Raw genomic sequence first — 288,358 nt, forward strand, 5'->3', positions numbered from 1 at the left:
ACAGATTGCCAACAAACACATGAAAGAATGCACAACATCATTAATCATTAGAGAAATGCAAATCAAAACTAAAATGAAGTATCATCTCACACCAGTCAGAATGGCCATCATCAAAAAATCTACAAACAATAAATGCTGGAGAGGGAGTGGAGAAAAGGGAACCCTCTTGCACTGTTGGTGGGAATGTACATTGATACAGCCACTATGGAGAACAGTATGGAGGTTCCTTAAAAAACTACAAATAGAACTACCATACGACCCAGCAATCCCACTATTGGGCATATACCCTGAGAAAACCATAATTCAAAAAGAGTCATGCACCAAAATGTTCATTGCAGCTCTATTTACAATAGCCAGGACATAGATGCAACCTAAGTGTCTGTCAACAGATGAATGGATAAAGAAGTTGTGGCACATATATACAATGGAATATTACTCAGCCATAAAAAGGAACAAAATTGGGTCATTTGTTTAGATGTGGATGGACCTAGAGTCTGTCATACAGAGTGAAGTAAGTCAGAAAGAGAAAAACGAATACCGTATGATAACACATATATATGGAATCTTAAAAAAAGAAAAATGGTCATGAAGAACCTAGGTGCAAAATGGGAATAAAGACACAGACCTACTAGAGAATGGACTTGAGGATACGGGATGGGGAAGGGTAAGCTGTGACAAAGTGAGAGAGTGGCATGGACATATATACACTACCAAACGTAAAATAGATAGCTAGTGGGAAGCAGCCGCATAGCACAGGGGAATCAGCTCGTTGCTTTGTGACCACCTAGAGGGGTCGGATAGGGAGGGTGGGAGGGAGGGAGACACAAGAGGGAAGACATATGGGAATATATGTATATGTATAACTTATTCACTTTGTTATAAAGCAGAAACTAACACACCATTGTAAAGCAATCATACTCCGATAAAGATGTTAAAAAAACCCAAAAAACAAAAAAAACACCAAAAAAAGAGCACCAAAAAAACGGACAGATAGAACCCTAGGCCAAATGGTAAAAGCAAAGCTATACAGACAAAATCACACAGAGAAGCATGTACACACACACTCACAAAAAAGAGAAAAAAATATATATCGTTTGTCCCAAAGTCCACTGTCTCAATTTTGGGAAGATTCGTTGTCTTTTCAGGCATTCCAGAGATGCAGGTACATCAGGTTTATTGTGGAGATTTAATCCGCTGCTCCTGAGGCTGCTGGGAGAAATTTCCCTTCTCTTCTTTGCCTGCACAGCTCCCAGGGTTCAGCTTTGGATTTGGACCTGCCTCTGAGTGTAGGTCGCCTGAGGGCGTCTGTTCTTCGCTCACACAGGACGGGGTTAAAGGAGCAGCTGCTTCGGGGGCTCGGGGGCTCTGGCTCACTCAGGCCGGGGGGAGGGAGGGGTACGGATGCGGGGCGAGACTGCGGCTGCAGAGGCCAGCGTGACGTTGCAGCAGCCTGAGGCGCACCGTGTGTTCTCCCGGGGAAGTTGTCCCTGGATCACGGGAGCCTGTCAGTGGCGGGCTGCACAGGCTCCCGGGAGGGGCGGTGTGGACAGTGACCTGTGCTCGCACACAGGTTTCTTGGTGGCAGCAGCAGCAGCCTTAGCGTCTCATGCCTGTCTCTGGGGTCCACGCTGATAGCAGCGGCTTGCGCCCATCTCTGGAGCTCCTTTAAGCGGCGCTCTGAATCCCCTCTCCTCGCGCACCCCAAAACAATGGTCTCTTGCCTCTTCGGCAGCTGCAGACCTTTTCCCGGACTCCCTCCCGGCTAGCTGTGGCGCACAAGCCCCTTCAGGCTGTGTTCACGCCCCCAACCCCAGTCCTCTCCCTGCGATGCGACCGAAGCCCAAGCCTCAGCTCCCAGCCCCGCCCGCCCCGGCGGGGGAGCAGACAAGCCTCTCGGGCTGGTGAGTGCTGCTCGGCACTGATCCTCTGTGCGGGAGTCTCTCCGCTTTGCCCTCCGCACCTCTGTGGCTGCGCTCTCCTCCATGGCTCCGAAGCTGCCCCCCTCTGCCACCCGCAGTCTCTGCCCGCGAAGGGGCTCCTAGTGTGTGGAAACCTTTCCTCCTTCACAGCTCCCTCCCACTGGTGCAGGTCCTGTCCCTCTTCTTTTGTCTCTGTTTTTTCTCTTTTCTTTTGCCCTACCCAGGTACGTGGGGAGTTTCTTGCCTTTTGGGAGGTCTGACGTCTTCTGCCAGCGTTCAGTAGGTGTTCTGTAGGAGTTTTTCCACATGTAGATGTACTTCTGATGTATTTGTGGGGAGGAAGGTGATCTCCACGTCTTACTCTTCCGCCATCTTGAAGGTCTCCCCCTTGCCATTTTAGACATTTGGGTTTGTATATTTTGCTCTAAACTTTGTTGGGCCTCTGTTGTTGAACCCGTCAGTGCCATCTTGTGATCCCAAGGTCTTAGCTCCATGCTAATTAAACTTAGCTTTTGTTTAGTACCTAAACTTTTATTGTAGCCTCTCTTGACCATAAGACCAGGAAGCTAGGTTAGAGGATGACCTTGAAAATAGTGCTCTCATTTCCTCGCATTAACCCCAGCAATCTTTCTTGAGCCTGTCAAGTGTATTACCTCAACTCCTCTTACCATTTCTTTATCTTTATTCTCTCTTTCTTCTTTCACACCATTATTTGGGAGAGGTGTTGTCCTTCCTTTTTTTAGGTGTAACTCTGTTTTATGTTTTTATTCCCTCTTCTTATACTTTTGGAACTTGATATTGCTTCAATCTTTCCATTTCACGTGGCTACTTCTTTTCTGCCTATTGTAGGGGAGGCGGAAATTTCCCCTTACCCTTCTAGGTTCCTTTTGCTGGTCTAATAATCAAATTGACATAAGATAGATTAACAGGAGAAAAACAAATAAATTGAATTTTATACTTACAGAGGCCTCATAGATATAGGACTTAGAAGTGACCAAAGCAGGCTGTTTATATACCTTTTTAGAAAAAGAATCAATTGTGAAGATTTGATAAAACACAAGGGTTTGGGCTTTGAATATCAAATTAATGAAGTAACAAAGTTTATTTATACAGCTTCCTCTGCCCCAAATTCCTCATCTCCAGTGATGAGGGTGGATGCCTTCCATCCACCCAGCCCAATGGGAGTTTTATTTCCTGCTTTCAGGGGAACAAAGTAGGGTGGGAGTGTTCTTCTTGCACCAGTTGTTTCTTAAGTAACTTTAATTTTGAATAATCAGTATGCCACCTTGGCATATTTTGGAGCAGTGTGCCCTGCGTCCATCAGTTTCCTCCTCTGAAATTTTCCTGGAAGTTTCTTATAATAAAATCTGAACTGGTAGATTGCTCCATTATTTCACTGAATTAATCTCTTAGTCTTAAAAATAGATCTGTTCAGTTAAACAGTTGTGTCTAATTTTAGGAGGCAGTGATGTAACTGGGCTCCCAAAGTTAGTCTATTCATGTGAGAAATCAGCTATCTAATAAGGCATTTCTATGGAAACAAAAGAAAAGCAATGTTAATAATCAGAGCAAATTATAAACCAGTTTCTGAGTTCTGAGTTCTGAAGGTGGCCAGTTGAGAAGATTTCAAGACATCAGATACAAAACGTTCCTTAGATAGATTTAGGGCAGGCAGTGGCAATTTGATAGATTTTGCTGGTTTGTGGTTTGAATGTCTCTAGTGATCTTTCTTAGGGGCTCAAATAGCAAGAAGCAAAATGATTGTTTTATATGAGCTGGTATGGTAATTTCTCTGAAATTTATATTTAGTTGTCCAAATTTAGTTTGCATAGCTTTAGAAAAAGCGCAGTTTTCGTCCTTAATAAAGTCAGAAGTTTGGAAGAAAAGTTGGAAACATTAGTTTGGAGACTTGTAACCAAATATTTGAGGATCTACTCTAGTTTACGAGTAGAAAACAAAACCTCAAAGATAACTAACAATACTAGAATTCAGTATTGAAAGGTATATTACTGAAACATAATTTTCTATCATAATTTATGATCACCCCCATTTCTATCAAATGTAACCATAGTAAGACTAATTTGTTTGCAAATTAAGTCTAGTTTCAATAATCTTGGCTTGATTCCTTAGTTAAGTGCAGCAAAAATAAGAATTGACCACATAGAACCTTTTGATCTGCTTTGTTGGAAATTTCATAAGAAACCTCAGATTGGACTTTTAAAATCCTCTTGAGGAAAGTGACCAAGATGGTGAAGTAGAAAGACCCTGAGCTCACCTTCTCTCATGAGCACACCAAAATCACAACTATTTGCAGGACAACTATCAGTGAAAAAGACTGGAATCTACGAGAAAAGATATTCTACAACTAAAGACATAATGAAGGAACCACAATGAGACAGGTAGGAGGAACGGACTTGTGATATACTCAAGTTGCATACCCTCAGATGCAACCCAAAAACTGAAGAATAATTATATTGCAGAGGTTCTCCCACAGGAGTGAGAGTTCTGAGCCCCACATCAGACTCTCCAGCCTGGGGTTCCTGCACCGGGAAAATGAGCCCCCAAAGCATTTGAGTTTGAAGGCCAGCAGGGTTTAATTTCAGGAGACCCACAGGACTGGGGTAAATAGAGACTTCACTCTTAAAGGGACACGTAAAATCTCATGTGCATTGGGACCCAGGGAAAAAGCAGTAATTTGATAGGAGCCTGGGCCAGACTGACCTGCTGGTCTTGGAGAATCTCTCGGAGAGGCGGGGGGCATCTGTGGATCACCCTGGGGACACAGAAACTGCCACCAGAGGGCCAAGGCTCAGCCCCACCCACCAGTCGGCAGGCACCAGCCCTTCCCTCCAGGAAGCCTGCACTAGCCTGTAGATTGGCTTCATCACCAGGAGCCAGATACTAGAAGTAAGAAAATTATGATCCCATAGCCTGCAGACCCAGCCCACCCACAGTAGGACAGACCCTACCCTGGGACCAGCTGGGCCCTGGTCCTGTCCACTAGCAAGCCAATGCAAGCTTTGGGACACCCTGGACTCCACACCTGTGTCAGGAACCAGCTCCCTCCCATCAATGACCTGAAAGGAGCTCTGGAATCCCTGGGCCCTGCAGTCAGACTCCAGAAACTGGCTCACCTGCCAGTGGGCAAGAAACAGCCCCAGTTCTTTGGGACCCTGACTCCACACACCAGTGAGTCAACACTAGTCCCAGAGCCCGGTAGGATTCTGCAGCCAACTGCCTCATGATCAGGCCCCAATAAACAACAGTCAGCTGCATCCACATAAGGCAGAACCTGGCAGCCAACCAAGCTAGTGACTACCCAAGCCTATCAGATTTCCCATATAGTCAGCCTGCCACAGCAGAATGACCCATGCAGCCCTCTTAGGGGGAACCCCGCGAGCTTATAGCTTGAGTAACAAGAGGTGAGTGCAGTGCTGCGATGCATAGGACATCTCCTACAGAAGACCACTTCTCCAAGGTCAAGAAGCATAGCTAACTTAAACCACATACATACAAATACAAATAGCAATTAGACAAAATGAGGCTGCAGAAGAACATGTTCCAGACAAAGGAACAAGATAAAATTCCAGAAGAAGAACTAAGTGAAGTGGAGATAAGCAACCTACCCAAGAAAGAGTTGAGGGTAATGATCATAAAGATGGTCAAAGAACTCAGGAGAAGAATGAATGTACAGAGCAAGAACTTAGAAGTTTTTTAACAAAGAGTTAGAACATATAAAGAACAATCAGAGATGAAGAATACAGTAACTGAAGTGAAAAATACACTAGAAGGAACAATAGTAGACTAAATGACACAGAAGAATGGATTAGTAAGCTGGCAGACAGAATAGTGGAAATCACTGCCACTGGATAGAAAAAGGAAAAAAGAATGAAAAGAAATGAGGACGGTTTAAGAGACCTTTGGGACAACGTCAAATGCACTAATATTCGCGTTATAGGGGTCTCAGAAAAAGAGAGAGAAAAAGGGCCTGAGAAAATATTATGAAGACATAATAGCTGAAAACATAACCTGGGAAATGAAACAGTCACCCAAGTCCAGAAAGCACAAAGAGTCCCATACAAGATGAACCCAGAGAGGAACACACCAAGACATATTGTAATCGAAATAACAAAAATTAAAGATAAAGAGAGAATATTAAAGCAGCAAGGGAAAAGCAACAAATAACACACAAGGAAACACCCATAAAAAACTCCAATTAAAAAGTCGGGGGGGGCTTCCTTGGTGGCTCAGTGGTTAAGAATCCACCTGCCAATGCAGAGGACACGGGTTCAAGCCCTGGTCTGGGAAGATCCCACATGGAGAGGAGCAACTAAGCCCGCGAGCCACAACTACTGAAGCCCGCATGCCTAGAGCCCGTGCTCCGCAACAAGAGAAGACATCGCAGTGAGAAGCCTGCACACAGCAACGAAGAGTAGCCCCCGCTCACCGCAACTAGAGAAAGCCCGTGCAGCAATGAAGACCCAATGCAGCCAAAAATAAATAAAATAAATTAAAAAAAAAAAAAAGTCAGGGGGGTTTTCAGTAGAAACTCTACAGGCCAGAAGGGAATGGCCCCATATATTTAAAGTGATGAAAGGGAAAAACCTATAACCAAAAATACTCTACTCGGCAAGCCTCTCATTCAGATCTGATGGAGAAATCAAAAGCTTTACAGACAAGCAAAACTGAAAGAGTTCAGCACCACCAAACCAGCTTTAACGACAAATGTTAAAGGAACATCTCTAGGCAAAAAAGAAAAGGCCACAACTAGAAACAAGAAAATTACAAAATGAAAAGGCTTACCAGTAAAGGCAAACATACAGTAAAGGTAGAAAATCACACACACACAAAGCTAGTAGGGAGAGTAAAACACAAATTAGTAAAATCATCTATATCGACAATAAGCAGTTAAGGAATTCACAAAACAATAAGATGTAAAATATGATATAAAAAACATGATATCTCTATTGGACATACAGAGAAATCTGGGAGAGTTGACATAGGCAAGAATACTTATCCTCTGTTGGCACTTGTTAGAAGTCCCAGAATCTTTCAGCAAGCAGTATCCAGCCAGTGAAGTTTATCCTGCCAACTATGCCAAACTGTAGGGGAGGTCAGTATTCCCCTACCCTTCTATATTCTTTTAGTTAGTCTAATAACCAAATTAACATATGATAGATTAACAGGAGAAGAACAAGTAAATTTAATTTCATGTGTATGAAGGCCCCATAGGTATAGGACCTAAGATGTGACCATAGTGAGCTGTTTTTATACCTTTTTTAGACAAAGAATCAATTATTTGTAAAGATTTGACAAAACACAGGGTTTGGGGCTTGGAGTAGCAAATTAATGAAGAGGTAACAAGGTTTGTTTATGCAGCTCCCTCTGCTGTGAATTCCCTGTCTCCAGCGACAAGGATATCCTCCATCCTCCTAGCACAGGGAGGATACCTTCCCATGGCAGTTTGTTTCCTGCTTTCAGAAGAACAAAGTAGGGTCAAAGTATTCTTCTTGCACCAGTTGTTTCTTAAGTAACTTTAATTCAAAATAATCAAAATATGCCACTTTTGCATATTTGGGGGCAGCCTTCCCTGAGCCCCATCACTACAATAAATTCTGTCTTCCCTAATTTTAAAACTAGAATATTTTTTCCCTCAACCATATAACCCCTTAAGCTAATATGTCATTTCATTTAGTTCTTTTCTCATGAACAATTTGAAAGAAGTTTTTTCCCCAATTAAACTCACCACTATTCTTTAGTACTTTATCTATTAGAACTTAACTTCATCTTAGCCTTTCTTCTGAAATTGGTTTCTCAATAATCAGCAAAGATTACAAAGCACAGTGGAGGACTTTTCTCAGAAATGATTGCCTCTTTGCAACTTTGATACTGCTTCTGATACTTCTTTCTTCTTGAAAGCCTTCCTCCAGTTCTGTGACCCTGTAATATCCAGATTTATTTTCTACTCTGATCATTTTTGGCCTCCTTCTCTGGCTCATCTTTGGACTCCCTCAATATAAGCATTCTCCAAAAAGTTTTGTCCTTAAGACTTTCCTCCTACCCTCTTTAGTAATTTCATTCCAGCCACTACAGTTTTTGAAATTGCCCTATATGAGTTACTGCCAGTGCATGAAGGCAAGAATATAGAGTATATTAAATAAGGTCTGGAAATAAAGAGACAATATTTTCATTATTTAAAAATCATTTGATTGTGTACGTAGAAAATCCAAGTGACTTTGCCGATGAGCTTTTAAACTAAGAGAGTACAGCAATGTTGCTGGACCCAAAACCAATTTGCAAGAGTCAATAGGGTTTTATACACCTGCAGAAAACAGTTAAAAATATAATAAATACAATAATAAAGCAATGATATATTACAATATATCACAATAACAATAACAGAATATAATAATCTTAAGGAAATTTAACAGAAATGTGAAAGATCCTTAAATATTTTTTTTTTAAAAACAGAATAAATGTAGAGATATGTTGTACTAGTGAATGAGAAGTGTATTACAAAAAAAATGACAATTATCCTCAAATTATTCTCTAAAAATTTCATTCTAAGTCAAAATTCAACATGGTTCATTATGGAACTTCAGCTGATTCTAAAGTCCACATGGAATTATTAAAGGCCAAGAACAGTCAAGATTATTTTGAAGAAGATAAAGAATGAAAGAATACTTACCCTAGAATTAATTACAGCAATTTAAAGACCATGATATTGTTACAAAAATAGATAAGCTTACTAATAGGGGAAAGCAGAGAGAAGTGAAGCAGATGCATAAATAGATGGAAACTTGGCAAGTGACAGATACATATTGTATTGGGATAATTAAATATCTATATTTAAAAAATATACCTATCATGCTCATATATAAATATAAACAAACTGTACCTGTAAATTTTTATTTCTTGGAGTGAAAAAATCTGAAACAAATGTGGTAAGATGTTAATAAATTTTTCAACCCAAGTAGTAGGTGCCTACATAGCTATCATATACTGTCTATAAGTGTGTGTTTTTCTGTAATATAGGAATTCACTGAAAGAGTTTAACTAAGGAATAACATAATGATGGATATATATGACTTTAAAAGATTATTTTGACAGCTATTGGAGGATGGAGCTATTTAAAAGGACGACTAAATTGAGAAACTAATTAAAGCAATATTACAATAGTTTTGGGAAGAAAAAGACCAATGAGATCTTGAAGTTAAAGCAGTGGTGATAGACAAGTGTTTGGGGACAAATTTAGGAAATAAAATGACAATTATTCAAATGCAGTGTATGGAATGGATTTTGTATGAGGAGATGCTTAAGGGAGAGGGCAGGCTTAAAGACTACCCCTAAGTTTCTAAGTTTGCTAACCAAATGGAATTTTGGTGCCAATAATCATGAAAGAGAATATAGAAGGAGGGAGAGGTCAGCAAGGTGTGAGGTTTGGGAAGGATTAATGATGAGTTCTGCATAGGATATAGTGAGTACATGTACCTATACATTTATTATATTATAAATGTAAATGTAAGGCATTGTTTTAGATTATTTTGTAGCAATCTTTCCTAACCCATTCACTTCAACAAAACAAATTATTAACTTATTAACTCCTGGCCTATTAGAGAGTAAGGTGGACAAAGATATAAATACAAGGAAATAGAGATACCAACTGCTTGTCATGTCTCTAATCTCTTAGTCATTGACTCAAGGTAATACATTTTCAGTCTGAGCTTCTCTTTGGCATCCATATGACTAGGGTAGGCTAGGTTTGAGAAACCAACAAGACTTAAGTAACAGTGTCAGGAGGGTAGGATAGAGGAAAGCAAGCAACCTCACTGCAATAAAGTTCCATCATTTCCTCTTCTGTCTGAATGACTGTGAAATCTGCTTAATCAGCCCATACCTACCCTCTCAGTGCCAGAAGCATCTATTCCACCATATATTTATAATTTACCAGAGTACGATAAATTATAAATATATTATCATTTATGATAATCTTTTTGGCATATGAGAAAAGGAGATCAGATGTCAGTCTATGCATAGAGAATTTTCAGAAGAATATTGTTATTGTCTCAAAATAGGGAAAAATTAGAGTCATATAAAACATATTTTTTAATTAATTTTTATTGGAGTATAGTTGCTTTACAATGTTGTGTTAGTTTCTACTGTACAGCCAAATGAATAGCTATACATATACATATATCCCCTCTTTATTGGATTTTCTTCCCATTTAGGTCATAAAACATATTTTGATTTATAATATACTGCTTTCAGAGACTATGTATAATTGTGTACTGATCCACAAGTCTTATCCATAAAGAAAAAATTAAATAATTAATGGTAGTTAAATTGTATCCCATAAGCAAGGCAAAGAAATTGCACTGATAAATACTTTTACTTCTTAGAGTGGGTCTTAGAGGTGGTCCAGTGGTTGAGACTCTGAGCTTCCTTTGCAGGGGGCATGGATTTGATCCCTTGTCAGGGAACTAAGATCCGGCATGCCACACAGCGCGGTCACAAAATAAAATAAAGGTGTATCTTTTAAAAAATGAAAAATACACCTGTATTCCTGTGTTGAGATATGTAGAAGTAAAAGCAGCCAACACCTGAAAGTGCTACGGGGAGACAGTGTCCACAGGGAAGAACTACATTTCAATTAATGTTATAAGGTGAAAGAAACATTAATAGAAGGAGTTAAGGACCTAAGGAGTTTTGATGGAACCTTGACTTCCAGGTAACATTGTGCAAGGACTCCAGACAATGTACAATTTACATACACATTTATGGAGCTTTTCTTTTAAGCAATTTGGGGATTGAAGTCTAGGGAATGAGAACTGACCTGGGAGTCCCAAGTGTCTTGTGGAGACAGACAAGAACAAGAATAAAGGGCCTCACGAGATCAGCAAAAATGATCCCAAATCAGATAAAAAGGGTGAGGTTGTGAAGGTTGCTGAGCACGGTGGGGAGGTCTCCCAATGAACGCACACACACTTCTAGGGGTCCCACCTGACTGCTACTGTTCATTATCATTCCACTTGAGACTCTGAACACAGTTTTTGGGTCTGCAGTTGAGTGGTCTTACTCCAAGTGCAGGGATTCCCTTTGATTTAGAGAAATGTTTGAGTATATAATCTAATATTTCTGTATCATATATACAACTTCGTAAGGCTGACTTTAATTGATATTGTCCGCTAATACAACCACAACTGTGTTCAACAATTCTGACCTTTGATACATTTTTCCACTTTGAAAAGCATGCCTCCCTAAGTCAAGTTTTCTGCTTGACTATACGGAACTTGGCCCATTTTCAATTGTAGCAATTATTATTTTTATGGTCTAATTAAGAATAATCTGACCTACATGAATTTATCTAAGATTCCTGAGCTGATATAAGGGAAGAGATAGCTTAAATAACTCAGCAAAACTGATTTCAGATTACAGGGAACCACGTGTCACCAAATAATGACTGAGAACCAGCAGCAGTGATGATCAAGGGCTATTCCAGGAATACAAGACTGTAATTATTCCATTGTTACTGAAAATCATGTTGTTTATCACTACTCCATACAACTGTCAATGATGAGTGAGTAACAGCATCCTACATAAATATTCATGGAGACTTTTTCTAAGCATCTCAACTAAGGGAAGCATTATTTTCATCACACATCAAAACAAATAATAAAAAAAGACAACAACTGTAAGAACAAAAAAAATAAATAATCAAACAATGGTGTTCTAGAATTTCTTTGTCAGTGATAGGCCTAAAACATATTCAAGATTCTTGGTTTTGTTCATCTAACAGATATTTATTGAGTGCTTATTGTGTACTGCACACTATGCCAGCCTTTGTTAGTGAACAATGAATGCTCTCTTCTCAGAACTGACAACTCAGAGCCTATGAAAACATTCAGCCTGAAGGTATCTCAAAAGTCTCCTGCCAGCTTGCCAATCCTGGGCTTACCATTTAGGCTGTTTAGCTTAGTTCAGCCTCAGATTTTCTGGCCACATCTGTACAGACGTAGTAATTAGTTCAGATCTGTAGGCCACATGAGAAAGGGACGTGAATATTAATAGAGCCTTGATCCATAATTTCAGAAGGTTGCATTTTGGGATTTCTGAGCCTAGGGAAGCCATACCTGAAAAAAGAAAGCACAAGGTCAGAGGCACAACACACTGGGCTAGAAAATCCATCCATAAAAGAATGAGGGGACTCATGTATTTTGGAGGCAATCTTCTAATGCTGTTCAGAAAAGCGTCCTCAGGACACTACTCTTTTTAAAACACTGTATTGATTTCCTCCTTGCCTTTGGTTTAATTCCAGATTCCTTTATGTAACTCTGAAGCCTCTGCTTATCTCATGGGCAGCATTGATTTTGCCTCTGAGCCAGTTTTACAGTGTTCACTCTCCCTGAAATATTCTTCCTTATCTCCTCACTTGGATAACTGCTCCTCAGCTTCAGGTATTAATGGAGCCATTTCCTCTAGAAAACATTTCATGTTCCCCTCCTCACCAGAGAATGGGTTAGACACCTTTCCTTCTGTGTTGCTAAAAATTCTATATTCCTCCCACCCTAGTATCACACGGCAATAATTGCTTTCTGATTTGTCTGTAATTAGGAGGTCCACATAATTTATTGTCCAAACCAGAACACTTTTGAAATAAAAGGAGGGATAAACATAACTACAATTTTATGTATTTCAAAATTAAGTATTTACTAGCTGGCAAATGGATATAAATTATGTGTGTGTGTATATATATATATATATATATATATATTTCTTTTTTTTTTTTTTTTTTTTTTTCCTTAGCTGTGCCGCATGGCATGCGAGATCTTAGCTCCCCTACCAGGGATCGAACTCATGCCCCCTGCAGTGAAAGTGCGAAGTCCTAACCACTGGACTGCCAAGGAAATCCCCTAAAAATATTTTTTAAATAAAATTATTTCTTTAAAGAAGCAACATATTTGTACTTATTAAAGCAAAAAAAAAAACCTTTGTATTAATTATCTGAACATTAAAATAGTATAAGCAGAATGATTATTCTTGTTATATATTCACATATTTTAAACAGCTTCTTAGTTGTATGTATAACACTGTGGCAGGTTATTTCACTTGTGGAGAATGTAGTTTTGAAATATAGTTGTATTGTTTTCATTTTTTTCCATAAAGTTGCCTGCAATCTTCAAAGTTGTGTTTTATGTTAATAAATTTGAAATTGTTGAAGTCTTTAATTGGCCTGTCTCCATAAAACATGGTACTTTTAGTTGAGAAAATACTCTCCTTACAGGTACCAAAGTACCCCATAACCTCAAGAAATGTTTGCCAAATACAGCATATTCTCAATTTAAATGTTTCCTTTGATATAGAAATGTGTAAATATTTTAGTCCAAATGTTTTTAAAGGTTCTATCTTTTTGCTTCCATTCAGAGTACTTTTCTTCAATAGATGTTTTTATTAGACAAAGTCATCACAGAAGTTGTCCCAATTTATGATTATTCAGATTATGTAAAATCCATTCTCAATTTCATGTACATATTATAAGTTTATCCAATTAAAAATAGGCGTTTTATTAAGATACTTCCTGCAAGTTGAAATATTCAGAAGTGCAATAATATAGTTTCAAAATTAAATATTTTCCATTGAGCTTTCATTGTTTAATTGGTTCATTTCCTACTTAACTTCTATAGGGATCAATTTCAAAGTCGTTTTTTAGCAAGCTTTGATTTCAAGAATTGCAAACTGGCAAAACTTCACAAGCTAAAGATTTTGGCATCACAATCGTTAAATACTTTTAGGCTGAGTTACATAATCATTCTTCTAATGTTCAAACAGGTCTAAATCTGATTGACAGTGGCCAGCAATGAGATCAACTATGTAGCCTCCATGCTTAAAAATATAGTTGTTTTTCGGGGACTTCCCTGGTGGTCCAGTGGCAAAGAATCTGCCTTCCAATGCAGGGGAAGCAGGTTTGATCCCTGGTCGGGGAACTAAGATCCCACATGTTGGGGGGCAGCTAAGCCCACGTCGCAACTACTGAGCCTGCGTGCCTCAACTAGAGAGCCTGCATGCCACAAACTACAGAGCCCATGTGCTCTGGAGCCTGCACAGCACAACTAGACAGAAGCCCATGCACTGCAACGAAGAGCCCGCGAGCCGCAATTAAAGATCTCACACGCTGCAACTAAGACCCAATGCAGCCAAAAATAAAATAAATAAATATAAAATATATATATATTTGTTTAGAAAAACCAGCCTCAGTTCAAAAAATGCCATAGTTTATTTGCTCTGACAACTATAGTTTCTATTTTAATTGGTAGGATATTAATTATGAATAATATATGTGGTGCAATCAATTCCAAGTACATTTTTGCTTAAAAAGTTTCTTAACTTAGTAAGATCATTCCTTTTGTCATTGAGGCTTTGTTTCACCAAACTTTGTATGCATACTGCCACTGCAAAAATTTTTTTCAGTGTTGAGCTTTTAAACTAATTTACATTATCATTCACAATGATGACAGATGTTCAACAAAATAAATTTTGAATAACTAAAAATAGAATTACTATATGACTCAGCAATTACACTCCTTGGTACATATCCAAAAAAACCCCAAAAACACTAATTTGAAAAGATATATGCACCCCAATGTTCATAGCAACATTAGTTACAATTGCCAAGATATGGAAGCAACCTAAGTGTCCATCAACAGATAAATGGATAAAGAAGATGTGGCACATATATACAGTGGAATATTACTCAGCCATAAAAAGAAACTCACCATAAAAAAGAATGAAATTTTTGCCATTTGCAGCAATATGGATGGACGTAGAGGACATTATGCTAAGTGAAATAAGTCAGACAGTGAAAGACAGACATGTATGATAATATTTATATGTGGAATCCAAAAAATACAACAAACTAGTGAATACAACAAAAAAGAAGCAGACTCACATATATAGAGAACAAACTAGTGGTTACCAGTGGGAGGGGGGAGAGGAGCATTATAGGGGTGGGGGAGTGAGAGATACAAGTTATTGGGTGTAAGATAGGTTCAAGGATGTATTGTACAACATGGGGAATATAGCCAATATGTTGTAATAACTGTAATAGAAAGTAGCCTTTAAAAATTGTATAACATTTAAAAAAAAAAAAAAAGTTCAATAAATTTTATCTGACAAATAATGTAATTAATCTGAGAAAGGGATGATCTATTCGATATGTATGTGGCAAGTATAATTTCTGTGTTTCATAGAAAGTAAAATATTACATCTGAATAAAAATGCATTCCAACATTAAAATATGATATGCTTTAAAATGTTATAAAAAAGATTTACTCTGAGTCCATGACTTAGGTGAAAACTCAATCTATTTTTGAATTCCAATTAATTCAACTGATTTGCTATTTGAAACATCCAGTGATAGTGGTATTATTTAACTGCTAGTTCATCTGCTAATGGAACTTACATATAAATAGCTACTGTTTCATGTCTTATACATGCACAAGATTCTTGAACTCAATAAAGACTGAAATTACTTTAGAAGAGCAGTCATCTGAGCTAAATGAAAAGTCAGGCTTCAAAAAGAGATATGTAAACACATGTTTTGAAGTTGCATGTGTTAAATCATCATATTTGTATAGCCTTTAAAAAATAACTGCCAATATTTGAAATAGATAGTAGTGATATTTCAGCTGATATGCATCATCTAGTTTTCATGTGGTCAATTATATCACTACAGACACCATTGTAGTAGTAAATGTCAACAAATGTTTTGTGCAATTTATGCATTCATCACAACTTTCTTGAGAAATAGAAATATAGTTCTTACGTTTTCATAAATGTGCACCTCCTTTAAAAAAAATTCTGCTGGAAGAGTAAATAGTTGTTGAATTAAATGATATAGTAAATATTTAAAACATTTTTAAGGCTGTTTTCTATATATTACACCGTAGGACTCAGTTACACACATCTTAGTTATAATTTTGCATTTTCCCCACTGACTTCATCAAGTTGTAGACACACAGTCATGGCACACTAACTAGTTCACCAAATGACCCAGGAGCAACAGCCCCCAACATTTCTCCCACCAGCACCAGGATCCACAAGAAGTTGGCTGCCTCTAAACCACTCATGTTAATGAATCAGTTTTCATAACAGTTTTATTGAAATATAGTTTGTATACCATAAAATTAATCCATTTAATGTATACAATTCAATTGTTTGTAGTATATTCATAGAGTCATGCAACCATCACCACAATCTAATTTTAAAATATTATCACCCACAAAGAAACCCATACCTCTTAGAAGTCAGTCTCCATTTCTTTCCCCAATCTGACCCTAGAAAACCACTAGTCTATTTCTGTTTCTATAGAGGTGCCTATTCTGGACATCACGTTTAAATTTAATCATATCACATTTGGTCTTTTTTGAATGGCTTTTAGTTAGCATAGGTTTTTCATGCTTCAAGTTTTATCCGTGTTGTAGGATGAATCAGTGCTTTGTTCCTTTTTATAATTGAATAATATTTTATTGTATGGATATACCACATTAAATTGTTTAAACAGACAACATGATAAATACTATTCTTGAAAGGGAAAGATTAGTTACAGTGTATAAGAAAAGAATGGGGGAAAGGGAGAGAGTCTATTGTTGATTATTTTTGAGATTTAACCACATGTCAATTTGAAAACTCTGTTCACTTTATGTGTCTTGCACACTACTAATTGATACCACACTGAAAGTAAAAAGTGGAATTCTAACAAGACTATCCCAGTTTATTTTACGGAAACTCTTAGTAAAAATATTTCCTTAAAATATGGAAAACCAATAAAAGATGCTAAACTGTAAGGTTGCCAAAATAACAAATATAAAACAGGCATGTAGCAGGATTATGGTTACCCTATCTAAATCCCATGGTAGAATATATATTTTCATGAAGACAGTAGGCTAACATAATGCCTGGTTCTCAATACAAATCTTTTGAATGAGTGATTTTAATGTTTTCCCAGTTAGTATGATTAAAATAACCTTTACGTGAAAAGGTAATGGAGCATTATCTTGATGCACTAACACAAACAAATAACTCTTTCTATCGTTTACCACCATAATTTATACATTATGCAAATGTCATTTAACGACATATTGATTTCCTTAAACTGTAATTTATAATAACATATTGTATAACATACATAAACAAATACCTTATATTTTTCTTGAGAGTAAAGTGGTTTAAAATGCGTTATGCCATTTAATTCTCACATTTCTAATTTTACAGAGATGTGGTTATATCCACATCTTGTCACAGTTTAGGTTCCCGGGAAAGATGACTCTGCAATAGAGATTAGTGTGTGGAAAAGTTTATTAGGGAAGGTTCTTGGTATTAACACATGGAAAGGATTTGGACAGAGAGAAGAGTTGGGTTTTGTGCAGTTTAATGAAGGATACAGCTCTTCCTGTGGGGAGATCTAAAGCTGATACGGCACTTCTAATTGTCCTAAGTTGCTGAAGGAAGCCAGAATTCACATCCCTTCCTTGACCAGTCTTTGAACGTGAGCTGCCCCAGGAAGGGGGCATGACATTGAGCAAAGTGACTTTCTCCAGCTTAGGCATTTTCTAGAGCTGATAGCTAATCATTGTCTGCTGGAAGCACATCAGTAGCTGGAGAAATAATCAGTAGCTGGAGAAATAAGTCCTTCATTCCTACAAAGCGATCTAGGCAGCACGTCACATCCCCTACAATCATTGTCTATGTTCTTATTAATTCCTTAATTTTTTATAAAGTTCACAAATCTTTATAAAATATGTGTATTTCTTTTAGTTAAAAGAGAGGCAAACTTGTAACAAATAACCTGGCTTCAAGTCCTATCTAGGCCATGGATTAGATGTGTGATTTGGGACAAATTTGTTAATCATTTTGATCCCCTTTTTTCCTTATATAAAGTGAAGGAGGCTGTATTTGTTAATCTCCAAGAAACTTTCAAATACTAAAAACTATAAATAAAAGTCCATATATATAATTTTATATATATATATACGATAATCAGCCTTATTAAGTTTAAGTGAAGAAGTCATATCAACTCACAACAGATTGCTGAATGGTGGTCTTATCACATTGTTCACAAAGTTAGGGCAGTTTGTCAGAGGCACTGCAATAGTTTTCTATTGCTACATAAAAAACCACCACAAATTTAGTGTTGCAAAACAACCTCCATTAATCATCTCTCAGTTTCATAATCAGAAGTCCAAGCATGGCTCACCTGGGTTCTCTGGACAAAGTCTTGCATGGCTGAAATCAAGGTGTCGTGGGGTAGAACCTGAGGTTTTCTTTTAAGCACATTCCAATTGTTGGCCGAATTCAGTTCCTTGCAGTTATAGGACTAAGGTCCTGAGACCCTAAAAGTCACTGCTCTCTATAGCAGTTCAAAAAATGGCTGTTTGCTATCTTCCTCAAAGCTATCAAGAGAGCATATCCCTGACTGTTTACATTGGCAAACTCTAGACCCCTTCTTAAGAGGTTACATGAGTAGATCAGAATCCCCTTAGATTATCTCCCTTCTGATTAATTCAATTGGGTACTTCAATTACATTTACAAAAATCCCTTTTGATTATTATAAAACATAATAATGAGAGTGATATCACATCTTGTCCACACGCTTCACCCACACTCAAGATGAGGGGATTATACATAATGTACACAATATGCAGGGAGTCATAGACTGATTATTTGTACCCCTCCAAAATTCATATGTTGAGCCCTAACTCCCAATGTAATAGTATTTGGAAATGAGTCTTTTGGGTTTATCAATAGGGCCTGCATGATGGGATTAGTGCCTTTATAAGAAGAGACCTCAGAGAGCTTTCTCTCTCTCTCTCCAAGTGCTCATGCTTGGAGAGAGATGCAAATGTGTGTTGTTTAAGCCCAGTCTATGGTATTTGTTATGCAACCCAAGCAGACAAATACAGGTGGGAATCTTGGGGGCCATCTTAGAATTCTGCCTACTGCAGGCATATAGAAGAACTTGTATGACTGTGCATCTTTGGGTTTTTGGAGGTAAAGAGGTCAGTCTACTGTGTGCTCTCATGTACTGACTCTTAGATACAGGAATAATCTAGTAATTAAATGTGTTCCATAAGAGATTAACACAGAAATCACTGACCAACAGTTCAACTTGACAATAACAAGCTGTGGTAATTCTCTGTACTGAATATGGTTGTAGAGTTGTAAGGTAGCAAACAAGGGAGATTTAAGAAAAGTTAGAGATTAAAGTTCTCAGCCTTGTCATATCTGCCACAATATTTTCATCCTGTTTCTTGGAATCCAGTTCCTTCCCCAGCAGTGCCTTTCTCATCCCTTGAGACCTAATGAATTGAGCATCTCATTGGCACTACAATTGCAACTTTCAAAATCCCGTCCCAGACTTCCCTGCTGGTCCAGTGGCTAAGACTCCATGCTCCCAATGCAGGCAGCAGGGATTTGATCTATGGTCAGGGAAGATCCTGTGTGTCTTGGCCAAAAAAAAAAGAATCCAGTCCCAATATTGGTCCTCAGCTTATCTGCTCTGGCCCTTTAGGAGATGAGAGATTTGTTCTAAGTCGCCATCAAAGCTTTATCATTTTCCACTCATATTCTGAGACTTTTACAACCTTCATTTCCTCTTTTCTTGGTGTAAGCTATGCAGAGCATTTATAAGATGCCACATATATACACTATTAATAATCATTATTGTTTCTTTAACAACTAAATTATTCAGCTATTTGATCTCTCAATGGCTTATCTTCCATACTTATCATCATCTGTGGCCACCAGGGGTAATTTGAATATCTATGATGGTAGCACATGACATAGGTTACCATTCTCCCCTCTCCTAGCAAGAAGGTGATCCACACACACCTCCAACGTGTGAGCAACCAACACAGAATCTTACTTTGAGGGTGTGCTTCCTAGAACTATACCTGCTACCAATTACTTTATTAGTCAGAGATCTCAAAATATATGGTTCCTTTGGTTTTGAGCATGATTTCATAAATTATCTTTTGTACAGAATTATGGGCAGGATTTAGTGAATATACCAAAGAAGTGTGCAGAACTCCAGGGCCAATAAAAATTGACATCAGTTGCTAACAATAAACGCGATGTCCAAGGGAATGAACAGTTATTAGAACCCAAAGAGAGAGCTGTATAAAACAAATTGCCTGATGTGAATATGAACAAAGCCAGAATAAAATATAACCCAATATCACTTTCCTTCCACCTTTCTAACTCCTGCCAGAACCTCTCATTGGCCAAAACAATCTAAAAGCCATAAGATGAAGATGGTCTAAAAGTTCAAGTATATAGTCCAATTGGGGCAGCCTCCCAAAGCACACAACAGGATGAGCAAAGATACGAGTTGTATCTTGAGGGTAACATGGAAGAAATCCAACTCACCACCCAATGGTTCATAGCATTTGCTTGTAAAAGTATAGAGATGTGTAAAGTTAGGGATATTTCATACTAATACTTCCTAAGGAGGAAAAAAACTGTGTCACTTTAACCAAATCTCCAGAAAATTCTTAACATTTCATTTTAGAATACGCTATAGGCAAAGTCTAAAGGAAAATTCGAAATAATCTAAGTACGTGTCAAAATGCAATAATTTAATACAAAAATTTAAGCATATATAAACCATGCATATGACATAATAATTGAAAGGTAAAAATATATTTCAAATTTCTATCAGTTTCTTCATTATAAAACTAATATTAAATGTAGTATTAAACTAACAAAGAAAGTTTAATAAAAAGTTGAAACTAGGACAAAAGGAGAAAAATATGTACTCTAATACAAATGTAATTAAATTTTGGTATATACTTTTTTTTTTGAAAATTTGAATTTTATTTTATTTATTTTTTGTACAGCAGGTTTTTTTAGTTATCCATTTTATACATATTATTGTATATATGTCAATCGCAATCTCCCAATTCATCACACCACCACCCCCATCTGGCCACTTTGCCCCTTTGGTGTCTATATGTTTGTTCTCTACATCTGTGTCTCAATTTCTGCCCTGCAAACAGGTGCATCTGTACCATTTTTCTAGGTTTCACATATCTGCATTAATATACGATATTTGTCTTTCTCTTTCTGACTTACTTCACTCTGTATGACACTCTCTAGATCCATCTATGTCTCTAAAAATGACCCACTATTGTTCCTTTTTATGGCTGAGTAATATTCCATTGTATATATGTACCACATCTTCTTTATCCATTCGTCTGTCGATGGGCATTTAGGTTTCTTCCATGTCCTGGCTATTGTAAATAGTGCTGCAATGAACATTGGGGTGCATGTGTCATTTTGAATTATGGTTTTCTCTGGGTATAGGTCCAGTAGTGGGATTGCTGGGTCATATGGTAATTCTATTTTTAGTTTTTTAAGGAACCTCCATACTGTTCTCCATAGCGGCTGTAACAATTTATATTTCCACCAACAGTGCAAGAGGGTTCCCTTTTCTCCACACCCTCTCCAGCATTTGTTGTTTGTAGATTTTCTGATGATGCCCATTCTAACTGGTGTGAGGTGATACCTCATTGTAGTTTTGATTTGCATTTCTCTAATAATTAGTGATGTTGAGCAGCTTTTCATGTGCTTCTTGGCCATCTGTATGTCTTCCTTGGAGAAATGTCTAATTAGGTCTTCTGCCCATTTTTGCATTAGGTTGTTTGTTTTTTTAATATTGAGCTGCATGAGCTGTTTATATATTTTGGAGATTAATCCTTTGTCCGTTAATTCATTTGCAAATATTTTCTCCCATTCTGAGCGTTGTCTTTTCATCTTGTTTGTAGTTTCCTTTGCTGTGCAAAAGTTTTTAAGTTTCATTAGGTCCATTTTGTTTATTTTTGTTTTTATTCCCATTACTGTAGGAGGTGGATCAAAAAATATCTTGCTGTGATTTATGTCAAAGAGTGTTCTTCCTATGTTTTCCTCTAAGAGTTTTAGAGTGTCCAGTCTTACATTTAGATCTCCAATCCATTTTGACTTTATTTTTGTGTATGGTGTTAGGGAGTGTTCTAATTTCATTCTTTTACATGTAGCTGCCAAGTTTTCCCAGCACCACTTATGGAAGAGGCTGTCTTTTCTCCATTGTATATCCTTGCCTGCTTTGTCATATATTAGTTGACCATAGGTGCATGGGTTTATCTCTGGGCTTTCTATCCTGTTCCATTGATCTATATTTCTGTTTTTGTACCAGTACCATACTGTCTTGATTACTGTAGCTTTGTAGTATAGTCTGAAGTCAGGGAGCCTGATTCCTCCAGCTCAGTCTTTCTTTCTCAAGATTGCTTTGGCTATTCGGGGTCTTTTCTGTCTCTATACAAATTTTAGGATTTTTGGTCTGGTTCTGTAAAAAATGTCATTGGTAATTTGATAGGGATTGCATTGTATTTGTAGATTGCTTTGGGTAATATAGTCATTTTCACATTATTGATTCTTCCAATCCGAGAACATGGTATATCTCTCCATCTGTTTGTATCATCTTTAATTTCTTTCATCAGTGTCTTATAGTTTTCTGCATACAGGTCTTTTGTCTCCCTAGGTAGGTTTATTCCTAGGTATTTTATTCTTTTTGTTGCAATGGTAAATGGGAGTGTTTCCTTAATTTCTCTTTCAGATTTTTCATCATTAGTGTATAGGAATGCAAGAGATTTCTGTGCATTAATTTTGCATCCTGCAACTTTACCAAATTCATTGATTAGCTGTAGTAGTTTTCTGGTGGCATCTTTAGGATTCTGTAAGTATAGTATCATGTTTTCTGCAAACAATGACAGTTTTACTTCTTCTTTTCCAATCTGTATTCTTTTTATTTCTTTTTCTTCTCTGATTGCCGTGGCTAGGACTTCCAAAACTATGCTGAAAAATAGTGGTGAGAGTGGGCATCCTTGTTTTGTTCCTGATCTTAGAGGAAATGCTTTCACCATTGAGAATGATGTTTGCTGTGGGTTTCTCATATATGGCCTTTATTATGTTGAGGTAGGTTCCCTCTGTACCCACTTTCTGTAGAGTTTTACCAAAAATGGGTGTTGAATTTTGTCAAAAGCTTTTTCTGCATCTATTGAGATGATCATATGGTTTTTCTTCCTCAATTTGTTAATATAGTGTATCACATTGATTGATTTGCATATATTGAAGACTCCTTGCATCCGTAGGATAAATCCCACTTGTTCATGGTGTATGGTCTTTTCAATGGGTTGTTGGATTCCGTTTGCTAGTATTTTTTGAGGATATTTGCATCTCTATTCATCAGTGATATTGGTCTGTAATTTTCTTTTTTTGTAGTATCTTTGTCGGGTTTTGGTATCAGGGTGATGGTGGCCTCATAGAATGAGTTTGGGAGCGTTTCTTCCTCTGCAATTTTTTGAAAGAGTTTGACAAAGATGGGTGTTAGCTCTTCTCTAAATGTTTGATAGAATTCACCTGTGAAGCCATCTGTTCCTGGACTTTTGTTTGTTGGAAGATTTTTAATCACAATTTTAATTTCATTACTTGTGATTGGTCTGTTCATATTTTCTATTTCTTCCTGGTTCAATCTTGGAAGGTTATACCTTTCTAAGAATTTGTCCATTTCTTCCAAGTTGTCCATTTTATTGGCACAGTGTTGCTTGCAGTAGTCTCTTAGGATGCTTTGTATTTCTGCAGTGTCTGTTGTAACTTTTCCTTTTCATTTCTAATATTATTGATTTTAGTCCTCTCCCTCTTTTTCTTGATGAGTCTGGCTAATGGCCTATCAATTTTGTTTATCTTCTCAGAGAACCAGCTTTTAGTTTTATTGATCTTTGCTATTGTTTTCTTTGTTTCTATTTCTGCTCTGATCTTTATGATTTCTTTCCTTCTGCTAACTTTGGGTTTTGTTTGTTCTTTCTCTAGTTCCTTTAGGTGTAAGGTTAGATTGTTTATTTGAGATGATTCTTGTTTCTTGAGGTAGTCTTGTATAGCTATATACTTGCCTCTTAGAACTGCTTTTGCTGCATCCCATTGGTTTTGGATCATCATGTTTTCATTGTCATTTGTCTCTAGGTATTTTTTGATTTCCTCTTTGATTTCTTCAGTGATCTCTTGGTTATTTAGTAACGTATTGTTTAGGCTTCATGTGTTTGTGTTTTTTACATTTCTTTCCCTGTAACTGATTTCTAATCTCATAGCGTTGTGGTCAGAAAAGATGTTTGACATGATTTCAATTTTCTTAAATTTACTGAGGCTTCATTTGTGACCCAAGATATGATCTATCCTGGAGAATGTTCCGTGCGCACTTGAGAAGAAAGTGTAATCTGCTGTTTTTAGATGGAATGTCCTATAAATATCAAATAAATCTATCTGGTCTATTGTGTCATTTAAAGCTTGTGTTTCCTTATTCATTTTCTGTTTGTATGATCTGTCCATTGGTGTAAGTGAGGTGTTAAAGTCCCCCACTATTATTGTGTTACTGTTGATTCCCCTTTTATAGTTGTTAGCAGTTGCTTTATGTATTGAGGTGTTCCTATGTTGGGTGCATATATATTTGTAATTGTTATATCTTCTTCTTGGATTGATCCCTTTATCATTATGTAGTGTCCTTCCTTGTCTCATGTAACATTCTTTATTTTAAAGTCTATTTTATCTGATATGAGTATTGGTACTCCAGCTTTCTTTTGATTTCCATTTGCATGGAATGTCTTTTTCCATCCCCTCACTTTCATTCTGTATGTGTCCCTAGGTCTGAAGTGGGTCTCCTGTAGACAGCATATATATGGGTCTTGTTTTTGTATCCATTCAGCGAGCTTGAGTCTTTTGGTTGGAGCACTTAATCCATTCACGTTTAAGGTAATTATCAATATGTATGTTCCTATTACCATTTTCTTAATTGTTATAGGTTTGTTTTTGTAGGTCTTTTTCTCCTCTTGTGTTTCCCACTTAGAGAAGTTCCTTTAGTATTTGTTGTAGAGTTGGTTTGGTGATGCTGATTTCTCTTAGCTTTTGCCTATCTGTAAAGCTTTTGATTTCTCCATCGAATCTGAATGAGATCCTTGCTGGGTAGAGTAATCTTGGTTGTAGGTTCTTCCCTTTCATCACTTTAAATATGTCCACCCACTGCCTTGTGGCTTGTAGAATTTCTGCCAAGAAATCAGCTATTAGCCTTATGGGAGTTCCTTTGTATGTTATTTGTCGTTTTTCCCTTGTTGCTTTCAATAATTTTTCTTCATCTTTAATTTTTGCTAATTTGATTATTATGTGTCTCATCATGTTTCTCCTTGGGTTTATCCTGTATGGGACTCTCTGCGCTTCCTGGACATGGGTGGCTATTTCCTTTCCCATGCCAGGGAAGTTTTCGACTATAATCTCTTCAAATATTTTCTTGGGTCCTTTCTCTCTCTCTCTTCTCCTTCTGTAACCCCTATGATGTGAATGTTGTTGCATTTAATGTTGTCCCAGAGGTCTCTTAGGCTGTGTTTATTTCTTTTCATTCTTTTTTCTTTATTCTGTTCTGCAGCAGTGAATTCCACCATTCTGTCTTCCAGGTCACTTATCCGTTCTTCTGCCTCAGTTATTCTGCTATTGATTCCTTCTAGTGTAGTTTTTTTTTTTAATTTATTTATTTATATATATTTATTTTTGTCTGTGTTGGGTCTTCGTTTCTGTGCGAGGGCTTTCTCCAGTTGTGGCAAGCTGGGGCCACTCTTCATCGTGGTGCATGGGCCTCTCACCGTCACGGTCTCTCCTGTTGCGGAGCACAGGCTCCAGACATGCAGGCTCAGTAGTTGTGGCTCACAGGCTTAGTCGCTCCGCGGCATGTGGGATCTTCCCAGACCAGGGCTCGAACCCGTGTCCCCTGCATTGGCAGGCAAATTCTTAACTGCTGTGCCACCAGGGAAGCCCCTAGTGTAGTTTTCATTTCAGTTATTGTATTGTTCATCTCTCTTTGTTTGTTCTTTAATTCTTCTAGGTCTTTGTTAAACATTTCTTGCATCTTCTTGATCTCTGCCTCCATTCTTTTTCTGAGCTCCTGGATCATCTTCACTATCATTATTCTGAATTCTTTTTCTGGAAGGTTGCCTATCTATCTCCACTTCATTTAGTTGTTTTTCTGGGGTTTTATCTTGTTCCTTCATCTGATACATAGCCCTCTGCCTTTTCATCTTGTCTATCTTTCTGTGAATGTGGTTTTTGTTCCACAGGCTTCAGGATTGTAGTTCTTCTTTCTTCTGCTGTTTGCCCTCTGGTGGATGAGGCTAAGAGGCTTGTGCAAGTTTCCTGATGGGAGGGACTTGTTGTGGGTAGAGCTGGCTGTTGCTCTGGTGGGCAGAGCTCAGTAAAACTTTAGTCTGCTTGTCTGCTTATGGGTGGGGCTGTGTTCCCTCCTTGTTGGTTTTTGGCCCCAGGTGACCCAACACTGGAGCCTACCCAGGCTCTTTGGTGGAGCTAATGGTGGACTCTGGGAGGGCTCACGCCAAGGAGTTCTTTCCAGAACTTCTGCTGCCAGTGTCCATGTCCTCTCGGTGAGACACAGTCACCCCCCGCCTCTGCAGGAGACCCTCCAACACTAGCAGGTAGGTCTGGTTCAGTCTCTGTGGGGTCACTGCTCCTTCCCCTGGGTCCTGATGCACACACTACTTTGTGTGTGCCCTCCAAGAGTGGAGTCTCTGTTTTCTCCAGTCCTGTCGAATTCTTGCAATCAAATCCTGCTAGCCTTCAAAGTCTGATTCTCTAGGAATTCCTCCTCCTGTTGCCGGACCCCCAGGTTGGGAAACTTGATGTGGGGCTCAGAACCTTCACTCCAGTGGGTAGACCTTTGTGGTATAAGTGTTCTCCAGTTTGTGAGTCACCCACCCAGCAGTTATGGGATTTGATTTTATTGTGATTATGGCCCTCCTACTGTCTCATTGTGGGTTCTCCTTTGTCTTTGGATGTGGGGTATTTTTTTGGTGAGTTCCAGTGTCTTCCTGTTGATGATTGTTCAGCAGTTAGTTGTGATTCCAGTGCTCTTGCAAATGAGAGTGAGAGCACGTCCTCCTACTCCACCATCTTGATCCAGATCCCCTGGTATATACTCTTATAGCCTTTTCCTTTTCTTCTATGCATAAGTTTATTTTTTAGTGTAACCAGTATTATATGCTTCTGTAACTTTGGATGACTGTGAGGAAAACTTGAGTGGACATGGAAAGTTAATTTCAAGGGAGATACTGCCTAGAGGGCTAACTGTACATGAAATTCACATGACTACTTATGTGTCTATGGTTATATGTGCTTCATGTTATGTTGTACTTGTGAGAATTATCGCAGTTAAAATGATAAGTATTACCTATAACAAGAAAGTGCTTTTGGCACAAGAGCATAGCCTCAGATTATTTTTTAAAGGATACACTGTTGCCAAACCCTGAGGCTCTGAAACTACTGCTGCTCCAGTAAACATTTCCCAGGTCTGCCAGGGAGCTCCATTGACCTAGCTTTCTATTCCCTCTGTCATGTTGTGACAGAACCAGCCACTGTCTAAAATTACATCAGTCCTTGTGTTAAGATCCAGTCACCAGCCCAGATGCACCCTTCTCTTTGCTGTAGGTGAGTTTCTCTTTGGAGTCTTTGACTCCTTTCTTTCAAGGGACCTGATCCAGACCACCTTAATCCATCAGAAATATTTTTCTAGAAGAAAAGGTCAGGTTTGTATTTCTTTTCTCCCAAGAGGTCCCTGTGTAAATTAGTTCACTTCTTCCCACAAGGACTGCTCCTTGTACCAGGTGGTATTGCCATCTTTTGAGGCCACAGAATGTCCTGTTTCAACCTGCTCTGGAGCAATGGGTGCCAGGATGGCTTACAATTGCATGAATAAAAAAAAACTGTTCAAGTGATTAAATAAAAATCATCAAAAATCAGTCCTCAGATTATTCACAGCTCTCTCTCCACACACAGAAGATACGGACAGAATGTCTTAAATTCTGCCTCTTAATTCACCTACCTCATACACAAATATAATTGTATTTAGTCTACTTTGTATCCTTCTTTGTTCCATTTAACATTATATTCTAACCTTTTCAATGTTTTTACAAATTAAAGTAATAAATTTAGATGGGTACATAATATGTAAAATACTTTTAACTTACATCTAACATAATATCTAACAGATGTAAAAATGTTGGCATAGTAATTCTACTATTGATATTCAAAGTGACCATGCTATGGTCTCTTGAATTAAATACATTAATATGTGGAGATTTAGGGTAATTTCTTTAAGAAATAAAAGGAAAATTATTTTAAATGTTTTATCCAAGTATAGTTGATGTACAACATTGTATAAGTTATAGGTGTACAATATGGTGATTCACGATTTTTAAAGGTTATACTCCGTTTATAGTTATTTTAAAATACTGGCTATATTCCCCGTGTTGTACAATATATCCTTGTAGCTTATTTTGTACATAACAGTTTGTGCTATTAAGAAGTTAAAGGAAAATTTTTATAACAGAAGAGACGGTGATGATTTATGGGACACATATAGCCCATTTTTCAATAATGTTTATGTTTTCTGATGTGACAAGTGATGGAATTTTTAAGGTGTTGACTAGGCTATAATTCCTGCTTATTCAATTAAATACGAATTTAGGTGTTGTCATGAAGGTATTTTGTAGATATAAGTAAACTCCATAATCAGTTGACTTTAATAAGGGAGATTATTAATAAGTAATTTGGCTGAGCCTGATTCAACCAACTGAAAGGCCTTAAGAGCAAGTCTGAGGCTTCTCTGAGGCAGAAGAAAATTTAACCTGTGGCCAGAAACTGTCACATATACTCGAGAGTTCTAGCCTGCCCTTCCTGATGACCTGCTCTAATGGTTTTAGACTAGCCTAGCCAGTCTCCCTGATCATGTAAATCAATTCCTTGCAAAAAATATCATATGTATCTCCTACTGGTTCTGTTTCTTTGGATTAACCTGATAATCCAAATTGAAACATATTTTGGTATCAGAAGTTGTTCTAGAGGAACACAATCATTAAGATAATTTTTCTGAACTGTTTCTGGGGTTTCTGGAATTAGTTCTGTCATCTGATTAGATTTAAAGATTTTTTTTTAATCAGTGATAAAAAAAGACATGAGAAATCCATTGCATGATATGCAAAAGAGATATGGAAAATATCACCATTGGATAGTCCTAATCAAATACCTATAAAGGGCGAGGTTATGAGTCATCCATATATATTTGTCACCTTAGAACACTTCAGTCAAACTGAGGAGTATAATGGCAATGGCCAGTTGCTCCTAACTGTGCTGGAGAAAATAGGGGAAAAAAAGCTCAGGGCTTCAAATTCCCAGCTCAAGTTCTACATAAGTGACTCAAAATCCTCTTTAGACCTCTGTCTTTTATAGTTACAGAGCTGAGATTTCTGAAAATTAAACCCAGAGTCTCAACCCGTAAGTGGCTGAATTACAACACAACTAGCATTTCCAGCCTCACAGTGTGTCTACTGTTAAAATAAGGACAAACATTGGAAAGAAATACGATTCTGAAGATTGGAATAAGGATAGATAGATGGATTCCAGTGAAGCTGGGGGCATTGAACCCTTGAATTTTGTAATGTTTTCTTTGCTAGTAGAAACTGCCATCCCACCCCTGCCTAAGGAAGTTAGCCCTGTTTTACCTGAAGAACCTTGTACTTGCCTTGCAAGGCACTGCTCATTCTCCTTAGTATCTAGCTCTACATCCCATCTCTGCTTCTAGACCTATTAACTAGAAGTCCCAGCAGACCCCAAAGAGTAAAGTACAAAAGTGTGACCCACAGCAGAACTGCATAATTTTTCTAACTTGTATATCAGAACTCTGGGGGTATATTTATAGAAATGGATCTTTAGATTGTGGGTCATGGCGGAAAGAATATAAGGTTGGATCAGACTGAATTTATTGATATGTGATCACTAAGCTTGATGGGCTAGAATGGGATCTAATAGCTTGCTTGTTTGGTTCATTGGTTGAAACATGGGTCCAAAAGAGGCCTATACTACATTAAGTTGAAATGTCAGGACTGACTTAGTATACTGTAGATGAAAGTATCCAGAGTCTTAGGGAAGTTGGAATACTCAAATGACTTTATCATGTAAGACCTGATCACCCAATTAGAAGGGTCCAGAAGAAATCTTTTACAACCACTGTAAGAAATAAATTTGTGAGGGGAACTCCAACATCCTTGAGAGCTCTGTATTCGCTCTTCTCTGTAAGTAGGAATTACAAAGGAAACTGCTGCCATTGGTTACTGTAATAGACAGCAGATTCTAAGCAGTAAGCAGAATAAGCTAACTCACAGAGATGTATGGCATTAGTTAGTAGTCATGGTGTCCACAGGGGAAGAAAAAAAAATAGAAGGGCTATTAAGCTTTAGTGAACAGAAGTCTAACTTGAATCACCAAATCAGGTTATTGAGGTATGGCACCTCAATCAATTCCCAGACTGAGATAGTTTACTGTCCCAGAACCCTGTTTTGTTTTTTGCTTTTTTTTTTTACATCCTTACTGGAGTATAATTGCCTTACAATGCTGTGTTAGTTTCTGCTGTACAACAAAGTGAATCAGCTATATGTATACATATATCCCCATATCCCCTCCCTCTTGCGCCTCCCTCCCACCCTCCCTATCCCACCCCTCTAGGTGGTCACAAAGCATCACGTTTATCTCCCTGTGCTACGCAGCAGCTTCCCACTAGCCATCCGTTTGGTAGTGTATATATATCAATGCTACTTTCTCACTTCCTCCCAGCTTCCCCTTCCCCTGCTGTGTCCTCAAGTCCGTTCTCTACCTCTGCATCTTTATTCCTGCCCTGCCACTAGGTTCATCAGTACCATTTTTTTTGGATTCCATATACATGTGTCAGCATACAGTGTATATTTTTCTCTTTCTGACTTACTTCACTCTGTATGACAAACTCTAGGTCCATCCACCTCACTACAAATAACTCAATTTCGTTTCCTTTTATGGCGGAATAATATTCCATTGTATATATGTGCCACATCTTCTTTATCCATTCATCTATCGATGGACACTTAGGTTGCTTCCATGCCCTGGCTAATGTAAATAGTGCTGCAATGAACATTGTGGTACATGCTTATTTTTGAATTATGGTTTTCTCAGGGTATATGCCTAGTAGTGGGACTGCTGGGTCATATGGTAGTTCTATTTTTAGTTTTTAAAGGAAACTCTATACTGTTCTCCATAGTGGCTGTATCAATTTACATTCCCACTAACAGTGCAGGAGGGTTCCCTTTTCTCCACACCCTCTCCAGCATTTATTTTTTCTAGATTTTATGATGATGGCCATTCTGACTGGTGTGATGTGACACTTCATTGTGGTTTTGATTTGCATTTCTCTAATGATTAGTGATGTTGAGCATCTTTTCATGTGTTTGTTGGCAATCTGTATGTCTTCTTTGGAGAAATGTCTATTTAGGTCTTCTGCCCTTTTTTTTTGTTTTTTTTTTTTGCTCCTTTTTAATAAAAATCCTATATGCAGTACATTAATGTTTTCTTTTAGAAATTACGTTGACAACTTAATCCCTAATTCGAGACATCCATATAATTGGTTTACAGAAAGGTTCTTCGGCAAAATATTTAACACAAGATATATATGAGATGCTGAGATCTGGGTAATATACCTGACTTGAAAGGCATGAATAGTTTTTAAACACTGTAGCATAATCACACTTTAAGGCCATAGTTACTTTGTTCCCAAATCCCTGCAATTCTATTTGAAGGGAGTTCTAAAAGGCCTGTGTCTTCTCCTGTGTCCACAACTGTAGATGTACACTGATGGCCCTCAATCCTGCTCTCCAAACTTCAAATAAGGGACCAGAGACAAGGCTCGGGACTTGGAAATGTCCTAGAAATTCCCTGCCTCATAAGCAGTTTCAGAGTTTCACATTTCCCTAAGGATAACAGAGCTGAGTAGACATGCCAAAGTCTTCCAAATCCTGCTGGTTGTTTTGAATTATGGCTACACTGGCTGTGTACCCCTTGAGCTTTTATCTCCACATACTTGAATTGAATCCTGTAGTTCCTCTTCGGTTCTAGCATCTGTGACCTCTTCACAGGGTCTATATGCCACAGCTATTTTACCACTTTCTGAAATAAAGTTAACAAGGATCAATTCAGAAGTTTTCTTGTTCTAAAACTTCCTGTATACAATGGTAGCACCCAATAATTAGACATTCTTTTGATTTCTAAAAGCAGAAAATAAGAGCATTTTCCTAGAAGTTCCCTCATCTGACACTTCAGTTTTTATCATAATTATTTGTGAAAAATTATATAAGAAGTATCAACTTTGGTTCAAAAACCTTTATGATCTTAGAAATAAGAACTAAGGAATAATGACATAGGAATTAAAAGCTGTGGAAACAAAAATGTTCAATCACAATACAATTAAATAGGAAGGCATTAGGTGGGGGTCAAAATGAGTTCAAACCTGGGATAGACACCACTGGACTATAATAGATACTTCATATTAGAAACAAGGCAAGTGCCTACTCCTTGGGACCAAAATTCTACCAGATACAATGAACAAAGCTTTGGAGACAGAGACAGAGAGAGAGAGCGCATTTGAACACTCTACTGGCAGAAACTGGCTCATGTACCTTTTGGACAATACAGCTTTCCTCAAGTTCTGCCCATTTTTTGATTGGGTTGTTTGTTTTTTTGATATTGAGCTGCATGAACTGCTTGTATATTCTGGAGATTAATCTTTTGTCAGTTGCTTCATTTGCAAATATTTTCTCCTATTCTGAGGATTGTCTTTTCATCTTGTTTATGGTTTCCTTTGCCGTGCAAAAGCTTTTAAGTTTCATTAGGTCCCATTTGTTTATTTTTGTTTTTATTTCCATTTCTCTAGGAGGTGGGTCAAAAAGGATCTTGCTGTTATTTATGTCATAGAGTGTTCTGCCTATGTTTTCCTCTAAGAGTTTTATAGTGTCTGGCCTTACATTTAGGTCTTTAATCCATTTTGAGTTTATTTTTGTGTATGGTGTTAGGAAGTGTTCTAAGTTCATTCTCTTACATGTAGCTGTTCAGTTTTCCCAGCACCACTTATTGAACAGGCTGTCTTTTCTCCATTGTATATTCTTGCCTCCTTTGTCAAAGATAAGGTGACGATATGTGCGTGGATTTATCTCTGAGCTTTCTATCCTGTTCTATTGATCTATATTTCTGTTTTTGTGCCAGTACCATACTGTCTTGATTACTGTAGCTTTATAGTATAGCCTGAAGTCAGGGAGCCTGATTCCTCCATCTCTGTTTTTCTTTCTCAAGATTGCTTTGGCTATTTGGGGTCTTTTGTGTTTCCATACTAATTGTAAAATTTCTTGTTCTAGTTCTCCCAGAACCTTTTAATGAAGATGAGGATAGATTCCCTTGAAGAAGAACCCCACTATCTGCCAAAAATTAGTATTTTTCATCTTTCTCCTACCCTTCTCCAAAGGGACCTAGGGCCATGTACCAAGGTGACTGTAGTGGGGAAAGGGAAATCATCACACTTTGAGGGGTATTACTGAACTTTGGCTCTAAACTGACATTAATTTCTGGACACTCCAAAAAGGTCACTCTCTTCTACCAGTCATAATAGAGGTTAATGGAGGTCAGATGTTCAATGGGATTGTAGCTCAAGTCCACCTCACAGTGGGCTCAGTGTGTGTCATAACCCATCTGTAATTATTTCTCTGTTCCAGAATTAATAATCGGAATAGTCATGTTTAGAAATTGGCAGACTCTTCATTGGTTCTCTGACCTGTGAGTAAGGGATATTAGGGAAGGAAAGACCAAGTGGAAGTCACTACAACTGCCTCTACCTAGGAAAATAGTAAACCAAAAGCAGTACCACAGTCCTAGAAGACATGAAAGTTGTAAGCATGTTAACTTCCCACCACATCCCCATTCAACTCAGCTATTTGGCCTGTGCACAAAATAGATGGATCTTGGAGAATGAGAGTGGATTATTATAAAGTTAATCAGATAAGGACTCCAATTGCAGCTGCGGTTCCAGATGTTGTTTCATTGCTTGAGTAAATTAACACAACCACTGGTATTTGGTATGCAGCTATTCACCTAGAAAATCATTTTTTCACTATATATGTCAGTAAACATCAGTAATAGTAGTTTTCCTTCAGTTGGAAAGGTCAGCAATACACCTCACTCTCTTACCTAGGAGTATATCAGTTCTTCAACCCTGTATCATAATTTACTTCACAGGGATTTTAATCACTTTTTCTTTCCATAAAATATCACAATTGGTCTCTTACATTAATGATATTATGCTGATTGGATCTAGTGAGCAGAAAGTAGCAACTACTCTAGATGTTTGTGTCTCAGAAGGTAGGAAATATATCCCACAAAAATTCAGAAGTCTTGCATCTCAGCTGTTTCTAAGGATAAAATAATGAGAGGCAGGTCAAGATATCCCTTCTAAGATGAAGAATAAGTTGTTCTGTCTGGCCCTCTTATAATCAGAAAAGAGGCATAATGCCTAGTGGACCTCTTTGGATTTGGGGAACAACACATTTCTCTTTCGGGTATGCTACTCTGCCCCATTTACCAAATGACCTGAAGAGCTGCTAATTTTGAGGAAGTCCAAAGAGAGGGCTCTGCAACAGGCCTAGACTGCTGTGCAAGCTGCTTTGCCATTTGAACCATATGATCCGGCATTTCTGATGATGCTTAAAAGTGTCAGTGACAAATAGGGATGCGGTTTGGAGTCTTGGCAGGCTCCTATAAGTGAATCACAACACAGAGTGCTAAGATGTTGGAGTAAAGCTCTGTTTTCTTCTGCAGATAACTACTCTACTTTTGAGAAATAGCTTTTGGTTTGCTACTGGGCCTTAGAAAAGACTGAATATTTGACCATGGGGCTCCAAGTTACCAGGCAGTTTGAGCTGCCCATCATGAGCTGGGTGTTATCTGACCTTCCAAGCCATAGAGTTGGGCATGCACAGTAGCATTCCAGCACCAAATAGAAGTGGTATGTATAATTTTGGGCGTGAGCAGGTCTTGAGGGCACAAGTAAGTTGCATGAGGTGGTGACCCGCTTGCCTATGGCCCTACTCCTATTACATTACCTTCTATCTCTCTGCATATACCTGCCACTTCATGAGGAGTTTCCTAATATCAACTGACTGAGGAAGAGAAAACTTGGATCTGGGTTACAGGTGGTTCTGCACAATATGCAGACACCACTGGAAAATGTTTAGTTGCAGCACTGTAGTTCTTTTCTGGTACATTCCTGAAAGACACTGGTGAAGGGAAATCCTCCCAGTAAGCAGAACTTAGAGCAGTTCACCTGGGTGTTCAATTTCCTTGGAATGGGAAGTGGTTAGATGTATGAGTCAATATAGTTTAATGGTCTGAGGCCAGTGAGACATGGAAGGAACATATTGGAAAAAGTAGTAACAAGGAGGATGGGAAAGAGGGATGTAGGTAGACTCCTATGAATGGGCAAAGTAGGTGAGGATATTTGTGTCCCATGTGAATCCTTACAAAAGGATGACCTTGTCAGAAGAAGTTTTTAATAACCAGTTATATAGGATGAACTGTGTGGATATCAATTACCCATTTCTCAAGCCATTCCTATCACTGCCAAGTGGCCTCATGAGTGAAGTAGCTATGGAGGCAGGAATGGAGTTTATGCATAGGCTCATCGACATGTAATTCCACTCACCAGGGCCAACCTGGCTACATCCACTGCTGAGTGCCCATCCTGCCGGCAGCAGAGGCCAATATTGCCTCCCCAATATGGAATCATTCCCTGAGATGATCAATCAGCTACCTAATGACAGGTTGATTACAATGGACTGTTCCCATCAAGGAAGGTGCTTTGTTCTTAGTGGAATAGACACTTACTCTGGATATGGATTTGCCTTCTCTGCATGAAATACTTCTGCAAAAACTATTATCTGTGGATTTATAGGATATCTTATGCACCATATTGATGTTCCATGCAGCATTGCTCTGGTGAAGAAATTTACAGTTAAATGTGGCAATGAGTGCATGCTCATTGAATTCACTAGGCTTACCATATTCCGCATCATCTTGAAGCAGCTGGATTGATAGAATGGTGGAATGATCTTTTGAAGACACAGTTACAGTACCAGCTAGATTGCAATATCTTACAGAGGTGGAGCAAGGTTCTCCAGGAGGATGTATATGACCTGCGTCAGTGTCCAATACATGGTGCTCTTTCTCCCATAACCAGAGTCATGGGTCCAGGAATTAAAGGATAGAAATGGGAGTAACTCCCCTTATTATGTCACTAGTGATCCACCCGCAAAATTTTTGTTTCCTGTCCCCTCAAGTGTAGGCTTTCATGGTCTAGAGATCTTAGTTCCAAAGAGAGAAATATTTCAGTCAGGAGACACAATGTTGATGACATTGTACTGAATGGTGAGACTGCTACCCCATCCACTTAGGGCTCCTCATGCTTCTTAATCAACAGGCAAGTAAAGAGAATATTCTACTGGCTGGAGTTATTGACCCTGATTATCAAGGAGAAATTGAGTTGCCACTACACAATGGAGGCAAGAAAGAGGATGTCTTGAATCCAGGAGATCCCTTAGGGTATCTCAGTACTCCCATATCCTGTGATTAAAATCAGTGAAAAACTACAGTCTGTTTCATGCAGGACTACTATGGTCCAACACTTTAGGCATGAAGATTTGGTTCACACCACCAGGCAAAGAACCATGACCAGCTGTGATGGTTGCTAAGGGCAAAGGGAATATGGAATGGGTAGTGGAAGAAAGTAGTTATAAATAATAGCTACAACCATTTGACCAGCTGCAGAAATAAGGACTGTAATAGTTATAAGTATTTCTTCCTTGTTTTATTTTGAATAAGTTTGCACATATATTAACAAAATATTTTTGTTCTCTTCTCTCCCTTATTCCCTTATCATCCAACATAAGATGTATTAGTGTATCAATTTCATATCACAATAAGTTATCGCATATTGGAGAAGAGTGAACATCATCCAAGAACTTTGTACACTCTGGGGAAAAAAAGGTAAGTATCTTCATTTTTAAACAGAATAGTTATATCCTGTTAGGTAGAAATATGACTTTGTTACTAGATTTATTTGGATTTTAAGTATGGGTTAAGGAGATGTGTCTAGATGTCAAAATGTGGTGGTGTTTTTGATGTGAAACTTGGCCAGGCTTCAGGCCCCAGTTATTGAAATACTAATCTAGGTGTTGCTGTGAAGGTATTTTGTAGAAGTAATTAAAGTCTGTAATCAATTGGGAGGAAGGTATCCTCGATAATCTGGCTGGACCTGATCCAATCAGGCTGAGGGTTTCCTGAGAGAAGAAATTCCGCCTGTCTAACAATAGCTTCCACCGATGCCCAAGAGTTCTAACCTGCTCTTTTGATGGATTACCCAGTGGATTTTGAAATTGCTTAAACGTCCCCCATAAGATAATTTATTGAATAAATTTCTCTGTCTGTATTTCCTAACAGTCCTGCTTTTCTGATTGAACCCTACCTGATGTAGACAGGAAACACCTGTCTGCTGTTATTACAATTTAGTAGACTACATAACAATAGGCCAGAGAAAACTGTAGGATTAGACTGAATCCGAAATGTTGACAATAGAGAAAACTCAAAATTGAAAATATTTATTAACAATATATTCTTCAGTAAATTTGACAAAATATCTCTTTTAGTCTAAGAACAAGTCTCCAAAAACTTCAACTGTAGGAAATTCAGCAAATCCCTGCCAAAGATGTGGCATATTGATTGCCTTATAAATTTTTGAATACATCAATTATTGAATTTGTTTTCTATGAAATCATTTCTGAGATAACTAAGCTTGTCTAGCATAAAGCTGAGCTTAGATTCTTTTCCTATCTGGCAAATTTCAGAAAGCATTTTATCTGGTAAATGATGGAGAACAACCAAGTCCACTGCTTGGCCAGTGGAAGAAAGCCAGCTAAATAAGAAGACAGTGGACTAGTTAAAACCATCTTAAAAGCCATCTCCTTAAAAACCATCTTAATATCTCGGTGCAGCCAAAGGGCTTTTAAAGACAGAGGCAGAACAAAGAAGCAAAAAATGGGGCAAGTGGTGTTGGTGGTTAATCTTCGGCTCCAGATGTCTTGTGAAAGTCTGGACACCACCTGTGTGACACCAGAGATGTAGTCAGCAACCCTGAGTTCTTGTATGCATCAGCCATTCTGACACATTTTCTCCCCCCAAAATCTAAGAATAGGTCAGTCAATACCAAAGGCAGCAGCTATGGGCTAAGATGAGGGAGGAGGGGCTTCCAGAATTTGGACAAGGAGCCTGCCCCTCCTGCCCATAGACTTTAGTTGCAGGTTTTTATCTTTGTCCCTAAAAGGCTGAGCAGTTTGGGGCAGCTCCTGCAAAATTTATTAGCTTAAATCTGGTCATACTGACCCTACAAAGGCTCAAGCAGAAAGGAAAAGAAAGATATATAGAAATCTAGAAAGGCTTTTGTACCTGGGAGGGCCTTACAAGGTCCTGCTTGGTTTTGATACCACCATGGAGATAGGAGGCATAGGGTGCCTTGTTACTGCTCACTGTGTGGCCTCCACTGACGTTGCATCATGTGGCTTTGTCATCATTGGACATTGGTGAAAACCCTGACTAGTCACTAAGAATCCTCTGCCACTCTCTCAGCAGGGAGAGAGAGGGATGTCTCATTATTACCAAGTAGGGATGGAATTCCAGACTCCCCATGTCTTCTCCACTGAAACAGGGATGGGAGAGCTCACTACTGCATGGTGGGGATGAATGTACAGCTCCCGATTTGGTCTTTTCTGGCACCAACCTGGCAAGAAGAGTGCCTTGTTACACAGGGCAAAGGTGGAATTCTAGGCTCCCCAGTCAGCATTTGCTGGTGTGTGTTGGTGGTGAGACCATAAATTTTTCCATGGTGTTTGGCTGGAATAATGCAGTTATGTTCTAAAATTTTCTTGTCTTTCCCCTTGCCTGGTCCTTTGGCCAGAGAGAGAAAGTTTTTATTCTTGCTGTATTTTTTTTTCTGTTTGTTCCTGGTAGTGTTTATGGGTTGCTAGCTTTTCTATTACCCAGTCCAGGATATATGTGGGAAAAAGAAAATCCAGGAAACTCACCACCATGCTGTTCCCCAGGTACTGTAGTTTCTAGTTGGTCTGCCTTTCTCTCCCCATCTTTAATAATTTTTTGTTTGTTTTACATATATCTTCTAGGATTTGTAGCTGAACTTAATGGGAGGTATAGGGGGAAATGTGTTTATTACATGCTTCTGCCATTGTAGTTCATATCATTATTATTTAAAGTCCTTTTTGCCATCTGTCCCTATGGAAAGAAAGAAAAGTAGAGTTTGGAAAAGGAAGATGCAGAGAAAAATGAAAAACTCTGGCCTTGACAGCCCACAACAACACAGATGGACCAGCTTGGATATCTCGTGTCAAAGCCTCCTGTAAGGCTTGGAAATTTTCTTCTTATTCAGTATCACAAACTTCCTCAGCTGTCCAAGGACTAAACACAGGGTGGATGGGGTATGGAGAAGAAGAGAGTAAGGATATATATTGGGATGACTCACCGTTGAGAAGGAAAATGAATCCCACTATGTCATTTAGTATGGGTAAAATAATGATCTTTATTGGAAAAAAGTATAAGTCTAGGGTCTGTATATGAAGGCCCCAGCCTCCTATTTCTTCCATCAACCCACAGAGAGGGAATTTGGACCCAGGCAATGATGGACACGTGGTGTGTTTTTGAGTAGAAAAATCTCATCCACTTTGTTATTTTTTCTTCTTACGTGGTAAATGGCGGATAAACGGAAAATTGATCTCCAATCAGTCTGGGATTCAAGCCAACTTGGCATCCATGGAAAGTAGAGACTCTTCTCCAATCCTGTGGGAAGTTCAGCCTCTCCAGCCAAGAGAATGAAGGACCTTCCCCGACCCCCACCTGCCTGTAGGTAGCATATTGTTCAGGCAACTGAGAGTGAGATATATAGGTGGCTTCCAGAGGTGTCTACTCATTGTATCACATTCACTCCAATATATATTTCAAAACTAGTTCTTTTTCTTCTTAGACACAAAATTCTTTTAATTTTAAAGTATTAGTAATAAGAGATGAACTCAGATTAACATGTATAAAAGGAACCTGATGAAATGTATTTTCTTTTTTTGAAAAATAATTTCTTATATTTATTTTCAAACAATTCATAATAGTTACTTCAGTCAAATAGACATTATGGTATTAATATAATTTTTTTAACATTTTTTATTGGAGTATAATTGCTTTACAATGATGTGTTAGTTTCTGCTTTATAACAAAGTGAATCAGTTATACATATACATATATCCCCATATCTCCTCCTTCTTGCATCTCCCTCCCTCCCATCCTCCCTATCACACCTCTCTAGGTGGTCACAAAGCACCGAGCTGATCTCCCTGTGCTATGTGGCTGCTTCCCACTAGCTATCTATTTTACATTTGGTAGTGTATACATGTCCATGCCACTCTCTCACTTTGTCCCAGCTTACCCTTCCCCCTCCCCGTGTCCTCAAGTCCATTCTCTAGTAGGTCAGCTTCTTATCCCCATCCTGCCCCTAGGTTCTTCATGACCATTTTCTTTTTAGATTCCATATATATGTGTTAGCATATGGTATTTGTTTTTCTCTTCCTAACTTACTTCACTCTGTATGACAGACTCTAGGCCCATCCACCTCACTACAAATAACTCAATTTTGTTTCTTCTTATGGCTGAGTAATATTCCATTGTATATATGTGCCACATCTTCTTTATCCATTCATCTGTCGATGGACACTTAGGTTGCTTCCATGTCCTGACTATTGTAAATAGAGCTGCAATGAACATTGTGGTACATGATTCTTTTTGAATTATGGTGTTCTCAGGGTATATGTCCAGTAGTGGGATTGCTGGGTTGTATGGTAGTTCTATTTTTAGTTTTTTAAGGAACCTCCGTACTGTTCTACATAGTGGCTGTATCAATTTACATTCCCACCAACAGTGCAAGAGTGTTCCCTTTTCTCCACTCCCTCTCCAGCATTTATTGTTTGTAGATTTTTTGATGATGGCCATTCTGACCGGTGTGAGATGATATCTCATTGTAGTTTTGATTTGCATTTCTCTAATGGTTAATGATGTTGAGCCTTCTTTCATGTGTTTGTTGGCAATCTGTATATCTTCTTTGGAGAAGTGTCTATTTAGGTCTTCTGCCCATTTTTGGAATGGGTTGTTTGTTTTTTTGATATTGAGCTGCTTGTAAATTTTGGTGATTAAGCCTTTGTCAGTTGCTTCATTTGCAAATATTTTCTCCCATTCTGAGGGTTGTCTTTTCATCTTGTTTGTGTTTTCCTTTGCTGTGCAAAAGCTTTTAAGTTTCATTAGGTCCCATTTGTTTATTTTTGTTTTTATTTCCATTTCTCTAGGAGGTGGGTCAAAAAAGATCTTGCTGTGATTTATGTCATAGAGTGTTCTTCCTATGTTTTCCTCTAACAGTTTTATAGTGTCTGGCCTTACATTTGGTCTTTAATCCATTTTGAGTTTATTTTTGTGTATGGTGTTAAGCAGTGTTTTAATTTCATTCTTTTACACAAGTGAAAAATAATACAGCTTATTTGAAAATCAGCAAAGTCACACAGCCTCATGACAGAACAGGGAGTGAATTACAGGTTTGAGCTGCAATGTTAGGCCTTCCTCTGCAATACCAGACATCCTAAGCTGACTGTACTGCAAGAAACATGATACATTTTTTGTGAGTTTCAAGAAATTGCCATCGTTTTTCCTTTCAGTCATTATAGCAAAACAGATCCATATATTTATTTTTAAATGTTTTATTTTAACCATAATAGTTAACTTAATTGTTCAGTGCTACTGCCCCCACCTTAAATTCTTGCTAAAATTTACATCACTTATCTGTGACAAAACAGTTGAACTAGTATTTTAGTCCTATGTAAACAAAGTAATTAACAGACAGAAAGAACTTTCACTTTTCAGCTGATTGCCATAAGGCTGTGCTGACAGTCAAAGGAAAAGATAAATGAAATTATAAACCATGAGGCTGTCAGCACTGATTTCAATATAAATCAGGACTGATTAGAATCAACATACAACACTTACTCATTTACTAAGAAATATTTATCATATGTCATATTTTATTAGAAGGGCTTAAGAAGGCTCTTTACACATGATCGTTGATGTACTGGTAGTGTATATGGACTGAACTGAATCCCAAGGTAAAGGAGTTAGTGATATAGTCACATAAAAGAAAATAACAGAGGAATATTCTATTAAACACCAAATCTCTCTTTGTTTCCAGCATAGCTGAGCAGGCAACCTATGGAAAAATTGGCAGTGAACACGCTATATTTAGAAACATAAATGAAGCCCTGCTGAGAAATATCTTGATCCAATTACTTGGGCTTCTTTCGGAATAAAATTAAGTTGTCAGGCAACAGACAAAGATCTAATTTCTCAGGAATAAGAGTGTATGTGGGGTGGTGTGTGTGAGTGGTGGTAGACAGAATACCCAAAGCGCCTTGATTCTAAATGGTTGGTTGCAATAGATTGACTCATGCCGGTGAGTATAATAATGGGAAGGTGCTAATGGAAATAATTTTCTTAAAATCTTGATTCTCACAAAGCAAACAGTTTTTTTTTTCAAAAGAGCAATGCAGAGATGAGAAAACCAACCTGTGATAACTGCAGATGTCAGAGGCCAGATATGTGTGCACCACAGCATATCATTAGAAGGAACAAGCCGAGAAAGGCATATTTCTTGATGGTATTGCTGAGCAGAAAACATATAACGTGGCTTGAACTACAAGCAGTTGCAGGTTTTACAGCAGCAGCTATTCACCCACAGAATAGAAAAGCCAAAGGCCAGCAAATGAAGGTCTCAGACCCCCAGTGGAAAGGCAGCAAGGCAGAGATGAGCAAAGAGCAATGTATTGTTTTCATTTTTTGTGTATAAAAAATTTAAATGTTTGCTTGTAATGGTCAGTAATGGCTAAAGTAGACTGTTTTCTAAATCTCTAGCAAAATACTCAGCAAGGGTCCAATCTTTGTATCTCATTCATTCCTAAACACACACACCCCTCCCCTTTAGGTGCATAGCTGTCACCTGCTGTAATCTCTCAATATCTTTGCCAGACTGAGGTGTTCTAATTGGATACAAAAGCAATCAATGTAATGGGACATAACCTCCCAGAGGCCTCTTAGTCTGCTCAGCTGTGACAGCTTGTAGGAAATTTAAGTAGTTCCGATAAATCACTCAAAGGCAGGTAGTAACTGCTAATAGAGAATTTCAGGGAAAAAATATCGGGTAGAAAACATTCTAGCATTATATGCATCAATCTATGATTCTTTAAACTTTGCCCTAATTTCTGTCCCTCTTTAGTATTCTCCATACAGTAGTGTTTTTCTAAAGGAGCAAGCTTGAATTGGATTTTCCTAAATTTGAGTTTTTATCCTGAAGTGTTTTCATAGTGTTTTCTTGGCTCAATATCGACCTTCTGGTAATTTTTATTAATAAGGTCCAATGCTTAGCATCACATTCTCACATGGCCCATATTATGCATGTTTCTGCACACATGTGCCACACACATGTCGACAGTTCAAAATGAGACCAGCATTATGGCATAGACGCATTGTATTCACAGATTTAGCGTCCCAGGTTTTCGCTATCCGCAAAACAAAACTTCAAAGGACCATGAGATTTTGTGATTTTTAATTTAGCCGAGGCAAAAAAATTTTCTGAGGCTGTTTTGCAAGAGTATGTTATGTAGGTCATGGGTCAGCTCAGCTAATCCTTGAAATTCTGCTCATATTCTGTATATTTTAGATGAGAAATGCTAAGTTATGTTGAGGTTAAATGACTTATTCAGGGTCAACAAATGGTGAATAGATGTACTGCATCCAATCTAGATCTCCTGAACTGTGCCTAGCAAATCATTAAAATTATAAATTTCCTACATAATCACTTCAAGGTCGATTCCTAATCCTTCTTTTTAAGAATTTTCCAGACTTATTCTGCACATCAGGAAACAGATATTTTTACAAGTTGAGGGTTAAATTGTTTAAAGCATAGTAAGTTGATACTTTTATGTGTTTCATAAATTTTGAAACCTATATAACTTGGAGCTATAGACAACTTTCATAGTTAACTATTCTTACTGAATTGCAAGTTATCTGTTTTCCAGAGAGAATCCACATCTCAAAACATTTCTTTAACTGGCTTCTTTTTCTCTCTCCATTTTCTCTCTAGAATTCTACAGTGACATCCTGGCAGAATTCTTCAGGACCTCAGGGACATTTCTAAGCCTTTGCTGCCTGTTTGTCTTTGAGTACCGCCAACCCTTAGAAAGCAGTGAGCTGCAGGAACTACACGCTAGTGGGTGGAAGAGCCCCAGTCTGGCAATTGGGAAAGAAATGACTGTAGCAAGCACACACTAAGAGGCTCACGCAGATGCCTTCTAGCTGTCAGCAGAGGGGTACCATTTATATCCCTTGCAATCAGTCACAAGAAAAGAAGGAGCTCCATTTTCCCAGCCTATATAAAAGCAACAGCCTGACTCACAACACAAAGGGGAAAGACATCTATGGATAAACAACAACAATAAGAAATAGAAGTTATTTAAGGCAGAACAACAGAATGTTTACTTAAGAAGAAAAATCAATTTGGAAAAACAAAAACTGGTAGCTTCCACTGAAATAGAACCAATAGAAAAGATGAACAAAATCTTTGGGCAAAAAGTAATAAGGGATCTCAAGGAGATAAAATTAGAGTCCCAAAAAGACTTTTTAGAACAAATGAATATGGTTTCTCCTTTTTTAAAAAGTTGAATTTAAAAAATGAAAAAATAAGAGAATGATAAATGCCAGTTGGCTATTTAGGGCTCTCAAGGATTAAGAGAAAGTGATATGCCATAACAAAAACTTAACTCCCACAGAGCTGGAATTTATGAATGAGAGAACATGAGACATGCAGAACAGATTCAGGAGATCTAATGAGAGTATTATGAGAGTGCCCAGAAAGGCAGTGGAGGACAGATAGAAAATGGATCATTAGACAAAAGTTTTTTTTTAAAGGAAGCTACCAAAAAAGAAAAAAGAAGCTACCCTGAATTGTATAGTCTTCAGATCAAAAGAATTCACCATGCCATAGGCAGTATTGATGAATACACACACACACACACACACACACACACACACACACACACACACACACACATCTAGACATATCATAGCAACATTTCTGAAATGCAAGGAGAAAAAGACAATTTTACAGCTCTCAGAGAGAAAATTACAGAAGAAAGAGAGAAGACACACTTTCCAAATCATCGTTCACTAGAGTTAAGTCTATGTTGATGATGGCAGAATGATTGGAATTTTGTAAAACGTATTTTAAAAGAATTATTGAAATAAAAAGATATAATTTAAGAGACAGTCTCATAATAGCATGATACTAAAAATTCTGAATTGTTTTAACTAAGGATTTTGAGCAAGGGTGGAAGGAAGTGGGAAACTAAATATTTTCTAACGGTTTCATTTCTACATGAAGTGTGAAGAGAGAGCAAGTGCAACATCTTGGGAAGAGAATATTCAACACTCCTAAAATATTCTAAAACGCTAATTTTGATTGGTAAACACTGGAAGGGAATCAAATCAGAATCTAATTCTAAATTAATAAGGGTAAAGGGGAACAGAGAAACTTCCCCAAGACAACAAAAGTGAAGCAAGATAAAAAGAAGAAAAAAGTAATGGAAAAGACGGTAAAGTAAAATTTAAGGAATAAAACCACTGTTATGTTACCAGAATAAATGTGCAGAAACACTGAAAATAACTGTTTAACTTAAGAAAATAAAAGGAAGAAATAAATCAAAATGGAATTAATCATAATAAATAGTATAAGTAGTGAAAATAATTAGAATAGAATACAAAGGAAATATTGAAAGAATAATAAAAGCAAAATCTAGTGTTTTTTGATGACTACTTAAATAGATAAGCAACCTGAATAAGGAAATAAGAAATCTTAGGAGAGTAATATTAAGGAATATACATGCGGATAAGGTATTACAATTGCTTAGATACGCAATTAAAAGTATTACAAGATAATATAACACACAACTTCTTAGCAACATATTTAGACAGCTAGAAAAGTGCTGCCTAATAGAATTTCTGCAATGATGGAAACGTTCTCTCTTTGCATGATCCCCATGGTAGCCTTTAGCCTCATGTGGTTGTGGAGCACTTGAAATGTGGCTAATAAGACTGGGGAACTAAACTTTTAAAAATTTATTCAATTTTGATTAATTTACATCTCAATAGTCACATACAATTAGTGACTACCACATGGGGCAGCACAGAGGAAATGATGTTCACCTCCCGAATTTGACACAAGGAGAAAATCTGAGTAGATCAATAATTGTACAAAAGATCAAACAATTGAATATCTGCTAATTTAAAAGGCAACAAGCCTAGGCTTAACAGCTGAGTTCTTTCTAACCTTTAAAGATCAGATAATTCCTATGTTATTTAAACCATTTCAGGTAGTTTAAATATAAATAGAAATTTCTCTAATTCATTTTATAAAGTTGGAAAATCTTGATCACAAATTCGACAAAAATAATGCAAAAAACAAAACCATAGGCCAATTTCACTAATGAATAACAAAACAAAATTCTAAATATTAGCAAATCAAAGCTAGTAGCATTTTTTTTTAAGATTTATTGATTAATTGATTGCTATGTTGGGTCTTTGTTTTTCTGTGCTAAGGCTTCCTCTAGTTGCGGCAAGCGGGGACCACTCTTCATCGCCATGCGCGGGCCTCTCACTATCGTGGCCTCTCCTGTTGCGGAGCACAGGCTCCAGACGCGCAGGCTCAGTAGTTGTGGCTCAGGGGCCTAATTGCTCCGCGGCATGTGGGATCTTCCCAGACCAGGGCTCGAACCCGTGTCCCCTGCATTAGCAGGCAGATTCTCAACCACTGCACCACCAGGGAAACCCGAAAGCTAGTAGCATATTTAGTGATTCATGACTAAGTTTTCTACTAAAATTATTGGTGTAGTTCAACAAGTGAAAATCTGTCAACATAATTAATTGCACCATTAAGTTAAAAAGGAAAAAAACATTCTTATAACAACAGCTGCTGTAAAAGAATATGATAAATTTCAAACTCATTCCTAAAAATACCTTAATTAAAAAAACTTACTTAAACATGTTAAAGGTTACCCAAAATCAATAGCAAATTCTATAAATGGTGAAGTACTGTAACCATTTCCATTAAATCATAAAAAAGAAAAAAATTATCTTTACTGTTAGTTCAAAATTATTTTAGACTTCCTAGAAAAAGCTTCAATACAATAAACTTAAATACTATAAATTTGTAAGAATATGCTGATTTATCTTTATTTGTAAATGAATGAATGACTTAAATGGTTTTCTGAATTAAAATATTACAATAAATTTCAGGAAAAATTTTATGTAAACTTAGCATGTGAGATATCTCTCAAGAAGTCAGGGACTCTGGAATACTCAAAATAATGAAAGAATAAATCTGACCACCATCAAAATCAAAATATTTCACGTCAGAAAATAACATAAAGTTAAATACTAATGATTTAGAAAAAAATTTGTGATTATGAGAAAGTGTATTTATTTAATTTCTTACCAGTGTTATAAAAGAAAAAGAGAAATAATTCAATAGTTGAAGTAATTTACCAAACTATTTATGAGAGAGGAAGTAAAATGGAAAATGAGCAAATAAAGATGTTTAATCGTATAAGTGGTCAGAAATATGCAAATTATGACTATAGTGAGATACCATTTTATTCACATTAAATTGGCCTACAGTTTCAAAAAACGGCATCATCCAATGTTGGTAGAATGTTGATTGCTACAGTCTTTTGGAATTAATCTGGCAAAATGTATTAAAATTAAACGTACTATGACTTATGTTCCAGGAAAGTCACTTTGGAATTTATTCCACAGAAGTAAATGTATATGTACACGAGCTGCATTGCAGCATTGGTTTTAGTAATATAAAGCTAGTATAGTGCCCATGGATGGAAGAACTGTGAAATATGGTGTGACTATTTAAAAGGTGCAGATGTAAGCTATCATTATATATAGAATAGATAAACAAGGTCCCACCGTATAGCACCCAGAACCATATTCAAAATCCTATGATAAACCATAATGGAAAAGAATATTTTAAAAAAGGATGTATATATATGTATAACTGAATCACTTTGCTGTACAGCAGAAATTAACACAACATTGTAAATCAACTATACTTTGATAAAAAAATAAAGAAAGAAAGAAAGAAAGAAAGGGATGTGTTTGAGGTGTCTCTGTCATCCTGATGGGATGTGTATGTTGTACTGTTCAATAGAAAAATCAAATTATAAATTAAAGTGTATAATATGATTCAGTTTTTATATAAAGTAAATCCTACATATGTGTTTATATGTTTCTGGGAACATGAATAAAATTGTGGGAAGACACACCTATTAGGCAGTGTGTTTGTTGCTGTTTGATATTTTCCCCTTTTAAAACTTCCTTTTACATTATATTTTTTAATTTTAAAAAGTAAAAAAATCTTGCTGTAGCAAATGAAGCCGTGTAGTACAAAGATATACAAAGGAAAGCTAATTATTGCCTTCATCCCACCTCTCTGTTCCCTTTCTCTAATGCCACTCTTTGTGATAACAAATGCCAACAAGCCCAAGGTGCATCCTACCTCACCTTTATCTTCGCTTAAACAAATATGAATATATACAAGCATATGCACATACATAATGGTTTGCTTCTGTGTAAGGAAATAGAATCATACTGCACACATTACTTGGTGACTTGCTATTTTCACTAGGCAATCTACTGGGAATATTCCTGATATACAAGTGAAATATAAGTGTGGGTGTGGGCATGTGTGGGTGTATGTCTTTATTCCCTCTCTGAGCACTTTCACACACACCATTTTAGTTGAGTAGATACATCACAAATGTTGGGAGAATTTTTTTTTTCTTTTTTGGTATCGGTTTAGATTGATTTTGTGTTTTGTTTATGTTTTTTCACTGGCCACTCTTCTTTCCCTGTCTTTCATAGGCCAGGCTGTTAATATGAGATAACTCAGGTGAGTAGAAATTGAAGAATAAAGAGAAAAAGATGTTTACTTTTTAATGAATCTTGCCATAGCGTCCTCTTTAAAATGAGCAGTCATCATAGATAACTAATAAGAACCTGCTGTATAGCACAGAGAACTCTACTCAGTACTCTATAATGGCCTATATGGGAAAAGAATCTTAAAAAAAAAAAGAACATGTATATGTATATGTATAACTGATTCACTTTGCTGTACACCTAAAACTAACAAACACAGCATTGTAAATCAACTGTACGCCAATAAAAATTAAATAAATAAATAAGTAAATGAACAGTTATTGGTTTTGTAGTTTAGATAATCTAGCAGGGAAAAACTAAAGGGACAATGAATCTATGCTGTGTACGTTCCGATTTGCATTCCTTTTATTTCTATCGTATTTTTATCATATGGTACTCTATATATATAAAGAGTAATTTAGTATTTATAATGTATGTGGAAATCCACCTAAAGAAATATAACATGTTAATCAGAAATTGGGGAGCAGAGGTTGCTCAATAAAATATTTATTAACCCTGAAAATGATGAGGAGTCATTTGGCAAGAATAACACATAGCACTAGCATGTAAATGTATAGTCTATTTACTGAGACAGATTAATTCATTGAATTAATATATCTACCTGTAAAGTCAATTCTGTGAGAAAAACCCATAGTGTAAACTGTTTTCACCGTAAACGAAAGGATGGTTTAGAACACAAAATACCAGCCTTGACATAGTATCTTTAGCTTTAGCGTCTACACTTTGCAAGCTTTGAATACTTTGAGACTAATATAATCCTATTCTCTTTGGAAAAGCTCTTTACCAGCTGTCATCACTAAGAAGCTGTAGTGCGTAGTGTGTAGTGTTTAGTAGGTAAGAGCATGGGCTTTGGACCCAGACTTTCTGGATTTGCATCCTGGATCTACCTCTCCTTATCTGTGTGATCTCTGTGCTCTATTCCTTATCTGTACAGCAGACTTAAGGATAGCATTTATCTCTGAGGGTAATGGGGAAGATCCAAAAAATTAATTATCTGTACAGCTTTAGAACAGTGCTTGGCACCTACTTAGTGATAAATGTTTGCATTATTTTTGTTGTGTTGTTGCTAAGATGTGGTTGGCCATTATGCAATGGGCCAGTACTAAGTTAGAAACAGTCAACCCAGCACTCTTCCCAGGAAACCCCTTGCCAACTCAAGTCAGGACATTCACAAAGTGAACTCTCCTGACTGAAGCATCAATCTAAGGCCAAGGTGAATGGTAAAAGATTCTGAGAAAGGCTAGAGGGTGATATTAAAAGATGAAGTTAGGTGAAATTTTAAAAATCTGAAATCTAAAATATTTAGAAAGTTAAACTCTCAGCCATGACTCTTACAGCTCCCAGCATGTCTGCCTCCAGAAATGATTTCCCCGACGTTGTTCCTTATCCTAATTTCTGCTTCTAATCTTCCATGCATTAAAATTTTAATTAAGTTAAAATTGTTTCTAAAATAAAAGTTAATATCATCTTAGCCAGAGACAAAAATAACCTAATATGGATAGAATGTAAGAGCTTAATTTAAGATACCTTTGTCATACCTATTTTGGAGCTACTCAACTGTTTGCCATATGATTTTTATTTGTTTGTTTATTATCATGGTTTGTTTTTTGGGGGGTGGTTATATTTCAGATAGTTGAGTAGTTTTATGGATCTCCTGTTAAGTGAAATACAGCTAAAAACCATTTTTCCTGGCAGCCAACACCCCCTTCCAACTTGCTTCACTCTGAACATAAAATGTTCTTTCTCCCAACCCTTTTAGACACCAAGTCTCAATCTTTAAATTATCTCTTTCATTGCATCTTCTCCATTTCTATCACCACTGTTGTTACTTCAAAACAGGATTGCCATCAATGTCTCCTATCTTGATTTTCTGATTCCTCACCAGTGCATCCTATATCAGCATGAACAAGGGACTTCCTTCTCTCAATATAATCTGTCTTCTCTTTTAAATTCTGAAATGCTCAAAGTCTGGGACCATGTTACATTCATGTCTGTATTTCCAGTTTTTAACCATGTGCCCAATACACAGCAACTGGGGGGGGTGGAAGGAGATCTTGAATTTAAATTTTACTTACAGGGCTAAGAGTGCTGCCATTAAGTTAAACGCTTTTACTTTACAAAGATTAGCTTACAAGCTCTTTGGGTATGATGAGTTTATTTAGGAATCAGGCTTTCTTTGGTTTTTTGTCTATTCAACCTTCTCAAATGTCTACTGCCTATGCCAAGAGGAAAATCTAAATCTCTGCATGGTCATGAGTGAGTACTTGAAAACCTGTTTCCCCAACTGTTAGAGATGAAAAGATTTCCTGTAGAAAAAAGTATCAAGAAGAGAATCTCATCTTAATATTGGAAATAATGATTTGGATGAGTAATTTAGGTTAAAAAGAAAAGTATTACCAGTGAGTCATTTCCTTGGTAGAACAACAGGTGGCAGCAAAGGGGGCTAATCTTGGCATTCGAATTTTTCACAATAATTAAAACTGAAAATTGTTTTTTATAGACCATTCTGAATCCCCTCTCAAAATTAACAGAAATGCCAAAGGACAAATGGACAGAGATGTGGACCTTTAAGAGCTCTCTTGGAACTTCACTTGAAAAGTTACTTTTTGGTAGATCTAAAAAGAAGAAAAATAAACCAACTGAACAGATGCTTTGCTTCCAAAAAGATGTTCACGGGACCTCTCTCTTGCGTTGGCAAAATTTTATCTTCCTGTTAAACAATCTGTCCATCACAGCAACATTTCAGTTTTTAAATCGCCAAATTTATCATATGGTTTGGTGTATGACTTTTTTAATCCATAACTAAAATCTTTTGACAGGAAATGTTAAATTTGAAAAAAGAGCATTAAAGTTTTATAACAGGCACCACAATTTATCTATTCTTGGAAAATAAAAAGAACCATGGCCATTAACCTAATAATTTCAAAGGCTAAGGTGCTCCTTCACATGAATTATCTGGATAATTGACTGAATTTTTAATTTAACTATTTATGTGATTTTAGCAGTGACGACAACTCTTTCTTTTACAGAAATCCTTTTTTTTTTTTTTCCACATGTAGTCTTATTTGCAGAGGAGACTAAGATCAAAGACAAGGAAAAAGCTAAGATCCTTTTTGTACCCAAAAGGGAACAGAGAGAAAATAATGAATAATCATAGCAAATCACTGAAGCAGCTCCAGATGTACCTAAACTGATAATAGTTAACAGTCCACAGATTTGAAGTCTAGACCCAGGTTTAGTTACTGGTACAATTTTGAATACATTGAAGACTTTCAGGCCACTTACAAGTGTAATGGTCTTTTTTTTTTTTTTTTTTTTCCTTTAAAGGCAATAATCTGTGCTTTCAGAAACAGATCTTGTTGGGATGGCTTACAGATACATTTTTTTAGCTGAAAGTGGGAGAAAAATAAAGCTTGCCAGATAACAAAGGTAATTTCAGAAGTGTAGACTGGCGTAATGTTTTAAAATAAGCAATCAGGTATTTATGTCCCCAACTTTCCTTCCATCACCTCCTCCCTCACTCTTGGCAATGCCACCTCTACCAACTCAGGCCCCCATGTCTTCTGACTCCCTCTTTCCTCTACTTTTTAAAGCTTACTTTCAGATTCACGTTCACTCTAAATAATACATAACTTATAACAGGTGTCAAAGCCCTAGGTTAAAGTTCTACTGAGTAAAATGTCAGGCTCCCAACTATCGAATAGAGAAGGGACTTAAGAGGCACGGAGCGGGAGAAGTTATGGTCGTTGGACTAAAAGCAATCCATGTAGTTGCTCTTTCCTCTGTTTCCATGTACAACTTGCTAAAACCATTGTGGTCTCACATTGCAGACATGGCCATGCGATTGGTCCTCCAGGTGAATAACTTCTCTATTACTGTAATACACGTATAGCCAATACAATAAAAAATTGTATAATTCATTTAAAACTGTCTGAAGGGTACAGTTTCTCAATTAGAAAATTAGACCTTCTCTAATTAACCAGTCTTTAAGAAATAAGGTCAACACCCACCCTTATTTCCCAGAGGACTTCTTCTCTCAAAAGAAAATATTGAAGGGGGCTCACTCCCGAATTGAGGGAGCCCTAAAGTCAACATGTGACTTAATAACAAGGGAAAGATAGCAAACCAGAGAAAATAGTGAAAAGGCAATCAGCACAAAGGAAGAAAGAAAAGAGAGTCATAATAAAGGAATTTTGTTTTCAGAGCAGGAAGAATCATGCACACCAGGACTGCCACATTCAGTCAAAAACATGTGGAAAATATGTCCCCTAGTCAGGCCACTCTTGGCAACTGGATGATAAGTGTGGGTGTTGGGTCAATATCAAGTCCCCCTGACCACCAGGGCTTCCAAACAGGAAGCAAAGGAAACATCTGAGTCAGGTTCCAAAAAAGGACAACAATGTGTATGTCCTCACTGTGTTTGGTTATCTCTAAATGAAAATAAATCTGGTGCCATCTGGATCACCAACAAAACAAGGTGATGATCTCGAGATGGATTCATTCTGCTTTCTATTCACTTATAATTCTTGTGGGAAAGAGAAGCTGTTAGGACACAATTATATCACTAAAAACAAGAGCAGAGAGACCATGATGACATGTGTTTTACCTCATCGATTTAGGATAAGGACATGTGAAAGCACATTAAGATCTGTGAAGAAAGCATAATTTGTGAGCTGGAAATTAAGTCACAGTGTTGGGACATCTTTCAGCTCAGCACGGTGCAACTAATCAATCGCATTATTACACAGATCCGATCAATAACAAGAAAGCTTGAATTGCATGGACACAAGCCAATATCTGTCTGATGTCCACATAATGAAGATATATATAATTGTGAGAATGGGTCCTCATTGGCAAAGTATGTTTCTTTGTTTTAGGTACCAGATCTCCTCCAACATTTCCAAATAGCTGAGACCACCTAGGATTTCAGGCTACAGAGCAGAAAGTTTGTGTAATTCACGGAATGTTAGACAATGCAACTATGATAACAATTGTAAATTATTACTGGATGTATATTATGTGACAGGTACTGGATTAAGTCTGTCATGTGAATTATCTTGTATGATTCTCACATAACCCAATGGAATAGACCCTGAAAATTTATCGTTACTGACCAAAACCCTCGGGGAGAAATAAGTTCTGGAAGTCCAAATATTTTGGGTTATAGAAAAGCAATAGGATACATATGCCATATATTTTGTAACCCCTCTAGAAGGGCTTAGAGCAGGACGCTTCAATCAGACAATAATATTTCCAAATTAAAATATATAAGTATTTACACTAAAGTGGGATAAATGAAGATGGTAAACAGGTAATGTTTTGCCACCAAATGAAATTATTCTAAATCTTAAAAACATTTTTTTAAGAAATTTTGGATTTTAAAATTGTGTAGAAAGATTTTGGACTCAGTTTCTTCTATATTTATATCCAACATTAGTATGGTACATTTGTCGTAATTAATGAACTAATGTTGATGTATTATTATTAACTAACGTTTACAATTTATTCAGATTTTCTTAGTTTTTACCTAATATCCTTTTTTATTTTTCCAGGATATCACAATCCGTTTAGCTGTCATGTCTTCTTAGTCTCCGCTTGGATGTTACAGTTCCTCATACTTTTCTTGTCCTTGATGACCTTGAGTTTTGAGGAATACTGGTCAGGTAGCTTGTTGAATGTCCCTCAGTTGGGATTTGTCTGATGTATTTCTCAGAATTAGACTGGGGCAATGGGCTTAGGGGAAGAACACAGATGTAAAGTATTATTATTATCACATCATCTATTGGGTACATACTATCAACATGACCCATCACTGTGGATATTAACCTTGATCATCTGGCTGAAGTGGCGTTTCTAACATTTCTATACTGTATAGTTATGTTTCCCACCTTTCCCTCTTTCAATACTGTACTATTTGGAGAGTAATCAGTATACCAAATCCACATTGAAGAAGTGGAGAATTGTCTTCCCCTTCATCATCAGTGGTATATCTACATAAATTATTTGAAATATATCTGAACAGATTTGTCTATTCTCTCCCAAGTATTTATTTTTTCAATCACTTATAGACTCACGAAAATTTATTGTATACTTTGGATTATAATCTATTACTTTATTTATTTGTTCAAATAATTTCCACTTGAGTCATTGAGAGCTCTGTCAGTTAACTCACCTTGTATATTCCCTGCCCCAGCCCTAGAATCAGTCATTTCTCCAAAGAGCTCTGGTTCCTTTTGCTGAAGAATAGTATTAGAAACCAAGATCTGGGTGTTAGATGTGCTTGTTGCTACTGAAGGGTTTTTTTAGGCCCTGAGAGATGACAGAGTATGGAAATATATGTGTATATACTTGTCCAGATATATACACACATCTATAATTATTCCTGTATGTAACTATCTTTATCTATGTTAATCTAAATGTGAATTCATACCGATGTCTCCAACTCTAATCCATTACCAAATGGGTCATTCTAGCCTTTTCCCTTGCATGTCTATAAACTCCCACTTCAAAGTAAGAAAAACCATTTATTTACCTATTTGTTCAATTCCAGTATACATATATAGTGCTTTCAGAATTGTTAATCTGCACCCTCATGGAAAACAACTTTATCAACTAGAACACAGTGCTTCTGTGTAGTTCCTTTGTCTTTACTCACAGTTTCCTCTCATTTCCCAAGTTACTTAGGGCAACACATTTTCCCTCACTCCATTCAGTGAGGGTATGTCATACATTTTTAATACAGTTAGAGTCTTGTGTCACATTTTTCATTCTATCTAGGGAAAGCTCCAACCTCCTGAATGATTTTTTTTTGCATACATTAAGGTCCACACTTTGTGCCAAACTGCTCTGTGGGTTTTGACAAATGTAGAGTGCCAGGCATTCACCATTACAGTGTTACAAAGAATAGTCTCACCACTCTAAATAATCCTGTGGGCTTCAATTATTCAGCCCCTCTTCCCCAAACTCCTGCAGCAGCTGATTTACTGCCTCTACAATTTTGCCTATTCTAAAATGTCATATAAATGAGTCATCAATGATGAAACCTTTTCTATATAAACTTGCTTCCTTAATTTTGTCAAAAGTTCATAAATAACAGAAGTAAAACCAATGAATCACCAAAGTAGTGATTAGTAAGTTTATTTTGCACACACAACAAAGACAATTCATGAACCAGGAGCACACAAACCAATACATAGAGTGAGGCTCAGTATATATTGTTACAAAGCAGTTTACACAGTGGGAAGGCAGTGACCGTTTATTTTTCACAGTGATTGATTATAATATTAGAATTTTCTTAAATGATAGGGAGTTGGTTAGTGATTACCTCATATCTGTTTTGGGAAGCAGCTTAAATTTTTCTTTCTTTTCTATTGAAGTATAGTTGATTTACAACATTGTGTTAGTTTCAGGTGCACAGCAAAGAGATTCAGTTACACATACATATATATCTATTTATTTCAGATATCTAAATTTTTCTTATGATTTCCAGAGGCATAACGAGAAATGACCCAAGTCAAGTTAGTCTTGCAAACGAAGCTAAATTAAGCTTGGTTTGTATGACTAAACTGGTTTTTTCTGAGCAGGGAATTTTCAAGACTGGTTTCCATTTGTTTTGATCTTAACAACTTGTTATTTAAAAGTCATCTATGTTTTCACATGGTTTGATAGCTCATTCCTTTTTATCACTGAATATACATTCCATTGTATGAATGTACCATAGTTTATTTATCATTTTACCTGCTGAAGTAATCCTTGGTTACTTTCAGGATTTGGTAATTATAAATAAAACTGCTGAAAACATTGGTGTGCAGAATTCTGTGTAGATAAAAGTTTTCAAATCAGTTGGATTGATACCTGGAAGTGTGATTGCTGAAATGTATGGTAAGACTAGGTTCAGCATTGAAAGAAACTGGTAAACTGTCTTCCAAAGTGGCTGTATTATTTTGCCTTTCCACCAGCAGTTCTTTTGGATTTTACCTACTTTAATAGGTTTCATTGGTATATCATTATGGTTTCATTTGCAATTCCCTAATGACATATGATGTTGACCATCTTTTTATATGCTTTCTTGTTATATGCATATCTTCTTTGGTGAGGTGTCTATTCAGATATTTTAAACATCTTTTAATTGGGTTGTTCGTTTTCTTACTGAGTTCTAAAATTTTTTTCCTATATTTTGGAGACAAGTACATTATCAGATATACGTTTTACAAATATTCTCTCCAAGGCTGTAGCTTGTCTTTTCATTCTCTTACCAAAGCATTTCACAATGCAGAAGTTTCCAAATTTCATAAAGTCCAACTTAATCAAAATTTTTCTTTCATGGACTGTAATTTTGGTGTTATATCTAAAAACTTATTAAATTCAAGGCCACGTATATTTTCTTTTGTTTTCTTCTAGAAAATTCATAGTTTGCATTTTACATTTAGATCAGTAGTCCATATTGAGTTAATTTTTTGTGTGACATAAGATCTAGGTTAATTTTCAGCATATAGTTGTCCAATTGCTCTAGCACTGTTTATTGAAAATACTTTCATTCTCCAATGAGTTATCTTTGCACCCTTATCAAAAACTAATTTACTATAGTTGTGTGATCTATTTCTGGCCTCTCTATTCTGTTCCATTGATGTATGTGTCCATTCTTTCACCAATTACTATGGCTTTATAGTAGTCTTGAAATTGGTAATCAGACTTCAAGGGTGGGGGAGTTCTGGTTAAAGTGACTTAGCAGGGTTCTTGCTAAAACTGGGTTTTATAGAGAAGTGTACAAATAGGCCTAGGAGAAGGTTCAGGAGCCTGACTTAAGTTTGGTCAAGCAAAGAATCTTCATCAAAGGCAATGTCTTGCCTCATAGATTGAGCTAGGAAGTGTTCCTTCTGCTTTTGTTTTCTGGAAGAGATTGTGAAGTATGGTATTATTTGATATAATTTCTTTCTTTTTTTTTTTCTGCGTGCAGTATATTTTATTGATGGTACATGACAAGACAAGGTAGGGCTCCCTAAGCCCCTCCCCTTCTTCAGGGAGTCTGGGATGGAAACCGCACGGAGGTTGGGAGATTCTCAATGTGTTGGAGGATGGAGCTGGGGCAAGGACTCCCCAGCAGCTGAGAACCTCTCTCTTCTTCTCATGCTCTTGCTGGGGCTGGTGGTCCAGGGACTCTTACTCCTTGGAGGCCATGTGGACCCTGAGGTCCACCACCCTGTTGCTGTAGCCAAATTCATTGTCCTACCAGGAAATGAGCTTGACAAATGATCGTTGAGGGCAATGCCAGCCCCAGCATTGAAGGTAGAAGAGTGAGTGTCACTGTTGAAGTCACAGGAGAAAATCTGGTCCTCAGTGTAGCCCAGGATGTAGCCCATCCCTCTACGATGCTGAAGTGGTCATGGATGACATTGGCTGGGGGACCAAGCAGTTGGTGGTGCAGGAGGCATTGCTGACAATCTTGAGGGAGTTGTCATACTTCTCATGGTTCATGACCATCACAAACCTGGGGGCATTGGCAGAAGGGGCAGAAATGATGACCCTCTAGGCTCCACCCTTCGAGTGAACCCCAGCCTCCTCCATGGTAGTGAAGACACCAGCAGACTCCACCACATACTCAGCACCAACATCACCCCATTTGATGTTGGCGGGATCTCGCTCCTGGAAGATGGTGATGGCCTTTCCATTGATGAAAACTTCCCGTTCTCAGCCGTGACTGTGCCATGGAACTTGCCATGGAATCATACTGGAACATGCAGACCATGTAGTGAAGGTCAACGAAGGGGTCATTGATGATGACAATGTCCACTTTGCCAGAGTTAAAAGCAGCCCTGGTGACCAGGCTCCCGATATGGCCAAATCCGTTCACTCCGACCTTCACCATCTTTTCTCAGGGACGCAGCTGGCACTGCACGAAAGATGCGTCTGTCAAACAGAGAGGAGCAGAGACCTAATTTCTTCTTTAAATATTTGGTAGGGGCTTCCCTGGTGGCGCAGTGGTTGAGAATCTGCCTGCTAATGCAGGAGACACGGGTTCGAGCCCTGGTCTGGGAAGATCCCACATGCCACGGAGCAGCTGGGCCCGTGAGCCACAGCTGCTGAGCCTGCGCGTCTGGAGCCTGTGCCCCGCAGCGGGAGGGGCCGCGATGGTGAGAGGCCCGCGCACCGCGATGAAGAGCGGTCCCCGCACCGCGATGAGGAGTGGCCCCCACTTGCCGCAACTAGAGAAAGCCCTCGCACGAACCGAAGACCCAGCACAGCCAAAAATAAAAAATAAATAAATAAATAAAATAAATAAATTAAAAAAAAAAAATTGTATAAATATTTGGTAGAATTCACCAGTGAAATCCTCTGAACCTGGTGTTTTGGGTTTTGGAAGGTTTTTAATTATCAATTCAATTTCCTTAATAAATATAGGACTATTAAAGTTATTTATATCTCCTTTTGTAAGTTTTTACAGTTTTTGTCTTTCAAGAAATTGGTCCATATATTTAAGTTTTCAAATGTATGAACATAAAAGACTGTTCATATTATTCCATTATTCCTTGAATTTCCATGGGCTCAGTAATGATAACCCTTCTTTCATTTCTGATATTAGCAATTTATGTCTTCTCTCTTTTTTTCTTGATTAGGCTGGCTGGAGTCATAAGTTTTATTGATAGTTTCAGATAACCAGCTTTTGGGTTCATTAATTTTCTCCATTATTTTCTCCTATACTTTTTATATTATTTCTTTTGCCTATTTTAGGCTAAATTTGCCCTTTTTTGTGTAGTTTCCTAAGGTGGGAGCTTAAGTTATTGATGTTTTGATTTTCTTTTTTTTTTTACTATATGCATTTAATACTACAAATTTCCCTAATTGGTGGGATGCAGCATTGCTTTTGCTGCATCCCACCAATTTTAATAGTTGTATTTCTATTTTCATTTACTTCAATTTAAAAAAAAATTGTTAAGACTTATTCTTTGATCCATGTGCTATTTAAAGTGTGTTGCTTAATTTCCAAATATTTGGGAATTTTCCAGTTATCTTTATGTTATTAATTTCTAATTTAATTCTATAGTGGTCTAAAATATATATTTTCTGTAATTTCTATTTTTTTACAGTTGTTAAGGTCTATATTACCATAATATATATTCAGAACGCAATTTATCTTGGGGAATGTGCCACATGAGCTTGAAAAGAATGTGTATTCTGCTGTTGTTGAATGGAATATTCTATTAATGCCAATTAGGTAAAGTTAAAAATAGTGATGTTTAGGTTGTTAATATCCTGATTCTCTGCCTGCTTTATCTGTCATTTACTTACAGACAGATACTGAACTTTCCAGTTGCAATAGTGCATTTGTCTAGTTCTCTTTTTAGTTTCATCCAGTTCTGCCTTATGTAGTTTCACACACTATTGTTAGTGTTGTTATGTCTTCCAGGAGAATTGACCACATTATCATTATTTAATGCCCTTCTTTATCCCTTCCTTGTTGTGAAGTCTATTTTGTCTGAAATGAATATAGCTACTTTAGCATTTCTCAAACATTAGGGTTAACATGGCATATATTTTTCCACCTATATATTTTTAACACAAGTCTTTATGGTTAAATAGTACTTCTTTTAGGTGACACATAGTTGGGTGTTGTTTTTTAGTCACACTAACAGTCTCTGTCTTTTAAGTTTTAAAGTAATTATGTGTATTTGAATTTATATCTACTACATTTGCAACTCTTTTCTATCCATTGCTTCTTTTTCTTGTTTGTTTTTTTAACCCCTCTTTTCCTACCTTCTCTGATTTTAATTAAGAATTTTATATGACTTCATTATATTTTCTTAGTATCAGTTAAACTTTTTGTTTTTAACTTAGTGGTTGCTCTAAAGCTTACAATATCCATTTTAAATTAATCTAAGTCAAACTTCAAATGACCTATTCCACTTTATTACCTAGTGCAGGTATCATAATTAATTATTTCCAATTCCTTCCTCCCGTCTCTTCTAACGTTGCTGTAATTTATTTCATTTATTCATATGTAATAATCACCCAATATATTTTTACTATTACTGTAAAAACTATTTACTATTGCATGGTAAAAACAGGCAGTTATTTTTTTGATCAATTAATAAAAGATTTTATTTTACCTTCATTTTTTTCCTTCTCCAATGGTCTTTCTTTCTTCATGTAGATCATAGTTTTTGATCTATATTATTTTTCTTCTTCCTAAAGAATTTCTTTTAGGACTTCCCCGGTGGTGCAGTGGCTAAGACTCCACCTGCCAATGCAGGGGACATGGGTTCAAGCCTGGTCTGGGAAGATCCTACATGTCACAGAGCAACTAAACCTGTGTGCCATAACTACTGAGCCTGCTCTCTAGAGCCCGTGAGCCACAACTACTGAGCCCACGTGCCACAACTACTGAAGCCTATGCTCTGCAACAAGGGAAGCCATCACAATGAGAAGCCCACGCACTGGAACATAGAGAAGCCCCTGCTTGCTGCAACTAGAGAAAGCCCAAATGCAGCAACAAAGACCCAATGCAGCCAAAAATAAATAAAATTTAAAAACAAATTTTCTTTTAATATTTCCTGCAGAGAGGTCTGCTGAAAATTCCCTCAGTTTTTGTTTCACTGAGAAATTTTTTTTCTCCTTTCCTGTTGAGCGAATTTGCTGGATATAGAATACTCAATTTTTTTTCCTTCTTTCAATAGTTAAATATCACTTCTTGCTTGCATAGCTTCAGATAAGAAGTCCATTGTAATTCTTAGCTTTGTTTCTCTGTACGGAGATGTTCTTTTCCTCTGGTTTCTTTCAAGATTTTTCTTTGTCATAATTTTCTAAAGAAGTGTGAATAGAATATACCTAGATAATTTTGTTTCTTTGTTTGTATTTGCCTCCTGGTGTTCTCTAAGCTTCCTGGTTTGATGTCCGCCATTAATTTCAGAAAATTCACCATCATTATTACCTTAATATTACCATTATTATTATAACATTTCTTCAGTTCCATTCTTTCTTCTCTTTCTGGTATTCTCTTTATACTTGTGTCATACCTTTTGAAGTTGTCTCAGTGTTCCTGGATGTTCTGTTCTGGGTTTTTTCCCTATTCTTTTTTCTCTTTGCATTTCAAAATGAGGACTTTCTGTTGATCTACACTCAAGCTCTCTTATTTTTTCATCAGCCACGTTGAACCTACTGATGAGCCCATCTTAGGCATTCTTCATTTCTGTTATAATGCTTTTGCTTTCTAGCATTTCCTTTTGATTCTTAGAGTCCTCATCTCTCTGTTTACATTATACATCCATTCTTGCATGTTCTCTACTTTTTCCATTAGAGACCTTACCATATTAATCATGGTTATTTAAAATTCTATCTGATAATTCCATCATCTGTGCCATATCTGAGTCTGGTTTTGATTATCGCTCTGTCTCTTCAAATTGTATGTTTCTTATTTTTTTGCCATGCCTTTAAGTCTTTTTGTCGTTGTTGTTGTTGAAAGCTGTACATATTGTAATTGGGTAATAGGAACTGAGGTAAATAAACTTTAATGTGAGAATTTATGTTAACTGTGCTAGAAGTTCAGCTGTGCTTAATGTTTGCTGTAGTTATGTGTCAGAGACCTCAAATTCCCTTAATGTCTTTGATTTTTGTCTCCTCTCTTTATCTGAGATTCCCTAAATTCACCTCAGGGAGAATGGCTTGCAGGTCTTTCAGCTGTAATCCACCCTGTTATACCAGCGCGCTGTTGGAATGGTGGTAAGATGTGGAGGAGAGGGAGCATTCTATAATCTTCCAATTAAGTCTCAGGCTTTTAAGGTCCTATGTCTCAGGGCTGTGACTTTCAGTCATAGTTTTCCCAGTAGTTTAGGTTTTCTCTCCCTTACTAGGTTCACAGGTGAAAAAAAATGAAAGCAAAGCAGTTTGAATAACTTTGCCTAAAATCAAGAAGAGCTAGAATTTGAATAGAATCTGTTATATTCCAGTTCTGTTCTCATAACTTCAATGCTCTACTGGTTTCCTGAAGCTCAAACCAGCAGAGTATCCCCAGCTCATATTAAAAGCATGTGTTTTGGTAAAGGTGTATGTATACTCAAGGAACATCTGAAAGGAATGCTCTGATGCTTTTCCCTTTTCAGCCCTTATCTTCCCCACTGATGTTAAATGAAGTATATTTTCCTTTAAAGATCGTTTTACAGGTTATGTACTCTGATATCCAGTATTCAGATGTAAACACTAAACACTTGCCAGCTGTGTGGATTTAAGCAATTTACCTAACATTTGTAACCTTAGTTTACTCGACTGTAAGATGAATAAAACAATGGCATGAAATTTAAAGTTTTCTGAGAGAAATAAATGAAATAATGTAGGTGTTGGGCTTAGCACAGTGGTGGCATAGAATAGGTGCTCAATAAGTATTAACTATCATCGTATTGAGCAATCTATAAACACCATAGATTTATACATTGTCTCTTAAGAGAGTTGGATATGTAGAATAAAGGAGAAATAAAAGTTTCTTCAAGGAGGCATTTGGGAATCTGTGAGGAGATACTTCAATTGTTACAATGACTAGGGATTTCTCCTCGTGTTTAGCATTTTGGGGCCACCTTTTTTCCCTTACACTATTCTTTTCAGAGTTTAATGGCAACACCAAACTGCTTCATGAAAACTGCTTCCTGGAAGCCCATGTCACCATTACTTGATCACACATGTCCAAACCTGTCTCAGTACCAGCATATGTTCAGACTGCCGGGTCCTTTGGTTACATGCATGTTTCAATCAGTTTTAACTGTAATTATCTAGGACATTACAAGACAAAATATTTGTATGTACAAGGAACAGCATATGCAAACTAACCTGGTTTGCAAGGTACGTCATGCACATTGTACTGCTTCCCTGATTTTCCCACTCTACTCATGGCATGTTGACTGTGTATACCAGTTGGTTCCACAAAATTCAAAGACCTCTTTTTAATAATACCTGTCAGTCTTCTAATATAAGACTTTAACAATAAAATTTTAGATGATAGGTAGATAGATAGATAGATAGATAGATAGATAAAGGCACTGAAACCAAAAACCATGGAATGAGAAACTTGGACAAATTTCTCCCCACCCCATCTATTTATATTCTAATCTTCAGTGGGTGGGTTTACAAACAAGTCTGGTCAGCCCCTATTGATGTACCTTATTTCTTTTCTCTTCTCCCACTCAAACTCATCATTCTACTTGTCTCATCAACTGAAAGACACTATTTCAGCTGGAATTCCCCACCTCAGTCAAGAGTACCATTAATCTGAGCACTTCTCTCCTTTCTCTTGGACATTGCTGGACCCACAGTATATCTCTGCCTGTAGTAGTCACATCTACTGTGTACCCAGTCTTCAAGGTGTCAAAGTTTTACAGTATTCTGTGGGCGAAAGATAAGGAGAATGCTTTCCTACACATCTTTTCGAAGAGGAGCAAAGTGGTGTGTTTATTTCACAATGTCTTGTTTTTACTAAACAGAACTTTTAACTTTTACTTATAATCTTCTTTCTAAGACTCAAACAATCATCCAGGCATAATCAACAGGTATAACTGTTCTCAGCTCTGTTAGTCCTACCCATCTGAGATTTGGTTGCTGGATCAGGCTTGTGTTGGTATAGTTACTCTCCCAAGGATATATTTTTCCTCATGCATAAATTTCTAATGAAAATACCCCACCATATCTAGTCATGACCATGAGCATGAATGAGACACAAGTTGAGAACTCCCAGAAATACATGACAAGAAATTCTGGGGAAGCTGAGAGTTGTTCTGAATTAAAGTCATATGTCAATTGCCAATAAAACATGGTGTACATTTTGGGAGACCAAAGTAAGATGATAGTAGGAAGATGTAGATATGTTTCTAGATATAACTACATAACCACACTGAGTATTAATCCTGACTCAATCATCTCATTAGGGTACTAGTGAACTCTTCTGTCTCAGGTGCCTATCAATGTCTATTATAGTTTTGGTCCCAGTCCTTTAACTTTTTTAATCCTTATGGTTCTTCAACTTTCTCTCTTCCTCTCTTTACTTGTTATTCCCCTCGTCCTTATCCCTTTCCCTCTTTCTTTCACGTTTGTTAAATATTTAGAAGTGTGATTCAGGCTCAGTGTTAAATTTTGTCCTCTCACTACAGTACTAATGGAATGGTGGTCTGTCAGTCCATGAACAGCCGGTTTCTGGTGGGCAATGAGAAAAACACAGAAATTGAGAGCAACCAGTTAGAAATGTTTACAGCCATTGAACATTACCACAATATTGAATTTCAGGTCTAATGAATCTAGTAATAAAAAGTCAGGATTTTCTATGTATTTTTTTCTTAATTCCATTTTCCTGGTAATATAATTCCCGTCCTCTTAATTTAGCATAGGATCAATCTGTGACAGATTTGGAATTAAAAATTCCAGATGAAAAAAAAATCTGGTTCTTCACCACAGATTGTTTGAGTAGACCTGCTCCAACATGTTGCAATATTCCTTTAGCAGAAATGAATGTGTTACAAGTGTATTGGCTGGTTTCCAGAATCCATGAGATGGGTGAAGTTTTAAGCTAAGTCTAAGGAACTAAAGGAAAACTGAGTGGCCAGAAGCACCACCAAATTCAGACCTCAGAACAAGCTGGTGAGAATGACACTAACATTGTCACTGCCACCACTGTCACAATGTAACCTGACACTGGACAGCAGGGGGTTGCTGCTACTGCTGCCACTGTACAAAGATGCTGCTGCCACCTCCACTGTCCCTGGAATGGTGTAGTCTCTGACCCTGACTCTTTGCATCACTCACTGTAGATTCAAACTACTGGGATAGAATATCTGCTTGCCAAGCCAAGATCCTCCATCAGATGGCTTCTTAAAATACCTATATTGTCTACGAATGTCATCTGCCACTGATGGCTGTCCCATTTGTGGTGGTTCACCTTTTCCCAGGAGCCAGACTTTGGTTATAGGCGATGGGCTAGCAGATGGTCCCTGGTTAGTCATTGAAGATACTGAAGAGATTCAAACCAGGGATTGAGAAGCAATGTCATGGTAACATTCCTAAAACATATGCCACCTATTGCTTTGCAAATAAAACCACTTGTGCATAATTGCCTGTAACTCAGGAGTATCTGTTCCCCTAGTGGCAATGTTTAATTAAAGGCATAAAGCCTTAAAATTCTCAGAAATACAAACTCAGGATCAATATTGCTCCTTATTTAATCTTCATCCCCAGGAAGAAAGAGGAGGTATCTAATCTTTCAACCAGTGTTCTCTAGAAGTCATATGAAGAAAAATATCAAAACTACATGGAAACTGATGACTTATACATAAGATTCTGGACATTATCCACATGTCAAGCTGGCATAGTCTCTCCTTAATACCTTGTTTTCCTTTGCAAAGTAAATATTAATACAGCAATTTCATGCTTTCTCAGGAGAGAGACAGAATTATGTTTCTAATAAGAAGCCGTTATTAAGGAACAAGGCAAAAGAAGCCTCTAATAATGGGAACAAAATCACACAAAATAATGTATCATAGGACACCTAAAATACTCAAAACTTTTTTTGTGTGTTATAAAATAGTGTATTTTGATTGTGGGACATGGGGAGGAGAATAGAAGAGGCTTGGGGAGAGCTTCCTGTTTTCTTTACTGCAGAGTTAAGTAGAAAATAGTTCCATTGACTTAGCACATGACAAGCTCTTAGTTATTATGAAAATTAAAGTGAGTTTCTGGAGCAGTGTGTGTCTGTAAGCCTGACATTTGTAGAAATGACAGTTTGAGAAAAAGCTTTTAGCATATTCTCAGCGGTAGCTAAATGTGAAATGTAAGACCTCTCCCTGTTCTGTAGAATGAATTTTTATAGAGACCTCATGTGTGATTATATCATTTTGCGGGTGAAGGAGAATTTAGGATGCCCTTAGTGTATTTTGCATCAACTACAAAGTAACCAAGTTTAAAATTCACAGAATGCACAACAATTATGATACTATATAAAATCCCAACACCGTAGAGGGAGTCCTGAAACAATACAATTCTGGTGATGCAGAGAGGAGAAAACAACACTTTGGCAAAAGCAAATCTAACATACAATATCTTAAGTATGATGTGGACAAAGTAGCTGGTATGAGCTGTGAAAAATACGTCCCTGGCCAGTGTTACATAAGTTCCTAGTTCCTGGTTCATGCAACAAAATGTCCTCAAGATCTGGCCTGTCATAGAAGAACACAGCACACCGTTGAAACCCTCTGACTTGGACTTGAGGCACCGAATTCTACTTCTGTGTTTTCAGGTAAGAGAAAGCCACCCTTTTGACAGAGTTCAAGAGCCGCTACCCGAAAGCCCAATGTGACTCATACATCAAACTTTCCAAGTTTAAATTGCAAGATTGGTGGCATTACATAGAATATAGGCTCTGCTTCCCCACCTGCATTGCTGAAAGTTTGAAGAGACAACTAACTTTTGCTCTGAAATGACAAAATTTCTGATTTTAGTATAAGACTATTACATAGGTTCTTTGAGAATCATTATTCAGAGACCTGGCTAAGTTCCCCCTCATTCTGGAGATGTGAATGAAATAAGGAACAATGCTGATAGCAGGTAGGAAGTGCATGTTCTTCCCATTTCACTGACTGCTATGAATAAGAGAGAAAAGAGATTAGAATACTATCAAAATTAATGGAATGCTATTTTCATGGAGGTTTTGTAAACAATTCTGAACAGTTCTGAGTGCTGATATTACTACAGATTGTTGAGTCTGTATGGCTTGTCATTTGAGGACAAGGCCCATTTCGCATTCATTTTTGCATGCCCACTGCCTTTCACGGTGCCTCACTTGTAAAATTATCTCACTTGTTAATGCATAAACAAATCTGAGTAGGTAAAAGCAGACACTGAGATTTGGATTGTTATAAGAACTACATTTTTTTTTCTCTCTTGATTTTCCCCTCTTCAAAAACAATAATAACCATATTTACTAACTGATTTCCTATGACAGACATTGCTCTAAGTGCTTTGCATTCTAATTCACTGAATCCTCACAACAACCTTTAGAGGTTATACTATTACCTTTACACAAATGAGTAAACTGAAGCCTGGGGAGGTTAAGTGACTTGCTGGAAATACTACAGCCATTGAGTGACTGAGCTGTGATTTAAACTAATGCAGCTCTGGGTCTGGAGCTGTGATCATAATCATTCTACTGTGCTATTGAAGGCACAAATGTGTTTAAAGAAGAATAACAAAACTGGCACCTCTCAAAAACTTCTTGGCAGTTTCAGTATCTAAGGAGATTATTTTTATCTCTTGATTAATATAGCTTTTCACTGGGATCCACTTTATTGATAAGCAACTAGGATATCCATGCTTTTTAAAATAAATTTAAAGTAAATCTCTTTTTTATAACACTCAACTCTGAAAACTTCAAATACCTCTAAATATGTGAGATAGGTTCTGCCTTTTAAAGATAATATTTTTAATGCAATGTTTCTACTAGTTTGCTTGGAAATCCTAGTACTTGAGGAGTATAAAACAGTAATATATTTGAAGACATAATTAGATATATCTTTTATGTATTTATTGTATACAGCTAAAATGCGATTAAATATTTTTTACTGCAATGGAAAGAACAATGCCTATTTTTATCATAAAGCCAATCCTTTACTTGACACACAGATCCTTACTTGACACATAGAATGCTATGGATTACAAAGCACCTTCCCTTGGTGTAGCAGCGGTATCTGAAATCCTACTCACTCATTGCTCTAATTTTGAATTTCAATGGGCATTAATTAAATTCACTTGAAAGTCCTTGCAGCTATTACATCTCACTTCTTTTTTTTCTAAATTGAGGTACAGTTGATTTACAAGGTTGTGTTAGTTTCAGGTGTACAACAAAGTGATTCAGATATATATATGTATATATATGTATATATATGTGTATATATATGTATATATGTATATATATATATTCTTTTTCAGATTCTTTTCCATTATAGGTTATTATAAGATATTGAATATAGTTTCCTGTGCTGTATATAGTAGGTCCTTGCTGTTTTGTTTATATATATTTGTGTGTATCTTTCAGTCCCAAATTCATAATTTATCCCTACCCCCACCTTTCCCCTTTGGTAACCATAAGTTTGTTTTCTGTCTGTGAGTCTATTTCTGTTTTTTTGTTTTTTGGGTTTTTTTTTAAGATCTTTCCAACATGCAACAGCTATCTGTTTTGTTTTGTTAATTAATTAATTAATTAATTTATTTTTGGCTATGTTGGGTCTTCCTTTCTGTGCGAGGGCTTTCTCTAGTTGCAGCAAGTGGGGGCCACTCTTCATCACGGTGCGCAGGCCTCTCACTATCGCGGCCTCTCTTGTTGCAGAGCACAGGCGCCAGATGCACAGGCTCAGTAGTTGTGGCTCACGGGCCTAGTTGCTCCGCGGCATGTGGGATCTTCCCAGACCAGGGCTCGAACTCATGTCCCCTGCATTAGCAGGCAGATTCTCAACCACTGCGCCACCAGGGAAGCCCTGTTTTGTAAATAAGTTCATTTGTATTGATATTATTTTTTAGATTCCACATACAAATGATATTATATGATATTTGTCCTTCTCTGTCTGACTTACTTCACTTCGTGTGATAATCTCTAGGTCCATCCATGTTGCTGCAAAGGACATTATTTCATTCTTTTTATGGCTGAGTAATATTCCATCTTCTTTCTACATCTTCCACATTTTCTTTATCCTGATTAGAGTGTTGGTGGCAGTGTTGTGGTATCTTTTATTGTTGTTTGTTTTGCTTTGTGTTGGTACTGATATCTGTGCTGCCTCCTTTCCAAAGGCTGCTTCTAAAATAATTGCCATTTCCCAGCCCAGGTGGATAGAGCACTATTGCTTTAAAGTTTAAAAAGCTATTCTACTTCTGGTTACTTATCCAAAGAATAAAAAAAAACAGTATTTTTAAAGATACAATGAACCCTATGTTCATTGCAGCCTTATTTACAATAGCCAAGATATGGAAACAACCTAAGTGTCCATCAACAGATATTCAACTGTTGAATAAAGAAGATGTGAGATATATATAAATGTCATATATATATATATATATATATATATATATATATATATATATATAGACATTTACACACAATGGAATACTACTCAGCCATAAAAATGGTGAAATCTTGGCATTTGCAACAACGTAGATGGAGGGTATTATGCTAAGTGAAATAAGTCAGAAGAAGAAAAAAAATACTGTATAATTTTACTCATACATGAAATATAAAAAAATAAAAAATAAATGAACAAACCAAACCAAACCAAACAAAAGCAAACATATAGATATAAAGAACAGATTAGTGGTTACCAAGGAGAAGTGGAGTAGAGGGAGGGTGAAATGGGTAAAGAGGCTCAACTGTACAGTGATGGATAGAAACTGAACTTTTGGTGGTGAGCACGCAGTAGTGTATACAGAAGTCAAAATATAATGTGTACACATGAAACTTATATAATGTTATAAACCAATGTTACCTCAATTTTTTTAAAAAGTGTTGACTGTGGTGTTAGCAGACATGCTTTCAACTACAACATATTTTACATGTAACAATCAAATCACTTAACTTTACTTGCTTCATGTCCCTTATTTGTCCTATGGGAAATATGATAGTCATTCCTTGCAGAGCTGTTTTGTTCATTCATTACTTCATTTCGTCAGTCAACAAAGAATTCTTGAGCATCTGCAGGTGCCAGGCACTGTTCCAAATGCTGGGGTACCTATAATGAATAAACCAAGTCTCTTCCTTCTGGAAATTAACAGTGGAGTATTGCTGGGATTAAAAAAAGAAAAACATAGGTAAAGCCTTCAGTGTTTGGTTCATAGTAAACCCTAAAAATACATTAGCTATTTTAATAACGAACTCAGAGCATTTCCTTTGCCATAAGGGTTTAAAAGGATGAGCAAACTTACTTTCAGTCTGCAGGCTCTGATGATCTCTAGGGAAACACAGAGATTACCAACTAAAGAGAAATGGGGATTTGGAAGGTGTATTGAAACACAGCTGTAGGTGATTAATTTTGCTTAAAGTTATATGAAAAGCTTGGTAAAGGAGGGTATTGGATATTTTATATTTGATCAGAATATGAGGAAGAGGAATTTAACAATTGGATAAGAAAAGAAAGGGCAACTGGGACCTGGGTGGAAGGAACAGCATGAGGAAAAGCCAAGAGATGTGAAGGTATGTAGCATATCATGGGAAAAGGAGTGAAACGATCTGACCAGAAGCTAGAGAATGACAAGAAATGAAGTTGGTAAGGCAAATAGTAGTCATATTGTAAACAGCCTCAAATGTCACGCATGCTAAGTAAGAAGCTGGAAACCATCCTAAATATAATGTGGAAAAATATGAAGTTTTTAAACCAGGCTATGACAGGACTAGAAGTGCATTTTAGAAATATCACATTAGTACATATTGGAGTGTGAAAACTGAGAGATAAGAATGTCTATTATCATCTGTGGTAATAACTTAGGTAAGATGCAAAAGTATCATAGTGAGGTGAGAAGATGGACAAATAGATTACAAAATCACTTTGAAGGAGAATCAGGACAATTTGGTGAAAAAAAAGTAGGCAAGGAAAAGACTGAGGGGAGTGAATCTTTCCAAATGACAGTCTCAGTCCTTTAGGAGGTAACGTTGAACATTGAAGGAGTCAAGAGTGAGGAGGGACAGAGAGAAAGAGACAGAGAGAAGAAGGGAGGAAGAGAGCGAAGTAGGAGAGGGTGGGGGTTGGAGGAGGGAAGAAATGGATGCCAGGTGTTTAGAGATTAATCAGAGATGAATCAGTATATATATAAAATTGTTGCCCCTGGTAAAAGGCTAAGTTGCTATAGTTTTTAAAATTTAGGACAAAACTCAACAAAATCAAAGATAACACATCCAGAATGCAGAAACAAGGCACAATGAAGAAATATGGTCCAATTTCACCCAAAAAAACAAATATAGTAGATTCATGGATGAAGAACACATATACAGGGGCTAGAAGGTGAGAGTAATGGATGAGATATAATAACTACGCTGAATACTTTTACCGTCTAAAATGGCATCATAGACAGGATTTTTTCCTAACAGATTTCAGTACATTAAAAATAAAACAATCTAAAACTAGAAATTAGAAAAGCTCAGCAAAACAGACAGGGAAATGATGATTTTGTTTTATATATGAGGAAATTAAGGCTCAGAAAGGCATCATAGCTAATGATGAAATCTGACACTCAAACTCCAATCTCTTATAATTTGAGGGAGCTTTTCATTATACCACTCTTTTTGCCTTTCAGATGTACAATAAGATACTGATGTTATAAAAGAATACCGACTTATTGGATGAGGTGGACTTGATAGGATACTAACAGAAAACAATTCTATTTTCTCTTACCATTCCCTTTAACACTAGTTATTGAATAATATGTAATTAATAACATGACCAACAAAATCCAATATTAATATTCTCAACTTTTTGCCAATTAAAGACATCTTGACCTCTCATCTTGGTTCTATCTTAGGTGAAATATGCTGGCTTATTGTTTCTCTCCTACTGGCTCTAGTTTCAGGCCTCTTCAGAATGTGTAAATGGGGTTCAACAGAGACGATGGGGGTCAGTAAAGGTCCCAAGAGACTGGTCCTAAGGATTTTAATCTGGTCTTCTGGGTTTTCTCTCATAAGATGCTTTTATGGATTTCTCAGAAATATCTGTCTTAATGGAAACTTGATTACAGTTTCCAACACGAGTTGGAAATGCCTTCTTCCAACTGACTGACAGCTTACAAAGTAAAGCACCTTCATCTTCAGCTTTTGCACTTGGAAATCCAACCCCAAACTCTTTCTGAAGTGTTCCCCTCATTCCTGGCAGAAAGCCCTCTTGAGTGGGGTCATCTCAAGATATCTTCCCCTTCCATCATTCATTCCGCCTTTGGTGAAGTTGAGACTGGCTCCCAACATGGCCTCTTAGTTATCAATAAACCAACCAGCCCAGAAGTCAGGTACCTGTCATTGTGTCCCCCAAATCACAGTGGTGCATGTCATGCTCTGTGAGAGGGTCTCATGAAGCTAAGAGTACACCCTGAAGCACCTTTCTTCCCATCGTCAAATGGAGGTTGTGGTAGACAGCTTCTAAGAAGACCCCATTAAAGAACATGTCAGTTTCCCTTCTCCTCCACATTTCTCAGGGATCCTTCTCACGTCTAAACCACACAAATGCATACACATTTTACATTAGATGCTGAAAATCTTGTATTAGTTTTCTGTCGTTTTGTGCTGATTGTCCTAGAGCAAATGATGAACCCGCCTGTTTTCTGTCTTTAGGGGCAAGGGGTGTCACAGGAAAATGAAACAATACATGCTGTTCAGTGTCTCAAGTTTTAACCTACAACAAATTAACACTTCACATACCACCTGCCACAATAGGAAAACCAGAAACAAAATAAGCACTTCATGTTTATTCAAATATGTAGTGCTGAAGCCAAATATAACAAAGAGGTTCTCATCCTGCACTTCCTCTTCCAGGACTTCCTGTTGGCCCCTCTCCCTCTTCCTCCTTCCCTAGCCTTTCTCTGACTTCCATTCATTCTACTTTTCCTTTTTATGACATTTTCTCCTTTATTTTTTTCAACTCTTCTTCCTGAAAAATGATTGCTCTAGAGAGTTCATAGAGCTGCATTCACTGCAATGTAGGCTGTTCCCCCAGTACATGGCAGTACATTTGTTTCACAGGCAGTTACATCACCTGAACTGGCTCAAGATCCAAGGAGAAATCTGCTATTCCTTAAACTATCTCAATCAGCAGCATTGCATGGGAAACAAGGCTATCTTCATGCACAGTGGACAACTGTTCCCAATAAGAAAGAATAAAAGATATAAAATATTGAAATATTAACTTGAGGACACTAAAACTTGAAAATAAAATTACTTTTGTATGGAATATGCATCTCACATTCATAAATATGATGTTATGCAGATTTTCAGAGAGAGACAGATAACATGTAATGTTTGTATTGCTAGTACTTATCCTAAAACGTAGTAATGTGGATATAGAGTTTTTAATTTTTTTTAAAATAAAGTCTGATCCAAGCTAACCACCATCATCATGTCTTGAGTTGGGCTTTCTTTCTTCTGCCAATAATGATGCTGTGTCCCATGAATCCTTATACACTCTAGCCCCACTAGATTTGACACAGTTGAGTGAACCAGCAATGTCTTTTGGCTCTCTCTGGCTTTATAATGTTGTGATCAACGTTACATGCCTGGCAGTCTTCCCATGTCAACCTTCCCTCCTAACATTCATTTCCTCCTCCATCTCTCTGAACACATACCACACTTGCACATACATACATTCTGCATGCCTAGCACTTAGCAGGTGCTTAATAGTGTTTATTGAATAAATGAGAATGAAGGAGTTAATGAATGAATGTGTATCATGGATATATTGCTAAGTGGCTCTCTGATGGAACTGAAGTATAAGAAACAGACACTGTGATTGACTACCCCCAATCCTCAGGCTAACTTGTTCCTTTGTAAGAATGGAAGCTGCAATGATCTCTTGCATTCCCTCCCTCTCAAAAACTATTCCCCAAATTCTGTCTGATGATCTGGCATTAACAAACTATAACATTCTTCTATAAATTACCTTCTTCAAACAGAAATTATTAATCTCTCTTTGCATGACCTTTTGTTCTCAACCTCTTTTTTATTTTTATTTTTTTAAAGAGAGCGGTTGCTTGAGGATAAACAGCTAGTTTTTTTTGTTTTTTTTTTTAATTAATTAATTTATTTATTTATTTATGGCTGTGTTGGGTCTTCGTTTCTGTGCAAGGGCTTTCTCTAGTTGTGGCAAGCGGGGGCCACTCTTCATCGCGGTGCGCGGGCCTCTCACTATCGCGGCCTCTCTTGTTGCGGAGCACAGGCTCCAGAGGCGCAGGCTCAGTAATTGTGGCTCACGGGCCCAGCTGTTCCGTGGTATGTGGGATCTTCCCAGACCAGGGCTCGAACCCGTGTCCCCTGCATTGGCAGGCAGACTCTCAACCACTGCGCCACCAGGGAAGCCCCTTAACCTTTTATAGTATGGCTATCTTCACTATCAGAAAAAAATTGTTCTCACCCAAATCAATAATAACCTTCCAGTTGTTAAATTCAACCACCTATTTTCAGTCCTACATAACTTCCCTGTAGCACTTGATATGGTTCACCCTCACTGCCTCTTTCCAGAAATTCTATCCTGATATCTGTATTCAACTCTCTCCGTTGTCTAGTAATCCTGTGGCCATTCCTGCTCTTTCTTTTGTTGGCTTATCCTTTGTCCATTCACTGTGTGTTAAGCTCCCAGACTAGGGCCTTCTAAACTTGGACCAAGTACTCTTCCCTGAAAATACATTCACATTGCTTTAATTATATGCAAATTTCAATTATGTCTTTAGCTTACATCTATTTTCCAGCCTTTAAATCCAAATATCCAATTGTCTCCAGTGAAAAATAAACTTTGATATTGTACAGCTCCAACTTAACATCCAAATTAAAATTCTTAACATACTTTCCTTCACACACAGAATATCCTGCATATGCAGGATATCCATCAGAGAGGAAGCGTGTTTAGTGTTCAATAGCATGGACTCAGGGGCCACACTTCTTGAGGTTAAATATTGACTCTAGCACTACCAGTTCTATGACTTTGGACAAGCTGCCTAATCTTTCTGTGCTTCACCTTGTTACATGTAAAGTGGGAATAATAATAGCACCTCCTTTTAAAGATTGTTATAAAGATACAAAGAGGTTGTTCATGTAAAATATTTAGAAGAGTTTGTGTCCCCCAAAAGTCATATGTTGAAATCCTAATCCCTCAATGTGAGTGGTATTAGGAGGTGGGCCTTTGGGAAGTAATTAGGTCAGGAGAATGGAGCTGTCACGAATGAGATTACTGTCCCTTAAAAAAAACATTTGAGTTTACTTTCTCTCTGCTCTCTACCATGTAAGGATACAATGAGAAGACAGCCATCGGCAAACCAGAAAGTCCATACCCTAGTCGGATATGAGATCTCACAGGACCTTGATCTTGGACTTCCCAGCCTCCAGAACTGTGTGAAATAAATTTCTGTTGTTTGAGCTATCCAGTCTATATTATAGCAGCCTGAAGGGACTAAGTCAGGTGGCTAGCATGGATGATCCTTAGAGAGTCCTAGTTATCCTTTAAGATTAAAAGTTTGCATTATTAATCATTACTGCATTTACCACAACGTAATTAACTTTTAATCTCATATCCACCTTGCCCAACACTAAGATTCTTGATGGTAGGAACTACTTCTCAGTCATCTTATGCCAGGTTCCTAAGCAACTCTTGGTGCATGGAAGAATCAGTGAAAGGTGTGTTGAATAAATGAAAACCTTACCAGCATCTGTGTTCTCAAATTAATTTAGTGACATACCACTGTTGGGGCTCAGGGCAGGCTGCCCCCAAAATGTGCCTCAATAGCATATGGATTATTTTGAATTAAAGTTTTGAAAGAAACAGCCTGTCGGGGAAATGATTAAAACAACAACAACACTCTGACCCCGACCTTTCTCCTTGAAAGCGGGTAATAAATCTCCCATGTGAACGTATCCTCCTTATACCAGCGGGATAGAAAGCATCCTCAGCACCACAATCGGGGAATTCAAGGCTAAGAAAGCTGCATAAACCAGCTTTGTTAATTCTTCATTGGTCTGCTACCCCTAGCACAAGCCCCTTTGTTTTGTTAAATCTTCACAAATAATTGTTTCTTTGTCTAAAAATGATATATAAACAGCCTTCTTTGGTCACTTTGGGGGACCCGTTTTTATGAGACCTCAATGTATACAAATTAAAATTTTTTTCTCCTGTTAATCTGTCTTGGGTCCCCTATCTCCACTCCCACTGAGAATCCTCATCACGTCACTGGGGCTATTGACATAGCTCTCTAACTAGTTTCTCTGTCAAGACCATCATACATATCATCTCTAGATTTCCTTTCTTCAAAAGAAAAACAATTGATCACACTACTTCTCAGGTTGAAAGCCTCTGCTTCCCACAGAATAAAATCCAAGCTCGCCAGTATGATGTACAAGATTTTTCAAACTCTGGCTCCACCCTATACCATCTCCTGCCACTTCCCTCAATACTCCTGCCACACTGAACTTCTAAATGTGCAGCAAATATGCCAAGTTCCTGTAATGTCCAAGTCTTTACACATCCTGAACGCTTTTTTTCATATATGATCCTGAGTCCTAGTTTTCCTTTAAAATTCAGTTCTAGCACTAATATTTCTTCAAGCCTTTCCTGACTCTGCTGGGGAACTTGTCATTCTTCCTTTAATGATTCCGCTGAGATTTGTTCCTGTCTCTTAATGACATTTATCAGGTGGCACTGTTTTTACTCTTTACCTGTATTTCTCTTCCATTAAGTACAGTAAGTTCTTTAATCACGGGGACTCTCTCCCCTTCCACAAAGCCTGACCAGTGGTAGGTACTCAAAAAATGACTACTAAACTCATCACCAAATCCAATCAATCTACTCAACAAATATTTTCTGCGTCTAATCTTTATTATATACTGTATTAGAGCTTTAGCTAGAAAATTAAAATATTCCCCTATGTAAAGTAAATACAAACCGCTCGTCTATAAAACAGAGAGATTTCCTATACTTTTCTTTCAATTACAGGAAATAGGTTGGTGAAGGAAAACAAGATTCCTAGGAAGGTGGATAGGAGTGTAGAGAGGAGGTGCTGATGGGGACAATTTTTTTGTTCCAGTGAGGAGGTGAGATTACCAAAAAATAACAAGCAGGTGCTGTGAGTCAAACAATGAATTTATTTCTAGCCCAAGATACCAACAGGGTTTCTATACATTAAAGTCATTTGCTGGGGTCTCTTTTCCCTTCCTCCTGGGCACTTCCTGTATCTCCCCTCTTCCTTTCCCCCAATTCTCAGTGCTGGACACTTTCTGTAGTAAGAATAAGAAAGACAAAAAGGAACCTGAAGGGCAGTGATAGGGGAATGCCTAATGGATTGGAATGAAGGAATAATTGCACTTGCAGATTTTGTATCAATCATGAGTTTTTATCCCCAGGCATATGTATGGCTATGTAATAGTCGCTGGCTTCAATGCAACACAAATGCTTAGTTTTGCTATTCCAACACACAGGACACAGAAAAGAACAGTCAGGGCTATTGGGTGCCTTCTACCTTCCTTTTCCTTAGTGACAGCCAGCAGAGAATTTCCTCTCTCCTTTTTGCATTGCCCTTTTAAAAAAAAGATTATGAGAAACTCAAGGTAAAATAAATTAAAAGGATTGTCTATCCAAATTTATAGTCAATGAAATGGAAGAATGTTGCAGTGAGGGTGGCCCTAGATTAAATTCCAAGCACCGCTAACTGTGGGACCTTGGTTGAAGCACTTGTTTTCTCTAGGCCTCAGTTTTCTTCTCTAAAAACAAGAGTATGATCATATGAACACTTCTTTCTGCTTAGGGTCTAGTCAGGAACAAGCCTGAACAAAGTGTAGAATTCTACTAATTAAAAAAAAAAAATGTAGAGCATGTTGAAAAAAATCTGAACATAATGTCCAAGCTCAGGCAAATGATAATTAAACATATAATGGCCACCTTAAAACCTCAGGTCAAATTCTTTTCCTTCCATTCTTAAATGAGAGTTCCAACTGGTGATATTGAGGAAACTGCATTATTTCCCAGTAGAAAGACTTTTAAAAATGGCAAAACTAAAATAAGTCATGCCAGGGTTCTTGTTTGTACTTGAATATGTACATAACTTGATGTGCCTTTATAATACCCTTCTGCCCTTGACATCATTTTCTTTTTCATAATTAACACAATTAACCCTCTTTCATAAAAAAGGGGGGAAATGTCTGCCGTCTTGGAAAAGCAAATTATCTGAATTGAGCCCATTGTTATTTCCATAAAAAAGTAGAGAAATTATTGCTACATTTTTTTCTTTAACTATTATAGACTGATGAGACTGAATGTTTCAGGCCTTTCACCTTAATTTACCTCTTTCTCACTCCTTGGGAGAACCAAGCATTAGAAAGAGCACCTAATGGGCGACAGTTCTCACATTTGCCCCTAAGACCATCTGTGACCTTGCTTATAGGTTTAGTCCTCAGGATCCTGATCTTCAAAAAGTTGCAGTTAAACTAAATAACAGGCTGAATCTAAAACTCAATAAATGTTCTTATTTTTCGATTTTATTTCTCTAAATGAGAGTAATATTAGTTACATCAATGGCACTACTAAAGCATTCATTGAGCTTCCGTAATAAGAGTAACAATAACAATAAAATTTTATGACTTTTTCTCAAAGGAAATTGGAACACTTTACCAACATTATTGTCTCATTAATCTCATGTCTTTGAAAAATGGTGCAGTGTTGTATGGATAGAAGGGTGTGAGCCAGGGAGTCAGACAGACCTGTTTTCCATTTACCTGCAGATTGTTTGAGTAATGAGTAAATGAGATAATGGACATCTAGTATGTGCCTGCATGGTGAGTACTCAACACATAATTCTCTCTCCCTCTTTCTCTGTCTCGCCAGACCCACCAGCCATTTCTCCCCAATGCTCTCTCCCTCCCCCTGCTCCAGCAACCTCTTTCCCATTCCTTCTTTCCTTTTACTGTAGTGAAATCTGAGACAAGTTTGTTGGGGGTTTTGTTTTACATTGTGTTATTGACCCAAAAGCATTCCGATGGCCTCTGAGAGAAGTCATAAAAGCTTATTATCACTATTCCACTGTCCTGCCTGGGCAATAGAGTCCAACTCCTACCTTCAGTCAAGTTTCCAGAGGGTAGGATAAGTAACTGCTCTCTCAGCATCACTCTTCTTAGGTTCAGAAGACTCTGAAGTTTGAAGCATCATAGTGTCTACATTTTGACACCTGGGTGAAACAGAAAATATCCAACTGGAGCTAGGCCAAAAATTAGTAGGGAATGAGACCTATAATTCCAAAAACTCAAGTTATAATCTGCACGCAAGATTCTCTGTCTGTATGTCCCTATGTTGCCCAAAACCCTTCACCACAGTCTTGTTTAAATGTTGTCTCCTTGCCCTTGTGCGTTATGGGAAAGCCTTCGTGTCCTCTCTTGGGTCAGGATGGTAAACAGTAAGGAGTGCACAACTTGAAGCCAGCATGGTGGTGGAACCGGTGTGGAAGAAACAGAAATAACCACAAGAGTCTCTCCACCTTCCACAGCAATCTTGGAATGAAAGTTGGATCTTTAAGATTCAACTGAGGGTTTGCCCACCCTAACACCCTGAGTGGAGATTTTTATCTCCCCATTTCCAAGCTAGCAGAAGTGGGAGTTTTGTAACTGCAAAGTGTGGAGTTTTGTCTTATAGAAGATGGTGTAACACATGGCATTTTTAAAAACATTTAGATGGAATAACTTATTCAAGAAAGAGTCAGTCGTGCAGCTATCCTCAAGTTTTGCCCAGAGCAAGATGTATTAAATAACAGTATATTTATTCAGATGATATATTTGGACAGCCTGATACTCCAGGAAGAATTTAGAATTGGGGGATACTAAACTTAATGATATCTTGGAGAAAAATAAATCATGGCTTTGGGAGCTGACAGCAAATTTCTCTGAATCTTGGCAGAACTGTGAGGTCCAGTCACCGGCTTGAGCACCATATTCATTTTCTATAAGAATTGAGCAAAATTCCTTGATTCTATAAATACACACACACACACAAAATAAAATTATATGAAACATAGTTCCTGAATTAGAGCAAGTGGGAGTGTAGTGAATAACCCTTTAGAAAAGCAGTGGATTTAGATGAATTTAGCAATGAGGACTGATTTCCAAGGTAGTATTTTAAGAGGCAAATTTGTATAGCTTGGCTCAAATAATTACAAAGGAAGACAACAATGTTGTCATATTACAAGGTTGTAGGTTTTAAAGGTGGGGGAACAAAGGAAAGTGTGGTTGCATTTTTAAAGGATATAGCAGAGCAGAACAATGTGAAATTAGGCAAAAGAAAAGTTGGACTGCTCTCAGCTATATTTTCTCAACAGGAAGACATATTACCAGGGAGTAGAGTCTCCCCAGGGCTGCTACAGATGCTTCACTGTTCATGTCATTTCACATGAAATGCATAAATCTGCTATAGGAGGTGGGCAGGGTGACCTGACGGGTCTCCTGTCTCTAATTCCTGTGATTTAAAGGTTCTGTGCTATTACCAAGCAAGAAGCATTGCTTTTTAGTGATTTCATTTGTAAAATGACCCTGCAGGTGTTTTCTCTTAGCTTCCACCTTTGCAGAACTCTTTTTTTTCCCACCTATGTAGTGAGACTCAAGATTATAGTATTCAGCATCACAGGAGTGGAGAGGGTATGGAGGGAGGGCTAAACAGGAGTAAATGGTTGCTTACTTAAGAGGGAGGGAAACTGGAGGAGAGGGGAAAAGATCATCACACACTAGCGAATTTCTTTACATCTAAATGGAATTTTGACTTAGACACCACATTCCTGTAAGAAAAGCTGTACTGAGTGCAAAAAAAAAACCAAAACTGCACATTAATCTTCCTTTTGACAAGACTAAGGAAAAACAAACAAAGGAACTAACTTAACACTGATTTATTGAAGCTCTCAGATTGTAATTTAATTCTCAAGGAAGCCACAGGGTAGTGACAACCTTTGGATGACACTGAATGTTTCTGACCTGTTAAAAGCCTTTTAATGACAATTCTAGAATGTAATCTGTATGTGCCATTTACATGATCTATATAAAGCTTTATCTTTTAGTCCAGATGGACTTGGAAGCACAAGATGAAAAAAAACCCTTCAGATAGCAACCCTTGCTGGGTTTTAATTTTAAGTACAAGGTTTAGCCTGGATCTTTTTTTTTTTCCAATTTTTATTGAGGTATAGTTGATTTACAATGTTGCGTTAGTTTCAGGTGTACAGTAAAGTGAATCAGTTATACATATACGTATATCCACTCTTCTTTAGATTCTTTTCCCATATAGGCCATTACAGAGTATTGAGTAGAGTTCCCTGTGCTACACAGTAAGTCCTTATTAGTTATCTTTTTTATATATAGTAGTGGGTATATGTCAATCCCAATCTTAGCTCCCTTTTTGTGGTCAATTGTGAATGGCACGCATTGTGAATCCTGTGTGTATTATAAGAGACTGGGTCACTGGTGGCTGCAATAGACTTCAGCAGAATTCAAAGCTGATTTTTGGTTGTCAGAATAAAAGAATTTTAAACTGGATTTAATGTTTTAGGCTACAGTAGAATAACAAAGGAACTTCTTACCAGTTACCTAGCAAGACACACTCTACCACTGAAGCATGATGAGCTAATAAGGAAATTCATTAAGTTTTCTTGTAAAAAAAACATACAATTATTAGTATCAATATTAATCAGTTGTAAATGCTTAGAAAATGCAACTTATCTACCCATTTACAATAGCTACAAACTATTAATGTAACTGTAGCATTTTGCCTACAAAGTAAGCATGAATTCCCATCTTCCTTGCTAAAAGAACTCTGATGGTGTTCAAATTCTTATCTCTCAAAGAAGGGGACACCATTCCCAGCTCAGAAGTAAATTCTTGAAGACTGTATCAATTATTGATTTTTACCATTCTCTTTCCTTATGATTGGTTTTGGGGTAGCCTTTGAACCAATGAATAATACATGGGGAATGTGATGGGTGTGCCTCAGAAAAGATGAGTGCTTGCCCTTAAAACATTAAACCAGCAACTTTTCTAGTAATTTTTTCCATGTTTGGGTGTGACGCCTCAGTGACAAGGACAGGAACAAGCCAAAGGGCATAAAAGAGACCTTAAGCATGATGGAGCTGAAAGATGGAAAGAATCTGTATCCTTGATGACTGCTGAAGTCACCAAATTGACCAATCTTAAGACAACTACTCTGGACTTTGTGCTGCATAAGAACGTTGTTTCCTTATTGTTTAAAACTCTTAACAAATAAGAGAGACAATCAACTCAGGGATATTATTAACAATACACCTAACCAATCAAGAATTAACATCCAGAAAGAAAAGAGAAAGAAAGTGAGAGAGAGAACAAGAGCTCTTATAAATTAATAATAAAACTATAAATAATCAAATGGAAAAATCAGCAAAGGAGGCGAACAGGGAATTTACAGAAAAAGAACAATAGAATATTCATTAACATATCAAAGAATGCCCAACTCATCAGTAGAAAGCAGAGGAATGCAGAGTAAAACACAATGAGTATAATTTCCAACTCATTAGACTGGCAAAAGGAAAAAAATGTCTGACAAAATTAAAATCACATTGATGATGGTATGGAAAATTATGAACACTCATGGAGGCTAATGGAAGAATGAATTGATAAAGCACATAAAGCAATTCAACTATATCTGCAGATGTCTGTATCCTTTGATCCAGTAGATTACCTTCTAGATACAATTCCTGGAGAAACTCTAGCACATGTGCACAAGAATACATGTACAAGAATATCTAAAAGCATTTTTATGATAGATAAAGGAAACTACTTTAATATCTATTCAATGGCATAGAATACCATAGTTTGAATGAATGAAATAGATAGATGTATAGCCTGGATAAATCTTATGCAATCCAATATGGAAAGAAAAAAGTGGCCATAATTTCTATCTAGTATGATATCCATTATATAGAATTTAAAACATGGAAGAAGTATATTATTTTTGATGCATAATCACATAGAAGTAATAAACACTAAATTAAGGATAACAGTTTCCTCTGGATCATAAAAGGAAGCTTCATTTTTTTAAAATCTTCCACTATTGAACTCTTTTGAAATTCAACTTTTTGAAAGTTAACATTTTAAAAACTGACCACTTGATTTTAAGAATTCCACATGCACCAAAATTTTTTAAATGAAAAACAAAATCCTCCTTTCCAGCATTTCCCATGATTCTTTATTTAATGACAGATCCATTTATCCAGGTGCTCAGATGAAAATCCTTTGAGACACTCCCGACTCTTCTTTATCTCTTACACCTTACATCCAATCCATAAGCCAATTTTGATGGTTCAAATATCAAAATATGTACAGTATATATAGAACTGAATCACTACTTACCAATTTCACCACCACATTAGTTAAGTTTACCACTATCTCTTGCCTGGACCACTGTGGTAGTTTTCTTACTCATCTTCCTGCCTCCAAACTAACCCCTTGGAGTCTGTTCTCTAAACAGCAGCCAGAACTCTTTCCTTTAAAAGATTAGTTCAATCATGTCAGGACTCTGCTCAAAGCACTCCATGAGCTTCCTATGATGTGCAGAATGAAATTCGGCTGCTCTGGTTTCCTTAATTCTCCTTCAATGCTGTAAGCACGTTTCCACTTCTGCAGGAATGGGGCTGACCCTTCCATCTTCCAGGAACACCCTTCCTTCCACATGGGCTGTGCTCTCACCTCACTTAAGATTCTGCTTCAATGCCACCAGATCAGAGTGTATTTCCCTGACCACTCTTATCCAAAGTAGCACCCCCATCACTCTCTTCCCCTTCTCTGCATAAATTTCTCCACAGCATTTCTCAACCCCTGACATCCTATGTATTTTGTACATAATATGTGTATTTTGTACTGATGTTTTGGTTTACTGCATGTTCTCCCCATTAGAATGTAAACTCCTGGGTGCAAGGATATTGTTTCATTGTTATATTTTACCTCTTGTAACTAGTACAGCACCTGTCACACAGTAGAAGCTCAAAAAAATATTGAATGGCTGAATTTACTGAATTGGTATTTTTTTTAATCTAAAACAAATAAGACAACATATTGGATTTGATAAATCTAACTGTAGTCATCATGGAATTTTGCTATATTTTACAATTGTAAAAAATGAAGGCCCCTTATTCTAGAAAACACCTATTATAAGAAATAAGTTTGGGACATGGGAAGGGCCAGATAATAAGAGGAATGCAGGAGGAGACCAGATAAAGACAGATATTTCCCTTATTTTCATCTGACAGGATAGATCATCAGTTCTTTTTTAGGAAGTGATTAGAAATTAATACTAGAAAATTATCACATATTATCTAATGTCATTGTAAATAGTGTGCCTATGTATGCATTTGCATACCAAAATTAATTGTATAAAGTAAATAAAACTTTATTCCAAAATTATGGATTTAATCATCCTCGATTCCTTTCCTGTTTTTATGATGTCCTAAGTTAAAGACGTAGATTGCATTGGTATCTACTGACAATTCTTTAAAGATAAATACTTTTTTTAGAAAAAAACTCTTTACAAGCTTCATTTATGCCTCGGTATGCCATGTTTTATACACTCATAAGGCCTCAGTTTGACAACATGCATTTTTCTTCTTTCCTTCTTCTTATTCAGCACAATTTATTAAGCCCTTGCTATTTAGTAAGTGCTCTAGGAATAGAGCAGAAAAGAACAATGATAGCAATAATGTTATTTTGTTGTTATATTATATAATAGTGATAATATATATTTATTATAACAAGCGCTAACACTTCTACAGTACTCATTATGTAAAGGCAGTGTTCTAAGAGTTTTACATATATTCATTCACTTAATTGTCATAACATCCTAATAAGGAAATAGAATAGATATGAGTAAAAAGGTACAGAAGGTTAAGCATCTTGCCCAAGGTTACTCAGGGTCAGTTTCATGATCATGCATTCTGTGTAGTTGCATTGAAGGACCCCCATATTTAGAAGGGCTCACGCTTGATTTAATGCTCTACTGTCACTATCTCAAAGTTCTCAATAAATTTTTAATAAGTTGTTCTGCATTTTAATTTTGTATTGGGCCCTGCAAATTATGTAACTAATCCTGCTTGGATTTGAAACTGGGTTGCTGGTTTCTGGTGGACTTGTCATTATTCACTACACTCCACTACTTCTCTCTTGAGACAGACAGGAGGCTGTTCTCATTCATTTATTCAACAAATATCAACTGTCTATCTGCTATGTACCAGGAACTATTCTAAATATTGAGGATACAGTGATGAACAAGATAGGCAACGTCCCCATAATCACAAAGCTTATTTTAGTGGAGCTACAGATGATAAATAAATGAATAACCAAAAAGCATGGAATTATGATAAATTCTATAAGGAGAATTAAACTAGAGCCATAAGATTAGAAGTAGCTGGTGGCTGCTGCAGATTGGTCCAGGAATGATGGCTTTTAAAACACAAAATCAAACTAACAAGAAGACACCCCCCACCATGAGAAGCTCTAAAGGAAGAATTTTTCACTTAGTTCTACATTTTCTCTTTATTGTTCACCTTCAGAAAAAGACTTGACCAGAAAACAACAAAAAAATGGGAGCAAACATTTCCTAGTCTAGAAAATAGATTATTGTTATAAACATTCTCTCCCAAATTTCAAATGCTTTTCTTTATTTTAATTTTGATTCTTGGCTAACTCATTTTTCAAAATGGAAGTGATGTCCAAAGATTCATTGAGAAATCTTAGTATCTCTTATACTGAAATGCCAAAGGAATTTGTCAGTGATTTATGTGTCTGTAAATTAAACTCGGTATGCTTAGTAAAATCTGGCCGTGATACTAATTAATTGCCATGAGAACAAGATACAATTAATTAAAATATTGACTCATCAGATCTGGGCTGCCGTGTGCTCTACGTGGGGAGTACTACCTGGAGCTGTGCAGTGTGACATCACTGATCAGAAATTGACTTACAGAGTGTGATTTCCAAAATCAGTAGAAATATAAAATATGACAGTTTAGACCTTTACTTTACAGACTAGGAATCTAAAGCCCAGCAGGTACATTTAGATGGTCAAAGGTAGTTCAAGCAGGCTTCCTATTTCATTCCCAGTGATTTTTTTTTTTTTAATTCAAAAAGGAATAACCAATTAAAGACAAAACCTAATGACACATTCCTACTGAAAAGAAGGACCCTGGAGCAAGTCAGGATCATCTGCAGGATGATTACCTCTTCTGAAATGTTGATTACATCCCACCTGTTTTATCCTTCTCTATACCACATCCAGACATTAATCCCACCTCTACAGACAACCCCACATGCACATTTCATTCAGGAGGAAGAAGATCCTTATTGAATACAAACGTTCAAAATTTTAGAATTAAAACAAGACCCCATTAATGAGATCATTATTTTTTTTGTTATTGTTGTTGATGCTGATTTATCATCAGTACAATGAGCAAATACTACTTTCGCTATCTACCTCCCAGGGTTATGGTAAGGATCAAATGAAATAATAGATGGAAATGGATGAAGAGTTATAAGCAGTAAAGTTCCCCCATCCCCTTTCACAATCTCCCTTCCTTTTCCTCCAAGGCCCAATTCTTTTTTTTTTTTTTTCCCACACACACACACTGTATTTTATTTTTACAAGAGATAAATAAACTGACACCAAGCATTGTAAATGGATGACCACAACAAAAGCAACAATAATTGCAATTACCAAACACGAAACACACTCATACTATGTCATAATATTGACATTCAGTCCAGTAATCCTCCACTGTAACAGCTCCTTTACTTTGCAGTGAAAGTTGATTTGTATATTTTTTGCCTCTGAGTCCTTGTGGGATTTTTTTTTTTAATTCAAACAGAAAGTCACAAAAATTATAATCATCCTCATCAGTTCACTCAGATGAGATCATTTTATTCTTTACATCCCCTGCCTGTCCTAAGTGTTTCAGTATAGGCTTCAGTAAATTGTTCCTCACAAAAATAAAGATACTAACAATTATTAACATATCTTGCTCAATTAATAACAATTCCTTTCACATGTTTAAAAAACCTGTTCTTCTCATAATAGTGATCAATTATTTGTAATTAGATTCTACTTTCCTTCATTTATCAAATTCCACATCACTGAAAATGACAAATAGCCCCTAGAAATTTGAAAAAACAAGGAGTACAGTCAGAAATATGAAAACCCTTGTCTCTTAAGGACTTTAGGGGAAATTGTGCTCTGGGATTTCTAAGTACAGCTCACCTCAAAGCATGTTCTCATCTATTTGGAAACTCATTAGCTCTCCCTGACTTCTTTTTAGGGCCATATTTTTGATCATGGTTATTCACAGATTAGAAAATAGTTTTCTCAAACTAAGTTACTTTCTAATGAAATCAATGAATTGTTCGCTACAGAGAGAAGAATACCAAAAAAAGAATTCCTAGGAATGAGGGAGGAATGAAGCTACTGTCATGGTTTTCAAGCCATCGTTTATAAAGACTCAGAGTTCCAGAGGGATCCTTCGATGGCAGGATGACTGTGGCAGTGGAAGAGAGGGAAGTAAGGAGTAAGACAAAAGTCAGAGGGGGGTGCCAGGGGAGACACCCAGATCCTTCTTCTTCATAGTGGACTCTGCTTATTTTTTCTGTGTATTAGGGTTCAGAGGAAAGCTTTTAATTAAAAGCAATATTTGACAGCACAAGTCTAGTAAGCTGCCCCTTCCTTAACCAAGTATTGTTGTTGCTGTTGTTATTGTTGAAAGAGAGAGAAGTGAACTTTAAAGTTGTTCAAGACACACACACAAATAACCAAAAAGGGAGGGAGGGAGGAAGGAAAGAAGGAAGGAAGGAAGGAAGGAAGGAAGGAAGGAAGGAAGGAAGAAGGAAGGAAGGGAAGGGAAGGAAAGAGGGAGGGAGGGAGGGGCGGGAGAGAACGAGAAGAATTTATTGAAAATGTAATAGAGTTTTCATAGAATCCTAAGGAGAACAATGAACTGGGTAGGACAAAGACCAGAAACTGAAAAGCTGCCTCAGAATTCCTGAACTTATGTGCCTTCAGTTCAATAATCCAGCCCAGACAGACCTGCTGCTCTTGGTCCACCAATTCAATATTCCCAGGAGAATCTGATTACCTCAGCTAAATCACATATCCATGGAGGAACATTCAACTCTGGTCAAGGGGGCAGGTTCACATGGCACCAAAGCGACTGCTGAGGCTTGACCTTTATAGAAGAGCAGATCTCCTAGAAGACAGGTGGGCTTTGCAGACATCCCCTCTTCAATCCCAGCACATAACTTGCTAGCAATTAGGAGACCAACCATATCACATTCTTGGATATGAAGCTAAAGGTCATTGCTATGGGTTGTATTTTGTCCCAATAAAATTTGTCTGTTGAAGTTCTAACCCCCAGTACCTCAGAAGGTGATCTTATTTGGAAATAGGGTCTTTACAGAAGTAATCAAGTTAAAATGAGGTCATTAGGATAAGTCCTAATTCAATATGACTGGTGTTTGTTGTTTTGTTTTGTTTAAATATGAAGATCTTAATAATATTAAGTCTTCCAATCCATGAACATAGATGTCTTTCCATTTGGTTGTGTCTTCTTTAACTTCTTTCATCAATGTATTATAGTTTTCAGTGTATAGGTCTTTTGACTAGTGTTTTTATTAAAAGGAGAAACTTGGACACATATATGCACAGAGAGAAGATGTGAAGTTATAGGGAGAGCACCATGTGAACATGAAGATAGCCATCTACAAACCACGGAGGAAGTCCTAGAACAGATGCGTTCTTCACAGCTTTCAGAGGAACCAACCCTACCAACACCTTGATTTTAGACTTTTTGCCTTTGGAACAGTGAGACAATTCATTTCTATCATTTAAGCCACCCGGTTTGTAGTACTTTGTTATGGAAGCTCTAGCAAACTAACAGTCATTTTAAGAGATAGTCTCTATTTCTGCAGGTTGCATAAATTCATCCCAAAGAAAGGAACAGTTTGAAGAGTCAGGCCACTTAGATTACTATATGACTTCAGGAAAGCCACTTCAATTTTTGGGGCACCAATTTCTTCATCTTCAGAGGAGCCATGATGCTTCAACTACCTACAATTTGTTAAGTTTTGAGGATGAATGAAGACATTGTATTCAAAAGTTCTCTAAAGAATGTGAAGCAATCTGACAAGAATACGTTTTTCTGCTATAAAAAAAAATAGACAAAGTCGCATCTATTTTATTTCTAGCAGTTTAATACAAGCATATTAATCAGATAATGGGAAAATTTAGAATAGAGTCATTTTAAGCATTATTACTTTCACAATTGTGCATTTAAAAAGTGGAAGGAAATATAGGAAGTCTTCAATTCACAATGGCAAGAAAACCTAAGTTTATAATACCACTTGCTTTAATGTTTAGTTATTTTCTTCTGATCTGTTAGGATTACTGTCACCCTTATTTCTTAAAACTTTTCCATTTTACCTAGTGAGAGTTGAATAATCCAGTGATTAATAAGAATCAACATTTAAAGAACCTGGAAGTACCCTGTTACATTATCTTATATCAAAATACATTATAACACTTTCAAGATAGAAATATCCCTCCACACTACCTCTAGCTTGGAGCTTTTTATGGTAACTTTGAATAACTATGAATGCCATAGATTGGATTTCAGCTTCATAAAACTGATGTGTGTACATGCTTGCTCTCTTTTGGGTCATGTTCTTGATCTAATTTAACTGTTCTTACTGACCAGTGACATGCTTTTACTGGTGTAATACTAGATCAGAAGGCATCTCATCTCCATGCTGGATAAAGATTCAATTACTGAGTCTGTTACACTTGACTTTGTGGAACTTGCCTGAGAGATTTTTGTGGGAGATTGCTTTGTGGCAACTCCCTAAAAATCCACAGTGAAACTTGAGCTTGGAAAGGGGCTTTCTGCTACATCTTTGCAAAGCCTCAGATAAATAAAATGCAGTTTCACTGTTCGATAAGTTAAACTTAACAGGATTCCAAGTATTGTTCAAATATATTCTTTTTTGAGGAGGTTTTTATTATAACTATGTTCATTGCACTTTTTAAGTTAAAGAGATAAATTCAATTTCATTTTTTAATTAATTTAAAAACAAACTACACACCTAACATACATCCTTAGAATGATCAAACTATTTCCAATTCTTTCTAAATAATAAATCCATTTAGTATTAAGTTCACTAGTAGCACTTAAAATATGATCTATATCCAGCATCATAAAAATAGCTCTTCTTGTATTTTCTCCTTATTATTTCTCTGTTAGATCATTGAACCAAATATCTAATAGCACTGTTGACAGACTTGCCAGAACAGTTGTTTTGTTATAACTTTCCTCATACTCATAGACCCTCCACACAGCTGCTATGCAATGTGCCGAAAAGTTAACCCTTCATGTTTCCTTATATAAACAGGTAATTTGACTTCCCTCATACATGTTCTTAAGTTTACCAATATATTCCTCTCACTAAATTGGGCATTTCTTAATGTATGCACTATTGTATTTATTATACAATAGAATAAATGATATCCAACATATATCTGTTGTATCCATATATTTGTGTGATTATTTGATTGTCTTCCCCACTAGACTGTAAGATCATGGAGAACATAAAATTTTCTTTTTTGCTTGCTCTGTAATTTCACTATGTAGTGCACTGCCTGGCACATTATAGATACTTAAAAACATGTTTGATGAATAAACAAAAGTTGAATTCAGGTACACATTCCTAAATTCTAAATTCTAAATGTGATACCAAACATTAGAATCATCATCCCATTGACATTTCATTCCTTCACATGGAAAAGCTAATTGGCCAACATAATTTTATAGAGTCACTTTGCTGTATCATCTATTTTAGTGCTGGTTTGTTGGTATTGATACAGTATGCATCATATGACCCTGCATATGCATACAACTGATGAAAATGACAACAACTTCATAATCAAGAGAGAAAATACAATTCTGTATCCAGGAATCATTTTCCCAGAAGGATTCAATATTCAGAGCTTCTAAAATCCCCTTCCTCTTGCTCCCAAACATTCTCTATTTTCTCCATCGTATACAGAAAAACTCTTCCTGTAAAAAAAGAGATTAGCTGTGTTAGACAACCAACAGCCAACTGCATTTTCTCTTTGATAATGAAAAGAACTCAAATTGTACTGAAAAAAAAAGAAATCAATAGAAAGTAGCATCATATAGGAAGCATTTTCCTTAGGGATAGATGCTAACACAATTTGTGTAGTCTAGAAACCTCGAGGGTCCTATTTCCTAGGAAGGACAAACATTACCCACATATTATATATTTTTAATCATGTATCTCTGGTCTTTTTCTTTTAATAATCATTTTGTATTGTTTGTGGATTCCGTATATCAGAAATTGGGAAAGGGCTCAGTGGGGATGCCTTAACTCAGTTCCGCGATGTCTGAAGCCTCAACTGGGAAGACTCAAAGCCTGGGGGTGACTATATGTGGCTGGAATCATTTGAAGGCTCGTTCATTCTTATGTCTTGTGGTTAATGCTAGCTGTCAGCTGAGACCTCAGCTGGGCCTCTATATTACCTGAGGTCCCTCCAAGTAACTGTGTGGGTTTATTTATAGCATGGTGACAGCATGAGTTGCAAGAGCAGGTATCCTCAAAGCACAAGGCAGAATGCATAGCACTTTTATAATCTAGCCTCAGAAGTCATAAAGAGTCACTTCTACTATATTCTGCTGGTTGAGATAGTCACACAGGTCCACCTGGGTTCATGGTAAGTGAGCATAAACCTAAAGCTAAATGAAAGAAATGACAAGGTCATATTATAAGAAGAATGTCTGGGATGGGGATATTTCTGTGGTCATTACTGGAAAATACAATCTGTCACAGCATCACTACTCTAACTTTGGTATTTACCATTTTCATATATTTTTACAATTTTAGTATATATGCATGCAGAAATGAAAATATAATATTATATTTCAAGCTATCTGAGGTTTTTTCCTCAATTTTTTCTTTAAAATTGATCCAGATTGATATATGTAGCTCTAGTTCTTTTAACTTCAGTACAATAACCTTTTGTATAAGAATACCACAATTTGTTTGTTCCTACTGCTGCTTCTCTGGTCTTTTAAAGGCCCAGCAAAAGTGAATTTTCAGCACTCTGCCTGCAATGATGTCATGGCTCTCAATATGTTCGTTATAAGTTGGTGTAACATATTAACAGAAGGAAACAAAATAAAAATCGAAACAAGTTTATTTTCAAAAGTCCAGGTGAATGTTTAATTTATGTGTTCAATCTAAAAGATTTTTTTTTTTTAGGTTTTAAAATGTAATGCTTGTAATGTCATTTTAAAATGACAATATGCTCACTGAATGAATGAATGAATCAATGGGCCAATAAATGTCCTGATGATTAGCCAAGCAGTCAATGAATTCAAGACCCTCCATTATCTGGAGACAAACTTCCTGACTTGACTTATCACATTTCTTGCTCCCTCTGCTGACATCGGTGCCTCCTTTGGAATGTCTTCCATCCCAGTTTCTGTCAGTTGCAAACCTTTCCATTCTTCAAGCTGCCTCAGAAAGTCAGTCTGGCAAAGTGACAAAGGCTCAGGCTCCAGATTCAGACAAATCAAGTTTTAAATATATACCTGTTCAGCCACTTTTTGGTTCTATGAGCTTGACCAAGTTTTCTAAATTTCATTTTTTTATCTATGAAATACACATAATAATCGTATTAACCCGATAGGTTTATTTTAAAAATTAAAAGACCTAATATATGAAAAATGCCTATCATGTGGTAGGTTTTCGATAGATATTAATTTAAAAAGTTCTTCTTTGACATTTCCTTCATGATACCTTCCTTGAGCACCATGTCCCTATAGTATAGTGAAGTAGTTCCCATGATTTTTTGTTCCTTAGAATCATCTGGAGGATTTTTAAAAATCCAAATCGCTGGCTGTGCCTCAGAACAATTAGTCAAAGGACAGTCCCTGGGGGTGGGAAAGAAGAATTTGTAGTTTTTGAAGTTCACTAGGTGATTCCAATGTGCAGACAAACTTGGGAAATATGGCAATAGTGTCTACCCAATCTGCCTGATCATAAGAATCATCTGGAATATTAATTTAAAAAGTAAAAGAGCCTCCACTCCAGACCTAAGAATCTGAATCTCCAAGGCAGAGACACAGGACTCTTTATTTTTAATGTGTCATAGGTAAATCTCATTATCAGGAAGGTATGGAAACAAGCTATTGGTATGTTAGATGTACTTCTATATTAGAGTCTCTTAATAATTTACATTATTAATCTCTTTTTCAGTGCAAGGACAGTGCCTCTTTTAACTTTGTTTCTTAACGTAGAGCTTGCATATATTGGGTGTGTGATAAATGTTCTGAGTTGAACTGAATTAAGAATCATCAAAGTCTAGTAATTTTTATAAGCCCATCTCTGAACTGAAACATTTCCAGTTTGTATTAAAAATTGAAGGTGGACAATTAGTATCCAAAGTACAAACAGTTGTCTATAATCTGACAAGTGTTGGCATTAGTCTCAGCTTTGCCACTATCCAGCTTCAGGAACTTGGAAATTTACAAAACTTCTCTGGGTCTCAGTTTCCTTCTATGTATAATGCTGTATATATGCATATGGACGATAAGCTCTCAAAGTTCGTTCTTATTGAATACCAAACTAAGTCCAAATTTTATTCAGGATGCATGAGGAGAAACTGAAGCTACTATTTCCCTATTTTAAGCTGCTTCTCTTAATTATTCTTCCTGGAAACAATCCCATCACTTTTCTATAACCAAACATTCTTTCACATTTTAGTTTGCTTTTTAGTATCTACAAATGAAGTGTGCTTAGAGCCTCGATGCCCTTGCCCTTCCCACAGGGACGACAGCCTCCATCATTACACTCTGCCATCGACACATGTGCCTACATTTATTTTCATTCTGAGGCTTCTCTCTCACTGTCTGGTTTGTGAATTATGTGTCTGCTTTCTGTTTCCTGCCAGAGTGTTCACTCCTCACCAGTCAGCCACTTTTCATCGGTAGAGACACACAGTCCTCACCCTCATTGGTAATCCTCTCACTATACCAAATGAAAAACGTATTTATTTTTGTTCCTGTATTTAACCCCATCTCTTTTCACTTTTCTGTGAATCTGGCTTTAAGATTAAGATGACCAGATTAAGAGAACAGTTATGGAATGTTTATTCTCTGGTCTTCCTATTCACAGATTATAACAGAATCACCTTCAGAAAGGATAGAATAATTAGCTATTAACTGCCAATTTATTTCTCATGAATTATATGCAATAAAAATAGTTTGATATTGAAATACACTTGATCTCAATAAACTTAAATGACTGTAATACCACTCATAAGTATAGTAAGTATGAGTATAATGTTTATAGTTAACTGATAGAACTAAAATTGTTACTGTTTCTATTATTTTAAAAAAATTATGTGCTTAAAGATGATTAATTTTTAACATTTAGGACAAAATAGATATTATAGGAAATAATAATAACCAAAATATAAATAATATCTGATGTCAAAATATTTTTAAAAGAAAAATAATATAGGACTACAATCATAGTGCCTGTCTCTTGAATAAGAGCATGCTTGTTTTCAGTATTGCCTTTCAGGAGATGTGATTGAAAAAGCTATCAAAAGAGGAGTTAAATTTTTATTACTAAATCTAATCTCACATTGGGACCAAGACCTGTTTCATTTTGTCAATTGATGACCTAAATGTTAGGTACAGGTCAAATGTCCCTGATCATTCTGTAGGTCATTCAACTACCCACAGTCACAATGAGTCATACAGCTTACAGAACAGATGGAGGTATTTTATGGTGATCCTGCTTCTGTATCTGGATGAAACTAGCAGTGAGATTTTTCAGGAAGATATCTGTAATCATTGTCCTAAGTTTGAACAAATCAATAAATCTCTGTTCAATGCTAGTAAATAGTACAGATGAAAAAGTAGAAGATGAAGAAGAGCAAAGAATAACTGTCATTTCAATTTTTAAATGCATTTTGAGGACTGGTCATACAGGGATGGCTGCTGAAGATACACAGATAACTGGCATATGAGACAGATGGTTTTAATAAACTTTAGGACTATAATCCAATTGAGTCCTGTTCCCATATCCACTGAGCGCTGGTCCTCAGGATAATCACTTTGAACAGATCCACAATATTCTGCATAACTGCCATTGTTCAAAACAGTTTTAAAATACTTCTTTAGGCAGAGATATGTATCTTCCATATGACAGAATGACTTGCTTGTGATGGGCCCTAATTTTTTCACTGTCTTTGGTATATAGATTGTTAGCATATACGCATGCATAGCAAAATGGTTACGAACATGGAATCTGAATTAAAAACACCTGGGTTTAAATCCCAGCCCTACTAATTCCTACCTGTAAGACTTTGAATAAGTTACTTAACCCATCTATACATAGATTTCCTTTTCTCTAACTCTACACATAATTTATTGAGGGATTGTGAGGATTAAACGATTATACATATACATGTGAATATGTGTGTATACCATAGACATGCATATATGACAGGCTAAATAAGTATTTGCTACTACTACTATTATTATTATTATTAAATAATTAAAGAACATCCTTCTCTTGATATTTTATTTCTCTGAAGTTATTTTACTTTTCACTTTGTAAATAATACTTCTAACCATGTCAAGTATATTTTCAAAATACTGCAAGATTTACTAGAAATACATTTAATATAACCATTTCAATAAAAATTTTGACATGGTAATCTGAGTATGGTGAATAGTATTATTATGTATTAATTCTTCCATTTGTTTTAGAATAACTTTGTAATGGCTTTAATTTTTATATAAATTTAGGATAAAATATTTATATGATATTTAATCTTCCTATGTAAGTCCATAGCCTGTCTCTCCATTTTCAAGCCTTCTTTTAAATAATACTAACGTTTTTATCGTTTAATTCATATTGTTATTTATAAGCATTTTACATTTTTGTTGTGATTTATTATGAACGGAATTATAGTTTTCCATCATATTTTCCAGCAGGTAATCGCTGATGTCTTAGGTTGGCTCCCCCAAAAGCAGATGCTGAAACAAGGGTTCGTAGGCAAGTAATTTATTAAGAAAGTGTTCCCATGGAAAACTAGCCAGGGAGTGGGGGGAAGGAGATAGGGAAGGGGTAAAAGTCCAGCAAGGATACAAACTCAGATTAAGTCCTGAATAAAGTACCTTCAAGTTGATCCCACAGGGAACTGTGATGTGTAAGCGAAGACCCATGGCAAGGAAGCTATTGCTTTCGTATGCCCAGACATGTCAGTGTATGGTAATTGGACACACGCAGGAAATATACATTCCCAGACACTTCTTCGCGTTCACTCAGGCAATGTAAGGCACAAGTAGCCTTAAGGCAATTATACAAATACTATATAATGGTCACCAATGCTGGCTGTTGGAAACAAAAGCACACTAAGGCCATGGCACATAAAAATAGTAAAAAGAGGATCCAAGAAGATCTTGGCAAAGTACCAAAATTTTCCACTTTGGTCCCAGCCTTGCCCTTCTCATGTCTACTCCTATCACACAATTAAGTTCACTCCATCCCGTAAAAGATTCTTCAAAATGATGGCTGGTCAAAATTTCTGAGGAAAAAATACTTAGAAAAAACCTCAATATCTGGAAGAGTAGCTGCAATTGCAGTTATACCTGATGAAGTTTAAATAATGCAATTATTTCCAAAGACCCATCACCTTCTGTACAAGCTAGCAGGAAGAGATAAATGGGAATGTGAACAGCATCACTACCCTGCATCTTTCAAGCCTTTCACCTTGGCACTCACTTCTGCAATTCCCTGCAGGGATGAAGTGCTGCTTTCAGTTAAATATCCTGGCAGGGAGGGAAAGTTCAGAGGCTTCCACTTACCCTTCCTACCATAATAACCCTCACTTCCTGGATCAGAGTACCACTGCAGAGATTCTGCCAGATGCCAAGTGTGTCTGCCAGAGGTCAATTACGCATTTAGGAATGGGAGAAATAACAACCAGGTGAGTGTGTGGACTTTATTGGGCACTTGGTGATTCAAACTTGGAACATAATTTATTACCTGATTATTTATAAACCCCACGTTGGTATTCTGAGTCCCCAAGGATTAGCGTCAATCCCCAAGAGTTTAGATATTTCACTTTCTCTAATGCACAATTACTGTAGTAATTGGTCTCAGATCTCTTTTGACAAGGTTGGATGAAAGATAAGTGGTAGATTTCTACTGGTAGTGTTTCAGGGGACCCAAAACTCTCCTTCAATCAAGAAGCGCTTGGTCTGTGAACTGCCTTCAGTCTGGAATTAAGGGAGAACACGTGATTTTCCACTGTAGTGAGTCAAATCATAAATTTGGCACACTACTTGGAATTTTTCTTGTTCTACATCAAGTAATGTTTTGCTGGTCTGCATTTACTTTGTTTTTAGGGACATGAAATTGATTATCACCTGCAAAAGATTTCTGTGGATTAAAACTTCAGTGCATATGTATATTACACTAATATGCCCAGTCTCTGGCAGTTAAATGTTGCATTATTCTCATGAGGAACGCAACTCAATGATGCCATCTTCCAACATTATACCTGGTCTATCAAAGACATTCCCATATTTTTTTTTTTTTTTGCTTTATAACAAAGTGAATCAGCTACACATATACACACGTTCCCATATCTCCTCCCTCCCGCATCTCCCTCCCTCCCACCCTCCCCATCCCACCCCCCCAGGCGGTCACAAAGCACCGAGCTGATCTCCCTGTGCTATGCGGCTGCTTCCCACTAGCTATCTATTTTACATTTGGTAGTGTATATATGTCCATGACACTCTCTCAGACATTCCCATATTTTAAGGATATGGATGTTCCACTCACCTATGTAATTTCCCAGTTTCTTAGTGAAGGGAGTGTCTTTTGGGCCCTTTCAGAAAAAGCAATGTGGGAAGGACTGGTTGCACATGATAAATCCATTCCAACTTGCTTATTTCCCTAAGCCCTCGGATTTTTTTTCTATATTGTACCAAGGAAGTGCTGATATTTCAACCTCACTGAGTAACCTCTGCATCAAATTTTTACTCAACCAACCAGGGTAAAATGTTAGAGCCCCTTCCACCTGCCACAACCAACACATTACATTCAAACTCACTTGTAGGTGCACCATAATTTGACTTTATCCATTCATAAACATTTTGCAATTCATTTTGGAGTACAAAATATTTCCTCCCAGGTCACTTTGAGCATAACCCCTTGGGCCATAATGAGAATTGACCCTAGTTACAAGATGGTTGAGGTAAATCTTGAGAAAAAAAGAGGTGTTCCGTATAAGATAACTGTACCAGGAAACATTTTTAAAGAATCTTTCATAAGAGAAGGCTAATCTCCTCAAACACAGAAGTGAGGGCTGCTTCCACTAGCAAAGAAACTTCAGAGTGTTCAGATGTTCAACATCCTTAACATTAACCAAGTCTTCCCAAATGGTCTATTCCAAGTTTCAGGGTCTATTCCTTCCCGACTGATGCTCTGATTTTCATATGAGGCTGTGAATTTACCTTCTGTAACCCATACAATTAAATTTTCTTTCTGATTTTTCAGAGGGATTATCATAGAACTTTAGGAAGTAAGATATAATGTTTAGATTCACTATAGAAATTCTTTGGCTCTCCAAATGTGACTTGGCTGAAAGTCACATGACTTGAGGTTTTAAAGATCTGAGAGACATCATTTTTTTTTCTGAAAGTGCCTCATTGCACTGAGGAGAAGCCATCTCACTCCAAGTGTTTTTGGTTGTCACTGGAGCCGTAACAGTTAGAAGCAGCAGCCGCTTCAGTTCTCCAAACATGTGCTTCCCTGGATACTTTATCACAATCAACTATAAATGATAAGTTTGTTAGTCATGATGTCACTAGATGCCATGAATTATTTGGATCCCATTTCCTTTTGGCAAGGATCTCAGCACTAAATTCAAAGTTAGTTCAAAGAGAAAACTGAACCAAGCCCTAAAGCAGGGGTCCCTAACCCCTGGGCCAGGGACCGCTACCGTTCCTGTTAGGAACCAGCCTACACAGCAGAAGGTGAGCAGCGGGCAAGTAAGTGAAGCTTCATCTGTATTTACAGCCGCTCCCCATCGCTTGCGTTACCGCCTGAGCTCTGCCTCCTCTCAGATCAGCAGTGGCATTAGATTATCATAGGAGCGGGAACCCTACTGTGAACTGCGCATGCAAGGGATCTAGGTTGCGCGCTCCTTATGAGAATCTAATGCCTGATGATCTGAGGTGGAGCTGAGGCAGTGATGCTAGCACTGGGCAGTGGCTGCAAATACAGATTATCATTAGCAGAGAGGTTTGACTGCACAGAGACCATAATAAATACATTTCTTGCAGACTCATATCAAGACCCTATCAGTGAGTGGCCAGTGACAATTACGTTGCATCTGGTGGCAGGCGTTATAGTGGCAAGTGAGTTGATGTACTTCAATTGTACAGCTGCATCTGGTGACAGGCTTTAAGTCAGAATCCGACACTTATTTTAGTCCATGCGTGGCCCACCTATTATTTTATTTACCATTTTCATCCACGCCTCTTTCCCACACACTTGACTCAGTCACAGTTTTGGTAAGCCCACGAGCTAACCCTAGCCAAAATGAGTTAAAAAGCAATCATCGCTGGAGAGCTTCTTTGAAAATGGAGAAAGACCCAGTGATGAGACAACAGAAGACTCTAAGACTGCCAACAAAAAGAAAGCTGCATTTAAAAGAAAATACCAAGAGTCCTACTTAAATTACGTGTTCATTGCAACAGGTGATTCACATTCCCCAGGCCTGCTTTGTATAATATGTGGCGATCTGCTATCCAGTGAAGCCATGAAACCTTCAAAACTGCTCCACCACATGGAGACCAAACACCCTACAGTAAAAGACAAGGCTTTGGAATTTTTCAAAAGAAAAAAATGTGAACACGAAGAACAGAAGCAATTATTGAAGGTCACCACTTCATCAAATGTGTCTGCACTGAGAGCATCATTCTTAGTGGCTACCCGCATTGCTAAAGCTAAGAAGACCTTTCCTATTGGGGAAGAGTTGATCCTGCCTGCTGCTGAGGACATTTGTCATGAACTTTTATGAGAGGCTGCAGTTCAAAAGCGGGCACATGTTTCTCTTTCAGCTAGCACCATAACTAGATGAATTGATGAAACAACAGAGGATATTGAGGCACAATTGTTAGAGAGGATTAATGAGTCACCGTGGTATGCAATCCAGGTTGACGAGTCTACCAGTGTGGACAAGAAGGCAACAATGCTTGTTTTTGTGTGATATATTTTTCAGGAGGATGTGCATGAGGATATGTTATGTGCACTTTTTTTGCCAACCAACACCACAGATGCAGAACTATTCAAGTCTTTGAATGATTACATATCAGGGAACCTGAATTGGTCATTTTGCGTCAGCATATGCGCGGATGGAGTGGCTGCCATGACTGGACAGCTTTCTGGTTTCACTACTCGGGTCGAAGAGGTCGCTTCTGAATGTGAGTCTACGTACTGTGTCATCCATACAGAAATGCTGGCTAGCCGAAAAATGTCACCTGAACTTAACAACATTTTGCAGGATGTGATTAAAATTATCAACCACATTAAAGTACATGCCCTTAACTCACGTCTGTTCGTGCAGCTCTGTGAGGAGATGGACACAGAGCACACACGTCTTCTCATACACAGAAGTGAGATGGCTTTCTAAAGGTAGATCACTGGCCAGATTTTTTGAGTTACGAGAGCGGCGCCAGAGATTTCTGTTAGAAAAACAGTCACCACAGGCAGTACATTTCAGTGACACAGAATGGGTCGCAAAACTTGCTTACTTGTGTGACATATTCAACCTGCTCAGTGAGCTCAATCTGTCACTTCAGGGGAGAACGACAACTGTGTTCAAGCTGAGAGATAAAGTGGCTGCACTCAAAGCCAAAATAGAATTATGGGGCAAAGGGTGAACATTGGGAATTTTGACATGTTTCAAACATTAGCAGAGATTTTGAAAGAGACTGAGCCAGGGCCTTCTTTCTCCTAGCTGGTGCATGATCACCCATCTCAGCTTTCAAAAGAGATTGAGCATTACTTCCCATCCACAAAAGACCCCTGAACTGGGAAGGAATGGATCCACGACCCATTTGTGAATAAGCCAGGTGAATCGACTTTGTCCCTGCTAGAAGAGGATCAACTGCTTGAGATCGCAAATGACGGTGGCCTTAAAAGTATGTCTGAGACAACTTCAGATCTCCATACCTTCTGGATTAAAGTCAGGGCGGAATATCCTGAGATTGCCACAAAAGTACTGAAAAGCCTGCTTCCATTTCCAACATCCTATCTTTGTGAAGCAGGGTTTTCTGCAGTGACATCAACCAAAACGAGATCACAGAGGAGACTGGCCATAAGCAACACACTTCGGGTGTCGCTGCCTCCCATCACCCCTAGATGGAACCATCTAGTTGCAGGAAAACAAGCTCAGGGCTCCCACTGATTCTGCATTATGGTGAGTTGTATAATTATTTCATTATATATTACAATGTAATAATAATAGAAATAAAGTGCACAATAAATGTAATGTGCTTGAATCATTCCGAAACCATCCTCCCTGCCCCCAGTCTGTGGAAGAATCATCTTCCACGAAACCGGTCCCTGGTTCCAAAAAGGTTGGGGACCACTGTCATACAGTATTTTTCTTTCTTTGTCTGACTTATATGACTTAGCATAATAATACTCTCCAAGTCCAATGTTGTTGCAAATGGCGAAATTTCATTCTTTTTTATGCTGAGTAGTATTCCATTGTGTGTGTGTGTGTGTGTGTGTGTGTGTGTGTGTGTATCTTTTTTATCCATTCATCTATTGATGGACAGTTAGTTTGCTTCCGTATGTTGGCAATTGTAAATAACGCTCCTATGAACACTGGGATGCATGTGTTTTTTCAAATTAGTGTTTTTGGTTTTTTTGGATATATACCCAGAAATGGAATTACTGGGTCGTATGGTAGTTCTAGTTCTAGTTTTTTGAGAAACCTCCTTACTATTTTCCCCAGTGGCTGCACAAATTTACTTTCCCACCAGCAGTGTAAAATGGTTCCCTTTTCTCCACATCCTCACCAATATTTGTTATTTGTGTTCTTTTTGATGATAGCCATTCTGACAGGTGTGAGGTGTTAGCTCATTGTAGTTTTGATTTGCTTTTCCCTGACGATTGGCAATGTTGAGCAGCTTTTCATGTGCCTGTTGGCCATTGCATTTCCTCTTTGGAAAAATGTCTATTTGGTTCTTCTTTTTTTTTTTTAAACATCTTTTTTGGAGTATAATTGCTTTACAATATTGTGTTAGTTTCTGCTTTATAACAAAGTGAATCAGTTATACATATACATATATCCCCACATCTCCTCCCTCTTGCGTCTCCCTCCCACCCTCACTATCCCACCCCTCTAGGTGGTCACAAAGCACCGAGCTGATCTCCCTGTGCTATGCAGCTCCTTCCCACTAGCTATCGGTTTTATATTTGGTAGTGTATATATGTCCATGCTACTCTCTCACTTTGTCCCAGCTTACCCTTCCCCCTCCCCGTGTCCTCAAGTCCATTCTCTAGTAGGTCTGCGTCTTTATTCCCATCCTGCCCCTAGGTTCTTCATGACCATTTTTTTTAATCGGGTTTTTTGTTTTTGTTTTTGTTTTTTTTGATGTTGAGCTCTATCAGCTGTTTAAATATGTGGCTATTAACCCCTTATCGGTCATATCATTTGCAAATATTTTATCCCATTCAGTGGGTTGTCCTTTCATTTGTAAAGAGCCCTTTACCTTTGGTGATCTCTGAGGAAACTCTGATGTATTTAGGTATTGATATCATCTTCCTTTTACCTGTTTAAGGTTCATTTATGCTTCTTGAATACAAAGATTCATGTCTTTAATCAATTATAGAAAATCTTAAGCTTTATCTCTTTAAATAGATCCTGTCCTTCATTGGTTCAATTCTCTTCTAAAATTCCTATTGGTTTGAGTAAATGTTTCATGACAAATATGTTTGATTAGCTTTTTCATTACAAGTTTTTTTTTGTTTGTTTCCTTCTAAAACATGTTTGTTCTTTTTATTATTTGTGCTTCTTTCTTACATTTTCTATATTGCAGTTGTTCTCATTCACTATGGCTAATTTCCTTGTGTTTTAATTTTAATTGTGAATTTATATGTGGTGGACTTTTTCTGTGGAATTTCACCTGGCCTGAGATAAGGCATCCTTCTTCAGAGGACAAAAGTTTTTTCTTACAACATATGTGCAACATCTTATTTCATGCTGTGTTATTTTGTCCATTTTTTTGTTTTATTTTACTTGTCTTTTGCTATGTATATTATGTTTTGTTTGCTTTTGAATCAACTTAAGTTCAGTTCTCAGCTTGTGGTTCCCTAAAACACAGGAGTTGTGTAAATTTGAACTCCAAACCAATGTGGTCACGCATTCTCAGTGGAGACATTTTTGCTCATGTTTTGCCCTCTGAAAGTAATCGCCAAAACAAATAATCTAGGCTTCTACCTTTGTTCACAAGAAACATTTCTTTTTTGTTGTTTTTAGTTTGTTTGTTTTGTTTTATTTTTTCCATCTAATCTTTTACTAATAATACTTTAACCCTTTTTTTGCATTTTTATTTATTTATTTAAATTTTTATTTTATATTGGAGTATAGTTGATTAACAATGTAGTGTTAGTTTCAGTTGTACATCAAAGTGATTCTGTTATACATATACATGTATCTATTCTTTTTCAAATTCTTTTCCCATTTAGGTTATTACAGAATATTGAGCAGAGCTCCTTGTGCTATACATTAGGTCCTTGTTGGATATCTGCTTTAAATATAGCAGTGTGTACATGTCAATCCCAAACTCCTTTTTCAGTTTAGGTTCAAGGCCTTGTCTCCTGAGAGAGCTTCTTGGTTTTCTGGAACTATTCTGCAGGAAAGTTATGGATTTCCTAATCAGCTTTCTAACTCTTTATTTTTTACCTCTAGGGATTTCCTTCCATTACAGAGAACACATTAAAAATGATTTGTTACATTTCATCCACATAGAAATGTACATTGTAGTGAAGCTTTTCAGGGTATGTCTTTTCATTATTGACAAAAATACAAGTGCTGAAATTTTCTTTTTAACTTCCTCTTTAATAAAGAGCTCCTTAAAGGATAATTTTTAATTTCTACACAGTAGTGAATATTGTTGTTTAATTTTGAGATTTATTGAAGGATTATTCTTTTTTTTAATTATTAATTAATTTATTTATTTTTGGCTGTGTTGGGTCTTCGTTTCTGTGTGAGGGCTTTCTCTAGTTGTGGCAAGAGGGGGCCACTCTTCATCGCAGTGCACGGGCCTCTCACTATTGCGGCCTCTCTTGTTGCAGAGCACAGGCTCCAAACACGCAGGCTCAGTAGTTGTGGCTCACGGGCCCAGTTGTTCCACGGCATGTGGAATCTTCCCAGACCAGGGCTCGAACCCATGTCCCCTGCATTAGCAGGCAGATTCTCAACCATTGCACCACCAGGGAAGCCCCCTGAAGGATTATTCTTAAACAGTGGTCCCCAATCCCCAGGCCATGAACTGGTACTGGTCTGAGGCCTGTTAGGAAATGGGCTTCACAGCAGGAAGTGAGCAGAGGGCGAGCAAGCAAAGCTTCACCTGCTGCTCCCCATCGCTTTCATTTCCGCCTGGACCATCCCCCCTCCCCCTGCCCCCAGTCCGTGGAAAAATTGTCTTCCACAAAACTGGTCCCTGGTGCCAAAAATGTTGGGGACCACTGATCTAAAATATTACCCAACTGGGGAATTTATCGGGATTTCTTGTGTGGTTTAGTGTATCATCAATTTGATAAATGTTGTAAGGAAAATGAAAAGGATGAAATATCTTTAAAGGAAGAAATGTCGGCTATCAGTCTAATAATTAAATCTACTAATTAGAGTGTTCTATGTCTTTATTTTATGTCTTATCACTTGTCAAAAATTGAAAGTGGTCATAACATGTCCCAAAGCCATTGCACTGTCTTATTTTCTTCCCATTTCCTCTAGCAGTTTCTGCTTTGTATATGTTAATACCATGTTATTTGCTGCTTAGATTTTGATTCTATCATATCTTCAATGTAAATAGTAGCTTTTGTCTTTCTTCCATTTACTGTTTTTGTTTTGGAATTATGTCTCAGCGGCTATTCATAGTCTCACTCTATAGTCTATAGAGTCATAGTCTCTACTCTCTAATCTATTATTATAAATAATAGATTTTGTTTGCTGAATATACCTTTGCCCATCCTTTTATTGTTTACTTTTTCTATTATTTTGTTTTGGGTTCTCTTTTCTGCACATTTATATATTTTGCAGTGACCAAATTTTAATCTTTGTGTTTTAATAGTGAGTTTGACCTTTTTTTCATTTATGGTTATATATGAAATATTTAGTCATATGCGCATCACTGTGTTTCATGCTCTGTTTATTTCGTGCTTTCTTTCTGTTCCCTTTTCACTTGTCTTTCTCTATACAGATATTTTCTTTGCTTAGTTTCTGTAGTGATTTAGACACCACCCTATTTTTATGTTTCTACTAATTACTTAAAAATTAACATTTAAAAAAATGTATTGTAATATATATATATATATATATATATATATTTAAATTTTTCTACATTAGTGTAGAAGTGCCATCCACTGACTTCCTCCTATGAAAGATAAGAAACCTAGCAGGCTTTACTTCCCCTCCTCCTGCCATCAACCCCACCCCACTGCCCAGTTTTAGTAAAAGATAATCTGGATTCTGAGGTTCAATTTGGTATTAATGCATGATATGTATCTTCCCTTAATTTTTTTTTTGTATTTACATGAATTTTTACAGCTGTTGATTAAAAAAAAAACAACGTTTGAATAGTTTCAATGCTTACTGGCTGACGTTTTATACCACAACTTCCTCATTTTTGTGATCTCTATTTTAATTAATCTCTTGTTTGGTGAATTTCTTTTTTTTCAGAAGTGAATGTTGGCAGCCTATTTTCTGAGAGTTTGCATAGGAGAAAAGAACTTTCTGTTGCCAAAGCACATGACCAATAATCTGGCTGAGTACAGGGTTTTTCAGTGGCAACATTGTCCCTCAAAAAAACTATTCCTCCTTTTTTTCCCCAGACATTTAGCGATGGAGGGTTAATTCTTATGTCCTGATGGGTTTTTATTTTGATCTTTTAAAAATATATATTAGGTCACAGATCCAGTTGTCCTTAGAGAAAAAACGAGATAATCAGCTCCCTGCATAGTTCAAGCAGGGCCTTTGCCTCTCTACCATTCTTCCCTGCCATCTTTGCCTGCAAAAGAAACAAGCCCTGACAGGATACAGCTTACCGTTTGCCTAGCTGCTCACATCAGAGAGGCTTGGCCACACTGGGGTCCATCTATGTCAGGAGCCAACCTCCATGCTGTCAACTCTCTGCTTGGTTTGAACTGTCCATGCCAGGAGCAAATTCTGCAGCTCTCTAATTCTACTGGTGGAACCCAAAACCATATGTTTGAAAAAGAGAAAAGTAATTCAAGTGTAACGCTACAAGTCTACTTTGCCTCCATCATTCACCTCTTGATTTAGATAATAAAAATTATTTTACTTCCTATCCTCATCTTTCCATATTCATGTATTTCTGTCCAACAATTGCTCTTCATAAGAAGAGATGTACGGCCCAACCTCTTAATTCTTGATATCACCAACACAAAACAAAAACTCCTTGGCATAAAAGTCGATCATATATATCCATGGAATACATGCTGAATGGCCCTGCTTTGACTTTTACTGAACTGCACTTGATTTCCTATGCCATCTGCCTTTGTGAAGGATATTAAAGGAAATCATCTTATGAAACTTGTAAGTGTACTCACTGTAGGATATTTGTGAAATAGTGTTCATTACATTGCACAGTAAGGCTGTCAACTGTAAGTTCAGCCTTAACCTAGGTTTTAAAACATACCCTTTCCTTAAGCAGGGACATTTCTAATCTTGTTCTCATGGTATATCTTCATCTCTAAAATTAAGCTTTTGTCTTGCAGCTCAGTTTCAGTAACTTTATTCTGCCCTAGTAAGGCTGTATCTTTTCTACCAGGTCTTTGTGCTGCCTTGTCCTTATCAGTCTGCCTAAGTATTAGAGCGCTGCCCTGAAACTCCACGCCCTGTGATAGGATGAAGTCTATCTGGTTCTAGATGGACTGCCCTGACATAAACTCTTCCAACCCATAGTTCTCAGCCTACTATTCTCCATCAACGCTTGGCCATTGATCACACATTTCCTCAGAGCCTTCTCATTTCCTTCCAATTGCCTACTTTAGAGGCTTTCCAAACAACTCTGCCACACCTCAGTGGCCTATGTGGTCCTAAGAACCTACATTCCTAAATTCAATCTGTCCTACCATCCACCAAGCCCCCAGTTTTAGCATAATACTTCTTTTTCACCAGAACTAAGTCAGTTCTCAAGGCTTTATCTGGAATTGCCTGTAGATGCCAAAGTCTTCTGTGAAGGCAATAAATATTTGCACTGTGACTAACTGAACATGCCATAATGTATGAGTGGAGGTTTGTAGGACACATTCCCAGTCATTTGATACTGAAATTCAGTTCTTTCAAAGTAAGATGGAGTCTCCTCCACACCATATAGTTTTACCCCTTTTTTGTATGTAAATAATTCATGTGTCCTTTGGCATGTTTTTCATTTTTTCTCTAATCATCCTGACAAAGGAAACCATGAATAGTTATTCCTCCACCACTGAGTAGCACAAAGAAGAGAGAAACACACAAGTATCTCCATTTGTTTTGCATGCATCTAAGTAAACCTTAACAGTGTTTCTACAAGGCTTTCCAATAAGTAGAAATTCATTATCAATATATTGGCAGTTTTTATTAAGTCAAGAAATGACTACAAAAGCCAGAAGAAGAGGTTTTATAATATGTGCATTCAATTTTTTTCCTGGAAAAGGTTTTGATACTAAAATATTAAAACTAATAATGATAAGAAAAAAAATCCAGAGGAAGAAATTTTTCAGAAATTCTGTCTCAATAATCTCTTTTGAAAGTATGAATTGAAAAGTTCTAATTTGAATCTGATAAATCAAACAACAAAACTAACTAAACCTTTTAACAGACAAGTGTTTCGTTTCTGTGATACTCATTTTATCTCCTTGAATCTTTATGTGGGTTGTCTGAGCTTTTCTGATGACTTTGCACATAGTTATTTCTATTTATCAGTGAGAATTTATTACGTGCCTATTATAGCCTAACTTTTCCCAAGCATTTCACATGTGCTATCTCACTATATCTCATATCAGACCTCCAAGACAAGATCATCATCACCATTTCATAGATGAGAAAACTGAGACCAGACAGCTCCAGAATGTATTTCATGTCCAATGAACTTCTAATACAAGCATTCTGGGTGAACAGGGAAAAAGAGACCCAATCGTTAATATGAAAATGTTGACCTAGCGCATAGTGATGCTATGAAAAAACACATATGTGTTTTATTTAAACAAATTCCACTGCCAGGCACTGTTCTATTTTAAAATAAATATCCATAATGAACAAATATTGACTCATTTAATCCTCAGAACAGCATGATAAGTACTGTTGTTATCTCCATTTTACAGATGAGAAAACTGAGGCACAGAAAAATTATTACATGTTTAAGATAACTCAGTAAGTGGTGACGCAAAATTTCAGATCCTAGCAGTCAGGCTTCAGTGTCCATGCTCATCACCATCATGCTAAAAAGTAAAGTTAAGACAGCATAGGCAAGTCTGTATAGAGCAATAACCAGTAATGCTATACTTCTTCATAATGTTTTCCACAGATTTGAGATTTTTTTACTTTTGCATATAGTTTATCTCATTGCAAATAACAATGCTTTACGCCCTTTGCTCAGGTTTTTAGAAAGTATAGTAAAGGATAAAAATCAATGACTGGCAAGGGAAGTTAAAATGTTCATGGCCTTTCTCCCTTGGGAAGAATATTTTCTAAGAATGTATTATTTGGGGGATTAGAACATCTGAGTGAAACATATTCATAGAATTATTAAATTTGAAATGCAAAGTGTAAAAAAGGGAACACTAACCAGAAGTATTTTTCTGCAGAAAAATTTTATCACCCTAGCGTCAAACCTTAAGTTCATACATCTTTAGCATTAATGAAGAGTTGTTTATTTTTAAATAAGTAAAATAAACACCATCTCATGTGATGTACTATTAAAGGTGGCACCAGAAAACACATTTGAAAATTTATTCTTTTCATTTTTCTACATTTTTGTAGCTCCCTGCTTGTCCTTGGGAATTTGTTTCTTTTAAACACTTGATCTGTCGGCGTCTGCCCCCTGCGGTAAGCCGAGGAGACAGCAGCCTTAAGTGTATTTCAGTTCAGGTTACAGAATGTGTGTAATTGAGGACCCCAGTCCTTCAGCACAAAATCAGCCCTGTGGCTTTTTAAGCTGTGGCAGAGCCAGTGGAGGACAAGGGGAGGTGAACACAGCACTCAGGATGCCTCATGCTTCTGAAGGAGCTAGAATATTGCAGGGCCTGACTGGGATATATTTCCTGGGCACCTGTGACTACAGCTGTGAAAACACTGGCCCAGGGGATAATCATTGTGGGTGAAAGAGCTTATTACTTTCTTGGGAGTCTGGGAGACCTTATGTATTTAATACTTTATTCACAAATAGTGTTTTAATTACCTAGTTCAAATGCGGAGTTATGCTAACATCAAATAGAATATCTTTTTTGTCCAAAATGCTAATATTGAGGCAGTGTCTTTGTTAACACTTGTTGATACATTGAATATATTTGTAAGCAGCCTGGAGAGAGTAAGAGGTTAAAGGAGATGAGGAAGGAAGAATATATCAATGCTGACTCTGAATGAATATATTTCACCACTATTCAGCGTTTGTAACTTATTTTTTGATTGAGACAACATTCTAGTTACGGTGGTGAAATTGACTTCAACTTAGAAATGGGAATTAAAATACCTGATTCTAATTAAGCATGATGGGAAGAAGCAGGCCAGCTTGCAGCCTTGGGAAGCAATGGAAGGCAATATACCAACCAACGCAGCTAAGAGTCCTGGATGCAACCCCAGGTCTCTCACTCATCTGCTCCATGGCCTCAGGTAATCTGCTTAACCTCTGTGCACAACAATTGCTGTGGCCATGAAGTAGGGCTGATGAAGTTAGTATGTGAGAAAACTCTGAGAAGCTTTAAAGTCAGGTACAGAGGCAATAGAGAAATGCCACGGTGCTCCCAGGAAGTGCCCCTCCCAAGAATTGTCTTACTACAAGATACCTGGCAAGCGGCAGGGAAATGTGACTCAGAGGCTTGCTTACGAGATGCTTGACATTTGAAAGAGAGGTTTTTCTGGGAGATCCAAGACCCTTCCTTCCTGGAGAGAACCAGTGTGGTAGGCCTGCTCTGCCTGCAGGAAACATTTGCATAATTTCCTCTCCCAATCCACACCCACATAATATTTGTGGAAAAAAATAGGTAGAACACTTGATTCTCCTAGGGAAAAAAAATCCATAGCCTATTATTTAATAACTGTTAATTAAAATGATGTGGAATCTCTAGCAGAACAAGGTTTTAGGCTCTTGATGTACCAAAAACCCAATAAGTGAGTCCACATGCCATAACACACAGCTGTTAGAACTGTTTATTTTCAACCATAAAAGATGTAAAATTTACTACTTACTTATTTTAAGTAGATTTGGGGACTCCCTCTGGTGGTTAAATAAAATATTATTTTTATATTAGTAAAGCTAAACAAATAAAAAGAAAAAAATGGTAGCTTCTACATAAAATACCTTCCTGTAGAATATGAAAGTTCTTTGATTTTTAAGACACGACACCCATTAAGGTATGGTGATGATGAGGAAGATTTTATTCAGCTCTGACTTGGGTTGATTGCCACAATCACAGATAAAAACAATCTGGCAAAAACAAGCAGAAAAGACAAAGCAAATTATAAATTTTAAAAAATGCATAAAATTCAGAAATGAACAAAATTCTAGAAAGCAATATGGAAATTGAAAAAACATTAAAACATTCTGGGGTTCACAAGCAGTACCAAAAATTCCAAAGTGCTTAAATATCAACAAATGCAGCATCAACAACAATAAAGATACTAATAACACTTTCATTGTTACAGCCAAAATGTTGTCTCTACAACTTTATTATTTTGTCCAAGTTTTTCTGTCCCCAGTTTTGTTTTGTCCCAGAGTAAAACTGATCATTGCTTTACTAATGAAGTCATCATTTGAAAGTCTGTTTGATAGATGGATTTATTTCTCTCTCATTCTTTACTAGTCCTCATAAAAGAACGGGATTTGTTTTTCAGCTTTTCCTTAGCTCCTCTCTCCTTTCCTCTGATCAGGGATGGAATATTATTACCGTTATCAGCGTCCTTTAGAAAGTGGAGTGAGCTCCCTAACTGCTTGCAGGATCATGGGGCGGTGGAGCTAAAAATCCCCTTCTGCTGAAGTTATAGGGAGCATCAATTTTCTACCATTGTCAAGGTTCTTTATCAAATACATTTTCTTGGCTGATGACATAAATAGCACTTAACATGGTGGCATGTGGGTGTTCTGGAAGTAGAGATGGAAATGAGACAGTGGGTCTTATTTCTGGAAAATTTTCCAAGAATATCAAGAATACCTCCTCCTCCCAATTATCGCAGTCTTCACCAAATTCTTCATGCTTATTTTTTCAAATGGCCTACTAAGGGACACCATAAAAAGAACAAGTTACATTAATCTCCTCCTCCTTTGTACCTGATTGAAATGAATTTTTATTATTGTACTTTAAGAACTAAAAGCAGTTTTTTCAGAGAGAAGTGGTCTCAAATATAGAAGAATAAACTCATTTTTTCAGGTTTATAAGATCAGCTTTAAAATTTTGAGCATTCTCAGAAATCATCAAACACTCCCATGTGAGGAACACGTATTTGCCCCTCATTTCTGAGTTCGTATATATTTACATAACTATACCTGTACATCCATCTTTATGTATCCCAGGTCACTTCTAGGGCAAACACAGCAAAAAGGGAAGAAGGAATATCTGTCTCACCAGCTCACATTACCCCGGATCCCTCCTGCCCTGGAGAAATCTACTGAGCTATAAACAAGAAATATGAGAAGAATCTTAAGAATGAATTTCAGAGCTAAACTGAGGCTGACAACCACTCCTGAGATGGAAAGCTGGCAAACATTTAAGGAGGCAGCCACAGGCAGCAAAGACCACCCTCCAAATGGATATTTTCATCCCTTCTCTCAGCCTCTAACTGCAGTGTTACATTCCCAAGTATGATGCCCCAGGACACTTGTAGAGCAATGTTCTGAGGGAGAAAAAATACATTCAAAATCAATTGAGTTGGGAAATGTTTCATGTTATATGATTGGAATGAATAAGAAGAAGAGGAGGAAGAAGAGGAAGGACGGGGGGGAAGAAATGTTCAGTAAGTAAAATACATATAATATATAAATACTTTTTTTTACTGAATCTAAAAAAGAGAGAGAGAGAATGAAAGGGAGAAAAAGAGGCTTGGGGCTAGGAGGATTCCTTTACATTCCACTTTCCTACAAATGTATGTGGGTGAAATGGGTAGACACAGGAAGTACCATGGCCACAGTATGAAAGCATGGCACTCCCCACTGTAAACACCAGCCTATAAACATTGCATGGAACTAGTATCCTACAGAGCATACTTTGGGGAAAACTTCACAACAGAATCATAAAAATGTCATAGATAAGTGAAAAACTAATAAGAGGATTATGTATATATTATATATATATATATATATATAAAATATATACATAAAGATTTCCCCAAAGTTTTACTATCCAGGTTCTTGTACCCAATTTATAATTCTTATGTGTCTTTGAAATTGCCTATTCATAGAGTTCACTAGATCTTAACCCTGGCTGCATATCATAATCACCTGGGGAGCTTTTAAAAAATCACTAGGTAATTAAAAAAAGAAATTACCTAGTGACTCTGGTAATAATGTTCCAGGATGACTAATATATTTAGAAGTACCCAGATAGTCAAGTTGCAACCCCAACATAAACAGTCAAAAGACACCTCCTTTCCTTTTGGTTACAGCTCCTTGATTTTCTTCCTCTTCTTGCCCAATATTGTTTTTGAGGAAACATCACCATTTCCCTCCTTTACTAAGAGCTGGTTCAAAGGGGCAAGAGTAGTGGTGACAAAAGAAGTAAAAACAAGGAGAGGCAGGAGGGACCCACCTGCTCTTCTGGACTAACCTCCTTCCCACACTGCCATGGTTCTAAGCCCTCATGTGAGTCCTCCCATAATTCTTATATGCAACTTCAGTTTCTTGGTCAGTCCTTAGAGTAAGCAGAATAAGGTACCCCAGTGATACGTTTCTTAACCCTGAAATTCCCTGGGAAAAGCCTAATGTACACAGATACATTAGAAAACTAACAGCCTCTGTCCTTCAATTTGACCGGGTCTTGTCTTCAACACACTTTTCTATAGGGGCTCCACCATGACTTCTGGACTTAGGGATTGTGGGTTCCAAACAGTGATGCCTGGAAGCATTTGTAGCATTGGTCTTTGATCTCCCCAAGCATAGGACCCAGTTGTCTCCTGAAATGCTGATTCCCTAGTCTGGCCTGTTCTTCTACCTAATTTTCTTGCTTTCCCTCTAGGACTTGAAGACTTTCCTGGACTCCTGGTCATGTTGCTGAGTTCTGCGACCTATGTAATTCTTTTCAGGCCCTTCCTTTGTGTGCCCAAACCAAGGCTTGGTTCTCTACAAAAGGCACATGCCACAAGGTCTCCACCTTTCCATAGGACTGTAGAGCTTGGTATACATACCTCCAGAGTTAGAACTGAGATAGATTCATCACCGTCTCACTGCCCTCCACTGAGCCAACCCCAATAGCAAGATGAGTGTCCCTGAACCCAGCTCTGGCTCACTTTGCAGCTCTCAACAAAACCTCAACAGGCCTAACACCTTTTAGAATATACCTGCATCCAAGCGTATGACTTTAACCTCTCTACCCCAAAAACATTGAGAGCAAGTGTAAGAAAAACATTCTGTAAACTGTAAAACCCCATGCACATTATGTATTAACACCAATTAGCTTTGCATTTCCATTAATACCGTAGTAATGTCAGAGATATTTTGTATTAAATAGGATCTGTGAGTCTTCTTGAGATGCTGAATGCCATGATGAGGGTTGTTTCTATGAACAACATGCATTGAATTCAAAAGCATCCACTGGCATATTTGGCTCCCCAAAATCAGTAGCCCTTGGTAGACATAGGTAAAATGTGCTTTGTTGGCAGTTTCCAAAAGGAATCTTGAATGATAAGACACAGATTTTTACTGTATCTAAAAGAATACGTGCCAGTCAAGATAATAAAGGGTAATTCAGTGTGGAGAACTGGCACATAAAAGTCTATGTGGCTTTGCATTTCTGGCACTGTCTGCAGGAAGGTGTGCCCTAATGACATCTGCCCAAAAGGGGTTGGGCTGTGTCACAACTTTATATACTGCAGCACCAATATGCAGGCACAATGCATTTATTCTTGATGCTAGATGCCCTTAGGTTAGTGGATGGGCAGAATCAGTCTGCCCTTAATCATAAAACCTGCTGCATTGCAACCAAGTAGAAAAGTCACTGTGCCCTTTCCCTTTAAGTGCTGAGGATGGCTTCTCCTCACTGCATATGTGTGCTCAGCATCTATTTTCCAATAAGTTTTGATTTCATCTGCTCTGACCATTAGTTCCAGTCAGTTTATAACTCTTCCCCTATATAAAATTCTTTAACCCAAAAAGAAAAATCTAGGATGGCAAAGTGCCGTCATGGTTTCTGTTAACATCACCTTATGCACATAAAAATTCTCCTTAAGGGGCTTCCCTGGTGGCGCAGTGGTTGAGAATCTGCCTGCCAATTCGGGGGACACGGGTTCGAGCCCTGGTCTGGGAAGATCCCACATGCCGCGGAGCAACTAGGCCCGTGAGCCACAACTACTGAGCCTGCGCGTCTGGAGCCTGTGCTCCGCAACAAGAGAGGCTGCGATAGTGAGAGGCCCGCACACCGCGATGAAGAGTGGCCCCCGCTTGCCACAACTAGAGAAAGCCCTCGCACAGAAACGAAGACCCAACACAGCCATAAATAAATAAATAAATAAACCCAAAGTTAAAAAAAAAAAAATTCTCCTTAAAATATTCATACTTCACTCACAGCAAAATTGTGGTAGCCAAGCAAGTGCCTTCATCCCATGTTGTTCACAGAAATATTTGAATAAGCTTTGGACTTTCTCTCAAATCACGTTTCTTTCAAGAGCTTTTAAACTCAGTCAATACCAAGTGATTCATTCTCTACTATCCAGCCTCATGTGATTAAATCCATGTCTCAGCAACATTTCAAGTCACCACATCATGCACTTTGGAAACTGTTCTTAATTTACCAAAATGATGAATGTCCACTATGCCAAGGCCCAGGGTCTTCTGTTTCAGTTCGCAATCTTTATGTGCTATCCCCACATGCTACATAACAACGACAGAGACAATCTATCCCCAGGGCAATTCCCACAAGATTGGCTAGAACACTTTCCCTTTTTCTCCCACTTGATAAATCATGTCAGAAATCAAATGAATGACAATGATGTTATTTTCAGTATAACCTGGAGGACAGTATATTTTGTCTTTAAAAAGAAAACTGTATAATATCACACACTGGGATATATTAAGAACTTGCAACATATTTCACAATGAAGCTCAACACGTCCGTGTATTACAACAGCACATTTGAAAAGTGCTGGTCCGTAGATTTCGTTATCGGGCAATCGGATTTTTATAGCACTTTACATGCATTGCTTCATTCAGTTTTCACAATATTACTGTAAAGTGGGAGATGAACATATTATTTCCTTCATATTAAAAGTTCCTTTTATATACATACTAGAGAGCATGAGTCAAGTATGCAGTTCTGTAGTGCGTATCAGGGGCATTTAAGCATTTGCTGCATGAACAGAGGGAGGGAGGGAGCAGAGGAGGGGGAATGAAGGGTGTTTTATGATGAAGTTGGCAAGCTCGCATATGAAAGCCTTTTCCTTTATTCTTAACTTCTTCACCGCAATTAGGAAAAGATGCTGTTATACCAGTGTTTTATATAATCTGTTCTTCAAATTTATTTTTCCTCTGTGATGATTTATAGAAAAAAAGGTGCTGAATTCAAATAAGTTCTGGGAAACACTGCGTATTATGTCTGTCCTATACACTCACAATGCCCTTTTGCATGTTAAAGATGCTAAAAGTCCTTCAGTAAAAAATTTTTTAATTGTTTAATTTTGTTTCACTTGTGTTATTAACATTTATTTGATCATGAAAAACTTTTCTCCTGTAACTCCTATTAACATGATGTAGAACTGGGTTCCAAAGAACACACTTTGAGAACTGCTTCATAAGGAGTTAATTGTCTCATGGTTCAAATAACCAAGTGCCTTATAGATGTTTTACTCACTCATTTTTATTTGAAAGAAAAAAATGGACAATTCCTTAGGAGAACCTCTTATAAAGGCCTCCTCTTGGAAACTGACAGATATAACCAAAAAGAAATAAAAATGAGAAAGAAAGTGTTTATCAGTTCTGAAACCAGTAAATACTGCCAATGATACAGCTTCACAAATCTTTGGCAGGAATTACTACCAACTACAGTAAATTTTAATCAGTGTGAAGAAAAGCATCAAAGGTTGATGAGCAACTTCTCTTCCTGAAAAGGTGCAGTTTTCAGAGAAGTAACTAAAGCAAATTCTGCCAGTTCTCACTAATAGAGAGTAAATGGAGAACAGGACTGGAAACAGAGGAGACCTTGCAAGAAACAGATTTCTGCCCTACAGTGTCCCTGCCCCAAGGCTAAGCAAATGCAGAAAAATAACAGCCACTCCTTAGCATATTGTTATGGTTTATTTAATGATAACACTCTTTTTAAAAGTAACATATTTCTCCAACATGGCAATGGGGAAGGGATTCTCATCATCTAGAGACTCTAGAAGCAAGGGTGAGTAATTTTTACAGATGCAAATGTGGTTATGCAAGAAACAGGAAAAAAAAACAAAACATGGCCTCACCAAACTAAAAGCCCTTAGGCCCTGTAACTTTTCTCCATCCTGACTTCTTACCTCTTAGTTTTCTTGGGCTCCTGGAACAAAATACTACAGACTGAGTGGCTTAAACAACAGACATTTATTTTCTCAGAGTCTGGAAGCTGGAAATCTAAGATCAGGGTGCTGGCATAGTGGGTATCACAAATGTTCTCTTCCTGCCTCACAGATGGTCACCTTCTCACTGTGTGCTCACATGGCCTTTCCTTGGTGTGTATGCTTTCTCCTCCTCTTCTCATAGGGGCACTAATTTCATCATGAGGGTCCCACCCTCATGACCATATCAAAACCTAATCACCTCCAAAAACCCACCTCCAAATATGACCCACATTGGGAGTTCAACATATGAATTTTGAGGTAATACAAGCATTCAGTCCATAACACTTGCCCAGCTACCATAGGTGAACAATCCAAAGTCAAAGAAGTACTCCTTCATACCCTTAATGTAAAACATACACAAAATCCACCCCCAACCCCCCACCACCAATCCACACACACTGGAACTCACACAACTCACTAGAAGTGAAGTTTGTTGCATTTTTCCCCGTCACATATAGAGAGCAAAACATTCAGAAATAAAGATTTCTAACAAAAGAACACATCACGACAATGGTCTTGCCATGGAAATCAAAACAGTGTTATCAAGCATGTGAATCCAGTTGCCAACTTACAGGAAATGTAGAAGATAAAGAAATATGGTGATCTGTGAAAAACTTTATACATCTAATTCCTTGGGTTCTTCAAGATATTTATTATGATGGAACAAAAGGGAAAGAGAGAGAATGTGTAGATTAAAAAAACAATTTAAAAGTAATATAAAGTTTTAAAAAGTGGGCCTACACTTTTGGATGATAAAATCATAAAGAAAAGCAAGGAAGTACTTCTTATAAAAGTCAGGATAGTGGGTACTTTTGGAAGGAGAGGAGACATGATTAAGATAGGACAATAAGATAAATAAGTCCTGGGATGTAATGTACAGGATGGTGACTACAGGTAATAATACTGTATTGTATATTTGAAAGTTGCTAAGAGGGTAGATCTTAAAAATTCTCATCACAAGAATAAAAAAAAAAAATTGTAACTATATGAGGTGATGGATGTTACCTAAACTTATCATGGTAATTATTTTACAATATATACATATATCAAATCAATCTTTTGTACACCTAAAACTAATACAATGTTATATGTCAGTTATATCTCAATAAAAAATAAGATTCAAAAACAACAAAAAGAAAACAGGAAAATGAAGGGGCTTCTGGCATGGCTACTAAAATTCTATTTCTTTACCTAAGTAATGGTTATAAGATAATTCATTTCATTTCAGTTATGTAAGATAGGTAAGTTCTTGAGATCTTTACTGCATAGTGCCTATAGCCAATTTCATATTCATATTAGTTTCGTATACTTAAACCTTGCTAAGAGGGTAGAGCTTATGTTAAGTGCTCTTACCACAGATAAATAAATAAATAAACATAATAATAAACGAGGTAGGAGGAAACTTTGATAGGTAATGGATATGTTTATGGCCTTGAAGGTGGTGATAGTTTCATGAGTGTCTACTTATCCCCAAACTCATTAAATTGTATGCATTAATTATGTACAGATTTTTTATATGTCAACAATACCTTAATAAAGTGGTTTTAAAAATTATTCTGTTTACAATAATTCATTGATCTCTGCATTCCTTTTTTGCTTTCCTTGTGGTTTATTTTACAATAAAATAGTTTAAAAATGTGACAGAAAGCACAGCATACAAAACATAGACTAACATATTCTTTGCAAACAGATTAACTCCAAAAACGAGATGAATTTTTAAAGAGGAACTATAGTCTTAAGAGAATTATAAATATACGAAATAATATAAACTATTGTCTACAGGTAATTCCCCACCTTTTCAAGTTCCCAGAGAAGTTATTAAATGTATATAGGCATAGGTATTCAACCTTATGATTATAAGTTTGAAAACCTATTTGAAAGAAATTCTTCCCAGAAAATAAGTGAAGTAAATTGTCTCAAAACAAATCAAGAACAAAATAAAGCACTGATGAAGCTATTATACAACAACAAAGAATGTATTACAAGAGAATTCTTTCAGATTTCAAGGAAAAGTTTACTTCTATGAGCACAAAGAAAGAAGGAAAGCTTCACTTTATGTAAAGTTAATTTAACCCTGAAACAAAACCTGGCCAAAATAGTGATAATAAAATCACAGTAGCATGTCAATAAAAATTCAACAGCAAAAATTGTTAATAAAATGTTAATATTTTTAATCCATTGCTGATTGAAATTCTACTATTATATGACTAGAATGAGAATTCTACTATTCTCATTCCCAGAGTATAAGAATGATTTAATACTAGAAGTCTTGTTAATATAATTTCTCTCTAAAAAAAACAAATGGTGAAGGGAAAAACACTCTGTAATCATAATAGGTGCCAAAAAGTCATCAAACTCTTATTTTACACTTTTTAAAATTCTTAATAAAGATCTTTAACATGATTTAAAAAAAAACTCACTAACAGAACTTTTTACTCTCAACACTGCTATTAATACTGTTCTAGAAATGACATATTGTTCTAGAAATTGCAAAGGAATTGTTAAAAATGTTTTCTAAGAATATGAAATATAATTTCATAATAATTGAAAGGACTCCTTACATAGTAGGGGCTCAGAATTTGTTAAATAGTTTTATTTGCAGATAAAAAATTGACGTATGTGCACTGCCATGTGTAAAACAGATACCTAGTGGGAACCTGCTAGATAATGCAGGGAGCTCAGCTCGGTGTTCTGTGGTGACCTAGATGAATGGGATTGCAGGGGAGAGCTGTCCAAGAGAGGGACTATATGTATGCATATATCTGCTTCACTTCGTTGTACAGCAGAAACTAACACAACATTGTAAAACAACTATACCCCAATTAAAAAAAAAAAAGTTTCTACATGAAGAAAACAAAATATTGACTAAAATGACTTAAGAGAGTTTCACAAAGGCATCCAGTTACAAAATTAATATTTTTAAATGTAGCTTTCCTATATCAGTAAATAACTACTTTAAAGAATATAAACATATTCCAATCAAAATAGCTATTGTTATTCAATAGCCTTATAGACATCAAATGTTAATAGTGAGAGATGGAATTACATGTGCTTTTTTTCCACTCCTTTGTTAGTTTTCTATGGTGCTTTTAAAAGAGACATGTATTAATTTTATTATCAAAAAACTAAAGATCTATTTTCTTTAAAAATTGAAGAAACATATCAACAAATTTTACCTTTGTATTTTAATAGATGATACTTTTAAAAGGAGTCTTTAATAAAGACTCACTTGGTAGAATTATTTTTTAGTACTAGAAGAGTTTTTAGAAGGTGTCTAACTCAAGCTCTCATTTTCAAACTGGAAATTTAGGGCCTCACAGTTTACAAGGTTTGTTTCAGGTTTCTAGTCAATGACAAAGGCAGGATTAAAACCCAAGACTTCTGGTTTCGAGTCCATATTTCCTTTACTTTTACCTAATTTCTCTTATCCATTTCACTCACATTATATTAAGAATAATGTCTTGGCTATTAATGGTCTTTGTTGAATTGGATTTAGATTTTAGAGTATTAATAAAACACTTCTTTCAGCTCACACTGATACTTTGAGCCTGGAGCCAAGATTTATCAGTGGATTTTAGAGATTCAGTCTAGCCTGGTATCAAAAATTCTTGCAGGTGTGTTTTCTCATTTGACACTGACCATTCTGCCACAGCCATATTTATTTTCTGCTGTCCATAAAAACTAAAAATGGGAAAATGTTCCCCTTTCCAGTGGCTTCTCTGCCCCCTGCTCTCCTTTCTACCCATCTAAGAACAGAAACAGATAAAGGTGACATATCTATTCACAAAAATACATGTCCTCCTTGCCCATTTGTGAAAACTCTTTAAACAGCATTAAAGGTTTCGTGGCCAGATGCTAGACATTGTTTTATTAACAAAGTGGTTGTACTAATTTATAATCAGGTTTTCATGATTTCAATCTACAGACTTGATTCAGAAACATATCCTTCTTGTAAATCTAGTCTTAAATCCTAGCATAGCTAAACATAGCCACCATGGTCAACATTAATTATTAATAAAATAGGGTGATAAGTTACAAGTTGCAAATCATTAGTACCTAGGACCATAAGTAAATCACAAGAGTGCAGGCTGTATGTATGGGTAAGACTAGGAAAGGATGAGTAATTACAGGTCTAATAATCAGGAAGCAGAGGCAGATGAGGAGAGAGGCTAGGGATCCAGCAGTTTCTGACTAACTTTACAGTATGTACCAAATTACTCTGTGCTTATAGGATGAGAAGGACACCTCCCACCTACCTGTACTTCTGCATTATGATTATCTAATCCGCTCTCCTACATGACTTTTTTCATAAATATCTCCCTCCATATGCACCCAAATCACCTCTCCTGTCATCACTCTCAACTGATGGTTGTGCTTCCTCCTTTGCTGAAAAGACTGAAAAAATCAGAAGGCACCCTCACAGTCTCCCACCATCATATTTGCCATAGTAACTACCCTCCTATACTCTGTTTTCCTATTTTTATAGATGAACTGCCTGCATCCTTATCTAAGACAACCTCTTAGTTAGCCACTAGGTCATATCCAGCCCAGCTATTCAAGGATACAGTGCCTCAAATCTCTCTTCTACTTGCATCATCAATTTCTCACTCTATACCAAATCATTTCCATCAGCGTTCAAGCACTTTGTTATTTCTTCCATACTAAATTAAAAAAAAAAAAAGAACACACACATTCAACTCTCTTGACCCCATCTCTCCATTCAGATTCTACCCCACCACTCTGCTCCTTGTGTCTGCTATCCAGCCCCTGTTCCTTTCCTTCTCTGGCCTTTTCCACTCCATGGAACGACATTCAGATCAGGGTCTCCACTGACCCCCATGTTACTAAATCCCCTGATCAACTCTCAATTTTCATCTTATTTGATCAACTAGAAGCATTTAAAGTGGTTCTATACTTGGCTTTCAAGACATGCTCTTGAGAAAAGGGTACCCTCCTACACTGTTGGTGGGAATGTAAATTGGTTCCACCACTACAGAGAACAGTGTGGAGATTCCTCAAAAAACTAAAAATAGAGTTGCCATATGATCCAGACAACTTCCACTCCTGGGCATGTATCTGGACAAAACTATAATTCAAAAAGATGTATGCACCCTTATGTTCACAGCAGCACTATTTACAATAGCCAAGACATGGAAGCGACCAGAATGTGTGTCAACAGATGAATGGATAAAGAAGATTTGATATATTACTCAGCCATAAAAAAGAATGAAATAATGCCATTTGCAGCTACATGGATGGACCTAGAGATTATCATACTAAGCAAAGTAAGTCAGCAAGAGAAAGACAAATACCATACGATATCATTTACATGTAGAGTCTAAAATATGACTCCAGTGAACTTATCTAAGAAACAGAAACAGACTCACAGACTTAGAGAAGAGACTTGTGGTTGCCAAGGGGGAGAGGGGATTGGTGGAGGGTTAGATTGGGAATTTGGGACAAGCAGATGCAAACCATTATATATAGAATGGATAAACAAGGTCCTACTGTATAGCACAGGGAACTATATTCAATATCCTGTAATAAACCTTAATGGAAAGGAATATGAAAAAGAATATATATATATATATATTTATATATATAAAACTGAATCACTTTGCTATACACCAGAAACTAACATAACATTGTAAATCACCTATACTTAAAAAAAAAAAAAAAACAAGACATGCTCCTGATTTTCTTCCCCCTCAATGGTTATTCCTACTCTGTTTCTTTTACAGCCCTTCCTCTTCTCTCAGACCTTTTAATTCTTAAGAGCCTCACACTCAGTCCTTTAACCTCACCGCCTTGGTGATTTTATCCTCATTCATGGCTTTCAGTAACACCCTGTAATGGGCAACACTCAAATCTATATCTGCAGCTCACAATTTTCCCCTGAACTACATATTCATATATCTAAGGTTCTAAAGTGACATTCAGAATTGAGATTAGCATATCCACAACAGAGCCTTTCTTCTGTTCCAAATGATGCTCCCACTTTCCAACCCAGTTAATGGAATTGCCACTTATTCAGGTCCTCAGATCAAAATCTTTAGGCTTATCTTGATTCCTCTCTTTGCTTCACACCCTACATCCAATCCGTTAACACATTCTGATGACTCAACCTTCAAATTATATATAGGACCTAACCTCTCCCTAAAACTCTCACTATTTTCACCCTGGACTGTCACTAACTTCTTGCACCTGACTTACAACATCTTCCAAACTGGTTTTCCTGCTTTCATGCTTAAGCCAGTCCAGTCTGTTTCTCAATAAGGCAGCCAGAGTATCATTTTAAAATGTAAGTCGTATCTTATCACTCTTCTGCTTAAAACCCTGCATAGAAAATAAATATCTCCCCACTTAAGAGCAAAAGCTAAATTCTTAATATTGCCTACAAAGCCCCACACATCTGGTCCCACCATTGCCTGTCTGACCTCCTCATTGCTTCCCCTTGGTCCTTCTGCTTCAGCTACAATGGATTCCCTGGTGTTCCTGGAAGAAATGAGGAACCCTTTTACCTCAGGGCCTTTTCACCTGCTGTTCTCACAGCCTACATATACAATCTGTTCACAAATCCTGATAACTCTACATTCAAATTAACTCTAGAAGCTGATCTCTTCTTAACACAAAAGTGTTCTCACATATTCCCCCCAAATATCTATAGGGCTCAATCTGCTCAAAATTAGGCCTACTCTCATTGCAACCCCTAACTCTTTGGATATTCCCAAACCCTCTTACTTTCTTTATTTTTTTCATTGTACTTAGAATCTTCTTACATAGCACGCAACTTATTTATTAAATTTTATTTTCTCTCCCCACCTACCAGAATGAAAGCTCTGTAAGGGCAGGATATTTGTTGTTTTGTTCACTGCTTTATTTATTTATTTTTTAACTTTTTATTTTATATTGGAGTATAATTGATTAACAATGTTGTGATAGTTTCAGGCGTACAGCAAAGTGATTCAGTTATACATTTTCCCACTCTATTCATACTATTCAGAACTATACCTGGCACATAGTAAACAAATAGACAATTAAGTGAGTGAATGAATGAATCTAATTGAGTAGCTCATTACCACGATGGGATTTACAAGAAGGATTTGTGCTGTCAGAATACCCTGTTACTAATATCAAAAATAATATCTTACATTTGTTTAGCATTTTATTTATTGTTTGTATAAAGTTTTTGTACCATAGGTCTTTACAATCTTACAGTTAGCAAAATGGTTTTCTAGAGAAATCGGTACTGAATTTAAGGCTGATACAATCAACAAGATATTTCCAAATAGCTGAATCTTTGTTGAAACCCAAGCTTGGTTTGTGATACCCCAGGATTTGGGAGCTATGATATTTCCACCCGACTTTCCTCAGATCCTCAGATTGTTAACTGATCCCATTCTTTCCTTCTGATTGTCACAGTATATTTTAAATTTATTTAATAAAACATGTAGCTCAAGGTATCATAATTTAATCTGTAAGCCCACCTGCTCTGTGACCTCTGGTACAGATAACTCGCCTGGAGAGGTACTTGGAGGCTACAAGTATAAACTGCCCCAAGGTAATTTCCCACACAACACTGGAAGTATTTAGACCATCTGCTGACTTTGGGTAGACATGTTGCAACTAAATTTTTATGTTAAAACAAGTATCAATTTGTGCTAAAAGATGATAATCATTTCTGATTTGTGGAATATACAAACCTGCCTTCAAAGATATCAAATTGGAGAAATGAGACCAGATTATTAAAAGAACTGATCTGTGTCTTGAGAAGCTTAGAAATTTGACCCTGTCAATATTTGGAAGACCTGTTTTTAATGCACAAAAACATCACTGATGCATGTGTTTAGTTTGGGTTTGTTTTCCCCTCTTCCAGATGTTAAAATACAAGGGATTTCAAAAGAACAATAACTATAAAACAAATGCCAATATTTTTCAGTTCTCTCTAATACTAAACCAAAAGACCAGTTCTATGGAGAGTTCCAATTGCAATTTCCTGGGGAATTATAATGGACAAGTGTATTTTAACCTGGCACTGTAGGACCTGATGTTTCTACAAATGCAGAAAACTGGTAACATGGCTGTTATTATCAGCTCTCTGTGTTGGTGGTACTAAAAAGATTCATCTTCCTTTTCTCTTAGAACCATTGTAAACCAGAGCCACCAAAAATTCTTTGCAAGGTGTCAGACTAAGACAGGGTAGAGGATCCATCTTATGAAAGGTAAAACCCACTACTAAAGCAAAAGACTGTAGACCAACCTGGGAAATAACCTGACTCTGGCCTGGCCGCATCTGGTTAGGTACTCTCTCTCTCTCTTTCACACACACACACACACACACACACATACACCTTTATCCCACCACCATCACTCAGACACATTTCTGATTGCAGTTTGTAGAATCTCGGTCTTGTAGGCTCTTACAGATCTCATGGTTCTGATCAGAACTTTTTGTTAAGGGAGGAGCATCTACAGGTTCTTGGTTAGAGAACCGAGTATTACTCCAGCCTAGGATAAATCTTAGAACACATGACATGCAATTGCAAAAAAAACAGTGAGATAATTTTTCACTCTCTATACCGTGATTATCTCCAAGTATAGTGAAAGTTCCCACGATTGTAAATTACTAGACTGTTTTGCCTACACAACTGAGAAAAAAAACAAGGGTGTTTCCCATTAGCCTGGCAAAATGCTTCTCAGCCCTCAATCTATATTTTACTATTGCGTAGAAGGCTGAATTACTAAGTGAAAAAGTAAAGTGCTAACTACACAGGTACTGAGGAAGAGAGTTGCTTCCTGTCTAGTTCCAGACTGCTTGCATCACTGAATCAGGCATTTCCCCTCATGACTGGAAATGTCTCTGCTTCCTGCCTGTCCTCCTTTGATGTGCTCTACATCCCTGGAGTAGACAGACCTTCAGTGAAGTGCTAAATGACCAAGTCGTCCTGAATGTGCTGAATGGATATTTAATGTCATGAGGATGTTAAGAAATAATTCAAAAGCACACCCTCAAACTGTCTTTTTAATTTAGAAAGGAGAGCAAAGTGTTTTAAGATGATGTATTTATTACAAAGCTATATCCCTACCCAGCACCATGCATAAACAAAAATTACAGTAAATTACATTTCATGTTTTAAAAATAGGAATTAATTAAACTAGAGAAATGGGTGAAGGTGGTCAGAAGGTACAAACTTCCAGTTATAAAATAAATAATTCCTGGGGATGTAATTTACAGCATGGTGACTATAGCTAACAATACTCTTTTGTATGTTTGAAAGTTTCTAAGAGAGTAGATCTTAAAAGTTCTCATCAAAAGATGAAAATTCTAATTCAAAAAGATACATGCACCCCAATGTTTATAGCAGCACTATTTACAATAGCCAAGATATGGAAGCAACCTAAGTGTCCATCGACAGATGAATGGATAAAGAAGATGTAGTTTATATATATACAATGGAATAGTACTCATCCATAAAAGAGAATGAAATAATGTCATTTGCAGCAACGTGATTGGATGTAGAGATTGTCATACTAAATGAAGTAAGTCAGAAAGAGAAAGACAAATATCACATGATATCACTTATATGTGGAATCTAAAATATGACACAAATGAACTTATCTACGAAACAGAAACAGACTCACGGACATAAAGAACAGACTTGTGATTGCCAAAAGGGAGAGGTGGGGGGAGGGATTAATTAGGAGTTTGGGATTAACAGTTACACACTATTGCATATAAAATAGATAAACAATAAGGACCTACTGTATAGTACGGGGAACTATATTTGATATCTTGTAATAAACTATGATGGAAAGGAATCTGAAAAAGAATATAGATATTATATATATATATATAAAACTCAATCACTTTGCTGTACACCTGAAACTAACAAACATTGCAAATCAGCCATACTTCAATTAAAAGAAAGTTCTCATCACAAGAAAAATATTTGTAACTATGTGTAGTGATGGACTAAACTTATTGTGGTAATTATATTTCGATATGTACATGTATCAGATCAGTACACCTAAAACTAATATACTGTTATATGTAAATTATATCTCAATTAAAAATAAATAAAACTGAAGAAAAATCAGTCTATCAAATTTCAGATAGCCTTTCTCATCTTAAAATGAGGAAAAGAAATTTTCAAAGATTTATAGATTACTCTATATATATTTTTACACTTTTGAAGGTGAAAATACATCATAAAGTCAAAAGGCAATTAATAAACTGGCAAAATTATTTCAGTATAAATGACATAAAAACGTTGATGTCTATGTTAATGTATAACATATAAAGATGTCTTATAAATCAATGTGAATAGCCTAGCAGAAAAATAGGCAAAGGACATGAAGAGGAATTTTACCAAAGAACTAAATAAATACTAGGTTATGATGTGGCACTTTATTAATCTCCAAATCTCAGGAATTTAGCACAAGAAAATTGATTTCTCATTCATGTGACAAGTTTATCACAGATTGGGGGGGAGCTCTGTTTCACATAGTCACTTAGGGATCTAGCCTAAAGAAGGTCCCACCAATTTACAGCTGTTCCATTTGAAACCTGTGCCCTTCTTAGCCAACAAAGAAGTATGAGAAGAGGGAAGAGAATCACCTGTAATCTTTTCTCTGCCTTGGCCCAGAAGTAACACAGGTCACACTATTGCTCCCAACTTCCTTGGCTAGTACTAATAATGTGCCTTTCCAATTCCAGCATTGCTGTCTCTACCAACCTCTCAACTTGGCAAAGATTGAGAAAAAAGAAGAAAGAGGGAAGAAAGGAAGGAAGGAAGGTAAGAAAAAGAAAGACAGGAAAAAAGAAAGAAGGAATCTGTGTTGATCAAGGCATTTCTTGTCAAAAGAGCAGTGTGAGCAAAGGGAACAAGACATGAAAGTGTATGACATATTTGGAATTCTGCAAGGTCTTTCACTGGGAGAGAAAGGACAGCAAGAAATAGGTTGGGAGGTAAAGAGAGGCCACCTGATAAAGGACCTTACAAAATTTAGGCTTCACTCTGAAGGGATTACTGATGATTTTTAAGCAGAAAGTGCTATGATCAAATATGCATTTTGAAAAATTGCTCTGGTTGCTGTAAAAAAAATGGAGGTGGAAAAACTGGAGACTGAGATCAAGGAAGACACTGTGGCAGGGACTAATAAAAGTATAAATTAAAGATTAAGAATGTCCACTATATAACACATGTGAGGATATCTATTAACTTAACTCAGGAAGGGGAGATCATATTCCCATGTCAATTTCATACAAAAACTAAGCATTATAAACCAACTTAATTAACCAAGCTACAAGATTTACAGTTAATCTTTCAGCTGGTACAAGAAGTTGCAAAATCATTTCCCCAACTGTTCATACCACCAAGATCTTATCATTGTGAATTTTTTTGGATACTGTGCTCTCCTTCAGGTTACTGTAATGAAATGGGTTCTAATAAGCTCCAGACTCCAGAAAGCCAGCTACCTTCAGCAGTATGCCTTCTCTCCTTCCAAAACCCAGAGGCTACATGCAAACCCTTCTCTGATTTCACAAAGGGAGGAGGGTTCTTAGTGTCATCTTCTTGCAGTAAACTTTTGTCTTCTATGGGGCATGTTCATTTTTTCTCTCTATAGAATTACTCCAAAGTCCCTTTGATATCTTTTGCCTTTCTTTCTCTATCATCTCTTCAACTGATTCAACATGCCACTTGCGAGAGAGTAAATCATAGGAGTTAAGGACACAGGTTAAAGTCAGACGGTCTGAATTCAAATATTAGTGCCACCATCTAATTCCTCCATGACCTTGAGCTGGCTACTTAGCCTCTCCATATAGCCTCAGTTCCTTCTAAAATGAGGATAATAATAATGCCTATTTGTGGATCCATGCACTTAGCACTTTTTTTTTCACTTAGCATTTTGACTTTGTAGTTTTTCTCAGTAAGAAGCAGAGTCTATTCCCCTCCTTTTGAACTTGGACTAGTGTTTTGATTTGCTTTGTCTAATAGAATATTAGAAAGTGATTGTGTGCAGTGTAAACTTAGGTTACAAGAAGCATTGCATGCATCCACTCTCTCTCATGGAATCTTGGTGTGGCCATGGGAATACTCCTAGGTTAGCCTTTTGAAAAATCAGAGACCACATAGAAAAGAGCCAGGTTGTCCTATCTAAGGCCATCCTAGACCACAACTCCCATTCCAACTTGACAGCTGACTGCAGACAAATGAGCAAACAAAGCCAAGGTCTTTTGAGCTTAGCCCAGATCAGCAGAAACAGTGACTTGTAAAAAACAATGCGTTGCTATTGTTGTAAATTGTTCTACATTTTTAAGTTTTTGAGTGGTTTGTCATACAATATTATTGTTGCAATAGATAACTGATACGCTGTCTCATAGTGTTGAGGTTTAAATGAGTTGATACATGTCAAGTATTTAAAACAACGGTTGACATTTAGTAAGTCTTATATAAATGTTGATTTTATTATTATTTGTAGTAGTAATAGTAGTAGTAGAGAAATGGGACTTGGATTGGAAAGACAGATCTAAGAACAAGAATAAAGGTGGCTACAGAAAACATGATAATAGATGGGGCTCACAGAAAGCATTTAAAAACCTAATTTTATCTGCTTTTTAAAACTTGGTAGATTGAAAAGTGCCTTTATTTTTGCCAAGTCTAGAAACATTCCCAAAATTAAAGGAATAAAAAATTGTAAAATTCCATAAAGACAATGAGAACAAGAGGTTAGCAGATGAAAAAAGTTATATCAATAAGAAGAGAACAGGTTCTTCTTAGCAAAAATTGTTTCATCAGATTCTATGCATGGAAGGCAGCAGTAAGAAGTGTGGCTAACAAAGAAGCATTGGAGACAAATGTCTGTGCAACTTAGTTTGATTCCAGTCCCACAACCCTACCAAGCAAATAAAGACTACTACTGTTTCCACCCATCTCCCCAGCCCCTCATAGGAGTTTGAAGATAATTTTCTTGGGGAACAGGACCTAAGGGACTGAACTTTGAACAATAAGCAAAGTAGAAGGAGGTACTAAGGTAAAGAGAAGAGATGAAGAAATCTGCATGCTTAAAAGAGTAGATCTCCAGACCCCTCCTTTCCACCTTAGCATTTGTAGACAGCTTTACACTAACTACCCTCTTCTAAGAGATAAGAAGACTTTTCTCTGCTTTTAGCAGGAGACACCATGAACATAACAAAACAAAACAAAAAAAGAGGGGAAAAAAACTCAAGTGTAAATAATGCAGGTAAAAACCGGACATTTAAATCTCTCTGTCTCACAGCATAAAAGAAAATATTGCAACCACAAATCAAGACAAGGTTTCTATACAAAAAAAAAAAAGGGAGAATCAGAGAATAAGAACTCAAAATGGAGGCTCTAATTAGCCACTCACTACTTTAAACTAAGACACCAAAAAAGTGTACCCTTATTGTAAACAGGCATTGTAAGTAACACAGCCTTTGATAGACTTATATAGCCAAGCTTTTCGTCATCGGGATGGTCCAAGAAATCTCATACCTGGAACTCAGATTAAGATGATCCCAGAGCTGGAAGTGCCTTCAGTTGCCTGACAAAAGAGAACAAAAGTCCTTTCTAGGGGATGATATTCATCATTCTGGACTTCAAATTATTCTTACAAATGAGGTTTCTAAAACAATGTCTAGCACACAATGTGATGTGCTATAGCCAGACACACAAAGAGATAAGACCCCATAAGTGAAAATAAGCAGAAAAACAGGAGATAGAAACATACCCACAAATACTTGATATTCTACCCTTATCATAAACAACTAGTGGAGGTATAAGAAGACTACAAAGCATACGTGCTTACTCTATTCAATAAAAAAATAAAAGACCAAGCTTAAATATTTCAGCAGGCACTATAAACTATAAAAAGTGGCACAGTACATTAAAAAAGAACCAAATATAAAATCAAGAACAGAAGAACATAATAAATTTGGAAAGGAATTTCTATGGGATTTATCATTTGATTAGACAATATTAAAGAAAAAATTAGTAAACTAGAAGAAAGATTTGAAGAAACTAAACTGTGAAGCACTGAAGGACAAAGGGATGAAAAATATGGAGGAAATGGTAAGAGATTTTGAGAGTATAATGATAAAGTATAACATCTCAGAAGTAGAATATAGAGAACATGGCAGAGAAAATATTTGAAGAAATAAGATCTAAGATTTTCTAGAACTGATAAAAGATAGCAACGCACAATCAAGAAGCTTCAAAAATCTAAAACAGGATAAACAAAAAGAAATCCATATCTGGAAACACCGTAGTAAAACTTTATAAAAATTAACACCAATAGGCAAAATTTTTAGAGTCATAGGGAAAGGGACAGATTATTTTCAGAATAGCAACGTATCCTATGACCAGCAACTCTACAGGCCTGAGTAAGTTTTACAATGTATATCCTCAATAAGCAGATCTCTAAAATAGACTTAAATACCACCTGTGAGGTAGGCCATTCCATTGTTGGATAGCTCTAAATGTTAAAAAGTGCTTTCTTTCGCTAAGCCATTATCTGACAACTTGTGCCCAATGGTGTACTGGTAAATGATACATTTTTAGTATTTGCTGGTTTCTGTGGCAGAAGTACTCTCACCATGGCTTGTTTCAGGCAACCAATGGGATGTCACTGAATGCAGAGCTGAGAAGAGATGCTTGTCATCAGCTCTCCCAGGCCAGTAGGAGCCAGTACTGGAACATTCTTGATTGTACTCCTGATTATGTCTTTTCTTGTCAAGGTGAAATATGCCTAATTCTTTAATTATTTCCCTGAGGTAGTCAATTATCTGTAGAATATTCATTCATTCAATGGTTATTTATTAAGAACTTACTATTTGCCAGGAAAAATTCTAGGAACTAAGTATACATCAGTGAACCAAAAAAATGTCTTCATGGAGCTTATGTTATAGTGAGAAGAAAAAGATGAACAAACAAGGAAACATGCAATCTGTCAAATGTTGATAAATGACATGGAGAAAAATATATGGGAATATGGTAGGGAGAATTGCTATTTTATAAGGGGGAAGACCTCACAGATAAAAGACCATCATATATTTCTTCTCTACTCTCACTCTTTGCCATAATACTATTGATTAATTCGAGAGGAAAACAGTTGGCATGAAGAAAGTTGAATTTATGAAAACTTTAAGATGAGCTTACATAGAGTATGTAATAATAATTATAATAAATAATAATACATAGAGTATTATTTTTGTCTGTTTTGTGCACTGAAATATCCCACACAACTAGAACAGTGATTGGCACATAGTATTACTTGATAACTATGTGCTGAATTTTTAAAAAAGGGTTATTTAGGGTTGAGAGACTTGAGCACATTTATGTGCTGACCTTGACTATTTCTAGGAAGATACAATGATTTCTTCAAACAATGCAGTGGAGTATTATACATTTCTTGAGTAACATGCCCTGTGAAATGGCGGCTCTATGCTTTGATTTGCTTGTTTGTTTTACTACGTTAGCAATTCTCCCTAATATTTAACAGGTTTTCTAACCATGTCTTCCTCATTAGATTTTTCTTTTTTTTTTTTTTTTTGGCTGATCTGTCTTAACTAAGACATTGTTTTTGCCAGTGAAATGTAATATTTTCTATTTCTTGTTATTTCCCTCTTTTTAAAATGATATTCTGTGTCATTTTCATTCTCTGAGATTTCTAAACTTCTATTCAGATTAGAAAAGGAAGGCTCCTTTGATTCTAACTCTAAACTAACCCATACTATAACTTTTTTTATCCTAAAGTAAGCTTGTGAAATTAGGACTGTTTACCAAATACAAATATGTCCTTAATATATTAAGCTATTTCAATTTATGTTTTAAGTTTTCAGTATATATATTTTCATTTTGTAATACATGCTCTAAGTGGCCTACAATGAGACCTAATAAAAAAATAGGACAAAAAAATGGCTGTTGTGTGTACTGGTACATTGGTCATTTAAGAATGATCCTCTGAAACTAGCAGTTTTTGCAAGCATTCTCCAATAACCGCCAGATTTAAATCAGTGACTTTAAAGTAAAATCTAAAAACAAACAAAACAAAACAAAACAAAATTGAGGATTTTCAGTAGCCACAAAGATCACTATCAGAAAGAAAAAAAAAAGATTAGAGGCCCAAAGAAATTTTGGGAAGTTGAATCTAGAAAAGTGATGGAGTTGATCAAATTCGTACTTTGCTGGTGTTGTTATTGTTATGGTTGCTTTGTGTTAATCCTGATTGAGACTACCATCTTTATGACTAGTTTTATCTAGGTCTTTTGAGGCCCTTGAGAAATATTTGTTTTGGTGACGTAAATTTGACTTAATACAATTCTTTCTTTTCTTTCTCCTGATAAATCTTTATCAAACATTAAACTGTAAAAGGAAATTAACCTAAAGGCAAACCTGTTCTTACAAGTAAATCTCCTTGGCAGTTCTCTTTCGGTACTTTTCCTGTTATGTAGGTGCAGCTAATTCAATATACCATTTCAGTAAATGGAATTAACTGGACCTCCGATTGCCAACAACACATCCATTAGTGTACAAACAGATTGGATAATGCAAACTACATAAGCTACAGCTGTTCCTTCTGAAAGGCAATTTGGGCAGTATTTTTCTCTTAGACTAGCCAAAACTCAATCCAGAAGTAGACAAGTGAGTGCCCTAGAGAACGTTTCAATAAGGAACATAAAATTAGGCATAGAGGATTTATAGTGGATTCTGATTATTTAGAATTACAGAATTTAAGGAATGAAATGAAAGCGGAGGGGACATAAGAGGAAAAAAATAAATCTGCTGTCTTGGGTTTCTCGGTTCCAACCTTTTCTACTCTTCAGAAAAACCCAGTTTTAGCCATTAATATATAAATATGTTCTAGTACCTCTCATACATGAAAACAGAAACTTCTATTATGCTTTACATGCCTTTCAAACCATTACCTGATTCCTTTTATCTTCACCAGACATCTTAAAGAGCTGTCTCCTCTCACTTTCTTTGCATCTTCCCTTAACGTCCCAGAAACTGGAATATTGCGTCTAACTACACTGTTCTTCTCAAACTGTTGTCATGAGGACCACAGACAATCTCTACTATGCCAAACTCAGTGGGCACACTTTTCAAACTTCATTTTGTTCAATCTCTTTGTGACATTTGGAAATACTGACTACTTAATCTGTTTTGAAATTCTATCTCCCTTTGCTTTCTGGGATGCTAATTCCTCTCCTACTTCACGGCCTATTATTTGTCAGTTTGTTTGTTGGCACCAAATTCTCCATCTACCCTTAATGCCCGTGTCTCAAGATTTCTCCTGGCACTGACTGTCTCTCTCTTCTCTCTTTGAAGTTGCAGGTTGGATGATTTCATTCATTTCCATGGCTCAGGCAATCATGGATATGCTGACATACACATTTCCAGCAGTTCCTGATATTTTGATGGGGCCATTTTGATTCAGCCTTCGGAAGAAACCTTTCTATTTTCACTCTTGCAATGCTCGAAACTGGTAGTCACATCCTATCCCTGGGCTGCATCCCATGAAATTAAATATGTTTCAGTGTTGAACTCAAATCAATCATATAATGCTTAAACATTACAGTTTCTAGAAAACAACAGAATGCCCAAATCCTTTTATGAAGCTAAGAAAATCGGACAAAAATGGCCCTGGCTCAGTCGAATATAATATGAAGAACAAACACACCAATTATGAATATAATTGCAAACTTCTAAGTAAAATATTAACAACTTGAATTTAGCATTATGGTAAATTTGTGGTTTCTTCAGGAATGCAACAACAAAAAAAATTACCATGTAAATAGATGCTAGGTAGTCAGTTGACAAAATTTAAAATTCATCCTCAAGCTCAGGCTTGAAAATCAAACATATCTGATTTAGAATTATAGGTTATTCACTTATAGCTATCTTTCCATTGGATGTAAATTAACCTATTTTGGAGGCTAGTTCCACTAATTTTTAAAATTAGTCTAGACTGCCTTAACCCTCTGGTTTGAAATACATCTCAAACTTTCCTTTACATAATATTCTTTATCCTTGAAATTACATGTTTAACATCTGTTTTCTCCACCAGACTGAAAGCACCTTGAAGACATGCCTTGCTATTCACCATGTGTAGCTTAGTATGTGTGAGTATGCATGACCAATTACAGAATTTGTGGGGTCCAGTGCAAAGTGAAAATGAGAGTCTCCTTGTCCAAAAATAATTAAGAATTTCAAGACAGTGACTGCAGAGCATTAAATCAAACCCAGAGCCCTTTCTAAGCACAGGCCCCATGTGTTCTACACAGAACACATGCCCATGAAGAAGTCCTTCATGTGTGTGTGTGTGTGTGTGTGTGTGTGTGTGTTTGAAATATGTTGAATATTATGCCTGGAAAATTAAGTTATAGGAACTTCAAAAAATATCTATAGACAGAATGATATCTAGCATTCAGATTTCAGACTACAAAGAATGGTCATATTAAGTTGGGTAAAAATACTACAGATAATTATCAAGAAAAGATTTTCAGGTTACCCATAATGAACTATTTAGATTGAAGATTGCAGAATATTTAAAAAGACATTAGTTAATCTTTAACAATTCTCTCTTTAAGTTGACATTCATATTGCTTTATTTCCATTTTTTTCAGTACATTGTACTAATCATTCTGAAAATGTTGTCTTCCTTCTTAATGTTTATTGGTTATAATTCATAAACTTTATATACTACTTTGTTTACATATTGGCTTTTCTGCACAATTCTTGTGTCTATGAGTGAACACAGTGGTAACCACTCCATTTCTGTATTACAAAACATTGGCATATAAAATTCATAAAACATTTCTTTTTTCCTTATCTATCTGTCTTATGAAAAATAATGTTCAGTTTATCAAAATATCAAATGCGCATTTAAGATTACATTTGGATTTTTTTTTCAAATGGTATTAATTCTGTCATAGAAGAAAATAACTTGATGTAGTTAGAATGTGCCAATTTTCATATAACAATAAAAATGCCAAACGCTTTACGAATATTGTCTTCTGAGTGATTCTTCACGTTTGGGGTCAGAGTCCAGTGTGGAATTTACATCTCCTCTCCTGGAGCTCTGAATAATTTCCGCTCATGGTCCCCAAAAGTTCAGTTATGCACAAGCCCTTGTTCAACCAGGTTTTATGGTGATTGCATGAAAAAGGAAGATGGATTTCCTGTTGAGCAAGTTATTGGTGGATGATCTTTTATCTGTCCCTGAGAAGTTAAAAAAATAAAAAAACCTGCAGGCTGTGTGCAATTACATACCTCAGTGCTGCTGTCAGGGATTTTAAGTAAATCAATAGCCAAACTAGTTGTGTTTAGTTACAGCATTCATTTTTACCAGTTACTCCAGCCTCCTGTTTCTCTACTCCCCACCTCCAGGCTAGGTTCCATTTTCTTTTCCTCTTTGCTTTGTTCACACTATAGCAGAATCTGGAATGTTCACATGGCCAAGTTAACTGACCTGTTTGGGTCTCAATTCAGAATTCACAAACTCCAGAAACTTTCCCCAAGGTCCCCATACTGGGGCAAAGGCACATTCACATGATATGTGACCCTGTCTCTCTCCTGGCATCAATGTCTGTATTGTTCACAGGACTTCTAACACAGGGGTTCCAAGTGCAGACTCTAGAGCTGGTTTACAGCAGGTTTGTGTCCCAACTCTGTTACTAACCAGCAGAGTGAATCTGGCAGATACTTAAGGAAGTCTCAGTTCCTACATCTGTGAAGCGCAGATAACAAAATTGTCTACCACATAGAAAATTTTGCTTGAGATGACATACATAAAAGACTTAGCACAATACTAGTACAGAGCAAATGTTAGATAAATGATAGCCATAATACTATTATCACTGTTATTACTTTACATTACCCACCTTCATTTAAGCAGGATTTCTGCAGAATATCAGAAATCAAACGAAAACAGAAAATACCTAAATAATTCAGACCTAGAAAAAAAAATTAACTCTTCTGTAACAGACAGTCAAGATGGATAAATTGATTTATTAGCCAATTCAGATAAATGCACACGAGGCAGTCATTGGTACCATCTATTGTCAGTCTCCACTTTCTCCACCTAATTTGGGCTTTGATTTTCAGGTCCAAAGATAGCACTTACCAGATTAGGTGGACACACCGGGTTATTTTTCTTGGAGGTCTCACCTGGGCAGGTGCATGTACAAAAGACAGAGAGGAAGGAGACTAGAGAGGTTAGAGAGGCTGAGGGCGTGGCCCGTGGCCCTCTTAATCATTCTTTACTTCCTTTTTTTTTTTTTTTTTATTTTACACAAGACGACTGACTTGGCGTCGTCCACCACCACATCCGCGGCAAGAACTGCGACGCCTCCTCCCTGGCGTCCGCTTGCAATAGCCCAGTTTTCGCCCTACACCTTTGTGGCTTCTGTGGACACATTAGCAACCGATGCTGTTAGATCCTAGTCGCCCGTCTTTGCCAAGGCGGCTTAGAGGTCATCTGGAAAGTCTTTGCCTCGAATCGCCCCCATTCAGAAGGCCAACTCATTCCTTCTGCGGTGCTTTGGGACTCCGCGCCCTCCTCTGGTCCTGGTCCAGGAAGCGCTAGGGGAGGACGCAGGTGACCAGGAGAAGGAGGCGTGCGGGGAGGAGAAGGTGCCCAAGTGACTAACTACTCAGAGATCGAACCTGCAGACCAAGCGCAAAGTAGAAACTGAAAGTACACTGTCGGCTGATCCTACGGAAGTTATGGGAAAGGCGAAGCGCAGAGCCGGGCGGTGGTGTGTGCCGCCCCCCTTGGGATGGATGAAACAGCAGGCGCGGCGTGGGTAGGAGGAACCAGCTGCAGAGACGGCCCTAGCCGGCACGGACTCCCGGCAACTCCGCGGAAGACCAGGGTCCTGGGAGTGACTATGGGCGGTGAGAGCTTGCTCCTGCTGCAGTTGCGGTCATCATGACCACGCCCGCCTCCCGCAGACCATGTTCCATGGTAAGCGCTCCTCTCCCGGGCGCATAAATTCGCGCGCCCGGCACGCCAGGGGACTCTGGGACATGCTGCGGGGCCCCGCGCCCAGGCGCGTCCGGGAACAGCCCGGCCTTGCACTTTGGACCTGCGGAGAGCCTTGGCTCTGCCCCTGGGCAGCCGGCAGCCTCACCCGAGTACTCTGGCCCATCGCCACTTGCACCTGGGGCTGCTGAGCCTGGCGGGCTGCGTGGGAGAAGCAGTCCCCGACGCCTGCTTTCTGTCCCGAGACCGGGCGCTGCAGCCTCCGAGCCGCTCAGCGGTGGCAGCCCGCGCCCAGGTCCCAATGCTCTCCGTCAGTCTCCCCTGGCCAGCGCTGCCTGCTGTCAACCCGGCGCCCAGCCCACCCTCCCCGGGCTCCTGGTCGCGCCACGGTACTCACAGGCGCCCCGGGATCGGCGAGGATCTGGGCTCTTGCAGCTCCAACTCCTTAGAGAAGCGAAAGCGAAGCTCCCACGGGACACGCTTTTAAACCTCAAGGGGACAGGTCTCTGGAAAACCCCGTTTTCCCTCATTGAGGCTGGGAGTTTCCAACTGGGGCTGTACCTTGTGTCTTTTGCTGGGAACCCAAGTGCTCGGGCTGGCACTGAGAAAGGCCAGTTTCGGGTTTTGGTTTCTTTCCTATATGGGTACTCCTGGACGGAAGCAGGATTAACAGGCATAATTCTAAATTCTAGACCCTTGCGAGATTTAATCTATTTTATTTGTGCGAAATACGGACTTAAAATGGACAAGGGCAGAGTTGAGGCGAGCTGGATTCCCGTTGGCAGCCATATGGCCAAGGTAAAGGGTCCAGAAGTTGACTGGAAGAAAGAAGGGGGAAAGAGATGTGAGTGGAGAGGATCTGAGGAGGGAAATTCTACTGTTTTATAGTAAATACTTCCTTAAGCAAAAGGAGACGGGTAGGGGAGGGTGCCAGAATAGGCAGCAGATTGTTCTTGTGTTTGATGCCTGGTCTGTGCCCTTTCCTGGCGGCACCGTTAGATCAAAAGAGCCCTATCCCCACTCACAGGTATTAAAGCATCAAAAATTGACATAGTCAAGAAGTACCTGATCAGTAGCAAAGTAAAGGGGGGTGGGGAGCGGGTAGAAGATTTGTAATGGGCGTCCTCCAGAAGTTTAATATAGAATTAGAAATTAGGTATATCCCTGTTTTCCTTACAATGCCCATGGATCTCCTGCAATTGCTTTTTCCTGGGCCACTCCCAGTTCTAATCTTTCCATCACCTCTGATCTAGAGTGGAGAGGTAAAACAAGAAATGGAAGCTAAGGTGCCCATTATGAACAAGGGACCTCTATTTCCTGAAGTATATCTATACTAATCATGCGTCATAAGTTATCAGCAACCAAAATATTAGAATTCTAAACTCCTAATAATAATAATTATGAGTGATTTTGATAATTTTTTTTCCAGTAGATTTCACTGGAAGCTTAAGGATAGGGTTACTTTTTGTCCTTTTACTTTGCCACTTCTTTTGGGAGTTGAAGTAGTTGAGGACCTACTATGTGGTCCTCAACTGTGCTATCTAGTTTCAATAATTTAATCATATTTGAGGACCCAAAAATGGAATAGTAATAAAAACAGAGAACTGAGAAAGATTAAAAAGCCTGAACAAGTATAAAGGAGGGTTACACAGGGTACCACATTAGTGTTGCAACACCTTAAGCAAAAATGGAAAATGTTATTTTGTAGGACCAACTTACATGTTGATGTCACACACGTGATGTGAGATTGCTTTTCTGGCCTCATCTCTGACACGTAACCTAATGCAATAAAGCAAATAATCCGTGTCTTTTTTCCTGAAATAGGAGTACGTGATGCCGTGTTTCAGGAACTGGCCAAGGAAGCGCTGTAGTGAGGTTCATCTGGAGGAAGATGGACTTTTGTACATTTCCCTTGACTACACACATGCAGTTATTTTTATAGGAAGCAGTGCAGCTCAGTGGCTAAAAGCTTACTTTCTAGACTCTTGGATTTGAATCATGCCTCTTACAAGACATATTTTATATGGGGAAAAATGTTTGGGCCCCGATTCTCCATCTGCAAAAATGTTAGTGATTGGTAGTACTTATCTCAAGAAATGGTTATGGTATTAAATGAAATATTGTAGGTAGTATTATAGGATGGCTTCAGGAATGTCTTTAACTGTTGTTTATCATGGGACTTGTGGATAGAATTTATAATCCAATCTTAATATGTTTGTGGAATGTATTAGAATTCTTTATGCGAGCATAATCACATTCAATTTTGTAACCTTAAAAAGCTGATTTTCATATAACATATGGTTATTGCCTACTGTTTATTAACTTTTTCTTTTTTACTCACTTACTTGTGCCAATTGTTCATATTAAAGCCAAGTCTTATATATTCAGATAATGTCTTTCATTCCATCCTGAATGTCTTTTGACCATTTCTTTAAAATCCCAGTGAAAATAGGTCTATGTAATGTCTATAATAGACAATCAGTAAACACTGATTGGTCTTAAACACTAATGAAAGATTGGATTTGAAGGACTGTTGAAACTAATTTGTTCATGTTCACTTTGACCCCATAACTTAAGCATCTGAGGATTAAATGTATTATTTGGCTTAATTTAAAAACCAACAAGAATTTTTTTTTAGACAGCCATCATTCTGGTTTAACCAAATTCCCTACTGAAAACAAATTCTCCAGTTTCAATCCCTTCCGGAAATCTGAAGAAAATTCCACAAGCCCGAGCTTGCCTTGCATTATTCTTTATGGTTTGTCTTTTTTGTAACCTAAGGGAAAGTTCAAGGTGGGGGGAAGAAATGGGTATCTATGTATAATCTAAAACAAAACAAAAATAAAAGCAGAGTCTTTTTCTATTGTGACAACAATGTCAAAAGCAGGCTCAAACTAGGCAATACTAATATGTTACTGTCTATGTGGTGTGGAGAAAAGACTTCAATTGCAGACCAAACTGTAAGTCATTAATGAGAAAGCTGGGAACCTCTGAGATGTGGGTTTGAAGCCCTGGGTGTGTCTGCAACATTGTTGGTCAGGCGATTTCAAATCTAAAGAGTTATTGTATTTGGATGGCTAGGTAGATTCTTAGAATTAAGGTGCTTGAGAGTTGAAAGCGACATTAAGAGATCATTTAGTCTAAAGTGAAGCTTTTAAGAGGCTCTGTCCTTCAGTCAGTCACACAACTCATTGGCATACCAACAAAAAACCCCACGTCTTCCTCTGTACTTTGCATTGCCCTAGTCTATCTGGGGCTAGCCTATTTAACAACAAAGATGGCAACCAAAGACATGCTTTACAGATAAGGCAAATATTGTTTTAGAATTGAGAAACTAGTTACTCAAAAAAGACTGAATTTTCCACTAAGCCATCATTTGAAAGCATTGACAAAATGCCATCAAATGAATAAATGGGTGGATGTGAATTTTGGGAGCACTAATTACTGAAATTTGGAGTGAAGAGGGCAAAACAACTAGTGCTCATAGAAAATAAAACCACCTCCTTTATTAAAACATAAAATGTGGACCTTTGAAATGACGTTTATGTATAATAGTAAAAATGTCTCTTTTTCATTCTAATATTTAATTACTTTGTTATATTTCTTTTAAAGCTCATTTCAAGTTATATGCTGTATAAATTTTCCTCACCATCTACTCCTCGCAAAGTATCCCTGCTGGACATCTGTAAGGTGACAGAGAAAGTAAAACGTTTGGCTCTATGCAATCTATACAATCTATACAAAGCTAGGACTCAGTAAATAATTAGCAATTGACCATTGTTTGAGAATCTTCAGGATGAAGGGACTGTGGTAGAAGAAAGAGAGGTAGGGCTGTATAATAGTACATGGAAGTGGTTTTCATTCAGAAGACCAAAGTGATGACATGTTATCAGAAGATAATGGGCATTTCTGATCAAATCCTGGTGAAGCAACCAGCTCAGGTTAGGATCCAGACCTGGCACCTTACTATTTATGTTTTATAAAAAGATTAACTAGCAGGTAGGACCCTTTTGATCCTTAGATAGTAAGTATAAGGCACTGAACAGTGCTTGGTACATGACAGGTACTCAATTAAAGGTAACTAGCATCACCATCATTATTAATCTCCAAAGTGAATTCTTGCTCATCATGCATATAGAAATTTAGTGGCAGAGCTATGAATAGACTCCACATCTCATTTTGTTTCTCTTACCTTGTTAAGTGTCAGTGACATATGAAGATTAGATGTAGGATTCCTGTTTGTTCCCCTATCTGCTGCCCAGCCTACATTCTCTATTGTAAAAATATAGGTCACTAATGGCACATAATTTACTGGGGAGAGCTACTAATTTTTATATGACAGATAATGATGGAATAGATGAGAATGTTATGGGAAATTTATGATATATTTGACAGTTTTTAGGTTGTTGTCACAATATTAGTTCCTTGGGTTCCAAGGAGTATTGTTTGTAATCTTAATCAGGAGAAGGCATACATGCGAAATATCTTGCACTCAACAAGAACAGTTAATGTTCACTGGGGAAAATCACAGGAAATATATTGTCAACAATATTCGAGGGTTTACAGAAACATGCAAACAAGACACTCCAGCAGGCTTATGAAGAAATAAAGTCAGTCCCTATAAAACCAGATTTTAATGCCTCAGGGAATCACTGGCTTTCTACAGTGTATTACTACTGCCCACAATGATACCATTTATAATTTCATTCCTTTTGATTAACAGTTGCCCCTAAATGAGAAGACTTATTTAAAAACAGATATAAATCATTAGTTAACAGGGTATGAATTTATTTATTGGGTTTTCCTAACATGTCAAGAAGCTAAACAGGGCTGTGTTTGAAGAGAATGTGGGTCTCTGGACATTTAGAAAAAGAAGATACTGAAAAGATAAGGAGTCTCATAATATAAATATCAACTTTGTCACAGTTCTGAGGAGGGTAAGCCTTCTAGGATCCATCATTAAAAAGAAAGAATATAATCACAGTGCCGTACCATGCAGATAAACTTCCTGCAATGTTGTTTCCAGGAAGCAGCTGGACACTTGAACAACCATCAAGTTTTACATAAATATACAATCACGTGCCATAGATCATAAAATTTCAGAAATGTATAATTGTTAACCTGTAGTTTACCTGTTTTTCTGTTGATGAAGCAAAGAGATTTTGCTGTCATCACACTTGTTCTGCACATTCCCAAAGACTTATATCTGAATAAAAAGTGAAAGAAACCTGGACTCTAAAATATTGTCTTTCTTTGGTAGTTATATAATATTGAACTTTAGAGTTCTTCCTACACTATGTAAAACCAAGATACATTTTAAAAATTATTAGAAATAAGTGGTCAGGCCAATTGAAATACCACCATCAAATGATATAATATGACTTATGGCATTTAGCTTATTCTTACTTACTGTTGAATTTAGTTTCTTTTAGGTATATCTTTGGAATTCCTCCCCTGATCCTTGTTCTGTTGCCAGTAGCATCATTTGATTGTGATATTGAAGGTAAAGACGGCGGAGCCTATCAGAATGTTCTAATGGTCAACATCAATGATTTGGTATGTGTTTGTTTTCCTCACGTTTTAACTCATTGGGAAAATTTGAAATATACTGTTGCTATGCAGCTTTTTATTATAATATTTATTTATCTTCCTTGAAATAGGCTGCTAACAATATTTCTTTTTAAGTTGGCATTATTATATCCTGTAATAAGAATTCTTTCCTAGACATCAGACTCCCACAGCTGTCCTCCTCAATCCTAGTTCCCTTCACTACCAAAATTTTTCTGAACATAATTTAGCATAATTATCTGCATTTCCTCACCTCCCATTGATGGTCCCTGTAAAAACATATTAGGAGAAGGAAAATAACAGAATATAATGTTTAAAAATTATCATGAAAAAGTTGTATAGTTATTTTATTTTATCTGAAAGTGTGTACATGCATATCCTTAGGTATTTTTATACGTATGTGTATATATATAAAATTTGCTGGTTTTTTTTACTTACTATGGACTTTTTAAATAATAGCTATTATTCTTTAGAGTAGTTTTAGGTTTACAGAAAAGTTGAGGAAAAAGTAGAGAATTCCCATATACCCACTTTCCTTCTACACAATTTCCCCTAGTGTTAACATCTGGCATTTGTGAGCTACATTAGTTACAATTGATGAACCAATATTGATACATTGTTATTAACTAAATTCCGTAGTTGACATTAGGGTTTACTTTTTGTGCAGCACAGTTCTATGGGTTTTGACAAACGCATAAGGTTGTGGATCCACCATTATAGTATAATACAGAATAGTTTCACTGCCCTTAAAAATTTCCTGTGTTCCACTGATTCATCCCTCCCTCCCTGCCTCTGAACCCATGGCAACCACTGATCTGTTATGGTCTCTGTGGTTAGCCTTTCTAGAATGTCATATAGTTGGAGTCATGCAGTATGTAGCTTTTTTAGACTGGATTCTTTCACTTAGCAACGTGTATTTAAGGTTCTTCCATGACTTTTTGTGGCTCGATGGCTCATTTCTTTTTATTTTTAAATAAAATTCCATTGAATGGATGTACTACAGGTTGTTTATCCATTCACTGATTAAAGGATATGTCTTGGTTGCTTCTAATTTTTGGCAGTCATGAATAAAGCTTCTGTAAACATTCATGTGCAGGGTTTTGTGTGGACATACGTTCTCAACTCATTTGGATAAATTCCTAGGAGAATGATTGCTGGATCATATGGTAAGACTATGTTTAGCTTTGTATTAAACTGCCATACTGTCTTCCAAAGTGTACCATTTTGCATTCTCACCAGCAATGAATGAGAACTCCTGACATTTGGTGTTGTCAGTGTTTTAAGTTCTAGCCATTCTAATAGGTGTGTCTCGGTACCTCATTGTAGTCTTAATTAGCAATTCCCTAATGTCATATGATGTTGAACATCTTTTCATATACTATTGCCATCTATATATCTTCTTTGGTGAGGTATCTGAACTCACATCTTACCTATCTTAACAATATTGAATCTTACTATCCATGATCATGGAATATCTTTCTATTTATTTAATTTTTTAATTTCTTTCATCAGAATTTTGTACTTTTCCTTGTGTTGATCTTGTTAGTATTTTGTTAGAGTTATATCTAAGTATTTTGTATTTTTGGTACTTTTGTAAACGGTGTTGTGTTTTGAATTTCAAATTCCAATTATTTATTGCAGGTATATAGGAGAGCAATTGACTTTTGTATATTAACCTTGTATCCTGAAACTTTTCTATAATTGCTTTTTAGTTCCAGGAGGTGGTATTGTTGTTGTTGTTGGTTCTTTGGGATTTTCAACATAGACAAATAAGTCATCTACCAAAATTAATTTTTTTACAGTTTAAGAGCTGTATTAAAATAATGGGATGTGTTGTTTTAACAGTGACCAGTACTTGAAACCCCAAATGACAAAGGAAAACCCTCTCAAATGTTCATAAGATGGGAGGAAATTGTCTAACCTTTCCCCTCCTTCCACTCTACTGTCTTCTCCTCATACTCATAGAGAAGCGGCATGACACCTTGGGAAATTCAATGTTATACCTCTTGGAGGGATATGGGAAACTCAAGATGATATGTATTGAACACTGTATCACAGAGAACTGCTGATTTTGTCCACTGACAAAAAAAAAAAAGTGCTCACTACATGGTAATTGCCCCCATTTTATATTTCATTAATTGGGGCATTTTTTGGCATTAAATTATGCTACTAAATTAATCATTTTGAGTTAAGATAATGTTTTTTACTTGTTACTTACTCTTATTACCTTCATTTCACAGAGGAAAAATCTGAGACCCAGGGCCACCCAGTTAAGTGACAGAGCCAAGATCTGAGCCTCTGCTGTTAACCAGCACACTCTCCTGCCTTCCAGTAGCAATCTCTCTGCCAGTTTATTCATTCAGCAAACATTTATGTGGAGCCTTTTACGTGCCAGTTATTATGGAAAACCCTTTTTTGTGCTGGGGTGGTGGAGGTGTGGCAGTAGACACAAAGGTGGACCAGATACAGACCCTTCTTTTAAGAAGCTTACATTTGGTGATGGTTAAGTCTTGGTGTGAAGAATGCAAGTTGTAGCTTGAAAAGGAGTGGCTGCCATACTCTCATTTCAGACAGACTGGTTGTGAGTCAGATTTGGAAACAAAGAGATATAAACTGTGTTCTAGGAGGAGTTGAATAGATCAGCTTGACGCTAGGAGATAAACCATATTGTGGGATAGTGTGCTGATCTCCAGACTTTTTTAGACAGTACACCCTTTAGTAAAACTATCTTGAGCCTGCACTTCCAATACACATTAGCATTTATTTATATGTCATAGCATTTTCATAGTAATTTTGCACACATTAGTAATGATAAATACCAAATAATGAAAATTTACAGAAGATGAGGAAAAAGTGTAGATAGAGTTCCTAAAAATTTTCCTCCCATACTTGCAGTGGATTGTCCATTGTGGACTCCACTTTGAAAAGACTGCTGACATAGTGGAAGACACAAGTGGATATATGTTATAAGAAGATTGTCAGTGGTCTTGATGTGATGGTATTTAGACAACCAAAAGTCAATAGTGATTTGATCATAAAAGTAACATTGAATTACAATGCAAATTTCGAGCATTTACTATGTGCAATGTGAGCCATTAAAAAATAAGATAGTCCTTGTTCTTCTATAATTTATGAGGATAAGGTATACACATGTCACTATAATACGAAATGATAATAGCAGTGCATTAGAAAACAGTTTCATACACATTATTTTATTTGAGCTTCATAATATCTCTGTGAGGTGATAATAATAATAACAACTAACACAGATTCAGGGTTTACTATGTGCCAGAGCTGCTCTGACTACTTTCCATGTAATAATTATATAATTCTTATGATAATTCCATGTAATGAGGAAACTGAGACCTGGACCACATAGCTGGCAAGTGGCAAGGCTGGAATTCAAACCCAAGCAATCTGGTTCCAGAAAAAGCCCTCATTATTATGAGGCAAAGCAGATAATAGCCCTGGTTTTTTGTTTGTTTGGTTTTTTGTTTTTTGAGGGAAAACACAAGATAGTTATGATGATAACATAATGAAAGAAGAGTATCAGGGACACTAGATGGTGACTGAACTAGTTGAATGTAGGGAAGGTGATGGAGAGCTGCACAGATGTTCTGAATACTGTTAAAATCATCCAGAGCAGGTCAATAAGGTAGAATTGAGTTGTAGAAGTAAGAACATAGAAATGATGGGAACTATTACATAGAGTCCAAATAGGGCCCAGGGTAAGGGTGAGACTCATTTTTCTACCTAGCTCAGAGGGAATGGGAGGGTCATAATAAATAACAAAGGTCCTTTTTCTATATGGTCTACTAAATAAGGAATTCAGATTCCTAGAACTGGGATGAATAGGTTAAATAGAATCAGCACTTTAAGCTTCTTAATACATATTACCAAATTATTTTCCAGAAAGGACCCATCAGTTTACAGTTCTTACAACAATATATGAGATCATCATTTTTGTCAGCAGTGAGTATTTTTATTTTTGATATCTGCCAGGGTAATGGAAAAATAACCTTTTGTTTTGATTTACATTTCTTTGACTGCTAGTGACGTTGACTGGGTTTTTTTCAACATGTATTCATCGTTTATGTTTTCTGTGTTTATTTTGCATTGAGCTAAAATTCAATGTACTCTCTAAAGTGTACAATTTAGTGGCTTTTAGTATATTCACAAGCTGTGCAATCATCACCATTATCTACTTCCAGAACATTTTCATCACCTCAAAGAGTGATAAAACCATTTGCTATAGCAAATTCCTCATTCCTCATCACCAGACCCTGGTAGCTACTAATCTACTTTCTGTTTCTATGGATCTGCCTTTTCTAGGTGATTCATACAAATGGAATCATACCATATAGAGCCTTTTGTACTGGACTTCTTTCACTGAGCATAATGTTTTCAAGATTCACCCATATTATGGCATGAATCAGTACCTCATTTCTTCTTATAGATCAATAATCTGTTGAATGGATATACCACATTTCTGTTTATCCATTCATCAATTGAATGGATAAGTTGTTTCCACTCTTTAGTTATTACAAGTAATGCTTCTTCAAATGTTAGTTATACAAGTTTTTGTGGAATACTCTTTGATATACACCTACAAGTGGAATTGCTGGGTCACATGTTAACTCTATTTTTAACTTTTGAGGAAATGCCAAACTATTTCCAAAGTGACTGCACCATTTTACACTCACACCATCAGTGTATGAGGGTTCCAATTCCCCCGTATCCTCACTGAAACTTGTTGTCTGACTTTTTTACTCTAGTCATCCTAGTGGGTGTGAAGTGGTATCTCACTTTTCCTTTGATTTACATTTCCCTGATGACTGATGATGTCAAGCATCTTTTCAATATTGACCATTCTTCCTGGCCATTTGTGTATCTTCTTTGAAGAAATTTTTTTTTTCAAATACATTGCTCACTTTTAAATTGGGTCATCTTTTTATTGTTTGGTTGTGAGAGTTTTTTATATATTCTGGATACCAGACCTTTATCAGATGTACAATTTGCAAATATTTTTTCCCATTCTCTGTGTTTCTTTTCACTTTCGTTATGGTGTCCTTTAAAGCACAAAAGTTGATTTTGATGAAGTCCAATTTATTTATTTTTTCTTTTTTTGTTAATGCTTTTGGTGTCATATTTAAGAAACTATTGCCTATTCCAAGGTCACAAAGATTTACACTTACATTTTTTCTAAGAGTTTTACAGCTTTAGTTCATATTTAGGTCTTTGATCTATTTTTAGTTAATCTTTGTACGTGATATGAGATAGGGGTCCAAGTTCATTTTTTTCCAGTTGTTCCTGCACCTTTTGTTGAAAAGACTATTTCCCCCCTTTGAATTGTCTTGGCACCTTTATTGAAAATCAATTGTACCAAAATGTATGTGTATATTTTTAGATTTCCAATTCCATTCCATTGTCTATATGCCCATCCTTTTGTCAGTACGACACAGTCTTGATCACTGTAGCTCAGTAGTTAGTTTTAAAATTGGAAGTGTGATTCTTCCAACTATGTTGTTTTTTAAGATTGTTTTGGCTCTTATGGTTCTTCATCACTTATATTAAATCAATTGTTGATATTTATTCTACTTAGGGATTCTGTTGTTAAACAGCTTTAGAATTTAAATGCAGTGCAAAACTCTGGTGATGCCATTCCTCTGTGCAATAATTATACCACATAACTCCACACACCTGTAATTATGGCCGAGTCAGTGGCGTGGACAGAGGCAATGACAGTGGACAAGGTGGAGACCAGCTTAAGGATATCTTCTCCCTTATAGCCCTCAAGATCCTTTGCCATTCTCTTATTGGCTTTTATTGATATTCCCATCATTTGGTTGGAGCTCATTATATATTAAGTATGATAACTTTACAACTGTCATATTTGATGAAAACATTTTCCAGTTTATCATTGACTTTTTATCTTGTTTTTTTGATATACAGATTTTATTTTATGTAGCCACATCTATAAAATAGAATTACATATAAAATAGGGCACAATGTAGGCATCAAAATGGGAGCTGCCATTTCCCTTTTTAGGGAGGAGGTCAGTCAAGACTTCATAGAACACATGAATTTTTTTTTGTCTTGACTTTTTTTTCAAAGACAACTTTTTAGAGCAGTTTTAGGTTTACAACAAAATTGAGAGAAAGGTACATATTTCTTATATACCCATGCTCCCACGCATGCATAGCCACCCCTATTATCAACATCACTCACTTTTTTATGAAGTACATATTTTATGAAGGATGCACCTACATTGACTTATCATAATCACCCAAAGTCCACAGTTTTCCCCTAGGGTTCACTCTTGTACATTCTATGGATTTGGAGAAAGTATAATGTCATATATCCATCATTGTATTGTAATATCATACAGAGTATTTTCACTTCTCTAAAAGTCCTTTTATGCTCTGCGTATTTATCTTTCCCTTCCCCCCAACCTCTGGCAACCACTGACCTTTATATTGTCTCATTGTTTTGCCTTTTCCAGCTTTATGCCTCCTTTTCCAATCTGTATACCTTTTATTTCCTTGCCTTATTGCATTAACAAGGACTTATTGCATTAGCAAATACTTCCAGTACAGTTTTGAAAAGGAGTGGTGTGAGGGGATATCCTTGCTTTCTACCTGATCTTAGTGGGAAAACTTCGAGTTCCTCACCATTAAGTAAGATGTTAGCTGTAGTTTTTTTGCATAGTCTTTATCAAGGTGAGGAAGTTCCCTCTTTTCCTAGTTTGTTGAGAGTTTTTTTTTTCATGATGGGTGTTAGATTTTGTCAAATGCTTTTTCTGCATCAAATGATAAGATCATGTGATTTTTTTTTTAAAAACTATGTTGATGTGGTGGATTAAATTAATTGATTTTCCAATGTTGAATCAGCCTTGCATGCTGCGAATAAATCCCCTTTGGTTTTGGTGTATAATTCTTTTTGTATTTTACTGGATTGGATATGCTAATATTTTATTGAGGATTTTTACATCTATGTTGATGAGAGATATTGGCCTGTAGTTTTCTTTTCTTGTCATGTCTTAATCTGATTTTGCTATTAAAGTAATGGTATCCTCATAGAGTGAGTTAGAAAGTGTTCCCTCTACTTCTATCCTCTGAAAGAGATTGTAGAAATTTGGTCTAATTTCTTTCTTAAATGGTTGTTAGAATTCACCAGTGAACCCATCTGGACCTGGTGCTTTCTGTTTTGGAAGGTTATTAATTACTGATTCAATTTCTTCAATAGATATAGGCCTATTCAGATCATCTATTTCTTCTTGTGAATTTTGGTCACAAATAATTCTTGAATCTTAAAATGCATGTAGGTTTTGCCAAATGGAGCAGAACAGGGTTGGGGGGCTCCCCCAGGAAGGGGATAGATCACCTTGCAAATGAATGTAAATAAGAAAGCAACTGCATGGTGTGGTTGGGTTATAGGATACAAGAAGAGAACCAAATCCTCAGAGGAAGCCTGGACCACTGAGTGCTGGGCCTATTATACAAAGGAGTTTGGATATTTTATCTAAGCACTAGGAAGTCACTGAGGAATTTGGAGGGGAGTAAAAGGCACTGAATATAACCACCACAAGAATAGAAATCTTTGTTCTTTGTGTTCACTGCTGTACCCTGAAGGGTTAGAAGTCTCAATAAATATTTGATGAATGAATGAAGAATGAAATAACATTATCAGATTTTTATCTTATAACTGTTTTCTGGCAACCATGTAGATAATTTGCGGGTTAGGATGGAAAGCAAGGAGACAGTGGGAAACAACTTCAGTGATTTAGGTGTAAGTCATTGATGGTTGTAGACTAAGGCAGTGATTCATAACTTTAGGGTCTTTCAGATGAACTGAAAGCCTTGTTAAAACACAAATTTCTGGGCCCTACTCCCAGAGACTCCTATTTTTGAGGAATTTTGGCGATCTGGGAATTCCACTGGATAACTTCACCTATGTCCTTGATGCATATGGAAAGAATTCATAAACTTAAAGGAAAAATTAGAATAGTACGCTGATTTTAATCTGATACCTAAATTCTATTGCATCAAATCTTCAAAGCCATATATTACGCTCTGGGGGTATCAGCTGCTATGAGGTTTCTTTGTTTTTTTCAGTATTTAGCTCAACCACAGTAAGAAAAGCTACACAATAAATTCAATTAGCCATTATTTTAAAGTTATCCATTTTATTTTAGAATCCATGATTAAACATCTATTTTAAGGATAAATAAAGCAATCTTTTGCAACATGGAAAAATATATTTTCATTGATAGCCTTGATTAGATTTCTTTTCAGTGAAATAGCATTGCAGTGCAGTGTAAAGGACACTGAGTGAAGGATCAGAAGACCTAATTTGTTACTAGCTTTGTTATTAGCAAGCACTGTGATCTTGGATAGCTCATTTAACCTCTTTGGTACTTTTCAATCCCTATAAAATGTGAAAATTGAATTATCTCTGGGGTCCATCGTAGCGCTCAAATTTTTTGAGACAGGGAAAAAAAATCATGTTTTATTTTCTTCTTCCTCTTCCTCCCTTCCTTCATTACTGGCCTTAAATTGATTATTTTCCTCCTTTTATAAATATTTATCAATCTTCCACTACGTGGAATGCTCTGTGTCAAACATTATGCCTCTAAGTTAATAATAATAATAATAATAATAATAATTAATAATAAGCTATCTGTTATTAATAGATATATATTAATAGATTATATATCTATTGCCAATAGATATATAATCAAGGACTGGAGTGAAATTTATTCAAAAATAATTATCTTATAAAGCAACAAATAAACCATATTTGTAGAAGAAAAGACTATTCTTTCCCCCATTGATTAGTCCTAGCTCCTTGTCAAAAATCAATCAGTTAAATGTAGATGTATGGGTTTATTTCTAGACTCTTCAATTCTATTCCATTCATATATATATTTATCCTGTACCAGTACCAGAGTTTTATTATCACTGCTTTGGATTAAATTTTGAAAGCAGAAAGTGTGAATCCTTCTGGTTTGTTCTTTTTCAAGATTGTTTTGGCTGTTTCAGTCCCTTGCAATTCCATAAGACTTTTAGAATCATCTCTTTAATTTCTCAGAAGTAGTCAGCTGGGATTCTGCTAAGGATTTTGTTGCCCCTATAGATCAATTTGATGGGTATTATCTTTTTAACAATGCATAACAATGCTTCTTATCCATGAATATAGAATATTTTCCCATTTATTTAGATCTTCTTTAATTTCTTTCAACAATGTTTTGTAGTTTCCAGACTGTAAGCTTTGAACTTATTTTGTTAAATTTATTCCTAAATATTTTATGTGGCTCTGATGCTATTGCAAATAAGATTGTTCTCTTAATTTCATTTTAAAATTGTCTGTGATTCTTAACTCTGTACTCCTTGTATACTTACCTAAGTCTGTGTCTTAGTTCCCCATACAAGTCTCTAAGTATCTTAAGGACAGTTTACATCTGATTCATCTTTGTATCCCACAGAATGCTCAGCACAATACGATGCACATTGTAGTTTTTCATGTAAATAATAATATGAATTGTGATAATGTATAATAAATAACTTATGAATTGTAAATTGACACCATAAGTTGATGGAAACCCAGAACTTGTTTCAAATAGGCTAAGAAGTCTTTTTTTGTTGAACATCTGTTTGTTTAGAAATTTGTTATGAATCAAATGTCAGGTACTTTTCTGATATCCAATATGAGCTAGTTTTAGATGTTATACAACATTATTTTATCCATAAAAAATCGTTTTGCCTAAATATGACTCATATGATTGAATGATGTAACTCTTAGTCACCAGAACAGAGTCTGGTAAAAATAATAAAGGCTGCTAAAGATGGCCAAATACTTTCTAGGAATGATACAGCCTAATTGCAGGCATATAAAGGGCTGTCCTTTAAGTTATTAAATTATAAAATCTAATGACTAATAGGTTATAGTTGGCTTTTATCATTTCTAATATCTTTAATTCTGTCTCTATCTCTATTCCAAGGCCCTCACAGATTTAAATTCCATACATAGCTGTCAAATACCCTCAAGTCTATACCTCTTTTGTGAACTTTAAAACCATTCAAGTCAAATACCAATTAGAAATCTCTACCCAGATGTATGTGGCACAATGGAAGACTGATTATCATCACTTTTAGCCTGTCCCTCCTTCTACATTCTCTGTCTTAGGGAACAACATTTGCCCAATCATTTAGTCATCAAAGCCTGGACTCACTCTTTTTTTTTTTTTTTTAATAATAATTCTTTTTGCATTGTTTTAACTTTGGGTTTATTTATTTATTTATTTATGGCGGTGTTGGGTCTTCGTTTCTGTGCGAGGGCTTTCTCTAGTTGCTGCAGGCAGGGGCCACTCTTCATCGCGGTGCGCGGGCCTCTCACTATCGCGGCCTCTCTTGTTGCAGAGCACAGGCTCCAGATGTGCAGGCTCAGTAATTGTGGCTCACGGGCCTAGATGCTCCACGGCATGTGGGATCTTCCCAGACCAGGGCTCGAACCCGTGTCCCCTGCATTGGCAGGCAGATTCTCAACCACTGTGCCACCAGGGAAGACCTGCACTCACTCTTAATACCTTTGCTCCTTCATCTCATCCATCACCAAATCCTACAGAGTAGTATATCTCCTTAACACCTGTATAAGTAATTCACTCTGTTGACTTCCACTAGCTTAGTCTTAGTTCAGGCAATCATCAAATTTCACTGAAACCACTTCTATAGACATCAGTAAGCCCCAAATGATCTCCCTGTCACCTGAGTGCATCTGTCCTCTTTACTGGCACTTGAGTTATCTTTCCAAAATTAAATCTAATACTCTTTCTCTCTCCTTTTCAAAAACTTTTTAATTCTTTAAAGTCTCTCTCCCCTAATACCTGTTGATCTTGCTTTTGATTGGTTTGTTAACAGAGGCAGCTAAGAAAATAAATGATCAAATTCTAGTCGAATATTACTTTAGAAATACGTCTATTATGTTTAAATAGCTGTAATTAACAGAGAAAAGATTTAAATTGACTAAATAAAGACTAAATTAGTTCTCTATTAAACAAGTTATGCTAGAAGATAAACCAAATTTCCTGTGTATATAATTTAGCAGCACGACTGAATGAGTTACAATTTAACAAGAGAAGTAACCTTTTAAGAGGTAAGTCTTTTCGTTCTATTAATGACTTTTTTCTTTTTATGATATTGGAACTTCTTGGAACCATTCTATTTATTTATTTCTTTAACATCTTTATTGGTGTATAATTGCTTTACAATGGTGTGTTAGTTTCTGCTGTATAACAAAGTGAATCAGCTATATGTATACATATATCCCCATATCCCCTCCCTCTTGCATCTCCCTATCACCCTCCCTATCCCACCTTTCTAGGTGGTCACAAAGCATTGAGCTGATGTCCCTGGGCTATGCAGCTGCTTCCCATTAGCTATCTATTTTACATTTGGTAGTGTATATATGTCAGTGCTACTCTCTCAATTTGTCCCAGCTTACCTTTCCCCCTCCCTGTGTCCTCAAGTCCATTCTCTATGTCTGCAGTCTTTATTCCTGTCCTGCCCCTAGGTTCTTCAGAACCTTTTTTATTTTTATTTTTTTAGATTCCATATATATGTGTTAGCATATGGTGTTTGTTTTTCTCTTTCTGACTTACTTCACTCTGTATGATAGACTCTAGGTCCATCCATCTCACTACAAATAACTCAATTTCATTTCTTTTTATGGCTGAGTAATATTCCATTGTATATATGTGCCACATCTTCTTTATCCATTCATCTGTTGATGGACACTTAGGTTGCTTCCACGTCCTGACTATTGTAAATAGAGCTGCAATGAACATTGTGGTATGTGACTCTTTTTGAATTATGGTTTTCTCAGGGTATATGCCCAGTAGTGGGAATCCTGGGTCATGTGGTAGATCTATCTTTGACAAAGGAAGCAAGAATATACAATGGAGAAAAGACAGCATCTTCAATAAGTGGTACTGGGAAAACTGGGCAGCTACATGTAAAAGAATGAAATTAGAATACTTCCTAACACCATACAAAAAAATAAACTCAAAATGGATTAAAGACCTAAATGTAAGACCAGACACTATAAAACTCTTTGAGGAAAACATAGGAAGAACACTCTATGACATAAATCACAGCAAGATCCTTTTTGATCCACTTCCTAGAGAAATGGAAATAAAAACAAAAATAAACAAATGGGACCTAATGTAACTTAAAAGTTTTTGCACAGCAAAGGAAACCATAAACAAGATGAAAAGATAACCCTCAGAATGGGAGAAAATAATGGCAAATGAAGCAACTGACAAAGGATTAATCTCCAAAATATACAAGCAGCTCATGCAGCTCAATACCAAAAAAACAAACAACCCAATCCAAAAATGGGCAGAAGACCTAAGTAGACATTTCTCCAAAGAAGATATACAGATTGCCAACAAACACATGAAAGGACGCTCAACATCACTAGTCATTAGAGAAATGCAAATCAAAACTACAAGGAGGTATCACCTCACACTGGTCAGAATGGCCACCATCAAAAAATCTACAAACAATGAATGCTGGAGAGGGTGTGGAGAAAAGGGAACCCTCTTGCACTGTTGGTGGGAATGTAAACTGATACAGCCACTATGGAGAACAGTATGGAGGGTCCTTAAAAAATTAAAAATTAATGACCTTTTAAAGTTGCAAAAATGAAATAAAAATACACCAGTTAAAAGACAGAGACTCTCTGAGTGGATAAAAAAATGAGACCCAATTATATGTTGTCTACAAGAAACCCACTTTAAATATAAAGACACATAAAGATTAAAAGTGAAAAGATGGAGAATGATATGTCATGTTAACCTTAATCAAAGAAAGCTGAAGTAGCTATATTCATTTCAGACAAAGCTGACTTCAGAGCAAGGAAGACTCTCAGGAATAAACAGGGGAATTACATAATAATAAAGGGGTCAATTCTCTAAGAAAACATAACAATTCTTAATGTGATTGTGCCTAACAACTGCATTGAAATCTTGGGAGCAAAAACTGATCAAATGCAAGAAGAAATAGATAAAACCACTGTTATAATTGGAGATTTCAACACTCCTCTAGCAGTAATTGACAGATTCAGCAGACAGAAAATCAGTAAGGATGTAATTGAACTAAAAAACACTGTAAATTAACCAGACCTACTTGACATTTGTAAAATAATTAATCCAACAACTACACGATACACACTTTGTGCAAGTTTACGTGGAATTTTCAATGGGTTGAACACATTCTGAGTCACAAAATATACCTTAACAAGTTTTTAAAAAACAGAAGTTATGCAAACTATGCTCTCAAACCAAAATGTAATTAAACTAGAAATCAACAACAGAAAAATAGATGGCAAATTCCAAAATATTTGGAGATTAAAAAACACACTTTTAGATAACATATGGATCAAAGAAGAAGTCTGAAGAGAAATTTTAAAATATTTTGAACTAAATGAAAATAAAATACATATTAACAAAATGTGTGTAACACAGTAAAAGCAGTGCCTAGAGCATTGAATGCATATATTAGAAAAGAAGAAAGATGTAAGTTAATTCTCTAAGATTCCATATTAGGAAAATAGAAAAAACAGAACAAATTAAAACTAAATTAATCATGCAGATGACATGATACTATACATAGAGAATCCTAAAGATGCTACCAGAAAACTAGTAGAGCTAATCAATGAATTTGGTAAAGTAGCAGGATACAAAATTAGTGCACAGAGATCACATGCTTTCCTATACACTAATGATGAAAAATCTGAAAGAGAAATTAAGGAAACACTCCCATTTACCATTGCAATGAAAAGAAAAAAATACCTAGGAATAAACCTACCAAGGGAGACAAAAGACCTGTATGCAGAAAACTATAAGACACTGATGAAAGTAATTAAAGATGATACAAACAGGTGGAGAGATATACCATGTTCTTGGATCAGAAGAATCAATACTGTGAAAATGACTCTACTACCCAAAGCAATCTACAGGTTCAATGCAATCCCTATCAAACTACCAATGGCACTTTTTACAGAACCAGAACAAAAACTTTCACAATTTGTATGGAAACGCAAAAGACCCCGAATAGCCAAAGCAATCTTGAGAAAGAAAAACGGAGCTGGAGAAATCAGGCTCCCTGATTTCAGATGATACTACAAAGCTACAGTAATCAAGACAGTATGGTACTGGCACAAAAACAGAAATATAGATCAATGGAACAGGATAGAAAGCCAAGAGATAAACCCACGCACATATGATCACCTTATTTTTGATAAAGGAGGCAAGAATATACAATGGAGAAAAGACAGCCTCTTCAATAAGTGGTGCTGGGAAAACTGGACAGCTACATGTAAAAGAATGAAATTAGAACACTCCCTAACACCATACACAAAAATAAACTCAAAATGGATTAAAGACTTAAATGTAAGGCCAGACACTATAAAACTCTTAGAGGAAAACATAGGCAGAACACTCTACGACATAAACCACAGCAAGATCCTTTTGACCCACCTCCTAGAGAAATGGAAATAAAAACAAAAATAAACAAATGGGACCTAATGAAACTTAAAAGCTTTTGCACAGCAAAGGAAACCATTAACAAGACGAAAAGACAACCCTCAAAATGGGAGAAAATATTTGCAATTGAAGCAACTGGCAAAGGATTTTTCTCCAAAATTTACAAGCAGCTCATGTAGCTCAATATCAAAAATACAAACAACCCAATCCAAAAATGGGCAGAAGACCTACATAGCCATTTCTCCAAAGAAGATATACAGATTGCCAACAAACACATGAAAGGATGCTCAACATCACTAATCATTAGAGAAATGCAAATCAAAACTACAATGAGGTATCACCTCACACCAGTCAGAATGGCCATCATCAAAAAATCTAGAAACAATAAATGCTGAGAAAACCATAATTCAAAAAGAGTCATGTACCACAATGTTCATTGCAGCTCTATTTACAATAGCCAGGACATGGAAGCAACCTAAGTGTCCATCAACAGATGAATGGATAAAGAAGATGTGGCACATATATACATGGAATATTACTCAGCCATAAAAAGAAACGAAATTGAGTTATTTGTAGTGAGGTGGATGGACTTAGAGACTGTCATACAGAGTGAAGTAAGTCAGAAAGAGAAAAATAAATACCGTATGCTAACACAGATATATGGAATCTAAAAAAGAAAAAAAAATGGTCATGAAGAACCTAGGGGCAAGATGGGAATAAAGATGCAGACCTACTAGAGAACGGACTTGAGGATATGGGGAGGGGGAAGGGTAAGCTGGGACGAAGTGAGAGAGTGGCATGGACATATATACACTACCAAATGTAAAATAGATAGCTAGTGGGAAGCAGCTGCATAGCACAGGGAGATCAGCTCAGTGCTTTGTGACCACATAGAGGGGTGGGATAGGGAGGGTGGGAGGGAGACACAAGAGGGAGGAGATATGGGAATATATGTATATGTATAGCTGATTCACTTTGTTATAAAGCAGAAACTAACACACCATTGTAAAGCGATTATACTCCAATAAAGATGTTAAAAAAATAATAATAAAAAAATAAATAAATGTTGGAGAGGGTGTGGAGAAAAGCGAACACTCTTGCACTGTTGGTGGGAATGTAAATTGATACAGCCACTATGGAGAACATTATGGAGGTTCCTTAAAAAACTAAAAATAGAACTACCATACGACCCAGCAATCCCACTACTGGGTATATACCCTGAGAAAACCATAATTCAAAAAGAGTCATGTACCACAATGTTCATTGAAGCTCTATTTACAATAGCCAGAACATGGAAGCAACCTAAGTGTCCACTGACAGATGAATGGATAAAGAAGATGTGGCACATATATACAATGGAATATTACTCAGCCATAAAAAAGAAACGAAATTGAGTTATTTGTAGTGAGGTTGACGGACCTAAAGTCTGTCATACAGAGTTAAGTAAGTCAGAAAGAGAAAAACAAATACCACATGCTAACACATATATATGGAATAAAAAAAAATGGTTCTGAAGAACCTAGGGACAGGACAGGAATAAAAACACAGACGTAGAGAATGGACTTGAGGACACAGGGAGGGGGAAGGGTAAGCTGGGATGAAGTGAGAGAGTGGCATGAACATATATACACTACCAAATGTGAAATAGATAGCTAGTGGAAAGCAGCTGCATAGCACAGGGACATCAGCTCAGTGCTTTGTGACTACCTAGAGGGGTGGGATAGGGAGGATGGGAGAGAGATGCAAGAGGGAGGAGATATGGGAATATATGTATAAGTATAGCTGATTCACTTTGTTATAAAGCAGAAACTAACACACCATTGTAAAGCAATTATACTCCAATAAAGATGTTTTTAAAAAAACCTAAATTAATCAGAAGAAAAGCATTAACAAAATTTAGAGAACAAATTGAAAACAAAAAATTAATAGAGAAACTCATTGAAACTGATATCTGGTTCTTTGAAAGATGAATAAAATTGGTAAACTGCTCTCCAGCCAGGCTCACCAAGAAAATAAGAAAGAAGACAAATTACTAACATTAGAAATAAGATGGGTCATTACTACTAATTCCATAGATATTAAAAGAATAATAAAGGAATATTACTGTGATGGTTAATTTTATGGGTCAACTTGGTTTGGCTATGGTATCAGTTGCTTGGTCAAACACCAGCCCATATGTTGCTGTGAAGGTATATTTTAGATGATATTAACATTTAAATCTATAGACTATGAAGAAAACAGGTTAAGTTACCTTCATGATGTGGATGATCCTCGTTTGTTATGGACTAAATGCCTGTATTATTCCCAAAATTCATATATTGAAGCCCTAAACTCAACTGTGATGGTATTAGGTTGGGACTTCAAGAGGTAATTTTAGATGAGGTCATGAAAGTAGGATACTCATGATGGGATTAGTGCCCTTATAAGAAGTGGAAGAGACACCAGAGCTTCCTCTCTCCATCATGTGAGGACATAGTGAGAAGATGGTCCTCTGCAAGCCAGGAAGATTCTCACCAGGAACCAACTTGACTGGCACCTTGATCTTGGACTCTCCAGCCTCCAGAACTGTGAGAAATAAATATCTATTGTTTAAGCCACCTAGTCTGTGGTATTTTGTTATAGCAACCTGAGCAGACTAAGACATCATTCAGTCTCTTGAAGACTGTAAGAGTAAAGACTGTGTTCTCCCAAGGAAGAAGGAATTCTGCCTCCAGATTGCCTTCAGATACAAGATTCCAACATCAACTTCCCTGGACCGCCAGCCTACTGACCTATCCTGTGAATTTTGAACTTCCCAGTCCCCCAAATCACATGACCTAATTACTATATATATATATATATATATATATATATATATATATATATATATATATATACACATATATATATATGTATATGTATATACCCCCTATTGGTTCTGTTTTTCTAGAGAACCTTGCCTAATGAATTATGAACAATTCTATGTCCACAAATTTGATAATTTAGATGAATGAACCAATTCCTTAAAAGACACAGTGACCAAAACTCACACATGAAGAAATAGATGATCTGGATAGGTCTATTTTCTTTATTAAAGAAATTGAATCAACAATTAATAATTTTCCAAAACACAAAATTCCAGGTTCAGATGGTCTCACTGGTGAATTCTACCAAACATTTAGGGAAGAAAGTATACCAACTCTCTACAAACTCTTGTAGAAGTAAAAACAGAGAGAATATTTACTAACTCATTCTATGAGGCCAGCATCACCCTAATACCAAAACCTGATGATGACATTACATGGTAGGAAATCTCCAGATGAATATTTCCATGAACATAGGTGGGAAAAAAACTCAACAAAATATTAGCAAATTAATTCCAACAGTGTATTAATTATGCATCATGACTAACTGGAATTTATTCCAGGTATGCAAGGTTGGTTCCATAACTGAAAATCAGTTAATTTAATCAATTAATCAATAACATCAACAGGCTAAAAAGAAAAATCATGTAAATAAATGCAGAAAAAGGATTTTACAGAATCCAACAGGGATTCATTATAAACACTTGCAGCAAACTAGGAATAGAGAGTAATTTATGCAACCTGGTAGAATTTATTTACAAAACACCTACAGCCAACACCATACTTAATTGTAAGAAACTAGATGCTTTCCTTTAAGACTAAGAACAAGTTAATGATGTAACCCTCTCACCACTCGTATCAACATCATTTGAGAAATATAGCTAATCTAATTAAATGAGAAAAAGAAGTAAAATACATACAGAAGAAATAAAAAAGTTTTCTGTTTCTAGATGACATGATTGTCTTGATAAAAAAAAAAACCCAAAAGAATCAACAAAAGAACTCCTGGAACTAATAAGCAATTATAGAAAGGTACAGTTACAAGATACAAGGTTAATTACAAAAGACTATTGCTTTCTATATACCAGTAATGAACAATTGTCATTTGAAATTAAAAACACAACACCATTTACATTAGCATGAAAATGAAGTAATCAGGTAAAAATAAGTACAATAACAAAATAAGTACTATATATATATGAGTAAAACAATAAAACTCTGATGAAAGGAATAAAAAAGAACTAAGTAAATAGATATTCCATATTTATCAATAGTAAGACTCACTATTGTTAAGATGTCAATTCTTCCCAACTGTCATGCTAATGTTCATAGAGGTTTTATTTATTTATAATTGCCAAAAATGGAAACAACCAAGATGCCCTTCAACAGGTAAATGGATAAACAAATGTGGTATATCCATTCAGTGGAATATAATCAGTGATAAAAAGAAATGAACTATCAAGCCACAGAAGGACATGGTGGTATCTCAAATGCATATTGTGCAAAAGAATCCAGTGTTAAAGGGCTACCTGCTGTGTGATTCCAACTATATGACATTCTAGAAATGACAAAACTATGGAGACAGTAAAAAGATTAACGGTTCCAGGGATTGAGAAGGGAGGGAGGAAGGAAAGAATAGGTGCTGCACAGGAGAATTTTAGAGCAGTGAAACTGTTCAATATGACACTTTCATGGTGGACACATGGCATACATTTGTCAACACCCATAGAACTTTACAGCGCAAGGAGTGAACCCAAATGTAAACAATGAACTTAAGTTAATAATAATGTAACAATATTGATTCATGAATTGTAACAAAGCCGCCACTAATGCAAGACATCAATAATAGAGGAAACTGTGGATGGAGGGGAGGGGATATATGTGAACTTTGTCCTTTTTTTAGGTAAACAAGGTCCTCTGCATAGCACAGGGAACTATATTCAATATCCTGTAATAAACCATAATGGAAAAGACTATGAAAAGGTATAAGGTATATATATATGAATCACTTTGCTGTACACCAGAAACTAACACAGCATTGTAAATCAACTATACTTCAATTTAAAAAGAAAGTACAGTTTATTTCTTTTACCAAAAGATGCAAAATACAATAATTAATTAAAAATAAAAGAAGACTAGTAATACTTATTTTATGGTGACGTAAATTCTACAAGTCCAATATGCTTTTTTATGCACAACTGGTTGCTAAGGAGGAAATAATTACATTTCCATAGATAGTTTCCTGGGCAGAATGAGACTAAGAACCCAACCTCTTATTTTTTGAGGTCCCATGATAGTCTTTATGAAAGAGTGAATTGCTCCTGACTGATATTCACTGACAGGGTGAATTCATCATGAGAGAAAGGAAGGAATACTGACTGGTCACCTGGACTCAACGCCAGGTTCAAGTTATCTGTTGGGAAAAGTTTACTCTGGAAAAGAGTGTAAGGATTGGCATCACTTTCAGATTCAAGAACCCTGACGTTGCAGATCTCTTTGGAGACAATGCTGGGCATATAAGTATGAATTAGATAATTATAAATTTGGGACTCAGACCTGTGCACCGTTGGAGCTTGTACAGGTATCTGGACCAGCAAGAATATCAAACTATGTTACACTGGTTTTCTGTGTTGATACCTTTTAGCTGCAACAAAAATTTGAAAAAAACAAAAAACAAAAACAGGAAAAGCATAAACCAAAAGCTGTGAATGGATCAGATAATCTTGTTTTCTCTAGATGGCATTTGGAAAGAAACTTAGTTTGTTCTAACTGAACAAACTCTGTATTCTTGGACAATTCAGGAGACCAAAAAGAGATTTCTACAAATTTAGCAAGTGGAGATAGAACTAGTTTAATTGGAAAAATTGAAAAGATATGACATCATGAGTACTCTCAATCTGCTGAAGTATGTCATACCTATTTTGATGGCATATCATGCTTTTAAAACTACTCATTACAGCAAAGAAATGATATAACATAGATTCTGACCTTCATAATGGACTTTAACATACTATTCTAATGAATACACAATAGAGTCTAAAGGTATATGTATCCCTGTCATTCATAAAGTAAAATATACTGGTAGGGTAAGATGACAGATGGAAGCACATTAAAATGAGCTAAAATTGGGTACCTAAAACCTTACAAAAGTATAAAGTAGAGAATCAAACTAAGTAAAAGACACTTTATGCAAAAAAGTCATTGAAAGCTGGCAGCCTGAGAGTGAGAAAAATCTTTCAAGAACCCACATGACTAACAGCATCTCCTAAAATGACACCCCTCCAAAAATAATAATATAGGTAGTGTAGTGAATTGAGTGGTGGGACCCCAAATGATATGTGCACCTAGAACCTGTGAATGTGACCTGATGTGGAAAAAGGGTCTGTTCAGATATAATTAATTTAAGAATCTCCAGATGAGATAGTCCTGGATTAGGTGGGTCCTAAATCCAATGACAAGCGTCCTTGGAAATGAAGAACAGGGGAAAAGAGTCAAAGAGGAAAAGGCCATGTGAAGACAGAGGCAGAAATCGGAGTTAGGCAGTTACAAGCTAAGGAACCCCAGCAGCCTCCTAAAGCTAGGAGAGAGGCATGGAATTCTGTCAACACTTTGATTTCAAACTTTGGCTTCCAGAACTGTGAGAGAATAAATTTCTATTGTTTTAAGCCACCCAGTTTGCGGACATTTGTTATGGCAGTCATAGAAAACTTATATAGATGGTAACAAAAGTGGGTAAAATTCTGCAAAAGATCTCAGTAGCACTCCACCTTGGAGAGAGGCAGTGGACATGTCTGCTGGAGAGAGGCAAGTGAAGTGGGCAGATGACCCCTGAATATCATAGTCTCTGTCAAAAGCAAAACACTTCACTCTTAATTGGAAGGAAATCTTGAAGACCAAGTGACCACTCTCTCACCAAGAAAGGCAGCTCATCAAACCCCACAATGAACTTAAAAAAATAAATTCTTAAAAAAGGGGCACAGTCCTTGTTCACCAATACAACTGACCATAACTTTGCCTTCTTGCATCCCCCTGCTTTACTACCACCCTCACCCCTATCCATCCACCCTGTGTTCCCAGGCTTCATAAGAGCAGATAGAAGAGACAATACCATGTTCTCATTTAGAAGTGCTGAGAAAAGACAATGTTGTCTGGTAGGTGAGAAGAGCTTCATGAGATAAGGAGTAGAGAATAAATATTAGCACAGAGTTGGCCACTGTAAATTTCAGATGAAAACAACAGGGCAACGGTATAGAAATACCAGGGACAGTAATAAGGCAATTTATAGATAAATGTTCCTACAAAAGATAACCCTCAAATGGAAAAGTAAAATAATCTGTGACAGGGGAAAATTTTCCTCCAAATGACTGAAACAATGGAATTAACAAAGGGGAATATCATATACTATTTAAAAATTAATATAAAATGCTTGCCAGTACATTATATCATGGTAGCATGACTGAATTTCAAGATAAAAGAATAATTCAAGCGTTCAGGTAGAAATGGCATGTCATCCTGGGGCGGGAGGGGGCGGTGATCAGAGTGGCTTCAGATTTTCCACACCTAAATACAAAAGATAATGGAATAATAGCCACAAAATTCGGAGGGAAATAAAATGTGACTTGAAGAATTTTGTACCTAGCCAAGTTATTGCTTAAGTATAAAGTGCATGGGTAGAAAATTATGCAGCCATGTCAGAATGTAGGGGACAGAGCACTCATGAGCCTTTTCTTAAAGAAGAAGAAAAAAACTACTACAGTAGCCACAAAATCCAACCAACTAAAAGAAAAATGCAGACTCTGCGGTGAAAGGTGAATTGATGAGCATAAAATTCACTTCCTTCTAGAAATGAGAGTGGCCTCTCCTCTCTCTGCAATGTCTTATATTCTTTCATTTTCCTCATGCCTCTTGCTACTATCTGAAATTTTCTTATTTGTGAGGGCAGAGACTCTCTTGTTAATCACTATCCCCCAGCATCTAGAATATTACCTAGCACAGAGTAGACCCCTCAAAAACAGTTATTGACTGAATGAATGAATGCACATACTTTACTATATTTCTATAAAAAACTTGAAATGTCATTTTTAAATTATAGTGTAAAGATGTTAATGTACATGAGTGACATTGTAAAATTTATTACATGACTTATAGTTTTTACCATATTGGCTATACTCATGACTTCTTACCACTCTTGGTTTATGTGCTACCAATACACGCACATGTAACTTACCTAATGTCTTGCTTATTGTTGCTGGACCAGGCATTGTTTACAGTTTTGCTTTCAGAATAAAGCACTCCTTTGTGACTCCGCACGATAGTTTGGTTTACCATGCTTGGTTATATTGCTTTGCTTGACATTTTTCTTCAGTAAATCTCTATCTTTGTTCTACCCGTGACCATCCCACTTCAGCTCACCAGAATCTTTAAATAGATTCAGTCTAGTACTTGGCCACTCATTTTCTCTCATTCATAAAATCCTATGAGTCCTATAGTTGGACTGTGATATATACAGTTCAGGCAAGTAGTAAGGCAGTTAGAGAATAGAGTATACAAGCACTGGTGATTAGAATTTTATATTTGGCACATTTGTTAATTGCTGATTGCCGTGCTTATGACATAATATGTAACCATTACTGCATAGTAACCTTAAGACTGATGAGTGATTAAAATCTCCTAAAATTATCATTGTGCATACGTTGGCAGATTTGCAATGAGTTTTTCTAGATCTCTGTAAAATCTTAACTTCTGTTCCTTAATAGTTCAGTTAAGCATTTATTAAGCATCTGCCGATTATAATCTGCCAATTCAAAGATGTATGATATGCACTCTCTCTAAGAACTCTAGTGACTGGAGAATTACAATTTTAATAGGATTTTGAAAAATGGGTAGGTCTTAAGGAAGTAAGATTGGAGTCCAGGTTTTAACGCAATTTTGTATGCATCTACAAAATGTCTTCTAGTCATTACATGCAAGTTGTTAATTTTTTTCAGTTATACATATATAGATAGAGATATAGATATATATCTCTCCATACATTCCTTTTCATATTCTTTTCCATTATAGGTTATTACAAGATATTGAGTATAGTTCCCGGTGCTATACAGTAGGTCCTTGTTGGTTATCTATTTTATATATAGTAGTGTGTATATGTTAATCCCAAACTCCTAATTTATCTCTCCTCCCTTCCCCCCATCCCCTTTGGTAACCATAAGTTTGTTTTCTATGTCTGTGAGTATATTTCTGTTTTGTAAATAAGTTCATTTGTATCATTTTTAAAGATTCCACGTATAAGTGATATCATGTGATATTTTTCTTGTCTGACTTCACTTAATATGATAATCTCTAGGTCCATCCCTGTTGCTGCAGATGGAATTATTTCATTCTTTTTTATGGCTGAATGATATTCCATTCTATATATATATATATACTACATCTTCTTTATCCATTCATCTGTTGATGGGCATTTAGGTTGCTTCCATGCCTTGGCTATTGTAAATAGTGCTACTATGAACACTGGGGTGCATGTATCTTTTCGAATTTAGAGTTTTCTCTGGATACATGCCCAGGAGTGGCTGGATCATATGGTAGTTCTATTTTTAGTTTTTTTAGAAGCCTCCATACTGTTCTCCTCAGTGGCTACACCAATTTACATTCCCACCAACAGTATAGGAGGGTTCCCTTTTCTCCACACTCTCTTCAGCATTTATTATTTGTGGACTTTTTAATGGTGGCCATTCTGACTGTTGTGAGGTGATACCTCATTGTGGTTTCGATTTGCATTTCTCTAATAATTAGTGAAATTGAGCATCTTTTCATGTGCCTGTTGGCCACCTGTATGTCTTCTTTAGAGAAATGTCTTTTTAGATCTTCTGCCCATTTTTTGATTGGGTTGTTTGTTTTTTGATATTAAGCTATATGAGCTGTTTGTATATTTTGGAAATTAATCCCTTGCTGGTAAGCTGTTAGATATTGAACATGAGTATAAAAAAGACCAGTCTATGAGACAAAGTCCCAGTCCTGTAAGATCACAGTTTTGAAGGAAAGACAAACTTTTAAATAAAGAATTACAACACAATGGGATAATGCTGATATTAAAGATAAAAATATTTAGAGACAGAAACTTATTAAGTATGGGAGCTGGGGAGTTGTCTTTAACGGTCAATGGCCTATGTGGCTTGAGCTTTGGTTGAGATGTGAGTGTATAAAGTTTGGAAGTTAGGCTGTGATCAGATCTTGGAAGGCCTTGTGTGGCAACCTGAGGAATGTGAACTTGATTTTCTAGGACTAGGTAATAGGGAGCCATTGATGGCTTTTTAAATTTCATAATGGTAGAATTAGATCTGGGATTTAGAAAGATAATTCATATGGCTCATATAAAATAAATTAGAGATGAGAAACATTCAGAAAGATGGTTGTTTCAGTATTCAGAGTTTACATATGACAGTGAATGTCCTCTGAAAGTTTGGGAATGTGTGAATATTGATACTGTCAATCAAGCAGTGACTTTTTGATTTTATGAAGATACAATGGAAAACTTAAAGACTGATAAAATGTAGTTCTTGCACCAGAAACAAGTAAATAAAAAGTAGTAAATACTAAGTGAGTGGATGGAGTTCTTAGAGCAAAGTTCTCAAAAGGAGTAGTGGGACTGAAATAGCCCCCAGCAGCTGGAGAGAAAAAGAGGAGACTATAAATTGCTTGATTTATCAGGGTGAAATTCTATTGAACTTCAAACTTATGCATGATGATTTTGCATCTATAGAACTTAGAAGTAAATCATTAATAACTGTAATTTCAAATTTTTATTTATCCATGAAATTTTTTTTCAAATGACCCCTACATAGAACTCCAATGAGGCCCTGAACCTTGACTATTATGCATCATCTCATGCCTATTTATAAGGGCCCCCCAAGTCATCCTGTGGAACCCCAGGATTACCTGGGGTAATCCTGTGTGAAAACTACTGCTCAAGTTCAATGAACTCAGTTTTACAGATGAGGAAATTCAAGGAGAGGCTACCATATGTCAGCATGGTGTTATAGGTCTACTGGTCTGGAATGAAAATGTTTGGGCCAGAGTCCCAGCTTTGCCACTTTGGCTTTGAGACTTTGGACAAGTCAGTTAACTGCTGTTATGCCTGACTTTTCTAATTCATAAGATTAGAAATTTGGCTTGCATAATCTCTGAAGTCCATTACTGCTGAAAAATTATTTAATATAAATAGTGGAAATGTTAAGATGTAGTTATCCACACCTCAGTTTCAGTGTTCTTCCCATTGCACTGATGTAGGACTACAGTCTATTTAGAAGAAACAGAGAATGGATGCCCTGTATGAAACTTTTATATATGTCTCATAATAACATTCCTACACATCCAGAGTAGATATGCACAACTTCTTGATCTGTGGCACTACACCAGCTATAGGTGAATATTCTGCCAGGTTTCAGTAATTATTCAGTGTTTCTATTTGACATGAACATTGATATCTAGGGAAATCTGCCAATTACTGAATAATACCAGTCCTGGAACACTGTTTCTTATCCCCAAGCTTACCTAGCCACACCTTGATTAACACAAATGAATAAAATATCAAGTTATGTATCTAAGATGTGTTGGTAACACTGGAAAGGCATCCCATACATATAGCAAATATATTCACTTCCAGAAAAGACATGCAAGGCATATACAATTTTACACAAGATAAAGAATGGGTTTAAAACTAAGATTTATTCATTAAATCTTAGTTTTCGTGGTATCCCCCTTTGTTTCGTATTCATAACACTATAAGGGTTTCTAATGAATTTTGCTGGCTGATTGGCTTTTAATTTTTTTTATTGAAGTACAGTTGATTTACAGTGTTGTGTTAGTTTCTGGTGTACAGCAAAGCGATTCCATTATACATATATATATTTTTCTCATATTCTTTTTCACTACAGGTTATTGTGAGATATTGAATATATTCTCTATGCTATATAGTAGGATCTTGTTGTTTATCTATTTTATATATAGTATTTTGTATGATTGACTTTTTTATAATTGTGCCTTATCAAAGAAATTCTATAGAGGTATTTTCACAAGTTGAAATTCACATTAACAAATTTTCTTTTCTAACTTTTCTGCATAAAAAGCATATTGAGGGTACTTTTATTATATTATTTTGACACACTATATTTGATAATATAGTCATTTTCAATGTTATTTTTGGACTAGTGTTTTTTGCTTTTATTCCTGGCCTGTTCTCTACAGAACGACCATCAATATTAATTGTTAAAGCACTTAACTTTCTATTTCTGCTATTGTTTATGTACTATGGAGACACGCAATATAAAACATACTATTTTATGAATGTAAATTAAATGAGAAGCAAAATGACAATAAATTTCATTAGAATTGCTTTACTTTGGTTACTCTTGGTCATAGGAAGGACTGGAAATAACATAATCACACTTTGGTAGCCTCAGAGCTTTGATTAATTAACTTATAGTTGTTAATTAATAGTACTGTATATTCACCTTAGAATTTTAGCATAAAATTTAGTAGGAAACATTTTAGCTATTAAATTACTGTATTAAATATCTCCCCCATTTCTTGAATATCAGAGCATAGTTAGTCATAAAAAAGAATAAATGCTAAAGCCAACAATATACCAAAATTAAAAAACAAATGAAAAGGAGCATAAAGAAATAGTAAAGAATATCTGATAATAAATATGAATTATTTTAATCTCTGAACTTAAAACCAATTGTATAAAAAATATGCATTATGTAAGAAATACACCTGAAATGAAACATAGGAAGTTTTCAAAAATTCCTTATATAAAATGTAGAAACTGATCAGTAAAAGACAGACAACCTAAGAAAATTGTTAAGAACAGGCTATTCATAGAAAAGGCAATGCAAACTGTCAATTAACATGAAATGATGCTCATTCTCTAGTAGTCATGGAAATGCAAATTTAAGCTATAATGAGGCACAAATTTTCACATATCAGGATTGGTAAAATTGTGAAAGGCTTATGACATCTGGTGCTGACAAAGATGTGACAAAATGGGTTCCCTTATTTGCTGGTGGAAGGATGAATCATTTTTACTGAACGTAATAATTTTTAAATGAATATACCATTTCCTTCAGCAAGTCTCAATTATGGGAACCAATTCTACAAAAATGCAAACATTAATATAAAAGGAGATAATATACACATACAAATATATACACACACATACACATACAAAGATGTCTATTGTAGCATTGTTTGTTGGAGCAAATATTGACTTTTTTCATCAATAAGAGAAGTGTTGAATAAACCTTGGAATACACTTAGTATAGAATATTATGTAGTTATTTTTAAAAGCTGTTCTAGATATGTTTGACGTAGAATGATGATCATAATATAAAGTGAAAATAATACATAACAAGTTGAAGAGTAATGAATATATTATGATCCTATATTTTTAAATGGTAAAGGAAAGTGCCTTCATAATCCCTATATATGCATGTATATATGTGAATTTTGTATGCATGTATGTACATTACACATATGCATAGGTTTTTTGAGCAAGAAGGGTATTCTTATCAAACTGCTACTATGAATCACCTCAGGTAGGTGATTCTAGTGAGGGCAGTGGAGAAAAATTTTAAGGTTTTCATTATATATCTCAGTATTGTTTGAATAGTGATAAGCAAGCAATATATATGACATTAAAATATTTTTATGTTCAAAATAATTTAAAAAATTAAAAGATAGGAAAACCATATCATGCAAACCAAAATCAAAACACCATAGTACAAATAGGGTGAGAAAATACGTTATTGCCCAAACTGAAACACTTTTAAGAGTGCAAGGGGAGCTACAAACAGGTTGTAATTCTGGTATAATCCAGAATGATCCCAGAAAACTGGGAATTATGTCTTGGGGATGTAATGTACAGCACAGTGACTACAGTTAATAATACTGTATTGTATATTTTGAAAATAGCTAATAGAGTAAACCTCAAAAGTTCTCATCACAAGATAAATATTGTAACTATGTGTAGTGATGGATGTTAACTAAACTTATCGAACTAGACTGATTGTGGTGATCATTTTGCAATGTATAAAAATATCAAATTATTGTTGAACACCTGAAACAAATGTTATATGTCAATTATGTCTCCATTTTTAAAATGTCTGAGGTTTGATATAGCTAAGGCAGGAATCTATGGTTTCAATGTATGCTGGGCCACTTTATGGGACCCTAGGTGGCAAGAGAATGTTACACTCCTATCTCGTTATTCACCTTGTCTAGGTAAAATCACCCCTGGCTGGAAGGCTGATATTAAATTATATTTAAAAACATTTAAGTTCTTAAGAAATCAGTCACTGTGGATGTAAGGCTAATCAAAAATGCAGTCATCAAATGATAGAATGTTAATCTTCTGTTGATTCCCCACCTGTCTGTATGAACAACCTTAGTAAACAAGTCCTCTCCTTGCCTCTCCATATAAGTTTTAGAATCAGGTTGTTGATATCACAAAATAACTTGCTGAGATTTTTGAGATTATGATAAATCTATAGGTCAAGTTGGGATAACATCTTGACAACGTTGAGTCTTCCAATCCATGAACATGGACTATCTTTCCATTTATTTAGGTCTCCTTTGATCTTTCACTAGAGTTGTGTAGTTTTCCTCATAAAGATCGTGTACATATTTTGTTACATTTATACCTAAGTACTCTAAACAGTGTTGTGTTTTTAATTTCAAATTCCATTTGTTCATTGCTGGTATAGAAGAAAACTATTAACTTTTGTCTAATTTTGTACACTGCAACCTCACATAATTATTTATTAGTTCCAGGAGGTTTTTTGTTTTGTTTTGTTTTGTATTTCTGTTGATTCTTTAGGATTGTCTGCATAAATTACAATGTCATCTACTAAAAAAGACAGTTATATTTCATCCTTCCTAATTTGTATATCTTTTTTTTTTTCCTTTTCTTGTCATATTGAATCACCTAGGTTTTTTCATACAATGTTGATAAGCAATGGTGAGAGGGACATCTTTGCCTTGTTCTGATCATAGGAAAGTTCTGAGGTTCTCACCATTAAGTATGCTATTAGCTATAGGATTTTGTAGATGCTCTTTATCAAACTGGGGAAGTTCCCCTCTAGTCCTTGTTTACAGAGAGGATTTTTTGTTTTTTGGGGTTTTTTTTGTAATGAATGCATGTTGGATTTTGTCAACTGGTTTTTCTGCATCTATTAATTTGATCATGTGATTTTTCTTCTTTATCCTCTTAAAGTGATAGATTACATTCTTTGATTTTTTTGAATGTTGAACCAGTCTTACATATATGGGTAAATATCACTTGGTTATGGTGTATAATTATTTTATACATTATTGGGTTCAATTTCTTATATTTTGTTGAGGATTTTTGCATCTATTTTCACAAGATATATTGATCTGTGGTTTTCTTTTCTTGTACTGTCTTCATTTGGTTTTGGTATTAGGGTAAGCCTGGTCTCATAGAACAAGATAGGAAGTATTCCCTCTGCTTCTCTCTTCTGGAAGAGATTATAGAGAATAGCTATGATTTCTTCCTTAAGAGTTTGATAGAAATAATCAGTGAACCCATCTGGGCCTGGTGCTTCTGTTTTGTAAGCTTACTGACAATTGATTGAATTGCTTTAATAGATATAGGCCTATTCAGATTGCCTATTTCTTGGTAAATTTTGGCAGATTGTGTCTCTTAAGGAATTGGTCAATTTCATCTAGATTATCAATTATCATCTAGAGTATCTATTATCCTTGTTAATGTTCATGGGATCTGTAATGATGTCCCCTCTTTCATTTTTGATATTAGGAAATTTGTGTCTTTTTTTTTTTTCTTAGTTAATCTGGCTAAGGCTTATCAATTTTATTTATATTTCCAAAGGAGAAGTTTTTGGTTTTGTTGAGTTTATTGATATCCTGTTTTCAATTTAATTGATCTTTGCTTTAACTTTTATTATTACTTTTTTTTTAAATCTTTTGCTTACTTTGGATTTAATTTTCTCTTCTTTTGTAGTTTCTTAAAGTGGAAGCTTAGATTATTGATTTTAGATACTTTCCTTATTTCACACATGCAGTCAATACTATACATTTCCCTCTAAGCACTGCTTTCACTGAATCCCACAGATTTCAATGTTATATTTTTATTTATTTCAAATATTTTGAAATTTCTCTTGAAATTTCTTCTTCAATCCACATATAACTTCAAAGTGTATTGTTTAATCTCCAAATACTTTGGGATGTCCCAGCTGTCTTTCTGTTATTGATTTCTAATTTGATTCTATTGTGATCTAATAGCAGACATTATATGATTTCTATTCTTTTAAACTTGTTAAGATTCAATTTATGGCCCATAATTTGCTCTCTTTTGGAGAATATTCCATGTGTTCTTGAGAAAACTATGTAATCTGCTGTTGGTGGATGAAATATGAAGTTGTCTATGCATGCCAACTATATAGAGTTAACTGATTGTGCTGTCAAGTTCAACTATGTCCTTACTGATTTTCTGCCTGCTGGATCTGTCCATTTATGATAGAAAGATATTAAAGTTTTCAACTATAATAGTGGATTCATCTATGTCTCTTAGTATTCTATCAGTTTTCCCTCATGTATTTAGACTCTTTGTTGTTAGCTGCATACACATTAAGAATTGTCATATCTTCTTGGACAGTTGTCTCCATTATCATTATGTATTGTCCATTTCATTCTGATAACTTTCCTTGCTCTGAAGTTGGCTCTGTTTAAAATTAATATAACTACCCTGCTTTCATTTCATTAATGTTAGCATGGTATATATTTCTTCATTTTACTTTTAATCTATATGTGTCTTTATATTAAAAGTAGGTTTTTTATAGACAATATATAATTAGGTGTGTTTTTTGACCCACTCTGACAATCTCTGTCTTTTAACTGGTGTATTTAGACTGTTGACATTTTAAAGTGATTATTGATATAGTTGGACCAATATCTACCATATGTTTTTTACTGTTTTCTATTTGTTGCTCTTATTCTTTGTTCCTATTTTTGTCTTCACACTTTATTTGTCTTTTATGGTTGTGACATTTTATATGATTCCATTTCTGTCCTTTCTTAGCATAACAATTATACTTCTTTTTAAACTTTTATTAGTGGTTGCCCTAGAGTTTGGTATGTATATTTGCAATTAATCCAACTCCACTTTCAAATAACTCTGTGCCACTTCACAAGTAGTACAAGTACCTTAAAATAACAAAATATTCCTAATTCCCTTTTTCTTTCCTCCTGTCCCTCATATCACTGCTTCATTGATTTCACTTATATATAAGCATGCATTTTATATATATGTGTGTATATATGTATATATATAATCAAATTAGATATAGTCGAATGCATTGTTGCCATTATTATTTTAATCAAAGTGTTAGACCAATTCAGAATAAGAAAATAAAAGTTTTTATTTTTTTCTTCATTTATTCATTCTCTGATGCTCCTCCTTTTTCTATGTAGCTCTGAGTTTCTGATCTGTATCATTTTTATTCTCTCTAAAGAACTTTTTTTTAACATTCCTTTCATGGCAGTTCTACTGGCAACAAATTACCTCAATTTTTGTTTGAGAAAGTCTTTATTTCTTTTTCCCCTTTGAAGGCTAATTTCTCAGGGTACAGAACTCTAGGTTGGTGGGTTTTTTCTCTCAACATTTTAAATATTTCACTTCACTTTTTTCTTGTTTGAATGATTTCAGAAGAGAAATTGGATGCAATTTTTATCTTTGCTTTTTTGTAAGTAAGTTTCCCCCCATGACCCCCGTGGCTTATTTCAAAATGTTTTCCTTATCTTTGATTTTCTAAAGTTTGAATATGATATGCCTAAGTACATGATTTGGGGCATTTATCCTGCTTGGTGTTCTGTGAGCTTTCTGGATGTGTGGTTTGATGTCTGGCATTGATTTGGGAAAAATTCTCAGCCATTATTGCTTCACATATTGCTTCTGTTCCTTTCTCTCTTTCTTCTGATATTCTTGCTATGCATATGTTACACATTTTGTAGTTGTCCACAGTCTTAGATATTCTGTTCGATTTTTCCCCCTGGTATTTTTTCTTTTTTCTTTTCAGTTTTGGAAGTTCTATGTCATATGCTCAAGCTCAGAGATTCTTTCCTCAGCCATGTCTAATTTAGTAAATAGCCCATAATTCTATTACAGTGCTTTTTATCTCTAGCATTTCTTTTTGATTCTTTCTTAGAATTTCCCTCTCTCTGCTTACATTATCCATTTTTTCCTGCATATTTTCCCATTAAAGGCCATAGCATAATAATAATATTTTTAAAAAAATTCCCAGCCAGATAATTTCAACATCACTGCTGTATCTATCTCTGGTTCTGATACTTGCTCTGTCTCTTCAAATTGTGTTTTGTGCCTTTTAGTATTCTTTGTAATTTTTTGTTGGAAGGTGGACATGATGTTCTGCATAAATAAACCTGTGGTAAATGGGCTTTTAGTAATATAGTGATAAGGTGTGGGGAGATGGGAAGCTTTTTATAGTCCTTTGATTAGGTCTCAGTCTTTTGATGAGTCTGTGCCCCTGGACTGTAAACTTTACCAGTGCTTCTCAATACCTCCCCACTTAGGTGAGAAAGGATGTCTAGCAAGGACTGGAGTTTGGTATTTCCCTTACCCCAGATAGGTTAGGCTCTGATAAAATTCCAGCAGGTTAGGTTCTCCTAAGGGGAGGCCTTGTTAAGAATAACATAACACTCTGGCATATTTCAAAATCGATGCTTTTTCCCTCTCTCTGCCAGAAGCACATGGGGATTTTTCTCATATTCACTGTGAGGACCTCATAGAACTCCTGTAAGTAAAGCTCAGAAAAAGTGTGAGCAAAGGGGGACCTCCAGTGATAGGTCCCCTTGGAATTTTAACTCTAAGACTTGTCCATTCTGAGCTTCCAGTAATTCATCAATTACAGTTCAGGTTTTTCTATCCCAGCACTGGTTCACATGGAGGTTTCTGCTCCTGGGTTTCTGGTTCTGTAAATTGTAATTATTGTATCAGCTGTCTGTTTCTCCAATATTTGGGGAGGCAGTTTACCCCGTGACCTCACTTCTCTGACAGATATAAGAAGAGTTGCTGATTCTTCCATTTGTTCAGCATTTTACTTGTTGTTATGATGGAATGGTGACTTCTAAGCTCCTTACCTCCCAGACTGGAAACTGGAAGTCCTACACACAACTGTATTTTCATTCTAATATTCTTTGATTTATATAGTTTTTAATTAAGTGATCTAATTAAATAATAACTTAGTGTTAAGGAATTGACTTAGTAAATATGCAACTCAAATTGTGAATGCAAAAACACATGAGTATATCAGAAACTGGAGTTGGGAGTCTTTGGTATACTGTGGGCATTAGTCAATATGTTTTACAGGAGTAGAATATTGATTATCCCAGCAAGTTAAATGAAGATTAATTAATCAAGTCTTATACATATGTTCATGTTTGTGCATATGCATATACATTTGAATATATGCTTATATATAACACCTTTTTCTTTTGAAAGATTTTTATTATAAGCATGTTTTATTATAAGCATATGCTCTTGCTTATAAATATTATCTCAAAACAAATATCATATCTGCTTAATACTTCATTTTACCATCTATTTTCAGCTGTTTTTCTAATTTAATTTTGCTTTCTTTATGTGAATAGATTTTGTACACGACAACTTACTTGACCTTTCGGTTGGCATTGTACATTATGGAACACCACCTTCTTAAAACAGTCTATTCCCCAGGTTTTCTAACTTTCTGGCTTCTTTATGTATGTTCTTGGATCTCTGAATGTCAACTCAAACTTCATCTGTTTAAAACCAAACATATTTTATTCACACCACCTCTACTACTATTCCCTATCTCAGTGAATGGCAACACAGTATATCCTGCTGCACACACCAGAAACCCAGGAATCATCCCTGGTCTGTCAATCTTCCTTAACTTTAACTCTCAAATAATGTTATATTTGCTTTCTAAATATTTCTCAAGTCTATTCACCTATCTCTACATTCTTTCCCACCAACAAGTCCAATAAACCATTATCCCAAGCACTATGTACTAGCCTCCTAAATATTCACACACATACTTTCTTGAACCCTTCCAAACCATTTACCATGCTGCTATTAATATGATCTTTGAAAAAGGCATTTAGTCATTAATTGTTGATTTTAGGATCAAGACAAAGCTCCTTAACATGTCCTTAAGCCCCAGCATAATTTAGTTTCCTCCAGATCTCTTTCGTATGAAATCGGTGATTTCTCTTGCTTTCTCAGCTATGTACTGGCTTTCCCTTGCTCTCTTTCATCCAGCAGCCTATCTGCCATTATTCCCTCCCACTTAACCGAAGCCATACATGCTGTTTTCTACATCTTTAATCCTCCTCTATTTTATTTTTCTTTAGTTTACTCATGCTTCAGATCTCAGTTGAAGTGTTCCTTTCTTAGGGAAGGCTTTACTGAGGTTCCTAAGTAAAATCCTTCTTTATAGGCTTTATGGTAGCATATACTTTTTATTCGTGACAATTATTAATTTGAGATTTGATTGTGATTATTGGATTGATGTCTGTCTTTACCAGCAGACAGTAAATTTCTTGAAGGAAGGAACCCTCTGTGATTTTGATCACAGTTCTCTCTCAACTACTATATGGCACATGGTAGATGTTCGACAAGTATTTGATTGAAGAATAAATGAATGACTTTTAATTTAAGCGAGGAATTAACTACCAATTCTTACAATAATCTGGTAAGCTACCTAATGGTAAAATTTGTAACATTTGAAATAGGATTCCAAGAACAATACAGACCTTTTTAATTTTCATACAGGCTACAGATTTCATTAAAAATAAGTTTCACTTTTCAAAAGGTCCTCCAAATGAGTCTTTATATGCCATAAGACTTTGGGCCGTGAGTGTGCTGTGATAGTGATAATCAGAAATGAAAAATATTTCTGTAGGGGCCAAGTTCATTTACAAAGAATAGTAAGACACGAGACTGAATCTTTCTTCTTCATATCAAAACCCCAATCCTCAGGCCCAGACCTACAAAATAGAAGGAGAATAGAAAGGAGACAGCTATCAGTTATGTAGCTGCCAATGAGAATCATTTATGGGCAGTAAATAGACATTAGTTCTCTTAGAGCACATGTGACCATGAGTACCCCACTAGAACAGGCATATGGAAGACATGTTGGAGAAAACCACACAAAATTGAATCTTAAAAAATCAAAGATAAATATATAAAAGAAAAAAGTGAAATAGAAAGTCAACTGTGTACATAATTAGTGTTTCTGGGTAAGGGGCTGCTGTGCATGCATTAGAAAAAAATTCAAAGATAGAAGAAAACTATGCTAAGATGAAAGAAGATGCAATTCTACAAATCGAAAGAACATTAAGTATTTTAGGAACAACTTATGTAACATAATGTTTTACACTGGAAAATACTGTGTTCACAGTCAATGTGATCTTGGCTTGTCTCTTGTTTCTTTCATATTCATAATAAATATGACAAAATATTCAAATATTTCAAGATGCCTGTAAGAAACTATTACTGATAAAGTAATTCTACTATTTGTTAAATCAAAAGATGGATATATAAGGTTCTTTCCAACTCCATGATTCTACATATCTTAGTCTGAGCCATCCTTCTCACAGGGCTTAAATGGAAACAATTTCAGAAAGCAACTGTAGTTGGCACTTATGTATGCTCATGTTAAATCTGTTCATAAAATGCACTAAAGTCAACTAGTCAACGATAATTGTGACTTTTATAGGAGTCAACCTTTTAAGTGAACCTTTTAAGTGAAAATTTTATCTACTGCTGTACACATTTGGCAAACAAATTACCTGGTATAAAAACATACTTTCTGTATCTGCCAAAAATGAGTTTTGTTAAATACCTGGAGCAATGGCTTAACCAATATGGCTTTTCAAATATTCGTGTGTCACGCAATTTGTTAAAATGCTCCAAGAAATAGGTACTAGTTCATATAATATTTTTGGTAAATTGGAAAACATCATACAGATTAGCTGCGCATTTATCTTCTTTTTTTGACGGATGGCATGGCAAAAATGAAAAGCATGTTTTATCAGAGAGAAATGTATACATGATTTATTGTCCTTCTTAGGGTTAAATGCAAGTCAATAGGAAAATGATTTAACAGGCAAACATTAATTTTCCACTATCTTTTCAGGAATATGTATAATGGCAACATGAGGATAGTTATAGAAAAATATATCTATTTGCACTTGAGATATTTGCGGTATGACTGGGATGTTTGGCACTAACAAATCTTCTGTTTACATAAGCATACTTTTACAAATATAAGAAGCGATGTACAAGTGTCCAAGGATGCATCATCTGCCCTTTACATCAAATGGCATAAGAAAATGGGACTGTGTTTTCTTGTCTCTTTTCCCCTATCAAGCTTGGCAGAGGACTTTGCCCATTGGCCTGTAGTAAGTGTTGAATGGTGAAATGAATGATTACGTGTTCAGGCTGTAATTCCTATAGGTAAAACAGATACATTTAAAGTCAGGATAAATCCAGAGACCATTTATGCTTTTCAATGGTGAGAAGAGTAATGCATATTTTTCTGAGAGGCAGATGAAGATTAGAAGCCCATGATTACATCCTGCCATTACTCCACTTTTTATCTGTTCCTTAGTTGACAACACATAGGCTAAGATTGATTGAAGTCCTTCTAGAAACTCTGATAGCATGGAATGGCTAGTTTGCTGGACAGAGCTAGTCCAATCCTGTGCATAAAGAATCTGAATCCTTAGGAAATTCTTCCTAATATGTCAAGTACATTCTTGATTCAGCTAATCCCCACCTTCTAATACTACAGTCCTTAGAAAAGGAAAATGAGAATGTGCCAGTCTGCCTTCCCGCCTCTTACATGACAATGACAATGCACATATTCAATCTCACTTTTTTCTCAGCAAAATTCTACCTCAAACATCCCCAACTGGATTATTTAAAATGCTGCAGAATGAATTTCAACTTTACTTACTGTCAAGAGGCTTTCCCTTAATTCTAAAGTAAATTCCCTTTGTCGCTGTTTGATAGTGGCAGGAAATTGGACCAAATAACCTCTTAAGTGCATCTCAACTTCATGATTTCAAAATTTATAGTACGTTGTCTATATAGTATAACTTCTAAAATAGGTACTTTTATTTCCTCAAAAAAGCCAGTTTCTCTCAATGATTTCTGAGATTAACCTATGGAGTCTGGGGGAAGCTCTAAATACGTGAGGGTTTGTGTATATACTTGTTTATTCTTCAACTATAGACAACTATTCTTCCTGCCTAGTCAGCTAAGTCAGACTAAAGTTATTTTCCTTAAAACGCACATATAAATACCAAGTATTATAACATTGTTATTTTTATAATTACTACATGCTAGAAAGGTCCCCAGTTTAACCATATTATTTTATATTTATTACAGGACAGCATGATAGACTTTGATAGCAATTGCCTGAATAACGAACCTAACTTTTTTAAAAAACATTCATGTGATGATAATAAGGTAATGATAATTATTTGGAGTTTATATGTCATTCAAGCTTGATTTCATAGAAGCTTATATTTTTTATATCTCTGTTAATTATATTGATTATATTAATAACACAGTCTTTTGGCTCTAACCCGACAATTCCCATTGATATGTTAAGTTATACTATGGTCTTTTATACTTTTATTTTATAAATAGCCCTATGCTTATTTGATAAATATTCCTTTTAATTTTAGCATTTCATTTTCACCTTGAAAATACTAGAAGAACTGCTGAATTCAAAGACACATATCTCTTATTTCAGAAATTTTTATGCAGGAAAATGCTTGTCAGAGTGACTGCTTGCACACACACACACACACACACACACACAAGTAATGGGAGTAATTTAGTTGTAGGCATTTTGAAATTTTTTCTTTCAATATTTGCTTATCTTCAAACCACTACCATTTCTATTTGGTATAATATTACAATCTACAGAACTTCCAACACAAATTTGTGTCATCTGTTTCTGCAGAAACTAGTGTGCTATTCAATAGACTTTTTTTAAACTCACAATAGCTGAGTTAACCTCATGGCATTTAAGAGTATATCCATAAATTCTTTTTTTTTTTAATTTCTTACATTAAATATATGAAAAACTTGTTTTAGGTGAATAGGCCCTTTATTTTCTTATTGCCAGCTATTCGTCCATAGCTCAAAAAGGGCAAAAATAATAACAATAAGAAAAATCACACATACCTTTCACTATTGTTGCTTCCAGAAGCCCTCTCCTTTAGTTTCCTTGTTTAAAATTGAATAAACTTGTTATATGTTCACTCATAAGCAATAAGATCACACATAGCAAAGAAAAGAGACTTTTAAAAGTCAGATAATCATTAAACTGGGTTCTAGGCACTTTAGGCTGTCACCTGGGAGCTAAACAGTTTCAGTCTAGTGGCTCTTCAGTCATGCGATTAACTGGAATAGAAGAAAACTGGGGTGGAGGTGGGGTGTTACTTAGCAATACAGTTCTGGCCTTAGGCTCCTTAGGAAAGGCTATCACTTCTTAATATTTTATTTGAAACACAGCCCTTCTGATGTTTTTTCTGTAATAGGAAGCTTCGTTTTTATATCGTGCTGCTCGAAAGTTGAAGCAATTCCTTAAAATGAATATCAGTGATGATTTCAATCTTCACCTATCAACAGTTTCACAGGGCACATTAACACTGTTGAACTGCACCAGCAAGGTAAGCTGAGGACTGTTTGAACAAAAATGTAAACAACTCCAGTGATAAGATACTATCATTCTCTGACGATCAAGTCTGTTAGCATAGAAATCTAAGTGCTTATAAGAAAATTGAAATACATTTACTCAATTCTAGAAGAGGAAAGCCTCAACTTGTAAAGTACCTATTCATCTCTTGGCTAGGGCAAAGAAATCATTTTTAAAAAGGTACTAAAAATAAATGAAAGCAACATTGTAAGTCAACTATACTTCAATTAAAAAAAGAAAATAAATAAATGAAAGAAAATAATAAATTTTATTGCCATAATAACTTTCAAGGAGGCTAGTGTAATAAGTTGGGTGAGGAATGGTAAATTTTTATTTCTAAAATGTCTGCATAATTTTAATCCATACATGTACACACTTATAAGAACTCATAGCCAATAAAATGGGTAACCAAATGTATTTAACAAATATATTTGTATGTAAAAATTGGGCATATTTATGTCCAGCAATTTTCAAGTTTTTTGCCTCAATAATTTTGATAAGTATAGGGCTAAGTTTTTCCTACTTCTCTGCTAGTGGTCATGAAATGTAAACAATAAAACAAAATTTGGAAAACATTATCTTGACACTAGACAACAGTTTCTTCACCTGCAAAGTGGAGAAAAATATAGTGCCTACATTATAGGATGTGAAAATGACATAATATAGAGTGCTTAGTACTAAAAAGTTTCAATAAATGTTTTATAATTACTATTATTATTATTATTTTTACTCCCTCTTCAGGAATTTTACCAGCTGCCACATAAAGCCAAAAATATTTCTTATAATTTTTAAAAGAAAATTTTAACATTTTTATGATAGAAAAAGGATAGTGTGTGTTTTTAATTTTTAATACTAGTAGTTGCCCACAGAAGGGAAAATGGTAAGATTGTCCTTGAGCCCTACTGACAGTGATGAAAATACATGTTGGACCGTATAAGTTGGACCACTTCATTTATCATTACGTTATCTACTTGATGCAAGCCAGTGCCCTCTTGGTGTCGTGGATTTGCCAAGCTTATTTCCAATCTTGTCCCCTTACTAATGTTAGTTCCTTATATGGAATTTCTACTGTTCTCTTTTCTGAAAATCTGATCTCTCTTGTTCTATGCATCCTTCAAGGCCAAGCTTAAGATTCATGAAGACTTTACATTCTAGCCTACCATCTCTTAATCCTTATTTATAGTGATTTAAAGTACAGTCAGCCTTTCATATCCATGGGTTCTGCATCCTCAGATTCAACCAACTGTGGATCAAAAATATTCGGAAAAAAATCTCTAGAAAGTTCCAAAAAGCAAAACTTGAATTTGTCAAGCCATATCGACAGCTATTGACACAGCATTTATTTTGTGTTTACAACTATTTACATAGCATTTACATTGTATTAGGTATTGTAAGTAATTTAGAGATGATTTAAAGTATACAGGAGCATGTGCCTGGTTATATGCAAATTCAGCGCTATTTTATATAAGGGACTTGAGCATCCATCCTTGGATTTTGGTATCCACCGGGGTCCTGTAACCAAACCCCCACAAATACAGAGGGACTACTGTACTATCTAATGCAGGAATAGCAAGTTCGTTTCATGTTGCTTACACATCCAGTTGCTTAGTAATGGCTTATGTTGAGTATAAGCTTCAAGTCAGGGATTAACTGAAAAGACTGCAGAGCAAACTAGCAATATCACCTCTTGGCCCAGAAAGGGTTAAAGGTTATAGGTATGCTGTATATTTGCAATTCTTTCTCTCATGTGTTGAGCTTTGCATTGATTACCATGTTCCAAAATCAACTAATTGTAGAAAAAGAAAATACACAAATAATTTAAATCTTGAAATTAAATAAAATTATGTTACAAAATTAACCTGCTACAATCCACATTTTTCTTGAAATGAGAAGGCAAGATGTTAAAGATGGTCAGCTATATTGAATTTTCTTCGTGAGTTAGGCATGCTACAAGCTTTTTATAGTTATTTCATTTTGCTTCTGATGGGTAAAGCTGAATAAAATTTATGGTAAGGATTTAACAACTTAATGCTAATGTTATTTTCATGTTGATTAAAATTCTAGTTTTGTCTCTGTTAGTATACTCTTCTATATTAGTTTTTCATACCTCACAGCAATTAACACAGTGCTGGGCATATTTGCAAAATTATGAATCTAGGTTATTCAGAAGACTAACCTCTCTTTTTTCTCCCTTTTCTCTGATATTCTATTTCTAAATGAAATTAGTATTCTGCCATACTAACAATAAATAATTTAAAGTAAATATTCAAATAGATTAGATGAGCTGAGAGTAATACGAAAATTAGCAATTACATTAATGGAAGGAGTAATAAAGGATTAATAATCAATATTGTAAATATGACTTGGTTTTTAAGGGTAAAGGAAGAAAACCAACTTCCCTGGGTGAAGCCCAACCCACTAAGAATTTGGTAAGAGTGATTGTATAGTTTTCTTTTCTTATCAGCTTTTTACTCAACTTAATTCCTTAATATTTCTCTTTGAATTGTTTCCTTTCATATGCTCGATTTTGAAAATATTCATTATAATGTTGGTAAAAGGAGAAGGGAGGTACCCCTTAGACATTGGATCCCTTTAAACTGCATTTTTAAAAACCACTATTTTAAAATTAAAGAAGCTAGGGAAAATGTCAGAGCATTGATTTTTTAAAAAGAAACAAAATTAAAACCTCAGTAGCTAACAGCAAAGGAAATGAACAAAATAGGAGAAAATAAACTAGACAACAAGATACAAAGAAAAAAAGTTACTATAGTAAAGAAATACATATTAAAAATGAGAACCCATTTTATACCTATTTTATTAGTATAGACTGTACAGTATATACTGTATATGTATAATAGTATTTGAATAGTCTATATTTATATATATTTATACATTCTATTAGATTATTACACAAAATTATATAACAATGTAGAAAATATGAATGAAAAAGTCAGAATATTTAATTAAATCTGATTATACAATGATATAAATATTAACTAGGATGAGACATAGAAAAATGAACACACTTGGTTCATGAGAGTGATAGATTCCTTTTTCACACTTCTGTTATTATGTTATTTGACCACTGTATATATATATATATGGAAATTCCTTATTCCTCTTAGAGAAGCAGGGTGAGTCTGCATACCCTGGGACTCAGGAAACCCTAGGAATTCCACCTGAAGTGGAATAGTTGAAATGATAACTGAGCAACATAAATAAATACATTGAGGGCCTCTGGCTAAGGGAATTTAGAAAGAAAGTTTAGAAAAAGGAGATAACATCTGTGTTCCCAGGATTACAGAGGCAAAATCATGGTTCTTTGTTTTTTTGTCTTTTTAATGAATGTTCAATCTTGATCTTTGAGGAAAAGTCATGAAATATTCACATCTATGTATTTCAAACCTGCTTAGTCACATAAACTTCAATTTGTACTTTTTAAAGATGTCCTGGGACCCTCATTAAAGAGAAGAATATGAGAAATTCTCCTTCATATTTATCTTTGAAATCTGTCCTCTAATCTTTTAAATGCATTATTTAAAGGGTATGTGTTACTGTCACTAAATATATAGCTAAAAGAGATCTGAATGTGACTAAACTAAAAATAGGACAAACAAGCTCAAGACCCAATCATTATACTTACTTGATGTGTGACTATGGCGGCTTATTTATCCTCTTTACATCTCAGTTTCCTCAAATGTGAAAGGTGAAATCATCAATTTCATAATTATTAAGTAGATAAAATGAAATACTGTATGTATAGCACTGAGCACAATACCCGACCTAGAAAACACCCAATAATTGGTTGTTATCTAAATGAAGAAATTACTCAACCCTGTACTAATCCACTTCCCAGAGATTCGCGGAAATATAACTGAATATATGCACAGCTACTCTCTTATATGTCTTTTCCGTGTGAGGTATCTCTTTCTCCACTTTCTGTAGGTTGTACAGGTAGCCCTTTTTAAGATTTTTGTCAGGGACTGAAAACTAGCTTATAAGCCAGGCATCCTCCATACTCTAGGGAAGGCTAGGGAACAAGCTTAACCAGGTATATCCTTATTAATCATCTTTGACAAAATAAACTGAATATTTTCAGTATTAATTATTCCTTCCATAAAAGCATTTTTTCCATTGTAAAAAACTCAATTGAATAATGTACAAATCTTTCTCACAGAAGTTTAAATAGCACTCTTTATGTCCACTGTTGCAGTGGTGAAAATGACATCCACCTAACAGCTCTTTAATTAATCCTCAATCTTAAACCATAACAACCTTGACTTTCCTACACATCAATGATCACAATTATGGTTAGAAACCATAGTTTTAAAAAATATCATTCAAGATTCTTTTTAATTAAACCATATTTTTAGTATAACCTAGCATAATGGATATTAAAGATTAAATATTTTAAAATGTGTATTTTTATAAAAATGTGAACTTAAAAACTTTTTTTATATATTTCTCTAGGAAGAGAATAAGTCTTTAAAGGAACAGAAAAAACAGAATGACCTGTGTTTCCTAAAGATACTACTACAAAAGATAAAAACTTGCTGGAATAAAATTTTGAGGGGCGCTAAAGAACATTGAAAAATACGGAGTGGCAATATAAAAACTTAAGAGCTTTATTTGTATCCTCCAAGAATCTATCTGCTTATGCAATTTTCCAGGGTAGAATGCCTTCTGGAAGTTACTGAATGCATCCTGGTAAAAACGGATTACAGCAATTGAGAAATCCTTACTGTAGTACTAGAAGATGGACATAAACAGTGGAAACCAAACGCTGCAATCAACAAACTATTTCACATGCATGAGGATATATATCAATCGGTATTAATTCTGAACTGATTTTTGTAAGACAATCCATGTAAGATATTAGTTGTAATAATATTTTTTAAACCTGCTTAAAATTTTCAGAAGACATATAAATTCTGTGAAATGTATAAAGTTTACAAGGATTAAAAATTAACATTTCATTATTACCAAAATAATTTTATGGCCCACTATGCATCAGCATACTGCAATGAGAGTGGAAATTGTCATCTGTGCTGGAAATGTTTCAGAGTTACAGTGAGATATGGATAAGGCCCATGAGAACAAGAGTCATACAGCTTACAGGAGCAGTAGCATAAAGGAGTCCAAGATAATTGAGAGATGTAATTAAACATGAATGTATAACACAGTGCCTTTAATAAATGATATAACAGATGTTTTAAAATGAAGATAGAGAATAATTTCACAAAATAGAAAGTCATCTGTTCTAAGGATGCTAAACCATAGTACTGAGTTACTTTTGTCATTTATGTGTAATAAAATTTGTCTAAATGAGTTTGCAATTTGAGAAGTATATTTTTAAGAGAATAATATATGTTGGCCTCTTAATTAATGGAATGTATATATTTAATTTTGACACTCTATCTGTATATAAAAATATTTTCATACAGTATTACAATTTACTTTGGATAACATTTCTCCTTTGATAATAAATGACCTATGTATTAACACTGTCAGATTCACTTAATGAATCCCAATAGGAGTTTTGTTTGTTTGTTTTTTGGCTGTACCATGTGGCTTGCAGGATCTTAGGTCCCCAAGTAGGGATCGAACCTGGGCCCCCTGTGGTGGAAGTGTGGAATCCTAACCACTGGACCGCCCAGGAATTCCCCCAACAGAATTTTTTAAGATCAAGATGTTTAATACTGTACCACTATTTGATTTCTCACTTTCACTGAAATATAACCTTTAATCTCTTATTATTGAGAATGTACATGAGACCGGGACCGCCAAACTATACAAGAACAGGAACACTACTTTACTTCCTATGTTAAATTTTAGTCTTTTTAAAGAAACTTTTGTATATACCAGATGCAGCTTAGAAAGGTTTGCTAACAGTCTTCACTTACTTATGAAGGGAACTGAAACCACTATTCTAGGCAAGCCAAGAGTTCTAAAACAGCCACCACGGCCTCATCGCCACCTGGTTAAGAGCTGACTGGCTTTATTTGATCTACTGACGATACTCAGGTGCCATCCTCAATGTGTGGAGGTAAGACCTTCCTCTCAGTTCGTGTCTGTCTCTCTGCATCTCTTTCTCACTCTCCCCAACCTATATGGCGTTTCCTCCTCACTGGTGCAGATAGCTGTATAGAATTGTACAGACTATTGTATAGAATTCACTGATTACCCCATTAATGAGGTGTTGACCCAACTATGTTTTCTGTTTGGTTTTCATTATTAACTCCAGAAAAGGGAGTTCACTAATACTTTTCAGGAGCAAATGATTCTTCACCAAGCTTTTTCTTCAGATGGACTTTTCAGAGTAGGCTATTATTCCTTCCACTACTAAACAGGTCAACTATGTGGTACATTTCCACCCTGATGAACTGGTGCTATTGGTAAACCATCAGCTATGAAATGGTGAAATTTTAGATTTCTAAAGGGAAACTTAAAACCGTTCTTTAAGATGTTTCCTTGAAGGCTGTCTATAACGTTCCCAACAGTGTTGAAAAAATTCTGAGATTGTGGCAAAATAAGGAACAATATTTTAAAATGCTTTATTAAAAGTTATTAAAATTTTCTTCCATTTTAACCTTTGACCTTGATTTTTATCATTTGTTTATGATAGAATTGAATTTTACAGAAAATTCACACTCAAAAATTTTTATTCAGCATGGTGTGTCAAATGCTTGGAAAAAAATATCCAGGCTTTTATGGTTATATTTCCCTTCTATGTTTCCTAACTACTAGCAAGGTAAGTAAAGACAAGGCAGGTTGGTTAATAATGATCTTGGATACTGTATTTTTTTATTATGTCTATCCCCCAATTAGACTTGTTTTATCTCAATGAACATTTTCTTTCAAATATGTATGTGGATGCTTTCAATCAGCATTTTCTAAAGTTTGTCTCAAGAAATCCTAAAACTTATTGATTCTTAAAAATAATGATAATAATAATAATAATAATTAAAACCCCAGAGAATTCTGAGTTCTGAGGTCAGATAATTTTCTCTTGGAAACTCATAATGCATGTAAGTAATTTAAAACCCTGTAAACTCATAAAGCTTTTTTAAAAAAAGTTTAACACTAACATAGCATTTCCAAAATTTGACTACAGAACACTTTTATGTAAAAACCATTAACCTATCACACTTTGAGGACTATTGCTTTATACAAAGGAACTCCGTTAAAAGTCTTTTAAAATAAGCTTTAAAGGGATCTGCTGAAGGAAATACTACTTTCAGGATTAAGATAGTTCTTAACAACTAGAAGTTCTTACAATTAGTTCTTACAACTAGTTCTAGTTCTTACAACTAGAAGTGTTTCTTTTCTTTAAGCCATTCTTTCATTGACAGCCAGTTTAAGAAGGACATCTCATCAAATCTACTGTAAATATTTCTCTAGAAACACACATTTCTACTCTACAGTCTGTATAGTACTCTGTCCATGCAATCTTCATATCTTTAGTCATTATGTTCTTACTGCTTAGAAAGTTCTTCCAAATTCTATGCAGATCCTGCTCAAACTTCAAGGGGCATCTTAATTCCTTTCTTCTAATTGCTGTGACTTCCATGATAGTTGTAGATCAGGGATAAACTTGTTTTATTGTGCTTTGCTTTATTGCGCTTCACAGATACCGGGTTTTTTACAGATTGAAAATGTGTGGCAACCCTGTGTCAAACAAGTTTATCTGTACCATTTTTTGCAACAGAATTTGCTCACTCACATCTCTGGTTACATTTTGGTGAATCTCACAATATTTCAAACTTTATTATTATTATTATATGTTATGGTAATCTGTGATTTTTGATGTTACTATTGTAAAAAGATTATGACTCACTGAAAGCTCAGGTGATGCTTAGCATTTTTTATCAATAAAGTATTTAATTAAGGTATGTACATTGCTTTTTTTAGACAATGCTATTGTGCACTTTTTAGACTACAGGATAGTGTAAACATAATTTTTACATGCACTGGGAAACCAGAAACATTCATGTGACTCGCTTTATTGCAGTGGTCTGGAATTGAACATGCAATATGTCAAAAGTCTGCCTCTGGGCTTCCCTGGTGGCGCAGTGGTTGAGAGTCTGCCTGCTAATGCAGGGGACACGGGTTCGAGCCCTGGTCTGGGAAGATCCCACATGCCAAGGAGCAACTGGGCCCGTGAGCCACAACTACTGAGCCTGTGCATCTGGAGCTTGTGCTCCGCAACAAGAGAGGCCGCGATAGTGAGAGGCCCGCGCACTGCGATGAAGAGTGGCCCCCGCTTGCCGCAACTAGAGAAAGCCCTTGCACAGAAGCGAGGGCCCAACACAGCCAAAAATAAATAAATAAATAAATAAATAATAAAAATAAAGGAATTCCTTTAAAAAAAAAAAAAAGTCTGCCTCTAATGCTAACGTTTCCTCCTTTAGTTGCCTGTAGAACTTAATTGCCTGCATTGTGCATTATTATTTGATCATATTCCTCTTACTACTTTATCTTAAATACAATTATTATTAATTTTTCTATTCACAGTTGTTTAAAATGTTTTCTCTCCCCTGAAAGAATGTATGACCTTTTGTTTCCTTCAGCACCTAATGGATAAAGCCACACATATGGTAGTTAATAAAGATGAATTGTAAATTAATTAATAAAACCTGTTTAAATAATCCAGAAAATACATTTCTACAATATAATTACTTAAAGATAGATAAGGGCCATAAAACATAACTAATTTAAATGAACATGGCCCCTCAACTTCATCTTCTCACAATCTCAATGGAACTTTCTTTGATTTCTAAACGTTTTTAGTTGTGAAACATCTTTCAGTCTTGATTCTGACCTAATAGGAAATCTTTTAGAATAAGAGAAACAAAATAGGTAGATACATTGATAATTGCCAATTCCAACAGTTTTTAATGTCTAAATATCAAAATATATGTATTCATCTAGATCCACAAAATTAATATTTGAGAAAGATGCAAAAATGGTTATTCTCATTTAGGAATAAACTGGGGTTTGTTTTTCTACCTCTCCATACAAAATGGTAAGAAAGAAGTACATTTTTCTGTATAAGAAATTTTCTAAGTGGGGGATTGGTTAGTGTTTTTTAAGATACTATCCTGAAGGTGAATTAATTTTCTATCACATCTAAAATGAAGAAAATGTAGACAAGTGGCAATATTCACAATTTAAGTTTTGTTACTCTTGCATGCTGATTTATTCCTTTTCTTTCAAGACTCATTCTAAGGGTCCCATCCTTTCTGAAGTCTTTTCACACCTTCCCAGGTGGGGTTGACGATTCCTTTGTTTGTGTCTCCACCGCTCAGATCAGCAAATAACTCAATCACCAGATGCTACCATGTGGAAAATGGACATGTTTGCCAATTTCCATCTTTGATGCTTATCACAAATTTTCTTATGTCTGAAATAATCTGGTTCCAACAGGAGCAATTTACTTAAAAATTTAATTAAACAGAAGAAAATCTAATAAATTGTCCTGGAAGTGGTCCAAATACTATCACAAATAAAAGGAGTTTAGTTTGCAGAGCATCCCATATGGTGAGATAAAAGCCTTCTAGTAGAACCAGAAAGATCTGACAGAAAAGTACAAAACAACAGTTATTTACTCTGTCATCTCCTTGCCTTCTTCCCAACAGAAAGTCTTTTGCTGTGAAAAATCTTAAATGTGTAGACCAATACATCTTTCTGCTTAGGAAAGAGTTTCACTCAGGGGAAATTACTAGGGTTGGGACTAATATATTCAGAGCCAATGGGTTTAAAGAAGAAGCTCCAACTTTTGAATACTGACCACTTAACAGGAAGATGCAACACAAATACAGATAATTCATTCGCTCAACAAATACTTATTAAGCATCCATCTCTAATGTGATAGTCCTGATCCTATTGGTACAATAAAGTCTGTGCTTTCATGAAGCATATATTCTAGGAGAGAAAACAGTAAACAATAAATAAACACAATTACTACAGAAAACAAGTTCTAATGGAAAAGAAAAAAAAAAACAGACTGGTGGAAAGAGGTGGTATTTTAGGTTAGATAATCAAAGAAGACCACCTTTTAAGAGAAGACTTTTGAAAATATTTTCTTAGTCTCAAAAATTTTAGCATTTAATACATGACTGGCAATATTTACACATTTAATAAATTTCATTGAAGGATTCAAGTCATTTTGCAACAGAAATCAAAACAGAATGCTTCAACTATAGTACATGATGCTGTCATAGAAATAAATTATGAAATTACCAAATGTTTGACTTTGAGGTAGTCTGCTACCCTAAAGTAGTGATACACAAGCTTTACTTTTTAGTTTGAAATAATTTCAGATGCACAGAAGAGTTACAAAAAGAGTACAGCATGTTCCCATATCCCCTTTACCAAGTTTCCTCTAATGCTAATATCTTACAAAACCATAGTACATTTATCCAAACTGAAACATTAGCATTGTTTGTTGTGGGTGTGGTTGTGCTGTACATTGTGGGGTGTTTAGCAGCATCCCTGGTCTCTACTCACTTGACACCAACAGCATCCTCCTCCAAGCAGTGACAATCACAAATGTCTCCAGCCATTGCTGAACTGTCTCAGAGAGACAGTTGAAACCACTGTCCTAAAAGTTTTTAGAGTCATATGTTTTACAGTTAGGTCTATGACTCATTTTGAGTTATTTTTTTTTTATTGGAGTGTAGTTGTTTTACAATATTGTGTTAGTTTATACTGTACAGCAAAGTGAATCAGCTATACGTAGACATATATCCCCTCTTTTGGATTTCCTTATCATTTAAGTCACCGCAGAGCACTGAGTTCCCTGTGCTATATAGTAGGTTCTCATTAGTCATCAATTTTATACATAGTATCTATAGTATATATATGTCAATCCCAATCTCCCAGTTCATCCCACACCCTCTTCCCCCTTAGTATCCATACATTTGTTCTCTACATCTGTGTCTCTATTTCTGCTTTGTAAATAAAATCATCTATACCAAATTTTTCAGATTCCACATGTATGCGTTAATATATATTTGTTTTTCTCTTTCTTACTTCACTCTGTATGAATATAAGGTGTGTATTAAGGTTCATTTTTTTGCATATGGACAATCATTTGCCATTTGTTGAAAAGACTATACTTTATCAACTGAATTACTTTTGTGCTTTTGTAAATTTCAGTTGACTGTTTTTGTGTGGATTGAGTTATGGATGTTCTATTCTGTTCCAGTGATCTAAATGTCTATTTTTTCTACAAAACCACACTGACTTGATTACTATGGCCTTATAATATCTAGAAATTGGGTTGAATGAGTCCTCCAAGTTTTTCTTTTTGAGAATTGTTTTGGCTATTCTAGTTATTTTGCCTTTCCATGTACATTTTAGGATCAGGCTGTCAAACCACAAACTCCACCCCCCCCCCAAAAAAACCCAAAAACTTGCTGGAATTTTGATTGAGATTGCACTGAGTCAACTGGGGAGAACTGACATCTATGCTATGTTTATTCTTTGAATTAATAAACACAGTATATATATCCTTAGATTTTTGTGTTCTTTCATCAGTGCTTTATAGTTTTCAGCATACACACATTTTGTTACATTTATGCATAACTATTTGTGTGTGTGTGTGCGTGCCTGCATGCTATTGTATTTAAAATTCAAATCCCTATTGTTTATTGCTGCTATATAGGATTAACTGAGTTTTGTATATTGTCCTTGGATCCTATGACCTTGTTAGAACTAAATTTATAAGTTCTAGGTTTTTTTGGTAGATTCCTTGAGATTTTCTACATAGAAAATCATGTCATCTGTAAATAGAAGTCATGTGTTCCATGAATGTAGAAACTTCTAAAATCTCACTTTTTAAATTCTTAATTTACCTTCAGCATAACCCCACCAGCCAAGATTTTGTCAAGCTTTACTTTTTGAGGTATTATGAAAGAGATACAATGAATTTGCTTTTTTAAACTATACATTACTCCACTCCATCATCAGAAAATTTGGATACGTATTTCCCAGAGGTTTGTCTCTTTACTGCCATTGAGAATCTTTGCACCAGATTAATACTAATAAAGAGTTATTAACACATTTTCTACATAAAATATTTCACTTCAGTTTTCAAATTTGCTAGTTTGAAGACTATTACAAATATAAACAAATACTTGTTTTCCAAACATGTCAGTCATTCCCTGGCATATCCACACCTCCTGTAAGGGAGTCTACACCACCCATGACTTCTGCTAAGTGACTCTGTTCTTAACCACGTGAACTCATGCCTCTATCCCAACTAATGGGAAGAAGGTATAGGGCATCTGCTCAAAGTACAACTAATTGGTAGACTGGGTAATGATCTGTGATGTATGTCATATAGCTTGAGAAGAGGAACTAGTTCAGGTGCTCTGTTCCAGAAATTTGAGCCACAATCCTAAATAAATTTGCCCAAAGTTAAGTCTGAAATAGAACGTTTTAAGGTTTTATTAAGTTGGGCATTGGCAAGCTAAGGAATGGGAGAACAAGAAAGGTACATAGTAGTGAGTGAAGAAGATAGGCAATTAGAGAATGGACAGATGAGCTAAGAGAAGCATAGAGGCTGGCAGATGGACCAATACTTAGAGCTTCCTCAGGACCTAATGACCTTCCAGTTTTAGCCCACATGCATCTTTTATTAACCCTCCCTCCTGCTTTTCAAGGTATCTTAGAAGGATCTCTGTTCCGCACATTTGAAGGTTATGTTGAGATTATTTTACATTGATGAATGAGGAAATAAGAATGATATGTTTATGAATATTAGGTACTATATTAAGAAGGTAAAATTAATGACTAAACTTTGCCTCCCTAAGTAAGACAAAATAGCTGAGTCAATAACAAATAGGGCTTCATTTCTAGTGAGTGGAAACCTGTGAAATGAAGCAGCAGCTCATTTTGTGTTATACTCAGGTGGGGTTGGAAAGTTTCAGTTTGTTTCAACTCTAAATTGCATCATGTAATTCTTTCATGAAAGCTGAGTGTTAACAGAACTTAATTTAATCGATACACACGGACATTTTAGGATAGAATGGGTGACGACTATTTTCGTTTGCCTTTTATTTCTCATTCATTTAGGGGCCAAAGAACACATATTCAGAGTATATGTTTAAGGCAGATCACGTCACTCCCTATTCCTATCTTACTCTGAGTAAGCCAAAATCATTTTGGTGGACTCTACAGCATGAACAATCTGGCTACCTTAAATTTCTAATCTTCTGTTCCTTGCTCACACCATTCCACATTTCCAGGGGTCCTACCCTCAGAGCCTTTGTTCTTTTTTATCTTCTGCATGAAATACTCTTTTCTCTCTTGTCTACCTGCATGCTTCAAGATATTAAATACTCTTAACAGAAAGCACTTAAAATTAGGGGGAACGATCCAACAAACAATTCAACACAGTAAACAAAAAGGGCAAACAGTAAGGGCTCACCCCTCTTGAAGTTGTGCGCTCAAATGTCACTTTCTCAGTCATCATCCTTCAACACCCTACTTAAAACTGCAACTCATGTCCACTCTCCCTCCTATCTCATTCTAACCACCTCTTCCCCGCTTCATTTTTCTCCATAGCACTCATCACATTCTAATGCAACATATATTTATTGATTTAGCTTCTTTATTTTCAATCTTTCTCCACTAGAATGTAAACTTCAAAAGGTCAGGGACTTTTGACTGTTTTGTTCACTGCCCCTAGAATAGTGCCTGGCACATAATAGGAATTAAATAAATATTTGAGGAACATATAACATGTACATATATCCAAAATTATATAATAAGCAATTTATATCATTTATTGAGAACCTGTTAAGTGTCAGACCTTGTGGCAAAGATTTTATACACATTACTGATAATCCTAAAATTAGCCCTGCCAGATGGATATAATTACATTAACTTAAAGTACATTTCTTAAAATTCAGTTTGTGATTATCTAACACCACGCTTGGGATGAGGAAAGGTGTCTTAACTCAGTACATTGAAGAGACCTGCTGTAGAATATGGGTTTTAAGCACTTTTCAAACGGGAAGCACAAGGTCGTAACAAATTCTACCTTTGAAAAGTTTTTTAGTTCAAATAACAGATGCCAGTCTACTTAGTTTAAGCAAAAAAGAATTTATTAAAAGCTATTGGGTAACTCACAGAATCTCTGGAAGAGCCCGCTAATCCAGTCTGGCAGTTGTTCAGCCAGAAACAATGCCCAAATCATAATGAAAGACTACTCCAGTGGAGGACAGTCAGCTGAAGTGCCACCATGGGGACATGTGACTTTAAATTTTCAAGTTAAAAGTAAAACAACTTTAAATCATTTAGCATTTGGACTGAGATCTGAAGCTCTGGACTCACATTCTAGTGCTGCTGTCACCGATATTGTGCATACAAATGTAAAGAGAAAGATTCCCAATTGCCTTTGAAAAAGCATCATTTAGCACTGATATTTTAATAACCCATTCCCTTTAATGCATTTGATGTCATTTGACTTCTTCAGATGAATCAGTGTGTTCTTCCTGCTTTTCCCCTTGGCATAGTCACTGGTTCAGTTAAGGAGTAACAAGTCACATCTTGCAATAAGGGTGCCATTTCTTGACTCTGCCACAGTTCCCTTCAAAGCCCAGTGTCTCCCCACCATCCTCAATAGTAAAAGATGCTATACAGCGTCTGCATTACTTGTTTCAGAATCTGAGTCTGGTCGGTAGTTCCCAAGTCACATGACTACTCCCTAGCCACAAGAAAGGATGGAAAACTAAACTCTGACTACGATTTTGAGGCAGTGGGATTCAATACAGCAAACTCACCAAACACAGGATTTTCAAAAGATGCTGTCCATAAACAGGGAAAATGCCCATTACAGATAGTAAGAAAATTTAGGTTTAAAATTAGATCAAGATAATTTTTCACTACTATGTTTTGAGCAGTGTTTAACTTCTAGTATTGTTCAAAGTTTTCTACTTAAATTATAGTAAAATATCTAAGGCAGTGAGTGATAAGTGCCCCTCCTCCTCATATCAGCTTTCTGGTAATAGCATCACTGAGAAACAATCTTTCTAGAAATACTTGAGGGAGAATCATAACACTGTTTATCAAAAGCAAAGACCGGGGCTTCCCTGGTGGCGCAGTGGTTAAGAATCTGCCTGCCAATGCAGGGGACGCGGGTTCGAGCCCTGGTCTGGGAAGATCCCACATGCCACGGAGCAACTGGGCCCGTGAGCCACAACTACTGAGCCTGCGCATCTGGAGCCTGTGCTCCGCAAGGGGAGAGGCCGGGACAGTGAGAGGCCCGCGCACCGCGATGAAGAGTGGCCCCCACTCGCCGCAACTGGAGAAAGCCCTCGCACAGAAACGAAGACCCAACACAGCCAAAAATTAAAAAAAAAAAAAAAAAAAAAAGCAAAGACCATGAGAATACAGTGCCTCACCAAGGATACAGAGGTGATCTAGCAGACGTGTTGTGCATTCAAATGGTGTTTTGATTTTGTCTATAATAAGAAATAAATTGAAAAACAAACCTATTGTTTTAAATTTTCAATTTAACAGTTAGAATAGCATGTTTCCAAAGAGAATCACCCTTGAAGAATAAGTGTTCAAAATAAAGAATTTCTGATGTTTCTTGTGAGGTACATATGAGTTTTCCCTATAAGGACTCTTAAGTTTGGGAAATTAGTAAAAATGGAAAGCTATTTTTAAAACGTTCTGGTTTTTCAAGTATTCTTCTTAATTAAAATAACAAGGAGAAGAAAAGATAACTAAAAAAATCTTTAAAGTTTTAAAGTATAGTAGGTATGTGAAAATAGATGTGAATGTTTCAAATACACACACACACATACACACATATACACACATGCACACACACACACATATACACACACACATACACATATACACACAGATATACACACATATACACACACAGATATACACACATATACACACATATACACACACAGATACACACATACACACACATATACAAACACATACACACACATACACATGTACACACACGTACACGCACACACATACAAATACACGCACAGGCACACGCATACACACACACATACACACACATACACGCACATATATTTTTTGCTCCCACAGCTCAACAACACGATGGCAAAAAACAAAAAAAAGAATAAACCTCTAAAATATATAGACAAGGTTTCATTTTTACTTTATGCTCTATAAATTAAAAATTCCCTTTTTTCCTTGGACTCTTCAAATCTCAGGTGATAAACAGTTAAGGGAGGGAGGGCTATACGAGAATATAATATGACTAAAATTCAAGAAAAATTATCATATTAATATTATACATAGAGTTGACACAAACCACTTTCAGCAACAGAGGTATCAGAAAAAAACTAGCCTAACTATATTACAAGGGCTATCATCTACATTTGTGAATGTCGGAAAACAAATGAAGATGAGGTAGTGATTTTAAATAAACGATTATCACATACAAGTGATTCTGAAAAACATAACCCTCTTCATTTTTTAAAGATTAAGAAAGTATTACATATTCATTTAAAAATTGACAATACAAAAAATATAAAGAATATGTAACATCAGAAATACTTAGTAGAAACAAGGAAAATATGATGAGGAATATATTTCAAGCCTTTTTATTTGTGCAATCTTTTATATAGCTGGAATCATATTTTACACACATTCCCTATTTTAGGCTATTTGTCCTAATAATAAAACATAACCTCATCATGCCATTAAAAATTATTTGAAAGTGATTTATTAACTTACTAAATTAATTTTTATCGCTACAAATAGTAGTACTATTAAATGTATTCTGCATAAATATTTTTCTTTAGATTACTCCTTCAAGAAGAAATACATCTTAGAAATAAAATTACTGGGTTATGAGGTATGTGTATTTTAAAGGCTTTTAAAGTAAATTTAGTCAACTTCTTCAAAAAGTATCAATTTATATCTCCGCCATCAGTAGGTAAGGACATTTATCTTAATGCCCCAGACGGTTTTCAGTTTTATTATAATTTAAGATCACTGATTTGATGAGTGAAAATCAGCATTTCATTGTCAAGTATAATCTACTCACCACTACTGGCAGCCTCCTATCCCCGGCCTTATTGTCGCAGATTCAAAATAGGCATAGAAACGGAGCAAAGAGAGGGAAAAAAAAAAAAAAAGGACAGGGAAAAAAAAGGACAGTGAAAGTGAAAGTGAAGAGTTATGTGAGATAAGATTGAACAGCTGGAATGGTCAGTAACTTTTACTCAACACTGATTTTCCTCAGTCCTCAGGACAGTCCACGTACTTCACATTTTACAGCTCTGACAAACCCCACCACACACATATCCTTCTCCACTGCCACTTGCCTTTTCCCCACTAAAAGGTGGTGCAGCTCTCACTTATATTCTACCAAGTTTTCTCCTAAGCATTGGGACAAGGAAGGAAAAAAAAATAGGAAATGGTCAACTGTATGACTTGTGATAAGAAGCTTCAACACTTAATAAAGCATTTTATTGGTACTTTTACAAGGAAAAGTTCCATTAAGATGAATCCTTTCACAACATTGTAAATCAACTATACTTCAATTTTAAAAAATCCTTCTTTTTGTCCTAAGTTGTAATTGTCTGTTTATATAACAGCTTTTCCAAATACTTCAGGACAGGGACTAAATCACATTTTACTTATATCTCTTGATTCTTAGCATTTCATAGATTTAAGAACATGTAAAGCATTTTTTTAACCGTTTGGAAAGTTTTAGCTTTGTGCATCTTACATTAGTTGGTCTAACCACTCATTTAGCTCCTATCTAAATCGATGTCACTTGCGTATGTTAGATATAATATTAAGGCTAGCTGACTGAAGGAAAAAAAATCCCCATCTTAAAGGAGATTGTAACTGTTATACAATTAAGATGAAATGTTAAAGTAATAGTACAAGAATTATTTGGTAATGTGCATAAGTAATATGTTTGAGATGCATAATTTTGCTAACAAAATTATGTGAGGTGTTAATATGAAATATTTCTATCAAAAACTGCCAGGCTGGTGCCCAAAATGAGCTACACTAGGTTTCCTAAAAACAAACAAACAAACAAAAAGCATATAGGATATTAAAATCACGACAAAATAAACAGCAAAAAACTACATCTTATAAATCTCTGTAATTTCACATTATCAAAAAAAAATCATACTTATTGATGAGAGGCCTTCAAGTAGTAACTGGAGGCTGGCAATATAAATTATCCAAAAGCACCCTCTAGTGGCAAAAAAGCAATTCACATATAAAAGCAAAATTGAATAGAAATAATGAATTATCATGACAATAATATTTAACTAAAATTTTTCTAAATGAAAATAAAAATGAGTGTGGCTACCATAAACTTTGTTTCAATGATTCTCCACTGCTCTACGCAATAACATTGTCAGCTGGAAAAATCAACCTATCATAGTACTAAAAATACACTTACCATTAAAAACATGAAAATATACTTAGCATATAAAAATACATATATCTGCAATGCTAATAAAGACATAAGAGTTCTGCTGACTTTCTGTAGCTATGTACCTATTCTATTATTTTTTCATTCCCTGAGCTTCTACTCATGGTAGAAAGTGCCCACCTCTAGCCTAAGGAAAATTGAGTGCAAATTAAACATGTCTAATCTGATCATATTTTCACTAGAGACAGCTCCTGTTTAAAATTTTAAATATGATGATCTAAATCACTAAGTATTCATCACAAATACTTTCTGCCATTGAACTGTATATTACCTAATTAGAAATATACATAATGTTTCCTATCAACCTTGATTTCCCTAATGTTTTCAACTGCTAAATTTTATTGGCTATGAAGAGAATGTTTCTATGCCTTAAAAATCTTGTGAAGAAACACATTTATAATGCTTTGAAGTTATAAAACACTTCAATTCAATAAAATGGTAATAATTCCTTTAAAAGCTGACAGCACAAAAAACCTGCCAGTGAAAACTCTTTTCTCATTAAAAAGTCTATATTCTGACTTCGAACATTTTCTTTATATTTCAGTACATTCTTATCTTTCTACCTGTTTCTGGATAAAAGATAAGACATCAATGAATACCAACTGGCATTTTTTTGCTTCATGTCTTTATTGAATAGATTCAAAAATGAAGACATTATTTGTAATTAAAAAACAGTGAACAAGAGACAACAGCAGCCATAATAATCTTACTTTTCTAAGCTAATAACTTTCAGAATATTACATAAGCAATTTTTACATTTTTAATTTATGCTTACAATCATCTTTTTATCCTACCACAATGGAAAATACTTGTGAAAATAAATAAAAAATAAATGATGCATAGATCAAGGAAAATTTCTTAAAAAGTGAACTATTGCACAACAAATCAACATGAGAATAATATATGCAAGTAATATAAAAATGCATTTAAATACATTGCATCATGTTTCATTTCATAAATATATTTCACCTACTTACTGTTTATAATAATCTCTGGGTTCTGGAATTAGATGATGTCTTACCAACCCATTTCCATGTAGTACATTACAACATTTACTTGCCACAGTAAAATTCAGTGAGAAACAAACATGTGCCACTTTAAGCTCATTCACCTATCCCTTCCTTGGGCAGACAAAAAATGTGATGTTTAAAAATATATTTGAAAGAAGACAGTGCTCAATTCTAGATCAAGACAAGAATTTGAAGTTCTTCTTCATATGATTTATAATAATTAGAAGAACAAACTATTGAAATGGAATCCTAATATGTACATTATTCTAAATTTATTACAGCTTATTCTAGTTGATGGAATAAGCTGCAATAAATTTTTTTGACTTTTGACCCTTCCTTTTGACCAGTATGATTGAATAAAGGCAACCAGAAAAAAAAATTAATAGAAAGAAACAATAAGGTAAATAATTCCCATTACTACTAAGTTATCCCCTGCCCAAATGAAAAAAACAAAAAACAAAAAACCCCAGGGCTTCCCTGGTGGCGCAGTGGTTGAGGGTCTGCCTGCTGGTGCAGGGGACATGGGTTCGAGCCCTGGTCTGGGAGGATCCCACGTGCCGCGGACTAGCTGGGCCCGTGGGCCACAGCTGCTGAGCCTGCGCGTCTGGAGCCTGTGCCCCGCAACGGGAGGGGCCGCGATGGTGGGGGGCCCGCGCACCGCGATGGGGAGCGGTCCCTGCACCGCGATGAGGAGTGGCCCCCACTTGCCGTAACTGGAGAGGGCCCTCGCACGAACCGAAGACCCAGCACAGCCAAAAATAAAGAAATAAATAAATAAAGTAGCTATAAAATTAAAAAAAAAAAAAAAAAACCCCAAAACAAAAAAACTAATGAATAAAATTATAAAGTATATGTATAAATAAATTTCAGAGAAAGTTATAAGCCACAAATTTCTACACTGATCCTTACAATTGAACAGAATCATAAATAAGAAGTTAGAAATTGCCTATAAAAGATCTGCTTGTACCTTTATAATAAGATCAAGGCTCTGTTAGGTTTGATTCGACAAACTACTACTGAATTACTGAATATGGCTGCACAAGCAATCAAAGATGTCTACTACTAAATACTATGTTACACTGAAAGTGACAATGATTAAAAGCGGTATTTTAGTCAAAGTTAAAGAGGAAGTATAATTACATTTTTGTGAATGTTTAATTACATAATAAATCAGCTATCCATTAAAGCAATGCATTTTCAGTGGCTTTTTATTGTGATGTGAATGGTGATTCAGTGCTAAACACTAGAAAGGAAATATGAGTAGGAAAAATTAGATGTTCTCTTAACCTACCCATAACTACATATAACTACACTTCAAGTGACTAAAATTCAAATCCGTTTAAACCTGCATGCCCTGCACTAATGATTAATTATTGAAGTTACTGTCTATTAGGTGAGATGGTTTGTTTTAAAATCCATTAATACGATTTCTTCTAAATCAAGTACATAGATATAAATGCAAGATTTTGCAAGGAATTTTTTGCATCTTCTACTAAATAATTAATATGCAAACTTTGCAAAAATGAAGTAGCAAATTAAAACTACTGTTCAGACATGAGTTTATGGAAAAGAAAGAAAAAAAGTGAAATTTGAAGACAATTAGCAGTAGAAAGAATATATGTTCAACTAATACATACTGAGTTAAAAAATCATTCAGCTAGGGCTTCCCTGGTGGCGCAGTGGTTGAGAATCTGCCTGCCAATTCAGGGGACACGGGTTCGAGCCCTGGTCTGGGAAGATCCCACATGCCGCGGAGCAACTAAGCCCGTGAGCCACAATTACTGAGCCTGCGCGTCTGGAGCCTGTACTCCGCAACAAGAGAGGCTGCGATAGTGAGAGGCCCGCGCACCGCGATGAAGAGTGGCCCCCGCTTGCCACAACTAGAGAAAGCCCTCGCACAGAAATGAAGACCCAACACAGCCATAAATTAAAAAAAAAAAAAAAAAAAAAAAAAAAAATCATTCAGCTATACCTAGAATAAGATACATCTGTATTTTCAGCCTTGTGTCTCTGAAAACAAAAATTGCATAATTACATTTTAAAGAACTGAGTAAAGATCTCTAAATTATATAATCAATAATACACCAAGTAAAGGGCAACAGAGACCATAGGGGTTTTTTTCCCCTCTCTTTTTAAAAAATATTTATAAAATTAATTGTTAAAGAGCTCTACAGGAAAATGACCTCACCTAACTAACTGTAACTAAAAATATTCTCTTCAGTTCCAAAATTCCAAGCATCCCATCCTAAATGATACTATCTGAAAATAGGCATCAATAATAAAAATGTTTATTCTGATTTTTTGCTCAAAGTAATGATCATCCTAAAGCTTAAAGGGCTAAGCACTAGTGTTTGAGAGTTTGTGGAGGTATGCTTAATGTGCTTTAAAAACAACAGAAAAGTAATACCTAAGTTAATGATTCCACTTGAAATTATTTTCTGACTGTTAAGTGAATATCTCCTTGTGTGGCACAGTTTAGGTTGTCAGGTATTTATTATATACAGTATATGTACACACACATATATACACACACACATTACACAGCCAAAGGATTATGCTCCAAAAACTGTTGAAAAAAGTATTATGAATGATTTTAGCACAAAATCACTAGAGGAAGTGCTCTAGATGTCCAAGCAGCAACAGTCATAAAATTCTGGACTTAGCTCTTTTTCTTTTTGTATTCTGTTCACAGAACCATTCTTCGAACGCCACATTCACAGCAGAACTTTGCCCATTCTACAGGGTATTTAGTCCCACACTCATGGCAGAATTTTGGTAAGTGTACCACTGAATTTCCTTCAATGCCTTTAATGTTTCCGCCATTAAGTGAAGAGACATAGTCTCCATCTGGCCTGGAGAGGTACAGAAAGAAAGTAGAAACACAAAGTTCATGTCAGTAGTTTTCAATCTGTAAGCTTTGGGAAACAGAACATAATATTAAGTGTAACTAAAAGCTTGCTTAATCTCATTGTTAATATTCTTCTAGTTCAGATTAAACAAAATCCATGGGGTCTTTTTCTAACCACTACATCATGATCCATTGTTCTATCTGTCTACCCTTGAATCAGTATCACACTAATTACTATAGCTTCATAAATCATTCATGCATTATTCTTTAACTTGTCCTGGCTAATGTTAGGCTTTTGTTCTTTCATATGAAAAGAACATGTCAGGATTCACAAACTTTGTTTGAAAATTGCACAGAATTTATACACTGATTTAGGAGAGAAGAGATAGCTTTATAATATTGAATTTTCTATTTTATAAAGAAGGTATATTTCTACTTAGGTTTTAACATCTTTGAAGTTTTGTAATTTTCTCCATCAAAATTAAACTTCTTGCTTGGTTTTTAAATTGATTCCTAAATACCTTGAGTGTGTGTGTGTGTGTGTGTGTGTGTGTGTGTGTGTGTATTTCTAAAGACTGCACTTTCTGTTTGTTGCTGATAAACAGACTGCAATAACTTTCAATATAATGATAACAAAACCAGCAAATTTATAAAAGACTTCATTATTATTTATTCATTGTCTTTTTTTGGGTATTCTATATATAACCATAATATATATGTAAATGTAACAGTTTTGTGTCCTTATTTCCATGTCTTGTAATTTTAATTTTTTTTTACTACACTAGCTAGATTAAAATAGAAATTATAGCCAACATTCTTGTGTTATTTCTGCTTTTATAGAAAATGCTTCTTACATGCCACCACTAAATATGAAGAGTGATGTAGGGTTCTAGTAAATCTAGCGTTCTTGTCAATTTAATGACATTCCCTTCTATTCCCAATTTTCTAAGAGCTTTTTTTTTAAAAATCAAAAATAGGTGGTACAATGTTCACTGCAGCTCTATTTACAATAGCCAGCACATGGAAGTAACCTAAGTGTCTACTGACAGATGAATGGATAAAGAAGATGTGATATATATACAATGGAATATTACTCAGCCATAAAAATGAATGAAATTTTGCCATTTGCAACAACATGTTTGGACCTGGAGGGTATTATGCTTAGTGAAATAGAGAATGAGAAGTACTCTGTGTTATTACTTATATGTGGAATCTAAAGTATGAAACAAATGAATATAACAAAACAGTACAGGCTTAACAGATATAGAGAACAAACTAGTGGTTACCAGTGGGAAGAGGGAAGGGGAGAGGGGCAAGATAGGGATGGAGGATTAAGAGGTACAAACTACCATGCATAAAATAAATAAGCTACAAGTATATATTGTATGGCACAAGGAATATAGTCGATATTTTATAATAACTTTAAATGGAGTAATCTATTAAAATATCGAGTCACTATGTTGTACACCTGAAACTAATATAAAAAAATTAAAGCAGATATGTTACATAAAGCTAAAAAGAGAAGAGAAAGCCTTCTCGTGTATTCTCAGGCCATAAGATCAAATAATACATCTGTCTTAGTCTGTTCAGCCTGCTAAAAAATAAAAAGAAGATGCTTATGCTGAGTCATGTAGGAGGAAGAGTTTGAGATTTTTTTTTTTTTTTAATTTGTTTAGTTTTTTTTTTTTTTTAAATTTTTTTTTATAGCTACTTTATTTATTTATTTATTTATTTTTGGCTGTGTTGGGTCTTCGGTTCGTGCGAGGGCTTTCTCTGGTTACGGCAAGTGGGGGCCACTCTTCATCGCGGTGCGGGGACCGCTCTTCATCGCGGTGCGCGGGCCTTTCACTATCGCGGCCCCTCCCGTTGCGGGGCACAGGCTCCAGACGCGCAGGCTCAGTAGTTGTGGCTCACGGGCCCAGCTGCTCCGTGGCATGTGGGATCTTCCCAGACCAGGGCTCGAACCCGTGTCCCCTGCATTAGCAGGCAGATTCTCAACCACTGCGCCACCAGGGAAGCCCTGTTTAGTTTTGACTGCATTGGGTCTTCGTTGCTCCAAACTGACTTTCTCTAGTTGCGGTGAGCAGGGGCTGTTCTTCGTTGCGGTGTGTGGGCTTCTCATTGTGGTGGCTTCTCTTGTTGCGGAGCACGGGCTGTAGGTGCACGGGCTTCGGTGGTTGTGGCGCACGGGCTTGGTTGCTCCGCGGCATGTGGGATCTTCCCAGAGCAGGGATCTAACCCATGTCCCCTGCATTGGCAGGCAGATTCTGAGAAAGAGCAGTCAAGGCTGGTCAAGCTGGTAACCTGTCTGCAAAAATGCATGCAACAGGAAAAGTGTTGCCATATTCAGAGAATATCGCAGTTGCTCTGTGTGGTTGTAACTTTGAGTCTCTGAGAGTAAATGGTAGGATTTCTGGTTGGAAAGTTAAATTGAAGTCAGCTTGTGAAGGCCTTCATAGTAAAATGAGGTCTAGAAATGGCAGCGACAACAAAATGTTGGAGAAAATAGCACAGATAATTACAGTAGGTCTCTGCTGAGGCTCTGATGCAGAAGACCTGCCCCCCAAATCACTTATGTTGCAGAGATGTTGGGAAAACTAGTAAAATAGTCTTGTTCAGGCTTCAGAGGCAGAAGCAGGCCTCTGACTGACTTGTGAGCCTGCTGGACAGCCTGCCTGCTGGCACACCTAACAACTGCTGCTAGCAAGTCAAGCGGGCGGCGCTTACGATAAGAAAGGGAGTGGGTCTTGGAATTTCTTGAGCCCTGGGGACCTGGCCAGTTCCCCCCGCTGGGGTATAGAAAATCTTGTGACTCACATGGTGAAACCAACATTGTTACAATAGTACCAGAGCTGCATTTTTGCGGGCCAACTGATAGTATCAGTTTGCAGCCTGGAATTGTAAACGGAAGCCCCCAGAACTCCAATCTCACCCATGGGGTGGATGCACCACCCGGGACCCTTTCCAACTGGGGCTCCAGATTGCTGTTACTTGGGACTTCCCAGCTGCTGTTTGGATCTGGAAGTAGGTGTCGGCCCAATTCAGTGATATATACCATGTTACGTTTCTCTAATATTCTTATTCCTTTCCTTCTAATGATTGTATATTAAAGTTAACTTACATCACAAAAAAAAAACAAAAACAAATAGGTGGTAAATCATATATTATTATTTGATGAATATTTTTTAATCCTTTCATCTGTTGATGTGAAAAATTATATTAATAGACTTTCTAATGTTAAATCAATCATTTTCTGTGATGAATCTACAGTGTCATGAATTTCACATCTGTGGCTTGGGTTTGATAAATTTCTTGGAGATTTTTATATGTATTTTCAAGTTTATAAGTAAGCTTGATCATAATTTTGCATTCTCTCATTAGTCTGGATATCAAGGTTTCACTAACCTTTGAAAAGAAGTTGAAGAATGTTTTTCACCTCACTCCCCTGGAAAAGTTTGGTAGAACTTACCATATAAAACTATCATGAGCCCATTTTGTATGTGTGTGTGTGTGTGTGTGTGTGTGTATACCGTATTTGTGTGTACGTGCACTCGTGTAGTGAGGAAGCAAGCATAGTTTAATTACTGATCCAATTTCTCTAATGATTATAGTTTCTAGTTCATTTGAAATCAGTTTTCAAAAGTTATATTTTTCTAGGAAATTGTGCATTTTATCTGTTTCAAGTTACTGGCAAAAAGTTGTTCTTATAATTTTAAATCTCTGCTGCATCTGTGGTTGCATTTCTCTTTTCATTCTGCATATTATTTGTACCGTCTCTCCTTTTTTGTTGATCCATCTTGAGAAGTTTGATTTATCATTTTAAATCAACCAACTTTCTTGTTTTATGGGTCTTCATCATGTATTATTCATTCACTTATTCATTTAAAAATATTTACTGGGAGCCTAGTTTATGTAAAGTACTCCTCTTGATCCTAGAGTTAAGAGCAGTAACAAAACAGATAAAAACCCCTGTGCCTAGGGAGCTTAGTTTTATGGAGAAGACAAGAAACAACATAAATAACATATATAGCATGTCAGCTAGAAAGCAATAAAGCAAAGAGGACATGGTACAGGGTGGCAGAGATTGGTCAGAGCCATTAGGATTGCAGTAGAGGGGATGAAGAATGAAAGAGTTTGGAGCATATTGTGACAACAAAGTAAATTAGAACAAAGGGCCTGACAAAATTCAACCTGATGACAGCAGGCTGATGAGAATTTGAATTAATTAAAGGTGAAGTACCACACAGAATCCTGAAGCTCCCTCTCTACCTCCTGCCAGCAAAGATACAGAAGCCAAGATTCGGATCTACTGGTCTAATCAGGATCTCTAGCAGTTGCTGAGCACCTTCTGGGAGGAAGCTCCTATTTGACCACCAGTTTTTTTCCTTAATGCTCTCCATTATAATCTTTTTATTTCATTAATTTCTGTTTTATCTTTATTATTTCATGTACTCACTATTAGTTTAGATTTACTTAATTAGTGATTTCTTCACCAGTTCGCCTTGCAAAATTCCTCCTCTTCTGGACACTTTACTCTTTCCCAAGGTACTGGCTTTGAATGTTCTTTTAGTCACGGTCTATAGCTGGTAAATTTTCTCAGTATTTTTTGTCTGAAAATAGCTTTATTTCATTTTCATTCTTGGACTGACAGTATAGCTCAGTGGTTCACAAAGTGATGTCCTTAATCTGGCAGCATCAGCATCACGTGAGAATTTGCTATAAATGCAAACCTGTGCCCCACTCCAGACCCACTGAATCTGAAATCCTCAGGTGGGGACAACGAGCTGTGTTGAAATTCGTGCTCCAGGGGATTCTGATGCACATTAAAGCTCGAGAACCACTGGTTCAGTCGGTGAACAATCAAAGGTCCACAGTTATTTTCCCTCAGCACCCTGAATGTGTCCATCGATTCCACTGTCTTTTGGCTCCAAGTGTTGCAAGTGAGCTCTGTACTAGCTGGGTGATCCTCACATTGTCTAAGTAACGTCTTTTCCCTGTGGCTGCTTTTAAGACCTTCTCATGGTCTGTCTTCCCAAGTTTCATTACAATGCATCTACATGTTGTTTTCATTTTATTTGTCCTGCTTGGGATTGTTGTTCTTTGGTTATGAAAACTCATGTTTTTCATTAATTCTGGATTATTTTCAGGTATAAACTATTAAATGTTGCCTCTCACTCACTCTAGTTTCTTCTTTTGACCTCTGACTCAACAAATCTTAGACCTTATTTTACCACCTATGATTTTTAAATCTCTCTCATGCCTTCCTTCTCTCTTAGGACTACACTCTAGATAATGTCTTTGAATCTTTCCTCTAGTTCACTCCTCTCTTCTTCAGCTGAGTCTAATCTACAATTTAAACACCATCTTTTGAGGGGTTTTTTCCCTTATATTGAGTTGTTTGGTTCTTTTGTAAAGATGCTCTAATCTTTTTTTGATAGTATATTGTCACTGTCAATGACTTCAATTCCCTGCCTTATTTCCTTATATACTTCAAACTGACTTATTTTATAAGTCATAATTATGATGATTTCAGTATCATAAGTCATGGGCACATGTGTTCGTTTTTTTGCTCTCATTCATGACTGATTCCTTGTTTCCTTGTACAGTTTGAAATTTCCATGTGTGTTCTGTAATTCAGAATTGCAAGCTCATGTTTGTTTACCTGTGAGAATCAGGAGGCCTGGGTTAACAGCATTTCACACCAGAGATGATTCTTTTTGCTTTTGCTTTTACAAGCTCCGAGGAAGCTCTTAAACCAAGAGTATCTAAGTTATTTTTTCAGTTAAGAATTTCTTAGAATATGCAGATGTTGTGCTTTCAAACCTTAAACTCATGGGAAGGTGCGCCTATAGTTATGAATTATCGGTGGGAATTCTCACATCCCTCTGAGCCATGGCTGAGAGAGACAAGTTTCCTTGGAGTCTCTTATTCCTGGGTGGTAAAAAAATTTTTTTTTTCCTAGTCCATCCTTTCACTGAGAGATAACCCTTTGAATACTGTGAGAGAAGGGTTAACACACTCTTTCTCCTTTTCTGTGGACATATTTGACCTTGGGATAACTTCCTAGCTCTGTTTAATGAAAACCCAACATAGGTGAAATGCCAGCTGTGTTTCTAGGCAACGGTGCTTATAAGCAGTCCACTGAAACTGGATATCTCCCTCAGGATAACCTGGAAGCTATGCCTATGCAACTGTTATATGAGATACTGGTTCCCTTTGGGGACAAAGGATTTCTCATTAAACTGTCCCTACACCCACCTATGAGAACTTATTCTCTCACACCTAAGCTGTCAGCTAGACAGCCAAGGAAGACGAGCTCTAGGACCGCTGCAAGGGCTCCCATGAAAGAGAAACACCTGACACTGCCACGTTATTATCCTATATTTCTGTAAACAATTCCAGTGACAAATGTAATATACTGTCATGTAAGTATCTCTGGCTGAGTCTAAGAAGACTCCTTACTGAAACTTTCAGGAGTCTTGGCTTAGAGCAAGAGGCACGGCAGGAAGGGTAAGGAAAAGTTGTTTTTAACACTCCATTTTGTACAAGTCCAAGAAGTCAACTCCTCTCTCCCACAATGACCTTAAAACCCAAGTCTCTACATAGTGAAGATCACTGAAAACCTCAAATGTAGCTGCAGTGTCACAGTTAATTTATAATTTGACCTCTAGCTTCCTTTATATTTTTGTTCTGTATAAGTTTCCCTTACTTTTCTGAGAGCTAAGCTATACATTCAGAAAGATACTTTTTCTTTTTTATCCAGCATTTCTAGGTGTTTTGGGTGGGAGGGGTTGTCCTGGAAATGTAGTCTATCACACTGCCAGAAAAGTAAATCTCTGAGAACTCTCTTTCTGTTATGGTTATAATTATTTCTGTCTGGGACGGGGGTAGAGTATAAGTCAAGTGAGTAAGGCTCAGGCCTTCCTATCACATATAAAGCTTTAAAAAGTAAAAACAAGAATAAGCCAAACATTTTTTAATGTGATTTTTGCTCCTGCCTGTTGACAGTTCTTTTGTCCACCTCTTTGGAAAGATAAAATGATCCTTTTATTCAAGCATATGTATTTATTAAGTTTTCCATTTTATAAGAACGTTAATCTTATACTCAGCATTGATTCAAAACACATGGTTCCACACATATACAACAACATAGTACAACCACACTCCAGGACTCTAAGAAACATAAGTTCACTTCTTTGATATTTAACATGTATTAAAACCTCAGGTGAGACAAACAATATTTATTAAAGAATCTAGCTGAAAAGACAGCAATTCATCAATTCCTCTACGGTCCTCATCTTATGCATAGGCATCACTCTTAGAACTTTCCAAATGGCAGATGCCCAGATCCCACTCTCCAAATTAAAGAAATCAAAATCTCAGGGAGGGACCCTGATGTGTTCATTTTCAGAAAGCTCCACAGATGCTTCTTTTTAATGGGCAACCAGGATGGAGAGCTAGCATCTTAGATACTTGAAAATCTATCCCCGGATTAAATCTGAATAATGACTATGTACATGTTACATACTTACAACAAAAGCAGACAATATATACAGTTACACATAACACACCCACATCACAACTGGTTTTGGTGAATCACAGGATGTCATGTTACAGGCCTGCATTGAGGGCATCTTAAAAAAAACACCCTATGAAATCCACTGCCATATTTAGTATGGATTCAGTAGGGATGTTAATTAAGAAGTTAACAATTAAGTTATCCAGTGTCTCCTTATGAGAAATCAAAGGAGAACTTCTGAGGCCTCAGAACTAGTTGTACTTTCACAGAGAAAGTGATTTATTTTTCTGTTTTAGACATCATGAATCATGTAACTACTCCTATCCTCTCCTGTACTTTGGCTCCTAAAACAAAGTTCAAACTCCACTTTGTGGCCCAGGGCTAGTCCATCTACAGGGTCTCATGACACACATTTTGTGGACTAACCCCATTCCTTTTTCCACTGTATCTTTTAATTCTCGTCTTTCCTTTTCCTATTCTTCCTTCCTTTAAAAAAAATGCTGTATCTCACTATACATCATGGCCTTCTGTACCTTTCCTTAAAACTTTCTGGAATAAATTGGGATACATATAAAAAATAAATATTTATAACTGAAATGATTTCATTATATGCTTAAAAACAGAATGAATGTCGGAGCTGTACAAATACTGTGACAGATTAGAAAGGGAAGTACATAGATAATCACAATCTCAGCAGGGGAATTTAAATGCATTAAAATGCTGCTGAAAATTATAATAGCAGTGGTGTAAAGGGTCTATTATTCAATTTCTGGAGGTAAAAATAAGCATGTTGCAGTTAAAATTAAGACACAAAAAACAAATGCATCCAGTGTAACTGAACAAACATCCTTGAGTATTTACCATAAAAATTATAACTATAAGGTATAAGAAAACATTATTTATGCCCAAACTATTTCTTTAGTGTATAACATAAAAGCCAAATTAAATCATATAGCAAAGGAAAAATTAGATTTTCTATAAATAGCCTGATAGAAATTTTTGTATATGGTCCTTGGAAAACAGCATATACTCATTTCTATTTTAGTTATTAGACTATCAGAGCTAAACATACCTGGCCACGTAGCTCTCAGTATATGTTTTTCTTTTGCTTGCAAGCATACTTGAGGCAGGATTCCTAGCCAAACTAGGTGGTGTGGAATTTCGAGGTTTGATGTTAGCTCTAGAAGAGAGAAAGAGATGGCATAATGAAAAACCTACTGAATAGTAAGCATTTCTTTCTCGAATTGCTTATTTACATGATTAGAAAAATAATTAGGTACATATATACAATGGAATATTACTCAGCCATAAAAAGGAATGAAATTGGGTCTTTTGTAGGATGTGGATGGACCTAGAGTCTGTCATACAGAGTGAAGTAAGCCAGAAAGAGAAAACAAATACCATACAGTAACGCATATATGTGGAATCCAGAAAAATGGTACAGATGAACTTATATGTAGGGCAGGAATGCAGACGTAGAGAATGGACATGTGGACACGGGGCAGGGGAGGGTGGGACGAATTGGGAGATGAGGTTTGACATAAATACACTACCATGTGTAAAATAGATAGCTAGTGGGAACCTACTGTATAGCACAGGGAGTTCAGCTCGGTGCTCTGTGATGACCTAGATGAGGGTGTTGGAGGGGGTGGTAGGAGGGAGGTCCAAGAGGGAGGGGATATAGGTATACATATAGCTGATTCACTTCATTGTACAGCAGAAACTAACACAACATTGTAAAGCAATTATACTCCAACAAAAAAATAATAATAATTAGAAGCTGTAGAGAGGTAAATTCAAAAGATTAAAATCCAAATGATTATTTCAAACCTGAAATCCTTAATGCTAAGGATAAACCAAAGCATTCTGCATTTACTAACATTATCTTGATGGTACATAAAATCATTTGACATACGTATATATTCTTTAGATGAAATTTATAAGTTAATCATTCTAAAAGGTTTCAAATTTTTTAAAGTTGAAATCTATAGCTCCCTCAAAATAGAGATGTGTTTCGTTAAGTGCCTGTGAATAACTGTTAAATAATAATGTTAAAAGCATATGAGATGTGGTTAAAAAAATCAGCTAACCATTTTAAAAGGATAATATTCTATTTACAAAAGTCTGCTGTTGGAAAGAGCAACTAAAATAAGTGGGTTAATATAAAGATTTAATTTCACCAACTATACAGCCTGGGCTACCTGTTACCAGTAAAGAAGAAGTTGTGGTTGGATCATAACTGAATTCCCTTTCTGAAACTTTCAGAATCAAAGAAAGCTTGTAAACTATATGAGGTAATAATGGTAAAAGTATAGGCTTTGGAATTCAGATGAATCTGGATTCAAACTCCAACTGCTTCTGAACAACTCTGTGGTAGTGGCAACCTCTCCAAGTTCCCTCATTTATAAAATATGACCATCATCGCTTATCTTACAGAAAGTTAGATATATAAATTGTAATTTTTATAAACATTTAGCATAGTTGATGGTGATGATGGTAATACTACTATTACTACTATGGCTATTGCTACTACAAATTAACATTTATATAACAGTGCTTACTACGTTTGGTATAGCTACATTTCTAATTGCCTTCATATAAAACTTATTTAATCTTCATAATAATCCTATGAAGTAGGAAGGATTAATAATTCTATCTTACAAAGGAGGCAACTGAGGCAAAGAGTAATTTACCCAAGGTGACATACACAGTCAGTATGTTGCAGAACCAGGGGTAAGATGTTCAATAAAGTGTTAGTTCCCTCCCACTCTTCAGCAATTTAGTCAAATCTTTTCATTTCAGAGATAAGCAATGTTGTGTTATATGATCAAGTAGGATACTTTAAAAAAATGCCTTTATATTGGAAGTTCTCAAACTGGCTGAAATTCTTCCTTTTCTACTTATACAGCAAAGTTGGAGAGAGTCTCCCAAAATTTTAAAGGGCTATCTCCAAAATACATTCAGGAAATAACAACATCTACTATTTTTCAAATGCCCATTACATGCCAAATATGATACCAGGTACTATACATACTTTGCTTCTTTAATCTTCACAAAAATCTCAGAAGATATTATTCCCATTTTAAAGTTGAAGAAACTCATATTCAGAGAGATTAAGTAAAGTGCAAAGGTATTACATGGCCAGAGTGTTTGAACTTGAATTTAGGTGGGTCTTATTACAAATCTTATATTCAATATGCAAGTCCATCCATGAGGTGTATTCTACTCTACTTTTATACAGCCCCTCTAGGGATGTTGTAGAACTATCACATGCCTTTTTAGGAACTCAACCTCTGAAAATTCATTGCCAAAGGATGGCAATTCCTCCAAGTAATAAGATTTATAAGAGAATCAGGAAGGACACATTTCTTTTTTGGGGGGCTCTAGAATAAAGTCTTGTTAGAAATCCTATCACCTTCATATAATATGTACATGAGATATATAGATAATGCAAACCCATGCATATACACACACAACTTCATTATCAAGAGTTATTCAAATAATTAGAAAATTTTAAAAATTAGAGAAAAATATAAGGTTATCAACTACAGAAAAATATAAGGTTATCAACTACAGCTGCCATTATTCAATGCCAATTGTGTACTTTTAGTTAACATCTATGAAGTAGAATCGGAATGTTGAGAACCATTCTTAAGAGACTGGAGAACTAGAACCATTCTGAGCAGTACTTAAAACATGTTACCCCAGTCTCACATGGTCAACACATTTTTCTTCCTGGCTAGAGTCTGAAAAGTGCTACCCATATTATGTATCTATAGTCTGCCTGCTGCAGTTCAAGCAATAAAAAAGAAGGTTTAATTTTGGAACTGCACTTAATCTACCTCACTGCTAATCACTGTTTCTTTGAGATCTGCTTCAGAGGGTACAGAGAGCTGGAGTACAAAGAAAAAGGCTCAGGGCGAAAATTCTTCCTTCTAGGATTTATCACTAACTACTTAAAAATAAAACATGATGGCTGCTAATGTATCAAAGACTTTTCCCATCTTTGCTTTATTGTATATCTAGGTAAATGTATTATAATCTAGTGTTAAGAGAATGTTGTAGCGGGCCTTAGTTTAAAATTCAACTAAGTAAACTCTACTTAACAACATATTTTTCAATGTTAATAAGTAGTTTAAATTATGAGACCCTAAGTTCATCATTTTAAGATGAGAGGGCTAGACTTGGTTTGGGGGCCCAAACTAGTAAACCTTGAAGGCCTGTGCGGGAGAGCTCCAAGACTGCCACTGTCACTCTTGCCTCACTCCTCAGTCTGCTAGGCCAGTACACAGAGGGGAGTGTGCTTGGCAGTGTCATAACGTTTTCCCTGTTTTACGTGGAATTTGTAACCATCTAACAAAAAGACTGAGGATCCCTGGATTGAATGTTTTCTAAGATTTCTTTTTTTTCCAGCTTTTTTATCATCTGCTTAAGTAAAAGATAATCTAACAATGTTATATATGATGTAATATTCCCCGTATTCTTCTTTAAAAAATGTTACTCCTAAAAAAGAGCTTCATAAAAATGACAATTATTGAAGGTGACTCCTATTTCAACCCCCTAAAAATTAAAATTTAATGGAATAAAATGAAAGCTCTAAAAACAGATTTAGGACAATAGAAATGTTCATCAAAAATCAAAGTGTGATAAATCCTAGAAGAGGATTGGCTTAAAAATGATTAAAATAAACAAAATTTTAAGTATAGGAATGTACAAATTTACAGTATTCCATTATATAAAGCCTTTAAGGAAATATCTGAAAATGATGAATCAAACTGAGTTACAAATACTTACTTGTAAATGGGTAATAACTCATGTCTTTTGATGGCACTGTCTGATTTTGTATCACTGTCATGCAACCTTTGCACATGTCTTCCAGTTCGAAGTGGAGGGCCTAACTTGTCCATCTTACTATTAAAATATATAAAGGTGTACCCATAAGGAGAATGCTACTGCTTGTTTCTTTATATTAAAAAAAAATTTTTTTAAGACATTATTCTGGTTCATCAGAAATCCAACCCCCAAGCTCTTAATTATCTGCCAGGGTAAGGACTAATGTCAAAAAAGAATCCTCAGACAGTTCATACAATGTCCATTATTAGATATGAATATTCTGACTATGCAGGCCACCCTGCCAGTTTTGATAAACATCCTAACAAATCCCATACTTATACACAGCAGGGCAATGGAATCAATAAAAAAAAACTTAAGAAGGATTTGTTTCAAATAAAATTCGTGAAGCCAGAGATGAACTGAAAGTTGTTAGTCTGGTAAATAAAGACAGATTTGACGTTTGTTCTTGTGGAGCTCACAAATAATCTAATTTTCCCCTTTGTTGAATCATAGACCCTTTCTCTGTCTTCTTCTTTATTATTTTATTTTATGATTTCCCCTACCTTTAAAAATTCCAAATATAAAATAATGAATCAAATAATGTATTTTTATCTTTATCCCTATCTGACTTTCTAACAAAGAATGACTATTTCTAAAATTTATCCAGAGAAATGTAAAACATGATCCTATGAAAATGTAGATGGCAATTCTAAAAATCACATGTAAAAATGTTAAGTGGCCGTGCCATCTGAAGCTTACTAATTTTTTTTTAACCAGAAGTATAAAGGATTTCCAGCTAGTGAATAACAGAAAAACTACAGGTTTGCAAAGAACTCATTGTTTTACATCAACCAAATTATATTATCACCAACCAATATCCATTCATAGTAGGGAGCAGGGAAAATTAAATTAGGAAACTAGAACTATCTTAAATGACTACTGAATGACACATCACTGCTTGATAACTTAAAAAGTACAGTTTATTTTAAAGGGATTTTTTTTTTTTTTTTTTTTTTTTACTCATTTAAACCCTGAGCACCTATTATGTATCAGGCACTGTGCTAAATTCTGGGGATATTGTGGCAAATAAGACACACCTGATGCTTTGTTCTTACTAAGGAGTTTAGTGTCCAAAAAATTTGTTCATTCCTCTAGATAATAAGGGTCTCTAAGGAAGGACACATTTTGTCTACTTTCTGTTCCTTCAGTATCCTATACATAGCAGGCATTTTGTTGTAAAAGGTGATATTAATATTTTGCTGGTGGTGATACTTAAATTAGGTGTTTACATCATATTCCTAAAAACATTTTAAAGAATTTTTTACATGCCTCCATTAAATATATGTATATATATCAAAATTTCTAAAATTTCCAAGACATTAGTCTCAGAACATTAATTCTGAGACTCAAGTCTCAGAATATTAATTTTATGGGCTTTATTTGTGAGAGATTACTGGAAAATTCATGTATTTAGAATTTTAATTAAGAAATCAGATTTTTCTTTAAATTACTTGATAACAATCAAAACATTATTGTTCCAAACAGTGTTTATCTCACAAAAGGCATCTGTGGATTTGGAAAAAGAAATAAAAGATCTTTCTTCCTCAGAAAAAAGTTATTGCAATTAAAATTTAAAAATTTAGAAACATTTAAAAAATGGATACCTCTAACATGATAAGAACTATTAAAATCTTATGTATGATAAAACAAAGGAGATGAGTACAATCTAATAAAAATCTAAAGGTAATTATCTAGTGGGAGTATTACATATTTTCCATATGTGAAAAAACTGCTAGTATTTTCAGATTTTAAAAACATAATTAAAAGGCAGTTCCAATGATGATTTTACCGTACCACATACCTGTGTTACGAAATTCAACTCAACTGATATATCTACCTATGTATATGTATGTGTGTGTTCAAATGTTACTTAGGCTAAATGTTAGTATATGTTGTATGAAGCTCAAATCACTTAAACTTATGTTCCAGTAAAATGTGCTACTGTTATGCTATGTTATTATCAAGGTCTAACCATACAAAAATAAAATTTAAAAATTTCATAATGTAATCAAGATTACATGATACATAAATTTATATATAATGTATTTTCTATAATTTTTAATAAATATAATTTTATATAAATGAATTTATATATTTAAGTGTTTTTACATATAAATTTTGCTTACATATATATTTTAAATACCATGAAATAATAGTCAATGTTGGGGTAATTAAATAAATTTTAAAATTATCCTGGGACCTAATTAAACTTAAAGGCTTTTGCACAGCAAAAGAAACCATCATCAAAACAAAAAGACAACCAACTGAATGGCAGAAAATATTTGCAAGTAGTATGACCCTTAAGGGGTTAATATCCAAAATATAAACGGCTCATACAACTCAACATCAAAAAAACAAACAAAAGACCTGAATAGGCATTTTTCCAAAGACGACCTACAGATGGCCAACAGGCGCATGAAAAGATGATCATTGTTAATGATCAGAGAAATGCAAATCAAAACCACAATGAGCTATCAAAACTTACACCTGTCAGAAAGGCTACCATCAAAATGACCGCAAATAACAAATGTTGGTGAGGATGTGGAAAAAAGGAAACCCTTGTACACTATTGGTGAAAATGCAAACTGGTGCAGCTATTGTGGAAAATGGTAAGGAGGTTTCTCAAAAAACTAAAAATAGAACTACCATATGGCCCAGTAATTCCACTCCTGGGTACAGATCCAAAAAATGACTAATTCAAAAGGATACATGCACCCAATATTCATAGTTGCATTATTTACAATCGCCATGATATGGAAGCAACCTAAGTGTCCATCAACAGATGAATGGATAAAGAAGATGATAGATACATATATATGTACATATATACACACACACACATATGTATTGAGTACACACACACACACACACCCCAGAATACTATACAGCCTTAAAAAGAAATGAAATTTTGCCATTTGCAACAACATGGGTGGACTTGGAGGGTATTATTATGCTAAGTGAACGTAAGTCAGAGAGAGAAAGACAAATACTGTATGGTATCACTTATATGTGGAATCTAAAAAATAAAATAAACTAGTGAATATAACAAAAAAGAAACAGACTCACAGATATAGAGAACAAGCTAGTGGTTACCAGTGTGGAGACAGAAGGAGGGAGAGACAGTTTGGGGCAAGAGATTAAGAGGTTCAAACTACCATGTATAAAATAAACAGGCTACAAGGATATATTGAACAACACAAGGAATATAGCCAATATTTTATAAGAACTATAAATGGATTATAACCTTAAAAATTGTGAATCACTATGTTGTACACCTGAAACATATAATATTGTACATCAACCATACGTCAATAAAAAATTTGAAAGGTAAAATCATCAGTTTATGAAAGAAGACCTTTCAAATACTTAAATCGTTCCCTAAACTGACTCGGATCCAGACCATTTACCATCTTCATATTTATTTTAGTGAACAAGAACACTTCTTTGCTCATGTCTCCTTTTCTATTAAACCCCTTCTTTTCTGTCCCTATACCTTCAGTAGCACTAAAGATAAGTCAAAGCAGGAACAAGATAAAGGGATATTTGAAAAGAAACTGAAATCTTTGCAAAAGTAGTGACATATTTTCAAAAGGAATTTAAAGTTTTAAACCCAACTGATTGCTTTCTGGTCAAAGTTTCTTCTCTATGTCTTTCTTGGTCTTGCACACCATCAGTAACTGACTTAAGAAAGTGAATAAAACAAGTAAAGGAACCAGGAGTTCTCTATTACATGTTTTGGCCTGCCCTCAGGGGCCTTAGATGTTTCAAGTTTTGAAAAAAAAAAAAATCACCTTTGTTAATTTTAATACTGAATTTATACATCTATCTACATCGGGGGTTACTTTGATAATAAATTTTGAAAAAGTACAATGAGAAGTCTACTTTATAATGTATTTTTACATTATTTACAAAGTTTGAGAAATTTCAATTTGATAGTAATAATTATGGACTATCAATATCAATGTTTTTAGAGTGCCTCTATGCTATTTTTCTTTTAAAGGGTCCAATTCAGTAATGACAGTGACACACCCAAGGTCTGAAAGAAATTAAGGCAGGAATAAACAAATCCATTCAGCAGTAAAAGAAGTCTTGCTACTGCTAAGGAAAAAAAGGAAGGTATTTTGAAGCCAAGCAAGCACATCTACACAGTGTAAATTTGGTGCAGAATAAGCAATTCTACACATAACGTAGAATCCCATACGAAATTCAAGGATATGTCCTTAAACTGGCACCTAGATTTGGTCAGAATCAACATGAAAGTGTATTTTTAATCCCTTATTGTTCTTTCAATTCAACCACAGAAATGTGTTTGAATGGATTAATAAAAGTTTTTTTTTAAAAAACCCTTTGGTTCACGGGAACACTAATCTTTGGCCTAACTTCCTAGATATTCCACATGACTTAAAAACAGTTCCATCCTTGGGAATAAATGAAGAATCCTTAAAACCCATACCTTCAAATTATAAATATCTAATTCCTATGATAACTCACTCATTCAGAAAAAAAGGGAGTGGCAAACTTTTCCTGTAAAAAGCCAGACAGTTAATATTTTAGGCTTTGTAAGCCACACCATCTCTGTCACACTCAACTTTGTCACTGTAGCATGAATGCAGCCACAGACAATATATAAACAATTGGGTGTGGCCATGTTCCAATAAAAACAATTGTTGGGCAGGATTTGGCCCTCGGGCCATAGTTCAAAAAGATCACCTGTTCCAAAATATCAAAATTCCATACATGAGAGCATGCCAGTATTTTAAGATTTTGAAAATCTAAATGAAAGGCAGATTTCAATGAGGATCTTTAAAATTTTACTATAAAGAGTTATGATAAATATCACTAGATTATCCCGTATTCCTAGACAAAAACACTTAACTTTTTGTCAAGCTAATACATTTCTATAGATGATAAACTCTTCAATTTTGACCTAGACTTTTTAAAAGGACTATCTCTAGTTGCATGTAACTGCTATGATATGATTAGTATATCTAGAAAGGAACAATACTTTGGCAGGTTTTCCAAATATTCACAGCTGAATAAGCATTTTAAAAAATATTTGGCAACAGTATCAATCTATTTCTAATTTGAGACGAACTTTAACCTAGGGAAGGTCCTTGTTTATTGTTGATACCATTAGAATGAACCCTTAGAAAATAAGCCACTCAGTCCTGAATGACTGTAACAAAGCAGAATAGATAAAATGAAAAAATGATGTCTGAAATAATTTGGGGAAAAAATTTATCAAGTGGTATTTTGTATCTTTGTAGACATCTATAGCTCTGATACTTTGAGGCACTCAAAGTTTTGAAATCTGTCATAAAATTAATGACAAATTAATTTTAATCCTAAACTCATCAATCCTATACAGATAATGTAGTATCTCAATTCCATGGCGAAGTGAGCTTCCCTAGTCCAACAGCCTAAATCATTGTTATCCACAAAAGAAGCCAAACTCTGAAATTCTAGGTTGTGGCATTTCTAGATCAATAATAAAAGACAGAGAAATTCAGAAAAATCTAAATAATGATCCACACAAACCACACACATCCAAAGACTGGCTTATAAGAAAAGCCTGCTTCCACTCATACAAAAATATACTTAAAAATGAGACATTTATTTCTCACTTTTGTTAATATAAAGTACGAGAAACCAATTTCTTTTTTTTAATTAAAAAATGCTCCTTACATGCATTCTGTTTCTCTAGTTTTACCACATCTATTACATTATATCTCCAAAGTAAACTCCTGTTTTTCAGAGTAACTGAACAGAAGTAAATCTTTGAAATCTGATACTTTGGCTATTGAAAATTATAGGCTGAAGTATTCAGTCAAGCTAGTAATTAACCATTAAGAAAACACAATTCTCAAGGCATGACTATGTAAACTCTCTGACACAATTCAAGCGTGGCAATATTTATTTAAAAGCTCTGTGTTTCATCATACGTCTAAAATCTCTAGGAGTAAAGAAAATCATCTTTTAGCTAAGAAAAAAATTTTCTATCAGGGGCATGTTTTGCTTAAATAAAAATTCTGTTTAAATCAGTCAACCCACAGGTTGTCTAGAATTATCAAACATATGAGAATTTTTCCAAGTAAAAAGATAAACTTTTCTGTGGTATGACTCCAATATATGCTAAACATTACAGACCACTGATATGTATGATAAAAGCTGACCAAAATAAAGATTATATATACCAGGCTCTAAATAATCAAGCCACTAAAATGACTCATTTTACTAATCTCAGAAGATGCTCAACTGCTTGAACATCACAGCCAGTCAGATGTCTTAATTCTATCTTTACTCAATCCTGAATTATCTGTGTCAATAAAAGTAATTATTGTCATACAAACCTCTAGTAATTTTCTTACCACTACCAGACCATGATTCTGTGATGGGTCAAAAAATTGACAAATGAGGAATTTATTGATTCACTATTTTTTTCATATATTCACCAAAAATTTGTGTGCCTATATGCCAAGCATTATACTATTTACATTTTGTAGTTTTATCTGTAAGCAAAGCAGACACAGGGCTTTGCTATCACAGAGTTTATAATCTAGTAAGGGAAAGAGACAAATCATTACCTCAATAATCTAAAAAAAATAACCAGCTGTGCCACTAAATAGTCGTGAAGGATTCTATTCAATATAGTAATACAGTAATGTTCCAGTTAATACAGTAATATATTGGTCAGAAGCACACATCACCACTCTCCTTCCAGTAGTTGGAAACAACACCTTTAACACATAAGGATCATATATAAAATTGGGATTTAAACAGTTATGTTTGACAGTTTAATATAATATGGGACCACCAAAAATTTTAAATCTTTATAGCGTTGTAGCAGTGCATAACATAAAATTCTTGTGCCTAAAGCCTTTGCTTGTTAGTAAAAACATTTTCTCCTAAAGATCAATAAATGTTGGTCAGATTTTCATAGATCAGTTGTCAAGGTGTAAGCAGAGTCACAGAAAGTTGTCAGAGCGAGACGGAGAAAAGAGATATGCACAAAGTCATATGGGTATTTAGGGGCAAAGTACGATCTAGAAGCCTAGCTTTCTAACCCAAAGTCAGTAACCTTTTTCATTTTACCAGCCAGCTTCACATGTCCTCTTTTAAAAACACAGTGTCATCGGATGAATGGATAAAGAAGATGTGGTACATATATACAATGGAATATTACTCAGCCATAAAAAGAAACGAAATTGAGTTATTTGTAGTGAGGTGGATGGAGTTAGAGTCTGTCATACAGACTGAAGTAAGTCAGAAAGAGAAAAACAAATACAGTACGCTAACACATATATATGGAATCTAAGGGAAAAAAAATAAATAAAAGGTCATGAAGAACCTAGTGGCAAGACGGGAATAAAGACACAGACCTACTAGAGAATGGACTTGAGGATATGGAGAGGGGGAGGGGTAAGATGTGACAGGGTGAGAGAGTGGCATGGACATATATACACTACCAAATGTAAAACAGATAGCTAGTGGGAAGCAGCCGCATAGCACAGGGAGATCAGCTCGGTGCTTTGTGACCACCTAGAGGGGTGGGATAGGGAGGGTGGAAGGGAGGGAGATGCAAGAGGGAAGAGATATGGGAACATGTGTATATGTATAACTGATTCACTTTGTTATAAAGCAGAAACTAACACACCACTGTAAAGCAATTATACTCCAATAAAGATGCTAAAAAATTTAAAAAATAAAAATAAAAAAAGAATAAATAAATAAAAACACAGTGTCAGTACAACTTAATAGTGTCAACTCTTAAAATTACCAGTATGATAGGAAAGGTACTAAAAAAATACCAGCCTTTAATTCATAATCAACTAAATGAAACTACTGTTCGTAAAGTTAAAACATATTGCTATGTCTATACTTTAGTTAAATATCCAGTGGGTCAACTCAGCAGAGAAGCAAAACAAACAAACAAAAAAAATCGATCAGTTTTTTTTAGCACTGGAAGATGAGAATTTTTTACTTTTCAACCACCTGTTCTACTGATAACCTGTCTCTTAAGGATAGCCTGTCTCTTCTTTCTGGAAGCACAACAAAGAGGAAAGACATTTAACTAATCAGATCTTGTTCTTTTTCTACAATAATTACATTAAACTCTTTTTAGGTCTTACACTTTCTATGTAGTCCAAATTAGGAAACAAAAGGCAGTTAGTCTCTATTGATAGATACCATCATATATATTTCCTACATAAAAAACAAAGTGAGAACCTAGATCTGAAAATAATGTATGCTATGTTTCCTAAATCAACTTTATCAGTATCTGTAAAGATAAAGAATAAGGCCGCATTCTAATAATCATATGGCAATTCCTTAATTTTGTAGTTTATCAAAATGGAAAGTGAGTTTCTACTGGAATAGAAAGACTTCTATTAAAAACTCTAGTGTTATCAACCAATTTTCCCAGATTAAAATAATTGTTGAAAGCTTAATTATGCTACTTTATTAAAAGCCATGTATATAAAACCATAGAAAGATAAAAAGTATTTTAAAATTATTAAATTTTTATAGCTTCTATCAAAGTATACATGGAGTTTGTATCCTACATACTTCTCCTATAATAGCAGGATCATCTTTTTAAATTTATATATATTTTATGATTGTATAATATCCTTTTGTAGATTTTCACAATTTGCTATTCAAACAAAGCTAGACATTTAGGTGATTTTATTTTTTTTTACTTTATAATAAAAACATGAAAAGAGGGCTTCCCTGGTGGCGCAGTGGTTAGGAATCCGCCTGCCAATGCAGGGGACACGGGTTCGTGCCCCGGTCCAGGAAGATCCCACATGCCGCGGAGCGGCTAGGCCCGTGAGCCACACCTACTGAGCCTGCGCGTCTGGAGCCTGTGCTCCGCAACGGAAGAGGCCGCAACAGTGAGAGGCCCACGCACCGCGATGAAGAGTGGCCCCCGCTTGCCGCAACTGGAGAAAGCCCTTGCACAGAAACAAAGACCCAACACAGCCAAAAATAAAAATATATAAATAAATTAATTTTAAAAAAAAAAAGTAAAGATTGATGAGATAAAACTAAAGAAGTAAAGTTAGAATTAAAAAAAAAAAAAACATGAAAAGAGACTAATGTTTACTGCCAAAGAGACTCCAATTTGTATCCTGCTTCCAACTCTTAACAGCTGTGTAGCTTTGAGTGAATTACTCTGCTTCTCTGATCCTCTCATCCTATGGCAGTGGGTAGTTTTAATAAAAATAATGTAAAATGTCTAGCACAGTGCCTGATACATGCTTAAAAAATAATGATTATAAAAATCTACCATATTTGAAGTGACTTCCTTAGACTAGATTCCCAAAAGTAAAATTATTCAATCGAAGATATGAATGTTTTTAAGACTCTTGATAAATGCCACCAGATTTTCTTCCTAACTGGTTATACTAATTTAGATTCTCAATAGCAGTGTGTGAGCTCCTGATGAGCAATATGTTAAAAGACAAACTTAGAAATTAAGATTAATGAAAAAGCCAATTACCTAAACAAAATAAAACCTTAGTATCGTGTGTGTATATATTTATGTATGTATCACTAATAAATTAAATTCAATGTAGACTTACCCTACATGAGGGACTGCTATCCCTTTATGGGAGGGAGACAAGGTCTGAAGTTTGTTTCCCAAAGAGCTGCTAACTGAAGACACTTTACCTGAAGGAACACCTTATAATAAAAAAGGGTATTAGTTTTAATGACAGTCTGAAAAACAAAAATCACATAAAACAGAGCATCTGACAAGGAAAACAATGCTTTAGTGGCAATAAATCTTTGTGGCAAAAGAACAAAATGAGTTATCAAATAAGAAAAAAAAATTAAATAAAATTTCCAGGGAACAACATATACATCCTTCATTTATAATTTCTGTATTTTCTTACAATTTATATACAAATAAAGATACACTTCAGTAATCAATATTTTCTTCAAACCATTAAATATTTGTCTATTAAGGATAACTGTCAAGTTCAGAGAGGGATAGGTAGAAACGAGGGGAAAAACACTGTGGTCAAAGAATCAAGAAAAGAACTTCGTTGACTATTCTCAAGAGATGATATATCACAACAATGAGGGTAGACATATAGCTAAAAAAAAAAAAGGACTATAAAATATCTAAAGTATAAGCTACTGGAAGTTACTTTATTTCTAACCCAAAATAATTACTTATCCTCCACATCTCGTCCTAATTATAAATCTATTTTGAATAATCCAGAATACTATATTCATTTCCTTCTGTACCAACACTGTTAAAAAAAAAAAATCAAGTTATTTTATGGATCTCATTACCTACAACAGTTTTGCTAGTGCCACTTGGTTGTGGTAATCGTGAAGATCCTGATGAGATGGTTCCAGGAGAATTTGACTTTTTAAGTGCAGGAGGCTTATACTAAAATAATGAAAATAAAATATTTGATCAACATCACTCTTTGATTATGGATTGTAAACCAGTGTTTCAAAAGCATACATTACCTTAAATGAGCAATCTTTTTATTAGTTACTGAATTATCCAAATTTAGAAAGTGTAGGTTAAAATATATCACCTCACAGAGAGGTTTCCCAAAATATGTTTCTTCTCAAAACTGGAGTACTAAAAGTTTGGCTCAGATGTTGTACTGCTAAAATAAACTAAGAGCAACTTTTCCCAGTTCAAAGAAAATAAAATGGATGAAATGGGAAAATATTTCCTCAATGTTAAGATTTTAAATGCCAACCATAATAACAGAAAAACGCCCAATGATGCTCACTCAGTGGTGTCGCTTTAACGGTCAAGAGTTTTACATGTTCCTGGGTATGGTTTTATATTTCATATATATAATCCAGTCATATTTCTGATAAAAATTCATAAGAGTACCTATTAGTTGAACAAGTTTTACAATAGCTGCTTAATGGATTATTGCCCCAATGTGGAGAGAAAGAGCTAATTCTGGCTTTATTAACCTCACCAGACCATGTTAGATGAATGGAATGTGGGCTGAGAAAGATAGGGTATTTTAGCTTATCTCGTTTATTCTCATTTTTTCTCTATTCTTTAGAGATATCACCATTAATTTTATTTTACTGTCTCTTACTTGAGCCAAATTTTGCTCTGTTACTGAATTTAAAAGAATCTTATTGAACACCCACTCCCATAGAAAGAAGTGAATTTGCCCAGGGTTACAACCCAACTTAAAAACAAAATAGGAATTAAGACTCACGCCACCTTAGTTCTAGCCCTATACTCCAACTATAAGGTGATTACTGTGCTTGTATGTATGTGTACTTGAGCCCAATGCATTATTTAGATTGCTTTGGACTTAATGAGAAAAATTGGTTTTAAACCTAATTTTCAAAAATCAAATCATATTTATAACCTATAATCAGTATAAAATTTAAGATGCGCTACTAATGAAAACTGCTAAGCACAAATTTTGAAGTCAAATATTATCTCTCTTCAAAATTCAGTATTTGACCTTTTACAAAAACAAATCTTGGTAAAATGGTCTCTCTCTCTCTCTCTCACACACACACACACACACACACAAATAACACGGACATTTGGCAGTATAATGCCAGAAACTGCAATTTCTTAAGCACTTGGCAACTAGAAAACCTCCTATAACTGTCTGTCAAATGAACAAATGACTAGGAGACTTTGGAGATGAGCCATATAAATATACTGTTTCTCTGAAAACCTAAGGGGTATTTCTGGTTAGTGTCAGTCTCTCCTACTAAAATACCAATGCTAATGAAGACATTAGGCAAGATTTTAAAACTAACAATATGGAAAAAAAGACCTAACAAAGACTTGTCAAAATATTAGAGGCATGTCTACTAAAAATAGGGTCAATAAAATTGGATTAAGAAACAGGATTGGTGACCCACTCATATTGTGCTAATTACCAAAAACAGAGCAAAATGATTAGCATTAATAAAAGATACTGGTATAGCATATTACACATTGAGAGGTCAAATTTTAGGCAGGAAGGGCCCTGGCAGCATTATATACCAGTACTAGAAATTTTTATTCACATATTAGGAATTATTATTATTAACTTAATGGCTTACAAACAGAAAAAGGCAGAATATTCCTTTCAAAAGGTGCTTTGCTTTTCCCCTCTGTAGAGACCTCCTACTATTTTACTCAATTTTTTGGTCAGATCTTCTGAGATGACCAGAACCTAGCCCAACTTTATCTATCTCTATAATATTTCCTACTACTTTTAACCCAAACTAGTCACGTTAGATTCCTTACTGAATCCTCATACTACTCGGAATGCCTCTTGTTTAAAACATATTCACCTGTCTCTCAGTAACTTGCTGTTCCCCTGACCTAGATAATATGACTCCTTCCTTACTGACCTGTATTTTATCTATTCTACAACATCAAGCTGAAATCCTACTGGTAGGCTTTCAGGATGACTCTAGCTAACAACAATTTTGTATAAATTTACTTTAATGATCAAAAGAACAAACTCTGATTTTATAGTTATACTCAATACATATTTCATTCACCATATAAGTATTTGTTAGGTGATTATTTCATGTGTTTTTATACAGATCACAAATCTAATAAATTTTGTTAGTAAAATATTCATATTTACGAAGACTTTTTATTGAAATTGGAAAAAGCTTAAAGAACGTGGAGGATGTTCATTTCTGATAAAATGGTAAAAGGTACTATTTGTACCAACCCTTCAACTAAAAAATTTAAAATGCTCAGGAAAGTATAAAAAATCATTTTAAAAGCACTGAATGTCAGATGAGAGGAAAAAGAACTGCCAGGCCAACACCATGTGAGATTGTAACAGGGTCTGGCCATCACAGGGATTTGTTTTATGATTATGCATTACTAGATGGTACAGCAAACTAAAGCCAGTAATTTAATTTAATGTGTCTCCAGACTGGTAGATACCTGGAAGAAACAAGTACAAATTTTCTCTGAAAAAGGCACGTCATAAGATTAATCCTCGTGAATAACATTTTAAGCCCAACAGCAGAAAATGGTCAATAATAATTGCAGGGCTTCCCTGGTGGCGCAGTGGTTGAGAATCTGCCTGCCAGTGCAGAGAACGCGGGTTCGAGCCCTGGTCTGGGAGGATCCCACATGCCGCGGAGCAACTCGGCCCGTGAGCCACAATTACTGAGCCTGCGCGTCTGGAGCCTGTGCGCGGCAACGAGAGGCCGCGATAGTGAGAGGCCCACGCACCGCGATGAAGAGTGGCCCCCGCTTGCCACAACTAGAGAAAGCCCTCGCACAGAAACGAAGACCCAACACAGCCATACATACATACATACATACATACATACATACATAAAAAGAATGTAAGCAGACAAGAATATCATTAAAAAAAATAATAATAATAATAATAATAATAATAATTGCAAACATAATGATATAAGGAACCACGAATGAAAAAAGAAAGCAAGAACATATCCATAAAGGTCACATGACATAACAATTATCAGACACATAACATAAAACAATTATGCTTACTACATTCAAAGATATAAAAGACGACTTTGAAAATATCAACAGGGAATTGGAAACTATAAAAAGTAACATAGAAAGTTAGAAAAATAGTCAACTTGAAGAAATTAAAAATACAATAACAGATTACAAATTCAATGGTGGAGAAATGAAGCAGCTGTATAATCCTCCTATAGATAATGATTTTAAAAAGAGGATTTAAAAAAAGGATTTTAAGAGATTGGAAATCATCCAAAACCAGTCCTTCTGGAAACCGTGTATCTCTGGGTTTAATTTCAGGAAACGAGAAAGAGAAGGGAAGCGGAAGGGAAGGGGAAAGGGGAGACAAGGAAAGGAAAATGAAAACAGGAAAGCATGACCCATATTCAGCAACAAAAGTCAACAGAAACTGACTTCATGTGGTCACAGGTGTGTAAGACTTTGTAATTAAGAATTTCAAAACAGTTATTATAAATATGTTCAAAAAGTAAAGGAACATATACACAAGAATTAAAGGGAAATATGGTAACAGTGAATGAACATATAGGGAATCTCAACAGAGAAATGAAGGTAAAATATAGGCATTTTTTCAGATAACCAAAAACACAGAATTCATTGCCAGCAGATCTGTACTATTAGAAAGCTAAAGAAACTTATTTGGGCTGAAGGAAAATGGCAAAATTGGCAACAGAGATTTATAAAAAGAAAGGTCTGGAAATGATAATGTATGAGTAAATATAAAATGCAGAGTATATACATGTATCCATAAATATATATATAGTGTGTGCCTATATATGTATAAATATATGTTCACATATTATTTTCTCCTAATTTCTTTAAAAGACAGATTTTAAAGCAGTAAGTATAACACTTATAACAATACACATCAAGAGTATTGATGGCGGGGGGATTGGAGAAGATGGCGGAAGAGTAAGACGCGGAGATCACCTTCCTTCCCACAGATACAGTAGAAATACATCTACACGTGGAACTGCTCCTACAGAACACCCACTGAACGCTGGCAGAAAACGTCCGACCTCCAAAAAGGCAAGAAACTCCCCCCGTACTGGGGTAGGGCAAAAGAAAAAAGAAATAACAGAGACAAAAGAATAGGGACGGCACCTGCACCAGTGGGAGGGAGCTGTGAAGGAGGAAAGGTTTCCACGCACTAGGAGCCCCTTCGCGGGCGGAGACCGCGGGTGGCGGAGGAGGGAAGCTTCAGAGCCACGGAGGAGAGCGCAGCCACAGGGGTGCGGAGGGCAAAGCGGAGAGGTTCCCGCACGGAGGAGCAGTGCCGACCAGCACTCACCAGCCCGATAGGCTTGTCTGCTCACCTGCCGGGGCGGGCGGGGCTGGGAGCTGAGGCTGGGCTTCAGTTCGGATTGCAGGGAGAGGACTGGGGCTGGCGGCGTGAACACAGCCTGAAGGGGTTAGCGCACCACAGCTAGCCGGGAGGGAGTCCGGGGAAAAAGTCTGCAGCTGCCAAAGAGGCAAGAGACTTTTTCTTGCCTCTTTGTTTCGCGGCGGGCAAGGAGAGGGGATTCAGAGCGCCGCCTAAACGAACTCCAGAGAAGGGCGCGAGCCGTGGTTATCAGCGCGGACCCCAGAGACGGGCGTGAGATGCTGGGGCTGCTGCTGCCGCCTCCAAAAAGCCTGTGTGTGAGCACAGGTCACTCTCCACACCGCCCCTCCCGGTAGCCTGTGCAGCCCGCCACTGCCAGGGTCCCGGGATCCAGGGACAACATCCCCGGGAGAACGCACTGCGCGCCTCAGGCTGGTGCAACGTCACGCCGGCCTCGGCCGCCGCAGGCTCGCCCCGCCTCCTCTGTACCCCTCCCTCCCCGCGGCCTGGGTGAGCCAGAGCCCCCAAAGCAGCTGCTCCTTTAACCCCGTCCTGTCTGGGCGGGGAACAGACGCCCTCAGGCGACCTACACGCAGAGGCGGGTCCAAATCCAAAGCTGAACCCCAGGAGCTGTGCGAACAGGGAAGAGAAGGGGAAATCTCTCCCAGCAGCCTCAGAAGCAGCGGATTAAAGCTCCACAAACAACTTGATGTGCCTGCATCTGCTGAACACCTGAATAGACAACGAATCAGCCCAAATTCAGGAGGTGGACTTTGGGAGCAGGAGATATTAATTCTTCCCCTTTTCCTTTTTTTGTGAGTGTATATGTATATGCTTCTGGGTGAGATTTTGTCTGTATAGCTTTGCTTTACAATAGCTTTATTTTACTTCACTATATTATAGCCTCTTTCTTTCTTTCTTTCTATTTTTTCTCCCTTTTACTCTGAGCCGTGTGGATGAAAGGCTCTTGGTGCTCCAGCCAGGCATCAGGGCCGTGCTTCTGAGGTGGGAGAGCCAACTTCAGGACACTGGTCCACAAGAGACCTCCCAGCTCCACGTAATACCAAACGGCAAAAATCTCGCAGAGATCTCCATCTCAACATCAAGACCCAGCTTCACTCAACGACCAGCAAGCTACAGTGCTGGACATCCTATGCCAAACAACTAGCTAGACAGGAACACAACCCCATCCATTGGCAGAGAGGCTGCCTAAAATCATAATAAGGCCACAGACACCACAAAATACACCACCAGACGTGAACGTGCCCACCAGAAAGACAAGATCTAGCCTCATCCACCAGAACTCAGGCACTAGTTCCCTCCACCAGGAAGCCTACACAACCCACTGAACTAACCTTAGCCACTGGGGACAGATACCAAAAACAACGGGAACTACGAACCTGCAGCCTGTGAAAAGGAGACCCCAAACACAGTAAGACAGGCAAAATGAGAGGACAGAAAAACACACAGCAGATGAAGGAGCAGGCTCAAAACACACTGGACTTAACAACTGAAGAGGAAATAGGTAGTCTACCTGAAAAAGAATTCAGAATAATGATAGTAAGGATGATCCAAAATCTTGGAAATAGAATAGACAAAATGCAAGAAACATTTAACAAGGACGTAGAAGAACTAAAGAGGAACCAAGCAATGATGAAAAACACAATAAATGAAATCAAAAATACTCTAGATGGGATCAATAGTAGAATAACTGAGGCAGAAGAAAGGATAAGTGACCTGGAAGATAAAATGGTGGAAATAACTACTACAGAGCAGGATAAAGAAAAAAGAATGAAAAGAACTGAGGACAGTCTCAGGGACCTCTGGGATAACATTAAACGTGCCAACATTCGAATTATAGGGGTACCAGAAGAAGAAGAGAAAAAGAAAGGGACTGAGAAAATTTTTGAAGAGATTATAGTTGAAAACTTCCCTAATATGGGAAAGGAAATAGTTAATCAAGTCCTGGAAGCACAGAGAGTCCCATACAAGATAAACCCAAGGAGGAACACGCCAAGACACATATTAATCAAACTGTCAAAAATTAAATATAAGGAAAACATATTAAAGGCAGCAAGGGAAAAAAAAACAAATAACACACAAGGGAATCCCCATAAGGTTAACATCTGATCTCTCAGCAGAAACTCTGCAAGCCAGAAGGGAGTGGCAGGATATACTTAAAGTGATGAAGGAGAAAAACCTACAACCAAGATTACTCTACCCAGCAAGGATCTCATTCAGATTCGATGGAGAAATTAAAACCTTTACAGACAAGCAAAAGCTGAGAGAGTTCAGCACCACCAAACCAGCTTTACAACAAATGCTAAAGGAAATTCTCTAGGCAAGAAACACAAGAGAAGGAAAACACCTACAATAACAAACCCAATACATTTAAGAAAATGGGAATAGGAACATACATATCGATAATTACCTTGAATGTAAATGGATTAAATGCTCCCACCAAAAGACACAGGCTGGCTGAATGGATACAAAAACAAGACCCATATATATGCTGTCTACAAGAGACCCACTTCAGACCTAGAGACACATACAGACTGAAAGTGAGGGGATGGAAAAAGATATTCCATGCAAATGGAAATCAAAAGAAAGCTGGAGTAGCAATTCTCATATCAGACAAAATAGACTTTAAAATAAAGACTATTACAAGAGACAAAGAAGGACACTATATAATGATCAAGGGATCGATCCAAGAGGAAGGTATAATATTTATGCACCCAACATAGGAGCACCTCAATACATAAGGCAAATACTAACAGCCATAAAAGGGGAAATTGACAGCAACACAATCATAGTAGGGGACTTGAACACCCCACTTTCACCAATGGACAGATCATCCAAAATGAAAATAAATAAGGAAACACAAGCTTTAAATGATACATTAAACAAGATGGACTTAATTGATATTTATAGGACATTCCACCCAAAAACAACAGAATACACATTTTTCTCAAGTGCTCATGGAACATTCTCCAGGATAGATCATATCTTGGGTCACAAATCAAGCCTTGGTAAATTTAAGAAAATTGAAATCGTATCAAGTATCTTTTCCGACCACAACGCTATGAGACTAGATATCAATTACAGGAAAAGATCTGTAAAAAATACAAACACATGGAGGCTACACAATACATTACTTAATAACGAAGTGATTACTGAAGAAATCAAAGGGGAAATCAAAAAATACCTAGAAACAAATGACAATGGAGACACGACGACCCAAAACCTATGGGACGCAGCAAAAGCAGTGCTAAGAGGGAAGTTTATAGCAATACAAGCCTACCTCAAGAAACAGGAAACATCTCGATTAAACAACCTAACCTTGCACCTAAAGCAATTAGAGAAAGAAGAACAAAAAAACCCCAAAGCCAGCAGAAGGAAAGAAATTATAAAGATCAGGTCAGAAATAAATGAAAAAGAAATGAAGGAAACAATAGCAAAAATCAATGAAACTAAAAGCTGGTTCTTTGAGAAGATAAACAAAATTGATAAACCATTAGCCAGACTCATCAAGAGAAAAAGGGAGAAGACTCAGATCAGTAGAATTAGAAATGAAAAAGGAGAAGTAACCACTGACACTGCAGAAATACAAAAGATCATGAGAGATTACTACAAGCAACTATATGCCAATAAAATGGACAACCTGGAAGAAATGGACAGATTCTTAGAAATGCACAAACTGCCGAGACTGAACCAGGAAGAAATAGAAAATATGAACAGACCAATCACAAGCACTGAAATTGAAACTGTGATTAAAAATCTTCCAACAAACAAAAGCCCAGGACCAGATGGCTTCACAGGCGAATTCTATCAAACATTTAGAGAAGAGCTAACACCTATCCTTCTCAAACTCTTCCAAAATATTGCAGAGGGAGGAACACTCCCAAACTCATTCTACGAGGCCACCATCACCCTGATACCAAAACCAGACAAAGATGTCACAAAGAAAGAAAACTACAGGCCAATATCACTGATGAACATAGATGCAAAAATCCTCAACAAAATACTAGCAAACAGAATCCAACAGCACATTAAAAGGATCATACACCATGATCAAGTGGGGTTTATCCCAGGAATGCAAGGATTCTTCAATATACGCAAATCAATCAATGTGATACACCATATTAACAAATTGAAGGAGAAAAACCATATGATCATCTCAATAGATGCAGAGAAAGCTTTCGACAAAATTCAACACCCATTTATGATAAAAGCCCTGCAGAAAGTAGGCATAGAGGGAACTTTCCTCAACATAATAAAGGCCATATATGACAAACCCACAGCCAACATTGTCCTCAATGGTGAAAAACTGAAACCATTTCCACTAAGATCAGGAACAAGACAAGGTTGCCCACTCTCACCACTATTATTCAACATAGTTCTGGAAGTCCTAGCCACAGCAATCAGAGAAGACAAAGAAATAAAAGGAATCCAAATCGGAAAAGAAGAAGTAAAGCTGTCACTATTTGCAGATGACATGATACTATACATAGAGAATCCTAAAGATGCTACCAGAAAACTCCTAGAGCTAATCAATGAATTTGGTAAAGTAGCAGGATACAAAATTAATGCACAGAAATCTCTTGCATTTCTATACACTAATGACGAAAAATCTGAAAGTGAAATTAAGAAAACACTCCCATTTACCATTGCAACAAAAAGAATAAAATATCTAGGAATAAACCTACCTAAGGAGACAAAAGACCTGTATGCAGAAAATTATAAGACACTGATGAAAGAAATTAAAGAGGATACAAATAGATGGAGAGATATACCATGTTCCTGGATTGGAAGAATCAACATTGTGAAAATGACTCTACTACCCAAAGCAATCTACAGATTCAATGCAATCCCTATCAAACTACCACTGGCATTTTTCACAGAACTAGAACAAAAAATTTCACAATTTGTATGGAAACACAAAAGACCCCGAATAGCCAAAGCAATCTTGAGAACGAAAAATGGAGCTGGGGGAATCAGGCTCCCTGACTTCAGACTATATTACAAAGCTTCAGTAATCAAGACAGTTTGGTACTGGCACAAAAACAGAAATATAGATCAATGGAACAGGATAGAAAGCCCAGAGATAAACCCACACACATATGGTCAACTTATCTTTGATAAAGGAGGCAAGCATATACAGTGGAGAAAAGACAGCCTCTTCAATAAGTGGTGCTGGGAAAATTGGACAGGAACATGTAAAAGTATGAAATTAGAACACTCCCTGACACCATGCACAAAAATAAACTCAAAATGGATTAAAGACCTAAGTGTAAGGCCAGACACTATCAAACTCTTAGAGGAAAACATAGGCAGAACACTCTATGACATACATCACAGCAAGATTCTTTTTGACCCAGCTCCCAGAGAAATGGAAATAAGAACACAAATAAACAAATGGGACCTAATGAAACTGAAAAGCTTTTGCACAGCAAAGGAAACCATAAACAAGACCAAAAGACAACCCTCAGAATGGGAGAAAATATTTGCAAATGAAGCAACTGACAAAGGATTAATCTCCAAGATTTACAAGCAGCTCACGCAGCTCAATAACAAAAAAACGAACAACCCAATCCAAAAATGGGCAGAAGATCTAAATAGACATTTCTCCAAAGGAGATATACAGATGGCCTACAGACACATGAAAGAATGCTCAACATCATTAATCATTAGAGAAATGCAAATCAAAACTACAATGAGATATCATCTCACACCGGTCAGAATGGCCATCATCAAAAAATCTAGAAACAATAAGTGCTGGAGAGGGTGTGGAGGAAAGGGAACACTCTTGCACTGCTGGTGGGAATGTAAATTGATACAGCCACTATGGAGAACAGTATGGAGGTTCCTTAAAAAACTACAAATAGAACTACCATACGACCCAGCAATCCCACTACTGGGCATATACCCTGAGAAAACCATAGGTCAAAAAGAGTCATGTACCAAAATGTTCATTGCAGCTCTATTTACAATAGCCAGGACATGGAAGCAACCTAAATGTCCATCGACAGATGAATGGATAAAGAAGATGTGGCACATATATACAATGGAATATTACTCAGCCATAAAAAGAAATGAAATGGAGGTATTTGTAATGAGGTGGATGGAGTTAGAGTCTGTCATACAGAGTGAAGTAAGTCAGAAAGAGAAAAACAAATACAGTATGCTAACACATATATACGGAATCTAAGGGGAAAAAAAAAAAAAAAAAGGCCATGAAGAACCTAGTGGCAAGACGGGAAGAAAGACACAGACCTACTAGAGAATGGACTTGAGGATATGGGGAGGGGGTGGGGTGAGATGTGACAGGGTAAGAGAGTGTCATGGACATATATACACTACCAAATGTAAAATAGATAACTAGTGGGAAGCAGCCGCATAGCACAGGGAGATCAACTCGGTGCTTTGTGACCACCCAGAGGGGTGGGATGGGGAGGGTGGGAGGGAGGGAGATGCAAGAGGGAAGAGAAATGGGAACATATTGTATATGTATAACTGATTCACTTTGTTAAAAAGCAGAAGCTAACACACTATTGTAAGGCAATTATACTTCAATAAAGATGTTTAAAAAAAAAAAAAGAGTATTGATGGCTTTATAATGTCTACAGAGTTTTACATATATACAACAACAGCACTAAGATTGGTGAGAGGTATATAAACATATCAATAGACAGAGTTAAGTTAAAGATGCATTTTGTTATCCCTAGAGTAACGATTTTACAAAATACAGAGACTTATGGCTAGAAAGCCAATAGAGAAAATAAAATGTCTTTTACTAAAACAAGAGAGGCAAGGAAGAAGTAACAGAGGAATAAAAACAAAAATAAAAAAAGACAAAATAGAAAATAGCAACATAGCAGACCTAAACACAACATATCAATGATTACATTAAGTGTAAATGCCAAAACACTTCAACAAACAGGTTGAGGTTGTCAGATGGATTAAAGAAAATTACAGGCTGTCTACAGGAGATGCAAATCCACAAATTTAAGTTAAAGAATAGAAAGAAAATTAGGATAATTAAGCTGAAACAGCGATGTTATCGATGAAACAAATTTCAACACAAGGAATGTTGCTAAAGACAAAAAGGGACACTCCATATGATAAAAGAATCAATAAATACAGAAGATATTACATTTATAAATGTAAAACACATTTAATAATAAGAGAAATTCAAAATACTTAAGCAAAAACTGGTAAAATTAATGAGAGATAGAAAAGCTCACAATCATAAAGATTTTAACACATTTCTCTTAGTAACTGATGGAATAAAAAGGCAAAAGAACATGGAAGATCTGAATGAAGCTACCAGCCTCCTTACCTGACTGACATTTATAAAACTTTATACCCAACAACTGCAGAATACACTCTGCTTTTCATATGCCACAGAACATTCATTAAAAGAGACCACATGCTAGGCAATTAAACAAATCCCAATAAGATAAAAATCTTACCAAGTACATTCTCAGACCACAACAGAATTAAAACAACAAAAACAAAACATCTAGAACAGCTCCAAACACAGTTGGCCCTCTGTATCCATGGGTTCTATATCCACTGGTTCCAGGTTTACAGGTTCCAAATCCATGGATTCAACCGACCACAGGTCAAAAAAAATTCCAAAAAGTTCCAAAAAGCAAAACTTGAATTTGCCACATGCATACAACTATTTACATATCATTTATACTGTATTTACAACTACTTACATAGCATTTACATTGTATTAGATATTATAAGTAATCTAGAGATGATCTGATTAAAATATGTGGGAAGGATGTAGGTTATATACAAACACTATGCAATTTTATAGAAGGGACTTATCCTTGGTGGGGCAGGGAGTGTGGGGTGGGGTTCCTGAAACCAATCCTCCAAGGATACCAAGGGATGACTGTATCTGGAAGTAAATGACTCATATTTGACTAGACTTTGAGTAAAAGAAGTCACAAATTTAAAAATGTTTTGAACTGAATAATAAAAAAAACACATTATTAAGATTTTTGAGATGTAGCTAAAGCAATGCTAGAGCAATACAACCAAAAGCTGTTTCTTTGAAAAGATGTAATGAAATTGATAAATCTCTAAACAGAATAATCAAGGGAAAAAAACTAATCAGAGGGAAAAAAAGAGAATACAAAATACCTCTATTAGGAATGAAAAAGAGGATATCACTACAAATTTCTACATTAAGAAGTTAACACCTTCGGTCAATAAATCCAATTACACAAATTACTTAAGAGATACAAATTGCCCAAACTGACACCAAGAAGAAATGAAAATCTGAACAGCTTTATATCTACCCAAGAAAATGAGGTAGATGAAAAGCTCTGGAAAAAAAAGAAAAACCCATACCTAGATGGCTTCACTGGTGAGTTTTAGCAAACATACACAATAGGAATAATACCAATACTGTAAAAGTCTACAAAAAAAGAATTTACAAAAACTCTTTCAGGAAATGGAGGAGGAAATAACTGTAAATCCATATGATGCTAGCATTACCCTGATACCAAGACCAGCTAAAGCCATCAAAAGAAGAGAACTACACACCAATATTTCTCACAAGCATAGAGGCAATGATTCTAAATTTTAGCATATCAAATCCAATAATTTATAAAAAGGACAATAATTCTTAACAAAATAGAACTTATTCATGGAATGCAAAGTTGGTTTAATATCTGAAAATAAATAAGTGCAATTCATCACATTAACAGGGTAAGACAAAAACTATGTTATTTCAATAGATAAAGAGCATTCGACAGAATGCAAAATGCATTCTTGGTTTAAAAAATAACTCTCAGCAATTAGAAAAGAACTTTCTCAGCCTGACAAAGGGAATCAACAAAAATCCACAGCAACATCGTACTCAATGGTGAAAAACTGAATGGTTTTCACCTAAGAACAGAAGAAGGCAACTCTCTCACTCTCACAACTTTTACTCAACATTGGACTGAAAATTCTAGCTAGTGCAATAAATTATTACAGGGACAAAAAGGGATACAGATTGAAGAGGAGGTAGTAAAACTGTCCTTATTTACAGATGACGTGATTGTGTACATAGAAAAACCCTATGATATCTACAATAAGCTATTATAATTAATGTGAATTTAGCAAAATAGTAGGGTGCAAGATTAGAAACAACGTCAAGATCAAACAAGATAAGGAAAACACTCTTGAAATAAATTTTTTTTTCATCATAAGAAAAAAAATTCAATAATCGTGTATGGTGATGGATGTTAACTAGACTTATTGTGGTGATCACTTTGTAATATAAATAAATATTGAGTCATCAGGTTGTACACCTGAAACTAATATAATGTTCTACATCAATTATATTCAATTAAAAAAAAGAACACCTAAATAAGCAAGAAATATAACAAATTCATGGACTGGACAATTCAATATTAAGATGTCAATTTTCCCCAAATGACTTATATATTTAATGTAATTTCAATCAAGCACTAGTAGACTTTTTTTGTAGAAATTAGCAGAACAATTCTAAAATTTATATAAAATGTAAACAACCTAGAATAACCAAAGTAATTTTAAAAAGAAAAAACAAGTTGAAGAATTTAGACTACATGATTTTAAGACTTATATGGTATAATATTTAGTATGGCAATAGTGTGGTATTGATAAAAGGACATACAGATCAATGGAACAGAACAGTATGTCCTGAAATAGACCTAAAAATATACATTCAACTGATGATCAAACAAGGTGCTTAGGCCAATTCATTGGGTAAAGAAGTCTTTTCAACAAATGGTGCCAAAACAACAGATTATCCATATAGAAAAAAATTAACAATTGCCCTTTACTTCACATCATACAAATATTAGCTTGAAATAATCCACAGATCTAAATGTAAGAGCTAAAACTATAAAATTTCTAGACGACAAAGGAGAAAAATCTTTGCAAGCTTGGAAAGGGTAAAGATTCCTTAGAACCAAGAAGAAAAAAAAATCATAAAAGAAATAATTTATAAATTAGACTTTATCAAATTTTTAAGCTTTTGCTTTTCAAAAGCCATCCTTAAAAAAAAAAAGCCAAGACACAGAAGGGAAGAAAATATTGTTAATATACATTTGAGAAAAGACTGAGAATATTTAACACATGCTTTCATTCATAAGAGAACCTAAAAAAAGGACAAAAAAACCTTCCAGATACTTCACAAAAGACACAAATGACCAATAAGAACACAAAATGATACTAAAACTAATTGGTTTTCAAAGAAATGTAAATTAAAATCACAACAATACACCACCATACACGCACTACAACAGCTAAAATGAAAAAGATTGATAATATTGAGTCTGGGAAAACCTAAGACAGTGAAGATATAAACTCAATCCCAGCTGATTCAATGCAATCCTAATCAAAAATTTAATAAAGGTGTGTATGTATGTGCACATGTGTGCAATGACCTTAAAAAGATAATTTCAAATTTATGTGAAAATGCAAAGGACCAAAATTAGCTAAAACAACCTTAAAAAACAGAAGGTAGAAGAAAAAGTTCTACCAGATATCAAGATTTAAAGCTAAGAACAAAGCCAGAGGTATCATGCTCCCTGCCTTCAGACTATAATATAAAGCTACAGTAATCAAAATACCATGGTACTGGCACAAAAATAAGACACCTAGATCAATGGAACAGAATAGAAAGCCCAGAAATAACCCCATGCACCTATGGTCAATTAATCTACAACAGGGAAGCAGGAATATACAAGCGAGAAAAGACAGTCTGTTTAATTAAGTGGTGCTGAGAAAATTGGATGGCTACATATAAAAGAATGAGATTATAACATTTCCTCAAACCATATACAAAGATAAACTCAGGGCTTCCCTGGTGGCGCAGTGGTTGAGAATCTGCCTGCCAATGCAGGGGACACGGGTTCAAGCCCTGGTCTGGGAAGATCCCACATGCCGCAGAGCAGCTGGGCCCGTGAGCCACAATTACTGAGCTTGCGCGTCTGGAGCCTGTGCTCTGTAACAAGAGAGGCCATGATATTGAGAGGCCCGCGCACCGCGATGAAGAGTGGCCCCCGCTTGCCACAACTAGAGAAAGCCCTCGCACAGAAACAAAGACCCAACACAGCCATAAATAAATTAAAAAAAAAAAAAAAAAAGATAAACTCAGAATGGATTAAGGACCTAAATGTAAGACCAGAAACCATAAAATTCCTAGAAGAGAAAACAGGCAGAATACTCTTTGACATAAGTCATAGCAATATTTTTTTTAGATCTGCCTACTAAGGCAAAGGAAATAAATGAAAAAATAAGTGAATGGGACCTAATTAAACCTAAGAGCTTTTGCACAGCCGAGGGAAACCACTGACAAAACAAAAAGACAACCTACTGAGTGGGAGAAAATCATTTGCAAATGATGTGACTGATAAGGGATTAACATCCAAAATTTATAAACAGCTCATACAACTCAACATGAAGAAAACAAACAACCCAACTAAAAAATGGGCAGAAGACCTAAATAGACATTTTTCCAAAGAAGACACAGATGACCAACAGACACATGAAAAAATGCTCAACAGTGCTAATTATCAGAGAAATGCAAATCAAAACTACAATGAGGTATCACCTCACTCTGGTCAGAATGGCTATCATCAAAAAGTCTACAAATAATAAATGCTGGAGAGAGTGTGGAGAAAAAGGAAACCTCCCACATTGCTTGTGGGAATGTAAATTGGTAGAGCCACTATGGAGAACAGTATGGAGGTTCCTTAAAAAACTAAAAATAGAGTTACCATGTGATCCTGCAATCCCACTCCTGGGCATATATCTGGAAAAGACAAAAACTAATTCGAAAAGATACATGCACCCCAATGTTCACTGAAGCACTATTTACAATAGCCAAGACATGGAAGCAACCTAAATGTCCACCGAGAGATGAATGGATAAAGAAGATGTGGTATATATATATATACATATATATATACACACACACACAATGAAATATTACTCATCCATAAAAAGGAATTAAATATTGCCACTTGCAGCAACATAAATGGACCTAGAGAATATCACAGTAAGTGAAGTCAGAGAAAGACAAATACTGTATGATATCACTTATATGTGGAATCTAAAAAAAACAAACTAGTGAGTATAACAAAAAAGCAGACTCACACATATAGAGAACAAACTAGTGGTTACCAGTGGAGTGAGAGAAGGCAGGAGGGGCAAAATAGACATAAGGGATTAAGAGATACAAACTACTATGTATAAAATAAATAAGCAACAGGATATATTGTACCGCACAGGGAAATATAGCCATTATTATGTAATAAATTTAAATGAAGTATAATCTGTAAAAATACTGAATCACTATGCTATATACCTGAAACTAATGTAATATTATAAAACCCACTATACTTCAATTAAAAAAAATTTCATAAAGCTATAGTAAATAAAAATATTATTGTGGTCTGGGGACTATATAAAAAGGCAAAAATTGATTATATGTAAAGTCAAAATAGTGACTACTTCATGGGTGTTGGGGGCTAGGAGTGAGAGAACATTACATTCTGGGAGTGAAACACTAGTGGAGGCTTTTGTAAGACTAACAATATTCTATTTCTCAACTTTCTTGTGGTTATGCATGTATTTATGTTTTGTGCTTTTTTTCTATGTGTATAATTTACAAAAAAAATAACGGGAAAACTGTAAGAAAAAATTAGAATAAAAGTGTTGTAAAAAATAAGAGCTTAGAGATAAATATTTAAAATGTTAACTATGTTGATAACTTTTAAAATATATATATTTCTCAAATTTTCCATAAAGAATAGGAATCCCTTTAATAATCAGAAAAAAATTTATTAAAAATTGCACATCATCTTTCCAGACTTAAAACTTCATTACTTTAGAATAAGTAGGGTAAGAATCAATCAGAATACTGATTTGGAAATCAGAATGATTTCCTATCAGAATATGATTAGGAAAATTCCTAAATCATAAAATACTTATCGTATTGCTTTAAACTCATAAGGTAACTCAGCCTAGCCTAATCTGATGAAAGAGTACTGCAGGATCTAAATTATGCATGAGCTATTTCAAAATAATTTGTTTTTAAAATAACAAGACATGTAATTTAGCATACATTAGATGATATTTTTGGTTTGCTATGTCTTCATGGGTCTACTCTAATACAACCATGCCTGAATTTGATAAAATTCCTAGTGAAGAAGAATTATGAGAGCTTAACTGAACGGTAGAACTTCTTGTTTTTACCTATAGAAACCTGACCTTCACTGTGTTTGTATCATTATTTTGATTAGAGCAGGGTCAAAAAGTGGGCTGTAATCAGGCCAGATTACAGTTGCTAAATATGACAAGGAAGCATTTAAGCATGTTTAGGAAAAGTACTCTACTTAGTTTACTAATGTAGATCCAGTACTGGGTACAGTGTCTGGTTCAAAGAGAGTACTCAAAAACTTCTTGAATGAATACAGATGAGAAAATATGGGGTCAGACTGAAATAAATATATATGACTAGGCATGGTATCAGAACTGATAAAATTTAAGGTGGGAACTTAAAAACTACTTGGATTTTACATTTACGAATCATTTGGCACCAAGTTGCTGGAATACACACATTCTATTGTATTTCCTTTGCTCTACTATTTTATTCTTAAAACAAAACAAAATCCTATTGATGTTCTTAACTGTTCAAAAGATATACATTGTTTGCCATCTGTTTTGGAAATTCTTCTAAATGAGTTTTCTTCACTATTCTTTCCCGACAATGATGATAGTAATAATGATATGCTCCATTTCCAATAATATTAACAAAAATTCAATAGGAGGATTCTCTCAAGGAGGTCTCAATTGCAATGTGGTCTTTTAATCCAATATTTTATTCATAAGTAACAAAAAAACAGATTTGATTATTTACTGTTTGCTAAGTTTACAGTACTAAAAAAAAAGTTTACAAATGAAAGCTTTGTGAAAAATAAAATTTGCTTAAAAGTATGATATTGTCAAAGTTTTTATGTAACAATATGCTCAAAGAAAAACAACAGTAGTGTAAAAATAAATTTAATATAACAAAATCCTTATATGGTTTATGGTTCTCTAAGTGCTTTCACACACATCATTTCATTTGCTTCTCACTATAGTTATGTAGATTACCAGTTCACAGATGAAGAAATGAAGGCTTACATACATTAATGTCATTTGCCTAAAAGTTCAAAAGTAGAAGTCTGGATGTGACCCCATGTTTTCATTTCCTCAAATGTGTTACTCATATATAACATGGAAACATTCACAACTTACATGATTTTCAAATGTGGATTTTTATTGCCATTTTCTCACTCATCTAACCCCTCTAGCTTCCTCTGAATCTGCTGCATCTATTTTAAACTAATTTTCTCCCTTTTTTCCTAATATCTCTTTAAATCTGTATATTTTTAAGTCTTTACTAACTCAAGTCCACTTCAAATTTTCTTCTCAACTAGCCATTCAAATTTCTTACTAAATCCCTGAACAGTAATACATAAATTATAGCAGGTGAGGAAACTGTAGTTAAATGTTCTGTAAAGAATAAACACAAAACGGTGAACTTAAAGTCATTTTCTCATTTATTTGTAGAAATGACTACAATGATTACCTGTGTCCGAGAAGTCGATTTTCCTTTGGTATCAGTAGGAAATTTGCCTTTATTACTAATACGTGCTGCCTGTTCTTTACAGAAATTTATATGTCTATCAGCTGCATTTTCATTAAATCTCCTCTGGCAATATGGACACTGAATATAATCTAAAACAGAAAAAAGCAACATAATACTTGAAATGGGACATAAAGAGTTATAAGTTTTATGAACAGTAACGCAAGACATATAACATAAATAACAATTGCTAAGCAAAAACTCTCATTTTCTTATAACCACCCAACCTGACTTATCTAAACTGAGTAAAGACATTTAAGAAAAAAGCATGCTAGTATATGATAAACTACAATTTTCTCCCAGCTTAGAATTTGAGGGGAAAAAAAAGATAAATCGTCCCTACATAAAAATGAGTAAGTAAAGGAAAAATGTTAATTATTTTTTGCTTCTATATTACCATATGTTTTCATCACAAATATATATTTTCATAAGGTAGACTAGGTTAAGTAGTTAATAACACATTACATTAAATAAAAATCTACATAAAATTTTAAAATTTGGGCTCATCTGTTAAAATCTTTCATTTCAATTAGAGGAAAGCTGTCAAGAAATAATTTAATAGACTTTATACAGTTTTATTTTCTCTTAGAGATCCCAACAGATGGAATAAGTAATAAAAATATATCTCCTTAACATAATTAATTCAAATTTAAGAAACAGCAAATGTTGCAGATTATATATTCTCCCCAAATGCAATATATAGTACAAACAAAACTTCTTACAAAATAAATCTTAAAGTTATCCCAGAAAGAACCAAATTTTATAGCACTGTGAAAAATTTCAACTCTATGAGATACAGAGAAGAAATAAATATAACAACTTAGCAGTGTCAAAAAAAATCTTCAATTTATTTCAACAGGTTTACTTTTTGAGATGGAGTTTGCCCTTTAGAATTTAACACTCATCTGAATCTCAGAAATTTGTCCTGCTAACTAGTGAAATAGGTCTAAAATCTCTAATAACAAAGAAGTTGTTCTGTCAGGACTAAGCGATCAAAAAATTTCTGAAGTCCAAATTATCCTGAAGAACTGCCCCCCCCCGCCCCCACTCTGACTTATGTAAACATGAGAAATATAGCTGTGTTGAATAAGATGCAATATACAAATACCTCTAAAACAAAGAGAGAATTCAACTTCATGCGGAAAATTAAGGTAGAAATAGAAGAGACGCAAACCCAAACGGAACATTCCAGAAATACTCATAGCATTAAAGTTAATTACTAAGACTCAAACAGGAGTTGGCAAACAAGGGCCCATGGGCCAAATCCAGCCTGCCTGTGGCATGTTTCTGGAACACAGCCACATTCATTCATTTACATATTTTCTGTGGCTGATTTCTTGCAACAGTGGCAGAGTTGAGTTGAAACAGAGACCTTATGGACTGCAAAACCTAAGATATTAACTATTGGTCCTTTATAGAAATTGTTTATCAACCTCTCCTCTACAATAAAATGTTATAAAGGATCATGCCTAACTTTCTCTTTACTAAGAAATTAATCCCAACTTAGAATACTAACACAATTTTAATGCAGCTAACTTGTTATATTAAAATAACTACCTCTTGAGGCTACTCCATTAACCACTGTCAAAATGTCAACGGTGCTATTTTAAATCTTTCATTATCTCAATTATCTCATATTTGGTTGCCAGCATCTTGCCTTGCTTTTGGGAACAATAAACAAAAAACTTTTACCCACCCAATGAAGAAAATATAAAAATACATGAATTTAGGGCATAATCTAGGTATATCCATCTATATGGTGGTTACCCCACTAGAACAATACATTTTTAGAAGCAAAATTATGATTTTTTTTCCCTTCCCAGATTAGAAGATACCAAAGAACCAGGCAACATAATTATCTGAATCTTACTGAATGACTATATTACAATCGACATTATCCATGATTAAAATATTTCCTGGAATATTAACATTTAATAGTTACTACAATAATTTTTAAATGATATTAAATGCTTTATAAAGTATTGAGATAAAAAGATAATGTATTTCTATGTTCAACACTGATGTGTCTTTATAAGCCTAAAGGCCTGGATTGTCACCATTATTTTATAGGAAAACTTTTAAAGATCATGCTTCATTAGGTTCAATTATTATAAGTTAACTTTAATAATATCTTAAAATTTATAAGAAATCTATCAATACTATGGATATTTTCTTCCCACATGAACAATTTCTGTGAACAATATGACATATACCAGGATCATAAGAAGGTGGAGGAGGGGGAGGAAGTTTGCCACCCTCTTTAAGGGCCTGACCAAGGCCTTTAGCTGCTCTTATGGTGGCTATGAACTCTTCATGCTTTCTTCTCCAATTAGATGGCTTCTTTGGTGGTTCAGGCTGCCAACAAATTAAAAAGACAAACAAAAAACAGTTTCAAAACAATTTTTAATAAATTAAAATAAAACTCAAGAAAATGCCATATTATTTTAAATGTTCCCTCATCAGGAGTCCCTAAATGATCTCCCTCCCAAATTTATAATTTTAAAAAGAAACTTTAGGCAACTAAATTATACGCAATTTTTAAAATACAATTGTAATTGTGACAGACACTGCTAAATTGCCTCCTGTAGGTGTTATAAACACTTAAGCCACCACTAAGAGTGTATTTCCTGATTTTCCCATAGTTTCTCCAACATAGTATGATACTAAACTTCTGGTTTTTTAACTGATTAGAGAGGTGAAAAATAGTTCTCTCTGTGGTTTTAACTGCCTTTTTTCCTATAATGAGTGAGAGCGAACATCTTTTCATATCATAAAGAATCATTTCTATTGTCTTTTCTGTGAACTGTTTATTAGTCTGGTCAACGTATCTATTGGGTTATTGGCCTTTTTTTTTTTTTTTAACAATTTCTAGTAATTCTTTATAGGAGACTAGCCCCACCCCTCCTCCACAATACATCTCTTTTAACCTTGTTTAAGGGTCTCCCGATATGCAGAATTATTTTTAAATGTAGTTTAACTTACTTCTTCTTTTATAGTCTCCAGATCTGCAGTCAGTTAGCAAGGCCCAACCTCACACTAAGGTAAAATAAAATTTTTCCATGTTTCTACCTAGAACCATTCTTAAATCATTTATTCATTTGGAATTTATCCTGATTTATGACATACGGACTCTATTTTCTGCTTTTTTAACATGGCTATGTGGTTATCTCGCCATCCTTTATTAACTTTTCTCCCCAGTGAATTGAGAGAACACCTTTATCATATTCTCTTTGGCATTTGGGTCTATTTCTGAATTCTCTGTTGTACTGTTCTGACTATATGTGTGTCAGTACCCGTATTTTAAATATTCAGATTTTATAATAATATTTTAATATCCACTAAGGTAACCCTACTTTATTCTGCTTTTCTTTCAATCTTTTCTGGTTATTCTTATATGTGTATTTTTCCATATGAACTTTAGATTCAGCTTGTCTATTTTTTTAAACTACATTTTTTTTTTAAACTACATTTTAACTGGAAAAATTAAACGTTACATTCAAAAACAACTTAAGGAACTTAAGGACTCTATTTTGCTAAGTCTACCTATCCAAGAATGAGATATATTTCCATTTGAAGAAGTGTTCGTTTGAGTCTTTCAGTGGTTTTTTAAAGTAGTCTTTGTGGAAGTCTTGCACCTTCATTATTATAAGGTTTATTCCTAAATATTTTATATTTTGTGTTGTTCTTTTATAAGGGTCTTTTAATCATTTTTATATTTCAAGGAGTTGTTTGTTGAAATATGAAACCTGATAATTTCTGTATATTAACATTACATCTCATTACTTCACTGATTTCTCTTTCTGTTTGTAGTAATTTTTCAGTTGATCCTCTTGGGTTTTCCAGGTATATCATCACCTAATAATGATAGTTTTACCCCCTCTTTTCCAATTCCTATGCATCTAATTTCTTGTTATTATTTAACTCTATTGACTAGCACTTACTGTATTGGTTGGAGCTTAATCTTGTTCCTGACTTTAATGGAACTACCTCTAAGTATCTTTCCATTAAACATAATGCTGGCTTGTGTGCTACAAAGAAATTTATTTTGTCATAATGTTGAAATATCTGATTATTCCTATTATGTCTTTGTTTTTTAAATCAAGAATATTATGTTGAGCCAACAAAATCAAAAGATTGTTCTTCAAAAACACTAATAAGGCAAGACTAATCTAGAAAAAAAGAGAAAACAAAAATTACCAAGGAATGGAAAACAGTTCTTACAAACATGAGAAAGAAAAGAAGATATTATAAAATAACTTTATGGTAATACATGTGACATTTAAGATGAAATGGATAATATCCTTGACAAACACCACAAAACAGATACCAGAAACAGAAAAATTATATTAGTCTTATATTTATTTTTTAAAATGAACCTATTATTAAAAGACCCACAAAGAAAGCTCCTGGCCCAGATGCCTTTACTGTTGAGTACTTGCAGACATTTGAGGAAGAAACAGCACCAATCTTTTAAAAACTCTTTCAAAAATAGAAAACAAGAGAACAACCTTCCAACTAGTCCTATGAGAGCAACAAAACTGATGAAAAGAAAAATCACAGGCCACTTTTCTCATGAATATAGACGCAAAAATCTTAACTAAATGAAAGCAGATTTAGATGTTTGAGATGACTGACTCTTTAGAGTTTCTTACTTTATAGTGAGATTCCTGATCACAACATTCATCTGCTCCATAGTGAGTATTACTAATTTTTGCTGCTCTCGTTTACCTTTTCTTCTCAAAGTATTATTATATATATTATTATATTAATGCTTAGCTAATGCTTTTTATTACCCATCATTGAATGAGTTAGGTTTTCCAGGTACAGCTATTTACAAGAGGTTCTGGGAGAAAGGAGCGGCCCAGGGTAGCTTTCTAGGCTACACAAAACAGTTCTCTTCTCTGATGTACCAGATACAGATACAAATAAGGCTTCTGTGTGTGATTACACAGACATTTCTCTTCTGCTTCTCTAAAACAGTATGTGTCCAGGAGGCCTGCTGCTGCCATCCATACTTCCCTCAGTTCTTACACTAACCACTTGCAAAACAGGACACAGCCCTTTTAAAGTGGGCCCCTCACCTTCAGAAAGGGTATTTTCTTTTCCATTAGTGCTTTCTGAGAGCCTCTGCTCAGGCCTCTTCAACTCTCTGTGCCTCTTCTCCCCACTTCCTCCCTCCTGGCTTTTGTCCAATTTCAGCCAGGCTCATTCCAGTTTTGGCTCATTCCAAGTTCCTGCAGCTCACCCCAGTTACTGCCTTGGCAGCGATAAACAAGAGATATATACTTCCAGATAAGACTCCTCATCTTTAAGGAGTCACCTTTAAGGGTGAGTAGACCCTTCACCTTTAAGGTGGCAGGTTCCCAGATTCTGGGCCATGGGCTCCCCAGCAACTTCCTGCCCTTCCTCTATGGGTAGCTTCTCCTGGATCTCAGTTGTTCTGGGCAGCTCTAACATATATTTTGTAGTCCCTGGATTATGCCTGCCTTTCTGCAAAAATGGAGCTTGTATTTGCTTTGCTCCGCTCTGCTTGTGACTTTGTGGGAGTTCCTTGATACAAGTAAAGATACTGAGAACTACACCATGATGTTCAAAACCTTCTAACACACTGCTTCTCCAAGCAACATGCATATGACTCACCCAAAGATTTTGTTAAAATGCACGTTCTAATTCAGTATGCTGGGTGGGACCTGAGATTCTGCATTTCTAACAAGTTTCCAAATACTGCTGATGTAACTGCTCTATGGACCACACTTTAAGGAGCAAGAAAACAAAACTACTTAATGTAAAGTAATGGTTTTTACTTTACTTTTTCCTGAAGATTAATTTTTTTAAGCATAGAAACCTCTTCCCTTAAAGAAACAAGATAAATAACATTTACTGAGAGATCACCATGGATAAACTTAATTCCCCTAATAATTCCACAAGATAGATACTACCACTAATACCTCCACTTTACAGACAAACAGAAGTATAGATTAAGTAACTCACCCAACACAACAAAGTAGCAGAGCCAGGGTTAAATCCAGGCGGTCAGAATCTTGAGCCAGCTTTCAAACCCACTATGCTATACCAAGATTTAATTAATTTATCTAAGCTAATTAAAGCTAATACAATCATACATCTGGCAGGTTACTAAGAAAAACTTTAAATAATAATTTATGTACCTTATTCAAGCTTCTCCATCCTTCCCTTAAATATTCATAAACTGAAAAACAAAGATGAACTGGCTTTTCTGTTATCAAAGGATTTTATTAGTAAGATTAATTGCCCCATAGGGAAATGTTTTCCTGTACCACTGGGAAAAGTTATTACCACTGAAAGTAGTTTGTTTCAAAAACCTATTTAAATCAGGTACTCAAATTTTGACTATTACACTGAAATAACTCTTTAAAACTATGTCGGACAAAGCATTTATGTGATTTATTCTTAGCAAATAACATATCATGACAGGTGGTATTAAGGAGAGATTAGCATAGGAGAGTCATTGCTTTTAGTTACAAAGAAGAAAATAAGCTGACAATGACCATATGTGAACAATTGAGCAACGGATAAAACTTTTCCCCAGAAAGCATAATGAGATGATAAATGCTGACAAATCAATCAGTCAAGATAATATTTATTATGCTAAGATGTTTGTAACTAATAGCTTTCCTTTTGTATACTACAGGGATCACACTACTGGTAATAGTGTAACATACTGAGACATAAACCTAATTATAGCTGAAGTAATTAATGACTCACAATGAATGTATGAGGACTTCTCAGTTATTTCCAGCCTATAGCTAAGCAATTGGCTCTCCAATGCTACAAAAACCTCCCTGTAATAGTTGGACAGTACTTTGGTCTCCCTTTTGTTGAAATTCAAAATAAACAAGTTTCTGATCACTTCTAAACTGAGAACATGACACAGAATTCTACTTATTCTTCAATCTTAGTATAACAGATTATTATAATTTTTTCATTACACGTAGCAGCAAGGTTCATACTGTTCACAAGGTCATATAATTACCCTAGGTTTAAGAGGCTTTACTGTTGGAATATCAGTTCCTTCAGCTCTTTGTCTGCTTGAATCAAAAGTCTTCCGTTTTTTAGTGGCAGTTTTCTGGCAAATAGGTCCATGTTTTTTCTGTCAAGATGAGGAAATACAACATGTCATTTCCTTTTCTACAAAAAGACTATAAAACTTTAAATTGTTATTTGAGACCAGTTTAAAAACCTGAAAGATGAAATAAATAATAATCCATAAATAAGAAATGTTTTAGCTAAAATTGTTACAAAATAGAGGTAACGCATGTTACAAGTTATCTTTCTCACAACAAGAAAGTATCGATAAGTACTCTCCCAAAATTTTTTTAAAAGTTATTTAATAGTCTCCTGGTTTTTACACTGCTAAGAATAAGGAAACTAATGTAAGCAAGTCAAAGCTATTGAAGTGGGGAAAAAGTTACCTTTATTACTAAATACTTGAAAATAGATACTAGAAAAAGGAATGTAAATGGAAAACACATTAGCATTAGGATTACAAAAGCTAACATAATAATAATAGTTGGGATTATTCAAGTTAACAAAATAGTAGTTTGTTAACATAAAATATAGGACAAGGTGGTCAGGTTTGTGTCCTTACTCCACTATCATCCCTTCCCCCTCTCTGGAACTCAAATTTTCCACCTTTTTTTTTTTTACCAAGGATTTTTCTTGTGCTACCTAGTGTTCCACTCCTACAGTTTTTGGGTGGGGGGATGGGGGTTTGTTGTTGCTGTTGCTGTTTTAATATGGCTGCCAGCTCATTCAGTCATTCATATATTCATTTTAAAGACATTACAATGGAAGCTCTCTTAACTGACCTCTAATTAACCTACTGGATAAATAATAATTCTCCTTCCCCTAAATAAAACATGTTGACTAATAACACAGAGGATACTAAATGTCCTTTTTTTCTTTTGTATTTTGATAAACAATGAACAAGTCAGAACTGTTAAACATCATCTGGGAAAATAGGAACCTCAGAACTGGCTGATTCAATGTTATGGAGCCTCTCATATTTTCAATACACAACTGTTTTACATACTTGTTTTTGGATATCGTTCTGACAAACAAACAAACAAAAAAAAAGGATGGCTAACGGGCGACTTTCTAGAGATGTCTGTTCTCACATTGCGCTGTATATGTCAAAAGTATGTAGTGCCTGTTCCCAAAACTGATGTATACAAATTGTAGTTGTTATCATGATTATATCATTTAATTAAATATTAAATATTAAATAAATACATAAATGAGGGCCAAAAAAAGACAAATTTTTCCCTGTGAAAACTCAGCTTAATGCTTTGAAAATGGTTTGAAAAATAGTTAATTAATAACAACAAAAAAATTGATGAATTAAGCGTGGGCAAGAAAGATTTAAGAAAGAAAGCTGTTAATATTTAAGAGAAGTCTGCAGTCAGATGGACATTGTGGGTCATTAATTCCTCACTGCTTTAAAGAAAAACTGGAAACAATGAGAGGATGCAAAATAAAATGTAGCAAAACTCTAATCAGCAGACCCATTTTCAAAGAAAAATCTTTATTCCACATCAAAATATTAATAAATACATATTTATATTTGAAGTTACATAAGGCATATTGACTTTCTTATTCTCTATTTAGCTAGAGATTTTATATTAAAATCAGTTAAATGTGCTTCTATTTGTATATACTAAGCATCTAAAGAATGCGTAATATATTTTAGGTGCACTTTTAACTAAAATAGTTTTTCCTTTGGAATATTTCAAACATACATAAGAATGGACAGAATAGTGTAATTAGCTCCATTTACTCATCCCTGCCTCAACAATTACCAACATTTTACCAATCTTGTTTCATCTATCCCAGCCCCAGAACTTTTTCCTGAAGTTTAAAAAAAATCCCAGACATCATAGCCTTCTTCTTCTTTAAATACATTATTTCTAACAGTATTTCTAAGAGTTTATTTTGGTTTTATTTTTGTTAATAGTCCCACAAAGGGAGAAACACTTTAATAGTTTAACAGAGAGTAGTTCTGAAGACCAATCAAACTCTGAAGGAAAGAGAGCACTCTGGAAGAATGACAAAGATGGAACTGATACTCTTGAGCAATGAATACTAGCCAGTATCTCTTTAAATTATTCCAAAGGTTCTTTCCATTGTCCTGAAGTATTAAACAATTAAAGATCTACCAAACTCCAAAGGAAAAAGGTACTCACTAATGCCACCGCAAAGAATGTTCTTCCACAAATCTTGCAAGGTAACAATTCTCCAACTTGGACACTTCCATTTGCTAAAATCAAAAAGAATGTAGTCAATATACTCAGTGGCTCAAATTGTGAAACTTCCAAATTTTAATGTCTTCACTTAGTTTCATATGTAAGTTGTCAGTCCTTGTGAAAAATGTCGTGTCATTTTGAAATAAGTAACATCATCAATTAAAATGGGCAGAAGACTTAAAGTTATCAGTGGTCAAAAAGGCAAATGCCAAATACAGAATTCATAATTTAAGGAGAACCAAATTGATAATGTTGGAAATATCTGGTTTTCTTCTATTTTAACCAAATCAATTTGTCATAAGTCTCTTAATTTATAGGCTGTCTCTATTGTAAATTACTGAAGTTTAAAAACCAAATTTAGCTGAAGGTTAAATACATTATTTCTCTTCAAAGCATTAAAAAATAACATTGGTGGCTAGTGGAATGGAGAAGATGAGTAGGAAAACCCTGAGCTCACCTCCTTCCATGGGCACAACAAAATTACAACTATTTACAGAGCAACTATCATGATGAGAACAACCTAAAGACTAGCAGAAAAGATCTTCCACAACTAAAGATATAAAGAAGGATCCACAATGAGACAAGAGAGGCAGAGACATGGTACAGTCAAGACCCACACCCCCAGATAGGCTACCCACAAACATGAGGATAATCACAATTGCAGAGGTTTTCCCCAAGGAGCAAGGGGTCCAAGTCCCATTTTGGACTCCCCAACCCAGGGGGTCCTGCAATGAGAAGATGAGACCCAGGGGGCTTACTTTCGGGAGACCCAGAGGGCTGTGGGGAATAAAGACTCCATTGTTAGAGGGCACACAGAAAATTTACATGCTTCAAGACCCAGGGCAGAAGCAGTCATTTTAAACTGGCTTGGGTCAGACACACATGCTGATCTTGGAGAGCATCCCAGAGAGGAGGAGGCATGTGGGACTCACCCTGGAGACACAGACCCTGATGACAGCCATTTTTTGGAGCTCATTCTACCATGAGGAATGCTCGTGCTGGCAAGAAACATTATGGAGTCCTCCCTCTAGCTTTGTAGTGCAAGGACCCAGCCCTACCCACCAGCCAGTCTGCAACAGTCCTTGGGACCCACAGGCCAAGCAGCTAACTGTGGCGGCACAGCTTCACCCAACAGTAGGCTGGCAATGACTATAGGCACTTTGATTCCCCCAGCCACCCAGGGACCCAGCCCTGCCACTAGAGAACCCAGGACCCAGCTCCACCCACCAGAGGGCTGGCACTAACTCCAGAACCTGGCCTCACCCACCAATGGGCAGGCACCAATCACTGGACTCCCTTGGCCCCAGTGATGCCGATCAGTGGACAGACCATCTGTGAGACACCTTCAGCCAGCCACACCAGGATCCAGCTCTGCCCACCAGTGGACCAGCACTAGCCTTGGGACCCCTAAGCCTTCACAATCAGCCACCTTGTGACCTGGCCCTACCTACCAGCAGCTGTCAGCATCCACAAAGGCAGAGCCTGGCAACCAATCAGACCAGGGGCCATCCATGCCTACTAGACCACAAATAGAAATCAGCCCACCACAACAGAAGGGCCATGAAACCCACATAGGGGACATTCCTGGAACATAAAGCTCTGGTGACCAAAGGGAAGTGAGCTGCTGGGATGCACAGGACCTTTCCTATAAAAGACCACTTTAACAAGATCAAGAAATGTAACCAACCTACCAAATACACAGAAATAAAAACAGCAAGTTAGGCAAATGAGGTGACAGAAGAATTTGTTCCAAAAAAAGGAATAAGATAAAACACCAGAAGAATTAAGTGAAGTGGAACTAAGAAACTTACCCAATAAAGAGTTCAAGGTAATGATCATAAAAATGCTCAAAGAACTTGGGAGAAGAATGGAAAAACACAGTAAGAAGTTTAACAAAGAGTTATAAGATATAAAGAAGAACAAAACAGAGCTGAAGACAACAATAAGTGAAATAAAAACATACTACAAGGAATCAACAGTAGATTAGATGATACGGAGGAATGGATTCAGCAAGCTGGAAGACAGTAGTAGAAATCACTCAAGCTGAAGAGAAAAAAAAAGAGTTTAAAAAATGAGGACAGTTCAAGGGACCTTTGAGACAACATTAAGCATACTAACATTTGCATTATAGGGGTTCCAAAAGGAAAAGGGGAGGCAGAGAACATATTTGAAGACATAATGGCTGAAAACTTCCCTAACCTGGGAAAGGAAACAGATATACAAGTCCAAGAAGCACAGACAGTTCCAAACAGGATCTACCCAAAACCGACCACACCAAAAAGACATCGTAATTAAAATGGCTAAAATTAAAGACAGAGTATTAAAAGCAGCAAGGGAAAAGCAACTAGTTACATAAAAGGGAACTTCCGTAAGACTACTAGCTGACTTTTCAGTAGAAACCCTGCAGAGCAGAAGAGAATATCATGATACATTTAAAGTGATGAAAGGAAAAAAACCTACAACCAAGAATACTCTACCCAGCAAAGCTATCATTCAGAAAGATAAGATAAAGAGTCTTGCAGACAAGCAAAAGCTAAAAAGGGGCTTCCCTGGTGGCACAATGGTTAAGAATCCACCTGCCAATGCAGGGGACACGAGTTTGAGCCCTCGTCCAGTAAGATCCCACATGCCGCGGAGCAACTAAGCCCGTGTGCCACAACTGCTGAGTCTGTGCTCTAGAGCCCGCAAGCCACAACTACTGAAGCCCGTGCGCCTAGAGCCCATGTTCCGCAACAAGAGAAGCCACCGCAATGAGAAGCCCGCGCACCACAAATAAGAGTAGCCCCCGCTCACCATGACTAGAGAAAAGCCCGCACGCAGCACGACCCAACACAGCCAAAAATAAAACAAATAAAATAAAATAAATTTTAAATATTAAAAGCTAAAAAAGTTCAGTACCATAAAACCAGCTTTACAAGAAATGAAAAGGCACTTCTCTAAGTGAAAAAGAAAAAGCCACAACTAGAAATATGAAAGTTATGAAAGGAAAAATCTCATTGGTAAAAGCAAATACACTGTAAAGGTAGTAGACCAACCACTTATAAAGCTAGTAGAAAGGTTAAAAGACAAAACTAGTAAAAATCTTCTATACGCAAAATAAGTAGTTAAGAAATACCCAAAAGATGTAGACTATGATGTCAAAAACATTAAACATAGAAGGGGAGTAAAAACTCAGGGTTGTTAAAATACATTCAAACTTAGGAGGACATCACATCAACTTAAAATAATCACATATATATTGATTGCTATATATAAACCTCCTGGTAACCAAGCTAAAAATCTATAACAGATACAAACACAAAAAACTGAAAGAAATCTAAACATAATATTAAAGACAGTCATCAAAGCACAAGGAATGAGAGCAAAAGAAGAAGAAAGGAATAACAACAACAACAAAACTACAAACTAAACTTGAAAACAATTAACAAAATGGCAATAAGTACATACCTATCAACAATTACACTTAAAGTGTATATGGACACAGAGTGCTCCAATCAAAAGACACAGGGTGGCTCAATGGATACAAAAACAAGACCTGTATATATGCTAATCAAGAGATTCAGTCCAGATCTAAAGGAACACACAGACTGAAAGTGAGGGAATGGACAAAGGTATTCCATGCAAATGGAAATTTTAAAAAAAACCAAGGTAGCAATACTTATATTGGACAAAGTAGACTTTAAAACAATGACTGTAACAAGAGACAAAGTAGGACTTTACCTAATAATAAAGGGATCAATCCAAGAAAAAGCTGTAACGATTGTAAATATATATGCACTCAACACAGATGCACCTAAAGACATAAAGCAAATATTAACAAACAAAAAGGGAGAAATGGACAGCAACACAATAACAGTAGGGGACTTTAACACCCCACTTACATCAATGAATAGATCATCCAGAGAGAAAATCAATACGGAAACCCTAGCCCTAAACAACACATTAGACCAAATGGTCTTAATAAATATAGAATATTCCATCCAAAAGCATCAGAATACACATTCTTTTCAAGTGCACATGGAACATTCTCCAGTAGATCACATGGCAGGCCACAAAACAAGTCTCAGTGAATTTGAGAAGACTGAAATCATATCAAGAAACTTTTCAGGCACATGCTATGAGACCAGGAATCAACTACAAGGAAAAAAAACTGCAAAAAACCCATAAACATGTGGAACTAAACAACCAATGGGTCACTGAAGAAATCAAAAGAAGAAATCAAAAAAATAACTGGAGACAAATGAAAATGAAAAACTCAATGAACCAAAATCTATAGGTTTCAGCAAAAGCAGTTCTAAGAGGGAAGTTTATAGCAATACAAACCTACCTCAGGAAACAGGAAAAATCTCAAACAAACAACCTATCCTTATACCTAAAGGAACTAGAGAAAGAAGAACAAACAAAACTCAAATTTAGTAGAAGAAATCATAAAGAATATAGCAGAAATAAATAAAATAGAGACTAAAAATAATAGAAAATGTCAATTAAAATAAGAGCTGGTTCCTTGAAAAGCTAAACAAAATTGATAATGCTTCAGCTAAACTCATCAAGAAAAAAAAGAGAGCGCTCAAATTAAAAAAAAAATCAGAAATGGAAGTGGAGAAGTTACACTTAACACCATGCAAATACAAAGGATCATAAGAGATTACCATGAACAATTATATGCCAATAAAATGGACAAGTTAGAAAATATGGACAAATTCCTAGAAATATACAATACCCCAAGACTGAATCAGTGCTCATCCAGAGAGGAATGGATAAAGAAAATGACAACACGTGCGGGCGCACGCGCACACACATGCACACACAAATACCACTCAGCCCTAAAAAATGAAATCTTATCATCTGTGACAAAATGGATGGAACTAGAGGGTATTATGCTATGTGAAGTAAGACAGAGAAAGACAAATACTGTATAATTTCACTTATATGTGGAATCTAAAAAACAAATGAACAAACTTAAAACAGAAACACAGTCATAGACACAGAGAACAAACAGGTAGTTGCCAAGGGAGAGGGGTCGGGGCGGGGAGGAAATAGGTGAGGGAGATTAAGACAAACAAACTTCCAGTTACAAAATAAATGAGTCACAGGTATGAAATGTACAGTGTGGAAAATATAGTAAATAATACCTTTGTATGGTGACAGATGATAACTAGACTTACCATGGTGATCATTTTGAAATTTAGAGAAGCATCGAATTACTAAATTGTGTACCAGGAACAAAAATAGTTTTGTAGTCAAATATACTTCCTAAACAAACTCATAGAAAAAGAGATCAGATTTGTGGCTACCTGGGTGGGGAGGATGGGAAACTGGATGAACATCACCAAAAGGTACAAATTTCCAGTAATGAGATAAACAAGTACTAGAGATGTAATGTACAATATGATAAAGATAATTAACAATGTTCTATGTTGTATATAAAGTTAAGAGATTGGATCCTAGGAGTTTCTCATCACAAGGAAAAAAAAAGTTTTTTTCCCTTTATCTGTATAAGATGATGGATGTTCACTAAATTTATTGTGGTAAACATTTCATGACATATAAATCAAATCAGTATGCTGTACACCTTACACAGTGCTCTATGTCAATTATATATATAAAACTGGAAGAAAAAAATAAGATAAAAACAGGTGCTACAATTTGGGATGATGAAAACGTTCTGGGGATGGATAGTGACGATAGTTGCACAACAATGTGAATGTACTTAATACCACTGAATTGTACACTTAAAAATGGTTAAAAAGGTAAATTTTATGTTATGTCTATTTTTCCACAATACAACATTTTTTTAAACTAAAAAAAAAAAAAAAAAGTAAGAAATAACCCTGGAGATCAGTGAGGTGGCTCCCTGATATGATTAGGGAGTCTAGAATAAAAAGAATGTTGTCCTCCCCGACAACAGAAGTATTAGGCTTTAAGGAAAAGATTACCTAGTTACTACGCGTTATGTGAATTGTTCATTATTTTATAAATATAATATTATGTTAAGATTCACTGGACCAACAAATAGAGACAATCTGACCTTATGGGCACAACTGATTAAACAAGGAAGAAGTGGCTGCAACTTTTACAAAATCAGAAGTTAATGCATCTATCATGTACTTGCACATAACAAATTTCATCACATATACACACACAGAAACTACATTCTTTGGGATCCTACATAACTAAGTCAATTTGTCATTTTATTATCTAGCCAAACATCACACCTAATTTATTTCCATACCTGTAATTTTCATAAAAATGACAAAAATGATATCCTTGTATCTTCTGCTGAATTTCTGTTAAAATTCTTTTATCATATGAAAGGCAAGTAAAAAAACATTTTCTTTTAGAAGTAACAAACTCATGAAAAAAGTACGATTATGGACTTCATGTAACGTGTTGTTCCAAGGCATTTAGTGAGTCCACAGAAAACTTATCAGGAGAATCAAAAAAGACATTGGTGGGAACGCAATCAAACAGTAACAGAAGAATTGTTTTGTTCTCTCATTCTCCAAGTACTCTACTGCACTGTTTCAGTGGTAGATAGATGGAGGCCAAAGTCTGTATGGTGGTGGGTAAGCTGTGAACACTACAAAAGCAAAACTAAGATTTGCCTGATTCGTCCTTCCCAATAGCAAAGACGAGGTTATTTACGGAGAGAGAGCAAAGCAACTTCATTTATCTGGATCACTTAATTCCATTAACTATCCAAAAAGTTGAAGCAGTTGCTGGATGGAATCCATTAGGTATATGAAGATTAATGTCTTCATAACGACTGTCAAAGTGATACCACATACTGCATAATCTATTAGGCTTGCCTATTTATAGTTTTCATGTCTTCCTTTAAATTCCAAACAATAATTTAAAAATTTATCCATATAAAATGTTGAAAAGTACCACTGTGTTACTTGCTTAAAAGTATATTTCAGTATTTCCTTGTTAAATAGATAACAAAGCGAAATCTTATAAAAAATTAACTATTGAGAAAAATCAATTCAACACATGGAAATAATGTGTGTCTACTTGAGTACCTACTATCAATACTTGCCAAGCATGTACCAAGTAACAGTGACACAAGGGTGGAGTCACACAATCTTTGCTTCATAAAGCCAACAGTCTACATGATTTACTTCTTCACTATATCTAAGAGCCAAATCATCTTCCTTTTTTTTTTAATACAAAAGCTTAAAACTTAATATAACAGCAACTAGAATACTAACATAAAATAAAATCCAACTCCTGGGATTAATTCCTACAAGTCATCAAACATGTTCAGATTGTCTTTAAAGGAAAAGAAAATTATTATAGCTACAAGGCATAAAAAAGAGAAAACAGCATTAAAGAGAAAACATTTAAAAATAATTATCACAAAAAAAATTTTTAAGTTATTACTTTATTCAAAATAAAATAAATAAATTTACAGTTTCCTCTTATAGAGTATAGCCCTATAATCCACAAAATATGTCATGTGTGTTGGTATCAGCATCCCCTGAAAAGAACTTCTACTGACAGGTAACGATAAGCAGCTTAGGGTTTAGAGTCACACCACCACATTTTGTTCTTATGGCATTCATTAAAAGACATGAGAGTGTAGTAGAAAAGGCACTGGAATTTGTCTCATACTATCTAAATTCACGTCCCAGCTCTGTCACTTAGAGCTATGACTTGCTGGGCAAGATATTTAACCTAAGGTTCACATTCCTCTTGTATAAAATAAGAAAGTTAGATTAAATGAACTATGTGGCCTGCTTCTACCTCTATTATGCCATAATAAATACAGCATATTTATTTAATAAAATCTACCTTAAGACCACATTAATAAGAAAAGTAAATGATGATACGACACCTCCCTTACTGATGTTATATTAAAAAAAAAAAAAGTTGGTCACATACAAGAAGGATTAAACCAATTGACCAATTGTGGATGGTAGAATGAATGTTTCAGGTAGTGTGCAGGATGATGAGGAAATCACTTCCACTTGTCTGTATACAGAACTGAGAATCTGCGAGGACCTACAGCAAAGAACATGATGTCTCTCTCCTTGTTGGAAAAGTTTTCACTATATGAACTAGAAGAAAATGTATGACTAATCATATAGGTGGCCTTAAGTTTAACATCTGTTAAATGAAGATAACATCCGCTCAATCCACCTTAAAATTTAATAGGATCAACTGAGATGTTATATGTAAAAATGTTTCACAACCAATGAAATAAAAAATACTACTCTCCAGGGCATGCAGGCAAACTCCACTACTTTCTCCTGAGTGGCGAATGCTAGAGAATTGTGTGGCTTATAAAAATACAGTAGAGAGAGATGAAATTCACTGTAGAAAGAAGCACTCAAATTGATGGACAGAACCAAGTGAATAAGTATTTAATATTCTAAAACTTTAAAGAAGCCAACCTCTCCTTACAAAATTTATCCTGTACATACTGTTGATTCTGTTATGAGTTACTGTATTGAGTAATTTCAAAATCTGCATGATAATAAGACTTAAAATGGTATCTTTATATAATATTATTATACAGGTGATGTGAAATAATATGCTCTTATCTAAAATAGTTATGACATTCTAAAATGTATATATTTAAGAAATAGTATAGAACATTTCCAAAAGAAAAATCTTGGAAATCAAGAACAATTCTGGGCTCTGTGTTTCATGTCTATTCCTTCACCACTGGTCACTGCTTATCTGAAACCAACCTTTAAAACTCAACAAACCTCTCTTTTGAAGTACACGGCACCTGTTTTACTACTTTGCTCCTACAATCCTTTTTTAAAACCGAATTACTTCCAGGTCAACAATCTCTAATATCTCACAAGATATTCCTTTTCAGCTCATCCTAGATTTCAACGTTTCAACATTCATGCTTAACCTACTCAGCACACAACCTGCACCCTCCACTCCACTTCAGTGACCTGCACTCCAGTTCAGCAAAAACAACCACTGCTAAAACAACTTAGAAAGATCCACCTCTGGACTCTTAAAATACACAAGCTCCCTCTGGAAGCACAGGCTTCTACCATCTACCTCTAAATCACTTTCTTGATCTCAGAGTGACTTGCATTTTCTTGATAGCCCATTCCTGACTGCACTTCCCTTCCTATCCAGTCTGAACCTGACTAGTCATTTCCACTACTTCTACTAATCACCCTCAAATCCTTTGCTCATGGTCAAATGTTTGGAAAATGCTAAATTAAACACACAGGTTTTCTTAGAACAGAACTTCCTAAGTCTTAAAAAAAAAAAAAAAAAAAGACGGAGAAAGATTTAGTATGCTGTTATTTCCCCAACAGAAATCCTTTCTGCCCCTAAAAGGTATTTAGGACTGATGCCCCGAGTATCATATTTTTTGAAACACTGGCTTACATTTACTGACTAGCTCCTCTCTACCTCTCATTCTCCCCCTATCTGAACTGCAGGCAAGCTTTATCAGGACTAAACACTATATTAAAACAGACCCATTTGTTGATTCAACAAGTATTTATTGAGCACCTAGCATGAGACAGGAACTGTTCTAGGAGTTAGGCAAACAGTGATAAAAAAACAAAGACCCTGATCTTATGGAGCTTCTATTCTTTAGACAAAAAAAAAAAAAAAAATGACTTTTTTTCACTACCTGACATTTTATATATTTTGCTATGTGTGTGTTTGAGAAGTGGGTAAGATCAGTGAAAGCTTCTTTAATAAGGAGGCATTATGTGCTCTAGAGCCCGCGAGTCACAACTACTGAGCCCGCTTGCCACAACTACTGGAGCCGGTGCGCCTAGAGCCCATGCTCCGCAACAAGAGAAGCCACCGCAATGAGAAGCCTGCGCACCACAACGAAGAGCAGCCCCCACTCACCGCAACTAGAGAAAGCCCGCGAGCAGCAACGAAGACCCAAAGCAGCCAAAAATAAAATAAATAAATTTATTAAAAAAAAATTATATGTACTTTGTTTCCTACCAACTCAGAGTGTGCATTTTTGTATGACTATAAAACATGGAGAAATTGATGGTGTATTTGACCACAAAGAAAACTTTTTAAAACTTTTTGAAAGGTAGACTACTCATAGAACACACAAAATTAGAAGTAAATAAAAACTAATGGCTAAAAACATCTTAACAAAAAAAAATCTTAACATTTTGGAAGTTAAGGAACACTCTCATAAATAACCTCTGAATCAGAGAGAAATTTTAAACTGAAATTACATACTATCTAGAAAGCGTGGCAAGGAGAACACATTTAATACTTTATATTACACCAACTGAGTTTATATTCAGGGAACAATGCATAGACTCAAATTCCTTCATGTTTGAAGAAATTTGAAAATAAAGTAATTTAGACTCACTGTTTAAAAAAAAAAAACACGACGCATTAGAGTAAGGACCTTAAGAAACAGAGGCAACTAACTGATCGCTGTTAATCTATTAATTGTCAAACTGAAAGCCCTCTTTTGAATCCTCACCTTACTGGACCTTTCTACATCATGAGGCTCTGCTGATCAATCCCTTCTACCTTTAAAGTCCTTTCTCTCTTGGCTTCAATGGTATTTCTCTCTCCTAAGCCCAAGTGTTTCAGATTTCACAACTAAGCAGAGTTTGACCTAGTTAGTACTTAGATCTCCAGGAATACCAGGTGCTATAGGCTTTTTCTAGCATATTCATTACTCAATAAATATTTGTTCTCCCCCAATTCCCTTTCTTGACAATTTTAAACCTTTTTAAAGACTGTTCCCCACTCCAACTTCCTTTCTTGCTCAACCCTAAAGCATCAGTCCCTCACAAGTTTTTTTCTTTGTTTTGTTAAATATAGCTTTCCTGGGCAAACGCATCCATTTGCTGTCACTTATATGCTGATGACTACTAAACTAAAAACTCCAGACAGATATTTACAAGTAGCTATAAAACTTTTCCACCAGATATGCCCCAAGTACCATACAAACACAACACTTCTAAAGCCAAAATCATTACCTCATCTTCCAAACTTGTTTTTCTCTTGGTTAAAGATCTTAAGGTTAACTCTAAGTCCAAGCTAGAAAGCTGCTTTATCTTTGATTCCTTTTCCCTCTCACTTCGAGCAGTTCTATTTCATCTTTCCATCTCAGAAATGTCTTCTAAACCTATATCCCTTTTAATTTCTGCTACTTTTGCCTTAGTTCAAATCCTTATCACATATATGTATTTCCAGCCTCTCCCTTCTCCAATCTATCCTGCTGCCATAATTATCTAGTGAGACTGCCCACAGTCCCTTCCAAGCCTGTTACGTTTTACCTATACTGAACCACTCTCAAGGTCCTAACACATGTCCTGTGATTTTATCCATCCAATAAACAAGTACAGGAGGGGGCCTCCTATGTACTAGGCAGCTTGCCAAATTCTTTATATATGTTTTCATCATTAAATTCTTAATATAGTTCAGGTAGATTGGTATTTACTAGCTCCATTTTTTATAGCTGAGGAAACTGAGGTTCAGATTAACCAAATCACAGAGCTAAAAAAAAAACAAAACAAACAAAGCAAGAATCCAAACACAGACCTGTCCAATACACTGACTATTAAAATAACCTAGCAACAGATTCAGCACACACACAAAAAATGAATCTAGATAAATTAATAAAGATGAAGAATTATTCAGTTAAACCATTACTTAGATTAGGGAAAAACAAAACAAAAAACCCTAATGGGACACCATGGCTGTCTTCAACTATATCAAGAGCTACATTAGAAAAGAGCAATCAGACTTCTAATCAAGTTTTAGAGGGCAGTACACTAAGATCTACTAATTTTAGCAGTCCAAAAGAGGAATAGGCAGCCTGATCTCTGTCATATTTGTTAATAACCGTTTATCAAGATATTATGAAAGGAATGAAAATAATATGGATAAAATCTGCTTAGGGTTTGTCATCTCTCCATTTTACAGATGAAAAGCTTATGAGAGACTGAACTCTCCCAAATCCAGAAATACTTCTATTGCCTTTAGACATACCTATAGGGCACGAGCTTTAGGTGAAAAGGAATTAAAGCCTTTACTCTAATTGCACACACAATGCAGAAGTGCTCAGATACAGAGTATACAAAATCATGAGCAATAATTTATATTAGATTTTGAAATACAGTGTTCAACCTAACAGCTCAACTCCTGACAATCCAGGAAATATAAAAGTCCCAGAAAGACCAAAAATAATGTAAGCGATATATGATCTACAAGCAAGTAATTTTAAAAATAAAGAGTATGATAATCTTCAATAAAATTTTTCAGGGGTCCGTATATTTTCTGGTTTTACAATCAAGATTAGTCTGCTAACTGGCTTCAACTAAAAACATGGGTCTAATGCCAAGCAGTACAATATTTGCTCAATTACTATGATATATATTAAGCAAACTCTTAAAGATTTTCTACTGGATGCTGTAATATAATGTTCATTAGACATCTTCAAAGTGCTAGGTTTTAATTTCCAATAGGGAAAAACTATCTTAACTATCACTGTACCAATGTATCACTGTTTATTAAACCAAGGCATAGATGAATGAATTAATGAATTGTAACCTTGAGACTCAAAGTTCATCTTTATAAAGTATGACCTAACAAGGACTAATTTTAAAAAAGGAGTAAAAGAAAGGCACTAACTTCAACAAAAGACTCTTAGAGCTTTTATTTTATTAAAATAAAAAATTTTATTTCATTACTATTTGAAGTTACCAATATTCAACTGTTTTGGCCTACAAGAATAATTTCATATATTTTAACCTAATTCATTACAATTAAACACATCATAGTTAATAACAGCAACTTATTTTGTTTAAAAAAAAATGAGTAAAGAACAAGTACTGTTTAACATGAAACATCACAAGCTGGCCCCCTAAAACACGCCCGTGATAACATACCATATTACACCAGAATTCATGTTTTCCTCCACCCATGTAATTGAGTATTATAATAGGTTTTCATTATATTTTAAAAGCATCCTTGGTAAGATTTCAATAGTAATGTCTTAGCACTGCTAAAATATAAGATTCCCTAAAACGTAGGCTCAATGAGAGCAGGGCTTTGAATTTTTATTTTTTTTCTGCATCCCCAGAGCCTCTCATAGACAAAGTCATTTATCTAACAAGAAATATTTATTGAATACCTACTTTGTGTCAGACACTGTTTTAGATGCTTAGAATACATAAATGAAAAATCAAATGAAGATCTTTGCCTCAATTATAAATGTTGAATAAAATAATAGAAATCTGCAGAAAAACAACTTTTCTAAAGCACTTTATGTATATTATAATTTCATGAGAATTCCAGGACCCATGATCCTACCCACTATGCTATAATACCACGTTTGAAAATTTATTTAAAAAAAAAAAGCTGCCTCCAGGAGTTCTCTAAACAAAATTATCTTGAGTAAGGAATACTTTCATTACAATTCCTATTTCATGGAAACTTGAGTGATCTGCCTAAAATTAAGCAAAGAACAAGAACTTCATTTGTCGTAGTACACTGCAGCAGCTCACAAGTGGAAAATCATCAGAATTCTTGATTATCATCCTCAAGGTGTTTACTATGAGAGCTTCGCCTAGGAGCAAAAGCATGAAATACTATCATACTCATTACTGCATTTCTTTTTTGGTGACCCTAGGTCACTGCAGACAGTCATCAGTTATTACTTTTCCTTTCATAACACAACCTGAAACAATTTAGTCTCTAGCATGCAACAATACACAGGACTCAATGCCTCTGTTTATTAATTCCACCTGAATCTACGTAAATTAAGAGGGGGAAAAAAATCAAGGCTAAATCAAGACAACGGGATCTGTCAATTCTGCAGGCTTATTCTTCATCAGAAAGATTGACCACAATTTGAAAAGGAATTTTGACACTGCTGTTGCTAATGCTAGCTGGGTTTTCTTCCCCCGCTTTGTTGTTTCTAAGCGAACGTTGTATTACACAAGATAAAATGGGTAAAGAGAATAGAGAAGTGAAAGAATTGGGAACAAAGCAAAATCTGGAGTCGTGGTTACAGCACAAAGATAAACCTAAAGATAACGAATCAATGCTGGCTCTTCCTTACAGAGTCCTCATGAATAAACCCTTAAATCCTGCGGTTAATCTATTGTCCCGGCTCTAAAGCTGATCAGTGACACTTCCTTGGGAGATGCTCTTGGCATCCCTCCCACAGAAGATGCTGTAGAAATGGAAAAATGGTTACCTAGGGAAACCAAGGGAAGTGGCCAAGAAAAGTATCAGAAGCTCGAGGTTGGAGACACACCACGGGCCTCCAGCAAAGGCTGGCGGTGGGGAGGCGGTAGACATTAACGGAGAGTCCACTTTGCAAGGAAAATAAAATCTGGCCGGAGGCTGTGATTACCAACAGGACCCTCAGGGAGTCAGGAAAGACCAGAAAATGGTAGGAAGGGATTTGCAGGCGTTTACCAGAGACAGCAACAGGCCCGGGGTGGGGAAGCATCAGGTGAAGACCGTCTGAGGAGGGGCAGCCTGAGGATCATTAGCTCGACCGCTTTGGGGCTGCAGGACGCCCGCCTGTTCCCCGGGCCTCCGAGGAGCGGCGGGGTCCATCTCTCCGGACCTGCCCTGGCCTCCCCAGTACCGAGGTCCAGGGCAGCCCCTCGTGCCAGCCACCCCACCCCCAGACGCCCGGCCCGCATCCCTTCACCTCCTCACCTTCCAGTGACTCCATGGCGCCACCGCCTCGAGCTCCGCCAGACTCCTCCAACAGCACGCCGCCGCCGCCGCCGCCGCCGCGCAGCTCGGGCTGTAGCAACCCGGCCGCGCCTCCCACCCGCTAATATTCCGAGCGCCCATTGGTCCGGAGCTGAACGGGCGGAGCTCCGGGGGGCGGGGCCTCGGGGTGAAGTGCCTCCAGCTGCCGCTGCACAGCTGCCTCCCAGCTCTAGGCTTTCGTGGTAGTCCTCCGAGCAATCCTAGAGCGGTTCGGTTTGCATCCTGCCGTCCAACGGCGCCTTTGTTCGATTCCCGCCTTGTTTTCCTCACGCCTTATCCTCCTGTTTAGAATATCTCAGCACCTCAGCGTTCCCGTCCGCAGTCCCTCAGTCAGTGCAGTTCTGAATTCCCGTCTGTTCCTCTCTGAGGACTTGAGGCAAACAAGCAAACAGAGCCCACGTCCTACACACTCCTGAGCCGCACCCTCTCTGTTACCCGCTACTGTCACACTTTACCTGAGTGTATTCCCTAGACTTTATCTTCACACACAGATTTATGAGTTAAGGGACCTTTTCCCTACAGAAACCATACTTTCTAACTGGGATTGTAGAACTGAGATTCCTCTCAGTACTTAGAAACAATTTCCTCAGCATGAAAGCTTGGGCCAAAAAGAGGTGAAAGCCAGCCCTCCCTTCATCTTCAGCTACTCTTGGCCTCCCCTGGCCCCAGATTTGATCATTCTTGAACTAAAGTAGAATGCAGGTCTCGCAGCTGATGAGGTAACATCAAAACTATGCTTGATCAGGGAGTTTAAGGCGGGAACGAACCTATACAGGACAGAAGGAGGCCTGTTTCCGTGAAAACCTCTTGGGGATGAAGGTAACTTCAAAACTAGCTAAAACCTCTGCTTAACAGTCTAACACATTTCACCAGAACTAAATGTCTTTGGAAATTTGATTTAGCAGTGATAAGCAAGCCATATCGTCGGGTAACTCCAGTATACCTCTCGGCAAGTTATCAGTATTACTGTAATTTCCATAACAAATCTTATATTAATTTTCTTATTAAGCTGTTCAGTTACAAAGTTTTGACATTATATCTAACTTTGTCTACTGTTAGAAGTAGGTATCTTACGAACCAGTAGCCTTTATGAAGCGAGAGTTCTGCTCTCCAGTCCAATGATGGCATTTTAAACAAGTAAACAAGCGCTCGAGGGTATCACCATCTCTTATTGGGAAGATGATCTAAGTATATTTGAATGTGGTGCAGTTCATCTCTTATATGGAATCATGAGACAGCCCTGTCTCAACCCCTCCCCTACCCCTGGTTCTGCCCTGGCTCTTTTGTTCCTCTGAGATCTGAGATCCTAGGCCTAACGGGCCAGCCCACAGCCTTTCCTGCCACTTAGTCACCCTGGACTGAGTGTAGAAAGGTCCTTTCTCCTTGGTGCTGCTAAGGCTGAAGTGAGACTCGTGGGGGCATTGAAGTGCTTTAAAAGAGCACTAAGAAGGAAAAAAGCACACTTGGAAGAAAAACGAAAAATAAAGAAACGATTTACTTTACAAATCACAAATTCTTGAAGTCAAGCCAAAAAATGGAGTTGGCTGATACACACCCTATTGGGCATAAATGCTATAGTAACAGCAAAAACAATAATAATAACAGTAACAATTTAAAAAAAATCATATTAGGCATGTTTTAGGTCCTTTTCATGTATTCACTTATTTAATCTTCAAAACAGCTCTACCAAGTAGACACTATAATTTTCATTTTTGAGAATTAAAGTATTCAATTTCTAGATGTCTCAGAGAGATTAACTTTTTTGCTAATATTTTATACTCTTAGTGAATGGTAGCTTGGATTTAAACTCTAGTCTGTCTGAATACCTATGACAATTTCATGGGACTCGTCACATTGCTTTCTAATTATCTTAAATGTAAATCCAAATATTCAGATTCATTGTTTAAGGTGTATTTGTGTAGACATTACTACTGTGAATCTTAATTCTTTAAAATGTGCCTGTCAATCTCTACAGGTAATGGTCTCTCCACACTTTTATGCTCCAGCTACCCTGGTCCTGATCCCTGGGTGAAGAGGACAATTTCTTACTGCCTTCCTAAGTTCCTTCCTCTATGTCTTACATGCCTGGCCTGAGAGTCTCTTTGGTCTTGATGCTCTCCTGTGGCTTTTCTTCCTCTTGATCTATTCCATTTTTCTGATGCATTCATTCAACAAATATTTGTTGAGTACCTACTATGTTTCAGGCCCATTTCATTACTATCCAGTTACTAAAATGAATGAAGCTCAGTTTCTTCTTTATGTTCCTAAGCTTTTATCTGTTCATAATTTTCTTTTGCTCTCCAGTGATCTTTTTAGCTAATGGTAACATTCATAGAGGAATATGAATTAGAGATCTGCCCACCTCCCTATCATACAAAAAAGAAAGGAAAGGTTCAGAGATGTTTACTGACTCGATCCAGATTAAAAAACTACCAAGTAGCTGAAATAGATATTGCACGCTTGTCTGATTACATCATATCCCTGATTCTTTACACTCTGCAATACTTTCCCTTCAACCACCATTCCCTGGAGCCCATCCACATCTCATTTGCACCTTCCAAAGGGCTGAGCAAGCTGCTTATATCTTTTTGCTTCAAAGCTCCAACCTCCTGTTGGGTCTTACACAAAGATCAATTTCCCTTTCAGAGACATCCTTTGGCCCTCATTCAAATCATTTTCAGAACACAGCTAAATGAGATTCTGAATCTCAGTGAAAAACCAACTCATTTTCTAAACCCACTCTGTAAGGCATTTTTTTTTCCCTCCACAGTCTCCAGGGGACTGACCCACCACAATTTAATACATAAAAATTTATTTATACATTTGGCAATCATAACAAAAATTACAGTTTTCATCAAAAACAAAAGAGACATATTCTCCTTAAAAATGGGGAGAAGGGGCCGAACAAGTGTTCTAGACTGAGGAACCATATTCTGAGTTAAGTCTTATTAGTTTTATTTTGTAGATTGAAGCAAAACAAAATCTTTAAGTGTTCAGGGACAAAATAGTGATAGTCCTGAACAAGGAAACACTAAGAAAAGGAAAAAGAGAGGATCCTAAAGCAAACTTCATTGCCTTCATTGATTGGAGGGTTACTCCGTTCACAGTGTGATAGTGATTATTCTACCTCTTTCTCCTCTAGTTCCAGAAAGAACTCCAATTCCTTAAGGAGCCTCTATTCTCCTCCACTTTCAAAACTAATTCCCAGCTGCAAAAGGATGAATTTTTTAAACCTTCAATTATGATCCCATCTATCTGTCTCTTGCCACCACAATTCCAAATCTCAGATGAAAATCTATTAGTTCAAATACTTATTGAGATACTCCTACATATGTAACACTGTTCTAGGCACAACAAGGAGCTCCAAAGTAGTCTCTTTGGTCTCTAGGAAGTTAACATCTAGTAAAGGAAGCCTGGGCAAGACATAATACAGAACAATAGAGGACAATATATTCAGCGGATTATTAAGTCTTAGATGTTGTGGTATAGCTTATAAGAGTAATTGGTTTTAAATAAATATTCATTTAGAGATTCACCTATGCTGCTGTATATAACACTAGTTTATTGCTTCTGAATGCTGAAAAGTATTTTACCATATGCATACACCACTGTTTATTTTCTCATTCCTGCAGTGAAGGGCACCCAGCTGCCTCTAACCGGCTGGTACAATGAACATCTTTGTGACTGTCCCCTTATGAACCTGGGCTCAAGTTCCTCTGGGAAGCATCCCTGGAATGGATTACTGGGCCATATTCATTTCCAGTAAGTATGCCCAGACTGTTCTCTGCAACGTCTGTACACTGCCATCAGCAGCGTGTAAGACTGCCCATCTTCCTATATCTCATTAATACCTGGCTTAGCTCTAATTTTTGCCAATCTGCTGGGAATCACGAGTTGGGAATCTCTTCATAAACTTGCTAATTCAGATTTGCCTTTCAATGAATTGCCTAGTTTTATCCATATTTTATATTGTGATCTCATCTTTTTGTTATGGATTTTTAAATTCCTTGTATATTCTAGATATTAACTTCTTGCTGATTTTGATTAGTTTAAAAATCTTTTTCTAGTTTGTCAAATATCTGATAACTTTGTCTATGATGCCTGTCATTGCATAGAAATCCTTAACTTTAATTTTGTCAAGTCCATCAATATATTTTCTTTATGAATTGTGCATTTGATTTTTTATTAAAGTTCTCTTCACCTTTAGATTATGAGGGTATTTGTTTACATGTTTTTCTGTTAGTGAAGCCAAACCAAATCCTAAGAAAATGGAGACAATTTAGATTCAAACTGGAGAGGACAACAAAAACATTTTTTTCTAGTGTCTTTTATGTTATGGGGTAACTCTAAAAATTCAGATAAGAACCAATGCCCAGAATGTTTTGAGACGTTGTGAATTTCAGCTTTATCCAATTTTGCCTATTGTCGCCAGGAAAGCAAAATGTTTTTGGGTGCTCCTTTTCCCACCTGGAGGAAGAAAAACAGAAAAAAAAAAGTGAAAAATATTGAGTCCTTCCCCCTTGCTTTATTATTACTCATAGCAGCTTCTCACAGGCTTTAAAAGAGTTTCCTTTAAAATGCTGTATAGTATTGCAAATAAATATTATATAACGTTGATGACGATGTCATCACCATTATAAATCACCTAAATGAATACCTTGGCACTTCTTTATGATTTTAAAAGCCTTATGGCTCTGTTTCTTAAAACAAGTATTAGATACTATAGTTTTTGCAGCTACCTTTTAATGGAAACAGCTATATAAGAATTCACCCTATAAACACATGCTAATTACTAATATAATTGATTACTTGGTTTTGCCTAAAGAACTAACGGGTAAAAGTGAAAAACTAAAGCTCTAATTTCCATCATGGATACACATGTTATTAGAATTATCTGCCATTAACTATTTATACAAATGCCCACATTTGCAATCCTGTCTTTCTAGAAAAGTTGCTTTTTACAGTTTTACAATGAAAGTATATTATTCTATTTACTTACTTGCTACTTAGAATGCATACCAAAAGTGTAAGTTTGGTATATTGTTGATCTACTTTTGTCATATGAATCCAACTATTGTTTGCTTGCTGTTTCCAAGAAACAGAGTTGCTTAAGCCTATTCACATTTATGTTTCTTAGCAGCTGACAGATAATCAACAAAACAGAAATAAGAATCTCCTCTGGCTCTGTTTTCAAAACATAATAAAATGTATATTTTCATAAGAAAGAGAAATTACATATAATAAAATATTAGTATTCATAGGAATTTAATTTACATATAATTCAAGGAACAGCAGTTTTCAGAGCATTTTAATACTATAAAAGACCGTATGGATGTCAGTAAGGATTCAGAGAGTTCAGAGGATTCAGAGAGTTCTTAACACCTTTGCAGTGCATCTGTTATTATTATGAACATCAGTGGCCCTTTGTAGTGAAGGTTATTGTTGCCCTGTTCTCAAATCTCCTTTACACTGGAAGATGTATCCAGCCCCACTTGTTAATAATGTTGGCTGATAACGCATAGCTACTTCCTTCCCCTGAAAGGTTATGGCCTCATCATTAGGGAGCAGCCCACAGCCAGTGACTGACTGACTCTGGGGTACAACAGGCTAACCTTTGACTTGAGGTGGGCTGAGGCCAGTCTTCAGATAAGACCACATCCTTTCTTACCTTTCTTCTTCCCTGCTGCCCTACCTGCTTCCTTCACTCAAGAGGAGTCATCTCTAACAAATCGCTGCCTCAAGAATCTCCCTCTCAGTCCTTGCTTATAGGGAACCTGACCTAAGATCCCTTTATAGATAAATAGTAATGCCAGTTTAATGACCTAGTGCTATTATTAAAAGTTACTGCATCCCATGCCCAGTAGTAATTGAGTTGATAAGAGCTATATAGAATACCAACTATTTATTCAGTGCTTTTGATAGTTCTCTACATTTTTGTAGGACGTTGTTTTAGAGAAACTTGGTTTAATATTTCAATCAATGGTATTCAGTACATACTTGCTAAATGAGTGAATAGATATGAGTGAATGGTGTGGTCTTCAAAACAGTTCTTTTAGGTAGGCAGAGAGGTTTTATTTAACACATAATGGTTATGGTTAATATGTTACTGTGAAGACCATTTCCTATATAGTTTCATGTGATCCTCATAACCTACCTTTGAGGTAGGTGTTATTCTTTCCATTTTTGTGTCAAAGAAACTGAGATTCCATAAGAGTAAGTGACTTTTTCAAAGTTATAGTGTGTGAGTAAGTGGCAGGGTTAGAATATGTAAATATATTCTCTAAATTGAGATCCATCTACTGTAGCATAACTGATTTTTCTAAGTAATGACACTGAGTCTGATGAGAATGACAAAAGGGAAAGCATTGGATTCCTGTTCTGTCTCAGATCATGAAAGAGAGGACTCATAAACTGTCCATGGAATGAAATAAATGGGAATGAAGTAAATGGAAGCCATCTGAATTATTCTTTATTTCCTTCAATGACAGAATCTACATCTGATGGTTAGTTTTATGTGTCAATTTGGCTAGGTCAAAAATTACTCTAGATATTTCTGTGAAGGTGTTTTCTAGATGAAATTAACATTTAAATTGGTGATCTTTGAGTAAAGCAGATCGCTCTCCATAATGTGGGGGGGCTTCATCCAATCAGTTGAAGGCTTACCTCCCCTAAGAAGGAATTCTGTCAGCAGAGTGCCTTTGGACTCAAACTGAAATTCTACCCTGGGTCTCCAGCCTAAGGACCTACAGATTTTGACCTTTACAAGCTTATACAACCACAGAAGCCAATTGCTTAAAATCAATCAAGCTCTCTCTCTTTCTCTTTCTCCCTTGATATAGATATAGATATAGATATAGATAGGTTCTATTTCTCTGGAGAACCCTGATTAATACACTATGCTTACCCAGGTAGTTGGGTAACCAACATCTGGAAAGCAACAAAGTAAAACCAAGAATATTCTCTGAAAGAATTCATATCTTTATATAACCTTTGCCCTTATTCAGATACCCCATTGGCTGCTTCCAGTTGTCAGAGTTCTCCTTTGTTCCCATCCTCTTTTCAGAGGTAGATATTTCATCTCTTTGTGTCTCAATTTGGACACCATAGAAAGAAGCAAACTATGGCCCAATTTTAAAAAAAATAAACCTATAAAATATCTTAATCTTCCTCCACAACTTTACTCTAGAAAGACCCAGAAAGATTTATTAAAAGATTGCCCAACATGGATGGTTGGTTAGCTAAACCATGGACTAGAACCCAGGTCTTCTGACTTCTGGCCCTTTGCCCTTTAGGCTGTAACTTTGTGTCTCTTTTTATACAAATTATTACATAGTTCAGTTCTAGGCATTGTAAGCATAAAAGCCTGTGACTTCAAGGAACTTAAATTCTAGTTCATTGAGCAAGAACATGTGAAGAATATAATAATAATAATAAATGACTAATAGCAAATAACATATTGGATATAATTTAAGGGATAAATGAAGGCTATAGAAAATATGTACTAAATAGTCAAAGTAGAGCGATTATTTCAGGCTGAGTTTCTAGGGAACGATTAATGAAGAAGAATGGATACTGAGAATGGAAACCCTACAGAAGTTTACAATCTAGATGGGGTTAATAAGATATAAAAAATTGCTAGGAATGTATGCTCACACACAGAACACGAACAATGCTGGAATGAAAAGTTTAGGTCAAAAAGGCAGAGGAGTTATAGGGAAGAAATATTCATATGGTTTGGAATTGGAAAATGGATTGTAGTTAATAGATTTTGTATTTGTTCTTTTAAGATGTGTAGGATTATGACAGATATTTTGGGTAGGGAGTTGATCACAGGATGAACCAAGGCCAGAAAAGCAGGAATGATAAGGGCAAGTTCAGAGGACAGTGAGAACATGGTGAAGATGGAAAATTAATTAGACAAGTATTTAGTGAGCATTTATTATATGTGGGAAATTTAAATTGGGCCCAGATTACAGAGGATCATGAGTGCTAGGGTTTTTGATTAAAATTTATTTTATAGACAGTGAAGGCTCTTCAGCCTTGATGATTTTTGAACAGGATGAAACATTTTTTTAAAGTGTAATTTAAGATGACTATCTCTGGTAGAGACAGTGAGTGGAGTGATCTTTTGGAAGGACACTGAAATGACCCAAGCCTAACATGATGATGGTTTAGCTTATTGTTGGTAACAGAGTTGGTAGATCCAAGGGTGTGGTTTTATAATATTTGATATTATCATTCTCCAGGACACAAGTTTATGAATCTTCCCTTGTCAATTACTCCAGCCACCAGTGGGTTACATTAAGTAGATTATCCATGAAAAATAGTAACAAAATGTAAAGCACTTTATTATCAGTTCAATAACTCCATTGTAGAACTATTGGTGGTTCAGTATAAGCATTGTATTAGTCAACTCAGACTGCCATAACAAAATACCATAGTTGGGGTAGGTACTATGGAAAAAAGAAACTTATTTTCTCACAGTTCTGGAGGCTGGAGTCAGAGATCAGAGTGGTTGCAGGGTTGAGTTCTGGTGAATACACTTTTCATGGCTTGCAGACACCAGCTTCTTGTTGTGTTCTTACATGGCAGAAACAAAAAGATCTCTCTCTCTCCTCCCTTCTTATAAGGCCACCAGTAATATTGGGGTAGGGCCGCACTCTTATGACTTCATTTAACCTTAATTACCTCCCAAAGGTCCTACATCCAAATATAGTCACATTGGGGGGTTAGGGCTCCAACATGTGAATTTGGGGGTGGGGGAGGGACACAATTCAGTCTATAGCAGCATTTTTTTCGATATACTAGTAAAAAATTAAAATGTGACATACAAGGTGCATGGCACTGTAATTTACAATGACTAAAATAAAATGGCTATAATAATTGAAGATTAACCATAACTCCATGACTTTCTGACAGTTAAGGTTACCTCAACTTAGAAGAAATAAACCGAGTTACAAGATCTCTTTGTCAGATATTAAGAAGTATTGTGACTCTTCAGGAAACTTTCTCCTAAAATTGAATTATAAAACAATTTATGGTAGGACATGAGAATTGAAGGCAAATTAGAAAATAAAGATGACTAGTATGGAGGATTAAAAGGATGGAAATTCTAATGGAAGGAAAGGGAAATTGGCAGAGAAGTTCACTGGAAACAAAAGTATGCATTTGGTAATTTATAATGATAAGATATTTTACAAAACGAAAAATAAAGCTAAATATGGTATTTTCAATAATACACGAGATGTAGTTGTCAAAGTAACACCTTAGTTTGTGTTGCTGTTTAGAAGTGAATTGTTAAAGTCATGTTTTTTACAAATGTTTCTGTGGCAAGATATGAAGCAGTAAAAGTTTTGGTGCTTATTAACAAGTCAAACCATTTGTATCAGGGAAATTATAAAATAAAAATAATGAGGTCTTACTGAGTTAATTATCACAAGATTGGTGGGTAAATTTCACCACCTTTCTACAACATGAGATTCAACCTTAAGCGAACAAACATTTACAAAGATATCCTGGTAGTACCAATGTAGCCAAGACATTTAAAATAAAGTAAAATTTATTTTGAAATTTAAAATGAAGTTTAAATATTTACAAATGGACCTTAGAAATGCAAAAATGAAAAGGGACATTTTGTTTTTGTTGGGATTTTAAAAATTTGTTTCCTTTACACAGAATGAAGCATCTTCACAGCAAACACTTTATAGTGTTTCCTTAGGGACAAAAACAGAAAGAAATTTCAAAATTACTTCTTGTGCTCCAACTGAATAATGAGCACTTTGCCCACTAATTCTGTGAAGTCTGGCTAAAAATTGCAGCAGCATCACAGTGTTTACACAGCTTTAGAACAGAATTGACCTATTTGAAGTCAATCTGTCCTTTGGAAATTTATTTAAATTGAACACTCTTTTCTGTGGGAAGGCCAAGATTTTTGCCAATTTATAGATTTTATATTTTCTTGGTCATATCTGACTCCAACGACATAGTTCTGCTGAATTATTAACTTTATCCCTGGTGCTGGGTCTCTTCCCCATGCTCCATGGTGATCACTTTGTGGAAATCAGACTCTTTTCCTTGAATCCCTGTATGCCATTCCCATAAATATCTGCATGTACAATATAGTGGATTTATGATAACCCAGTCTAAAGAATAATACACTGAATTAATCCCTAATTTATCCCTCCTCCCACCTCCCCTTTGGTAACCATACATTTTTTTTCTATGTCTGTGATCCTATTTCTGTTTTGTAAATACGTTTATTTGTATCCTTTTTTTTTTTTTTTTAGATTCCTCATATAAGCAATATATATTTGTCTTTTTCTGGCTTACGTCACTTAGTATGATAATCTGAGTTCGGGATTAAAGAATACACACTACTATATGTAAAACAGATAACCAACAAGTACCTATTGTATAGTACAGGGAACTATACTCAATATCTTGTAATAACCTATAATGGAAGAGAATGTAAAAAAAGAATATACATATATTTATATATATGTATAACTGAATGACTTTACTATATACCTGAAACTAACGCAACATCATAAATCAACTTCAATAAAACTTTTTTTTAATTTCCAGAAAACCCTAAAAAAAAGAAAGAATAATACACTGAAATCACAAGTTTTTGTCACTAAACTTAGAAACTAAAATATTAAAGATATAGTTGAAGACTCTTCTACAAGTCTCTCCAATTTAGATACAAAGTAGCTATTAAATTTTGGTTTTAAATAACAATTTTTAACAAACTTATTTAACAGGTGAAATTAAAATAGATATCTGAGCCTGACCATAAATTAATAGCATTTTTTATCATTGGAAATTTCTATTTTAAATCAAATCACTTCTTCAAATTTTAAAAATGAAAAGATAAGTATCTACTCTTTATTGTTTTAGATGTATATCTGGATAGAACTTTCAAAATATCCAGATGATTTACAGGACTTTTCACATCTCAGTGTAATGGTTCAGTCTTAAACAGCAGTGTCATCTAATTAATTTTACATTAACTTGTAGGAGTATGGGGTATAAAATTGAATGAAATATAATACCATGTTTCCAAGTAAAAGGATAAACACAATAGAAGGAACAGTAATATGGCAAAGTTTAATAAATTTTATGAATTGTAGGGCACTAAAAATCTTTAATTGATAGAATTAGATATGAATACCATTGAAAATAATAGGATTTTGAAAAACTTATAAACAGATTGAGTCAAATGTTTTCTCTAGGGAAAGACAAGTTGAATTCACTTTTTTTCTCTTCTCTAAATTGTCTTTACTGTTTCTCAGTTTCTCAAGGCAGAAATTTTATTTGGCTGCTCGCTAGATATCAGCTTTCAACGTAACTTTGTACTTATATTAAAGAACATTACTTGAAATTTCAGAAGGTAGTAAAATCAGTGACCATTCCTGGATAATATTTTCTAGCTGACACTCAACAGTGTCAGAGTTGAGTATTTACAACAGAGATTGCATGGCCTGCAAAGCCTAAAATATTTACTACCTGGGTCTTTAAGAAAAGGTTTGCCAATCTACCCCTGCACCACAAACCTGGATTTGCACCCTTCGTTTCCTTGAAAAATAGATTGAGCTCCTCTGAGGCACCCATTTCACACTTATAAGATATGGGTAATAGTAGCTAATTCATGAATTATTATGTAGATTAAATGTGGAAGTTCAGGTGAAGCACTTAGTACATAGTAGGTATTAATAAATGTTAGCTGGAATTATGAACTTGAATCAAGCCACACTTTGTTCTGTATTATCTCATAGATTTGTCTATAGATACTTCAATCATTAGCCAACACAATTCATAATCTTCACTAATGTTATAAATAATAAGTTGTTAACCTGTGTGGAATGTTTTAAAAAAAGTCATATTCATTCATAAAATTTAATATAACATACATAATCATCTTTCTTACCAAGTAGCTTTATTCTGATTTAAAACACTTTGAAGAGCCTCCAATACTGGTTAAGTAGAGTAAGTATATCCCACCCTGTCTCTCCCACTGAATGCAACTAAAATCCCTGGACTGAAGGTATGGAACTGCTATCTGAAATATACGGCAGAGGGGAGATTAGAGAAGAAAGGTACTACTTGGTATATGAGCAATTTGGCAGGGGGTTTCCTTGTTTGTTTGTTTTTTAACCTCCTGACCTGAGCTTGAAGGCAGCCCAAATGTCAGAAGTGCATACCAGCATGGACCAAAAAAAGAACAAAGAGAAGCACTGTCTTTCTGGTTTGAGAAGTGAGAAGGGAAACCATCATGGAATAGAGAGAGTGGGGGCACTTTACTGCCTTATTTTTACTGGTATTTTTTCTGTCTTAGCCCTGCCATCAGGTAAGCTCCAGTCCTGAAACTACAGTTCCATGGTGGCAGGGCAGTAGCAGGGGCCAGGAAAGCACTTATACCTCTCAAGGAGAGACTCCTTCTCTCTGACTAGAGGGACAGTGGTTGAAAGAGTATGGAGAAAATCCCCATTGCTTTTGTTTTTTTTCTCTCTATCCACTTGCCACTTGGCTCTGGAGGCCAACTTAGCCACTGGAAGTGGATGATATAGTGGGGAGACTGAAGTCAAAATTACTCAACATAAAAAACATGAGAAGGGCTTCCCTGGTGGTGCAGTGGTTAAGAATCTGCCTGCCAATGCAGGGGACATGGGTTCAAGCCCTGGTCTGGGAAGATCCCACGTGCCACGGAGCAACTAAGATCCCACGTGCCATGCGCCACAACTACTGAGCCTGTATGCTAGAGCCCATGAGCCACAACTACTGAGCCCATGTGCCACAACTACTGAAGTCCACGCACCTAGAGCCCGTGCTCCGCAACAAGAGGAGCCACCACTTTGAGAAGCCCACGCACCGCAAGGAAGAATAGCTCCCACTCACCACAACCAGAGAAGAGCCCGTGTGCAGCAACAAAGTCCCAACACAGCCATAAAACATAAATGAATAAAATAATAAAATAAATTTTTTTTAAAAAAACAAACAAAACAAAACATGGGGACATTTTGAGAAATTACAAGGGAAAACTCACTCAACAGACAATAACTCTGAGAGGAACTAGATGCTGAAAATAATTGAAGACTTTAAAGCAGCTGTTAAACTATGTCCTGAGAAATAAGGAAAAGCACTGTTGAAAAGAAAGAATAGAAAATCACAGGAAAGAAATAGAAACTATAGAAAAGAATCAAATGGACATTGTAGAAGAGACAAAGAAAATAAATCATAATCAAACCACTGAAAACCAGGCAAAGAAAGAATCTTGAAAACAGCCAGAGAAAAAGATGAACTACTGATTTAAATAACTATGGATTTTTCATCAGAAACCGTGGACGTCATAAGGCAGTAGAAAAACAATTATAAAGTGCTAAAGAAATGATGTGTCAACTTAAAATTCCACATCCAGCAGAAATATTCTTATTCAAGAACAAAGGAAAGGGGCTTCCCTGGTGGCGCAGTGGTTGAGAATCTGCCTGCCAATGCAGGGGACACGGGTTCGAGCCCTGGTCTGGGAAGATCCCACATGCCACGGAGCAACTGGGCCCGTGAGCCACAGTTACTGAGCCTGCGCGTCTGGAGCCTGTGCTCCGCAACAAGAGAGGCCGTGATGGTGAGAGGCCCGCGCACCACGATGAAGAGTGGTCCCCACTTGCCGCAACTAGAGAAAGCCCTCACACAGAAACGAAGACTCAACACAGTCATAAATAAATAAATAAATAAATAAATAAAAGAACGTGAATTTCTAAAAAAAAAAAAAAAAAAAGAACAAAGGAAAAATAACAACATTCATAAATGAAGGAAAACTAGGAGAATTTATGGACAACAGACCTGCTCTAAAAGAGATGCTAAAGGAAATAATATCAGAGGGAAAGCTGGAAGGTCAGGAATGCAGGAAAAGTAACAGATGTGGTAAAGGTCTGGGTGAATATAATAATTTTCTCCTCTTAATTTCTTTAAAATATATACGATGATTAAGAACAAAAATTGTGGGGCTTCCCTGGTGGCGCAGTGGTTGAGAATCTGCTTGCCAATGCAGGGGACACGGGTTCGAGCCCTGGTCTGGGAAGATCCCACATGCCACGGAGCAACTAGGCCCGTGAGCCACAATTACTGAGCCTGCGTGTCTGGAGCCTGTGCTCTGCAACAAGAGAGGCCGCGATAATGAGAGGCCCACGCACCGCGATGAAGAGTGGCCCCCACTTGCCACAACTAGAGAAAGCCCTCGCACAGAAACGAAGACCCAACACAACCATAAATAAATAAATAAATAAAAATTAAAATTAAAAAAAAACTTTAAAAAAAAAAGAACAAAAGTTGTGATGGGGTTTTCAGTGTTTGTAGATATGATATAAATGACAATCACAGCATAAAGGGGAGAGGATAAAGGTATCTCTACAGTGGTAAGGTTTCTACATTCCACTTGAAAGTGGTAAAATATTAAATTTAAGTAGAATGTAAAAAGCTAAGTATTTACATTATTATGCCTAGAACAACAACTGAAATAACTGAACAAATGATTATAGTCAAAACTCAATAAATAAAATGGACTACTAAAAAATATTCAAATAATCCAAAAGAGAACAGGAAATGAAAAAGACAAACAAACAACAGAGGAGTCAAACATAGAACAAATAATAAAATGGTGGACATAAATACAAACATATCATAATTACATTAAATGTAAATGGTTTCAACAAACACTTAAAATATAGACTTATAATCAGTAAAAAAGAGAACCAACTATATGCTGCTTATAAGAAATCCACTTTAAATAGAATGATGGTAGTTTAAAAGGATGGGAAAAGATAAACCATGAAAACACTAATCACATGAAAGCTTGAGTATTATACTGACAACAGGCAAAGTAGACTTCACAGCAAGGAAAATTACAAAAAAATGAGTGACATTACATAATTAATCAAAGGGTCAGTTCATCAAGAACACACAATAATTAGATTATGTCACTAACAGAAGACCTTCAAAATGCATGAAGCAAGTACTGATAAAACTGAAAGGAGAAATAGAGATATTCAAAATTGGAGTTGGAGATTTCAGCTTTCTTCTCCTGTTAATTAATAGGACAGGTAGAAAAAGCAATCATCAAGAATGTTAAAAAGTTGAGCAATCGGGCTTCCCTGGTGGCGCAGTGGTTGAGAATCTGCCTGCCAATGCAGGGGACATGAGTTCGAGCCCTGGTCTGGGAAGATCCCACATGCCGCGGAGCAACTAGGCCCGTGGGCCACAGCTGCTGAGCCTGCGCGTCTGGAGCCTGTGCTCTGCAATAAGAGAGGCCGCGATGGTGAGAGGCCCGCACACCGTGATGAAGAGTGGACCCCGTTGCCGCAACTGGAGAAAGCCCTTGCACAGAAACGAAGACCCAACACAGACAAAAATAAATAAATTTAAAAAAAAAAAAAAAAAAGTTGAGCAATCAGTTGAGCCAATCAGCTGGAACTAATTGACATTTGTAGATACTCCACTCAAGAACAGCAGAAATAAAAATTCTTTTCAAGGCAAGTGGGGCATTTTCCACAATACATGAAAACATTAAGAAACTTGAAAGAATTGAAATCATCGAAGTATATCTCTGCCATAATGAGATTAAATTAGAAATTAATTTTTTAAAAAAGATATATGGAAACACTTCCCCGTAGTTGGAAATTAAACAATACATTTCTGAATACCCATGGGGCAAATGCAAAATCAAACCACAGTGAGATACCACAACACAATATTACACATTTCTTAGAATGGCTAAAGGAATAATTAACCGACACTACTAAGGACTGGAATGGAAAGAAAGCAACTGGAAAGTCTCCTATTTTGTTGATATGAATGCAAAGTGCTACAGCCACTCTGAAAAAGTTAGGTAGTTAACTTATAATGTTAAATATAAATTTAACCATTTGACACTAGCAATCCCACTCCAAAGTATTTATCCTAAATAAATGAAAAACTTTGTTCATACAAAATCCTGCACGTGAATTTTGTAGCAGTTTTATTCATAATTTCCAAAAGCTGGAAACAACTCAAAAGTTTCGATAGTTAAAATAGATAAACAAACTGTTGATATCCCAATAAAATGAAATACTACTCAGCAATATAAAAGAACAACTATTGATACACTCAACAATGTGACTGTATCTCAAAGGCATTAGGCTGAATGAGAGAAGCCCGTCTTAAAATGTTGCATTCTATTTATT

The 288,358-nt window shown here is 36.0% G+C and overlaps 2 protein-coding genes and 1 pseudogene across 7 annotated transcripts; 1 reads left to right on the forward strand and 2 right to left on the reverse strand.

The window, feature by feature from the left end:
* Positions 1-56,346: 56,346 nt before the first annotated feature.
* Positions 56,347-183,476, reverse strand: LOC103014675 (glyceraldehyde-3-phosphate dehydrogenase-like; annotated as a pseudogene).
* Positions 138,486-189,388, forward strand: IL7 (interleukin 7). 5 transcript variants are annotated; one of them, XM_057531984.1, is made up of 7 exons: positions 144,655-144,719; positions 145,828-145,897; positions 148,644-148,703; positions 182,605-182,685; positions 183,768-183,899; positions 186,301-186,354; positions 188,396-189,388. In XM_057531984.1, exons 2-7 carry the CDS (start codon positions 145,895-145,897, stop codon positions 188,513-188,515), a joined length of 450 nt encoding a protein of 149 aa, XP_057387967.1. In that variant the 5' UTR covers positions 144,655-144,719; positions 145,828-145,894; the 3' UTR covers positions 188,516-189,388. The 5 variants fall into 5 exon arrangements, with proteins under 5 accessions (XP_007185145.1, XP_057387968.1, XP_057387965.1 ...); XM_007185083.2 differs by lacking the exons at positions 145,828-145,897; positions 148,644-148,703 and adding an exon at positions 138,486-139,145 and having other exon boundaries at positions 144,586-144,719; XM_057531985.1 differs by lacking the exons at positions 145,828-145,897; positions 148,644-148,703 and adding an exon at positions 138,486-139,145 and having other exon boundaries at positions 144,596-144,719.
* Positions 189,389-203,014: 13,626 nt separating this feature from the next.
* Positions 203,015-272,154, reverse strand: ZC2HC1A (zinc finger C2HC-type containing 1A). 2 transcript variants are annotated; one of them, XM_028167190.2, is made up of 10 exons: positions 272,085-272,154; positions 257,376-257,449; positions 255,167-255,283; positions 250,368-250,509; positions 248,098-248,246; positions 228,967-229,066; positions 228,249-228,348; positions 218,569-218,685; positions 214,847-214,954; positions 203,015-206,259 (listed from the first exon to the last, which is right to left on the reverse strand). In XM_028167190.2, the coding sequence occupies exons 1-10, from the start codon at positions 272,098-272,100 to the stop codon at positions 206,094-206,096; spliced, it is 1,089 nt and encodes a 362-aa protein (XP_028022991.1). In that variant the 5' UTR covers positions 272,101-272,154; the 3' UTR covers positions 203,015-206,093. The 2 variants fall into 2 exon arrangements, with proteins under 2 accessions (XP_028022991.1, XP_007185150.1); XM_007185088.3 differs by lacking the exon at positions 218,569-218,685.
* Between the last annotated feature and the right edge of the window lie 16,204 nt (positions 272,155-288,358).

The sequence above is a fragment of the Balaenoptera acutorostrata genome, chromosome 17 (assembly GCF_949987535.1).
Source record: "Balaenoptera acutorostrata chromosome 17, mBalAcu1.1, whole genome shotgun sequence".
Taxonomy (NCBI): Eukaryota; Metazoa; Chordata; class Mammalia; order Artiodactyla; family Balaenopteridae; genus Balaenoptera; species Balaenoptera acutorostrata.

What these genes read in the sequence shown, in the direction of transcription:
- IL7 (XM_007185083.2), top strand. An exon ending in TGGTCAACATCAATGATTTG is followed by an intron (nt 144,720 to 182,604) that starts GTATGTGTTTGT and finishes TATTTATTACAG; the next exon opens with GACAGCATGATAGACTTTGA. An exon ending in TGTTGAACTGCACCAGCAAG is followed by an intron (nt 183,900 to 186,300) that starts GTAAGCTGAGGA and finishes TTGGTTTTTAAG; the next exon opens with GGTAAAGGAAGAAAACCAAC.
- ZC2HC1A (XM_028167190.2), bottom strand. An exon ending in ATAGCAGTCCCTCATGTAGG is followed by an intron (nt 218,686 to 228,248) that starts GTAAGTCTACAT and finishes ATATTTTAATAG; the next exon opens with TAAGATGGACAAGTTAGGCC. An exon ending in ACTGAGAGCTACGTGGCCAG is followed by an intron (nt 206,260 to 214,846) that starts GTATGTTTAGCT and finishes GTACCTCTCCAG; the next exon opens with GCCAGATGGAGACTATGTCT.